Genomic DNA, 288,358 nt, shown 5'->3' with positions numbered 1-288,358 from the left:
TGGGTCTTTGACAAGAAGAGCCTATGCTCTTAACTACTGAGCCATCCCTCCAGTCTCATCGATTTGATTGGAAAAACACTCAAAGGTAAGAATTTCAAGTTGATCTCTGGTCATTTCAGGAGTTTCTATATTTCAAGAGAATACAATAAGATGAGCAGAAACAGACCCTTCTCTTTTTAGAGGGTAAATAAAAGTACGTGTAAAAGGAGAGGTGGGGGAAAGGAGGAGGAATTCTGATGTTGAGGGGCGTGCTCTTAAAGGTAAGTATGGAGCCCAGGTCTCTACCTCTGTTTTGTAACTTCCTGCCTGTGAGGCGATGGCCTTATTCCTCCTACTTCCTACTGTGAGGTGCTTTGCTCCACACATCCCCCATCTGGGATGTGATATACTACTCAAAACAACAAGGGCGCTTGAATATGAGGTTGAATACTATAAAAGTGTGAGAAAACCCAACTGCTTTTTTTTTTTCTTTGCCTGTCAGGTGAGGTATTTGTTCCAGAATGAACGGAAGGAGCCTCACGGAGCAGCTCGCACTATCCCAGGCAGATCCCGAGTAAGGAAAGCTGTGAACGCTATACAGGAATCTAGAATTGGATTGTCTTTAAGCTGTCCTTGCCACACACATGTTGGCCATGAATTCCATAATGAGGTGAGAGTATATTACTCTGAAAACTGCTGATCTGTACTATTATAATAACGTTAATTCTCCCCGTCAAAATTAAATTGCCATTCTCTTACACACTGCTTTCTGCACTGGAAACCAGTCTAAAGCAGCCCTTATGCCCTCTGAACTCTAGCGGATTATTTCTGCAATACATTAGAGAGGAATGGACTGTCAAAGTATTTCCTTTCTAGTCTCTTCATCACCAAGGTTTTCTCAAAAACTCCGGCTGCCTTTTTTCAGGGCACCAGTGGCTGCATTTCTACTTGATCAAATCCTTCTCATGTCTCTGGTTTTGATTGCCAGTTAACTCCTGTCTCTCTAAGGAGGTAACAAAAGATATCACCTTTGATTTTCCTGAGGCTTTTGAAAATAGCCTATATATTATCCTCTTACTATTATGTTAATTTGACAACGCCTAGCTGACACTCACCCTTGGTGAAGACTGAGTCACTACATCAGGGGTTGAATGGTGTCAACAATGTCACCGACCTGGCTTCTTGTTTTTCGTCTTCTGTAATGTGAGAACACAATAACAGCTTCTGAACTCGATCTTCATCTGTTCCCAGACAAACATAGCATCACAAGTCTGTCAATACACAGATCCAGACAGGGGCTGCTTCAGCTGACATCATCCAAAACCAATATGGTGAGAATGTGGATGCTCTGTTCTGGACTATTTCTTACCCACATCTTTATTCTTGGCAAGTGAAGGATAATTTGACAGGCAAACACCAAAAAAAGAATGTCAAATATACACAGTACGTACATTCTCCCTTCACTTTCTTCCAGTTCATATATAACTCTCCCTATTCATATATAACTCTGGCTTTTACTGTTCTCAAATTGTTTCTTGGATGTCACTCGCCTCTTCTTTGTTAGATTGCATGTTTCATGGGGACATAAACCACAAGCTTATATTTCATTGCCATTTCTGCAGCCTGGAAAAAATGTCTACTCGTTTCTCTTCTAGCCTACCACCCCTTAGCTTACCTTACCTGCCACCAAGCTCATATCCAGAGCTCTTAATTTCAATTATTACGTTTTCTTTATTTATTCAATAAAAATATGTATTTAGTGTTTACTGTGTGCTAGGCAGTAGGTAGGTTATAAAATATAAAAAGGAACAAAAATACATCGTTTGATGGATTTTGCTCAGACAACACTAATTGTGGGATCCACAAATCAGATAACCCTCACCAGTGTTAATAAACGAGAGTGTAATGACTTGTTGGTTTATAGGATGTGTATGTCCTAATTCAGCCTTTGATATATTTCATCTACTGTCACTGTGGTTATCCAGAGTTCTTGGTTGAAAATGGTAGAAGCTAAACTTGTATTAATAGAAAGGAATTTTCTGTAGATTACAGAGTCAAAGTCTGGAGAAGCAGGTTTAAGAAATGGTCTGACAGGAACCCCAGGGGAGCAATGGACACCGACCCACCCACAAAACTTCCGACCCAAGATTTATCCTGTTTATAAGAAATGCAGGCGCAAAGGATGGAACAGAGATTGAGGAACTGGCCAACCAATCACCAGCCCAGCTTGAGACCCATCCCAAGGTCAAGCACCAATCCCTAACACAACTAAAGAAACTTTGTTATGCTTGCAGACAGGAACATGTCCTCTGAGAGGCTCCACCCAGCAGCTGACTAAGACTGATACAGACACCAACAGCCAAACAATGGATGGAGCTTAGGGAATCTTATGGGAAAATAGGAAGGATTGTGGGCCCGGAAGAGGACAGGAACTCCACAGGAAGACCAACAGAGTCAACGAACCTGGACCCTTGGGGCTCTCAGAGTCTAAACCACCAACCAAAGTGAATACACAAGCTGGACCAAGGCCTCCCTGAACATATGTAGCAGATGTCCAGCTTGGTCTTCACGTGGGTTCTGAACAATTGGAGTGGGGTTATCCCAAAAGCTACTGCCTGTACTTGAGATATGTTCTTCTAACTGGGCTGCCTTGTCTGGTCTCAGTGGAAGAGGAAGTACATAGCCTCACAGAAACTTGAAGTGTCAGGGTTGGGGAGGGATACCCAGGGGCCCCCACTAGCTCAGAGGGGAAGGGGAGAGGATAGGGGAAGGGTTATGGGAGGGGTGACCTGGAGGAGAGGCATTGGGTGGGATGTAAATAAATAAATAAAAACATAAAATTAAATTAGAAAAAAAGAAATAGTCTGAGATCTAAGGAAAGAAGGTGAAACTTCAGGCAAAACTCTCATGATGCCACTGTAATAATGATTGGTAACTGTTGTATCAATGGGCCCTTGAAGTCTCTTTAGGGACCAGAGGTAGGATGCCAGGATTCTGATCTCAGAACATTATGTGCACTGTCTCTTCTCCTTGTGTTCTACATATTCAGACCCTAGACCACCTGGTGATCATCTGGCCTACAATAAAGACTCAATTAATGGAAGAATTACCAGCTATGGGAAGAGCCCCAAATCTAAAAAGTCATTAGTATGATTGCATTTGTATATCCTATTAATAATGGAATTTGTAGCCAGCATAGTGAAAAACTAGTTCCTTAGCAAAGGGCTAACCATTTCACACATGCCTGAAGCCAGCATTTTTTTAGTATAAATATTAATGGCTTCCTCATTAATGAGAAATTCAGAACATAATCACTAGTTAATGCAATCATTATAGAGGCTGCAATGGAGAGACAAGTCAGCTGTTAAGAGCACTTGTCACTCTGACAGAGGACCTAGGTTTGGTTCCCAGTGCCCATGTGGTGATTCACAATGTCTGTAACTCCAGTTCCTAAGCATATGACAACCTCTTCTGGCCTTTGAGGGCAGCAGTCACACACGTGGCATAAACATACAAATTCAGGGAAAACATATACATAAAACAAATAAATATTTACTTTTGTAAGGACCAAGCAGAGCAGAGATAATTCATTCATTTATTTCCATAAGTATCTGTTGACCATGTATTAAACGTAAGATGGTAGAAAATGCAAAACATGGTTTTACCACCCCACCTCCCAGCTTGAGCTTCTAGCACACTTTTGAGAAACTGCAAGAAGTTTAAACGTGTGCTGTGGCACTTAATGTAGTCTCTAGTCTCTCGGTTTCTCCTCTGCTCTCTTCTCTCCATTTTTGCCTTTGCTCTCTCTTTTCTCAAGCCCCCTTCCATTTTTGTTCCTTTTCATTACTTGCTACCTCTATGTTTGCTTGCTTGTTTTATCTTTAATGACGTACTAACAAAAGACTTGGTAAGTAGTAAAATAGAGAGAAGTCTACAATGATAAAAATTAATATTAACATTTGAGTTTAATGTAACAAATAAATGTCAAATAGAATCCTGGCAATGAAAATAGTGACCTGAAAGAAGAAGAAGACAAGGAGAGGAAAAGGAGGAAGGAGGCGAAGAGGAAGAGGAGGAAGAAGAAGAATATAAAGAGCTACTAAGTAAAGCAATGAGCACTTACTGTCCTCGTCCCTATATCCAATAAGCACTGGATGCCAAATCTAAGGAAACACTACGATACTATGGCCCACTGTCCAGTGTGCATTGTGGAGGTGCTGTTGTGCTCTTGACCAGGTGTGTCATGCTCATTGTCTCTACCCTGTCACCGTGAAGGCGTGGCTATTCTTAGGAGTTAACATATGGGTTCTTAGAATCATTAAGTAGCTTACTGAGGATAAAACAGCTGCGAGCCAAACCAGCTTCCCCTCATTCTAAAGCTGGGCATTCAGCACTGTTCCCAACAGCTTCTCCTGTAGGAGGTGAGGACACTTTGTGGGGAGTGCACTAGACCTTGTAATAGGAATCTTCTGATTCCTGGTCTCAGGTAGCCTAAGGTCTGGTTGGTAAGAGGGTGTGGTTAACACATTCAGTTCAGTTTCTTCCTTCCTTTCTTTCTTCCTTCTTCCTTCCTTCCTTCCTTCCTTTCTTCCTTCCTTTCTTTCATAATGAATTTAGAGTATATAAGCTTGCTTTCCAGGAGAATGCTGATAGCATTGTTTTTGACCATCAAATGGCTTCCCAGAACGTGTGAATTAGTTGCTGTGTTACGGTGGGTAGTAACTGATGTCCTAAGCGTCTTTATATAATTATGCCACATTGGCAAAAACACAGCCTATGTCTGCCTTACAAGGCTACAAAGGTATAAACTAAACTATAGGAAAGTAAGCTCCTGGTTCCTTCTGCAAACTGGTTTTGCTATGGACTACCATCTCCCATCTTCTCTCATATTGATATTAAAACTTTTACTTGTAAGACTCTTGAAAATGAGGGAGAGATGGAATGCTAGATTTGATCTGACTACAATTGCCAAAGCCACTTGGCATTTTACCTCATTTCAAAAGTGCCTTTGTGGCCATTTTTTTTTTTTAATTTTAGATCATTATAACACATTTTATAGGTCAGTATCAAACAGACTTCAATAGTGTGGGGACTCAGGCTGGAAACCTTGCCAAAATACACAGCCATAATCCACTAATTTAATAGAAATGCAACATTATGGCTGCAATTTTACGTACATGGAAATCATGGAAACTCACAAAGCCAATTCCTCAGCACAAAGACAAAAGAGGGAAGCCCACACTGTAATCAAACTGTCCACATGTCATTAACAGCTCCAGCTGTAGGGTAGGAGGCCCTTGCAGACTCAGATCTTAATAAAGCATACACTTCTACGTGTATGCCAGACACCAGAGTGCTGGTGATCAATTTACTAGGATCTATCTGAATTTGTTGATTTCATATCAGTGCCATCAGAAACCAACATGAAGAGCAAGTGTTGTTTATGTGAAAGCCGTATCTTTTGATGAGAGTCATGCTTCCTGTATGTGTCTTCAGGAATGTCGGGCACACACACCAGAAAGTAGGGTCTGGAATCTCATTTGGGCTCAGGGTAAAATCAGTCTAACAACTACAATCTCACCTCCACATGGCCTTAAACCTTTCTCGCTCATTTTCAACTTTGGCTACATGTTAGCATCATCTGGAAGGTTTTTTAAATACCCCTGATGCTTATGTTTGACCCAGACCAATTCCATTATAATCCTTAGGTGTGTTAAGGAGTTGTCATTTTAAGTTTTCCCAGATAACAGTTCAGGCTGATGGACATAAGACTTGCCCATGCTGGTCAGTCTCTCTCTTTTCTGTGCCTCCTTCTGTTGTTACTTATTGGGGTTCTTCTCCCCAAGATCTACCTATAATTTCCTCTGAACTCAGAATGCTTTTGTTACTCTGTGTAGTCTATATCACCAGAACATGAAAAGGAATGCTTCTCTCTTATGGCCTCCTTGCAGGGAGAAAGGCTCTAAGTGGAACTCAGCATTTTCAGCATCTTGTCATGACCAACAACAGATAGGGAGAGACACAAAACTTGAAGGCATTTTCAGAAAACAATGTCTTCTTTTGACCATTTCAAGAACATTTATTTGCTATGGATCTATAAGACTTTGAGCAAGGGTGGCTTTTTAATTATGTGGGTCTAGGGCCATTAGCATCAGACCTACCTGGACTCCCAAGACTAGATCATCTGTACTGTATATCTGGGCATAGGAGCCTGGTCATTTGCTTTCTAACCAGCCTCCTTAAGTGACTCTCGTAAAAACTACTAGGGCAGTATAGTGACTTGATGGGATTTGCACCCACACAAGGTTAATTTACAAAAAAAGGAGAAGAAAAGTGGAAGGATAACTCCGTGGTTAACACTACACACTGCTCTTATAGAGAACCCGAGTTTGGTTCCAGGCACTCATGTTGAGTGGCTTCATCTCCAGGGGAGGAAATCCTAACTTTCTTGACTTCATCAGGCAACACACACACACACACACACACACACAACTTAAAATGGAGAAAACTGAATGCCAATTCAGTTCATAGATAAGAATGCATTTTTTTAGAAAATTCAAACACAGCATAGTTATCTATTTCTTCCCAAGACATCAAGTCTCCTGGACACAGGATTTATTTGACTCTTTTTTGTGCAGATAAAGAAATGGCTCTTGAAGTGTGTGATATCAAATTCCATGCAGTAAAATTTCATCACTTCAACAAACATTTTGATATGGCCTTGGCTACTACCTAAGAATATGACCTCAGACAAATACCTAACACCTTTGAATATCATCATCTGCCACATGGGCACCCCAATAGCCCACAGCATCTGAGAGAATTTAATGTATTTTAAGTGTAGAAAGCACCCTCTAGTCTCTGATGTACTACACAAGTGCTAGCTGTCCTGAAAACGCATGCTGTGCAGGCCCACACTGTCAAGATGCTCAAAAAATCCATCAATCAATTCAGTGGCTAAGCTCCGACCCCAAATCACAAAACCCCAGCCGGGTCCAACTCTCTTTCCACTCCATTCTAGCATCTAAATAAAGAAAGCTTGACTCAAATGTGTATCATTCCGAGCAAATAACTCAGTGAAGTGAAAACTTCAGGGGTCTTTGGAAAGTCGGTTGTGTTGGGTGGTGTTTTGCTGGGGCAAACATCTGAGGGAACATTTTGCTGACACAAACACAGGTGAAAAGCTAAGGCAGACTCAGGAAGGAATGTTTCTGCTAAAGCAAGCACATGAAAGGACACGTGGTGATGACGGATTCTTCACTAACAACACGAATGTATTGGTCCACTTATATTGCATAGTTAAGCTCCATTTGTCAGCACTCCGTAGAGAGAAACGCACCAAAAAACTTCTGGTGTTGTGCTACAGTTTTTGTTGTTGTTGTTGTTTTGGGTTTTGTTTTGTTTTTTTTTGTTTTGTTTTGCTTTGCTTTGGTTTTTGGTTTGTTGTTGTTGCTTTTTGTTTTTTGTTTTTGTTTGTTTTTTGTTGTTGTTGTTGCTACTTCTGCAGATTCCACCAATCGACAAAGAGATATCGGCCTTAAGTTGGAGACTGCCTTTACTTAAAATTATTTTTTCCAATCATTTCCAACTTAAGGTGGCTTCATCTGTTATCTTTTGACTTGAAAATGTAAACAGGATATCTACCCTACGGGAGCTAGGCATGGAGTTCAGGTCTTTGAAGGGACTGGCGATGGGTGTGCCATATTGTTTTTTGAGGCTGGGCAGCAGCATCGAGCCAGAATTTGTCAGTCAGTTGATCACCCAGGGACATAAGTGGCCCTCTGCTGCCGAGTTGCTAAGCTAGATTAGTACTTGTGATCCTCATGCTACCCTCAACTTAGGGTGGGTTTATTTGACGTCACCCTACTATGACCCCCTTACCCTCCAAAGAGAAGGCATACTTTGTCATATGTAGATACTGGAAGTTTGTTTTTGCCAAAGGGATAAGTGACAGGTGACCAGAAGGAAAAGGCCAAATTGTACTACCAAAGAGATAGCCCAGAGTAGAAGTCAAGATGGTCAGAAGAAATGACAGTGGGAGAAGACCAGGGGAATGAGGAGAGAGAAGCAGGTGAAGGGGCAGAGGCTGAGGAGTGGGATTCCCGGAGGAAGTAGATTGCCCATGGAAGTTTTCTTTCTAAAGATGAGCATCACCATGCTTTCCCTCCCTCTGAAACCCCTTCTGGAGTCATCCACAGTGCTTGGAGATGGCATTAGCATCCAAAATACAGTCGGTTCATGAGGATGTATTTGAGTATTGAGTATTGCATGAAAAATGCAGAGAAAAAAATTAAGATGGTTAGTTATTTGGGTAATATATTATCACCTTTTATTTGGGGGCTTTAAAAATCTTTACAGAAAGCCTGGTGAGATGCAGATTAGTAGCAGACAGCTTGCCTAGCATACACAAGACCCTAGATTTGGCTCCAGCACTACAAACACAAAAATGTCACAGCTGTCCTCTTGCTGTCCCCACATCCTCCATGCCTCCCTCACCATGCCTCTCAGCACTCAGCATCATCGACATTCATCTTCAAGGTGACAATGGCAGGAGGAAGGACCTTCCAGTGAATGACAACGTCAGGATGGCTCCGCCCTCACAATGGGTTACTTCCCTGTAAAAGGATGCTTGGAAAGCAAGCTACTCCCTTTGTGTCCTTCCATCCACCGTGTGAGGCCGTAGCAAGAAGACCCTCACCGAGTGTCAGCACCTTGAACTTGGATTTCCCAGCCTCCAGATCTTCCTTTGAAAAATGAATTTCTGTGGGTTGTGTGTATAACAAAGCATAGAGTTTAGCTCCAGGTACTTAGGGAGCAAGCCTGGTGACCTGAGTTCAACCTTGTTGTGCATGTAAAAGGCCAGGTGGTGGACATCTGTAATCTTGGTGCTCCTACAACAAGATGGGAGGCAAAGACAGAACTGCCTGGAAGCTTGTGAGCCAACAAGACTGAATGAAGCACATAGTGCTTCAGAGAGAAGGACTCTGTCTCAAAATAAGAGAGAACCCACACCTAGGAGTTGTCTCCTGACTGCCACACAGGTACCTTTATGCACATATGCCTCTTTCTAATAAATAAATAAATACTCCAGTATTTTTTTTTATAGAACAGTAACTCTCAACCTGTAGGTTTGGACCCTTGGGGGGGGGGGTCCAATGACCCTTTCACAGGGGTCACATATCAGATATCTTACATATTATATATTTACATTATGATTCAGAACAGCAAAATTACAGTTACAAAGTAGCAACAAATAATTTTGTGATGGGGTGGTCATCACAACACGAGGAACTGTATTAAAGGGTCACAGCATTGGGAAGGTTAGGAACCACCGTTGGAGAAGTACAGGAGAATCACACAGGTATATATTTTTTCTACATAGTACTAGTTTGTCTTGATATATTGTCTTCTTGCTTCCTGGCGCTTGGCCTACCCTCCTTTTGTAACCAGTAGGAATCTTTCATATGTCATTTCTTAGTCTCAGCTCTAAGATTGGCTTGCAGATTTCATTTCTGACATTTCAGGAAGTTTCTTCTCTCTTTTTGCCTCCTAGGATCTTATACTCAACACCTATATCCTAGGACCAGTTCAGTCCTTGTTAAGTTTACTCCTGACCCCAAAGAATCATGACAAAGGTCTTGATCTTAGAGAACAAAGCTATGTGGCCATTGGACTTCACTCTGTGCTTCACAACCCCAGGATGAGACTGTCACTTGAAAGTAGACACCTACACATACCACCATGATTGCATTTGTCTCATGTGGGTACCTGGCACACTTGAGGCCCTAACAAGTCAACATGTGCATGTGAACACACAGAAACTCTCTATGGCTTCACACTGAATTGTACTTGTGAATTAGTCTAGTGCCTGACTCCATCTAGACTTACACATTTGGTGTTTATTAATTTTGGGGAGAGATTTTAATTAAGAAACCACACATGTTCTGTGCTATTTTCTTCTGTTGATAAATTCTTTAATACTTAACCAATTCTAGTCAAGCTTAGCAAAGAAGATTGAATACGTTTTGTATTCTGAAGACCCCATCTGTTTTTCCCTGCACTGAAATGAGAGAGAGCCAGAGACTGAAAGACAGAGAGCTAGAGATAGATATTGATTCGGCTGCACTGAATAACTCTTCTCGGGAGATGAGGTCGGGGCTCTGTCGTTTTGACCATTATTTCCATGTTACCTTTTACATAAATAAATATAATGTGATCTGGCTCCAAAGCTAATTGAGAGAAAACTACTTGCAATCTGAAAAGCATTCTTTTATAGACCTAGGCAGCATCACACTGACAATAAGCAACAGCATTTGCGAGAAATAAGACGACAGACTGGAAGGCATTGATGTCAGTGCTCTCTGCAACCTTTTTATAATCAGCACATTTGCACCACTCAACCGCCAAGTGCCTACCATAGATACCCAGCATGCATTTCGGCCTTGCTCCCCCACGCCCCACCACCGGAGAACTCTAGAGGGATTCTCAAGGGAGGTAATTGCAACAATGTGGTCTTTTATGCTTCAGTTGTCGGCTTTTCCCACCCTAAATACTACCCTGGAATCTCAAGTCATGTATAACTCTTTTGGGAAAAAAAGCATAGAGTTATTTTGGCAGAAATAATGTACACAAAATGTACACAAAAAAAGTGATTTTTAAAAGAAGGGGTCTACTTTACTTTGTCTCTGTTATCAGGATTATCAGGATCTTTGTTTTTCACTTAGGGGTTATAGTTCTTAGCCTTGTGCGTACGGTGGGGCATACCATACGCAAAAAATCTCTCTCCACTTCCTTGCCTTGACCAGCAGTCCCAGCAGCAGCATGCCATTGCACTGAGACTCACATTTTCGGCCAGTAGTGTTTGGCTCTTTGGCCAAGCCCTCCAGCTGCCTAGAAGTTGCCCACAATAACAGCTCATCTGTTACCGAGAGACCACCTGGAAATCTCCGCGTCTCTTGGAGGCTCTTAATTACTAAATGTTCAAAATAAAATCTTTGTCAGGTCCCTTTCTGAATTGCTTTGCATTTCAGGGCAGTACAACCACGTTGTTATAAATTCCGAGAGGGGTTGGAGAGCCAGTTCTCCCCAGCTGTCTGGAGAAGGTCTGGAGAAGGAGCAATCCGTAGTGTAATTGTCTTCACGCACGATTCTTCCAGATCCTACCGCCACACACACTGGGATTTGGCATCCATTTATAAGTTTATTGTTTGTACAGAAATGTCCTTTATATTCAACTTGATTGCTGTTAAATTTGTCCAGCGAAGTATTTCCTTGTTGTTGTACAATTGTTGACTTAAATATGAAAAAATGTATCTCTTATAATTGCTTTATGGTTCTTGTATGTGTGTGGTATATACATGTGTGTTTGTGGGTGGGATTGCCCATAAATGTGCACATGGAAACCAGAGGTCAATATCAGCATTCTCTATTACTTTCTACCTTTTTATACTTTAAATTTTTCTTTATTTTTGACAATTTCATATATGTGTATAACAAAATATCATCATATCACTACCATTTCTCTTTCCATATCCTCTTTTTTTAAAATTTTATTTTATATGAATGAGTGTTTTACTTGCATGTGTGCATGTGCACTACATGGGTGCCTGGTGCCTTCAGAGTTCAGAAGAGGGCATTGACTCCCCTAGAATTGAAGTCATAGATGGCTGTGAGCCATGTAGGTGCTGGGAACTGAACCTAGGTTCTTTGGAAGAACAACACGTTCTCTTAACCACTGAGCCATTTCTCTAGCCCATATCCTCTTATTGCTAACAAAACGACCAGTTTCCGACTTTATGGGTTTGCTTTTATTTTTGTTTTGTTTTGTTTTATTTGGATAACCCACTAAGTCCAGTTAGTACTGTCATAAATGTATAGGTGTAGAGTCTTCCACTGAAGTGTGGGCATCTGCCAATGGCCATTCAAAACAGAATGATTCTCTTCTCCCTAGCAGCTAGTCAATGACTCTTTACTGAGGGGTGGAGGCAGAAGGCATCTCACCCATCTAGGCTACAGTTTTGGCTAACTTGGTTTTGTATAGGTCCTACTTCAGTAACCACAGCTGCTGTGAGTTCATGATCACCACAGCCATGCTTATGCCATTCCCAGAAGACATCACTTACTGCACTCCACCCCATCCTTTGCTTCTTGTAGTCTTCCCATCTGTTTTTCCTGACATTCCCTGATCCCTAGTGGCAAAGAAGTTAATACAGATGACCACGTCAGGGCTCACCTGTCATTTTCTAGTCTCAGTGCTTTCCTAGTTTCAATTATTTGTCCCTCCAATAACTATTGTCCAATATGGATAGATTTAAAGAGGCTCAGGTCTGTAGCTATAAATATAAAATATTAGATGGCAATTTGGCAGCAGGACTTTTTCGACTAAAGCTAGACTCTACCCATGACCTATGACCTCACCAGGATTTTGGTTAGGATTAAAGCATCAGACATAAAATTTCCTCCCATGGAGCAGGCCTTAAATCTATTTAGAAAGTATTTAGTTACCCAATAACTGCCATGCCACTATTGGATAAATAGGCACTAGCCTGGTAGGTTGTTATTATGGCATGCCCAACTACCCTAACCATGCTGAGATTTGCTCTAGTTTGAGCTTGCACAAGTCTTAGTGCCTACTGTCACAACTGCGGTGAGTTCTTTCATGCAGCTGACTTGCTGGGTTCAGAATCTATTTACTCCTGGGTTTTGACTAGTTGGGACATATTATGACTCTAATCTCATTGTTTGTTATAAATTCATTTAAATTACATGTAAATGTCTTTGAATTTCAGAGGAAGTCATCCACCACCCCTGGCTCTTACACTCTTTCTCTCCTCTTTCCCTAATCATCTCTGAGTCTTTTGAGGATGGGGTGTATATGGAAATAACACCAACAACTTTTCAAAAGTCACATGGAAACCTATGGCTGTAAAAGCTTCCTAAAATATTTTATATACATACATAAATAGAAATTTAAAATTATCTTATAGCAGTGCAACCATGCCTCTACTAGACACCCCCAGCACTTGAGGATACCACCCTATCGCTGAAACACCACATACTTGAGTCACAGAACATGGAGAAGTCAAGCTGGTCTTGACTTGGAAATTTTATCTTACTGTCTAGCTTTTGTAGTGCTGGAAAGTGCTACTCAGACTAATGGAGGAGAAAAGTAAGCCCAACTGTGAAACCTGTGAGCTACAATAATGTCTGACCTGAGAAGATGGGCCCATTGGTTCAACAGTGACATGAACATTACAAGAGTAACCAATCATCACTTTCTTGTTGTGTTTAAGGCCTGTTCCATAAGATGAAACCCATACTTGATCCCATTATAGAGCTGAGAATCTTATTATGATAAGACAGATCATAAATCCTGGAAGGGAACCTACTGCTGCTATTCTGCTAAGTGGATATAATGCCAATCTAACTCCTAATTACTTATCATTTTACCCACAGATTAAGGCATCTCTAGACCCCCATCAGAGAAGTTTCTGTCTGAAGTAGATGGTAATGATCACAGAGATTCACAACAGGCAAAGGTGCAGAGAATAAGAGACTACATAACATTCATCTCAAGGGTTGCAAGGATTGGTCTGCAGGTTTCTTTGTGTCCTTATCTAGCTTTGGAATCAGGATGATAACATCTTCAGGACAAGTGTCTGGAAGTCTCCCTTTATATAGTAATTTGAGTTTTATTGGTATTAATACATCTTCAAAGTTCTGGTAGAACTCTGCAGAAGATTCTTCTATTCCTGCACTTTTATTAGTTGGCAGTTATCATTTGACAATGTGTTACTAGTTTCCTTGGCTTTATGTCCTTTGTAAACTTTTTATCACTGTTGATATCTAGTTGATATTTATTCTATTGTAGTCACAAAGAATAAAGGTTAGTATTTCAATTTTCAAGTGTTTGTTGAGTTTTTCTTTGTGTTCTAATATATGATCAGTTTTGGAGAATGTTACATTGGCTGCTAAGAAGAATGTGCATATTTTAGATTGTTTGGTGGAATGTTTTGTAAGTGTCTATTAGGTACACTTGATTCATGATGTCATTTTATTACAGTGTTTCTCTGTTTAGTTTTTGTTCAGATGATCTGCCTGTTGATGAGAATGTAGTATTGAAGTCACTCCTACTTTCATGTTGTGATTAGTCTATCAGTTTACATCTAGTAGTATATTTTTAATGAAATTGTGTGCCCCTGTGTTTGGCATGTATATATGATTTAGAATTATAATATTCTTTTAGTATATTTTGCCTTTGATGAACACAGACTGACCCTTTTTATCTCTTTAGACTAGTTTTGCTTTGAAGATTATTGTACTGGCTGATTTTGTGTGTCAACTTGACATAAGCTGGAGTTATTACAGAGAAAAGAGCCTCCCTTGAGGGAATGCCTCCAGAAGATCCAGCTATAAGGCATTTTCTCAATTAGTGATCAAGGATAGGAGGGCCCATTGTGGGTAGTGCCATTGCTGGGCTGGGAGGTAGTCTTGGGTTCTATAAGAAAGCAACCTGAGCAAGCCAGGAGAAGCAAGTCAGTAAGTAACATCCCTCCATGGCCTCTGCATCAGCTCCTGCTTCCTGACTTGCTTGAGTTCTAGTCCTAACTTCATTTGGTGATGAACTGCAATGTGGAAGTGTAAGCTGAATAAACCTTTTCCTCCCCAACTTGCTTCTTGGTCATGGTGTTTTGTGCAGGAATAGAAACCCTGACTAAGACAACTATTTTGTCAGAGACAAGAATAGCTACACCTGCTGTTTTCCTAGAGCTACGTGCTTGAAATAATCTGTTCACATTTATTTACCCTATTTATCTATCACTGATGAAAAGGTGCACTTCTTAAAGGCAGTAAAAAAAATCCTATTTTCAGATTCAGTCTGCAAATCTGCATCATTTTATGTCAGAACTGAGACAATTAATACTCACAGTTATTGAAAGATAAGTCATAATTCCTGTTATTTTGTTGATTTTATGATTTCCTTAGATCTCTTTTGAACAACTGTCCAGGTTCTGGCTCTCTGATTCCCTTGTGACCTCCTTGGACAGAAGTCCTTCTTCCCATGTGCTCTGGCTTAGAGAGATCGTAGACTTCTTGAATCTGCTTTTATCAAGAGAAGCTTTTATTTCCCCATCAGTTTTAATGGATAGTTTGACTGAGTATAGTAATCTGGGTTGACAGCTGCGATCTTTGAGTAGCTGGCAAACATCTCTCCAGCCCTTCGGGTTTTAAAAGTTTCTATGGACTATTGAGTGATCATCTCATAAAAGTGACTTTATAAGTACTTGATCTTTCTCTTTTTCAGCTTTCTCTGCTATGTTTTAATGTTCTAATTATAATATAGCATGAGGAGTTTCTTTTTGGGTCTATTCAGTGCTCTCTAGGCTTTTCATGCTTAAATGGCCTTCTCTTTTATAATGGAAATGTCCTTTATATGACTTTGTTGAAAATATTTTTTTATCTTGGTATGCCTTCTTTTTTTCACATATTCTGAAGGTTATATCTTTTCCTGGTGTCCCAAAGATTTCCCACATTTTGATCATGCAGTTTGTAAATTTATTATTGACCTTTGCTGAGTGAACCACTTTCCCTCCTGTCTTCCTGATATTTCTATTCCACATGGTCCATTCTATCCGTGAGGCTTTCCACTGAGGTTGATAATTGGCTTACTGAGTTTTTAATTTCCACTATCACTTCAGTTTGGCTTTTCTTCAGAAATTCTAAGACTTTGTTGGATTCTGCTTACAGATTATGTATCGGCTTCTTTATTCCATTCATCGCTTTGCTTTTGTTCTGTTGGAGTATATTCATGTCTTTTGAGTTTTAATGTATAATCATAATCATTCTCTTGAATTCTTTGGAAGTTATTCAAGATTCTTCTTTTTTATTATTTATTTGTTTGTTCATTTATTTATTCATTGATTTATTTTTACATCCTAACCACAATTTCTTCCATAAAGTTCAAGTCGGCTCCCTCTCCCTCTCCCCTCCCCCTCCTCCTCCCTCTCCCTCTCCCCCTCCTCCTCCATTTCCCCCTCCTCCTCACTCTCCCCCTCCCCTCCCTCTCCTCCTCCCCTCCCCCTCCCCCTCCCCTCCCTCTCCCTCTCCTTCTCCCTCTCCCTCTCTCTTTGTCTGTCTTCCTTTCTCTATCTACTTATTTTTACAGCTCAACTGCAATTTCCCCTCCCTCCTCTTGCCCAGTCCCTTCCTTCCACCCCTCACTCTTCCTCAGTTTCTCTTCAGAAAAGAGCAGGCCTCCCACAGATATTAACCAGCCATGACATATCAAGTTGAAGTATGATGAGGCAGCTCCTTTTCTATTAAGGCTACACAAGGCAGCCCAGCAGGAAGAAGAGGTCCCAAAGGCTGGAAACAGAACCAGATACAGCCATTGCTTCCACTTACAGGAGTCACATGGGAAGACCAAGCTACACAATGGTAGCATATTTGGTGGGAGCCTAGGTCAGTCCCTTACATGCTCCCTGGTTAGTGTATCGGTTTCTATGAGCCCTTATGAGCACAGGTTAGTTGATTCTGTGGGTTTTCTTTGGTGTTTTTAACACCTCTTGCTTCTACAATCCTTCTCCCTGTTCTGGGGGATTTCTCAAACTCCACCTAATGTTGGGCTGTGGTTCTTTGCATCTATTTCCACCAATTGCTGGATAAAGCCTCTCTGACAACAATTGGGCTGGGCACCAGTCTATGAGTATAGCAGAATAAATATCATTAGGAATATTTTCATTTCATTGACTTTGGGGTTTTTTGATTTGTTTCTGTTTGTTTGTTTGTTTGTTTGTTTCCATTCATGTTTGGTTCTTTCCTATGTCTCTGGGTTATCTAACCTCTGGTTCCTGGCCCTTCAGGCAGTGTCAGGGGTGGGATCCCTCTAGTAAAATGAGTCTCAATCTGGACCAGTCATTCCTTGGCCATTCTCACTATTTCTGTGCCACCTTTTAGCCCAGCACTTTGTAGGCAGAACACATCGTAGGTCAAAGGTTTTGTATGTGGGTTGGTGTCACAATCCCTCCATTGGAAGCCTTGCCTGGTTACAGGAGATGGCAAGTTCTGGCTCTGGGTCTTCCACTGCTAGAAATCTTTTAAGGTCATCCTCATAGATTCCTCGGAGTTTCCATTGCAATAGGTTTCTAACTCCTTTCAGAGATGCCTCTACTCCTGATTTCAGTTGCCTCTCCCAGTATTCTTTCCATCCACATTATTCCTCTTGCTCCTATCCTCCATCTACCCTGTATCACTCCCCCATCTAGCAGGGATGTCTATTCTATTTTCCCTACACAGTGAGATTCATACATCTCTCCTTGAGCCTTCCTTGTTACTTAGCTTCTCTGGTCTGTGGGTTAATTATTATGGTGTTTATAATTTTTGGAAAAGACATGAAGTCTTGGATGTTTATATTTTTTTGTTTTGTTTTTGCACTGGAACTTATGCATCTTGGGCTAGTTGTATAAATAAAAGTGTGAATGTGGGACTGATGGTTTGGGAACATCTTATACATCAGAACTGGGAGTTAAGGGGACTGCAAACGTGTAGTCTCAGGACTCAGGTTCCAGGGACCATTTTCCTGTGGGGCACAAGGAGCTGTGCAGGTAAAGAAGATTAGACTGAGATATCAGAATCTGGGGACACTTTATCTGTGGGTATCAGGAACTTGGTAAATGAGGAAGTTTTGGACTGAGCAGTGATGCTACCTAATTTTAAAGATGGGGTCTCCTGTGAAAGTGGGAGGTCACTGATTTGGCTAGAACCCTAAGAGCCATCTGAGAGTCTTTTCCCACAAGCACTGGGGTTATAGATGTGCACCACATCGCCTGGCTGTCATATCGGTGCCGAGGAGGCCCAATCTCAGGTCATCATGTTTGCACAGCATAGTAGTTACTTTGCTAATGATGGGATACGATACCATATCCTGGGAGCTTATAGAAGAAAGACTTTAATTGAGGCTCGGAGTTTCAAAGGATTAGAGCCCATGGCTATCATGACAGGGGTATGGTATCAGGGAGGCAGTAGCTGAGAGCTTACATCTTGAGCCACAGCACAAAGCAGAAAGCACTAACTGGAAATGGTATGGGCATTTAAAGCTTCAAAGCCCACCCCACCCCAGTGACAAACCTTCTCTAACACCATACCTGTTAATCCTTCGCGAACAGTTCCAGCATCTGAGGGCTAAGTATTTACATAAATGAACTATGGGTGGCATTCTCATTCAAACCACTGCACACATATACACTGAACCACCCCTCCCCCATCTATGGCTTCTACTATCCTAGGTACTAGCTAAAGACAAAGGAAATACCTTTTAGGCTCAGAGCATCCACTTTTCTTCCTAACATACGGGTATTCTTTGCTGATGAGGGAAGAGACTGGGATGTTTGACTCTTCTGCCCTTCATGTGAATACATAGTCCATATTCTCTAAATAGCCTTGACACAGGTAAGATTCCAGGTTCATTCATACCATGAAAATGAATTAAAGCAAAGATGTGAAGTTTGGAAGCAGAGCTTCAGGATAGGGGCTCCATGACAATCACCATAGAAGGGTGTGGGGATCTAAAGTGTGTTTGCATGTTTTGTATCTCAGTGGAAGATGACTTCTATTAAAAATAGTCTGAACAAGGTGGGGAGGGAGAGGGCAGCATGAGTGTGATAAGTGGTGCTCCTCATTTATAACTAAATTTGGACATGTTTGCATAAAAGCAAAGAGTGATATGCACTTAGCTAAAGTGCCCTCAGTTGGGCAGACATAGGGAAGTAGAAGCAGGCTTCACTCAGGATGAAAGAAAGAGGATCCAATGATACCAGGGAAACTTTGGGAAGGTCTGAGGGCTCAGCACAGAGGTGCTACTCTGGATGATTTGTTTCAGTTCTGCTATGCCAGGCAGTAGATTTCAATGCAGTTAATCTAAGGGTCATTCTGCAGTCTTCAAAATATTTGAGATACATAAAGATATATTTATGTTGGATCTATCTATTAATAATATGTTGAAAATTGTATCTGATAGAATGAAATAAGCTAACCAAGAAGAGTGGATTGCTTTATATTTTCTTCTTGGATGTTTAGCTTAATAGACGCCTGATAGATTTTAACATTTGCCTCTCATGTCTATTTCAATGTTGTGTACCATACCATGTAGCCTCTAGTAAACCCTACTTATAAGCATAAGAAAAAGAATGAATGACTGAAGTGGTGTTTAATAATTATTTATGAAAATATTTTGATTGTGTTTAGTCCCAGAAGGTTCTTGTGGGATGGGGTCAGCACTGTTTACTTGCACAGCAACTACGTCTAAACTGTCACTACTTCTAAAACTGTGTTCGTTTTTCATCCATTCTCTTTTTGGTCTGATAAACAGCACAACCAAAATAAACCTTGGAGGAGAGAGTTTATTGGGTTTACATATCCCCAATGACAATCCATCACTGAGTGAAGTCAGGGCAGGAACTGAAGCAGAGACCATAGAGTAACGTGGCTTTCTGGTTTGTTTTCCATGGCTCACTCACTCAGCTTGCCTTTGTATACTACCCAGGCCTACCTGCCCAGGGTTAGCACCACCCACAGTGGATTAGACCTTTCATATCAATCATTAATCAAGAAAATTCCGGCCAAGCAGTGGTGGCGCACACCTTTAATCCCAGCACTTGGAAGGCAGAGGCAGGCTGATTTCTGAGTTCGAGGCCAGCCTGGTCTACAGAGTGAGTTCCAGGACAGCCAGGGCTACACAGAGAAACCCTGTCTCGAGGGGAAAAAAAAAGGAAAATTCCCCCAAAGATTTGCCTACAGGCCAATCTGATGGAGGCATTTCCTCAATTTAGCTGGGTTCCCACTTTTGTATGACCCCAGCTTGTACCAAGTTAAAATAAAAAAACAAAACACTAACCAACACAACTCCTAAGGCTAAATATGGCATCCTGTGAGAAATAGCCTCCTGGCCATTTAGATGTTTGAACCCTTTCAGACCCAACAGACAGCCCCTACCCACACAGTCACTGGATAACTGGAACTCATTCCAGATCTTGCCTTGAAGCTGAAGTTTGGAAGTACCTCTAAAACTAAGTTTGTTCAGTCTGTTTCTATTTTACTATAATTCCTCTTTAATTTGCATTCTACTAATCTGGAATTTTACATAATTTAAACGCCACTCCTATGATTCTTATTCAATAGAAAATTTGAAAATCATTTCCTTGTTGAAAATGTCTTGGGCTGTTAAGAATAAAATATCTGACTTTTGTGGCTATTTAAATATTTTAAAAATAAGTCTGAAAGGATGAACAGTCTGTTAGGTTGCCTTTCCCTTTCAAGACTGGCAAGTCCCCTGAGTGTAAAGGCCCAGGGGGTTCTTAGCATGAGCCTACTGAATACTGGCACTCTTTACTTGTTTTCTCTTATGTGTACATTCAACGCTACTTTGTATGTTCTTTGTAAAGGAGTAAAATTGGTTTCCTTAGGAAATATTTTGGAAATTAAATTCTTGCTAATCAGGTATTGAGGTGGTGATAATAACCTTTCTACAAAAGACAATCGAGAGTCAATCCTGCTTATAAGCAGCCATCAATAATGTTGTTGATATGTACAATCCAAGGGACAAACAGAAAGCATATATGCATGATCCTGTCCTGGGTAACATAGAAAGCATTGCTGATGGCCAGGATTTCCTGTATAGTCACCTGTTCTTGGGTGTTTGGAACAGAATACTTTTAAATTATGCTCATTGCAAAGCTGAGTGATTTTTAATAAGGTCTCAATTTTACTTGAGGAGTTTAGTGGTTAATCCAGAGACTGCCCCATGTGGGGATCTATCCCATATACAGTCACCAAATCCAGACACTATAGCAGATGCCAAGCATGCATGCTGACAGGAGCCTGATATAGCTGTCTCCTGAGAGGCTTTGCCAGAGCCTGACAAATATAGAGGCAGATGCTCACACCCATTGGACTGAGCACAGGATCCCCAATGGAGGAGTTAGAGAAAGGACTCAAGGAGCTGAAGGGGTTTGCAACCCTATAGGAAGAACAACAATATTAACCAATGAGACACCCCCCCAACCCCCACAGAGCTCCCAAGGACTAAACCACCAACCAAAGAGTACACATGGAGCCGCCCACAGCTCCAGCCAAATATGTAGCAGAGGATGGCCTTGTCGGGAATCAATGGGAGGAAAGGTTCTTGGTCCTGTGAAGGCTTGATGCCCCAGTATAGGGTAATGGGAGGACAGGGAGGCCGAAGTTGGTGGGTGAGTGGGGAACACCCTCATAGAAGCAGGGAGAGGGATGATGGCATAGGGGGCTTGCAGGGAGAATGGGTAAGGAGATAACATTTGAAATGTAAATAAATAAAATATCCAATAAAAAAGATTTCAAAAAGAGAAAGAAACAAAGGGTTTCAAGTCTCAAAGTAAGATATTTTTGACATACTTTTTTACCCATTCTCAGATGTGTGTGTTTTAGGAGTGATCAATATCGGATTCTAACGTCCCTTGAAGCATGTGCTGACGCATTAGTTGGCTTCCTCTGACTGACAAGCTGATTTTGCAAATAACAAATATACATTCACGCCAAAATTTAAGTGACTTTGTGGTACTGAGTCCTTTCAATTTTAGTTTTTCTCATACCTCTAAATAATCTTTACCAATCCCTAAGCACAACATTCTTTATTATCAAAGACAGCCCCATCTGAAGGTTTGGGGATAAACTTAGATATTCTCTGAAGACAGCTGGCTTTTTAAAATGACATTTTAGACCACATGCTAAATAATGGCATTTAAGTTCACTTGCTTAATTGTTGGTCACAAATTGAACAACTTGAGCCAATAACAGGCAATTGAAGCTGACCGTTTTAAAATGGAGACAATGAGCGTGAAAAATTGAGATGAACGCAGTCCCACGATTTCATGGACAATGTGAATTAAAAGCAGTCCACTGCCATTCTGCTTTAATTTATATGAATAAAATGTCTTCATTGCTTAAAGTCCAGTGTACTTGCAATAGCACTTACAATATATTTTTCTTCATTTGTGGGATTTTTTTGGAACAGCATCACCAGGACAGTATTACTGGCTATGGAAAACACAATTCACTTAGCCATTTCCTGGGGTATTTAGGGTAGGGAAAGTAAGATTTCTCAAGATAAATTGTTGTTAACTATTCCAAACAGCGGCTCTTTGCTTCAGGTGGTAAACTTCATCTGGCATCTTTATATCCCAGGATCAACTCTGAAAAGTGATGGATGGCAGAGAAACAGGATAGAATTTACATTAGCATTAAATCTGTTTTTTCAGATAGCTTTAGAACTACATAATCCATTGGAAGGTTTCATCAGCTTAGGGTGGACCAAGAATGTTGACCACAGAGCTCAGACTCTACCAGTCCTCTGGCCTCTCCTCTCAACCAGTACAATGGAGCTCTTCCTCTATCTATCTATCTATCTATCTATCTATCTATCTATCTATCTATCATCTATCTATCTATGTGATTTAGTGGCCTTAGAGTTGTTTGTTTCTCCATGCCCAGCCACTTCCGACACTCATTGTTCTTACATGCACCCTCTCAAAGGCCAACAGGGCAAATGACTGAAACTCCAGTGATTGGTAAGAAAGTCTCACAGTTTTATAGGTGGAAGACATGGAGGAAGATTTGCTGTGTAGTGCTCTATGGCAGGACCCTACCTTGCTTCAACTGGGGCAAGATCAAAGGAGTTGCACAAGCAAATGGGAAATAGACTGTAGTATTCTATGAAAGCACAGGGTCTCAGCTCCCTGGAAGCTTTTAGAAAGTAAATAAAGATGTTAATAGGAGATTGAACATAATAAGGACATGTTGAAAAAGCTGCAAGATGTTCAGACCAGAAAATGATCCTTTTGGAGAATGTTTGAATTTTGTTCCCTTTACACAGAGGCAGTTTGACTTCTAAGCACTCCATAGCATAAGGAGGGTCATCCCTGTTGCTAGTAGTTCAGGGCCATGGAGGTGAAAACATGACCCATCTCTCAGCCTCCTTTCTGTGCTGGCTTGTTAGTCTTTTCCATTAAACTTTGCACTAGAGTAGTGGCCACCATCATCTCTACCTTAACTTGCCTGTCATTGTGTTAAGAATTTATGAATGTTTCAGAGATGGCTGTCTGTGTCATTGTGTTATTATTTGATGAAGTTGACACGTGGTGAACTTCATGGCAACACATGGAAGTAGTGACCACTTTCTTCCTCACTTACCGCACATTATCCTAATGAAAACTATCAACTATTCCAATGGAGAGAAAATAGAAACCCTGAATGGGATGAAAAAGTAAAGTAGGTATAGTAGCAAGAAGATGGGCCTTGAAAACTCCCAGAAGTCATCAGACACACGGTAAAGGCCTGGGTCTAATGCTGTTAAACTTAACTGCATACTGTAATTTAGGTCTGAAATGTCCCATAAAGGTCTTTGTGTGAAAGACTTGGCCACTGTCCCCTGGTACATAGGGATGTGGTGGAAGCTTTAAGATGTATATAGCCATATGGGGAGTGTCATGTGACTGGGGCATAGGCTCTCAAGGATAATGGAATCTCAGCCTTCCTCTCTCTTGGCTACACTAGGCAAGCAGCTTTGTTTGCCACTTTCTCTTTCCATAACATATATGGTTACACAGCAATAACGTCAACTGTACATACAATAGACTCTCTAGAACCCTGAGTCGATATAAGCTTTTCATTCTTGTAAACTGTATCTCATGTATTTTATCACCATAATGAGAAGCTGACTAACACAGTCGGATGACTAATGTTACTTCCATGTCTGATTACATTAACTGTAAATCAGGTATAGTTATAGATAAATATCTGCAGTTCAGTTCTTTTTGCTTCTAATTGTGAACAATACCTGCCTGACTAATTTCAAAATCTTTGGGAAAACAGGAAACAAACCAATACAAGTTTTTGAAAATTTATCTTCAAAGGAAGGCACTGAGACCCTCGGAAAGAAAATAACCTATTTCTGAATACCATTCTTTGTTTTTAATGATTTACAGTGAAGAGACAAAGGAACTTGCTCATCTCTCACACCAATAAGTGACAGGACTATTTTCCCAGCACCTCTGAACATACAGATGCCTGGCTTACATCAGTACAAGCTCTCACTACAACCATCCTATCACTGATAGACCTCTGTTCCAGGTATTCAATTGCCACGATTTATGCAGGCAGATTCTGGCTATAGTTGTCATTTTTTAATCTTAAATAAAAAGAGAGTTATAGTCAAAAGTCAAGTTGATGATTTCATGAGCTTCTAAAAGCAGGAAATGACATCATGGAAAGATGGTGGGATCTTTGACTTTTGACTTAGCATGATGCCAAATTGAGCACTGAAGGAAGAGCTTCAGGAAGGAGGAAAGGGGGAGTGCCCTGTGGGAGAAATCATAAATACTTGAGCTGTTAAATCAACTGCCAGTCAATTATAGAAAGAAAAAAATTACTCAGGAAGAGACAAAGGGAAACTATGAGCACAAACAGAGAAAAACGTACCACGAAAGGAAGCTTGTAATTAAAAACAGAATCAATGAAGACAAATCAGAACTGGCTAAGCAGATGGAGAGAGAAGAATGGAAAAATAAAGTCATTCTATAAAGAGACAATGTTAGAGGGAGGGGATAAAGCAAGCTTTTCTTTAAAATATATTTTAAGAGTGCATGAGATCCAAGGGGATGCTTCAAACTGAATGATAGAAACAAGAAAAAAAAATCCAAAACAAGAAAAGAAAGAAAGAAATAAGGTATGTGGAGAAACTCAATGGAGCCAGAAACACCTGAAAAGAGAAAAGAAATGAAACCTTCCTGTTTTATTGAAGTGTTAATACAAACCCTGAGGATCTGTGAGTAATGATCTTTGTCCCACAATATTCTAGTCTATCCCTGTTTGCAGCTTCAGTGTTTCTAACGTTTAGGGTGACAGCTACCCAAGTCTCTTGATTTTTAAAATTCCCTTATCAAAAAAAGAACTTGTTTTATGTTTATGGAAACAGTTTGAGTAACGGGTCAATTAGTATTACATTTTAAAGACTTATTAAGAAAGATAATGCATAGTTTTTCCAAGTTGAAAAAAATAAAGTTAGATGCATTAGGAAAATGGTGGTTGGTAACCATGATGTTTCTAAACAAATTCATATCTGTAAACAGGAATAAAGATGACTTATAGTTGGAGAACTAAGTAAGGTCATATACTGAGAACACTGTCTGGCATCTACTGAATACACAATAAATATTTGTTGTCAAATAAATCACCAAAATCAAATGGGACTCAAAGTAACTGAAGTATAAAACCAAATAGCTTTGACAAATTTCCACATAAGCTGTTTTCCAATTTAGTTAATGGTATAGCAAGAGTATCCTTATGAGTTGCTTAAGCCTGGGGAATAAATAATGAAGCTCTTCTCCTAATGAAACTGGTAAATAAGAGAGTCTTGCGAGTGCTTCATAGATTAATAAGATGTGAAGCGTTACTACCATGCAACCTTCATATTTGATCACAATACTAGGTCATGTGACATAAATAAGTTGAAACAAATTTCTGAAATAGCTTAAACATCTACAAGAATAAAACAGAAAAGTTTTTGGTGCTGGGTGAATGAAAGTTAGTGTATGTTAATATTAAAAGAATCTAAGTCAGAGACATGGGATTCTGTTATGTTAATGGGAGAGTACCTTCCTTTTTACCAATTGTCTTTCAAATAACATGTAAGGAAGTTAGATATTGTGGATTATGACTGTAACACCAGAGACTCAAAGGGTTAAAACAGGAAGAGAGTTCCAGCCAATCTGAACTATACAGTGTTGACCGGTGATGGAAGAAAAGACTAAAGAAGCAAGAGACAAACAAAGGAAGAAAACAGTCAATTCTGAACATGCACGTGAGAGCAAACAAACTCAGGGAGAAACTGATTCACAGATTATTCTTAGAAGAAAGTCACAAGACTTTTTTTTCTTCTTCTTTTAACCTGAAAATGAACTCTATTTCTTCCTAGATGATAGCTCAACTTGATCTAGAAAAATCCAGTCTTACTGCCTTAAAGAATAAGAAGCCCAACTTTTACAACACATGGCTGAAACTGTTTAGGCTATCTAGAATAATGGTTCTCAACCTATGGATAGAGAGAACCCCTCAGCAAACCTCAGTCTCCAAAAAATAGGTACATTATAATTCATAATGGTAGCAAGATGAAAGCTATGAGGAAGTAATGATAATAATTTTATGGTTGGGGTCACCACAACATGAGGAATTGCATTAAAGGGTCACAGCACTAGGAAGGTTGAGAACCACTGATCTAGAGGCATTTTCAACAGACAATGGAGGGGCCTGACTTCCCATGCCCCTGCTTGCTGGTGTGTATCTGCTGTAAGGCAGAAGTGATGTCACTCCTGTGATGGAATCGGCTATCCAGACTGAGTACTTGAGCTCAGAAGGAGAAATAATGATCTTCGTTGTGCTGGCTGTTTGAGCCATAGTCTCCTTTTGTATCTTGTCAGCAACACCTGGTGCGTGGTAGAACCAGAAGACTATCCCTTCTTCTCAACTAATGGGGTAGAAAAGTCCAAGCCTTAAAACACAGATTCTGTTCTGCTGTTTCCCCTCCTGACCTTGGATTTTGTTATTTACCTTAAGTTATGAATGTTTCCATCTATATCTGTAAAACTATTTGCCCTTTTAATTGCTGTAATTTTTTTCTTTTACTCAGTTCTTTAAGAAATAATTTTGGCTCTTCACTGTTCAGTGAGTACATGTTATAGTTGATGTTTAATCTATACCAGGAGTTTTTAGGCCCCCCCCTTTAATCATTTAGTTATCATATAAAAACACACAACTTTTATATCTATGATAAGCTTTAATCAGCAGTAAAGCTGGACAGATAATTACCCTCTGTGCTATTATGTCTACCTCCCTACCAATAACCCTGAGTTATGACTTGACATGAGCTGCTCTTACGCCTATTGGCCAACCCACATGGCAAGTTCTTAGGAACCCTTACCCCATGGTATCTTCACCTATCCTCCGTCTCTCTCCTTGTGGTCTCTCCTCAGACCTCAAGCCCAGGAACCTAAACCCTGCCTATTTCAATTCTGCCCAGCTTTAGGCTGTAGGCATTTTTATTCACCAACCAGAGATAACTTGGGGATAAGGTTACATAGCTTTACTTGTATATGTGCAGATTCTCTCCTTTCTGGGGGCAACCAAGCCTTGGGGGTCCAATATTTAGCATTATAATACATAGTAAAAAAAAATCAGTCCTCAACAAGTACAGAATGTTCCAGCAACATGTCATTATGTAAGAAAATTAAAGTTCTGCAGTAACTGATTTAAAAAAAAAAAAAACAAATTTACAGAAACAGAGGAGATGAAAGGTCAAGAGGAAATCAATGTCATAGAAATCCATAAAGGAGAATTCCAACACATAAATTCTAATAAAATATGTGCCTGAGCCCTGAGCTATATATTTGTAGCATAGATGTCAAACATGCCAGCAAAGAGTAAAATAAGCAAATATAATTCTACTGTACAACATAACAGGAAGAACAGATTTATTGTATGAGACAATCTTCCTCAACACTATAATTACAAAGCACAAATACGCAGATTATGTTTCAAACAAAACAAATAAATTTGCAGAACCCAACTACATGCTGTGTATAAGAAACTCACGTAAAATATAACAGCACAGACAATAAACAGTTTAAAAGTAATAGAAAAGAAGATAAATGCAGTAGAAAGAGGGAGATAAAATATCAGGATGTCTAAACATTCGTATGGAGTAACACTATTAATTATGTACCTAAAATATACATAGGTTTGTGTATAAGTATACATTTGTAAAGTAAATTAGTATTTCTGTCTGTGCTGTCAATGTTTCCTCCCAGAGTCAAAAACCATCTAACAAAAATACCAGCACCAGGCATGAGGAGCTCTCTTCCAAGTTGCTGATCAGGGTTGTCAACAAACCTTTCAAAACATTAAAGGCTATTGATATTGGTATTTTGAAAACCTCAAAAGAATATTATTAATAACCTCAAATTTTTAAATAATCTAAAGAATACCAGCATAAGTTTATACCAGAAGCCATTACCAAAACTACATCTGACAAATATTCAGAAATTATGGAACTTGCTTTTGAATAATCTATGGATCAAGAATCAGTCAAAAGAAAAATGTATAAAATAATTTGAATATGAAGAAAATGAAAAGAGAACACACAAAGTGTATGAGATGTAGCATCCAAAGTGAATGATGTAATACTGAATATCCAGTATGAGATGCAGCATCCAGGATGAAAAATGTAATACTTGATATCCAGTGTATGAGATACAGCGTTGAGGGTGAATGACATAATACTGAAGTGTATGAGATGCAGCATCCAGAGTGAATGACATAATACTGAATATCCAGGGTATGAGATGCAGAATCCCGAGTGAATGATGCAATACTGAATATTCTATTAGTAATAGAAAGATACTAAGTCAATGAAGAAAAGTAAACTAAACCCCTGTTATACAAAGGTAAAGAATATATAAAAGAATACATAAAACCAGGAAGCATGGACAAGTAAATGTCATATAAAATATATAAATCAGAAAGACAGAAGTATAAAATCCTTTAAGTAAACTATTCTTAAGGCTGATTTCATCCTCTCTAGAGACTATTTGTTACTGTCTGAAAACATACTTCTAGGTGTAAAGTAATCATAGAGTAAGCATAGTATTAAACATTTTCTACAACACAGAGAACATCTTCCAAAACAAAGAATTATCTGATTCAAAATCTCAACAGAACTGAGTTTCTGCCCACACTGTACAGAGGAATCACTAGGTATCCTACAGACATTAAAGAAGATCATAAGATAATATCAACACATTTAAGCCAAATAACTGTGCCAAATTAAAAAAAAATCTTTAAAGAGATGAACTAATAAAGTGTTTTAAAAAATCAACATGTTTCACCCGTTGCTCTGGTGGCCACCATGCTCCTTCAGCATCCTGTAGAAAAACATAAACATGCCCTCTTCCCCATATTTAATACCTGATCAGGATCATGCCTTACACCAGTAAGTGGATCCTTCTCTTTCACCTGGGCATATGTATGCTTAGTTGTAGAGGGCCATAGACACTCAGCAGAAAGTTCCTTGGCATCCAATTTAAAAAAAAAAAAAAATTTAAAATAAAAAGAACATGATTTAATTAAATTTGTGGTGTATGGGGATATATCTCCTCCTTTTTATTTTATGAAGATATTGTTTTAAAGTTCCATGGGTCTGTTCCACAGTCTCTTGTCCTTGACAATTATAAAGATTTCCCGTAATGTGGGTAATGTTAAATTGCTGCTAAAAAGTCTCAAATGTTCAACTGCTATAGCTAGTTCCATTATCTGGTTTTGTTTGTTTGTATTATTGGATACTTTCTTTATGTACATTTCAGATGTTATTCCCTTTCCCCATTTTCAACCCCCAGAAACCCCTTAACCCATCCTCCCTCCTCCTATTTCTATGAGCGTGTGCCCCCACCCATCCACCCACTCTCACCTCCACATCCTCAAATTCCCCCTCTCTGGGGCATCCAGACTTCAAGGGACAAAGACCTTCCACTCCCACTACATCCTCCTCTACATATACAGCTAGAGACATGGGTGCCTCCATGTGTGTTCCCAGGCTAGCTGTTTAGACGCTGGGAGCTCTGGTTGGTTGGTATTGTCACTCTCCCCATGGGGCTGCAAGCCCCTTCAACTCCTTCAGTTTTCTCTCTAACTCCTCTACTGGAGACCCTGTGATCAGTTTGGTGGTTAGCTGTGAACATCTGCCTCTGTATATGTCAGGCTCTGGCAGTGCCTCTCAGGAGACAGGAATATCAGGCTCCTGTCAGCATGTACTTCTAGGCATCCACAACAGTGTTTGCATATGGTGATTGCATCTGGGAGGGATCTCCAGTTGAAGTGGTCTCTGGATTGTCTCTCCTCCAGTTTCTGCCCCACACATTGTCTCATATTTGCTCCTGTGAGCGTATTGTTACTCCTTCTAAGAAGGACCAACGCACTCACACTTTGGTCTTCTTTTTTTCTTGGGCTTCATGTGGTCTGTGAGTTATGTCTTGGGTATTATGAGATTTTGGGCTAATATCCAGTTATCAGTGAGTGCATACCATGTGTGTTCTTTTGTGACTGAGTTACATCACTCAGGATGATATTTTTCAGTTCCATGCATTTGCTTAAGAATTTCATGAATTCATTGTTTTTAATAGCTGAGTCGTACTCCATTGTATAAATGTACTACATTTTCTGTAACCATTCTTCTGTTGAAGGACATTTGTGTTCTTGGCAGCTTCTGGCTATTATAAATAAGGCTGCTATGAATATAGTAGAGCATGTGTTCTTGTTATATGTTGGAGCATCTTTTCGTTATATGCCCAAGAGTGGCATTGCTGGATCCTGTGAGCTTGCTGGTTGCCCTGATAATGGTGACTGGGAAACTCTATTGGACATATGTTCCCAACCCACCATTGCTTACCTATAACCCTGATGGGACAAGCTGCCTTGACTCAAGTTTTTAGACCTTATGGAACAGAGAATCAAAAAGAGAAGTTATAATGACTCTTGTATTGTTCTTAAATGTGACCAGTTATTCAGACTCAATCATGGACTGGTCTATAAATCAATACAATATTGGAAATAATAGTCTTCATTTGGAAGTCTGGTTCTGAACATTTTCAGAGACATATATGGAAATTAGCTGCAGTTCTCTATGATGTTATGTTAGCAAGAGATAAAGTTGGGGCAGGATCTGGATTTCAAACAAGTGTTAGCACACATATTAAGGCTCTTTCAATTGTAAAGTTAAAACTACTTTTGCTCCTTCTACGGTATTTAATCTAAGTTGCATTGATTGTATACCTTCTAATTGTGTTTGTGTTTTGAAATCCAGCATGTCAGTTATGAAGGTCTATCAACCAGCTTTTGTTTTAGTGCCCTGAGTATCACAGAACCTTGGTATTCTAAAAATAGCTTTCAAGTACTGGAAGAAATGAGTCAGGCTTTAAGCAGAAGCAAGAGGGTAGTGGGCTTGCTTATTGCTGGTATAATAGCTTTAATTACATTAATTGCTAGCACCACTGCTTCTGCAATTGCTGTGACACAAGAAGTTAAGACAGCTACTTTTGTTAATCATTTAGCAAAAAATGTTACTATGTGTTGAATATACAAGAGGATTTAGAGAGGCAATTGGAAGAATGGATTGATGCTCTTTATCCTATTAAAATTATTGGAAGGAGGTTCAGAATTTAAGAGTAAGGAGCCATCTTGAGTGTCAAGCCAAACACCATTGGATTCATGTTAGTTCTAAAATTTACAGTGGTACTTATTAAAATTAGGAAGAAGTTTAAAGACACTTGCAGTGTATTTGGCATAATTCTAATACCTGTCTGGATGTTTTAACCATACATAGGGAGCTTATGAATTTCAAGAATGATGCTATGCTGAGTGTAGATGCTGTAGATACTTCAGATATAAAATTATCCATGGCCTGAGGTCAGTATTTCTATTTTGGTCAAGCTTCAAGAATGGCATATATAGCTTGATCGTGCTAGCCTTTTTTGTCCTGGGAATACTTTTATTCCTGCCCATCATGTTAAAGCTTGTCTTTAACAACATCAACATGTTGGCAGCCAAAGTACATGGCTTGAACCTGAAAATAGACCCCCAGACAGAGTTATTAAATTAAGGCTGGCAAGCCAAGGACAGGTAAAATTCTTCACAGAGCCTTAGCAACCTAAGACAGAAGTGCAATTCTTTGGATAATACATATTCCATGATGAGTAAGGAAGGCATTCTTGTCAGAATGACCTAAGACAGGTTTAGTCTTGTTAATGAAATAAAAAAGAGGGAGAGGTGGAGAGCCTTTGGAGCTGCTTGGCAAGAATCTGACATGGGCCAAGTACAAGGAAATGGGCTGCTTGCCAGAAATATGACATTGGCCAAGGACAAGGAAGTTAGGCTTCAGGCAGGAATCTGACATTAGGCTAGAACAAAGAAGTAATTTCAGTCAGGAATCTAAATATTAGGCTAGAACAACTAGGCTTCAGATATGAAAATACTTTGGGCTAGGACAGAGAAGTAGGCTCAGATATTTTGGTCATCCTGATAAGCCCTTAGAAACAGTGATCACAGGAGTATTCACATAATTAGGTTTAATGCCTTGCTTTTTCTTTGACTATTTGTGTTTATTGTCTTACTTGTTCTTTGACTATTTGTATCTATTGTATTGCTAGACCCTCCACCTAGAACTGACCTTAATACATACATGTAATTAAAATGGTATATGGGATGGGATAGGGGTTCTAGGGAGGGGAAATGGGGAAAAGGGGTGACATCTGAAATGTAAATAAATAAAATATCCAATAAAAAGAATAATAACAATAAAAAGAAATCAACATGTTTTTTAGTTTCATATAATTAAAGATTAAATCCACTATTCTCAAACTTTCTATAAAGAAAATAGTAGACACACACTGTTAAATGGGCAAATACTATAAGGTGCCAAAGGCAGAAACAATGACAGAGCTGTCTTCATGATGTGGGGGGAAAGGATGGAGCTGGAAACATTTCATAGTTTAGTGCTACCATGGAAAATCAGATAGAGAGATTCAAAGAAATGTAACACCTCAAAATCTAAAAGAAAATTTAGCACATTTTCTAGGCCATCATATACAAAAAAAAATGATAATCTAGCATATTCAAAAGCAAAGTTTTTCCTGGGAATGTAATATTAGTTCAACATTTGTTAGTTACCTTACAAGCAGACTGGGAATAAATTGAAGATCAGTGAGGAGATGAGGGTTGTCACAGTGGCTGGTGTGCACAGGACACTGATAGTTTCTTTTGTGCAGAGGGAAACACTTCAGATTTCTCTTTATTTTTAAAATCTAGAAAGTCCAGAATAGGTCTCTCCTCTTTGTGGATGTCCCTGAATCTGACACTGATTTTACTACCCAGCCATATCATGGCAGTCAAAGAAGGATGTAGCACCATTTATATTTTAACAGTTTGCATCACTACCAGAGTAAGTGGTTCCCTGGTGAGCACTCTCTTGTTTCTTACAATTCTTGAAAAAGAGCCCCCTGTGCTCTCCAGCTTCTGTCTTCAAATCTTCCCTCTATATTGTCTAAGACGGCCCTTTTCTGCATGCACAGTTTAAAAAGTTGTCACAGATACACATAGCAAAGTAAGTGCACAATTCTGTAAATTGTGTTACCACTGTTGTCTTGCCATCACCAGAACACTTTAGGTGTGAAATATACCACCATCATTCACCATTCATTTTCATCAAGATGGAAGAGAGGAAACCAAATGTGAAACCTACCCCCAAGTCCCAGGCAGCTAAGAAGCATGGTCACATCTAATCACGGATACACTAAGGCCCCTGGTTAGCTTTTGATCATCTATTGCTACACTGCATACTGAAGAGCAGATCTCAACATACCTTTCCATCCCTGTCAGGTATATCCAGCCATTCTGACTGGAGTAAGATGACATCTCAAAGAAGTTTTGATTTGCATTTCCCTGATGACTTGGGAAGTTGAACATTTTCTTAAGTGTTTCTTAGCCATTTATATTTCCTCTTTTGAGAATACCCTGTTTAGATCTGTACCCCATATTTGTTTTCTTGATGTCCAGTTTTTTTGAGGCCTTTAGCCCTTTATATGATATGTAGTTGATAATAATCTTTTCCCATCCTATAGCCTGCCAGTTTGTCCCAGTGATGATTCGATTACCTTCATCGTATAGAAAAATTTCAGTTTTGTGAGGTCCTGTTTATTAGTTTGTGTTCTTAGTGTCTACGCTATTGGTGTTCTGTTAAGGAAGACTTTTCCTGTGCCTATGAGTTCAGGATTATCCCCCACTTTCTCATCAATTGGATTCAGTATATTGGCCTTATGTTGAGGTAATTGATCCATTTGGAGTTGAGTTTTGGTCAGGGTGATAGGTATGGGTCTATTTGCATTCTTCTACATACAGCCATCCTGATGACTGACACAGTGGTTCTCAGCCTTTCTAAAGCTGTGACCCTTTAATATAGTTCCTCAGGTTGTGGAGAAATTTTATGGACCTCCAACCATAAAATTATTCACTACTACTTCATAACTGTATTCTTCTAACTATTATGAATCATCATATTATTATCTGATATACAGTATATTTGTTATGCGATCCCCACAGAGGTTGAGACCCACGCTGAGAACAACTGAACTAATGCTATTTGTTGAAGATGCTGGGTTTTTTCCCAGTGTGTATTCATGGCTTCTTTATAAAAGTTCAGTTATAAATTTATGTCTAGGTCTCCAGCTTGATCCCATTGATTAACATATATGCTTTTACAAGTTGGCATTTTTCTAATGACATTATTCAGCCTTTAAAATGAAAGGAAATCTTATCATTTCTTATGACATAGGCACACTAGAAGGATATTATGCACTTAAGTTTATAAGTGAATTTAGCAAGGTACAGAAAGACATGTTAAATGTTGCATGGTTACATGTGGACTTTTAAAAAGTTAAATACATGGGAGCAGACTACAGTGGTGGCTTACCAGGGCTACCTGGGCATTGGGGCGTGTGTGGGTCTTTGGGGAAATGTTAGTGAGTTCACAACCAACTGAATCAGGAGGAATGAGTTCCAGAGACCTACTGTCCACCAGCATGGAAACTCTAATTAACAACAATGAATCCTATTAAACATTGCTAAGAGTAAATTTTTAAAATTCCAAGCATAAGAAAATAAGTATGTGGAATAAAGCAAACAGTGGTTAGCTTGATCTAGACTTTCACAGTATGTACGCATTCAAAGTATATATGCAGAAACATGTATTGTTCCATCTGGCCATTAAAATCAATAAATCTGTAAATATAAAAGCCTTTTGAAAGAGACCACAATTAAAAAAAAAAACATAATTTCACACTGCCATCATTTTTTTTAAATACCTCAGCCTTTGTGTTACAATCCTTAAGTGGCAGGTTGTGGTCAGATTCTCTTTCATACAAATAAACCTTCCATCAAAGGGTACAGCTTTACCCCAGGGAACCTTTGTGCTAATCTCCCCATAGGCGAGAACTGTGGAGAACCCAGTGCTCCATTCTGTGTTTGTTTACAAGTACGAGTGAGTCCTGGGCCTTTGACCACTTTAGGATCAATTTTTTTCCATAGCCACTTGCCCTTGGGATTGTATGGGCTTTGGGAGAGCTGACATGAGAGTTAAGATGGCTATAGAAAACTATCCTTCAAAGGGTTTGATTGATGCCATGAAAGCTGCCTATCTAGCACGACAGCTATAGTGATAAGAACAGAGGAGAGAAAATCCCTCCAGACTCTCACAGCCAACCAGAAACTGCCCCAGTGCTACTGATGCTAACAACTTGCTTATCTACATGTTCTCCTGATGCCTAAGAAACTCCTTAGTTTGGAATGATGGTTGTGAGGTTGTAGAGCAATGGGTAGGCTGAAGGATGGAAATGGACAGTGTTGAGGTTGCCTTTGCTGTATTTTGGAATGAGTTTCAGGCACTTTAGCAGGAGCTATGGACATAAGCATGGTTGATAAACACAATTTGGTAAAGCCTCAGAATGTGCTGATTCGTGTCCTTTTCCTTCTCCTTCCTTCAGAGACCGGCAGGAGTTAAATCATGTGGCTTTGACCTACTTAGTTCCACCATGGAACTGGGAACTATTCTGAGAATCTTCTTCCTTGAATGCAAATCTCCTGCTGTTGATTTGTGGTGGATTTCTCTGCACAGGATGTCAGGGACCTCCCAGCTGGCTTCCACATGAGATTCAGGACTGCATGACACTCAGAACCACATGGGGTTCTGTCTTTAACTTGGTCCTGGGAAGCAGTCAGAGGAAATATTGTCATGTGTCACTTCATGTTGGAGACATGTTCTGAGAAATATAACACTAGGTGATTTGGGGAACATTATAAGATACACTTCTGCAAACTTAGATAGTTTAAGTCAATCACCCCATGTGGCTGTTGCTGGTGTAACATGTAGAATGTAATACAAAGTTTTAAGGCATTTACTGGCTTCTAAAAGGAGCCATGGACATATGTATGGTCGATATGGAGGATTTGATAAGGTTCTTCAGAATGTACCAGTTCCTGAGGTTTTATTTCCTATCATTTCAAAGATTGGTGTGATGCATGTGCACACACATGAATCCATTTTAAGATGATGATTAAAAGTGTATTATAAATAATAAAGAAGTGCATAATGTGGTCCTTCACTACAGTTATCAAGTATTCACTGTAAATGGTTAATGAGCTTCAATATGACCTTAGATTGTTCACAGCAGCCCTTCCACAAATGAAAGTAGTGAGCTTCCATAGCCCTGGTAACTACATCACCACTACATTATAGGTCCTTCCCGGCTACATCACTGCCTTATAAAAACTTCCATTTAGGAAGACCATTATTAAACAAAACCTTATTGTGTGGGGACTGATTGTTATTGACAGTGGGTCTAGGAGCAGAAAGACAGCAGCCAAGACCTGCCTGATAGCTCATCCTTCCACGCCCACTCATTCCTGTGTTTAGTATCTACTTTCTACCTTGACAAACAGCAAAAAAAAAAAACAAAAATGAAGAAGACGGTGTGAAGGGCCTCAGGCATTCACCTTGCATCGTGAGTGAAGGTGCTGCTTTCACCAGACATCAAGATATATGCTGTCAAATCGATTTGTTCATTGTCTATTCCTGAGTCTCTGAACTCGAGTGATCAAGCAGAAGAGAAGCTATTTGTCAGAACTTCTGTCTATTATGCCCATAATTATCCGGCCAATCTTTTTTTGATTTTATTACTCCCTATGAAAAACCCAACCCTTTTGCTTTACAAATGCTGTCTCCTGAGGTTATAACTAAACCTATTTTTATTCTTTTTCTCGAATATCCCCATCCCTGTGCCCTCCAGAGACAAAGGAACTACGAGGACTAAATGCACATGAAGTTCATATCCCATGGGTCAATGTTCTGATGTCAATGGCAGGCTCAGACAGAGTAACTATGCCCACCTAGGGCAACCCCACCAAGGCCTTGTCGAGTCTTCTCCATGTATAGTCTCGGAGGAGAGGCATTTGGCTAAGCTTGTCTATATGGAAAGTAAGAGGTCTAAGTTCCTGAACTCATCCAGGAACTCAATATTGATATTGAGTTATAGCAAGTATAGGTTCTAAGTCTCTGTGTAAGTCCTTCTCTGCATCTAGCGACCCTTCTCAGATAGATGTCTGTGTTATGGGCTCAGGACTGAAAGGACTGGCCAGACCTGTCAGCCCATGGGATGGACAGAGGAAAGAATAAGTAGGTTCCAGAGAAAGATTCAGGAATATGCTTACAGACACACCAACCCCACTCACATTCATCCTTGGATGTGATTGTTCCCAACTAACCTGTTCCTGTGGGAAGTCACTCGCTTGAGCTTTCCTACCAGACCCTACCAGGTCTAAAGTGAGACACTAAGACTTACTTAGTACAGAAAGGCTGTGCAAGCAGTTGAGCTACATAAACGCATCCAGAGAACTGGCACACCACTGCTCTTCTACCCTCTCGTTTGCTAAGTATTGCAAGCTGATTTGTGGGCAAATATGCTCTTCTCCATCTCCCATCTGGGAACAATATATCAAATGACTTAGAACATTTTAATCGTGTAACACAAGTCTACTGTTATGAGTATTTTCTTTAAAGGGTAACAGATTAAAGGAAGGAGAAATGACAGTGTCCTCATTTAACAGTAAAATGGTCTCCAAAGAAGTCAGAAAAAGCTCCAATCTCAATTATTATCACTATATTGTGTTTATTAAGCAGTATTGCTGTACTCTCAAGAAATAGACTAAATAGAGAGATTAACATACACAAAATTCTCAAAACCCAGAACAGACCCTTGGTTGAAGGGCTCAGTATAGGTGTAGGTTACCAGGCTTTTTTAATGACCCTAAGGCTACAGACAGGAAACTTTGGCTTTGAGTCACAATTCCTTACTCTTAATACTATTACTGTTTTTATTGGCACTGTGGATTGAACCCAGGGCCCCGTGCTTGAGATACACATGTTTTACTTCCAAGCTAATCTCAGGCACCCTTATTTGTTATTGTACTCTGGGTCCTAGCTCATGATTGGACATGTAACAGCTGCTACTTACAGCTTCATGGTCTTTTCACAACGGCACAGATGTGACATGGCTTTGGACCAGGACCTCACTGAGAGAGCTGACACAGTAAGACAACAGCATCATTGTCTAAAAACTACTAGAAAGTGGTTTCAGTTGTCAGAAAGCTATGCCTGGGCACTGAGTCTTAGGAACCTGAGTATAAGACGAGGTAAATCTCTTGAAAAGCCAGACAGGGACACAGCCACAGGGACTGGGTACAAGCTACAGGACATAGGTGTGGCCAGACTCCTAGGCTAGAGTGGGTCAAGGGCTGGGACTTGAGTGGTTTCTGTACATGTCCAAGGCTGAGCCAAGGAACTCAGGCATTTCCAAATCATTTGTAGGCCCATGTTTTGAGGTGTATAAAGATAACTTTCAATTTGAGTTGTTCCCACCTTATACATATTACACTTAAAAAATTAAACAATGCAGAGAATTTTTACAGTAACACAACTGCAAAAGTAAGTAACTGTTTGTAATAAAGTGTTGTCTATTCTACCCATACTATGTAATTAGCTTCCACAAACCATCATTTTAAACGCTGCTCTTGGGTACTTTGCTCCACTTTCTAAGACAGAGTTGGAAATTTGGAAGAAATGATTCATAATCATTTGATTTGGAAGAAATGATTCATAAAAACAGGGTTAGAGAGACTAAACATATATATATATATATATGTTTATTCAAATATATATGTGTGTGTTTATTCAAATATATATATATGTATATATATATTCAATTATAAGAACAAAACTTGCTTGTCAAGGACAAATAAAAAGGATTCTACATTATCTGATATTGAGCATATAACCAAGAGTTCTTTTGAAAATAGTAAATCATAGTATGTCAATCTTAGAAAGACTCGTAGAAATCCCAAGCTGTAGTTTGAGGAACCAGCAGGCAGGTAGAGAAAGTGGACAAAGGTAGTAAAGTGAGCAGAGGGGAACAGGACCTGAGCTTCCCAGTGTTCATTGCCACCAATGCTTCCTTGGGGGGGAGGGAGTTGGAATGAAGTGGAGAAGGGAAATGAGCAGGCACTAAGAGCAAAGTGGTTCACGCTGGGTGCATAATAGTTAATTTTATCCTAAGGTCTATGAAATGAACTAATTTTGTCCAAGAGATAAATATTGGAGAAAACTATAATTCATAATTAAAAAATATGACCCTACCAATCCAATTCCTGCCCTTGACTTTGTAGCTGCTTGTAGTGATATCTGCCTATTTAAACTTCCATGGCACTCTGTTCTCTGAGAAAAACAGAAGTTCTTGGTGGCAATGTTTTTGCAATGGAAAAACTAAGAGAACAAAGCCAGAAGAAAACAAAACCGTTTCAAAATCATATTCCCCAATTCTGTTACTTCATAATATATGATAAAATCAAGAATGGCTATTTGAGACAACTTTGAACAAAGTACAAAGTACAGATGAAGTTCAAATTATGGCAAAATCAGCTTTAAAAATTTGTAAGCATACATAATGGATTTCATTATGACATATTCATATGTTTACAACATTATATTTCGCTAAAATTTACCCATTCTAAGTGGATAAAATATATTCCAAATAAACCAGTGTTTTCTGTAATATCTCTTAAAGAAGCCAAAGTCATGAACATTTCTGTTTTGTCTGCATATTCTAGCTTGTGCTGACTAAGGCCAAGGCAGGGCATTCTCAGCTTAAAGGAAAGGAGAACAATGCGCTGTGGTTCCCAGGTGAAGGCTTTTGTTGGAGGATTTGTCTTCAACCAGATGTAAATAAATTCCTCTGACAAGCTCCTGAGTCTAATTAACAGTAGCCACAGAGACCCTTTCAACAGAAAACCACTTAACATTAATAAACATCAAACTTCCTTCCACTCCCACAAAACTGCTTGCTTTTAAAGTGATTTGAATCCTTTGAAAGAAAGAAATCAGGTGTGTAGCTTGCCTCATTTGTGCAGAATTTTGGCTGCCTGTACTTCTGAATTCAAGTCAAATGTCTCTTTAAAGAGGACAAGAGTTAATATTTGTGGAGCCCTTATACGGTGAAATGCTCTACTCTAAGCATTGCGTATGTATGTGTAACCTACAAGACAGACCTTATTAATGGCACGATCTTATGAAGAAACTTGGGATTCTAGTCAGATCATAAATGAGACCAAATTCTGGCTCCCAAGTAAGTCTAGATCCAGTGTTCTGTTCTTTTGTTATGCTGTCTTTCACCTGCAAAAAAATGATCTGTATAATGGTATCATCATCCCTTGTAATTATTTTTAAATTGTAAAATAGTAATCGCTTCTATGAAGAAAATGGAAGCTCTTAAACGAAATGGAATTAGTTTGTCATCCATAATGAAAATGGTATCTATTAATATATGATTGTTAATTCACATTTTAATGATTGTTTGTTTTCCAGGAAAATAATTTGTCAATATTACTAACCTAATACAGTTTTAAAAGTGGTTTCTCCATTATACTAGCTATGTTTTCAGTGCATAATTCACAGACGAGTGGCTATTGTGGATATAAAATATTTGTCTTTTTGTGTGTTTGTCTGTTGTATATACATATCCATGGGTCTGTGTGTAGAAGCTGGAGGTTGACATCAGATGTCTTTGTTAATCACTGTCCACCTTGTTTTGTGAGAGTCTCTCATTGAACCATTAGTTCAGCTAGGTGGGGTAGCTAATTAGTTCCAGGGATTTGCCTGCCCCATCCTCCCAACTCAAAGCACTTGGGTACATGTCTAACAGTGTTCAGCCTTGATTCAGAGGTTGGGATTCAAGCTCAGTCCTTATGTTTGCATAGCAAGAATTTTTTCCATCTGAGACCCATCTTCAGCCTCTGATATAAAGTATTTTTGATGTCTTAGGAAGTCCTGCGGGGAAGTAATAGTCCAGAATGTTCACTTTCTAGATCTATAACTGTCTTAATTGGGGTTGCTCTTGCTATGATGTAACACCATGACCAAAACCAACTTTGGGAAAAAGGGTTTATTTCAATTTTACTTCCACATCATTGCTCATTATTAAAGGAAGTTGGGACAGAAACTCACAGTAGGAAACTAGAAGCAGGAGCAGTTGCAGAGACATAGGAGTGTTGTTTACTGGCTTGCTCCCCATGACTTTCTCAACCTGCTTTCCTATAGAACCCAGGACCGCCTGCCCAGGAATGGCACCACCAACAATATGCTGGACCCTCCCCCATCAATCACTAACTAAGAAAATGCTCCACAGGTTTTCCTACAGCCCAATCTTATGGCATTTTCTCAATCAAAGCTACCCCCTCCCAGATTACCATAGCGTGTGTCAACTTGACATAAAACTAGCCAGCACAACAAACAAATTAATAACTTGTCTTTGAATGCAGCCATGAAGTATCACTCCATTTGACTGATAAAAAACAAACAAACAAACAAACAAAAAACCAAAACAACTCATGAGCTCACATTCAAAGAAAGATGTGGAGTTGAAAGTAATTCATGCTTGTATATTTCTCCTTGTAAGCAGAGCAAAATTATAGTTGTACATGAGAGAAGAAAGCTTAGTTGGGAAGCTGGTAAACCAATAAACTTTTGTGTAGGGAATGTAGATCTTCTTCTCATCAAGTCATGCACACTTTGTAAAGAGGATTCTTCAATCTGCTAAAAGAACAACCCAATTTGAATTAGGTATCACCTAGAATTTAAAGGTGAGCAGGATATTTTTACCACAGAGGATGTTTTGATGACTTCTGAACATGAACCGAGATCTTAGGAATGAATTTCAAGCATGAGAAAGGGTGTATAGTGTGTAGGGGTCCTCAGAGAGACTGATGGGATATTCAGAGAGATACGTGAAAAATGTGCTGGAGAAAATGGGTCACCTGAATGTGGAGGCCAAACAGCTCCAAAGTAGGTGGGTGAGCACCAGAGAACAGAAAAGTTTGTGGTGGGACCCAATGGCCTTTCCGTTTCAATCTGGGTCAAAGCCTAGTGAATGGTGTCCAAGCATATTGAGGGTAGAACTGCCTCATTCAGTCTACCACATCTCAGAAGGCATAAGTACTTGAAACAAAGCCCAAACCATCTAGATGTCCCTCTCAGATTTAGGCTCAGTGCCCACTGGAGCACCAAGAAAAAAAATAACAATGAGTCATCTGAGAATTCTTTAACCCAACCAGGTTGACTTGTAAACATCACCACATAAACGTCTATCATGTCTAACATTCTGCTGGCTAGAGTGGCCTTTGTGTCTCTGAACTAGGACACAATGCCAGAGGCTAGACCATTAAGAACCCCAAAGATATAGGAATCTGTGTTACCTTTTCCATTAAACTTTGTGCAAGAGGTAGATTTGGGGTCTCCTGCATATTTGGTCAAAGAAATCAACACAAATTTTGTGATCTACATGACTATCTATTTCCTCTTTTCTCAGGAAAGATGATTCATTATTTATTTATTTATTTATTTATTTTTATTTATTTTTATGCACATGAGTGTTTTGCTTGCATGTGTGTGCATTTGTGTGGTACCTGATGAGGCCATAAGTTGGATCCCTGGAACTAGAGTTACAGTAGATTTTAACCCACTATGTGGGTGCTGGGAACCAAAGCTAGGTCCTCTGCAAAAGCAGCTCTCCTCTTAACCACTGAGCCACCCCCTCGACTTCCCATAATCAGGGAGTTTTAAGAGCTTCATTGTCTTTCATTCCTTGAATTATTTCATCTAAATGCCAACACAAATTAACAAAATGAAAATGTACAAAAGGGCATTAATGAATGTTTGACAGAATTGAATAGTGAGGCACAATGACATTTCCACAGATCTTAGAATAAGGGAATAGGGCTCGAGATTGTCCACAGACCCAAGAGGTTCCATCTAATACAACAGTTTTAATGGCCAGTCCTTCACACTGAACAATCTTTCTTTTAGGCAAAATTTGATAGCCAGGGTCCATGGGTCCCTGGTTGGACAGAAACACAATATATAGACCAAACTGACCTTGAACTTGTGGCAAGTGGGTTACTGCCTCTGCAGTGACAGGAATACAGGCTGTTTTCAACCAGCCATTGCAGCTTTGGGTCTGAGCTGTCTGGGGAAGCAAAAGTCATCATAAATAAGCTTCCAGCTTAAAGGTGAAATGTTTAGGACATAATACCTGTCTTGACTCTTCCAGTCTGCATGTATAGTTACAGAAGAAAAAAATCTATTTAAAATGAATGTCTGTGGCCTCGTTTTATGTGTAAAACCATGAAAAGAACTGTGACCATCTTGAACTGAAGCAGAGATCATGAGAAGCAATTTCTCCCTACCTCTTACAAAGCCACACCTGTTCTACAAATCACTGTCAGCCAGGAGGTCCACCAATAACACAGCCACTGTTCTGTTCATAGTTGCATGTTGGAACATTTGGTCTGTTCATAGGCACATTTCGTGATAGAAATGGAATTTATTGGTCCTTGAAGATCAAAGATGCTACAAGGTCTTGTTAGTGGGTAGAATGAGTTATCTCTGCATGCAGTCTGGCATTCTGAACTGTGGAAATGATCTGTATGATGAGCTCTTCCTTGGGCATTGCAACGTACTCATCAGGACATGATTACACTTCTGGAATCTGCATGGGTACACTGGGAACCCACTGCTTGCCAAACACTGATTGCTGGCTGGTACTTGAACAAATTGTGCTTGCTAGCCATAAGGAGGATCACCACTTTCCTGTTCAGTCACCTCTCTATAAAGGAAGCCTTATGCTCCAATGAAATGGTGCCTGCTAAGAATTTTTCTGGCTTTAAAGAAGGGACAGAGAGAAACACAAACACACTAGTCCTGCATTTGCCTTTCACGACTCCTGGGAATATCACATTGAACTTTCTAATAGCTTCCAGCAGACAGAGGTGTGCCAGCCACACTTCGGTATTTTTCATTACTCCAGAGATAAAGTCATCCCTGATTGTGCTGGAATGGCAATCTGCAGGTGGAAAGATTTGTCATAGAGCTAGACACTTAAATTGTCAATGTGACGAATCCAGATGTAGCACCCTTTAGTTAGCAAGACAAATCCTCAGTTACCGTTACCCACAAACACAAGCGGTTTCACATTTTCCTGGGAGATTTGTGGCAACCAAATAATGAAACAAACATTCTGTCACTTCTCACATCACACAAAGCCTGCACATTGGTGTCACCCTGAGGACACATCCCCTCTTCTTTATTTTTATGTAGGCTAGTAAAAATGTAGGTGGGCGGGGAAGTCAAGGACACAGCTTCCAAGCTGGCAATTAAAGCCACAAACATGACTCCCCTTAATTATAAAATTGAACTGTGACTGACATGATCGTCCCTCTGGGCTTTCTTTGGGTCACTTGCCAATCAGAATATGCCACATCACATCCATCACAGAAACAAGGGGCTCTTTGCTCAAATAAAAATGAAAGTTTTAAGAGGCCAGCAGTGCTCAGGTTCTGTGGTTCTCTAGTCATGCAGAGCTATGAGACCACTGCCTTTGCTTTCCAGCTATTTTTTTATAGCAAGGGAAAGAAAATCTCTTTGCAGAAGCTGCTGAGGAAAGCACACTGTGTTCTCCACAGGCCTTGAATGACGTCCATGTCTTTCTCTGATCCATCACCATACTCTATATAAGGAAAGGACTCTTTCAGAAGAGAATTTTTTTCTCCTAGTTGGAAGCATGAATGTGAACTTGGAGGCAGCTAAGCTTTTCAAAGAAAACCCTCTTTTGTATCACTTGTAACTATATAGTTTTAATTTTAAAATGCCACTAGCATCCACCTTTGTGAAGTCTCACATTTTTCAGCTCATTTGTCAAAGTGTGACACATTACGATCACATTTGAAGATCCTATAGTCTTCTCTTTCCAAAGGTCAGAACTCTTTGAATCCATGTATTCTTCCCAGGCATCACCTGGATAGATATATACTACATGTAGGCTTAATTAGAAAAACATATATCATTTTTTTCATGGTTTAAACCTTATATGTATGATATTTGTGTGGTATATGTTACTCTCTAGTATTTGAAAGATATTTATGTTGATATAGTATGTTCTGGCTCATTCATTTTAGTTATAGCATTTATGAATACACCATACAATTTTTAAGCACTATTCTTTTTGAAGGATATGAAATCTGTGTTTTATTTTTGGTACCATAATGTAATAAGTATCATCAAACATGTCAACTATATGTATACAGAGATTTCTCTGGAGTAAATACCCAGAAACAGAATAAATCATGGTGCCATAGAGAATAACTAGTACTGTGCTTCATATAAGTCCAATGTCTTCATCCTGGAGCAGAAAAAGCCTAAACTTCAGCTGTGCACACTTCTCTGAGTTTTGTTGTTCATTTCTGGGTTGCTACCTTGGGATTATTTCTCTGGAGTATGTACTTAATGATGATATTGGGCATTGAAGGATGAGGTGTCTGTGTGTGAGCCAACTATGTAATTCAGTGACAGAGCACTTGCCTATCATGAGTAGTGCCTTGGGTTCCTTCTTCAGTGCTGAAGAAACAGAAAGCCAGCATTACTGTAATTTACATGGAAGTCGCTGTCTTTTCAAACTGGATCATGCAATTTTCATTTTTTATTTTAGCATGAAGTATTTTACTTCTTGATGATGCTTATCTGTCACAGACTTTAAAGCAATATACTAGGTAATCTCAGAAAAATCTTGTCCATGGTGTCAGCAGTTCTGCATTTTGAAGACAGTGTTCTTTATATACAAAGAAAGTTAAGAATCAGAGACATTATATTTATATGTCACAATGATCCTTAAGTTATGAATTAAAACAGATTCTGAAACAAGGAAAAGTATCTGTCTATTGCCAGATAGTTTATTTTCCATTTGATGAATAAGATCTGTATATGTTAGGAAATGTATTTATTCAGGTGTACATGTGTCTATGCATGCTCATGTCATGTATGTGTGTGTGCATCCATGTGTATGGTGTGCTGTGTATATATGTGTATATGAATATGTATACTCTTATGTGCTCATGTATAAAAACAAGGGAAAACATCAATATCCTGTTCCAAAACTCTTTTGCCTTTCCTCACGAGATATGGTCTGTCATTAACCCTGTAGCTTGCTGATCTTTCCCCAAGTTGGCTAATCAGCAAGCTCCAGCAATCCCCCTATCAGTCAGTGGGGTTACAGGTACATGCAGCCATGCTTGTCTTTTTATATGGGTAGCAGGAATCCAAATAAGATATTTGTACTCATGCAGCAAAGATGCTCACACACTAAACCATCTCCCTAGTCCCCTGAGGACCACTGTAATGGAGCTATATAAATTCACCATTAAAGACCATAGTTTTGGTAAGGAATTCTTAGTTGTAAGTCAATACTATGAAGAGATTAGAAGATCTTACCGTTAGATGGCTGACCGAGAATCTATATCCTAACTATTATCTCTCTATGCTATGGTTTCCTCACTGAGAAATTTAAACTATGCTAGTTTCTATTCTTAGGGCTACTGTGAAAATTAAAGAAAGCATACTACATGCAAAACTTGTAACAATATTTGGTATGTAATGAGCACTCAATAATATGTAGCTATTATTTAAGATATTTATTTGTATAGCTCATCCCGGAGAACAGTGTGAAAAGATAAATTCATGTAACCTTTTCCCCTGTACCTGTCCAGTTCTCACAACCCCACTCAGTAAGACCCTTCTCTTGAACAATCTGATGTTCTACTTTCATCCAGTGCCATCAACAATTTGAGGATGTGCTATTTCTATTTGAATGTCCTTGACAATTTCCTCATGTGGTTGTAGATTTTTATGTACCACGCCCACATTGTAGTCTAATTTGTAGCCCTGCTGTGATGGTTAGATGTCAGTGAGTGAAGGTTCCTGACTATCACCTTTCAGGCATTGCCTCTGGCCTCTTGTCTTCATTCTTCTTTCAGCATTTGAATTCCTCCTATGCAGGAACTTCAGATGTTTCCAGCTAATCACTCTTTTCAGCAGTTACAAGCAATGGCCATGTTTGAGTACATATATTTCCTTTTGATATATATTCTGATTTACATTCTAATTAACTTTACAATTAATATGGATTAAAAGAGATTTGTAGAGTTGTTAATTTTATAAAATTTATTTCAATAGCTTTATTGAGATGGAAGCAACACACCACATGATCCATCCATCCACTGGAAGTATGCAATACAATGGTTTTGGTATATTCACAGGGTTGTGTAACCATGACCTCAAGACATGTTAGAAAGTTCTCACCACCAAACAGAAATTATATACTGATTACCACTCACTTTCCAAAAATCCTTCAATTCTTCCAGTCCAAATTCCTTCAAGGTACTGTTTGTCTCTGTATATTTGCTCATTGTGGGTATTACAACATACAAAATCATACAGTGTCAATAGATTCCTTCAGTTAAGGTTGTCAAGATTGTTTGTGTTACAATGTAGAAGTACTGAACTCTTTTCTTCTTAGTAATATTTGTTTTATGTATATATTGCATTTGGTTCAACTATCAGTTAACTGATAGTTAACCGATACTTTCTTTCTACTCTTGATCATAGTTAAGCTTTGTGTGAAGCTAGCTTGTATTTCTCTTGAGTATATCTCTAGTGTAGAATTTCTGAATAACAGGTTAACACTAGGTAACTTTCCAAGGAGCCCTTAGACAGCTCCCACATGGCCAGACCACCTTACAGTCCACAAGCATTCCGCAACCCACCCCCATACCTGTTACTGTGTGTTTCTCAATATTTCTTGGGTGTGAGGTGGCAGTGTGTGTCATCTTTAAATTTTTCTTTTGATCTTTAAAACATGCCCTTTAGTTTTCTCTAAAGTTCTCCATTCTAGCAAGTAACTTAAAAATCTGTTTAAAAAATGACAACACATAGACTCTCTGTGTACCCATTTTTATTAGAGTTTTCTTTTAACTTTGGTTTGGTGATCTTTTTCTCAGTGTACCTGGTAATTTTGGAATGAAGTCTAAATAATATTTAAAATAATCAGTGTTATGAATGAATTTTCCTGACAAGTGGCAAGATGCAAGTCATATCATTGTACTTAAGTACGTCATCCTGCTTGGGTGTGGTGGTGCATACTTTTAACTCCAGCTCCTGGGAGACAGAGCTAGGAGGATCTGAGTTGAAAACCAGTGTAGGTTTGAGTTTCTGGTCAATCTAGGCCATTTATTTGCATTGTACCTCAAGCAACTAGAAATATGCAGAGAGATAGATGGATGAATATATACATATCCCCCACATATGCATGTATATATGTTCATATGCATTTATGTACATATGTATATATGATCATATAAAATATATGCAGTGAGATAGGTGGATGAATATATACATGCCCCCATACACACACACACACACACACACACACACACACATCTCGAACTGAAATTATTTATTTCAAGCTTAATGTATTCAACTTTCACTGTATACTTGATCAGAACTTACCTTTTCTGGCTTATGTTTCTCTCTCTGTGTAGGAGTATTTTGTTGTTTTGTTTTGTTTTGTTTTTCCAGATGCCTTCCTCCTTGCTGTGCCCTTAAAACTAATATTATTGTCTTTTCAAAATTGACAGATGTTTTCTTTAGCTTCTCAGGTTTTCAGTTGATTTAATTTAGTGTCTAAAGGACCCCAAGAAGTAGCATAGAAGATTCACCACTAGCACATTAAAGATGTTAAATCGTGGAGCTGATGATGGATGTAAATGTTACAGACTAACATATGCTTAAACCTAGCCTGATAAGTACATGACAACTATAAAAATGGAGGCAGAAAGAAAGAGGATGTGAGAATAGAATGTGAAAATTGCCTCATAGACACTGTCTAAGAGCAAAAAGTATTGTTTTGAATTAAAAAGAATGGGTTGAAGGTTAAAATAAAAACACAGAATGAGCAACTTAGAAAAACAAAAACCAACTAAACAAGACAACCCCCATCAGGGCTTTATGATGAAATTAACTTTGGTCCTTTAATACCTTCATGCTCTGTTCTTTAAGACTGGCCATGACAATTTTACATACACACAGTGTGCATGTGTGAGAGACAAAGAGACAGAAAGACAGAGGCAGAGGAAGTGGCAGAGACGCAGAGGCAGAGGCAGAGGCAGAGGCAGAGGCAGAGGCAGAGGCAGAGGCAGAGGCAGAGGCAGAGGCAGAGGCAGAGGCAGAGGCAGAGGCAGAGGCAGAGGCAGAGCAGAGGCAGAGGCAGAGGCAGAGGCAGAGGCAGAGGCAGAGGCAGAGGCAGAGGCAGAGGCAGAGGCAGAGGCAGAGGCAGAGGCAGAGGCAGAGGCAGAGGCAGAGGCAGAGGCAGAGGCAGAGGGGCAAATATAAATAGTTGGCTTATATTACCTTTCAGTATCTTAAGTATCCCACACAGAGCCATGTGCCCAGAACCACGGATGCTGAAATGCAATGAAGCAGACATTCTTGATCTGGCATGTGACTAGGCAGCTTTATCTGTTGTTCTTTATTTTTCCTTCCAAGTTCAGATTTTTAGAATATAGCTTGTTATTAACTTAAGGTTTTGGCTGATTTTTGCATGGAATACCCTTCCAATATGAGATTCGTAGTTTGGGTTTTGTATGGAAAATTTTATTCAGTTATGATCCTGTACATGTTCTGTTCCATTTTTTTTCTTCAAGAATTCCATTTGTATGTCTGTTCCGCCATTTTCCCTCTGCCCTCTAACTATGTGTGTTCCACCATTTTCCTTCTATGGTTCCTAAACCAGTCTGATCATGATTTCAGCTACAGCAGTGGTTTTTAATCTTTTCTTTCCTTTTCATTTGTTTCTTATACCACTTTCACTGATGCTAGCAACTTTTGTCCCTTCTACTTAATCTCCAAAACTTTTGTAATTTTTATTTGGTTTTATTTTATCTAATATCCATCCATCGGGTAGCTATCCTACCTCTATAAATTTTTAATTAACATGCAGCCTTTATCAATTTTGTCATTTTAAATTTTCTTTATATTTATATTTAAAATGTTAAGCTAAAATGTTTATCAGACTTACTTTCACAGCTTGCTATCCATTGCTCAGTAGTTTAGGTTACTTCCTGCTATGAAAGTTCTTTTCTCTAACTCATGCTTGTTTGGAAAGGTCTTACATTTGAGGACTCACTATGTAAGTGTCCACCAATAAACACAACAGTCCAGAGCATGACACTGGAGAGCCTCGTCTGCATCTGCTAAAGGTTATAAGCAGAACCATGTGAGTCCTTCTGCCTTCTCGGGTCTTCTCATACCTGGGATTTCTCACCTTTGCTCCTTATAACTACTTGAATTCTGTCTCCACTACACAGTATCCACTGGGGCTGTGTTCTTCCATAGGGAGGTTCAGTTAGATTTTTTTCTAGAGAAACGGGTGTGTGGGCAGATCAGCACAATCCCATCATATCTCAGCCTTCCTACTTGGTCACACTTGGAAGGGTTCCACTCAGAACTTTGGGTGTATTTTCTGGGAATCCACAGCTTTCTGTTCAAACAAGTTAGATGTTTCCCTTTTGCTTGCCCCAGTTGGCACAGCTGCAGAGGTGTGCCCTTGCCTGGTCCTCTGTGTTTTACAGTTTGTGAGAACACCTTCTCCTTTTGGTAGGTGTTACCCACAAGACTGTATTCTCACTACTCCAGATGATCTGGCTTCTTGTGATGGGAAGATTTAAAAATCAAGATTAATTCTGCTGTCTTGCCCTTACTCGACTTTACCCCACTGATTGCTTTTCCCACGTCACTGTCATCTTTTCCTCTTACAACACAGATGTGGTTTCCAGAGAATTAGTTGCCAAGGCCTCTTCATTCTATGACTTGTTGGTCATTGATGCTGAGGTTAGTCCTGGGATGTTTTCTTCCTTCTCCTTATGTTTGTTTCCGAAAGCTCTCATCTAATTAACTGGTGTTGAGGCTTTAAGGCCATCCATATTTTGATGGCCCTGAAGTTTCTCCACATCCCTGAACATTCTCCTTACTCACACATTCATGTCTAAATTTCTACACTCCTGCATCCAAGCTACGGTCGAGAGCTTATAACCTGCAGTACAGCTGTCACTAGCTGAGATCTCTGCAAGGGATGTTCTTGTGACTGCACCTATGTCTGCTTAGCCCTTTCCTTGGATTGTCAGCAAGTATCCAGTTACCATTTAAAAGTATAAGCCAAATGATGTTGTGTGTCTATGCAGAATCCACTAGTGATTCTTCTGTCATACTTGAAACAAAATCTGAAAAGCCTGTGAGGTCCTGCACAATTAGAAACCTCTGCAAGGCTATTTCTCTCTCTCATTCTAGAACCTTTCTCTCTCTCATTCTAGAACCTGGCTAGTTTCTCTGACACTCAAGCTGTCTCCTGCTTCAGCTCCTGCCAGGGCTGACAGATAGATATGCCCTTGCATGACTCATTCATTTCCTTTCAGATGTTATCATCCCTGAGTCTCTCCTGAGTGGCCTATCAGAAAAGCACTGTGTGCTGCCCCCTGACCTTGCCAAACTCTTTATTTTTCTTTGTATCACTTCACACTAAGTGAATGTGTTTTTGCCATCTTCCTTAATAAAATAACACTTTGTGAGCCTGTCACCATCTCTGCAGTGCTGAACCCTGTATTTCCACCCCTGCTTTGGCACTTTGTTACTGTAGGTGCCAATAAATCCTGCAAAGCACTTCTCAACTATCATCCGTGACAACTTTTGTCTTGGTGCCACACCCACCACTCTACCTTCTTTTCTGTATGAAAAACCAAGTTCTTACCTTTGTTCTACTTTTTGGGTCTATAATTTCACTTTAACTTTGATTCCTTCTTCCTGCTGGATTCATTTTTCATTGAAAAATGACTTTTCAAGAGATGACTTCATATATTTTGCCTGCCCTGATTGTTTCTTAAAACATAAGCAATTTACTTTAAAAGATACATTTATGTTTTGCTACATGTATGTATGTATGTACTCCGTGGGCATGCCGTGCCCACAGAGCACAGGAAATGGCAGCAAACTCACTGGAACTGTAGGTGCAGACAGTTATGACCCAGGATGAGAGGTGTGAGGATAAAACCTAGGTTCTTAGCAAGATGGCTCTGAGATGCCTCTCTAGACCCATACCATGATCTTTTTAAAGAGATTATTAACTAATCTATGTCTGTTTAAAATTTTACTCATAAAATAAACTTATAAATAGAATAGCTCTCAGAAAGTTTCTGAAGTTTTAACCTTAGATTTGAGTAAATGTTGATATGCACATTCTAACTAAGCCTTTCTGCCAAACCATGTTCTCTCAGGCTGATAAAATTCCTCTCTGCTTGCCATGCATAACGATGGTTTATTACAGGATCAAAAATAAATTAAGCCAACATACTTGGCTATGTCAGTGTGCTGTCACAAGGAATATGCTTTGAAATGTTGTTTACAGCTTGTTTCTAAATATACGTAAAACCCATAAAGTGTATGTGTACATTGTGAAGAAGACAGAGAAAGATAAAATTCTGTCTTGGAAGGACATTACAGGTTTTGAATTTTTAAAGATATTATAATAGGGCATTTGTACTTCTCTCAGCACTGCAATTTGCCCAAAGCATGGAACTAAGTAAGAATTCTCACCTACTGGGTTTTAGGATGCACAGCCATTCACACATTCTAAAAACTCACTCTAAAACCATCTGTGCTTCAGAATACAAGTGGAGCCCAGGCCTTTACCCTGAGGGTTGACTATCTAACAATGAGACACATTTATTTAGTTTTCTAAACAAAATAATTCTTTCTTATTCAAGAGATGTAATCGTGTGTCTGGTCTTTATTTGGCATGCCGTTCCCCTTTTTTATTACTCACATCACAGTTTTGGTTTAGTTTTGTGTCGAGTTGAATGAGTAAGGCTATATAGATGGAGACAGTAGGACTTGCTGACATCAAATAGCCAAGTACCAAATTTATAGGAGAAATGTACAGTTTGATATTCTAGCCATTCCATCTTGCATCTTTCCCAGGTTGCCATGATTCTGTTTCTAATGGACACTTTTCTTTCACCTACACACAATCACAATCATTCATATCACTAGAGTTCAAAAAATTGAAGTTTTGAGGGACAATTGGCTCTGTCCTGTGTTTTGCACTGCTTTGAAAATTGTGCAAATGTAATATTTAATGATGCAAATCAAGCAACTTCTTTTCCCTGTCTATGTGTATAAAGTCCACTACTCAGTTCTGTGGAATTCCAAGGACAAACCCATGCAGAGGGAAGCAACTTAACCGTATCACCCCACTGCTTCTTTCTGGAATCCACGCACAGTGTGTTTGTGTGAGAGAGAGGGTTGCAAAGAGAAATGCATGAGAGACTTCATATAAAATACATTTCAGTTTATTTTAATCTAGCATTGGTTTATAATTTGATAGATCATAAGGAGGGGAAAGGAAAGAGATTCCTCAAAAGGTGGCCTCATGAAGGACAGACAGATCACTCAGTAAACCCTTCACCAAGTAAACATATCAGCACTGTTTTTCATGAATTTGTATCCTTCTGTTTTCCTGCATCTATCTGCTTATGTTCTCTAGTTCCTTCCATACTGAAGCTTCTACTCTGTTCTCCATTCCCGTCCTTCTTCCCTCCCTCCATGTCTAACATGAGCAAAAGCCAATACTGGGACACCTGGTTTAGGTCCTAAGCAAAACTTCTCCAACTCCAGCCATCTCAGAATTCCTCTGGCAGAAGCATTTTCCATTCCATCCCTCTCTGCACAAACAAACTGCTTGAAGCTCCTAGGATCAAGAAAATATACTGTGAAGATACCTTCGATAAGCAGATCTGGAAATCTCCCCTGGCCATATTCCCTTCTGCATTTCATTCCTTTGAAACAGCTAGTCATCTTGGATCCTTCGTCAGAACTTGCTCTTTCTAGCTTAGAGTTAAGGTACATGCACAATGTCAAAATAAAACAAAAGCAACAGTGCTGTAGGCTATGAGCTAATAGTTAATTTTCACCCCTGTAACTTCTAGGGAAACGTATGGAGAATGTCAAGGATAAAGGTGTGGAAAAACAAATCCTACCCCAGCTGGGTATCTAACTTGGGCTCAGCATGCGAACACGAGAGCTGCCAGTAGTGGATAACACATTGCAATATTTTTAAAAACAGTGAAATGAGCAATTCCCTAAAGATACAGCATTTCCCCCTATATTTGCCCAGGAATCCGTTTTGGAAGCTGATCCAATGATTACTACTGGGACGCAGAATTTTGACATCCATTTGGTACTGATTTACACCAGGATTTTTAGGGCTGCCAACAAGAGAGTCCAGAATTTCAGGCAGCCAAAAATTCCACAAGAGACAACTGTCTTTTATTTTATAGCTTATGAATTTGGGGCTTAATATGATTTTCCACTAACAAGTTCTGTACCCCCTCCCGAGTGCCAAAGCTGGTGAGGAGATCAGCAAAGTAACACGGAACAGATGAGGCGGCTTAATATTCAACTTGAAGGAAGACAGTTGAAATTATATTGTTTACTTAGGAAAAGGCACTCTGGTTTAAAGGGCTGACACGTGATTTATTATGAGCACTTAACCAGTGTGTTCACATCTTGCCCTCCACTCGACTTGTGGCAGTTATTTGACGATGTTGCAGTGCTGGGAGTGGTATTAATAAAGTCATCAATTAAAGATCCGCTAAATATTGGTAAGGAGCTCTAAATGTGTCTTGTCTTCTGTTGCTTATGAACTAGACAGGAAGAAGCCCACAGAATCAAACGCAGTAACAAATCAAAGGCAAATGACTTAGGAAAGAGTGAGATGGACAATTCCCTTTTCAAACGTGTAAGTAAATGAAGAACCCATCTAAAACCAAGGTGTTTGTGGCTAACACAATTAATTCTGCAACAAAGTATAGAATTAGGAAAAGAAAACACCAAGGAGCGTCTAGCGCTGAGAGACAACTCATATTGGCACAGTGAAATAATTATGTATTTTTTTCCTTTTACAAAAGTCATTAAATTTCTTTTTCAGATGCCATGAAGATAAGGTGAGATATGAATCAGTGCTATAATATTGAAATGGTCCACATAAAGATGACTTTCCCTAAAATTAAAGCTTATCCAAAATCCTTCATGGCCATCACACTTACTACTTACAAATGGGGGCTTAGACACATGCTCTCAGTCTGAGTCAACAAGAGGATATAGTCATATATTCTACCAGTATAGAGAGTCATCAAATTACTGACCTACTAAACTTGATATCAAACTGCACCTGTAATGTTTTTAAGTGAAGAAAAATTATTTTATGTAATTCCACAGGTATGATACATGGGGAGAAATAAAAAGAGCTGGTTACAGAGCAGAAGCCTGTCTGATCTACTGAGAAAAATACCCAGATACATTAGATATTTCACAATGCAATTCCTAGGTGATCCTAAATCCTGGCTGTGGTCTCTACGCTGCCCTCACACCAGGATGACTGGCTGATCATCCTCTTCAGGATGCAGTCATCCTCTTGATGCAGTAAAGTGTCTCTGATGCCCTTTTGGTTCATCGGAGAAAGAGCTGCAACACTTCATGTGAACATCAGACACCATGACCGCATTTCTGAAACAGGGACTGTATAAAGCAAGATTCTTTACACCTCATGTGAAACTGTTCCAAGCAAGGCCAGAGTACAGGAGAACAGTAACTGGAAGGGAGACTTCTGACACCCACCCTTAACTTTAACAGTAGAAACTTTCATATATATATATAAAAGAAAAACTTCATTTAAAAATATATTGCTAAAATACTCTATGAAATTTATAATTAGCTAGTAACATAATTTTATCTACACAGACTTTAAAAATGGACATTGAGTAGATAAATTATCTTATACTCAAAGTTACTATGCCTAGAAGAAAATAAAATGAAGTGATTTCTATAAATTAATCTTTGATGGTTTTTTATCTGGACAGAGCACCAGAGGGGTCGTCATTTGTAGAGAAGGCAGCAGTAACATGTTAGTAACATGCTTAGCTGCCTAAGCATTCTCCTGTCCGTCTCAGCCTTCCATCAAGAACATGCTTTCTGTTTCATTCAATCAGGAATGCATTTTGGGCTATATTAGCACAGTGTCATGAAAAATTCCAGTCACAATTTCTGATGATTATTCGAATCATAAACTTTAAACATCAAAGAAACAGGAATGATAAAACATACTAGTTAATGTCCACACACATGAGTCCTGAGAGTAACCTAAAAAAATCTAGAAGAGGAAATAACTTCTCATTAAAGCTGGAAGAGTTTTGAGAAACTGAAATGGGCAAGTTTAGAAAAACACGCTGGCTACATGAGATCTCCTGCTGTTGGGTAGGAATGAACCCATCCTTCTGGACTTGCTTGCGTCTTTTCATGTCTGAGCTGAGAGGTGGGGGAGCAGGGAGTCAGCACCACAGTCAGTCTATATTTGTACTTCATCTTCATCTTTCATGTCATGGCATGTGCCGTGTATGCGTGTTCCTATAGATTCTCCATCTGGCAACACTGGTGACCTGGCAGGAGTCTGCATTGTCAGTAGGGAAAGAGATGGAGAGAAGTTGGGAGTCATGGCTTCTGGAAGAGACCCGCTATGGTAGGGAAGGGGAGACCGGGGGAATTTCTGAAGAACCTGGCCCAGGGTGATGGCTGGCATTCGTGGAGGAACTGCCTTAATCCCAGGCTGCGCTACTGCTGTTATCAAAGGGGGTGGGAAAACAAAAGATGTGTCTTTTGGAATGCCAGACACCTGCAAATGTTCATCCTTTAGTCTGGCAATATCATTAAACACTGAGGCAAGATGCTGAAATTTGGGTTCCCAACTGAGAAAGTAATCACAAGCATAGCTGCCTCTGACATCATCATCAGAGGTCATGTGAGTGGAAGAAGCCATGCACCTTCCTTCCTGATTGCCTGAAGTGAAGGATTCTTTCCTGCTCTCAGCCAAGACACTTGCTGTTGCCTCTCTTCTTGGGGATAAGGCATTATTTTGAACATATATTGTGTCAGAGCCTTCCTCTCCAACTCCTCCTTCAAAGACATGGCTGGCTTCCATTACCTCAGAACTAGTCATCACATCTGTCTCTCCTGACAGGCAAGAAAGCTGGTCAGAGTCCCTAGGGATGCCCGAGTCTGGCACCCTGGAACCTCGGTCACTCAGGGCAGAATCTGTGTCCTTTCTGTAAGGATTCTCATTTATCCTCTGTATTTCTTTATCTTCCGCTGTTTCTCCATCCACAGAGCAGTGGCCACTGCAGTTTGAGTGCCTAAATAGGTGGATAATGTCCTTCTCCATGACACTCATTAAGTTCAACCATTCAGCAGGCATGGCTCCACTAGACCCTGTCATACCCCTGTACTCTGCAGTCTCCTGCCCAGCCTTGAACTCGCTTGCAGCTGTAGTCAATATAGGATCAACATCTGGGGATGATGGGGTCTTCTTCTCCTCATAGCTGTGTGGTGGGTCTTTTTGCTTATGCCTTAAAATCAGTGCAATCAGAGTGCAGACAAGCGAGAGGAACACTAACAAGGAGACCACGAGGCTGATGGAGAAACTGTGAACCAGTACTGTTCTATGGTGTCCTTCAGCAGGCAAAGAGATGTTCACAAACACACTGCAGGATGTGGACTTGGAGCCTGGCTTGGGGCTGTGAGCCATTATTTTCACTTCCAGGGTGTCTTCTGTGTTGAGCTGACTGTTTATTAGGAGAGGAGCTCTGACCCAATAAATGTGGCCACTTGTTTTGTTTACTGAGAGGACGGTGGATGGAGTTCTAAGAGAGTAAAGAACCACCCCATCCACACCAGCATCTGCGTCTGAGGCTTCCACTCTGCCAATCAGCTGTTGTCCTTGACCCTTCTCAGGGAGACTGAAAAAATACTGATCTTGAGTAAAAATGGGTTCAAACTCATCTATCCCTTCAACTTCCACCCAAACCTCGAGGGAAGTGGAGGCACCACCTCTGTCTTTGGCCTGAACCAGGAAGCAGTACTTGCTAACACTTTCATAGTCAAGCATTTGCTCAGTGTGAATGTCCCCCGTCAAAGGATCGATGACAAAAAGATCCTGATAAGGATGCAGCCCATGCGTGACAAGGCAGGGTGACAAAATAGAGTAAGTCACTTCTCCATAAGGCCCAGCATCAAAATCCATAGCATGCACAGAACATATGATGGAGAGAGGAGGCAGGTTTTCAGGAGTGACACAGGCCAAGGTAGAGGACAGAAACTGAGGTGAGTGGTCATTGTCATCTAACACACTGATATGCACAGCAGCAAAAGAGACGTGTTTCTCCTCTTCATCTGCAGCTTGAATGGTTAAAGTGAACGCTATTGTTTCCTCATAATCCAGAGGTTTCACCAAATAAAGAACCCCAGTTCTGCCTTCTAAGTAAAAATGTTCTTTTTCATTGCCAGAGATTATGCCGTAAGTGATTTCTGCATGTGAACCAGTGTCATGGTCGTCTGCCGACACCATGGTGATGTGACTTCCTACTGGGGTGCTTTCCTTGACATGGGCATGATACCGCCGACTGCTGAAAGTGGGTGCATTGTCATTGATATCAAGAACTTCTATTGCTATGACACTTGTGGAACTCAGTGGAGGGCAACCGTGGTCAGATGCAAGAATGACAAGTTTGTGGCTGGCACTAATTTCTCTGTCCAGAGCATGAAGCAACACAAGAGCACCACTCTGCTGGTGGAGATATTCTGAACCAAGGAGGCTGGTTTCGATGTGGAAGTAGTTGTGGAAGTTGCCACTGATGATGGAATACTCCGTGTGTGTGTTTTCAAAAGAGTAGTCATGGTCGATAGTTGAAAATATCATAAGGGTGCTTCCGATGGGGGCATCTTCACTCAAGCTAAGGTTATAGCACCCCGCTGTAAACTCAGGGGCATAGTTGTTCACATCTTGTATGTTTATCTCCACTAAGGTAAGAGCGCTCAGGGAGGGAATTCCACCATCACTGGCTTCGACAAGAAACTGAAATGTTGGCATTTTTTCCAGAAGTGATACAGAATCGGTAGTAAATATGGTGCCTGAAAAATAAGACAGGGTGTCAATGCTGTGAACTAAATGTTCATGATCTGTTTGGCTAGCAAATGCTTACTGAATATGCAAATGTGCTTTGCTCTTTGCTGGGTGTTTTAAGTTACAGTCAACAAGAAGTCCAAATAGATTTCTAAATTATTACATTTATACAAAAGCTTCAGAAATATTCTTCAGTTTCCATTTACATGTGTTGCTTGGGTCTGCCTTAACTACATTTTTTCCTGTATTTTATTTTTGTATAGTAAGTTGTTTCATTCTTATTTTTAAAAGAAAGTACACTCTTGCCTTATATAATTTTATTTTATTCTATTATCTATAAACATATGTAGAGAGATGATCTTGCAGAAGATAACTGTTCTGAGCTGGGCAGGGTAGTGCCTGCTTATAATCTTTGCATTTGGGAGGTTGAAGCAGGAGGATTGAGAGTTAGAGATGTGCAATGGGATGTGCAATGAGACTCTCTCTCTCTCTCAAACACAAATTAAATGGCCTGGATATTCAATCTTTCTAGTGGTAAAGTATGTGTGCCTGGCACCTTCCTATGCCCCCCAACACACACACACACACTCTCTCTCTCTCTCTCTCTCTCTCTCTCACACACACACACACACACACACACTTTCTCTCTCTCTCTCTCTCTCTCTCTCACACACACACACACACACTCTCTCTCTCTCTCTCTCTCTCTCTCTCTCTCACACACACACACACACACACTTTCTCTCTCACACACACACTCACACACACACACTCTCTCTCTCTCTCTCTCTCTCTCTCACACACACACACACACACACTTTCTCTCTCTCTCTCTCTCTCTCTCTCTCTCTCTCTCTCACACACACACACACACACACACTTTCTCTCTCACACACACACTCACACACACACTCTCTCTCTCTCTCTCTCTCTCTCTCTCTCACACACACACACACACACACACACACACTCACACACACACGAGGGGCTTTACTCTGGAAATCACTCTATCCAAATAAAAGCAGTGAAAATGAGAATGTAGAGTGTTTAATTATAGAGAGAAGCTCATGAGTTAATTCAGCAAGTGGAATCTTTTTCCTTAATGATAAAACACATCAGGTATCTCTTGTTGTGGTAAGCACAGAAATATATGTCTTTTACAAGTGCATATACAATGGCCTTATTATTAAAATGTTTTAAGTCTGGTCACTAAAAATAATTGCTGAACCACTGGTGAGGTTTAATTTAAAACATTCCAATCAACACTCTGAGGCAATGTTTCCATACCACGCCTATCAGGCAAAAGTATGGCTAAGACTTAAGTGCTCAGGGGCCTGAACGCCGCACATTGTTATCGGCTGAACAGGAGTTACCAGTGTCTGGAATCCTATGAGATGAGAAGAAAAGCTTGAAAGACAAAATCACGAAGGGCAGCAAAGCTCCTAATGTGCTCATGTTTCAGTTACGTACCCACAAGTTATACAGCAATTCTTATTTCTCTCATTACGAGCAACCAATGAGTCTGTTTCTGATACTTTGGACCTCAAGTCATCTTTCAGATAATTCTATAGTTAACTTTAAAGTCACCTCTCTCTTGAAAATGATGAAAAAGCCCTATCTTTTCTAGAGTGTGTCCCGCCAGGACACCGTGTGGCTGAGTGTCCCTCTTTAGTAAGATGATTCAATGTTTATTTACTATTAGTGTCTCTTGTACTCTGCCAAAGTGTTTGAGTGAGCAGTTGCTTGTCTGGGTACATTGCACACACAGGTGTCCTCTCTGATGAAAATACAAAGGGCCTGGAAGATGCCACAGAAGGCAGAAGTATGCAGTGTTATGCAATGGCTTCTATTTGGTAGAAATGGAAACGGAAGTGTTTTCCCTTTTTTGATCATTCTTATCTTTTTTTTTTCTAAGCTGAGAGCTTCTACAGTCCAATCATACAAAATCTTGCGGAATGGGTTGATCTTTTCGACATTATTTTGATTCTTGTTGAGTCACAGAACAACTAAACTCTATTGGTTGGACACATGAATTTGGGCATCAGTATATCAGCAGAGAGCCTCTGCACTTCTTAGCTTTGAGCAGCATTTAACCAACACCCTTTGCTGTCTCGCCACTGAGATGTTGACGACGTACTACTGCCATTTTCTATGTTAGATAACTAAGAAAGCAGTGCCTGTAACTGCAGGGATTAGCAGGAGGAGCCAAGGACTGTGCTAGGATCGTTCAAAGCTGTTGACGCCATGTTTTTGTGCCTGCGATGCACGACAGCCAGTGTAACTCACCATTCTGGGGGTCAATGGCGAATCCCTCAGGAGGGGAAAGGATCTTATAAGAAATGTCTCCACTGCTTTCTAAGTCTGTGGCAGACAGGGTCAGCACCAAGTAGCCTCTAGGTATGAGTTCAGGAACTGCAGCCTGAGGATAGAAGAGGATAAAGGCATCATGCTTGCCAGTAGGTAATTTTCAGGAGCACGGGCAGAACCTGATACCATGTCATTAGTTTTGACTCAAGAAATCTGCCTTTGGTAGGCCTAGTACTGGTTTGAATGAATATGGCTCCCTTAGGCTCACAGGGAGTGGCACTATTGGGAGGTGTGGCCCTGTTGAGGTAGGAGTGGCCTTGTTGGAGAAAGTGTGTGGTTGGAGGCAGACTGTGTGTTTCAGAAGCTCAAGCCTGGCCCACTGTCACTCTCTTCTTCTGCTACCTGCTGATCGAGACGTAGAACTCTCAGCTCCATTTCCAGCTTCTTGTCTATGCTCTGAACCCATAGACAAGCTCCAACTAAATTTTTTTCTTTGTAAAAATTGTTTTGGTCATGGTATCTCTTCATAGCAATAAAACTCAATTGAGACAGAAGTTAGTACCAGAGACTGGGGTATTGCTGTGATAGGCCTGACTGTGTTTTTGTTCAGAAAAATGTGGACTTTGGAATTATGAGTTTGAAAAGCAGTTGAATGTTTTAATCAGGGCTTAATGGGACATACCAGTAGAAGCATTGAAGACTATGATGCTGAGGGTGATTTGAACTTTCAGGGGCCTAGCTCAAGAGTTTTCAGAGGAAAAGAATACTAGTATGTGGCCTAGAGACCATTCTTGTGATAGTTTGGTGAAGAATGTGGCTGCTTTCTGCCCTTGTCCAAAAAAAATCACCCGAGGCTAAACTGAAGAGACATGGATTAACAGCTTTGGCAGAGGAGATTTCAAAATAGCTTAGTATTTGAGGATGTTGTGTGGTTATTAGTGGCCAGTCTTATGAAGATCTAAAATGAAAAGGAGCAGGCTGAGAAAAGAAAAATTAAAAAAATGTCCAGTCTGAGGAGAACAGAAGCACTAGGAATAGTAAACAGATGAAGGAAATTGAAGTTAGGTAGCTGGAGTAAAGAAAGTGGTTACCAGAGCAAGACCCCGACCCAGCTCAGCTTCCAACTGTACCAAGGAAGTTAAGAAGAAAAAAGCTCAGAACCACAGCATTAACCCCAGCACTCTGGAAACAGATGCAGGTGGATCTCTGAGTTTGAGGTCAGCTTGGTCTACAGATCAAGTTCCAGAACAGCCAAGCTAAGACACAAGATAGGAAACCACCATGGAAAACAAAAGGTGGTGACAACGTATTTGAACAAGAAGGCCATGTTCACGCTAGAGCAAGCAGCACAACTTGGCAGCCTTCAGCCACATGGTTTTGGTTCTAAAGTCAAACATACAAGAAAGGAGTGTGGAATCTTCCTCCACAACTAAGGAAAGCCACTGAGGCCAGGCATGTGTCAGGGTTGTCACTTCATGGAGGTTCAGAGATGCTTGAAACTGTGAAGGTGAAGCCTGGAGATCCCAAGATGCTGGAGATGCCAGAGTCATGGGATACCTGCCATAGAACGCTGCTAACAGGAGTGGAACCAGCTCAAGAGAGAGAGAAGTATGTTGCAGTCAACACAGCTGAAAGGAGTTGAAGATCTGAAAAGTGATTTGACATCAGGTATAAAGACAGAGTTTGGAGTTGGCCCAGGTGGTTTTCAGTCTTGTTTTGGTCCAGTATTTCCTTACTGTTCTCTTTTTCCCCTCTTTTGGGACAGTAATGTATATCATGTGATACTACATGTTGGAAGTATGTATGATCTGCTTTCTTATTTTTTATTTTATAGGGAATTACAGTCGAGAGATTGCCATGTGACTCAGAAGAGACTTTAGACTTTGGAATTTTAAACGGGGTTGAGACTGATAGACTTGGGGACTTTGGAAGTTGGACTGAATCATGTTTGCATTATGATACGGCTACAAGCCTATGGAGCCAGGGAGTGGGATGTGGTGGTTTGAATGAAAGTGGCCCAGATAGACTCATAGGAAGTGACACTGTTGGGAGAGGTGGCCTTGCTGGCATATGCATGTCCTTGTTGAAGGAAGTGTGCCACTTGGCATGGGTTTGGAGGTTTCAGAAACTCAAGTCTGGCCCAATGTCACTCTGTCCTTCTGCAGCCTGCTCCTCCAGATGTAGAGCTCTGGCTCCTTCCCCAGCACCATGTGCAGCTGTCATGTTTCCTGCCATCGCAGTAATGGACTAAACCTCTGAACCTGAAGGACCAGCCCAAGTTAAATGTTTTCTCTTATAAAAGTTATGATCATGATCTCCCTTCACAGCAATAAAATCCTAAGGAAGACAGACATACTGATGTTTAGTGTTGATAAACTGAAATATTAACGGGTCCTGGATTTAGAAAACAGTTTTAATGTTTTTCAATCTTGGTCTTTACTATTAGGCATTTTCTTTCTAGATTATATCTGAATGACAGAAGGTAGTATATTGGCTAATTTTATGCCAAAGGTATTACATCACTCAAGTGAGGCTTTATGGAGAATTGTTACTTAGGTTAAGTTCTCATGTTAATCATCTTGCATTTCCTCCATTGAAGAGAATTGGGATTCATTTCTGAGACCTCAGTAGGCTGTGGTAACTGCTCTGACTTCTGTAAACTTACACTCTGCCCTAAAATCTAAATTCTGCACTTTTTTTTTAGATCTGCTCACAATCTGTTTGTGTGAGATGTTAATTAAAAAAAAAAAAAAAAGAATCTGTCCAAAGCATGGTCAGATAATGCAAACTAGTTCACCTCCCTTGTGGCCTTGCAAATACTGGACACGTTTCAACTGTTGTGAACAACTGGAATCTACACACACACACACACACACACACACACACACACACACACAAGAAAATACAAAGGTCTGATGGTCCCCGTACTCAGCAAACATGAATAAAGGAGCCCCATAATTCCAGATGACTTCTGGTCTACAATATGCTAGATAAGAAGATAAGACTGCAACATTAACTCAGGATGAACAACAGTGAATGCTGATAGCCTAGACCAGCCTATCAGTGATGGAGGGCTGACTTTACTCACCACTGTTAGTTATTTTATTTTAAATATATGAGCTTTTTTCTCAGCCTGCCTGTCTGTCTGTGCCTCATTGTACATGCCTGATGTTTGTGGGGGCCAGAAGAGGTTAGCATATCCCTGTGAGTCTGCAGTTACATATGCCTGTGAATTCCCATGTGCATGCTGGGAATCAAACCAGATCCTCTAGAAGAACCACCAGTAATCTTCACTTCTGAGCCATCTCTTAGCCCCACCTCCTGTTCTTTCTAGTTTTTCCATCTCTTTACCTGGTAGAAATCTTGAGTAAAAACTGGTGGGTTATCATTGACATCCAGCACATGGATGATGAGGGAACCCTCTGTGTGGTGCACTGAATCAGAAACACGGATGATGAGCTCATATTCAGTAACTTCTTCAAAATCCAGCGTTTGCACCAGCACCACCACTCCAGTGTCCTGACTGATAGCGAACTTGGCTCCAGAATTGCTTTCTTTGACAAGACTGAAGGTGAAAGCTGGATTCAGATCCGCATCATGGACGGATACTCGAGCCACAATTACACCAGGCAAAGAATCTGCAATCATCATGACCAATGTCAGCTCCCATTAAAATTCATCATCAAAAGACATTTCTTCAGTCGTTCAGCCCAAGTATTTTCACTTTAAATCTAAAATGATTTTCTTTTCTCTGGCATGATTTCTCATCTAAAGCTCATTATGGGCTAAATCAAAACACAGAAGAATTTATAAGTACAATAAAAGTGCAAATCTACCACAGAGTAGAAGATTGAGGAAGTAGGCTATGCTTCAGTTTTATATTAGTTTTCCACTATATGCTTACACCACAACTCCAGAACAAAAAACCATCCTGAGTACTCTCCTGCAGTTACAGTTTCTATGTCTGAGTAGAGACTCACAGGGGTATAGAGGAGAGAAAGGACATTACTAAACACATCAATACAAATAATTAACTTTGAAAACAGGCCAGAACAGAAAGAAAATATTTGTGTATAGATGTATGATTTAGTACTTAACCGCTTAGTGTTGAATTTCATAAAATTATTTAATAGTGACACAGACATTGCTTTCTTCTCTTAAGTTTGTTTCTCAAAACTAAAATTACCAAGGCTATGGGAAAACAAAGTATACACAGTGCTAGTAAGTAGAGTAAATCTCTACTTTTACTCATCAAAAAAAAAAAAAAGAAAGAAAAGAAAAGAAAAGAAAGAAAAAAAAAAACCCAAACCACAGAACAAATGACATCAGCGTCTCCTGTGATCTCTACCGAACCCACCCATGAAACGGGACATTATTTCTAAGAGTCTAGTATGGTGGTGGTGGAAAGTGTCTGCCCAAGATATTTGGAATTATTCTACTGAGTATGGAATTTGTAATTTTCAGTCTTCAAGGCTAGGGACAAATTTTCGTGAATACCAATCACACTTTGTCCCATTCAATAGATTTTGACTTACGCACTTTGTTCTTTTGATATCTTCACACCGGTTGTACTGATGTATTTTCATACCAATTCATGTGCTTAGAAACAGCACAAAATCCATCAAAACAAATGAAAATCTTGAAAGTGAGAGATAAACCTGAAATATGTTTTGTTTATAGAGTAATAGTTACCGGCATCCTCATGTGGAGACATTTCTACGGAAGGGAGTTGGTATAATTTGTTTGGAGAGCAAAGACAGTAAGATAAATGTTCAAAATGTTCAAAATGTTTCAGAATTTGGTAATAAAAGAGAGAGGAAAGAAACAAAGGTAGCCACAGTTTTCAACCTTATCTATAGGGTGATAAGTTGGCTTTACTAGTGTAGCTATTCACCATGGGACAACTTTGGGTTCTCAGACTATGGAGTCATTGTGTAGTAAATGCCCTAAACAGTCCATCACTAAAACAGTAATTTTTTAGTCTCTACCAGTAATGTGGGTTATACTAGAGGAAAGTGATGACCCTGTACATAATCAAATTAACTTTACTATCATCATTAGTGTCCTGCAAAGATCAACAACATGAGTCTGACAAACTCGATGCTCAGAAATGATTATTACAGCAACAGCATGTGCTTCTACCTGGAGTCCATTTAGTGTTTTAAAAATATCTGCATATAAGCAGACTGTAATAATTGACAGTTGGAGGCTAGGGACTAAGCCTCCAGCCCATGTGAATGCAAATCCAAGTGTTAGGATTTAAATCTCCTGATATTTGATATTTCTCTTAAGACCATCCACAATTATTCAATAAAATGAAGACAAAATTATTTTGCTTGCATGGCTGTTGAGAACTGATACTTAATAGAACTCCTGCTGTTAAAAATAATGACAAATGTGTAAGTTAATCAAAAGTTGATTCCAAATTGTTACACTTACTTTCTGCAATTTCTACTGCTTCTGAGGGAAGAAAGACTGGGGCATTGTCATTTATATCAATCACCTGTATCTTGACCAGAGTTGTATCAGAAAGACTGGGCACCCCTCTGTCTGTGGCTTGCACAATCAAGCTGTTTTGGAAAAGAATCAAAGAATGTTATGAGCCATCTTAGAAGTATAAAAAACATAAATATCAAATCTAGTTCAATATTTTATGTGAATTCACTGACTTTTATTTCTCCCGTGGCCTTTTCTAAATAGCATCATTTACAATTTATTTCACAAGAATGGTAGCTTGAAATTTATGTATTTTTGACAAGTTTCAAGAACAAACTCCAGCAAGCTGCCAGGGGTTGTGAAGCATCAATGTAAAAATAAATGCACAATTTCTTGGAGACAGTTTTTAAAATTCTAAGAATAACCTAAACAATACATGTGCTAACTCTTGTGCCCACCCTACTGCATGGGGATTGCTACACATTTCCATCTAATTGTACCAACAAAACATTCTGTCAAAGTGATGGCTATGTACGGATACTTTTCAGATCCAAATTTCAAACCATCAACATTATAAACTTGTGAGAGCTTGCTGTCATGATGGAGGAGCAAGTGGGTCATGACGGGCTTGGACTCTTCAGAGGAGAAAGAGTGAATTCTGATGGAATTCACACAGAATGATTTAATCTCCCTGGGGTGGTGCTACAGTGAATTGTTTTACCAACCAAGCTATAGTGACTACTACTGGCCTCACCTTCTCCCTTTCTCTCACCATTCTTAGCATCATCAGATTGCAAGCCTGGTCAGTCGATCTCTTCAGTATCCCTTGGATTAGTGTGTTATTTATTTTGTCCCTGTCCCAAGAAACTCAGGTAGGGTAATCAAATTTGAATCTAGGACCTAATAGTATGATAGAATGTGGAAAATTCAATGTTTTCACAACCAGTCAAGTCTAGACAAATTGGAACTTGAGTTTTATTGTACTAAATCCAGAAAAGTATGGGGTTTCCTACACTAAACATAAGGAAGTGCATGCAAGTCTCTGCACCCATTTCCCCAGAATGCATCCTTAGAACTTGAGAGATGACACAGTGGTTAAGAATGTATACTTCTTAAAGGTCTAAGTGCAGTTCCCAGCACTCACATCTTGTAGATCACAATTACGTCTGACACCATTTGGCCTCCACAGGTACCTACATTCATGTGTGTATACCTTCTCCCTGTGCCACCATGCACACAGTTAAAAATAAATCAATAGCAGTTTGAAAACCTTAACCCTTATTTAAACATCTACTTGACTCTCCGTTTTGAAGCCTTTCAGTCTCCCAAGCAAATATACTTGACCCTCCAAATGCTGGCTTCTGGCTGATGCTCCTGTCCTTACAGTCTGGTGACTTTCCAAGGCTCAAAGTTCCAGTGAGAATTCTCATATGATATGAAAGCCCTTTATGATCATAGTAGACATCACATTTTCCTGCTACAATGGTTATTTTTTTTGATGGATTACCTGTCTGCATCTTCCCTGTGTTGCTTTAGGAAGATGCCTATCACTCTAACAATTTTCTTTAGTGAATGTTGAGTGTTAAGTTCTGCAGACTTTTCCATGGTTAGAGATTTATTAAATGGCATATCCAGAATCCAATCTTAGGTCTTGCTCAGTTCAAAATCTGTGTTCCTCATAATGGGCCCCTCTCTCCCTGGCATGCTTCCTGTGCTGCACATACAGAACACCTAATCATACCACCCTTTTCATTTTTCTCTAATAAGTGTTGTGAGAGTCATGTAGTGAAACTTTTTATTTCTTTAATAACTCAGTTATGTTATGTGAATATGTTTTTGTTTTAATCCCAGGTGTGGGATAAGAGGATGCTTCACAGCAGGTGATTATGATTTGACTCATGCTCTAACAGGGGCATGGTTTTGGCAGCTGCAGATAGTTTCTGAGAATGTGCATGACATTTGGAAGTCTGGAAACTTTTGAGAGGGTATAAATGCCAGAACCTCAAGAGGGACAGGGCACACTTGCTCAAAGGCAGGTGCTGCTGTTTCCTGCTGATGCAGTTTGTCAAGTGGTCATGAGCAAAGAGGAAAGAAGAAAACTTGGATATCCAAGAGACAAAGACTGGATTTGCCCCCAAGTAACTCAATGCCCTTTAACCAGCAGGAAGTAGTTGAAAGAGGTCTACAGTCCCTTTCCCCTCTGAACTTCTTTCTCTCTTACCTACTGTTGGGGGGGGGTGAAAGAGATTAAGGTGCAATAAGGGTTGGAAGGGCGGTAGATAAGACAACCCAATAAAATATCACAAAATAATCACATATACAAATCCAGGGAGAAGCAGGTACATTGTAAAGTGTATTGTCAATTAGAATAACACCTTCATTTCGGATGGTATTCATATGAGCCAGACATAGAGACTATCTTTTAAGAAGCGATCACGAAAGTAAGCATAATTTCTCTTGCATTACTAGTATCTTGTAGTTACCTTTTCCCAGTCTTAAATTTTAAAATTAAGCCTTATCTCTTTCCCATTTTGAATTCCACTAAGACCTGCCACTGCTTGCTGTTTATGAAGCCCACATCCTCCTATCTTCTATTCTCATGAAGTTGGGACAGCAGCAGAGAACCCACTTGAATTTCATAGGAATAATTCTAGGTAAGAATTTGATTTGTTTTCATGAGAAGACATATGGGAATATTTTGTGAAAGTAATCAACTCATAATTTTGTTTTTCCATTGCTGTCTACTGAAGGGCTCTAGGAGGCCTGAGCATAGCAAACATAGCACTGACAGATACTGCTTTTTACCCTTCCCTCTTCCCCTTGCAAACCCATTAGATCACATTCCTAAAGCGAGCCACCAAGTTCTATTGTCTTATTTGGTCATCTCCTCCTTCAAAGTCTAGCAAGAAAAGCTCCCTCTGTCTCACCTAAAACAGGCCCAATCAAAACAATGCAACTCATCCTAGCATAATCCCTTTATAAACTGCCATTTGCCTATGGGCCATGTCTGTCTTCTCTCTATCCAGAGGCAGTCCTTTGTCTCTCTGTGTCAAATATTTTTTACCTTTCTCCCTTATTCCTTCTTATTTCTAGTTGTCTGTCTCCTGTATTTGTCTCTTATTCCCTGATTTTTGTCCCTTTTGGGCAAATAAATCTCCTTTGTGCTGAGAACTTAGTCTTGGTGTGTCTTGTACCAACTGCAGGCCTTTCACCTTCTCCTCCCCACATTATCCAATGTTTTAGCTGAGACATTAGAGCTAGACTTCCATCAACTATGTCATTACTGTCACAATCACCCCTAGTCTCATAATGCCACAACCTCAGGGTCCTATGTAATGCCTAAGTCAGGCAAAAAGAAAAGTGAGCTTTCTTTGATATGGAGGAAATCTCTTGTTCTGTGTCAAAATAAACAGGCAAGAAAATGGGAGCCTGTTGATGGTTGGAAGAACAACTGACAGACCACGAAAGCAGAGCTGCAGTGATTCTGAACTGAGCCTGGGATACCTCAAGCTGTCGGAAGGCTCCTTGGCTGTCTTTGTGAAGCTGAGGGTTGTAGCAAGTTCAGCTGGCTTCATGTGGCAGAACTCTTGCACAGAGCCATGTCAGCAGAGGCAGTGATGAAACTGACCAGACCTAGGACAGGCCCATCGTAAGACCAGATCTATTCCTATTCCCCCAAGTGTGGGAAGCTTCTCTCACCACAGAACACTTCAGATGAGGCCTTTGAGCAGATAAGATCTCACTGAATTTCCTTTAAAAAAAATACCAAAATTGTTGACCGATGAAATTCTAAAATTTCTCTTTCCACTGTATCTCAAGTATCTACCAGGAATTTTCTTTTCACTCTGAAATTTCAAGAAAAATAAAAAATATCAGCTAACACCAGAAAGGGCTATAAAAAAAAGTTAGGATTTCTGTGGAAAGATGGTAAGATGACTTCTCAGACCTGTCTCTTCTTCCCTAAATTTCACCGAGAGGATAGCTAGGAATTTTTTCTTTTCAAATGCAAGTTCTTAAGGCTAAAAAAGATAATGAACAAAGTTGGAACTGGAAGAGATGAGAAGATAGAGTGTGTCGTGGGATAGGTGTAGACAAGTTGTGGAAAGAAGATCGAGATCAGAAGGTATTCAAAAATACAACATGAGAAATGGACCTCAAGTGCCACTTAATAGAATGTTTGGTTTCTTACTTGTTTAATATATATGTATATATACATGTATATATATGTATATATGTATATATATATATATGCCTTATAAACAGATGCATACATACACATGTGTATGTATGCATGCATATAGGTAGATAGATAGATAGATAGATAGATAGATAGATAGATAGATAGTCTTATACAAGGTCTTTCTTCCACAATCTTTAATCTTTTTCAGTATTCTGCTTTATATATATGAAACATGCCAGAGAAGTTAGCCAACAAACAAAACTAGATCTCAAACACCTTAAAAGGGTCAGTGTCTCCTGAACACTTACTCAACAGGATCCATAGCAACAACCAAAATGGCAAAGACCAAAACAAAAACAATAATCAAAACAAACAAGAAAAGAAATGGGCAGAGGGGCAGAAACTCACAATGAAATCATGTATGAGAACAGAAAGAAAGGGCTCCTTGTTCAAAAAGAACTTATTCAGCTTAAGAAGAAGCCTACATTAAAGAATATATTGAGGCTCAGTGATATGGTTCAGCAGGTAAAAGCCATTGCTTAAAAACCTAATTCAAACCCTAGGGCCTATATGGTGGAAAGAATGACCAATTCACACAAGCTGTCCTCTTACCTCCATTCTTCACACTATGTGTGTGCACATGCCGGCACAGGCAGGCGCGTGCACACACACAGAGACACAGACACACACACATGCATGTACATGCCAACACATTCACTCATGTATGTATACACACACACACAATGTATGCACACACATGCACACAATAACACATTCACTCATGTATGTATATACACATATGCATACATGCATGCACACACATGCACATATGCACAAACACACATGCATATGCAAACACATTCACTCATGTGTGTATACACATAAACACACACGAAACACGCTCACATGCACACACATGCACATGTGCACAAACACACACACACACACACACGTATGCTTATATATAGTGGTACAGTTGAAGGTATTTGCAAATGTGATAACTTGGACCCAGATAATTTGCTTCTATGGCAGATGAGAAGCAGTCAACTTCTCAGCTTTTGCTTCTCACAGTTTGGAGTTAATTTATTCATGCGTAGTTGGAGAAAGGCCTCTCTAAATATTAGGACTAATTTAAATGTTGGGAACATGACGCAAATAGGAAAAAGTTAAAAACCATTAGATTTAATTGCTAACTAAGCTCCATTGAGTAAGAATTCTGAAACAGGAAGCCATCACAATTGGGAAGTGCTTAGTCCCTGGGACCTAACAGACTGTCAATGATCTCCGAATTTACAATCACTGAAAGAACACTTGAGCTGAGATTTACCTACAGTCATCCATGAAGGAGAAATGTTTCATGCTTAAAACTACCATGCCAACAATGAAGCAAAAGAATAGTTTTAACATACTTATACATTAAATGCAATAATTTTAGTAATTACATTAGAATATTACAAAACATCTCCTAACTGCTAACTTAGGGAAAGATTTTAAACTTTAAAATACTGCCTTTGAAGTAACATTTTGAAATATATTAAATAAAAAAAACAACAAAACACTTAATCAGACTTTCAGAATTGGAAGGGTGGTTAATTAGTCCAATACACTCGGTAACATACTCCATTCAAGCCAGCTTTCAGTGCCTAACCACACAAATATACTGTACTTTCCTCACAAAACATGAAAGTAGCCTCAAATATTGACACAGTATTTTGTACTCCCCCCAACCCCCTCTAAACAGAAGGGCTGTTCTGTAGCTTCCATGATGGAAACAGTGTGACTGCAGTTCAGAATCATTGAGTTTAAGTCAGAATTCGATCCTCAATTTTAGTATTGCAACCTAGAATAAGCCAACTATGTAATTTGCATTGTTAATGAATAAAATACCTTCCTTAACTTCTATATGAAATGGCTACAAGAGTGAAATGAAACACTGTAGCCACACCCTGCATCCATGTTTTGCTTTGTTTTGCAAAGTTTTAATTATTCATGGCCAACCACCAACATCCAAAAGTGTTAATGGAAAATTCTAGAAATGAATAATTCATAAGTTTTAAATAGCTATAATTTGGAGTATCTTGATGACACTTCAGTCTGCTGTATTCTTTCTCCCCAGAATGTGAATTATTCTCCTGTGTAGTATATCCACACCATATATATCACTTGCTCTTTAGTTACTTAGTTGGCATCTCAGTAATCAGCTGTATAATTGTGTTCCTGTTCAGGTAATTCTTGAGTTACTTATTAGTTACCTCAGGCCACAAGGTTAACAATGATATATGAGATCTTTCAGGGCATAAAACATGGAAGGGGAGATTAACTCTGGTAATGTGTGGCTATACTGCCTGGCATTTAGAAACACAATTAAACAATATATTTTGGTTTCAATAGGAAGTTTCAGGTCTTCAGTGAGGATCCCAGAACACATCCATCACAGATAAGAAGTAACTATTTTGATGCATGTGCAAAGCTTTTTAGAATGAACCACAAAATACTAATACAATGTAAACCAAACAGTAATATGAACAAGACAGATGTGCTTTCTTTCACCACTATCCTACTGTATCTCCAAAGACAAGCAATACTAACAGCTTCTCTGAGGAGTGTTTTAAGCAAAAGGTTTCTTTTATCAGCCAGTCATGCGGCATGAACACTAGGATGTCCCTTGTTATTTTCTATACGTGGTTGAGACAGGAAAGCATAGTGAATACTTCAGCAACCTGTATCATTCTTGTTTTGCAGTCTGTATACACACTTTTGCCTCACTAACACACTTGGTAGCCTGGCTCCTTTACCATGCGCACACTCTCATCTCCAAAAGACAGCCCAGCAACTTTGGACCTGCACCTGCATCGGTTGCACATACACTCATCTCTAGACTATATTTGTCTTTCCTCTTCAACAATAAAATGTACTCTGTATCTATACAAATATATTCCCAGTGTATGAACTGAGGGGCTGATCCAGCCTGAAATGGTCTTGGATGCATGCACAGCAAGACACAATTATCTTCAGTAAACTTTAAAAGAGAATCTTCTATTGACCACCTTATGCCCGTGCATGATTGGGTGTGCAAATGAATAAAATCAGATGTGTTATAGGAATGGACATCCACAGTAGAAAAATATACGATGGAAGTTATCAATCAAAGCTGAGAACCACCCTCACTGAGGCCCCTTAGTAACCAAACTTCTCGTTCTCTTAACACCTTAGAGGAAGACCTGAGCAGCCATCAAGAGCCTGGAGGACCTCCCTTCTCCCATGTTCTGGCTTCTCCTCTGCAGTGCATTCTGTCCTTTGCCCCTGTTCTGTTTAAATAAGCACACTGTGACATTTCTGCAATTCTGAGTTTACTTTTATTTCAATTCATTGAATAAGAGGTCCCGCACCCTATCCTACCACTGACCTGGTTTTAGAGACTGGTTTCATAGCGTTCTACGTAGGGGCCATCATTCTTTAAGGAATATCCCTTTATGGCCACTTTAGGTTTCTTAGAGCCCCTTGCTTTATTGAGTGAGATGCTGTAAATATGTGTATGTAAACTATACTTGACTAACACCGACCCCTGAAAACATGGAGCAGGCTTGCAGCCAGCCACTGAGACTGGCATCTCTCAGATGCTAGGCCATGATCTTTAATGCCAAATTTCAGCTTTTAATAAGATCATTCTGCTGGACCATGGTCCCACAACAAGGACTGTGATGACAGGGCTGGGCTTTCAAACAGAAAAGAATAAAGAATTACACAAAAGAATGCCAGTCAATCCATCTCTTTGTGTTTAAAGTAACAAAAGGCATTTGCAGAGGGCATTCCCACTCAGTGAACACTTCACCAACACTGTCTTTTGAGTGTCTCTCCCTTGGTTCTTAAGAGTGCGCATCAACTTCCAGATCCGATCCAGTTACTTTTTCAAAATAGCAAATAATTTCTAAGACATATGAATGTGCCCAAAGGTTGACTGTAGGCTGGGTCAAAGGGGAAAGAAGAGTTTTCCCAAAGGCTCGTCGGGAAGACCTTGGGGAAGAGTTCTCTGATGCGTGTGAACCTGAGCGCACCTGTAGGAGTTGGTGGACTCATAGTCCAGGATGGCGTTTGTCATTATCACTCCGCTCAGCTCCTCGATCCAGAAGGCTCTGTCTTGGTTGCCAGAAACAATGGAATACTCAATCTGGCTGTTCAAGACCCCGTCCATGTCAGTAGCAGACACCTGTGAGAAATCAATATTTCCATTGGAAAGGATTAAACTGTAATGTGATCTGAGCCTGCTTCTCTGAGAAATATGTTAGCAAAGAACAGAGATTAGCAAATGCATTTTAAAAACAATGCTTAGGGCAGTGGTTCTCAACCTAATGATTCGAACCTTAAATACAGTTCCTCAGGTTGTGGTAACCTCCAACCATAAAATTATTTTTATTGCTACATCATAACTGTAATTTTGCCACTGTTAACAAGTCATAACAACTATCTGTGTTTTCTGATGGTCTTAATTGACCTCTGTGAAAGGGTCATTTCAATCTGTGGGAGCTGTGACCCACAGATTGAAAACTACTGGCTTATGGTCGCACCAACACATTCAGCTGACACTTGAATTGGGTTTTAATGAATTAGATAATGGGAGGGAAAACGTCTACACATTCATTTAAAATATTTCCAAAATGGCACTCACGTGTTTTGAGCTATAACTGGGTGCAACTGGAAAATTTCTAATATGCTTGTACAGTTTTCTAGTTCTGCCATGGATTCATGCTGGCTCCAGACAGACAACTGAATGTTACAGGGAACTCTGAACACTGAATGGCAAGTCTTCGCTTGCTTTTTCTTTCTTTTTATTTCTGCATGGGTATGTATATGTTTATGCATCTGTGCTCATATGTATGTGGAGGCTAGAAGTTGACATTAGATGATTTTATTTTTTATTTAGAATTTTCCCCTAACCTAGAATTCACTGACTCAACTAGTCTAGCTAGCCAGCTAGCCAGATTGCCCCATGAGTGCCCTTCTAAGGATGGAGCAGGCTATCACACCTATTTTACATGTGTTCCGGGACTTTGAACTGCTATTCTCACACTTGCACAGCAAGTGCTTTATCTAACAAGCTACCCAGTCACCCACACACCTCTAGTTCTCATTTGCCTTTCTTACCTGATTGAAGTATTATCTATATAATAGGCCAATATAAGGCTTTTTTATTATAGTGAAGGTTTAATTCAAGGGAACCTTTGAAAAGTGAGTTAAATCTTAGATTTAGTGCTAAGTTATCATAGTGCTAATAAGTTATGATCCTAATGGCTTATTTGGTGAATTTTCAAAGTAGTGTTCAGGCCAGAACAATGGGTCTACAACATTTCCCATGGGGATATATTGCAGGCTTTCCTGTGCTGAATTTCAATCACTCAACCTGTTATATCAAACATTTTAGGAAGCTGTTGAATTATTACACTGTTTTAATTCATGCTCTTCATATCTGGCGTGACTCTGCCTTGGCTCACAACCCTTGTCATCTCTTGGGCTCCTATATTGAGTCCCTGGTTTTCTTCTTAATTATGTCTCAGTTCATCCTTCATCCTTCTACCCAAGTTCTCAGAAGAAGCTGAGAACCACAAGGAACAGACTGGACCTCATCAGAAGGGCTTGGTAGCCAGCTTTATGGTACAGAAAGGCCACAGAAGCCTTTAAGATCACCAGACAGTGAAATTAATTTCCAAAGGGGAAGAAATAAAAATACATCATGCCGCCCCCCCTCCCCCCGCCCCCAGGGCTGTATATTTAAGCTTGATTCAGATAGTAGACTTTCCAGGGTGGGTATTAGCACTTTTAGTATGCTGGAAATCCTTCTCCACTGTGGAGACTTCAGCAAGATGTGTGTCAGACCACGGAACCCTGGTAAAAACAGGAAGAAAAGAAGTCACTCTGGTAACTGCAGTCCAAGCTGTCCTCATCAAGAAGAAGGAGCCCTGCTTTGCCTCTGTCTTTACCTGGGATTCCAGACATTTTTTGTGACCTACAAAGTCTCTGTTAGTACTCAGAGAGTCCCCAGAGAAAACAGCTGTCAGGAAACTGAGCTCAGGATCAATGAAGAATGAACAAAGGAATTTCAGGTTTCCCACAGTCTAAAGATCCATCCAAGCCATTGAACATGTCCTGGAGACTGTTAAAACTTAATTACATGTTGGTCATGGGTCATAGGTACTTTGACATACATTGATTGATTGGTAACACGCACACACACACACACACACACACATTCTGTTACCTGTATGACACGAGCATTGTAGAATTGTCCTTCAGACACCGATGCTTGGTATACACTTCGTGCAAAGCGTGGAGGATTGTCATTCTGATCCTGGATGGACACTGTTACTTTGGTGAAGGCTTTATGCCCATTGCTCTCAGCAAGAATGATGAGCTGCACCTCACTCCTCACTTCAAAATCAAGCAATCTAGGCTCTTCTACGATGAGTTGTCCTGATTTTAGCCCCAAGGTGAAAGAATTTTTAAAAAAATGATGTTATTTTTAAATGCCTCAGATCACCACTGATTCATGTGCTCTGACTGGGGCCATTATGGAAAAAGCAGAGAACTTACAGATATTTGCTGATTTCTAACATTTGTAGGTAAATAACTGGAATCAGGAAGCTTAAGTTATCTTTCATATAAAAAAAAAAAAAACAAAAAAACAAAAAACAAATCTGTATATTTAGCCCATTCCAGTGTCTGCAAAGTCTACCTTGTAAACATTTTGGTTTTTTTTTTTTTTTTTTTTTTTTTTTTTTTTTTTTTTTTTTTTTTTTTTTTTTTTTTGGTTTTTCAAGACAGGGTTTCTCTCTGTGTAACCCTGGCTGTCCTGGAACTCACTCTGTAGACCAGGCTGGTCTCAAACTCAGAAATCCGCCTGCCTCTGCCTCCCAAGTGCTGGGATTAAAGGTGTGCGCCACCACTGCCCGGCTATAAACATTTTTTAATCCATGTATTCATTCACTCATTGTGGGGAGGTTTGCCGCTGTCTGCTTGTGAAGGTCACAGAACAGCTTTTGGAAGCTGGTTCTTGCCTTGAGCCTTGCTGAACATGCATGGCCTCCCTTGTCCCTGCTGGTGTCCTATGTACTCCAGGTCAGCTGGCCCACAAACCTCCAGCAGCTTTTCAGCCTTGGCACTTCTCACAGTATGAGTGTTAGGATTACAAGTGTGAACAAGTACACTACCTTTGGCTTTTTGTGACCGTTCTGTGAATTGAACTTAGGTTCATATGAGGATTGCATGGCTCTTTCTTTAACTTACTGAGCCCTCCCTCAAACCCTCAAACATTTCTTAAATCTTCTTCTGTCTCATTTGCTGCCATTTTCCCTTGCACTACCTGCGTTTCCCTCCCTGACCCATGCATAAGTTAAGTTAAGCATTAGCAGCTTAACTGATTTCCCCAAGGATCCAAGCTCCATTGTGAAATGACAAGAAAGTTGGTATTCTCCTGCACAGAACCTGTCAGTGGATTTCACAGTGTACCAATGATGAAGCAGCTTTAAATTTCAGGGGTGTGCTGGCTCAAGCCTATCCTATCTCAGCCTGGCTTGTTATCTTTTCCCACTTCTACTCCCTATTTCCTCCCTCTCTCTGATAAGTATCCTGCCATCTTATGCCTCCTGGTTTCAGTCTGGTTACTTTTCCTTGGTTGAGGCTGCACTGGTAAGCACTGATCCTTATCTCTGGCTTTCAAACTTCATTATAACCCCAGTACCTAGCTCACCGGGCAGCATTCAGTACTCTCACACTCTCACAGAAAGCACAGAACCAGGATACAGAAATGGACCTTGGAGGACAATGCCACAGCTCACATTTCTTGCCCAAATTAAAAAATTCCTTTGTGTGATTTCTACTATGTGTGTCTGTTGCAGGATGACATAGTGGCATAGGTTTGAAAAAAAAGGCAAGAAGAAGAAGAAGAAGGAGGAGGAGGAGGAGAAGGAGGAGGAGGAGGAGAAGGAGGAGGAGGAGGAGGAAGAGGAGGAGGAAGAGGAGGAGGAAGAGGAGGAAGAAGAAGAGGAGGGGAATGAGGAGGAAGAGGAGAAAGAGGAGGATTTAGTAATGTGAATTTCTAGGTGTGTGAAGGCACATGCATTGTAATTCTGAAGAAATCTATATTCTATATTAAGAACTATCCTACCAAATTTAAGAACTTAAACATTTTTTACTAGGTGTGTGTGTGTGTGTGTGTGTGTGTGCGCGTGTGTGTGCGTGCCCGAGCGCACATGAGTGTAATGTATACAGAGGAGAGGTTGTTAGACATCCTGGAGCTGGAGATACAAGCAGTTGCAACATACCCAGAAGGGAAGTTGAGACTGTAACTCCAGGCCTCTGCTCTAAACTCCTGTGCCATCTCTCCATTCACTCTACTACCCAATTTAGAGTGTCAGAAATCCACTGCCATTTTTGACACCAGACTTAATTTAGATCCTTCACAAACCACATCTGCTTGTAGCCAGTCCCCCTTGCCAGAATTTAAGGTCACTGTAGAAGCTGCAGAGTCACTGAGATGCATTTTGTGACTGGCAGTGAAAGTGGCAAGTCTTCAGAAAGCTCTGTTGCATGGGGTGTGGGGGTTGAAGCCTGAGATGGGGGTGGGGCCATAAATCTCCCCAGATCACACTATCATGTACTGTTTGTACAGAAAAAAAAACATAGAAACACAGTAACAAGTTGTTAGTGTGGTCTGGAAGACCGTGTGCTGGTTGTAGTGCAAATCAAAATGGAAGGTAAGTGAAAGACTTGTTGCTCCTTTGGTAATTGTATGTGGGATGATGGTGTTGGGTGGTGGGCTGTGAGAAGCAGCTGGGCGATTGGGCGAGCAGGAGCTTGGAACCCTGGAACCTTATTGGATGGCAGGAGTTCAGTTCTGCTCCCAGGCCCTGGTTCTTTTCATTTAGCTTCAGCCCTCCAACAACCCCTTCCACAGAGAGGTCTATGGCCAACAAGTCACAAGGAACAGGCCTCAGGCCCTAGAGAGATTTACATACTAATGAGGTACCTGAAGGCCTGAGGGTGAAGCCAATTAAGCATTCTTCCCCAGCCCCTCCCCCCTCTCTCTCCTTCCCTATTTAACTCAGGTCTGCCCTGAGTTTTGGGGGATGCATCCAGATCCATCCACCATCCACCATGACATTAAAGCCTGTAAAAACCCATGAAAAAAAATTTTTTTGGTTGAGAAGCATAAACATTGTTGCTTTAGGTGATCCTGTTAGGGAGAAAAGGAAACGTTTAAATTTTTTCGTTGAAAAACAGAAATGTTGTTGTGGGTCTTCCTGTTGGGGAGAAGAAGCACTAATGGCAGGTTTAGAAGCAGTGGGGGAGGGCTTGCTCTGTCATGTGGCGTCTGGGTGCTCTGGCAGAGAGGTCCTGCATTCCCCCTTTGTTTTTCTTAGGAATCTTAAATGTAGAGAAGGAGAAAAAGGCTAACTTTGAAGAAACCTTAAAGGAAGAGACATAGAGGCTTGATAAAAGAGCCAGGAGGCAGAAGGAGTGAGAGGCTGTGTCTATGGGAGAGACACGTGGAAGCTGGATTTGAGCCGGCAGCTCTTGGGAGAAACTGACAGGTTGCCGTCCAATAAGGTTCTGGGGTTCCAAGCTCGTGCTCAACCAAGCACCCAGCTGCTTCTCACAGCCCACCGCCTCACAGGATGGATCTACAGTCCTTATGCTTTTGGCTTGGTTTTTATTTTGGACATGATAAATGGCACACTCTTGTGCAAGTTATGAGATGACCCAGGCTGGCACACATACTAAGTTCATGTTTTGCCTTGTGTCATATATGTACATTTTTCTCAGAAACATTGCAGCTGTGGCCGTGAGTGTAGTATAAGCCCTATAACACTGTGGCTAACACCCGGGCAGACAGCTGCCTGCTTTATCTTACGAAGAAGGCTCCCAAATGCCACCTTGAAAATTCTGTGCATATGTTATGTTGCCAGTGGTGTAACAGCGTGAGAATAACTGCCACAGCAAGATTTTCCAAGGTATGTACCACTCTAGATTTATCCAAGCTGCAAAATACACATCCAAATGAGATTAAGACTCTTCAAACGGTACTGACGTGATAACATAATCAGGTTCCTCCAGCCAGTCACACACGGCGGGCATGCATCTGTGCGCAAACCCAAAGCAGAAGGGAACAAATGTTTATGCTATCCCATAATGCTTAAACTTTGTTCTGCTACAACTGTGCCTGGGAAGCACTGACTGCTTGATCACATTGTTTTATGTCAGTCTACTAAATAACAACCTGAGAGGGGCCATCTGTTATTTATATGCCCCAGCTTGGTCAAATTCTCAAATCCCCACAGCCTCAAACTGTGATGGGTGTTTTTAATCCGAAGTGACTTGAAATTTAAACACAAAAGTAAACCCTTTATTTGCAACTATGGATCAGAGGCTCATCCCATGTTTATCCTTTAGGAACGTGACTGCAGCTTTAGAGATCAACTTTATTGATTTATCATTCCTACAAGTTTTCCATTTTTAGAATACACACATCCAGAAAAATCTACATTAGCAACTTTGGGGCACAATTTTAATGATAATGTGCCAAAAGTCACATGAGAGTTGCATTTTATATCATAATCAAAGTTTTGGAAATCATTTGCTGACAGCAGTATGGTATAATACATGTTCAAATGATTTTTATAATCACACACCTGGTAAGATGTATGTATCATGGTGTTGCACATGCATGTGCATGCCCTTGTGTGTGAATTAGAATGTACTAGAGAGATGCATTGAGACCCAGAGTGTAGGGAGGCAGGTATGGAAAGCCTGTATCAGCTCCTAGACGTTTTGCTCAAGCCTTTAGAAACATCTCTCATAATTGTGCAGAGTGTAGGAAACAAAATGAGGAAAACCCACAGAAGGTTACAGGAGCTACAAGTAAATCTGACCCAGCAGGAGCCCTTTTATGTAGATAGATAGATAGATAGATAGATAGATAGATAGATAGATAGATATAGAGACATACAGATATATATCCCTAATGTTAGTTTGAAGGGAGTGGAAAAATATGTTCTGACCTTTCATTACCTTAAATTCAAATTTATAGTGGCCATGGAACTATTCTGGCAGGAAAGGAGATAGTCCCAGAGACACAATTGATTCCAGACTCTGGGTATGGACCCCAAAGAATGACTGTCTCCCTCGGGCATCCCACGCTAAGTAGGAGTGGGAGGCTGAAGCCCCATGCCAGCAAGAAGAACCTGCCTCTCAGGAAGAGGCTTACTCAGTTGTGGTAACTACCCAGAGTCCCTCACAGACCCAAGTCAAGGCAGAGCCAAGTCACTGATGGTTGGTGCTATGTCTCTAGCCGTATGTTTAAAATGGAACCTCAGGTCAGAACCCCAAGGACTCAGCAAGGGGCCCAGGAGCTCCATTATTTGTTCCTCTTCCCAGGGAGACCGCATTGACGGAACAATCTATTGCTGTTTTTCCAATATTTCTTTTCTCTTTAATTGGCATATTGGGGGTGGGTGGCCAAGCAATGCTAGCTGGGGCCGTCAGGGTTCAGGACTCACCCTGAAAATTTCAGCTATGCATGTTAAAAACTCTGAAGAATTAAATTTGGGGGTGAAAAGGTGGTACAGTAGAATTGTGAGGAAAAGCATTCAGAGCCTCAAGACTCACAACAAGCAAAAAGAGCCAGAGAATTTCTGGGAAATGAGAAACAAAGAAACAAAGAGACAAAGATGTAAAAACATAAAATGGGGTGCAGGAGAGAGGCTTAAGGCCCAGCAGCTGTCGCATTGGAGTTCTACAAAAGATTCAGACAAGTGGTTTTCAGAAAGTGCCTGACTTTGTATAGCAACAAAAGAGGGAAGCAGGGCTTTTTCTCCATAAGAGACATGAGCTGAGTCAAGAATTACAAACCTAGCAAAAATGCCTATCAAAAGCAAAGATTGAATATCCAGGTTTAGACTACCCAAGTCTGAACTAACCAAGGAAATAATTCAATAAAAAAAAAACCCAATACCTGAAATGTAATTTAAAAACATTGAAATGTAATTTAAAAACATTGCCCAGGCTGAATGTGGTACCATGCACCTGTAATATCTGTGCTTGTGAGACTGCGGCCGGAAAATGAGTTCGGGGCCAGTCTGGGCTACATAGAAATATTGTTAAAAGAAAGAGGAGGAGAGACGAAAAGAGAGGGGGGAAGCCAGAGGGGGGAGGAAGTAAATGGAGGGAGGAAGTATTAAGGAGAAAGAGAGCTGGTTGGGGAGGGGGAGAGAGGGAGGAAGAAGAGGGAGCGAAGAAAACCAGGATATTAATTTTTAAAAGGCAGCTGATTCTATTTTTAAAACGCTAATTGTGCCAAATCTGAAAACTCAAAACTATGACCAATAAAAGCATATACTTTGAGAAAAGGAGCATTCAGCACTAGAGACTTACAAGTCTCTTCAATTATAGGAACGGGGTATTGTCTCATGTTAGTTTCTAAGTATGTATGTTAAATTGACTACATTCACCACTGAGGAGAGAGCAGTAAGAACATACTTCCCAACAAATACAGGAAAAAATCATTTTCAGATAATGACTACCTATTGTATGTTCAGAAAACTGTTAGAATCTATACATATGCTCAATACAAAGTTAAAAGGCAAAAGTGAATTTCCAGTACATGTCAGTGCTGTCAATTTTTTTAAAAGCATCATTGCATTTCTTTTAGCAAGTAAAAGTATGAAGTTCTTAGGCTGATTGAAACAAGAAGGTGACAGGCATGCAGCATTCACTGCTGCCCTTCCTTGTAGAATCTTTTAGGCCCTATAACCAAGTACAGAGCTTTACTATCATCCAGTCACAGAAGAGAACACAGCATGACTTCCGATGCTTCATTCAGGCCAACAGATCACACTGGTAGGGATTTAAACACAGTGAAGTAATAACATGAGCCAACAACCTGATGGCTGGTAGCAGCCCAGGATGCTGATCACCTGAGGTAAAAGAACTGGACCCCAAGGGGCACACACTAATCTCCTTAATATAGACATTCTACAGTGGCTATATTTTCTACCCAAATCTCCACAGCACAATGTAGAAAAGAAGAAACAAGAAAGGAAAGGAAGAAAATGACTGACCAGACACAGAAGGGACCCAGACTGGCTTCCTGGTCCAGTAAGGTTTTTTGTTGGTGGTGGGTTGTTTTTTTGTTGTTGTTGTTGTTGTTTATTTGTGTTTGTTTTGTTTACTTGTTTTGGTCTCTATTTTTTTTTTTTTTTTTTTGAGAAAATCCCTGGCTATCCTGAAACTCATTATGTTAGACCAGCCTGCTCTCAAACTCCCAGAGATCCTCCTGCCTCCTGAGAGCTGAGATTAAGGGTGGGATTAAGGGTGGGTGCCACCACACCCAGCCTCTGGTAAGGGATAGGTGGATAGGTGACAAACGAATGGGGCTCTTATATTTCCATTGTCTAATCAGAAATTACATGTATTTTTATCATTCCATCTTCAACCTATATACAAAATATTTTCAGGTAAATTTCAACATGGTTTTGTCACAAAACATACTTCTATGGGTCAGCTCTTTGGTCTAATGACAGGTAGAGTTTGTTTTTGCTCAGTTATGAAAACTGTAGGCTATGCCTGAATCTCATAAGAGTGACATGGGAGAAGGAGCTGGGTAGCCTGCAGAAATGTGGGAACCTTACTATTCTTCCTGTTTTTCTAAATATATTCAATTTCAGCTCTTCACCCAGAGCCTCATATTCTGGAACCACGAGAAACTTAAGGTATGATGTTTGCTGCACTGTCCTTTGCTCCATGGAGGATAAAGAAATGAAGGTGCCTAGCACATTTCAGCAAGAACACTGACTGAAAGCCGAGTGGAGCAACAATCATGGCCCAACCCTGGACCAGATGACATTTACTCAAACAAACTTACTCTTCTGTTTTCCCCACAAGATAGATCAAATGAAACAGCTGAGCTGTATGATAATGCAGAAATTCTTAGAAATATTCTTGTTGAGGTTTGACAAGGAGGTAGTCGATAGCTCCCAGTCTCCATGCTTGCAATGGTTGGTGCTCACTCACATCATATACACAGTCATACTAAAACCAAGTTTAACATGCACCCTATTTGTAAGCAGTTTCTTTAATGGCACAGAAAAACTTCCCATGAGTCCTTGAGTTTCCCACATGAGCAGAAAATTAGAGGTTTGTCCAGTGAAAACTCCCTAAGACCAGTGGTATAGAGGTGTGTGTGTGTGTGTGTGTGTGTGTGTGTGTGTGTGTGTGTGTGTGTGTGGTTTTATTTTTTAAATAAAATTCAGCCCCCACGATTTCCCTAAGTTTTAAGTTTTTCTCCAATTTCCCAAAGAGGTAGGTAAATTATAAATAAAAGGCAAGGCGTCTTCAAAAACTCAAAAGGCAGGATAGACACTATCTAATTTGAAAATAATAAGAACATAATTTTCAGTGACTCTACAGATATCAACAAATATACAGCTTCGCATTTCCCATAATTTCTCATGGGCTGTCATAAGACAATTCTTATTTACCTTAAAAGTATTTATCTCTAACAATTTCAAACTTTTAATTTTTAATCTATCTTTTCACAATTTTATACACACACACACATGTATATATACAAACTCTGATCACACTCGTCCCCTATATTCCTAACAAAACTCCCTCCTACTGTTATTCATTTTGAGAATCACCATGTTTTAAATTAGGGCTGATTGCATCAGCATTGGTGGGGATTCCTGACTGGAGCAAGGCCAACTTGCTAGCGGCCACACCACTAAGAAACAACTCCCCCTCCCACAGCCTCCAGCTCCCAGTGCAGGGGTAAGGCACCATGAACCCCTTCTCTGTTCATGGTAGACAGCCGACAGGCCCAGTGTTGTGCAGGTCTTGTGGACACACCACAGCTGTTGAGAGCCCATGAGTACAACAACCGCACCATGTCTGGAAGACAGCGTTTCACCACCCTCTTCCCCAGCCGTTGGCTCCTGTGCTCTTTCTGTACCCTCTTCTGTCCTGTTTCTTATGAAAGTTTCAGAATGACTTATCAGCAGTACCAGTAAAGTGAACAGAAAATAAAACTGTCATGAGGTAGGAAGGGATTACCTGAGTTGGAGCCCAGGGAGAACGCTCCATCTTCATTCCCACTAAAAACTGAGTATCTAATGGAGTCTGGAATTGACACAGGAGCAAAAGCCTTTACAGTCACAACAGAAGTACCTGTAAAATCAGGGTTTAAAAAAAAAACATTAGTACATTTATGGAAGCACAAGAGCAAACACTGGTTATCATCTGCCTACTCTTCTTACACTTGTCTATTCCTGGGACAGTCACTGTACTGTCTTTGCAAGCCATGTCCCATGTTGAGTAATGGGATACAGGGACAAGAAACAAGAGAACTTCATCCTTGTGATAGTTATGAACTGGGAGAAGACAGAGGATGAACTATTAGACAGTATATATTCAAGGTTCATTTCGGATTCTGTGGACTTCCCTGAAAGGAGAGAAATGGGAGAGGATAGAAAGTATGGTTGGGGCAGGAGAAGCAGACCCTCCTTTAAAATGTGTGAGGACCATGGAGGATAAGCAGCCACATGAGGAACTGACAGGAGAGGATTCTGGGAGGACAGCAGTGTGGCTGAAAAGGGTTTAGTTTGTTGAGTCAGTTGAAACAGAGACATCAAATGAAAGCATCAGGATACTAGAGGGGAAGATTTGATTATACTTACATAAAATCACAGAAAGGAGTGAAGGGATAGAGTAACAATTGTGGTATGTTTTTAAAAAGACAAGTCTCCAGTAGCCTTTCCAGTCATCACACTTCTTTAAAAAAGAAGTTAAAAAAATTTAAAAAAAAACATATTTGGAAAGAGGGAAGGAAAGAGGAAACAGTAAGAGAAAAGACACTGGAGTTTCCTCAGCTGGGACAAATGCTTATCTCTTCCTATGGGACACATGAAGCTAGCTGCACAAGCTTAAGGGACACAGCTTGAAACCCACCTTGACAGCAGTAACAATGAAAAAGATAAATTAGGGTAAACTGATTTTCCCCCAGACTCTTAAATTTTTTTCATGGAGGGTGGAGGCGGTGGTTCTTCAGGTAAAGACCCTTGCTGTCATGACTACAGACCGGGTTGATCCCAGGAACCCACATTTGAAAGAAAAGAACTGACTCTAGAGAATTGTCCTCTGATTTCCACACATATGCTGAGGTATGTGTTGCCATAAACACACACACACATACACACACACATACACACACACACACACACACACACATACACCATGTGCATACATGCTTACACAAACACACACTCTTGCATGTATGCCCCTCTCCCCAGATCTTAAAATAAAATAAATAAATGTAATTTTTTGGAATAGAATAGAAAAACACAAAAGATCCGAGAACAAACAGAATTTTCACCTAGGATCCTCTTAATGTTCAGCACTCAAGTTTGTAAAGTCAAAACTTCAGTGAGAACTGACTTTGATAAAAGGCAAAAAATCTAGTAAAACCCAGGCAGAATTTATGCCTCTCTGTACATCTACTGGTAGGAAGGATGTCCTTGGAAACTGAGCATGGCTTTGCATACACAAGACAGAACATTCTGCAAACACTGAGCTGCATTTTTTTTTTTAAAGGCAGGGTATCACTAAGTTACCCAGGTTGAATCTGAACTCTCTGTAGCTCTGTAGAGCTTGCGAACCTTTGGCCTCAAGGTCCTTCCTGGTTGGGATTCAGAGGCATATGCCAACAGGACAGACTGAATCACACTCATTAGAAATGTTACACTTAACAGAAAGCCTGACAAAGTTTAAAGTCCATCCATCTAGATTTCCAAATGACTCTCCTTTCCAAACCAGTTACAAAGTTTTTTTTTAGCAACAAAGAAACAAATCAAATAATGATGATAGAGTTGGGTCACTGCAAGTGTTGAGAATACTTCAATTGCATCTTAACTGGTGCTTATGCTACCTCACCTCAGCAGGCAGGTAGCTCCTGCAACACTGCCTTCCTTTTCTATAAGCTGATGTAGGCACACATGCCCACACACACACACACACACACACACACACACACACACACACATATAATTCTATATATAAATATAGAATTATTAAATATACATATTTTTATATGATACATATAAATATATATGTTCTTTCCTTTCAAATGTGGGTTCTAGGGACCAATTCAAATTATAGATATAGATATAGATATAGATATAGATATAGATATAGATATAGATATAGATATATAGATATTATATATTGTAAATAATATATAAATAACAATATAAATAATATATATTTATAATATAAATTATATACACACACACATAAACACACACACATATTACAGTGCACTTCAACCATGGTACTCGATCTCAGTTCTGTACTTCCTTACACAACTTATTTGTAAGTACAGGAAATTTTATTGCAAACGTGTTGCCACATCTTCATAAGGATGTCATTCAGAAGACAAACAACTGTACAGACAAGATGTACAATCCTTGATCATGGCCTTTATTTCTCCCTTGGATAGAATGCTTTTTCCATGCCCAATTACAAAAAAAAATGAGGATATTTCTTTTGTGTAAAAAAACCAGTGATGACTACAGAACTGGAAAGTATCCCTATGGCCTCCCTTATGTAGTGGGGAAATTCCTATTTTGTTACAAATCAAATGTTTACAGTGTCAAATGGAATTGTAACTCAGAGAAAATTCATTCAACAAAAATCCTTCAAGCTGGATGCTAAAGTCTTCAGAGAGCCACAAGTATTTACGTATTTTCTTTCTCTGACAAAGTTTAAATGAGAACCATCTCTAATAAAAAGCAAATAAAGGCCTTGACCTTTCTAGACCCTGCTTACCGCCACATTTTTAACCTGCCTTTCTCTCTGCATATACAGGTAAACTTGAATGACTGTGCAAAGCATCTCAAGGCAGAAATGTCAAGCTCTGAAAATTGCCAATGAGCCTTTCACTTGAAAACATAATATACAAACGTGTACACAAGCACTTCTTGAGTACTGTTCATTATTCATAAGCAATAAAAATATTATCAATGGCTGAGTTGAAGCATGCATTTTAAATGGTTCATTTATAAAGAACAGTTTGGCCAGTTCCAGTATCTTTTATGGATGATTTCAATTTCTTGCTTTCAACGGCTTGAGTGTGTTCTTCAGCCTTCTTCTGACACCTGATGTCCCTGCGGAGAAGCCTGCTTGGTGAAATTCCTCTTCTCCCATGACTCTTTGAAATTTCCTGTTCTTTACTATTCGACAGCTTGATTTTAATGACTTTGCTATGAGGCTTTTTGGCTTTGCCCTAAATCTACTTTGTGAGCTTTTCACATTTAGTATTTCTAGTTCCTTCTTTAGATTTGGGAAGTTCTTGACCACTGCTTCTTTGAAGGAGGCCTCTGCATTTGTCTTCTTGCATGGCGTTCATAATAAATACACTGTTTAGTTTGATGGTATCCACTTATTCTGTTGTACTTTTAAAAACTTCTAGTCTCATTTTGTTATTATCTAATAGCTTGCCTCCAAGTCCACCAGTTTTTCAGCGTTATCAAATCTGTTGTTGAATTTCCCTAGTGAACTTTTCAATTAAGTTTGTAGTATTAGCAAGACTTAAAATATTTGTTTGATTCTTTGTATGAATAACTTTTTACTGATTTTATTTGGTTGTCTGTTTTTCCTTGTGATGTATTGATTGAATTTCTCTAGAATAATTATATGATTTTAAATTTTTATTCTTTTGTTTGTGCCACATTTCTCTGTATGCTTAGTGGGAGGGGGCATTTGTGTGCATCTGAACGAGAGCAGTTGCTTCTGGTTTTTACCAACTGGCTTTGTACAGGAAGGCTTTGTCCAGCAACCTGGTAAATGATTCTGGCAAACCTCAGAAACTTTTTCTGATAGTGTCTTCTTATGATTATGCTTATAATTTCCCAATTAGAAAGGTTTGTACATTTTGGTTTGCCCCACCGCCACCACCAGGAATTTGTAATCTTGATTTTCCATATGAATGTTTGTTGTCACTTATGCTGATCTATGACAAATTGGGGAATGGCTTATCTGTGGTGAAATAAAATAATTAATATCCTTTATTTCAATGTGACTGTTCTTGCTCTGAGCTTTCCTGGAGTCCTATAACTTCCAAATTGCAATTTCAATTCTTGTGAAACCTTCTGGGAAATATACTAACGACTGCTCCTTAGTCTCAATCTCCCTAAGAAACAAAACCTAGCAATTGGAATTTTCTTCAAACTTTTTTCTTAAGTTTCAATTATTGGACATTCAATTCCATCAGAAATCTAGCAAAACTGCCCTGTATAAATAAAATAGAAGCAGATATTTCCAGATAGACAGAAGCTGGGCAATTCATGACCACTACGTTTGCCTCATATGATAGAATGAACAGAGCCCTTCAAGTAAATGTGCAAGGACACTGGGCAGTGAATTAAAGCATAAGAAGACTAAAATTATCTGGCGACGTGTTTGTGTGTGTGTGTGTGTGTGTGTGTGTGTGTGTGTGTGTGTGTGTGTGCGAATGTTTGTGTCAACCATTGCCAAAATTCAAGTAAGAAATAGTAAACTAAAAATAAGAGAGGACTTCAGTGTTCTACCTCAAATAATTCAACCATCTAACAGACAGAAGAGAAATCAGAACAGTAAACTTTAATAACACCATAGACAACAAGTCTACTAGACATCTACAGAAAGCTTTATCCCCAAGTCCCAGAACATACATTCTTCTGAAGTACTCACAGAATATTTTCTAGGTAACTCGTGTTTAAATCACAAGATAAACCGTAATGAATTTGGCAAGATAGAAATCATAACAAGTATCTTTTCCAACCACTATAGAGTGAAACTTCATCTCATTAGCAAACGGAAAGCCAGGAAATCCCCATATCTGTGAATGACCGAAGCGCCAAGAAAGAAATAAAAGGAAATTAGAAAGAGAATAGCTTGAGATGAGAAGAAGACCACACAATAAAAGGTTTGGTGCAGTACTAATGACTCTCAGCAGTGACTGATGGAGAACACCTACATTAGAAACAGAAACGGCAGGCCACCTTGTTATGTCACAAGGAAGGAGGAGAACACAGCAACGCCAAACTTGATGGAAAAAATAATAAAGATCAGAGTAGGGATAAGCTGAATTGGAAAACATTGAAATGATAGAAAAAAATCATTGAAAGTAAAAATTTTAATTTTCTTTTAAAAGGCCAGCTAAATTGAAAAACCATAGCTAGACTAACAGAACAAAAGAGACAAAATTTTCAACCAAAGTCAGACACAAAAGAGGAGACATCATTACTACCATAGCAGACAGTTAATACAACTATGAACAATGGTGCCAACATATTACATTTCTTAGAAGAAACACATATTTCTCATAACCTACAACATATGAAGAATGAAGATGAAATCATAAAGAAATAGAACTTTTGAATAGACCTATACTAATAAAATGACTGGACCAGTAATAGAAAAACCAAATCACCACAAGAGATGTTTCTACAGAGGATAATAAGCATTCATTTGAATAAGGCTTATGCCAATCCTTGGAGGAATTAGCGCATCTACAAAGGAGGTGGAGATGGGAAAACTTGGGTACCACACTTAAGATGATGGCATTTGAGAAAAAGTTAAAAAGCAGGTGGGTGAGTAGTCACTTGCTATTTGGAGCAGAAGTTAGATAAATAGTGGTGTTACTTTAGATTTACTTCTCACCTCTCTCCTCTGACCCTGGCTTCCCCCTGGAATCACATGGGAGCCTCCATCAATTAACACTGTTGGATTGGTCTACCTTCAAAGATACTCACTGAACTGGATAGAGGGAAGATGCAGTAGTAAGTTTTTAGACTCCCTAGGTGTCTGCAAGTGCAACAAGGTTGAGAAGCCTAGGTCTTAAAAATCACTAAGTCCCTGGGTGCTGGTGGCATCACCTTTAATCCCAACACTTGGGAGGCAGAGGTAGTGGGATCTCTATAAGTTCAAGGCCAGCCTGGTCTACAAAGTGAGTTTAGTCAGGGATACACAGAGAAGCCCTGTCATCTCAATGTGACTATTTCAATCCACACAGTGATTATTCTTCATATTTAAAAACTGGCACAACGTTGTATATCACACTGTGGAAAAGTCCCACTCCTAAGGCAGAAATCTCATGTAAGTTAAAAAAATGAGATGAGGTTACCTTTACATTATCAAGCCAGTTAAGAAATCTACCATACAGGGCTGAAGATGGTCCTGTGATTGAGAACACTTGCTGCTCATGCAAAGGACCAGAGTTTGATTGCCAGCACTCACATGACAGCTTAAAACTGTAGCTATAGTTCTATCTGTCACCTTCTTCTGGTTTCCATGGGCACACATTGTACACATATAGTCATAAAATAAAAATAGATAATAATCCCAGCATAAATGAAGAAGGGCTTCTTTTTTATTTGTTTGTTTTCTTCTTTTTCTTTTTTATTGGATATTATATTTACATTTCAGATTTAATTCCCTTACCCCATTCCCCCCACCACCCAGGAACCCCCTATCCCATCCCCACTTCTCCTGCTTCTATGAGGATGTGCCCCCACTTACCCCCCCACTCCCTCCTCCCCACCCTCGAATTCCTCCCCCCCCACACACACACTCGGTGTTCAGCCTTCATAAGACCAAGGATCTCCTCTCTCACCTATGCCTGACAAGGCCATCCTCCCCTAGATATGCAGATGGAGTCATGGGTGAGGGAGGGCTTCTTAGACTCTATCTCCAACTGAGGAGCTATTAGCCATTAATGGCTCCTGTGGGTGGGGAGTCACTTAACTCTGGAGTAAGTGGCCATGTCCCAGTAGATAACCTTATACCCATTCATATATAGGCAATATTTATTGGACTCAGTGGGTTTAAATAATCATGATAACAATAGAAATTAAAATTTAAAAAGATGTAAACCTGAGAGGATCATGAGAAAAATAGACAGAGAAGTGAGGGGTAGGTATGAATGGGATATACTGTATACATGCAAGAATAAATGAAAATTATCTTAAAGGGAAACAATAATAACAAATTGAGGTAGATCAGATCTTGAGCTTCTGTGACTGAGACCTAAGTGGGGCTGGTATGAATTCCCAGACATAGAAACTGTCTTGAGGTATGTACCTTTTGAGAAAACTTAACTTTGCCTAAGACACCTGTCTTCTACAGAGTTATCTTAAATCATAGATGAGGTAAGGAGTTCTATGTTGAAAATGGTTACCTAGATGGTCCTTGACCCTATGAAAGCCATCTCAAATGCAAGACTGGTCCCAAGTAATGAAATAGGAAGGAGAGAAATATTTGTTCCTTCATTGTCATAAACATCCCAGAGTCCCAGTGACATGGAACTGCCTACTCTTGTTTATAAGGTAATTATTTTCTTGGAAAGTACAATTCTTATCTAGTTTGTTCAGAAAACAAACCAGATGGCAGAGCTTTAAAAGCTGCAAACACTTCACAATGATCATAACAACCATTATGTAATAACTCCTTGCTCTAGTTAGAACTTAAACCCCGCTAACTTTATAAACTTCATGTTGAGATTTCAGACAGAAGGGAAATAGCCACAATAACAACCAGAGTGATGACTGGTATCCTCCTACAGCTTAATTTAATCCTTGCAGCATCCTTGTGAGGAAGTCATTACTGCTTCCACTTTATGGAAAGAGACTCGCTCATCATGAGCAGTGGAGCCATGACAGGCTCGCCCTCTCCGCCTCAATAATGTGTGTCACATGTCCACACTGCCCAGCAATGGAGAACAGCAATTCACTGGACCTCCTGCCAAAGTTCTGGGAGACGGCTTTCTCCTCCAAAATATCAAGATTTAAGTAGGCTGCTTATTTTATAATATTAAATGTATTTTACTAGTCAGATTGCCCCCATGTGTCATCATGTTTCAATATTAGTTCAAGTTTTCCAAAGTCTTGAGTACTTAACTTTTAGCCAGGGTATCAAAATAATTCATAATGTCAATTTTCCACCCCAGGGTAATTCACAGAAATGCATCAAGTCCTGAACATCCCACACTGAGGACAACAGTGGCTGATTCACCCTCATCAGGCTCTCCACAGTATTAAAAGGGAAACAGACACAGGGAGAAGCCAGTGTCATCATTTAGTGAGTTGTGATTAACTAAGTGGTTTCTTCTTAACTTTTAAAAAGACTTGGAGCTTATTGGTGAGACATCACTTTAGAAGCTGCCTCTGTGTAGTGTGAAGAGTAGATGTAGGAAAAACCTGTGCTCTGTTCCAAATAAAGACAGAAGAGCACTGGAAATTCATAAAGCGGATTACAGAATAACAGAGGTATGAAGAAACCAAAGGGTGATCTGGAAAAAGATGTAAGAACTCAGGGCTCTGGCTGCGCTGCCTCTCTGCATGGTGAGGGCAAGCAGAAGCCTGGTGAGCATGGCCAGGTGAAGAGGCCAGCAGTGTTACTCACAGGTGGGAGGGTAACTATTGGAAGCCTCAAATCCAGGCAAGGGTTCTAAAGACTTCTCTGGCAAGAGAGGAATTCCATTTTGTCAGTGTCCGTGGCTCCCAGGAGCTGTGGCCAGGAGCCATTTTAAGAGAGATCCTATTGTCTAAACTGAGCTACTCCAGAAACCTAAGAACAAGGAGCAACCATGGGGAAGATCCCGAGGAGAGACAGCTTTGAAGAGTCGTGGAGAATGGGAGAAGCACACACGGGCAAACAGAAAAGGGCATCAAGCACGAGGCCCAAGGCAGTAAAGCGTTCAGGGAAGGTGGTCCAGCCCTCAGTAGGAGATGACCTCCCTACCTGAGACTAACCTGGGAGTTTGATAACCTTGAGCCCGGAGTCAATGAGTAGATCAATTTTGCCAGCCATCTACCCACTGTTCGTAACTGTAGAGTTGAGAAGAGTACTTACCATCCAGAACTACATCCCCAAGAATAGTGACCAGTACTTACTGGGTTTTGAAGGTATGGGAGACTAGCCTGCTTGAGTAGATCCCAACTTACTTAGGAGACAGCCCTCAACAGTATTAGCCACCCCTAGATGGACAATCTGGTGACACTCTGAAGAGTGTGAAAGCCTACATCGTCCACATAGTACAAAACTAAGTGTGGCAAGCAGAGCCCTTATACACAAAGGAAGGAGGATGCTGAAGTTAAGACCGTTCTGACAGATGTCACACACTTGTACAGTAGGAAGTCATAGGAAAGAAAAGATATTACTCCAAGTTGAGCTGACCTTCCCACCAGGCACCCACGTCCCACACTTAGAACACCCATAATGAAGCCACACCAACATAGTGTCATAGGAAACCAAGTCAGGATACCCTAGATATGCTTGCACACTTGTGTTTATTACTCCTGACAGCCAAGATGTAGAAGTAGCTTAGATGCTCATTAACAGATGAATGGGTAAAAGGAACGACAGATTGTATGTGCGATGGAGCTTTACTCAGCTATGACGAAGGGTAAAATTCTGCCATTTGCAGGAAGGCAGAAGTCCGTCCTTAGAGAAATAAGCCAGAGTCAGAAGAACAAGCAGGGTGTATCCTCTGATATATGAAATCCATAAAGAAGTGACATCCATATATATACATGATAGTTATGTACATGAAACACAGTGTAGGAGGAGGACCACAGGAGAGGGAGGAAACCCTGAAGGGGGAGAGAGAATGCATAGAGAAGCGACAGAGGGTCAAGGGAAAAGAATGTTAATATTACCTGTCTCCTCTGATACAGGGAATTTAGACTTTGTGTGTGTGTGTGTGTGTGTGTGTGTGTGTGTGTGTGTGTGTGTATGTGTATGCACCTGAGTGAGTATGTGTATGTGTGTATTTGTGTTGTGTACATGTGTATGTTACCTGAAAACAGAAGGCAGGATGGTAACAATTTCGGGGTAGGAGTGAGCATAGTGAAAGAAGAGAGAGAGGGAAGGGGAACAGGGTTGCATAGTGGGAGGCAATTATGATCAAGGCACAATGACAGACTCATGAAATTGCCTTGATACTTAGTACTCATTCATTAACACTAAAATTAATGAAATAACAGTAAAACAATAATAAAGCCAACTAAATTGAGAAATAAAAAAGGTGTTCAAAATAGTCAGATCCCATCTGATTTAGTACGAAAACCAAAGGGTGGTGGGGAGTGGCAGAGAGGGCAGTCCTAGGCCCTGGTTGAGAGGAGGGAACAGTATGGGCATCTGGTCTGGTTATCCTGCTGACCTATAGAGTTCGTTATGGTATTTGCTCCACTGAGGAACTTGAATCTTACCTACTAGAGGTATCCTTGTAAAATGGAAACTGTAGTCTCACACAATTCAGGATGTTATGGTGAATCCTGACCACTAACTTGACTGGACTGTGTCTGGTGGATTGTTAGAGAACACATCTATCTGTGCCTGTGAAAGTGCTTCCAGAGCACCAACATGTGGGGAAGCAAGGGAGAGGGAGAACCTGACCTAGCTGACCACAGACCAGAGGAGAGACCAGAGGCCCAGCCAGCAAGCAAGCCAGCCAGCCAGCAAGCAAGCAAGCAAGCAAGCCAGCAAGCAAACAAGGACACAAGTTCCTCCCTTCCTTCTTGCCTCCCTCCTTCCCTCCCTCTCTCCCTCCATTCATCTATCCCTCTTTCTGTCCCTCCTTCCCTACCTCCCTTCCTCCCTCAATTCCCTCTCTCTCCTCTTTGTCTGTAGTGAACGGAGCAGCCTTTGTGGTAATGTTCTGTCTCTCCATTAACCCAGGATCCAGAGAGTCAATTAGAGGCTGAAGCCTCTCAAGCCATGAGCTATCTTTTATATAATATTTAGTTTATTTTTCATGTTGTTGATATCAGATATTTCTAATAGTGACACACAAAAACGATCATCATCGAGGTGTGAAGCTTGAGGGTGTCAGTAGATGGGTACAGTGTTAGTATCAAGGGCTTTAGAATCTTCAACAATACAAATGTTAAACGTGAATGCATTGTAAGTTAATTTTTTACTTCAATTTTCCTAAAAGAACATACAAATATTAAAAACCATCTGAGGAATGGCCATAGAATTGGCTCAGCTCTTGTTGTTCAAGAGGACTCAGGTTCAGTTCCCAGGACCCACATAGCTGCTCACAACTGTCTGTATCTCCAGTTCCAGGGAACCTTATGCCCTTGCCTGGCTTCTGTGGTCACCAGGCACACAATTAGTACACATACATACATGCAGACCAAACAGTCAAAAATATGATAAAAGCAGCTTAATGTGATATGAATTTACAATAACACCCCAGATAATCCACTCAAGATGTCAAATATCTCTTACAGATAAGACGTTTGAGGGACCTATGGAAAATTTAAACTTCTTTAATACTTTTCATTTGAAGAATATGGGGGTTTAGATTTTAGGTGCATTTGGAGAGAACAAAAATTGTTCTGGAAGTTATAAAATGACATTTAATAACATTAAGATCCTTCTAATACTGATTGATAACCTGAAATATTTTGAGCCTACTAAAATACAAAACGAACAGAAAACAGTAAATAAGGAAAATCTTTTCCTTGTGTTTGATATCGTCACAGTCTGTATTAAATTCATGCTCTAGTTAAAGCCATAGCTGCTGAAAAAATGTCAATCAATGTTTCATGCACACAGCCTGTGCTTAAGAGAGAACCCAGGAAACCCTCCCCATCCGATGTCTTGCTCTGATCACATTCAACCGCTCTCTGAGCTGTTGTTCTCTCTTCTCTTCCCTTTCCTGCTTTTTCTGCTGGTTTTAGTCCACCTCTTAGCTGGCACTATATACACCCTCTCACGTGTATTCTTCAAGGACAGGCCTGTTCACAACTCACTACACCTGGCTGCCTGCATTGCCAGTGTGAGAAATGTTAACTAGCTTTGTTGAAGCTTATGATTTCATAAGTGCATTATTAGAAATATTAAGTGCTGTCTAATAGCTGTTTTTTTACAATAAAACCCATCAAATTTACCTCCAAATATTAAATAGAAATGCAAAGATAATCTTATAAGGAGTTAATAAAGCATGGGTCTAGAAGGATGAAGATTTCTGACGTGTTTATCCTGTAGATTTTTAAGTCAAATCTTAAGTAAGAAGGCACAGCTTTAGAAGTGGTTTTGTTTTTGTTTTATTTTACCCTGACATTTCATTTCAGACCAGGGCAATATTAGCTATGCCTATACTTTGGATGTGGGTGTTTCCCAAGGGTCTACCCTGTTAAAATCTTGGTGAAAACTCAAGGTGATCATACGTATGGAAACGGGGCCCTTCAAGAGGCAGGCCTGTGGCTCACTGTTAGGTCCTGGGGATGTGAAAGAGGACTCTATTCCCAGCCTACCTTCTGCTTCTGCTTCCTGGTTAGTGACATGAATAGTCTGCCCTGCCAAGCTCTCCCACCATGATATTGCCCTCCCAGAGACCCAACACAGCAGGGCCACTCAGCTTTGCCTAGAACTTCCAGAGTAAACCAAGCAAAAGAGAGGTCTTATTTAACTAAGCTAGCTGGTTCAAGTGTTTTACTGTAGTGTTGGAGAACTAACCCAATTCCATTGATTCTAACTTTCTGGTATGAAGAATTGGCTAGATGCCTAGGTTTACAACTGAATCTGCAACGGCTATCTTCTGTAGTAGTCTGTGTTAAAGCATTGTGCCCCAATTTGTACAATACACAAGAAACATGAGGATACACTCACCTGGCTCACAATTTTCAGTCACGAGTCCTTTATAGAGATGGTGGCTGAAGGACAGCTTCACATCCTCCCCTTCCATGTGGACAACCAAGAGGCCCATGGTTGCCCTTGCTGGGGTCCCTTGATCTGTGGCCTTTAACTGCACCCAGATAGGAAAATGTTCTAAAGATAGATTCTGCTGAAGTTTAATTTCTCCTGTATACTCATCAATGGAAAACACTGACTGGTGGTCTGCAAAACTAAAAGTAACCGTTCCATTGGGCCCTGCGTCCGGGTCACTGGCTCTCAGATGAACAATGGTCTGGTTTAGGGCCTTCATGGGGGAAATGAAAGCATCAACTGGGTTCTCTTCCCAAACGGGATCATTGTCATTAGCATCCGTGATGGATATAAGTATGGTGAGCACACTGCTTTTTGTGCCCTGAGTGCTGCAGTCCCTGGCCACAGCCTGGAATATGTGCTGAGACCTGGCTTCTCGATCAAGAGCACGGCTAGTTCTCAGGGTTCCCGTTACATGATCAATAGTGAAAGCACCAGAAGCTTCCTCCATAAGAAAATATTCCACCTGCCCATTGAGGCCCTCATCTCTGTCCACAGCAGACAGCACCAGAACCACAGTGCCCACTGCAGCGTCTTCTCTCACAGAGGACTGATAATGAAGCATAGGAAAAGCAGGGCTGTGGTCATTGTCATCCAACACTCTAACATGCAACTGCATTGCAGAGATTCGAGGTGGATTCCCCAAGTCTGAGCACAGGATAGTGAGGGTAAAATTGTTGATCTGTTCCCGGTCCAAAGGGCGAGTTGTTGAGAGTTCTCCTGAGGTTGTATGAATTGCAAAGTACTCATCGGTGTTTCCTTCTGTCACAGAAAACATTTGAAACATCTATTAGAAATGGGAAAATAATAAGCTCTGATGACTGATATGCTTATTAATTTAATCATTGAAAATGTTTACTCCCTGATTATTGTATCTTAGCTCTTTTTTAAGTACTGAGAAAAATGGGACATGGCAGAATCAGTAACTTCTCAATATATGTCTCAGAACATCGCAACAATCGAATATAAAATGTTTTGCATTGATATATTTTCTCCATAACATTAAGATGTGTATATTATTGAAAATAAAACCAGGGTCAGGAAGTCCTAACACTTCTGTGGAAGTCAGCTGCACATCTGCCCAGTTCTCCCATGACCTCATCAAGATATTTTAACACATCTCTGTGTCTTTGAAAAATGTGTTCTTTACTATCGTCCACAGTACCAACTCTAATAAAAGTTATAATTAAACACAAAGACAAAATGTCTCAAAGTCATCTGGGTAGATTACAGAGTCTAAAAACAGTTCAAAGACGCATGGGCCATATTCTTGAGTGAGTGATAGGATCAAAGTACCAGGCTCAATAGTTTGAGCTCTTATTAGTTTGAAAGCACTTAAAGCATATGGGAACTAAGTGTTCAGAGAATATGATCACAATAGCTAGTGTGCGTGCTCAGGGAGGAATCCCGACTTTGTATTTATCGGAGACAGTTAATCTACATCCAACTTAGGAAACAGACACACTGTGTGATATTTTGATTGAGAAATCAATTCATTTGCTCATCCAACATTCAAGGCACTAGTAAGTGCCAAGTATGAGCTCTTTTTGTATTCTACAAGTGTGCTTGATATTAGAACTAAGAGGAAGAGTTGGGCATGTGATCTAGCTCTCAAGGTCTTACAATTCAGGAAGGGTGGGTTGGGAACCAGACATTAGGGTATGCTCTGAAAACTCATATTCAGGTGGCTGGGATTCAACTGCCTGTTAACATGGCCTCAAAAATGCTATTGGAAACAATAACACCCAAATTCATCCTTTTTAAAATTTTTTATTGGATATTTTCTTTATTTAAATTTTAAATATTACTTCCTTTCCCAGTACCCCCCCTCCCCAGAAAAACCCTATCCCATCTCGCCTCTCTGCTTCTATGAGGGAGTTCCCCCACCCACCCATTCCTGCCTCCCCACCCTCGAATTTCCCTACACCAGGGCATCAAGCCTTCACAGGACCAAGGGCCTCTTCTCCCATTGATGCCTGACAAGGCTATCCTCTGCTACAAATGTGGCTGGAGCCATGGGTCCCTCCATATGTACTCTTTGGTTGGTGGTTTAGTCCCTGAAAGCTCTGGGGGTTCTGATTGGTTGATATTGTTATACCCAAGATACAAATCACAGACCACATGAAGCTCAAGAAGAGTAAAGACCAAAGTGTGGATACATCAGTCCTTCTTAGAAGGGGGAACAAAATACTCAAGTGAGCAAATATGGAGAGAAAAGTGTGGAGCAGAGACTGAAGGAAAGGCCACCCAGAGACTGTCCCACCTGGGGATCCATCCCATATACAGTCACCAAACCCAGACACTATTATGGAAAGTGCTTGATGACAGGAGCCTGATATAGCTGTCTCCTGAGAGGCTCTGCCAGAACCTGACAAATACAGAGGCAGATGCTCACAGCCAACCATTGAACTGAACATGGGGTCTCCAATGGAGGAGTTAGAGAAAGAAGTGAATTCATCCTTAAATGGGAAGAAGCAAGACAAGTTTTAGAAACAGTGTTCCGTGTAAAGCAAAGACTGTAAGTGTCTCGAAGCAATTAAAAAACAAACAAACTGGCTTCCCTGGGAGCTTGCACGTAGCATACAAGTCACAAGTGAAGGCATGAATTTTGGAGGAAAGCGGGGTCAACCCTCAAATGGCCCATACTTCATTGCAGAACCCGAAGAGGAGAACTGGAAAGAATTTAGGCAGAGCCAGGAGTCAGGTTTCTGTTTTAAGAGCAAGACTGAGGAATCAAAGTAAGAGTTTATGGGAACATGGAGGTTTAGGAGGGAGGTATGTAATCTACACTTTGAGCAAGCAGGAGGAGGGGATTCTGCAATAATACACACCAAAAAGAAATAGACACATTCTAGGAGTGCAAAGGTGAAAAAGCAAAACACGGGAAGGAAATAATCATGACTTAGCTTAGGTAAATGTTATGGTTTATATGTAAATTTATGGTTTTGGTAAACTGGTATCATACTTCATGTATTACAAACTTGACTCTAAGGTGGTGCAGTTACACAACAATGGTACATTTAAGACATGGGCCCAGTGAGTCTGTAGGTTATAGGGAATGTGACCTTGAAGCAGATTGTGGAAGCTTCCGTCATCTACTCCTGTGCCTTAGCTCACAATACAAGCAGGTTTAGTCTAGTTTGTCGTATGTAGCTGCCATAATATTGCACTACAGGCTTAAAGCAATGGTCCAATCGATCATGAACTGAAAGCTCTGAAGACAGAGCCCAAATAACCTTTGTCCCTTGCAAGTTAATTGTCTCAAGTAGCATGTTATTGCTACAAAAGACTAAACAACAACAACAACAAAAGAATGATGTTCAGATAAATCATTCCTAAAGTAATATCTGAGCAAGCCAGGGGTTACATAATGTGAGGCTTTCCAGGGAATTCTATAAACAGATAGCTTTGAGGTAGTTCTCAGATGCATGGCTTGTTTGCCCTACTGCTAAAAGTGTTTTTGCCTGAGAACTTATCTAGTGTGCTGGTTATGTTTTTGTCAACTTGACACAAAACTAGGGTCATATAGGGAGAGGGGACCTCATGGATAAAATGCATCCACCATATTGGCCTCTATGTAAGTCTGTGGGGGGATTTTCTTGATTAACAATTAATGTGGGAGGGACCGGTCCCGCTGTAGGCGGTCCCACACCTAGATAAGTGTCCTGGGTTTTATAAGACAGGGAGCTGAATGACAAGGAGCAGGCCAGTAAGCAGCACTCCTTCATGGCCTCTGAATCAGTGTCTGCCTCCAGGTTCCTGCCCCACCTTCTGTTCACGATGAACTGTAAACTCCAAAATGAAATAAACCCTTTCCTCCCCAAGTTGTTTTAGTCATGGCGTTGGTCACAGCAAACCAGGACACCTGGGATCATTAATTAATGTTTGCTCTGCCACACTTGCCTTTACTATCACCCTCTCCTCAAATTAAAAAAAAAAAACAAAAAAACTGTATACTCCCAGCAGACCAACAGGCTGGGCCGGAACCTTGAGTACAGGATTTCAAGATTAACCTGGGAAACATTATGAGACTTTGAGAAGAAGGAAGGAAGAGAGGGAGGGAGGGAGGGAGAAAGGGAGGGAGAGAGGGGAGGGAAGGAGGGAAGGAAAGAGGGAGGGAGGGAAGGAGGGAGGGAGGGAAGGAAGGAAGGAAATCATACATTCGTAAACTAGAAAAACAGAATCCATCAGATACATTTCCACACAATTTTATATTTTGTTTTTAATAAAGCGTTAGTGAAAACTTAGTATCTTTGATATTGTAATCTTCCAATAATCAACTCAACCTAAAATAACTTTCAAATTTAGATTCCATATTTATAAAATTTTAAAAGTAACTTCCATTTAAACATGTGCAGATGCTCAATTATAGAAACTGCAGTGACAATAACTGATATTAGAATAAAAATTTACTTCATTCCAGGTAATTATGACAGGATATAGGAGGGAATTACTAGATCAATATGTAAAGAATAAATTATCATAAACAAACAAACATAGGGAAAAGCCATCTGCTCTATCTGTACTGGCCCTCGTGTTGGCATAGAATCAAATTCAGAAGAGCTTTCAAGACCTTAGAGAATTTGGAGAACCCAGGGTGGCTGTGTGCAGAGGCAGAAGCCCAGGAGCTGGGGAGCAGCAGTTTCTCTCTGGGTGTGGATTTTGTAGGAAACACAACAGACACAATTAGACTCACCAGACCGCCTGCATCGCTGGTCAGTACCCAGAGAGAATGCTGGTTCTCCAATACTCACCAGCTATGTGATAGGTGACAGCTCCATTGTTGCCAGCATCCATATCAAAAGCCAACACAGTGTACACGATCTCTGGATCTTGGTTTTCTAGAATTTCAATGTCACGATGGAGGGCAATAAGCTCCGGGGCATGGTCATTTTCATCTTCAATGGTGCAGATGATGGCCGCAGTGCTGGACAACGAAGGGGCGCCACCATCCCGCACAAGTACTGTTGTAGAACATCAAAGAGGATGGGATGTAGCTGTTAATACACACCTAAGACATACTATTCTGGTTATCCAGCATGAGACTGAACTAACTGGGTGTTCTTGGGTCACATTCATTTAAAGACATCTTACAGAGAAATTGCTCTTCCCACGGCCTAAAGATCAGACCCAGCACCCACATTAGGAAGCTAACAGCGCATGCGTAACTCCAATTCAAGGGGATCAGACAGCCTTTTCTGGCCTTCTTGGGTACTGTTACACATATGGTGTGTATCCAGACAAGCAGCAACACACATACAAGTACATTTTAAAATAAATACAAATTTCCAAAAGAAATGCTAAATCACCAATAATCCTTCTGGATCATTTGAGGTTACATTGCAACGGCAGGGGTGGGGGGTGAGGAATGGGTCATGTCGGTTACCTCGAAGCCAGAAGATTCCTTGAGCTTCCCGGTCAAACGTGACAGTTGTCACCACCTCTCCTGTGTCAGGATTGATCTCAAACAACCCAGAGGCAGGCCCTGGCAAGATTTCAAAGCGACGTTTGGAATTGATTCCTTAAGGAAAAAAAAAATAAAGCAAAACTTAGCAATTCTCTCCTTGGGTAAATGAGACATTCATTTTCATATGAATATATCAGGCTGTAGATGAGAAGAGCAAGGTTAATTTTTAAAAGCCTTCTGATTAAAGTAGAAGACAATATCTCTGTCAGTTCTTCTGGAATAAAGGCCTCATGAGTCAAAATGCTTGGTTTTCAAAAGCCTTAAGAGACTCACCCACAGTGAATGCTTGGGATTTTTTCCTTCCCATAAAGTTTTTCTTAAGAGTGAGCAACTCCAACAACGTAGTCCTAATTACTCCCCCTAACACCCCTGATTGTGATTTAATGACATAATTGTGAACTTGCGGGGTAGATGACAATTTCTGTAGATTGGCCTCTATTTAAAAAGTCTGCGCTCAGCTGTAAGACTGTATTTATTCTCAACCTCAGGCGGCAGGCCCACAGAGTTGCTCTGTGGTTATTCTTGCTTTGTTTTGTGTTTAACCTAGCAGTAGGCCTCCTATCTGCAGGGAGAAGCACCACACCACATTGTTAGGCGTTTTGAAAATAATTCCTCCCATTTTTGTGGTTGTAAGTAGTTACTTGCGTATTCCTCCTCACACCCTTGTAATTGTCCAGAACAAACAAGAGAATAAGAAAATAGAAGAGAAATAGAGATGGCTTAGTCTAATCCCATTATCTTACTGAGCAAGTTAGACGCCTCTGTCTGCAGATATTTAATGCAATCTTCCCCCATGACACACATACAGTGAAGATGTGTGTGTGTGCCCAGTTGCTTCTGTGTGCACGTGGCACTATCTGATATTGGACCTCAATATCTGCAGCCCTGTGACTTCTTTCCCATGCCCCTTGAGAGCACCCCTCCCCAATGGCTTTCTTTCCCTCTGTGTATCACGACATCGAATTTGCTTCTTCCCCATGTCTTATGACTTTTGGTTGAAGACTCCCAGCAGAGCTTTCCTCTGCTCTCTTTTCATTACCCAACAGATGCTGAGATAAAGAGAAGGTCCCAACAGCACAGGCTAAGGCCACAGAAGCGGCACCATCGTCTGTGATCGTCCTCAGTCACAGCTCCTCTGTTAGGCCTCCCACCAAACACACACTGGCTCACTCCCACAGGCTCCTTTTGTTTCTCAGAAAGAACAAAAAGTATTGAGGAGTTCCCTCCATCATCCAAATCTATTCTCAACTCAGCCTCTTCTTGACCATCTTAATGGCAGAAGCAATTCTTCAATTGTTCTGCTTTGGAATTTTCTTGAAGCTTCTAGTCTTCCTTCTAAATGTTTTCTATCTACTTAAACTATAAGAATTAAGTTCTTCTCAGTATTGCCGAATTTCCTTTAAGAATGTTGCCCACTCTCTGAAGCCAACTTCAAACTACTGTCACCCCCAGCTATTCTTTCTTCTGTGAGCAATGCTTTTCTGATTACAAAACCTAGTGGCTGTCTTTAGTTTTTACCTATTTTAGCTTCTCCAAAATATTATCAATTCCTGGCTTATATCTAAAAATAGATAAAGGAACAAGAAAAGAAAAGAAAACCACATAGGAAGAGGAGTAAAAAGAAAAACAAAATAATTTATCCAGGTATTTGTTTGTTTTGGTGCTCGGTATGGAATGCAAGGTCTCACACATGCTAGGCAGACATGCTATGATTGAGATAAAGCCCCTTGTTGCTTCTCTATGTCATATTTTTCTCCTTGTTTCCAGAGTGAGATGAAAATGGCTTATTTTAATAGTTTAATTTATAGTTTAATTAGCATCTTACTCTAAAGGATAGAGGTAGAGCTGAATACCCATTCATCTAATTTTTCCTAATCACTGACTCCAGGTGACATCGGTGTCTGTATTGAGCTTCAATTATTTGTTTAGTTAACTCTTTCTTTACTTTCTTCCTCCTGCCCTCCCTTCCCTTCGTTTATCCTTCAATCACTCTTCTCTTCCTTCCTCTTTCTCTCATTTCACCCCCCCCCTTCCCGCCTTGTGCTCCATTTCCATGCACATTTATTGCTAGACCTGGAAAAATACTGTTAGGACAACTATCTTGCTGTGTAGAGCTCCTTTGTGTGGGTTATACAATAAATCCAAGTTATAGAGAGTGATGGGATAGACTCCAGGAGGAGGTAGATTTGGAGAATGAAGAGTATGTTCATTGTTTCCTCCAGTTAAGCATGCAGCATTCTAAGGGAACAGACAGATGATTAAAATGTAGTGCTATGGAGACCACAATGTCTTTCTCCCCATAATGCGTATGTAATAAGCTCAGCACTCAATGCAGACAAGTAAGCATGCAAGCACGGTTCTACGTGATATGCCATGGCTGGCTAAGCCTTCTGTAGGACCATGACGATGAACAGGAGTTAACCAGTAATAAGAAAGAAAGTGGATGCATTCAAAATAAAATCCACACACTTCACCAACATCTACAAAGTCCCTCATGACATGGACCCTGTTTATTCCTCCAATTCTTCCCATGGCTCACACCTTTGCTATATTCCTGTCCCCCTTTCTGCTCTCCAAACATACTAAGTCTCATTTTGCTTGCAGCCTCTGAATCTGCCATTTCCTGTTGGCTCTTCCTTCACTGTTTTTTAAGACAGTGCTTAAACTACTGTGTCTCAAATCAAATCTATGCTTGCATGCTCTAGCCTGTGACAATAGAGTCTGAGACTACAGCTCTCCTTTGCCCAGTGACTTCTTATCTTCAAAGACTTGTCACAAAAAAACACTGGAAAAAGGCTGAAAGTCCAAAGGAGAAAGGGCTAGGGACATGGCTTAGCACTTAAGAGCACATGCTGTTCTTGCAGTAGACCTTGGTTAAGTTCCCAGCATCTGCATAGCCACTCACAGCCATCTGTATCTTCAGTTCAACCAGTTGCCCTCTTCTGGCCTTCATGGGCATTGTGCACACATCACAAATGTACATCCAACCAGCCAAAACAGCCAAAACAGAATAAAACAAATAAATAAGTATTTTAATGGGGACAAATTTGATTTTCTTTTTTCTAGTGGCATATTGTATCAGCAATGCTATTCTGTCCATTTAACATTTCAGACTCTGCAGAATTCTGTCCCTTTAACTCCCAATTCTGCAAGGCCCTTCCTCTTAATAGTCAGTCCTCTGAGTTCCAAAACTTCTCATTTTGAATCTAAGTGGTAGCTGCTTCCAGACTCCTTTCTCCCTCCTCATCCCAACCTTTATACTGTGTCCTTGTTCACTCAGCTGTCCAGCAACATGACTGCAGCACCTAATGTTCTTGGTGGAACATGACCGGCAAGAACATTTGTCACAAGGAGAAGGTCCTGCATAGCATGGAATCTGGCCTGTTTGTCCTTGAATAGAGTACTAGTGTCTTGTCACAGGAGAGAGAGAATACCCATTAAATCATCACTTCTGTGATAGAACCGATAACCAACCACTTGGGTTGAACTATCATGAACTGATCATTAAAAGAGTCAAAATGGTTAGGAAACCAAATGTCAGTATAATTTACAGAAAGCAAATTAAAAGTTGAAATTTTAACTTGGCAGCCTAATTCACAGAAGATTGCCAATCTACTATGAGTGCCTGAAGATAAATGTTCTAGAAGACTTGAACTGCACTGAATGGCAAATATACAACATAGACAAAGGGATGCAAAAGTCAACTAACACCCACAGCCAGAGTCTGCAGTGTGTCAGGCAGCAAAATGGAAACCTAGGTTATAGATAGATAATAATTTATATTGATACAAACCGGGAGAATATATATATATATATATATATATATATATATATATCCAATTTAAACTATGTGAGAAAGATCTATGTCTTAAAGCAAAATATAACATTGGCTTGTGAAGACTTACTAACATTTTCTGTCTACTAGAAATAATACATATTATTTTTATTTTCCAACTAGAACACAATGCCCACACCCTCAGACATTGCTAAAGCCTAAAGAGGGCAGGCTTTACTGATTGTTGGGGGGAGGATAAATAAAGAAGTAAACTAATATATTTCAAAGACAACCTGGAGCCATTATGACTCGTGGGCTTGGCTTTCTCCTTTGAATGCCTACATTGTATCTCTCACTACCATAAGTATCCGTGCTAAGAGAAAGCAAAATATATTAAATCCAAGTCTATGGAATAGAAGGGAGATAGTCAACAAATACAATGAAATCAGAGTTTAGAACCAAAATTTTAACAAAGATTGTCCTCAGCATGACTGAGATAATGGTTGGTCCTTATTCATTTCCCCCTTTCTCTAAGTGCATTTATATTTGGAATCCATATAGAGAAAATCTAAATAGTGTGGGTCAACCTAACACCAACAAAAGGCCAACGGGATGTTAGTAAGAGGTTAGCAGATGCAGACTGAGCCGATACTGAGCATGTCACGTTGGCTCCTTTAGCAACAGCCTCAGATTGAGAAATTCAAGATTTTACATTCTCAATGGCCTAATCCCCCTCTACATGTCTCTATTAGAACATGGTCAAAAATGAAAGTTTCTGGAATTAGGAAGAGAATGAATAAGACTGGATGGTACCAGGACCCCATAGCTTTCTAATGCACCTGTGGGCTGGGCTGGGCTGAACCTAAAACCAGCAAGGGCTGATGGTAAAAATTCAGAAAGCAGACTGATGGGCAACTCCAACAGAGTTCATATGAGCAATTGGTGGATATTTGCATCAGTAGATGTCCAGGGGAACTCCATCTTCATAAAGAAAGGGACATTATGCTTGCCTGGCAGGAGAAACACCATGATCAAGAAGTTGACATTAAAAACTTAATAGCCAGCTCTCTGTCTGCTATTGAGAGAAGTTATTACAAACTGCCATATATTCAGGTATTTTTGTATCTAGGGACAGGGATGAAGTTCGTGATAGAGCACTTGCCTACAATGTACCAACTTTTGGGTTCATGCCCAGATAATAATAAAGATAATAAAAAGATAATTTAGCCTCTTTGTCCTTTGATTTAATGGGCACACGTATGACTTCTCTGGAAAGTGTACATAATGACTCTTATGAGGAGAATCCTGGCAGTACTGCAAAGTTTGAGAGGTGAGGGATTCCTATTTAATGTCTTCCCTTCAGTCTAAGACATCTTTTCTCCTACATTTTACACATCTGATGTTAGATGCATTTTATGAGTAGTGGTGTCCAAATTAAAGTCAATGAAATACTGTGCTTGCCCCTGACTCTGAGAGTGGGTTTGAAGGGCACAGCTGTACCTCGCACACAGAGAAATTCCTGTCAGGGTACTGCATGCAGTACCTCACACAAAGAGAAAGTCCTGTCTGGAGACCATATGTAGTTTATTCAGGAAGATGCTGCGTACAGAGAACATTTGCATGGAATAGAAATTCCCATCTTACTGACCAATGCCCCTGCCTTGCTAAAGTGTCATGTTTCACCACTACTGAGCAAGTGCTATAACCCCAGCCATCTGTCCACCCCCCACCCAACCCCCCCACCCCGTGAGATGCCTCTTCCTCCAGGGAGCCAGAGGCAGTCACAATCACCTTTGCACACTAACAATGGAGCTCTTGTTGGGGGACCAAATGCTGGGAAATTTTAATACCTCAGTTAAAATCTAGTAGTTGGGTTTTTTTTCCTTTTAATACAAAAAAAAAAAAAAAAAAAAAAAAAAAAAACTGCTAGATTTAGAGTGAGTCACACAATATAAACATTCAAATCCCTTTGGACTTCGAATGCCAAACAGCACTGAGTGCTTACGTTTCAGAAATCTGCATTCTAGAATGCCAGAACACATATGCTCAGCTCTCTGGAATTAAGTAACACTATAGTATTTCTTTAATACATACTATAAAGTAAACCATTCATAAATTCCAACCCGATGCCAGTTATGTTAAAATATCGAGTACGTCATTTAATTCTCATGCATAATCCTGTTTCGTTGGTTTAACCCACGAAGTGCAAAAAGAAAAAAGAGAAAAGAAAACACAAAAAGAAAAAAGATCCAGAGAAAATATATTCAAATACACACACACATACACAGAGTCATATGTATTTATAAAAACACCTGCTTAACAGCTTAACAGATCTGTCTTCATTAAAAAATATAGTAAATACAGTACTTGTATGAAATCCTCAATTTTTTTTTATTTTTCATCAATTTGTTAAAAAAAAAAAAAAAGCAAAGGCTTTCAGTAATTCAAACCATCTCTAAGACAGTGTGAGATTAGATAAAGTTTGGAAGGATGTTAAGTTGTACTTCAAACATCCATACATGTAAAGCCACAAAAAATAATAATCGTGCATCTGAATTTTCAGTTGTAATTTTGATCTCTTCAATGATAAGGTTTCAAACTCATATATAATCAATAGGTCACAAAAGAAAGCAACATTAACTTCACAGCAAAAAAAAAAAATGTAGAAGGATTTGCTTATGGCAGTCTTGTTAATAAATTCAAAGAGGAATTAGAAAGTTCCCTCTTTTCAAACATAAAAGAAAAAGAAATGTCTTCAGTAGAATCCCATACAGAAAATAAAATTAACGAAGTGTGGCCAAGGGGGAAAGAGACTGTGAGCTGCTAAGCTGTTCATCGGCAGTGGGTTCAACCTACGCAGCCCTGCGGAGGTTCCTGCTGTTGGTTACAGCGGGGGAACTGTGGACCAGAACATTGCTGAACTAGGACCACTGTGAACTGTGAAATGAAAAGCTTGTTCAGGTTCCCATTGTTCCTATCACCCTAAGGCAAACAGAGCTGGAAAAGCGCTAACTTCTAAGCAGGGACTGAGAACAGTTGTGAGCATGCTCCGTTCAGAGTCAGGAGGAAAAGTCTTTGATCACACTGCCCCTCTCTGGTCAAAGAGGGAAAATAACTTGCGCTCTTGAAAAAAAGTGTCCCTTAAGCATCTTAGACAAATTCAGATCAAAGGTTCATCGTTGCACAGTGGTGTTTCCCAAGAGATCAGAGCAGCTGAGCGATATAGAACTTAGTTTGAAAGCTAGAGAAAACTATCCTTTACTCCTCTGATCAACATTTAAGGGAGAAACACCACGGAGAGCACTCTCGGTGTTGTGGAAATGTAAGTGCAAATCTTACAAATGTAAGTTTTAAAGACTGGCTAATTGAATGGTTTGCATTCATTCTGATGGGAAAACTCAGAAAGTGCTGTTAATAGCAAAATCTGAGACACTGGGCTGTCAATATTATCACCATTTAGTTTCAAATAAAAACAGAATAACATTAAATCTACTGTGCCTTAGACATTCAAAGAGCCTCAGAGATGTTCAATAGCAAGTCAGAGACACTCATGAATCCCAGCCACCATAACTGTTCATTTTAGATGGGTGTGTCTCTATTCTGTGTTCATTATAACAGTAAAAATGGGAGTTAACATTGCTATGTGCCAGATATTCATATAATCTTTCTTTTCACATAGTAATGCCTTCATACTTAAAACAGGACTACATATTAAGCGCCACATTTGTCTCCATTTTACAGACAATAAGAACAGAGAGGATGGTTAGTACCGTCTTCCATGTTGCACATCTTATGAGAGAGATAATTCTGGGACTCAAACCTAGGCTGTCTGCATCAGCTCCACAGCTCTTGGAGGGAGCCTGTCTTACACTGAGGAGATGAAGAAGCACTAGACTTCCCATGCTCAGTGCATCCAGTGAGCTGAGATAAACGTGACCCTGTGGGTACCTCTGCTTGCTGTGTCACTGAAATTAATAAATTATGTGTTAATTAGGCATATGCCACTCAAAAAAATAATAAATATTAATACAAATAGATGCTAGAAAAAAACAGGCTTCATCTATAGCTTTTCGTTTCATGTATGTTGCTGAAAATACTTGATATTTGAGGTAAGTAGTAACTTCATTTCCCCATAACTATTGTTTTTCTTAATTTATTTACTATTTGTATGTGTGTGTGTACATGTGTGCACACCCACACATGCAGTATAGCACACATGTGGAAGTCTGAAAGAACACTCAAGAATCATTTTTCTTCCATCATGGGTTCATGAAATCCAACTCGGGTTGTTGGGCTCCCTGGCAAGCATTTTTCTACTGTGCTGTCTATGGCTCTCACTCCCATAACTACTATTTTATATTAACTATAACTCTTAAATGCTTTTTTATAGCATCTACTACCTAGTTTTCAAATTACCTGAATCTGTGTCTTCAGCTTCAACCCTTGTGACAAACACCCCTGGACTTTGGTTTTCTTTAACTGAAGTTTCATACAGAAGTTGCTTAAATACTGGCGTCTCATCATTTACATCAAGGACAGTGACTGTCAGTGTCTGGGATGAAGAACGTGCGGGCGTGCCACCATCATGGGCCACAAGGGTAAGGATATGCTGAGTTTTCACTTCGTAATCCAAATGAGAAGCTGTCCTCAGCAAGCCTGTTTTGAAAGAGAAGACACGGTGGGCTAGGGATGTTGTTTATCTTAAGACTGACTGTTCTACCACCGCTTATGTCACAGTGCACTACTGAAAACTCAGTTTTCTTTGCTAGTGAATGAATCATAAAAAAGAGAATGAAATTTATTGGACCAAGTACCATAATTCATATATTATCTACAACGGAAAGTTAATGTTCTTACACAGAAGGTCAATATAATTTGTAAAAACAAATAACAAATTTAAAAGTCTATCTTATACGATCATCTCCTGAGAGGCCTACAGCAAAGTCACTAGTCTACACGTTTCCCTCACCTGCTAAAGCATCTGTGATACTAATGGCATATAGTCTGTGATGCATGACATACATAGAAGCAACCAAGTTATAAAAATGTGCATATGACTCCATTGTTCAGACATTTGATTTCTGTTAAAGAGTTGGCATCTGTTATACTGACTCTTGGTTACCTGTCACTTGCTTTATTAGCAATAACAGGCAAACACAGACAATGTTTTGCAACACAGACAATGAACTTCACAAAAAGCCACCTTTCTATCCTACTGTATTGAACCACATAACTCTGTGTATGTACAGTGTTTTACACAGACAACCATTGTAAAGTAATAACTGTTGCATATTTCTTTTAGGATTGATGATTGCCCCCCTAATATTTTCTTCAAATAATTAAATATTGAGTCGGATTTTAAAATAGTTGTTTAATAATTGCTCATCATTAAATACATTGAGGCTATAGGAAAAATCACTATGCCATTTATTTCTATTAAAAACACAAGCCTTGTAAGAGAAAAAAAAACCTCCCATCTCATATGGATACATTCTGCCATTATCATTTTATGTCTTTGAAAAATACCTCAAAAGAAATAGCCATTGTATAGCTCAAGATTCCTGAGGCTGGCGTTACTAAGACACAATTCAAGTTTATTCTTCCCTTTTAACAGGCTGACACAGACCTTCCTTGGGCATCATGGAAAGCGTTTAAAGTGCCATTAAATCAGCTCTAAGGAGAGCCACAACTCTTGCAGAAACCATCAGCCTGTGTCTGGAGAATCTCTTGTCAGTTGTGCACTTAGGTGGTGTTCATGTGAGCCTCAGAAGGGAACCACATGTCAGGATTTGAGAAATGTTCTGATAAAATTTCCCAACAGACTAGAGCCAACTATGCTCACAACTTCCAAATCTGACACATTGACTCTCATTTCAAATAATGTTCTTCACATCTGGCCAAATAGTTTACATCTGAGATCCCCCACCTTAGGTTCATGTTGAAATCACGATTTTACAGACCATTATATAGTAATCCATACGTTTCTTAAATGTCCTGAACAATCACATAAAGAAAAGCTCATTTCCAAATTCACAAGGTTGAGAATTCTGCATATTCTTTTAACACGTCACATTTAAAAACAAGCATAGTGGGTGGCATCTTACAACACAGTGACAGGAGAACCTCTGAATTGGCAGTCAGTGACATTTGTACTGAGTGAATGATCTTGAGTAAATGCTGATGTAAAAAATTAAAACACTGCAACTGGTGTGAAAAACAATATCCCTGGTGAGCAAAGAATTCAGCCATTAAGACCTGTATGTTATTTCCAGTTCCTGATCAATGCTGGCTCACAGGATCCGAGGTGCATTTGCACACCAAAGTCCCTGCATAATGATCTTGATTTGGAACACAGCCACTTTGCTTTACTTCTAGTAGCATTCTCTACTTCAAAGGCTCACAGTGGTGGTTACTGCATCCTCGGCCCACAAGATAAGAGCTAGCTACAAAGCAGCTAATATCAACAAACAGTTCGAGTATAATTCTCCATATATAATATGCTCTCTCTCTCTCTCTCTCTCTCTCTCTCTCTCTCTCTCTCTCTCTCTCTCTGTCTCTCTCTCTTTGTGTGTGTGTGTGTGTGTGTGTGTGTGTTACATCTCTCTAGGAAGAGTGTCATATAACAACTACCAGGGTGGCACTATTGTAGAATGATAAACAAGAAGAGTTGGTAGGAATGCAGAGATGTCAAAAACTCTTGCACACTATTAGAAATCAGTATGGTAATTCCTCAAAATCATTTTTTTCAAAAAAACATTTCAAAATTAGCTAGAGAATCATAAAGCCCCGTCTTTCCAGAGAAATTACAGTAGCTTTAAGAGTCTTTTAATTATAATTAAAGAATTATACATCTCAATAACACGACTTCTGAATATTTATGCAAGAGAATTGAAATCAGTGTCTCCAGCAGGTAGTGGCAATGTCAAGTTTACTTCTGTACTGTTTACAATAGTCAAAGTTAGAAATAATTCAAAAGTCTATCAGCAGATGAAGGGGGACAGAAAATATGATCCATGCAAGCAGCGGTCCTTAAAAATCATGAGGGAATTTCGTCATGTGTGATAGCATGTCTAGACTTTGAAGACATTGGGATGACTGAAATAAACTAGTCATAGAGAGGCAAACATTGCATGATTCCATTTATCTAATGTATCTAAAATAATCAAATTTATAGAATTATCAAGAGGAGTAGTGTTTGTCTGGATGCAAAGAGGAGAAAATGAGGGAAAAATGAATTAGATTAAGTAAACAGTATGACCTTTAGAGTTCTATTGTACAGCACTGAGTTCACAGTCAAGAATGATATATTCAGGAAATTAAAATGTTAGGAGTGTAGAATTATCTTTCTACAAAGTTGAGCATAGTGGCAGACACTTGCAATCCGATTACTCAGGAAGCAGAGGCAGGCAGATCAGGAATTCCGTGTCATCCTCAGCTACATTGTGACTTTGAATTCATCCTGAGATATAGGAGAACTTGTCTCAAACAAAGCATAACAAAACATTTAGCAAAATAAAATAACATAGAAGTGGCATCCAGAGTACTGTACCTGATGAGCTGTCTAGCACAAAGACCATGTCCTCGTTTCCTGAGAGGATATTATATGCTACTTCTCCATTCATCTCTGCATCTGGATCCTGGGCACTTATGCGGTGCACCACAGAACCCACTTCAGCATCCTCTCTCACATAGGTGATGGGATAGGATACAAAGGTGGGGCTGTGGTCATTCACATCCAAAATCACCACTTCTGCTACCAGTGACCTCCATCGGCGATCTGTCACATTCACAGCCTGATCAGATGCAGTTATAGTTAAAATGAAAGTTGGAACATTCTCTCTGTCCAGGGGAGATGCAGTGACCAATGCACCAGAGGAGGGGTGGATGAGAAACGGGTTCATTCCAACATGTCTGGATTCTGCAAAGTATTGTATCCTACTGTTCAGAAAACTGCCGTCACCATCTTTGGCATTGAAGACATAAACCAGAGTCCCTACAGAGACATTCTCCTCTATGCTTATCACAATGAACTCATCCTGGAAGGATGGGGAATGCTCATTCTGGTCTTCCACATCAATGCTAAGGAAGACTGTGCTGTTCCAGGCAGGGTTTTGGCTGTGATCTTTAGAAATCACCCTGATAAGATAATGGGATGTCATTTCGTAATCAAGTTCCTTAGTTAGGAACAAATCTCCTGTGGAGCTGTCAATTTCAAAGTGGTCATCTTTGTCCTCAGCAACAACACTGAAATGTAACTTCCCACTATGGTTATGTTTAAGTGAATCAGGTGACTTCATCAGGCTCATGATTTTTGCAGGCTTCGTGTTTTCTGGGATAACTAAATGTCGGATATTCTGAGACATAAGAAATCTCCCTTTGGAGAGTGGTATCACCTAAAATAAAAACAAACAAAAAAATTGTTGCTATGGAGTATTTTAAAACTTCAAGTATCGCTATTAAAAGGTAAGTTTAAACATCAATATATATTATGACTTTATGTTAGAAGCTGATTTTTGCTTGTGTTTTATATATGTGTTAGTTGTTGAGAAAACACCGTTTATTAGAATTCTAACATGTATTAAAAGATAAATTTTGATCCATATAGGAGAAAAGAGAGTACACTTTTTAATTTGCTGTGATACATGAATGACTGTTTTGTGAGGCTGGGCCAAAGTTCCTCTGGAATGTTCATGGTAATTCTTCAATGTGAATATTGAACAGCTAATTCTCCAAATTATCCTAAACCCTAGAGATCAACCTAGCTACAATGAGACCTTTGGGCACTAAAATAGTGAGTCTTTGTTGAAACAAAACTAAAGGTACAGCCACATTAATTTTTCTCGTAACCAACATTTTAATTATGAAAGACATATTTTGAAAAGAGTAGTCTTGGGGAAGTAAACTCTTTGTTATTATATACATATAAGCTTATATTATATTTAGACTGTGTTAACATTACTTGGTAGCATATGATTAACAAAGAGTCTAGCTATACACGGTCACCTTAATTTTGACTGGTTAGAGATAATTTTCTCCTGTGACAAAGATATTCCATGACTTGGTGTTTTCGTTGATGTTGTTATGATTTGATTAATGCGAATCTTTGAAGTAATTGCTATATGCTTTAAAGTTTTTCAAAAACACATGTGATTTATCTGGTAGCCATTTACTTTCATACAAGGCCCACCTTACCAACTCATTGCAGTCAGAATTAAGTAAGAAAAAGTCTCCTTTTGTACATCACACCCAAAACAGCACAAATGTTTATGTAGTGAAGGAAGACTTGCTGATAACAATACATAACTCGTTCAAATGTTATTTAGATTTAACTTTTTTCCAAACAAGAATGAGAAGGTAAGCACTGTGTGTAGGGTACTCTTGAAATAGGATCCACATACTGGTAATGTCTTCATGCTATCCACTTGTTTAAAAATCAAATGACATTCTCGATGTTCTTCTACATCTTACATTGATGACATTACCTGAATATTAATAATTGCCTGTCCTTGAAGTGGGGGCACCCCATGGTCACTGGCGATGACTGTCATCCTATAGGAAGATCTGTAGTCATGTGAAAGGATTGCGGTTGTTCTTATTTCACCGTTGTTTGCATCGATCTTAAAGTGAACAGGATAATCTATACACACAAAGGAAGAAACTAATATTAATCCAAGAAAAGTGGAAGATGGGATGGATTCAGTTAATATATTCATAATTCAGAACATGTATTTACTTTAAAATTTTTGGGAGTTTGAAGAGCTATAGAATTTTAACTAGGTTTTAATTCCTTGAGGGTCTGAGGTGATGCTTACCCTATTCAAACATTTTACAGTATATTGATACACATATGTGTCAATCCATTGTTAATATCAATTTAATTTTTATATGCCACTAAAACATAGACAAGACACAATTTTTTTAGATTATGTACATAAAAATAAAAGAGTAGGTGGCTAGGCATGGTGGTGCATGCCTATAATGCAGTGGAAAAATCCTGCCTGGCCATCCTGAGCTACATAGTGAGACCATCTACAGATTTCTGCCATCCATATGCATATTTTGCCTTTGAGATTTGTTTGTTGAGACTGGATCAGGAATGGCCTACATTTGGTTGTTACATCTTCAGTGTGCAGCTTAATTCTTTCCTAACCCCTTTCCCTTCTTCTTAAATACTTATGTTTCTTTGAAATGTTTCAGATCAGAAAGTAGATCTGGAGAACTGATCCAATTTGGGTAGAATTTTTGGTGTCAGTGCTTCACAAAATAGTGTATTTTCCTTCAGAGTCAAATATCAATTGCTCTTTGGTCTTTGACGTTGGTCCTGCTGGCTCAAAGCCTAGATTTGTGGGGTCATTAAGTATTCCAGTGAAGGTAGCTCCTCTTGCTTTTTCTTCTTTTATTAACAAGAATATTTCAATAAAAGAAAATTTCTTTCTCACTAATGCTGGTGCCTGCAGGGTCCAGAAGAGGACATTGGAACCCATTGATCTAGAACTACAAGCAACTGTAAGCTGCTTGGTGTGGGTGCTAGGAATTGAACTTGGGTCCTCTGGAGGAGCAACACGAGCTTTGTAGACACTAAGATATCCCTCTAAATATCAAGTACTGTTGTAAGCCATAAGAACATCTCAGTGTAGGAAAGGGTTTTAGCCTATCACCATTGTTATCTTTACTGATTAATTACTTCATCACTGAATAGCAAGATCCTTTCAACATCAGTCCCTGGGTTTTTAAACAGAGTCCCAGTAAGTCTGTACCAATTCCCTTGTGTCATATGCTGGGTACTGTAGGCTTTTCTTATGGATTTACTATCTAAGATCTGAAATCTGTCATTTCTCCATGCATTTCTGCCTCCCTTTGGTGGAAAATAGTTCTGTGAGTCCACAATCTGTAAGGAAAGGGAGTTCTCACTCTTTCTTGGTTACTTATAATTTCTAGGCCTTTACAGTAGATGGTGAGTCAATAAACATACATGCCAAAATATATCAGAGGTTCGCATAAATACAAGTAATTTAAGTTCATTTCCCCAGTGGGCTTAGTTAAATCATAGACTATAATTTTCAATGAAATCTGAATATTTCAAACAACAGGAAGACCTCAGACAAAGCCCAAGCATACAAAGCCATTCTCTGTTTCCACAGCCACTGAGTCAGCTTGGTCCACTTACTCCTCAGGGCTGTAAATAGTCTGCCCTGAAGAAGTTAAGTGTGTGAAGCCAGCAGCTATGAAACACATGAGTTGTGATTTCTATTTTCATCTGCTCATTTCTGTCTCACAGGGACCCCGTGGAATGCTCTAATGAATGATCAAAGTCCATGTTGCTATTATATTTTTTATCTTGCTACATTATTATATTCTAATGTTGTCAACTTTATTTAGTAATGAGATAAGGTGAAAACGGATGATGCGCATCATTATATGCCTCAAATGCATTGTTCCAAGTGTCCCCTTGGAAGTTAATTTAAAAATAACGTCTGAGAGGACCAGTGAATGAGCTCAGTGGGTCAAGGCGCTCACTGCACAGGTTTAAGCTCAGTTCAAGTCCTTGAACTCAGGTAGAGGTGAAAGGAAAGAACCCAGTGCACACATAAAAACAACATCCCCGACACTCAGGATGCACGCTGAGCATCAGTGTCAGCTTTTACATGGAGTGATTTTCAGTGTTTTATGAATGGCGGGTCTGAAAAACAAATAAGTCAGTGTTCATTTCCAGATCTTCTGCTCCATCTTTGTCCTGTGGAGTCACCTTCCTAACTGGCATGGTACTCTATTCTCTACCCAATGGACCACAGACATGTGAAGTGTGGCTTTGCTGGCTTTCAGGTAAAGGTCCTATACCAGGATTAAAGCTCTCTCCCTCCCTCTCTGATTATGTATATGTAAGTATGAGTGTACATGTATGTGTTTGCATGTCGGTGTGCTTGTAAACATATGTATGTGGATGTGTATGTGTGGGCATGTGTGTGTGCGAATGTGTGACTTGTGAGTGTGTACATGTGTGAGTGTGTGTGACTGTGAGTGTGCACTTGTTTGGAGGGTAAGTTCGTATGTGTATATGTGTGTGTATTTTCACATCCATTGCTTTTCGTGGCTATTTCATGTTCTTTGACTACTCTCAAAATTAGAGAAAAGTCACGAAAAGATTTCAAGCACCTAACTAACCTTAGCAAGGGTCATAGGAAGATAGTCTGCCCCAGTGTGCCAGAACCAAAAAAGATCTACAATGTTTACGTGTGAAGAAATCATGGCGCCTCCTTGTGGGGAACAGGAAGCATGACAGGAGAACTTTCTTCCTTACCAAGGAGATGAGGAACCACTGACAAAGTCCTAGTTCCCAGTAAAAATGGAGACAGATCCTAGTACACTATTGAAGTAGAGTTCTTATCTCTGACATGAGTTGACTTCTTCAAATAAACGCCACAATGTGTCTAGGTTGATGCATTTGAAGCTGTAGGTAGACCACTTTCCTGGCCACATCTTGCTCAAAGAGAGTGTAAGTATGTGAAACAAAGCTCAAACAAGTGTTCTGCCCCTTCTCGTTCTGTGTACACATGGGCTGCTCCAGGACAACAAACAGAAGGCTGCTTCTGGGACCTAGCACAAGTACCCTGCAAGTTTATCACATGTGTCTCTGTTCTTCGAAGTCGTTATACTCAAGAGACATGCTTTAAAACTGGCTGTGCCATTCTGGCTGAAAAAAAAAATGCTTATTTGCTTGGCTTTTAAATCACTTATCCTTTTCTTTCTGATCTTTAGAAATTTTTAGTAAAGCTGATTGTAATTCTGTGTCATTACAAAGGTTGTAATTATTTTCTCCCAATATGAAAACAACGTCATATATTATGAAGTTCTGAATTTTAATGTAATTACATTCATCTACATCTTTAAATTTTGCTTGTTTAAAAGTTATATATTTCCCTTAACAGCAAATAATCAACCTCTTATATTTTCTTCTGTTAAGAATTAAGATTTTTCACATTTAAATATGACATATTTTTATAGTAAAAAGTAGATATGCAATTTTATTTTTTCATCTGGGTAACAAAGTAACACTGTATCATGCATTGATGGTCCATCTGCTTTCTACATATTGCATATTAAATCTACTTAAATGAATTATCTTGTCAACTGCTCTATTGTTAGTGCATCAGTACTTTGGTGTCTTCATTTCAAAAACTTTATGAATTGAAGTCTTATGGTGGCATATCTTCCATTTGTCCTTTTGACACTGTCTTGGTAATTCTTTTTAAAAATTCTCTTCGATTATGACTTTAGAACAAGCTTGTCCTATTTCACCAAATACAGGCTGACATTTCAACTGAAAATATACTAAGCCAATAAATACCCTTTTCTTTTGGCCACTGGGCTTTCCTGATGTGAATAGTACACAAACAGCCTTTTACTTCATTTGCCTTTCATGTCTTATACTAAAGCTTTACAATTTTTTCATAAAGGTCTAAAGCATATTCTGCTAGAATTTCCCCTACATTCATTCACAAGTCTAGACCTTGATGTAAGGAGTTAAAGAGATGCCCTTGAGAAAAATCGAACAATAGTACAAATGTCAATCACTCACTACCCACTGTTCAGAAAAAGTCTATACATGCAATGGCCTTGACACCCATACCCTTTAGCTCTACAGGAAATACACCCTGTGCCTGAGCTAATTCCATGACTTCACCACAGTAACTGAGACCTTTAGAACAGAGTCATCTCTAAAAGGTTAGTAAGTATCATGTGATGACAGTGGTCCCAGGAAGTTTACAGACATATTAATTTCAGCATCTGTTTTTATACCTCTTGGGTTTCCCATGAAGAGAATCAAATCTGCTTCAGGCAAGGACAAGGTTGTCTCTGGATTTCCCATGTTTGTGTCAAACAAGATAAAGCACAAGATGCCTTTTAAAATGCTCTCAAACACAATGTCAAGTAAAGAAAATTACCGGGACAAAGGAAAAGACTGAGCATTTTAAGAGAAAGCTCAAAAGTAAGGCTGTTTCAATAAAGTCACCATAGAGTGCTCTATATGCAAGGTATGACTTGCGTGTGGTATGATAGAGGTAGGCATGACATTTTCATCCTATGAGCAATCTTCATAGATATTCATGGATGCTCCAGCACATCACATGTTAACTACCACTTCTTGTCTATTAACTTCCACTTTCCCTGCAGTAAAACTTGGCTTGTGCTTGAGGTTCTCACAAGTCATGCATTTAAGATGGATTGCTTCTATTGAGGGCATGGGGAAACAGCTACTGATTTCCATAAAACTTTTGACATTCAATTTTGTGTTCTTAAATATGAAGTGACTATCACAAACAACAACTGGATTTTGTTTGCCAATTTGGTTTTATATTGTAAGTAGTATAGGGAGTTCCGAGTGATCAAGGAGAAGGTATCTTCCTCAAAGGAGACAGAGGGGATAAGTGACAGAGGAAATTTTAAAAGCCTGTGGTCCTCTATAAATATTGGCTTTTACCTGAAGAGATGGAGTACGTAAGTTCTGCACTGAGTCCTTCATCGAGATCCTTTGCAAAGACAGTTGTAACCAGTGTATTGACTGGTTGACCTTCCAAAGCCTGTCATGGAGACAAATAGCTTACAGATAAGTCAGTGAAGCCTTAAAAGATGCATTAGTGGGCCTTTAAATGAAAGAACACATTATACCGACCACCTACTAATAATTCTAAAATCTGCACACCACTCAAATCTCTACCATCAGAAAGGTACAGGGGTAGAAGTTGACAAAAAGAATCCACTTTATCCGTTAATTTTCTATACAGTTTAAAGCATTTGAACTGGAGCATTTGAGCCAAATATGCAAATAAGTTAATTACCATAAAGTCAGACTAAAGAGTTCTTCATTTTCTGAAATTCTTCAAGAACTTAGCATTCTCTGAAACGTTTCTGAGGTTGTTGTTTAAGATACTTGCTACAGTTCCAAAATATGGCTAACAGAAATATCTTCCTTTATCTTGGAAAATATATCTCACAGTAAGTAGGAATTTTCCAGGCGTGATAATGAAATTCATGGGTGGAGCTCAAACATCCTATAAACCACAGGGAATTTTCGTGATATAATAAATATCACTCTAGTACTTTTGCCTTTGCCAGAATTTTTTCAACTCTGGCTTTGGAAGATTGGTTTAAATCCCCCAACTTCCTCAACACCCTTCTGAGTTGTTCACTACATATATCCCATCAGGGTCTAAACATCCAATTCAATTGTTTGGAGATCTGTAGTTGCTAAGCTTTTTATATGTATGATTCACCTATTTAATATATATTTACTTACAAAGTACATGAACCAGCATTGTAATTTATTATAGAAACACATACAAAATGTGGAAGGGAAACGATGAAGTCATATGTGTATGATTACAAGTTGGGTGTGTGCTTCCAAACCCCACTCGCTCATGTCAGGACTACACACTGATACAGCTTCCAAATGCCTGCACATCGACTGTACATACGGAGCTCCGCTCAGAGGTTCAGGCAAAGCAGCAGCAGCCCGTGCATGAGCCATTGTGGCTGACGCTGGGGTGACATCATGTCTGTATGCAAGGCACAGAACTATATTTCTTTTAATCGAAGTGGGGCTGCAATTCTGAATTGGAATTCTATGTAATGACACGCCATGGCTGACTTGGTGAATTCACATCTTTTACCACAAGGTGGCGATGAAAACAAATGACTCTGAAAGCATTACAAGCTCCCTGCTAATCTACTTCACAAACCTTGAAGTGAAATTCCTTTCCTGGGAGACACTGAGGGAAAAAAGGCCTGTTGTCATTGATGTCAGTAATTGTGACATAAACCAGCATGGTGGCATTCCGTGGTGGGGAGCCGTGGTCTGTCACTAGGACAGTCATGTGATGATGCCCCTGGTGCTCACGATCCAATGCCAACCAATTGATCAGCTCACCTGGAAAGACAGCAGAACAAGACAGGCACTGTGCGATAGAATACTGGCATGAGGTTGACCAACCGCATCCAAAATAATCCATGGAAGGAAAAATCAACTTGAAAGCTTTGACCCTCAAGACCATTCACACACAAAGCAATTCTGCTCTGTGTGACTGTTGAAAGAATTTGCTGCCAGCTCTGGTGGTGTGTGCCTATAATCCCAGCAGCTGGAGAAGCACTCTGGGATGAATAAGGAGACTCTGTCTCAAAGCAAAACAATCACTGAGGTTTCTCTGGAAAATAGCACCTGAAAAATTCTTTATCATTCTTTGTATTTCAAATTACCCATCATTAATCACTTGCCCCCCACAAAATGAAACCTATGATTTGGAAGATATGTAATGGTTGCTTTTGCTGCTCCATAGAACACAGAAAGCACATAGCCTATGGCACCCCAAGTTCTGGATGTGGTTTCCAGATCGCCACCTGCCAGCCTCCCACAGCTAACTTCTAGGTTGCTCTCTGAAGCAGACACAAATGAATATTTCATGGTGTCTTGTAAGCCGTAGATTATTTGCCTTTGATATCATTGCTTTATACTAACTTGAAAAACATATTTCCGGAGCAGTGACATGTCCTTTACACATGTCAACGTTTCTTTTAACTCACAAAAATGTGCACATCAAGAGGCAATGAATTCCCAAATGACTTCCTTGTCAAGACTTTTCAAAACATATTTTGTAATTCTTGCTTAGAAACACGCTACCTTTTAAAATCCCCTTACACTCAGGCACGGAGAGTCGGCATAAACTTCTAACTGCCTGTCCCTGCTGCCAAGGCTCTGGAGAGGCCACACACGGCTTTTCTTCCTGCCCAGCCTAGCACTGGCTTCCTTGGCTCGAGGCCGTTGCCACCAAACGTTCCTTTTACTAAACTTTTCTCACACTTAAACCAAATGCAATGACATTGCCTAGAAATGGAAGGCTACAATGAAAGAAAAAGTTCATGTTTGGTGAGAGTTGCTGAATCAGTGAGCTTAAATCCAGTATTTAGTGCAACATCATCTACATAAACCATATGTACCAATATGTTCATTATATATAAACCAATAGTGCTCATTATGACCATGGTTTTAATAAATCATACATACAACAGCATTTTTAAAGTTCCAACCTGTAACTCTGAAAGTACCAAATCTAAATTAGCAAATGGAAGCTTTATTTCATAAAAATTACCCATTTTTATTTCATGAAAAATTTCTCATTTCTGACTGTCTCTAACTATCAGTCTGTTTCCCAGCTACCTGCTTGCAACTTAAACATATGTTGTTGCATTTTGTGTTAGCCATATTTTGTATTTAGATTTTTATTTAAGGTATCAAAGATTAACTACATCACAGTCAATGATCCCTGTTTTTCTTTATCAAAATGAGACGTAAATGTTTTTAGTGATTTTGTGAGTATTGTGATCATGATTTTGTGCTTTCTAGTTTGACCTTGATGGCACTAGTGTTTCACAAAATATATCTTGGCTTTTTCAATACATCTATAAGGAAAAGGAATGATAGGTGCAAACCATTTTTGCCTTCTCCGTAATCAGAGGACATCAGGGCTCCCCAGACATGAGATGCTGGATTTGTAAGAAAGCCAGAAGCACAAAAAAGAAAGGAAGGAAGGAAGGAAGGAAGGAAGGAAGGAAGGAAGGAAGGAAGAAACAGGTTTCAGGATTGCACTGGAGAGATGGTGAACAAAAGAGTATATACCAGACAGGGGTGAGGCTGCCCAAGAGAGGCACCCCAAACAAACCTTCACACATGACTTACGATGTCTAAGTCTGATGGTACCTCTGGAGCAGTCTAAGATGGCAACCAATCACGAATTGTTTACTGGTCAGGATACATTCTGAGAGCATATCACCGACCAGTTTCATCACTGTGAGCATCACGGAGTATACTTGCACAGACCTGTCTGGCCAAGCCTCTGTGATACACCTCTGCCACACACTACTGCTCTTGGGCTATGAACGTGAGCATCCAGGCACTGTACTGAACACAGAAGGCAGCTATAACATAGAGGAAGTAGCCATGCTTCTAAACTATCTAAACAGAGACAGTAAAGACAGGGCAAAGGAGTGCATGACAACTGTCAACACCATTAAAATGACATAGTACCACTGTCTTATATACAACCCGTCTTTGACTGAACTGGGCCTGCACTGGCAGAATATGATGGGGTTAGAGAAGACAAAATCAGGATAGGTGAGACTCTTCTCAGTGTGAACTTCATTTTAAAATCACAGCACTGTCATAAAATACTGTTTGCTAAAACCTAAGCTTAAAATTTACTTGTGCTAAAGCTATATCTAAAGATTCGAGGTTTTTTAATTCTGATTTCTAAAAATATAAATGAAAGATGCAAAAAGCTACCTGTGTTAGGATTCATCTTGAAGAATTTTCCATCGGTCAAAAGGAAATATGAGAGTTGCCCATTCTTCCCAGAGTCAGCATCAATGGCTGTCATTTTGCCTATCACCCCTAGGGGGATAGGGCTCTCCTCAACATTCAAAAACACCTTGTTCTGCAGGAAAACTGGGGAGTGGTCATTCTCATCCAAGACATGAACTATCACCGAAGTGCTCGCATTCTGCAGCAATCTGTCCCCTGGGGTTTGCGCAAACACTCTAAACTTGTATGTCTCTGTAGATTCATAGTCTAGCTGTCGCCTTAGATAAATCCACCCTGTGTGAGGGTGGATTCCAAACACTGCAGAGTCCACACTAACATCCAGGGAGTATTTGATCTTCGAACCTGGGCGCCACGGATACAGTGGGTAGGCCTGTACCTGGAGGATTTGAGTCGTCAGTGGGAGATACTCACTAACTTCTACTTGATAGACCAAATTTTCAAAAGCCACGGCTGGGATTCGTTCTTGGCTTTCAATAACTACTGTGAGTACCAACTGGGATGCCTGGGGAGGAACACCTTGGTCCTTAGCCACGAGAGTCAGCCTGAAGTCTGCCTGGCTTCCCAGACTGTTCCTGAGGTACAGCACTCCACGACCTTGGTCCATGCTGAATTCGCTTGGTTGGAGGCTTGCGATGCTGTACCGGACCAGTCCGTTCAGCCCGCTGTCTCTATCATGCGCACGTGCAAGGTACAAGGCTGTACCAGGCGGAGTGGTCTGGGAGATCCTAATCTCATCTGATGCTGTGGGAAACTCAGGGCGGTTGTCATTGACATCCATCACCGTTATGTTCACTTCTGTGCTGCTGCAGGCTGGGGAGCTGCCAAGCTGTGCCTGGACCGTGAGGACAAACATGGGCTGTGCTTCATGGTCCAGAGGCTTCAGAGTGCGGATACTGCCCAGCCATCTGTGAATAGAGAACTTTCCTTCCAGATCACCAGAGGAAATTCGATATGTGATTTGTTCTGAGGAATCTGAAAAGAGAGTGTACAAACAACACATGCTAAAGTAGTGTCTTCTGGAAACAGCGTCTGTTCCACCCTGGAGAAGAACACAGTGAAGTCTCTGCCCATTCACAAAGACTGGTGAGACAAAGGGCTTACACCCTTCTTAGTGACCAAAGGGAACGGCCAGTGGACAATGAGCAAGAAAGTCACTGCTTTCTTTGTCTTTCTTGCATTAGGTCAGAGAACCACACTAAAAAAATAATTTTGACATCCTTTTGGAGGAAGCCAAGTTAAATTTGTGTTGGTATTTTTTCTATGATATCCACCTTCTGAATAACAGATGCCCTCCACAGAGGGGGAAAGAGGAAGATGAGAAAGGACAAGAAGGACCTGCTCTTAGAAGGGGAGTTCACTTTCCAGACTTGTCCTGAAGAGTTACCACTACACATGGCAAGGGAGCCAGGCAGGAATATCTGCTCCATCACCATTTAGACCAGCACAAAATCTTAAATCATTCCAACTGGTAGCAAAAAGGGAATGGTTAAATAAGATACATTTAAGTTAAGTCACCCTGTAACTCACTACGTAGTAAAACTGAGTTGGTGACAGTTAGCTGCAAAGCCACATAAAGTATAAAGGTAGTAGTTATGAAATACAGTGAGATGTATTTTTATTAAAAATATTAAAGTACATATGCTTTATACTCCATAGTTATTATGTAGTGTATTAGGCATTCTTTTAAAACTACCTATTCTTTTCTTGTAAGATGGGTAGAAACAACATTGAAAATACAATAAGCAGGCCAAGGGGTGTGTTCTCTCATTTATTTAGCCTGGATTGAAGGAAATACTTAAGGCTATATGGCCTGATAAAACAGGAAAATATACAGTCATGAACTTTGGGGCAGCACTTACTCAAGGACTCTCTTGCCTTCACTGTTCCGATGAGAGTGTCTTCTGGCACGTCTTCATAAACTGAGAAGGTGTACTTGGGCCTTTCAAATTCTGCAGGAGCCAGAGTGGTCTGCATGACGTGGATGGTGACATCAGCATTAGTGGCAGCTGTGAGCCCGCCACCATCTCGAGCACAGACCATCAGAAAAAGGGTGGCGGCTTCCAAATGGCTGAGAGTTGATGTTAAGTAAATAATCCCTGGGTAGGAAAACAAAGAACCAACCAATTGGCAATATGCAGTGAGTACTGATGGAGTACCTGATCTGGAGACTACCGTGTCATGTTTAATTTGATGTGTCCACTTGACTGGGTCTCTGGTTTCCTGATTTTATTATACAGTATTCTGAGCATGTATTAAACAGTGTTTGAGGATGAGATGAACATTCAAAACCAAAGACAAAATACAATAGTTTTTTCTCTGGAATGTAGATGGGTTTTTCTCCAATTAGTTGAAGGCCTGAATAGAATATAAGAGCTGACACACCTCAAATCTTGGAACCTGCCAGCCCCTATAATGGCATGAGACAATCAATTCCTTGTAATAAATCTCTTCACATCCTACTGGGTGCTTCATTGAAGAATTTGAATTGACACATTGATTTTACAACAAGAAATTTCAGCATGTTTGTAAATGATGTCCAGATTCTTCCGAGCAATAATTTCCTAGCGTTTAACCATTAGACGTTTTAGGGGCATGTCACCTCATCAGAAGAATTTGTGTTGCCCTTTTCTAACTATTGTATCAACAATGCCAGATAATGAGAATGATGGGGTAGAGGTCTCACTTTTTTAATGTGGAGCTGATACAGGTATAGGGTGCTCACAGCCTACCTAGAAGTCAGGATCCTAAGAATCAGAAGTTCAAAGTCAATCTCAGCTACTGTGGTGGTTAGCTCTGTCAACTCAATACAACTTCAAATAACCAAGGCAGAGAACATCAGTGGGGGAGAAGCTAGACCAGGCTGAGCTATGGGCATGTCTTTGAAGAACGGTCTTAACCAATGTGAAAAGGTTCTGCCTGAAAGTGGGCGGCACCATTCCCAGGTGTGGGGCCCCGAAATATGAAGAGTAGAGAAAGTTGGCTGTGCACCGGGCATGCATATTTTTATCTCTGTTATTAGACGTGATGTAGCTAAGTGCCTCAAATCTCTGCTCCGACTTCTCCGTAAGAGTGGACTGTAACTGAGAACTGTAAGCCAAATAAATTCTCTCACCAGGTTGCTTTTGGCCGGGGTATTTTTTTTTTTTTTTTTTTTTTTTATCACAGCAAGAGAAATGGAACCAGAAGAGCACCTAGGGTGTTAGAAACCAGCCTGGGATACATGGAATATTATCCCCAAATGAATGAATGAATGAATGAATGAATGAATGAATGTTTTTCAACAATTTTAATTCCTTCTTCGTAAGTCTCTCTGAAAATTAATATAATCATATAATACCTCTATTTTCTTTTCCCTCCAGGTTTATTGTGTTACAAGTGATACATAAAACTATACCAGTTCAAGGTATAGAATATTTCATCTTTCTTTCATGATCTGCCAAAGCACACAAAACTCATTCCACAGAATTTTTTTACTACAAATTCTTCCAATCTGTTTTTGGTATAGTTTTCAAAATAATAAGCTATAAATTACTTCATTGTTCAAGTCTGGTTGAACTGTCCAGAAGGTTGTAGAACCGTTGGGAAGTGGAGCTTAAATGGGAAACGTGGATCTGGGGTAAGCCGGCCTTCAGTTCTCAGTTACCAGCCCTTCTCTTGCTACCTGTCCCATGTAGAAAGGAGCAAGCAGCCTTGAGATTCCACTGCTGCAGCCGGAGCCATCCTAACATCATTCCTTTCCCACCCTGATGGATGTGGCCTCAAACCATAAACAAAGTAATCCTTCCTCCTTTTAACTGAGACCAGTCAAAAGGTAACTAAAAGAAGATACATTAGTAGGTATGAATTGCTACAGCAAAAATTACACATCCCAGGAGGCTTGAACAATAGAAATTGATTTATCATGGATCTAGAGGTTGGAAAGCTAAAGACCAAGGCAACACAGACCCCCACCTGGTAAGTGCTTTCTCGACTAGTCTACAGTCAGCTATCTTCTCATTACATCTTCACATGGCAGAGAAACTTGGATTTTTGTCTCTCTTTTTCTTGAGAATGCTGCCTTAGTTACTTTTACATTGTGAAATAAAGTACATAATTCAAGGTACCATCTGGGTAGTGAAGTGGGGACAGAAGGTGAATGAAGCAGTTGGTCACACGGCATGCACAATCAGAAAGAAGAAAACAACAAAACAACGTTGTACCCAGCTCACTCTTTCCTTTCCAGAGACCTGTGGGGCGATGGGCTATGAGAGGCAGCTGGGTTCCTGGTCAAGCACAGGCCTCAAACCCCAGACCCTAATGGGACAGAAGGTGTTCGGCTCTGCTCCTGGGACCCTGGTTCCTTTCACTCAGCTTCAGCCCTCCACAGCCCCTCTCATAGAGAAGTCTGTGGCCATCAGTCATGTAGGAATAGTGCTTCAGGCTCTCCCACATGTAGATGAGGTATCTCCAAGCTCTCAGACTAAGCCAATAGGGGTTATCTGCTGCCAGGCCCTAACCCACCCCCAAAACTGTATATAAGAGCCCTATTAGGGAGAGTAAAGATGTGCAAGAATCATCCTGTTGTCCGAGAGTTTCTGTCGCAAGAGCTGTAACACTTGGGAAGAGATCTGCTCTCCCGAAGTGTCTTCAGGACCCTCCCCTCCTTGCTAGCTAGCTGGCATCTCACCAGCCCAGCCCGGACCAGGCCAGTGCAGAGGGACAGGTGCAGCACCTGGGAGTGACTGGGTGGCAACAGCAGAGACTCGAGCAAAGGCAGCAGCAGCAGCAGTGGAGGCAATTTCTCCTCCCTGCTCACACTCTATCCCCTTGGCCTGGACCCCCACACCCGGCCAGGCCAGAGATCTTGTGGGACGCCCTCTGGAACAGGGACCCACAGAGACCTATGGATTGCAACCACTTATGCAAACCTCTATCTCCAAAATGTTTGCATTACATTACGTTAAGGTTCATAACAGTGGCAAAACTATAGTTACGGTGTAAGCATAATGGTTATAGAAAAATAGTTGTCACATTACTCCTAGGCATTCATTAAAAAGGTCCCCCATATCAAATCTTAACCATATGTATTTTAAAACCTATCCCTCCCATTTGGGATATTTAACCATAGTACATTGTAGTTTGTGTCACAAAACCAGACAGTCAGCATGCCTTGATTCTTGAGGAAACTGTCTGACCTGAGATTTGCAGGAGTCTGAGTCTTGCGAACTTGCTTAAGATGGCTTATGGGAGATATTTCTGTGAAAGCTGCATGTCCAGCTTAACTACTGCGGTAAACCCAGAGCATGAGTTCACTCTCTGAGTTTTCAAACACTCATCTTTCTCTTGCTCTCAGCAACTGAATGATGTTTGTGATTTTTTTTTTTTTTTAATCCTTGCCTTCAAATGTTATGAATGTTAGATTTCTGAATCTATATGCTAATTTTATGTTCTCAGCACTAGGCCTACTCCTGAATGACTTTGATTAAATCTTAACAGAAACAGACTCTCCCATAGGCCTGGAATCTTATACATTTTCCACATGGGGAGCTGATTCATAGAAGCAGGGCAAGACATCCATTCTTTAGAGTTCATGGAATAATAAAAGACCATGGAGTCAGATTTTTAGACTCAGAAACAACTGCCTTCGTATACCTATTCTGTCAAGTCAGGATTGGCCTTGAACAGTCTCAAAAACCTTCTGAATCTATTTATAAACAAACTGCAGAATGACACCACGTAGTGTGCACATATACTATGAGGCTCAAACAAACAGCGTGTGTAAACATAGCGTATCACAGACCTGATATACATGGGCTCTGTGCCACAAGACTAGCTCTCTTCCCTCTATGCCAAGGATATAGGGTCAGATGAATGATTCCATGTAGCACAAAAATATGATCATTTATGGTGAGTAATTAATTTAAAACTTTATGCATACAGAGAAAGATGAGGCAATCAGAGGAACATCAATATTCTATAAAACCCTGTGGAAACAAGTACATAAGAAATTGAGCTAAAGAACCAACCAGGGACCCATCTGTCCTCACAACTTGCCTACCAAGTCACAAAGATGAATTTTGGAGGAGGCCATAATGGCCCTTCTCATACCAGCATATCCCACTTCCTCAATAAACTGGCAACTTTATATAACCTGGTCTTAGACACGTGTGCATTTCCTATTTGTTTTACTCTTACAGATGGTTCTATTACCTATATTCTTTATGGGTTTACACTGTGTCCATTAAAGTTAATATTTTAAAAATACTTAAAAATTCTCTCTAACTTTATAAACCTAGATACTACCATGAGCAGTTAGCATGAGTGTGGGCCCACAGTTCCCACTTGGGAGGCCACAATACCCTGCCAGTGGACTAGGCTAAAAGACCAGAAGCTTTATCTCTTTCATGTAGTTACAGAAAAAAGTCTGAAGTCCAATAGAGCCAACTGCACACATTTACTGCCTTCAACCGAAAGGAAAATCTTTCTTAAAGTCAGACCAAAACTCTTCAAATACCTTGACCTCTGTTGGTTCTGTTGTCTGAGAGAATCAAATGGAAAAGTCACAATTTTTGGCAATGACAGAGCAAAGAATTCAGTATTATCTGAAGACCAGATCACTATAAAGGCAGCAGAATAGGTAGAAAGGTCTGCTCCAAAACAACATATCTACTTGCAACCTCTGAAGTAGGCTTTTGTAATAGGGACTCGGCATGAAACTGAAGACTTTCAATAATGACCAGAGTTCTTCTAAGAAGAAATGAACCAAGAAGACTCAGATGTAAAGAAGACCATATAAGGATGAAGGCAAGAATTGCCAGAAGCCACTGAAAACTATCCAGGAAATACAACACTTAGTTCTCAGGCATCTCAGGCATCAAGCCCATAGCACCTTTTTTTTCAGATGTTTGGCCTCCAGAACTGTGAGTCAGTACCATTCTGTTATTTAAGGTCACTTGGTCTGTGGTACTTTGTTATGGCAGCCCTGGGGAGCCAACTCAGAGAGTGAGCACCTGTTGGAACATGGTCTTTTGAAACCATAGAGCCTTGGCCGACAGGAGTGGCTTGAATGATCTTATATAAGCCCCCTCTCTTTACCTTCTAGTTGGGCACATCACACAATACATTCAGGCAAAATAGTCAAAATGGGCAGAATATGGATAAAAGTCGGTGACGTGTAGAAAATGGTCAATTGACACTGTCAAATGATAAAATTAGCACAAATTTAATTTAAAGACCTCGACTGGCTTTTGTGGTTCTAGAATTGGGCCATGCCTCATGGTTAAAATATTCTGAATGAGGCAAGCAGAAGAAGTTGACTTCATAGTGAGAAAGGGGTAGAAGAAACAGGAAAAGTGATAGGTCATTTCAAAGCTCCTTTTCTTATAAAGATTAAAGCAAAAGGGAATTCCTTATCACTTTAGCTAAAATTGTCTGGCTTATGGATCAGGTCATGAAACTCTCTCTCGATACTGTTCAGGGAGTCATCATGTGTGACTCCCTGTTGATTTGGTCTGTGGAGCCTAATATAGAACCAATGGCCCTGTACAGATTTTACTTTATGATATTCATTGTTATTACTAGACTAGAGTTCCATATTTTTATATCTTTAAGAGAATATCATTTTCCTCCTCACAGGAAGATTCTGACAATGGGTACAAACTATTTTTGAAATATTTAAAAATAAGATTAAATATACATCATAAAGCCATGCTTACATTACTGCTGTTCTTTTATGTCTATTTAGGGTGCAGCGGCTAGAGAAAATTATAGTCTTTATTGAGAAACTCATGTGTGTGTGTTTGTGCGTGTAGCCGTTGTAACCAAAGGTTGACTCACACATGAGTCTCCGTGCTGCTATAATTACCTTCCAGAAAATAAACAACAAGATAAGTGACAGATGCTGTTTGAATAATAAAACAGAAGCCTGCTTTATTTTGGTGCTTCAGAGAAAACAAAACTAGACAATGCACAACCGATGCCAGTGTAACTGTGTGGACTGGTGACAAATGAAACCTAACTTCTTCCTTTGTTGTCTCCTTGACCATCTTTCTCAGATGGACTCTGCCCATCTGAAGTTTCCCACTGTGAGAGGATGGACTGATGCCTGCTCCACCTAACCATCTCACTGTAGGCAGGCCACAACACTGTCTGAGCATCCGAGTCTCCATGGAAGACAGAACACTAGTGGCATCTACCTGCTGGAGTTCTACAGAGCTCAGATATCAGTTATACATGAAGCAGAGGTAAAGGCACTTCCAATTTACCTCAATATGGAATATCTAAATGCCCACACACATTGTTAAGGACGTTACATGTGTGCAGAACTGAAAGGGTTATTACTGTCATTTAATAAATTAACTCCCTGTCTTTTATATAGATTTTTAAGGCATAGCAAGGGTGTAGTAACTTTTTAAAGAAACTGTTCATAGCCCAGGAATATATTATCCTGAATTACTTAGGCTTTAATTACCTTAATGAAGAAGATTTAATCAGATTCTACAATTTACTTCAAATATGTAATACCAGAGATAGAAATAATTTGATGGGCTGGAGAGATGACTCTCAGATTGTGAGTAATAGCTCACAACTGCCAGAGACTCCAACTTCCTCTGCTGGTGTTTATAGGACACTTGCATATATTTACACACACACACACACACACACAGATACACAAACACACACACACATGTACACATACCCACACATAAAGAATAGATGGACTATAGATAGATAGGTAGATAGACAATATTTAATAAAATTATTTGAAAACATTTCTTCACAAAAAGTAAACTACTTGGTTAAAAGAACTTGGAAGTTCTACTTGTTTTTTTTTGTTTTTTTTTTTTTTAATCTCGATGTGAAATTATGTTACCAGCTCCCTCCCTTCTGAGGGTGATTTGAGTTCTAAGCATATGATACTCTCCAAACATAAAAACCCTGGTATTCAGTGACTTTGGCTCGCACTCTAAAGATCTCTTCTAAGTCGGCTAATATTTTATCATTTTAAGAAATTAAGTTTTAAAACATGCAGCCAATAGTGTCCATATCTGTATGTGAGAAAATCCAGAACTTTAATAAGAAAAAAAATGAGATGCTATAATTTTGAAGTTCAAAGTAATACTTCCTCAGGATGTTCAGTATCATTCGCATGAAATAAGACAAACACAGAACATCAAGAACCACAGAAAGGGACTTCAATGGGAATTATCTGTTTCTGCATTGCTCCTCAGACTCCCTTCCCAAAAGCAGCTGCTTTGGAAAATGTGAATATACAGTCTCTGAAAGAATAAGTCAACAATAAAAGAGGTTAAAAATTAAATCATGTCTGGAGACATTAAGCAGCAGACTGCATTGAGCCTTGACTCGGATAATCTGACAAATCCTAGTGATCTTGAGTGCGCTTTCCTTGTAATGACTCAGTGGTGTTCAGTGTGCAGAAGACCAGACCGCAGTCTTCTATGGGTAGGCAGAGGCTAGGGATTGAAAGTCTATTCAGGATCTGTCTGATAAAATTATTCCACAAAGTTTCAGTTGAATGATGAACTAGAAATAAATTACTTGATCTCCAGTGGGCTGCAAAGAAAATTGTCTGATTTGAAACTCAGTGCTAGAGGTGGTAAACATTTCTTTTGAGAATTCATGAATATGAAACGGTTCTTGTATTCATCTGAAGTCTGGATTAACAATACAGATAATGTGGAAAAAATTGAAGCCAAGAAAAAATGTAAGTGGTATAGACATAACATAGCACTGAGATGACCTGAACGATACAGCATAGTCCAAACATACAGGATGCCTGGGATTCCTGTGTGTGTGTGTGTGTGTGTGTGTGTGTGTGTGTGTGTGTGTGTGTGTGTAAGAAAGAGGGGGGGACAGAGAGAGAAAGAGAGAAACAGAGAGAAAGAGAGAGACAGAGAGAAGGGGACAGAGAGAGAAAGACAGAGACAGAGACAGAGACAGAGACAGAGAGAGACAGAAACACAGACAGAGACAGGATATAAAGGAGGACAGATGTCCCTAAGACATTTGAACATAAGCAAAACACAAGTGCTTTCCAGAGCAACCCACCTTCATTCCCAAGGTTCAAAGAAATATCTCAAATAAAGATCCAAGCTCACAGTTTAAAAAGAAAAAGGAAGAAGAATGAGGAATTTCATTAGCATAGATGAATCTGAGAAATAATGATAGATTTAAATAGGAAATGACTTTAAGGAAGCAGACAAATACTAGAGTTAAGACAAAAGTTTCGAAGTTAATTCAGCCATGCATTCCTCGTAAGAAGCGGAATGTGGGCAGGGGAGATGGACCCATCAGAAAAGCTTAGATCCTCAGCGTGCACATGAAAAACACCTGTATGATCACACGAGCCTATGATCCCAGTGCCGGGAGCCACAGGCAGAGGGCAGCCTGTCTAGGTAAGTCAGCAAGCTCCAGTGTCAATGAGGGAACCTGCCTCCAAAATGAAATTCAGAGTTATAGAAGACACCTGATGGAAACCCCTGACTTCCACATGTATGTGCACACACATTTACCCTTATACATATCCACACACAGGCACACACATATGAACATACACATATACACACATATGCACACACATAAAAGAAACAATACTTCTAAAATACCCTCCAGTTAGTTCTACCTTACTGCTTTGTTCTTGTGGACAATCCTCATTATACCTGGATGATCATAAGACCTAGGTTTTCTGTTTAAAATTCTGACTCCCTTTGTCCACCTAGCATACTACTGCCAGGGTCGTTGTCTACACACAACAGCTCTATCACATCACGTCAGTGATGCAAACCCTCACCTTATACCTTAATCCTAGCAATAACCAGGCTTATGCCACTCTGTCACAAATTGCCCTCTCAGGGGCACATCCAACATGCCCTTGTCAGATGGGATCATCTTTTACTGTCATTAATTGGGTAAAAAACAAGATGGGCTGGAGAGATGGCTCAGCGGTTAAGAGCACTGACTGTTCTTCCAGAGGTCCTGAGTTCAATTCCCAGCAACCACATGGTGGCTCACAACCATCTTTAATAGGACCTGATGCCCTCTTCCAACCTGCAGGATACATGCAGACAGAACACTGTATACATAATAAATAAATAAATAAATAAATAAATAAATCTTTAAGAAAGAAAGAAAGAAAGAAAGAAAGAAAGAAAGAAAGAAAGAAGACAAAACACAGATCATTAGATGTAATCACAAATTGACTTTTAGGCCTTCTGTTTAAATCTATGGGGGCCAGTAGGTTGCTCTTCTTCTGTTTTAAAGTGCAAATTCAGGAACCTCCAATAACTTCAATAGTTACTCTCAACCAGTTATTATTAAATCCCGTCTGTTACTCAAGGCCTCTGTACTGGCTGGTTTTGTGTGTCAACTTGACACAAGCTGGAGTCATCACAGAGAAAGGAGCCTCCTTTGAGAAAATGCTTCCGTGAGATCTAGCTGTAAGGCATTTTTTTTTAATTAGTGATCAAAGAGGGAGAGCCCATTGTGGGCGGTACCATCCCTGGACTGGTAATCCTGGGTTCTATAAGAAAGCAAGCTGAGCAAGCCAGGGGAGGCAAGCCAGTAAGTAACATCCCTCCATGGCCTCTGCATCAGCTCCTGCCTCCAGGTCCCTCCCCTGTGTGAGTTCCAGTTCTGACTTCCTTTGATGATAAACAACAATATGGAAGTGTAAGCTGAATAAACCCTTTTTCTCCCCAACTTGCTTTTGTCATGTTGTTTTGTGCAGAAAAATGTGTTCTGTTTTACTTAATCAAACATAAAGGACACCAGAACTCTAACTTTATATGACACTGAGGCAGGAAGCATGCTCCATGTGAAAAGTGGTTGGCTTCTTCTTCTTTTCCCTGTTGGTTACCTCTTGTCCTGCCCCCTCATGTCACTCACTGGCGTTTCTGAATCATCCTTGGTTGAAGAGAGGGGAGAGGAGGCAGAGAGTGGGCAGGAAGCAATGCCTGACAGGCAGTGTCATAGTGACCTAGCATAAAGATTTCTTAGACTGGGCAATTGTTTAAAAGTTATTTTCTTTTCCAGATTTCATGTCAATCTTCTGTCCATTACCATAACAAATACTAAGAAAATGAACCTAAAAGGGTTGAGTTTAGATTATAGCTTTGGCTCAATAGAGGTCGTAGATAGGGTAGTACAGCTCCTGATTACACCTCAGAAGTTGTGTTTTGTCTCCTGATGAGCTTCCTATAATGATGACAGTAAGACATGATCCTATCAGAAAAGGAGAATGTGAACAACAGAAAGTTGGGAAGTTCCATATGGCTTGTTGTCCCTTGGTCCTGTTATTTTTTGGCCTGTTGGGAGACAGCCCTCTACTATGACAGCAAACGACAGAGGAAGCAAAAACAGAGAAAGAATATGGGATGCGTTACTACCTACGATCCCCTTCAAAGGCAGCCACCAAGAACCTTACATCCCCCCCGCCCCTTAGGCCTTGTCTCCTAGAAGTTCTGTCATCTCTCAGCGGTACACAGGCTGTGGACCAAGACATAACCAAATGGGCCTTTGAAGGATGCTCAAGATACAAATACTAGAGAGTATATTCTTGGCCCCTTTGGGGGTAGCTCCATAACTTCTAATCTGAAGCTGCCTTAGTGGCGTCTTCATTCAGAATGTTTGTTACTGCTTCCTGTCTAGGAAGAATTGGAGGCATGCCCTGTGGTCCTGAAAAGACAGAACCTAACAACAACACCATTTTTTTTCCTCTCAGAATGTACTAAAACCCAGAGAAACATTGAGCTCTGTTCAACGCTGTAAGCTTCTGGAATGTGGTTTGTCTCCGCTTCAGAAACTACTCCTTTATTCTGCTGCCAGTCATTTTTTCCCTTCAGATTTCTCAGATGCCTGCCAGACACGAGTCTTCTGTAAGCTTTATTATTAGCTCGGGGAACATGTACTAGGTTCTCTGAACAGTCAAGAAGGGGCAGGTAACTCACCCCAGAGAAACATGTAAATCAACAGCAGCTCCCTGGGATCTACCAATCTTTTCTCTCCAATATGCCAACCTTCTATACCTTTAGCAAGATGGCCTCCTTCATCTAACCCACACTACATTTACAGACCCTGTAGAATGCAGAGCTTGTTGCTTACTTTACAGCTCAAACTTAATTTTAGGTTTTTGTTATAAATACCTAAGGTTGTCCACCTCCAGATCTGCTACTGTGGAAGCATCAGGTTTTCTCCTGATGCCATACCAATTGAAGCTATCATGAAAAGTACCATAGCCCATATTCCCTTTGTCCCATAACACCTTGTGTGGCTATTCTAGATTTTGCTGAGTTTCTGTGTTCAGTATGTGGAGGTTTCCCTGAGTTATTCTTTCTTGTGGAAGACACATACATTCCCCTTAATGAGGAAGAGTGGCTGGGAACGCAACTCAGTGACAGGGCATGTGTTTAGTACATGTAATGACCTTGGCTCAATCCCAGAACCAACATCCCCCCCCCATACACACACACACAGAGAGAGAGAGAGAGAGAGAGAGAGAGAGAGAGAGAGAGAGAGAGAGAAGTAAGATAATGACAAGCAAAAGAATCCTCCTTAGGTCTGCAGAAAGTGTTTTGTTGTCTTTTAATGTGCTGACCCACAGGAGAGTCAACTGAGGAGTCCAGGAAAGCAGTAAGAAGGAAAAAAACCATCATGGATACACTCCTGAGTCTAGGAAATTTTGTTGAGTGAACATTCATTGAATGAAAGAGGAGAGAATCAATGAAGCTGTGAATCTGTAGATCAAACATTTCAAACATGCACTTTCTCTAAAAACTTTAACACACACACACACACACACACACACACACACACACACACACGACACAAGACCAGAAAATCTAGGACAGTCTGAACGTTTGAATTCAGCCTTCTTTCTATTCAACCTTACTGGACATAGTTTACAAACAGAAAGTGTAATCTGAGTCGTGTGTGTGTGTGTGTGTGTGTGTGTGTGTGTGTGTGTGTGGTTCAAGTGCATGTCTGTTGTTTGTGGGCATGCATGTGCATTAGTATTCACGACTGCTTGTGCACATACATATGGAGGCTTGAGCTCCATGCTGGGTGTCTTCAACAGTTTTTTTTTCTCCGTCTTGGTTTTTGAGATAGAGGTTTTGTTGAACCTGGAGCTCGTCTGGCTAAACTAGCTGGCCACTAAGTCCCAGGAATCCTGTCTCAACCTCTGCAGTGCTGGGAACACAGGTGCACGCCACCATACCTAGATCTTGCATCAGTGAGTGCTGACAAACCAATTCAAGTCCTTAAGCTTCAGCAGGAAGCACTTTATTAATGAACTGTTGAGACCAACAATCTTAAATAGTATTAACTCTACTAAAGATTGAAAGGGTCAGAAAACATCTCTATACAATGTATGTGCCACATATAAAATATAACAATATACATTTTGCATACTAAATAGTAAAATCATAAAAAGCTCTGTTAGTACATATTGGCCAGCTTGAAATTTGTAACATTGTATCTTTATACTTTCAGGCACAGTGATTGTTGGGCTCCCATGTTTTATGACCCTTGCAAATCATCATTAGCTATTGGTACAAGGACCAACCTCAACCTTGAAAACCAAACACCAATAAATTTACAGACCACTGGTTATTTTGTGTTTTAATAAGTATTTAGATTTACATACTGTGTTAATATGTTTTCATTTTCAACTTGACAAACCTAGAATCGCCTTCAAAGAGTGTCTTAGTGAGGAATTATCTAGATTAGGTTGGCCTGTGAGCATGTCTGTAGGGTGACGTCTTGATTAGTTGATATGGAAAGAGTTGAACCCTTATGGGCATCACCATTCCCTTGACAAGAGATACTCAACAGTACAAGAAAAGCAGAAAGTTATTTGAGAGCAAGTGAGCAAGTGAGGACGTGTATGTTTTGCTCTTGTCTATGGGAATGATGTGACTATCTACTTGGGTTCCTGCTTTGACTTCTCAGTTATGTCTGAGATCCGGAGCTGTAAAGCAAATAAACTCTTTCTGCCTAAAGTTGCTTGGTGCTAAGCTATTTTGTCACACCCACTGAAAAGGGAACTAGGAACCTTACAAGTCCTTAGGTGCATTGTCATTTGTCTATGTTCTTTACTATGTCACTTTTTAATTTTAAATTTTATTTATTAGGAGAAAGGGGCTTTAGATTGATAGAGTGATGAAAAGATGGAAAATGAAAATCATCTTTCAGCTGACTCTGTCGTATGTTTTTAAATGCATGTGACCACTATTTAAGCACTATTAACTTCAGGATCAAATATTTTGGAAAAGACAAATATTCTTAAACATATTGGAAATTCTCCCTATAAATTAATCTGTGGGTCTTTATCTAAGTTGTAAAATGGTTTTGTAAGAAAGGATAAAAATAAGAAAAGTCAGATCTCCTAATATGGAACATAAAATAAGTAATTCTCTGCAAAATAGTAATAACCCAAGCTATAGAATCACAACACTAATTCCTTATTAATTACTGGTACCTCCAAAGTCTCTTCTTAGTCATTTCTTAGTCATTTGTGGCAACATAAAATCTTACCAACTATTTGGGGTATAAGCTGTAGCAACAGAAAGGACTAGAAAAGATGTTTTACTTTGGATTGAGAACCAAACAACATCTTAAGAAAAAAATACATTTATTGCAATATCTCACTAAAACTACTCAATTAAAACAATGAGTTTAAAAAACAGTAGTTAGTTTAGTGCTTCGACCGGGCTTGTATAGGAAGCCACAAAGAGAGATCCTCCTTATTCCTGTTTGCTTGGCTAAGAGCATCTGTATCTATCTTACCTTTTTTTTTCTTTAGTTTAAAAGCAGTCCCAATGACAGAAAGAACACAAGAATGGAAGTTCAGTAAGAAAACCAAGTGTTGGGTTTATAAATTTGTCTATAAGTCAGATTCATAGGGTATCTGAACTCCTAGTTTGTACATGAATATAAAAATCCTGTTTATCTACTCAAAATAGTAGATAAACCTCCCTCAGCCCCAAGTCTCTGGCATGTCCTAGAGATGCCCCCTCCCTGCCCCACTCTGATTTCTGTTCTCTCTCCCTTCCTCTTCCTACACCTGATCCCCCTCTCCCAAACATCTGCCCATCTCCTTTGTCACCCATTTTCAGTCCTCCATCCACTTCTGATATCTATTTTATTTTCTCTTCTAAGAAAAATGTAAGTATCCTCCCTTGTGCCCTCCTTAATTGGCTTCTTTGGTCTATGGATTTTAGCATGTGTATCCTGTACTTTATGGTTACTGTCCACTTATCAGTGAGTACATACCATTCATGTTCTTTTGGGTCTGTGTCCTCACTACGAATGATATCTCTTAGTTCCATCCATTTGCCTGAAAAATTCATGATCTCTTTGTTTTTAATAGCTGAGTAATATTCCATTGTGTAAATGAAGCACATTTTCTTTCTACATTCTTCATTTGAGGGACATATGGGTTGTTTCTAGTTTCTGGCTATTACAAAAAAGCTGCTGCTATGAGCATAGTTGAGAAAGTGTCTTTGTGATATGGTGGAGCATGTTTTATGTACATGCCCAGGAGTAGTATAGCTGTGTCTTGATGTAGAACTATTTCCAATTTTCTGAGAAACTGTCAAATTAATTTCTATAATGGTTATATAAGTTTGCACTCCCATCCGCGATGAAGGAGTGCTCCCTTGGTGCACAACCTCACCAGCATGTGCTGTCTCTTGAGTTTTTGATCTTGATCATGATGTGTGTAAGATGGAGTCTCAGAGTCATTTTGATTTGCATCCCCCTGATGACTAAGGACATTGAACATTTCTTTAAGTATTTCTTGGCCATTCAATATTTCTCCGTTGAGAATTATCTGTTTAGCTTTGTACCTCATTTTTTAAAATTGGGTTATTTGGGTTGTTGGTGTCTAACTTCTTAAGTTCTTCATCGAGACCCATCCCATGGGCAAGAACCAATCCCTGGCATTATTCATGATACTCTGTTACGCTTACAGACAGGAGTCTAGCATAACTGTCTTCTAAGAGGTTTCGCTCACCAGCTAATGAAAACAGATGCAGATACCCACAGTCAAACATTAGATGGAGCTCAAAGGAATTTTGTAGAAGCCTTGGGGAAAAGATTGAGGGACCTAGAGAGGACAAGGACTCCACAGGAAGGTCAAAAGAGTCAACTAACCTAAACTTTGGGGCCTCCCAGAGACTGAATCACAAACCAAAGAGAGAGTATGGGCTGGACATAAGTCCCTCCTCATATATATGTACCAGATGTGCAGCTTCATCCTCATACGAGTCTCCCAACTACTGGAGCAGGGTTGGTTTTGAACCTGTTGTCTGCTGGTGAATTCCATTCCCCAAGTCGGCTTCCCTTATCTGGCCTTAGTGGGAGAGGATGCACCCAGTCCTGCAGTGATTTGATGTTCTTGGGTGATACCTGAGAAGGCTCCCCCGAGGGGAAAATGGGGAGGAGCTGTGTAAGGGAGACTGGAAGAGGGTGCAAATGTTGGGATGTAAAGTAAGTAAATAAATTAATTAATAAAAATACATTCAAAAGTTTATGTGAGACATTGTCTTCACCACCTTTTCCACATATTGCCTATCTCCACTTTTGGGCATATCACCAGATTCCTTCTAGTTTAATTTTTCCTTTGCTCAGTGAGGCAGTGGATTTGTAAAGAACTTTCCGTTTCTGTGAGTCTATGATCTCTCGTACTGAAAGCACTCATGAGAAAATTCTCTAACTTGCTTTTGTTTCCTTTGAAAGTAACATTTACTCATTAGGTGCTCGTGATTAATTTCAGAGTCCGTCTTGCATGTACAAGAAAAAAAATATTTATTTGGCACGAGCAGGCTCACAGCCCTTATAAAATGAGGTATGGTATTAATTTATTAAGTACAGAGCAGAGCATCAGATGGTAAGCACAGGAGAGTGGCAATCAGGAAGAATTATGAGAATCACTGCATGGTGAGAAATTTGAGCATAAAACTAACATTAGGAAAGAAAAAAAAAAAGTCTGCTCTGGAAACAAAGAAAAACAGCCTGTGCTATAATACTTATCATCCATACTGAAATCCTCACAACCCATACAAAGGAAAAATTGCAATAACACTGGAGCACTGCTGCCCTAGGCTGGCAGGTGTCTACCCATTTCATTACTTATTTTTCTGTAGCAAGAAGCTTAAGCTTTGTGTAGATTACAACTAAACTTAGGTCGGGCAGCTTAACCCTATTGCTGTAAGCACTGTTGAGAGGCATGTCGGCCTGTGTTAGTCACTAGTGTACCCCACACAGCTAGGGCAGTGTCTAGGATATTAAGCATTGTGAATGTGTTGCACAGGTGGTCCTGCTTACATTTTATGCCTTAAGTAGATGAGCTACACACTTGCAGCTAGGAAAATCATATGCTAAAGAGACAGAGGCAGGAGGATTATCACAATTTGGAGGCTTGCAAGGATTTCATGTTGGGTCAGCAAGATGGCTTGGCTGGTAAGGGTATTTGCAGCCAAAGATGAAAACCTGAGTTCACCACATAGTGAAAGGAAAGAATTGTGTTTTGAAACTTGCTCCCTGACCTCTACATGTGGACAAAGACAAACACACGCACACACACACTCACACACACTGTAAAAACAGTGTTAAACAGAATAAAACATATCTACACTTAATTTATAAATAGAATAAAATACAGGCAAGGAGAGCTATTAATAAATCTATTTCCTGTATTTCTGCCCCTTGAAACTCAAAACAGAGTGGCCTGCTTTTTGCCCACATCAAAGCAAGCCAGTGGACTGAGAACGACAGCAGCAAAGGCTCCAGTCAGAACCTCTCGACTCCTGCCTGAATGCAGTCTACAAAAATGTTCTCTGAATGAGCCACAAACATAGAAAACCAGGAACAGGACAGGAAGATAAAACCACAAGAGAAGACAGCCATGACGCTGACACATCCACTTCCAGTTGCCTTCAAAATAGTTCTTTTCCCAGAAGAGCACAGTAAGTTTCAAGGCATGTGTGTTGGTTGTGGCAGAAACAGATCGATGAGTGAACTCTTCCTTTAGAAAACACAAATCTCCAACACAAATTATGCCAGCTTTCAAATAGCATGCCTGGGACAAATAAAAAAAAAAATCCATCCAAATAAAGAGTGAATGAGAGGAAAGCAAGAAAGTGGCGTCCTGCAGAGACAGGGGAGCATTCTGAGGGCAGAGAGCATCTAAGCTTACCTGTCTCTGCAGGACGCCACTTTCTTGCTCACTGAGGCTCAGCATTTTTACTGTATGACTACACTATCTGCCAAGCTATGTAAGAAGTCAAGGTAGAGTGATAATCAAGAGTGCTGAGATTGAAAAAAAACCCATTATAAACAGAAAGTTCCTGCCCTTGAAAGGAAATTAATAAAGCCAAGGACAGAAGGAAGAGAGAAAAACTGAAGTGTCCACACAGGTTGAGAGTCAAGAAAACAGGAAAAAAGTAGGAGAAAGGACAGGGTTTCTGGCCTTTCCATGTCCCAGAGGGGATTTTAAACCGACTTTTGTTCCTTATTATTAACAGAATTCCCAGGCAAATCCTTGGGAGGTTGCAGTAAGAATTCAAACCACTTTCCAATTATTTTGTTATCATTTATTCATTTGTTTCACAAATATTTACTGATAGAGTATCTCGGGACTTTTTGTTTTTTTTATTGCTACTGACTTTGGTAGAAGTGGGCTTTAAGGTAAAAGAAAAGTTACCAAAACACAAAAACCCCGTAAGAGGATAACCATATTCCAGTACTTCATCTTCTCTTCATTGAGAACATCTGTTGGTAGAGCATGTGATATGGCCATTATGAAAAAAACACATACAAAAAGTCCACAAAGTCTGAAGTAGAACATCCACTCCTGGGTATACATCCAATGAAAATAAAAATCAGTATACCAAGAAGACACTTTCCCTGTTCTTTGTGTTGTGGCATTATCCATAATGGTCAGGATCTGGAATGGACTAAAGTGCCCATCAGTACATGGCTGAGGAAAATGCCATGCATGTACACCAGGCTACATAGCCTTCCAATTCTATCACTTATGTTAACATAAATATCCTGGAAGACATGACGCTAAGTGAAAAGAGCCATACTCAAAAATACCAACACTGATCTCACTTTTATGTGGAAGTCAAAAGAAAAAGTCAATTTGACAGCAGCTGAGAACAGAATGGAATTCACCAGGGACTAAGACTGAGGGAAATGGGATGATCTAACTATCTATTGTACAATATAGTAGCTATAACTAATAATAATGTTTAGACCTGGTTGCTTTAAAGCAGATCTTATTTAGGCTGACTACATAGGACTAGAAGTATTTCGGGTTAAAAATGAGGTCACATTTCATAATGGATATAGACATTGATACACTACTGGTATTTTGAAAGTACACATTGGCTTCTTGGTTTCACCTTATGAACTTCTGGAACACAGTGGTACAAGTTGGAACTGCCCGTGTTCCCTGGATAACTTTTTCCCACAGCTAGCAGTGACACCGTTCCATTCTCTAAAGGTTAAAACAAAACATTACCAGCCCTCCTGGATCACTCACAGTTTGTGATTAAGTACAACTAAATTCCAAATGCTGTTTGCCTGACAAATGTCTTCCACCCAAACGCACAACCATCAAACCTGCCAACAACAGTAACCCAAGGCTGCTTCCATTACAAATTTGGTCTTTGCTTTTTTTTTAAAAAAAAAAATCTCTCTGATGTGTCTCAAGATAATGACCCACATAAAGCACTCTCCATGATTAGTAATGGCATTTGCTACGTAGAGGGTGCCAGGAAGAGAGGCACAGGGCTGTTCATGGCCCACAGGGACAGAAAATTCTCCTGTGAACAGAATGCCTAATAGCTCATTCTTCAAGCTCTTCCGGGGGATCTGGGATGGTGAATGTGATGTCTTTTCAAAACAATCCACTAAATGCTTTTAGATCCCGTCTTCTGATTATGGCTGACCTATATATTTTTGGCAATGTTACTGCCCTACGGGCCTGACTGTGACAGGCAGTTAAGGTTCTCAGTTAAGATGAATTTTGAAAAAGCCTAGATAAGCAGACTAATTTCCTACAAAGTATGTTCCTCTGATCTTGAAAATGTTAAGGGGACCATGTCAGTGAATTATTTTGAGCAAGGGAAATTTCACCTTCTAAAGACCATGGGGCAAACAACTCATCCCCAGATGTTGTGTTACATGCCAGAGGGGGCACACCTTACAGGCAGGAAGAATGACTATGTACTGAGGCTGGGTGGAAAGGCAAACTCAGTACACTGTGTGTCCTGTGCACACAATGGTTTGTCATACCTGTGGTCATCACAAATTAGATAATGTACAATGTCTAGCTTGGATTAGAATGTCCTCTTGGAGGATAACTAGCTTGTGTACACATATAACACAATATTAAACTAAAAATGTATTCTGACCACTTCTCAGATCTGGTAAAGAAATGAAAAACACAGCAAAATGTTGTTTGGGCTTATAGCCTCATTTTGAAGAATATCTTTAATTATCTCCAATGTTATTTGAAATCTTAAGTCTTCTAATCAAATATTACTTTACTTTGATGACAACAAACATAAAAAATAAGTAATGTCTGAAATACTTAAACTTCTAGAAAATTCAATCACTGGACTCCTTGGCAAATAAACAGTCATTGTGTTTGGGAAATAAAATGAACCTTAGCCATTATTTCAGAAACAAAGAAAGAGGGCAACAGGGTTAAAGAAACCTGTGCTGGTGCAAAGAGTGGCATATACTGAGTGCTCTAGCTTTGGCCTCTCAGTTACTGAAGTGGGGCTACGTCGCCCATAGATAAGATGCTCAAATAGACAGAGGGGCATAAATCCTTGCAAAATGGGCACACCTGGCTGTTTCTGCTTAGTCTTCATGACAACCTTCCAACACAGGATGATTGGCAGGACTATGAAACTGGGGTCTCTAAAGATCCTGAGGTCTTGGTGAGCAGAGATGAGATTCATCCAGGTCTTGGCTAACAAAGCACCAGTCCATTTCAACACACAATGGTGCCCTCTGGATGGTCGAACCTTGCCACACCCCTACTGTTGACAGAACATCACTATTTCTAAACTTTCTAATCTGGGCTATTAAGTAGTTAAGAAGAACTTTACCAGCAGAGGGCAAGGCTGTCCCTAGATCACATACCTGTAGTGGAGTCAATGGTGAAGAGAGACGACTCATCTCCTGGGATGAGTTCATAAGCCACTGTTCCATATATTCCAGAGTCTCTGTCACTGGCAAGAACATTGATGATCTCAGTTCCTGGTGGAGTCTGGCCACTGATGCTTGTCACATAGGTCGATGGATTGAAGACAGGGTAATTATCATTCACGTCATCCACTTCCACCCGGACAAAAGCTTGGGCACTAAGACCACCCTGTGAGATGAACGAGCAGTGATTACAACTGGGCTTCTGTGGACACAGGAATCCAATATAATTAACAACAATCCCAAAACAGACTTTGAAACAACAGAATGTAGTGTTATGGTATAGTATGGTGCCTGGGGGGGGGGGGAGGGCGTAAGGGGGTGTTACTGAAATAAAATTACTAACAATGACCCTAAAACAGACTTCTGAAGCAACAGAGCACATACATTCATATAAATATGTCTTGGTTTGCTCTTGAGTTATGAACTCCTATCCATTATTATAGTAAGAAAATCTCATTAGGAAATGATTTGAGGAAGGGCAGCTATGGAAGAGAGCTAGACTTGTGTTATCTAGCAAAACAATGCTTCATAAGCAGGTGAAAATGTAGTACAAAGACCCTGAAGCAGTAGCATAGTACCTTGAGCTGGTTCGTTCAGGGACAGAAGGAAGGTAAGGGCCTGGTGCTGGAGGATAGAGTTGGCTATGGAGTCACTGGGGTCACAGGAGGATGAGGGCTCTTCACCATCACAGTAGAGAGCATTGGGGGAGGGCCTTGGGGGTCCTCATGTTTGGAATAGACAGCGGGCTTTGTAAGAAAAGGGACAGAAAAGCAATTTGTCCCTCAGCAATGTGGTCTTATTGGACCCAATGGAACTTATGTCAAGTTCTAGAGGGCAAAGAGAGGATTGGAATTAGCTTATAATAACTGGGCCCTTGTGTGACCTGACTAGCCAACAACAGCTAGTAACCATCCCCACCCTAGACTCTTTATTTGTTTGAGCATGGTATTCTTGAGTTACAGAACTCAGAGAAATCAAGGTGCTCTTTGGCTTAAGGTTTCTTTCATACTGGCTAGCTTTCATGGGGCTGAAAGGCACTGTTTACACTATCAGCAGAGAGAAGTGATCATCAGTCTACTCAGCAGTGAGCCCATGGGAAGGACAGTAACAACCAGTCTGAAAAGATGTGCTCCTTGATGCAGTGATAGCATGAATGTCATGGGAGATGACTAACCACCTTCTGAGTGCATTTTATGGGATGCTCCACAAGTTGAAACCCATACCTGGCACCATTACTGGGGCCAGGAACCTGTGGTTAGATCGTCTATAGGTCCTAGGGGAGAAACCTCTACCATTCCTTTGCTAAATTAGCGTAGCATTAAATTGACTCCTGATGACTTATTGTTACACCCATCGATCAGTGCATCTAAACCTCACCAGAGTAGCTTCTTCTGCAGAAGATGGAGATTACAAAAAGCCACATTGGTCAAGCTGTAGAAAATCAGAGACTTCAGAATGCTCACCTCTACTCTAAATGCATCTATGTCATACCCCCTCCCCCAAGGCTCAGGGATCACTGTAGAAGAGTAGACAGAGAGAAGATCTTAAGATCCAGAGACCATGAATGACTGCAAGAAAGTGATGTTTTACAGACACAGCCAAGCAGTTAGACATAAGAATTCACAAAGCGTATGATGGTATACACAAAACACTGTAAGCTCAACCCAGACAAAATTCCAGCATGGAGAGGGGAAGTGAGCCACTAGCCACAGAACTATTAGTAACTGATAGTCGCTGGGAGAGGAAAAGTTGGTATTCCTAAAGGTTCAGGCCCTGAAAGTTTGATAATACTCCAGTGAAAGGCTACATATCCAAGGGTATATGAGCAGAACAAAAATGTACTTAATGGTTTTGGGGTTTGGTTTCTAAGAGGACACAAAGTTGTGTGGATAGGAAAGAGAGAGGAAGGGGTGGGTCTGGGAGGCATTGGGGTAAATATGTTCAAAATATATTATACAAAACTCTCAAAGAAATGATAAAGGGGGTATCTTTCCTCTGAGGCCACATGGTTTGGGGATTCTGAGATTCCCTGGTTTCAGAAAGGCTAAAGAGTACATAAAGCAGTGGGAGGTGCACCTCAGACTGTTTACTTCATGTTGGCTCCATCTAAAACCAAAGGGGAAGGAACAAATAAAATTGAGGAAAATCATCTCCTTGGATTTTCTCTGTTTTGAAGGAAAACATCTGTTCTTGCTTCCCAACACCATTTTCCATTTCTATCTGGCACATTTTAAGACTTTCAGATCTGACAAAAGTCCTTGGAAAGTCACAGCTGTGTAGGGGAGGAGGACAGTTCACTCACTTGTGTACCCCGCCCCCCAGCTCCTTTTCTTCTCTTAGCTGTCTTTCTCAGCTATGGAGGAAGGCATCAAAAAAGAATGAAAAAGAAAGAACAGCTAAGAAGGCTTGGAAAGAGAAATGGGCTATGCAGCTGCTTGGAACACATGTGGAGGGGGCAGCCTGAGAAAGGCATTGTGACTGATAACTTAACCATGAATCCAGAATCAGCTCTTACTGCTGTCCCCTATATACCATCCATTGGGGATTAAAAGGTATTGAGAAATCCATGGTTAGATATAATGTGACTTTCCATGTTCTGAGTTGAATGAAGCACCAGACTTCTACCAGTTATTGTTTAGAATGGGAGAAGCAAAATAACTGGTTAGGACCATAATGAAAGTAATATGCATTCAGCCACCTGTCTGTGTGCTGATCCAGAAGGGGCCTCCACCACCAGGAAAGCCAGATAACCTAAAGGAGTTCTGAGAGAGGAATGGAGATGGAACTGCTATACAAACAGACTACTGTAAGCATGTATGGAATACACTTGACATCTGGCATAGAGCCTACTGGGACTCCAGTGGCCTGGCTTCTTGGTTTTGTTTTCCCTGGGTTTTTTTTCTCCTAATATATTTCTCCTCAAGCTTGAGCAGCTCTGTAGGTTAAAAGAAGGACTGAGAGAGCAAGTAAGAAAAATAATGAAAAGAGGAAAGACAGCAAGAAAATAACAAGCACCGGAAAACCCTCTATAACAAAGGTCTTGATTCATTGAGGAGCCTAATAATGAAATCCTGTGAAAACAATCAATTGTTGGCTGGACAACAGAGGGCTTAAGCTTACTGTCAAAGAACAGAGCATCTTCTGGAGGCAGAGTATGAGTTGTCAATGTCTCATGTGTATAAATTCAGTGAGCACCTGCTGAATTCATCAGGTGGTGAATTTCCTCCTATCATAACCAACTATGAATGCTTTTGATATATTTCACACATATTTATTCTCCTTAGGTTGTTACAATCTCACTTTTTCTGGTTTCCATGTCTTTCTTCCTACTTCAATAAGAAACTAAGGTACAGAGATGCCCAGGGACCAGCTCAGAGTATAGAAGTCTGTAGATCCATGAACATGGAGCTCATGTATCAGTCTTCCATGGCTTTCTCTGTCTTGGAGTGAAGCTACAACCAGATAGCTGCAGTCATACTAAGCTCTGGGCCTGCATTCACTCTTTCTGACTCACACAACTCTCTTTGGAAGGAGCATGTTGGGAAATAAGCATCCCACAGGACAGAGCAGGAGAACTAATCGAAGCAGTTAGTTCACTTCCCAAGACTCTGTAACATCCTGTTGTCCAGCTCATGGAGACATCTCAATGCCAGACTCAGGAGAGTGTCTCTAGATTCCTGGCAATTAGATACTGAATTGTCTTGAGCTTCAAAGTTGAGGGATAACAGTTTACACTGCAACATGCACCTACTACCCTAATCTCCGTATTAGCATTTCTCAATTTTACCTCTGCCTTACACAAATAACTCATGGATTACTTTAATTAATTTTGATCATTTCATTTGTAAGGTTATTGGAAGAAACACCTGAGCAATCTACCTGAATGCCATCCCCTTCAAGTTACAATGGAATTCAAGTCCTAAAAAAAAAAAAAAAAAAAAAAAAAGGTCTAAGCTAGAAATCATCGACTATTGCCTAGAAGGCTACCAGAGCCAATTAGCACATATGGAAAATTTTCTTTCATTATTTCTACTTTGGCAATTCTCTATTTTCTTTTCTTTGTGCTCTTGCATCCTGTGACTGTTAAATAGTAAAGCATTAATATCTGTCTTTCACAACTCTTAGCTCTACTGAGCTGTGGTTTACTTAGCTAAGGCAGAGCATTCCAGACTAAATTTCATGCACAAACATGAAATGAGTTCCTATCTTACTAAAGAAAGATGAGTACACTGGGAATCACCAAAGCCAAGCAAGGCAACATTTAAAGAATATTTTCAGATTAACTGAGAGATTGAATAAAATAGAAATTAATAGATTGAGAACCCAGGATACGGTACAGTTGTTCTGATAAAATCAGCTTTCTGAGAGAGGTAGGAAGGAGAAAATGAAGAAAGTCAAAAAATGAAGTAGAAAGAGCTAGTTCAAATCTATTTGCTGTAGAATAGAGGAAAAAGAAAATGGCTCTCTAAGAGGGTATAAGAAATTAAAAGGAGTTTGGTTCCAAAGGGAGAGGTTGCCATTATGTCATGTTTGCTGCAGGAGTAATACAAGAGAGGTTGAGAAATTCAGCTATACAGGAAGAAAGACCACTACAGGGGTCTACTATGCTGGAGCAGGCTAGGTACATGGACCCTGAGGCTCAGAGAGATTCACCTCTGATGCAAACAGTGTGATTCTTTAACCCAAAAGCAGGCAAAGAGCACACACTGATAACCAGGTAAGGGAGGAGGCTAAATGGCTGGAAGAGAGAAGGCTCCTATCAAATACCATTGTTGTTGCTGTTGTTGTGATTATTGTTGTTGTTGTTGCTGCTGCTACTGCTGCAGCTGCTGCTGCTGTTGTTGTTTTTTAAAACAGAAAAAGCAGAATTCAGACAGAGCTGGGGGTTTACCGAAGAGGTTCCAGGGAAGGGAATTTGCACTGGAGTGATTAATTATATGTAATACTTCAGTGATCTTACCGGGGAAGGAATTCCTGTCTGCATTGGAACCACTGAGCTAAGTGACAAGGGAGATAAAAGTGCTTATCAGAAGGTAATGTGCTTGGAATCAAGATTTCAGAGAAAGTGATGATCCTTGCAAATGAGAAATCAAAGAAGGAGGAGGCTAGTGTTGTGTGGCTCTGCTGAAATCTCAAAACCTGCTAAGGAACATTGGTTGATGGAATTCAGATGCTGAAAGTCCTTCAAATGACCACATGTTTAAGGCTTAGTCCCCAGGGTGGTGCTGTTTGGAGGTACTGTGGATTGTTAGATTACAGCAGGGCTTGTGAAGGTCCTTAGGTAACTGAAGATGTGTGTTTTTTTAAAGGGTATTGTAGGATACTGGTTTATTTCTCTTTGTTTTTTCTAACATGAGGTAATGTTCCACTATGTGCCTTTGCCATGAGTTTTTGATCTTTCATAAGTCCAAAGAATAGGGCCCCTCTAGCAGACTGAAACTTTCTGACTGTGAGCCACAATAAAATTTTCCTTTTTTAAAAGCTAATCATCTTTAATGTTTTGTTGTAGTGATGGATATCTGACTAACAAAGTGGTGGACATCAAAGAATATGAAGAATATGAGATATGAGTGGAGCCAAGTAAAAATGTGTTAAGTGATTGGGAGTTTAAAACAACATGGAACAAGCAGGGGTCACTGACTACATTCTTTTTTATTGGATATTTTATGTATTTACATTTCAAATGTTATCCCCTTTCCTAGCTTCCCCTCTGGAAACCCCCTCTTTTATCCTCCTTCCCCCTGCTTCTATGAGGATGCTCCCCCTCCCACCCACCCACTCCCAATTCACCACGCTGGCATTCCCCTACACTGGTGAATCGAGTCTTCACTGGGCCAAGGGCTTCTCCTATTGATGACAGACAATGCCATCCTCTGCTACATATGTGACTGGAGCCATAGGTCCCTCCATGTGTACTCTTTATTTGCTAGTTTAGTCCCTGGGAACTCTGAGGGGTCTGGTTGGTTGATATTATTGTTCTTCCTATGGGATTGCAACCCCCTTCAGCTCCATCAGTCCTTTCTCTAACTCCTCCATTGGAGACTCCATGCTCAGTCCGATGGTTGGCTGCAAGCATACGCCTCTGTATTTGTCAGGCTTTAGCAGAGCCTCTCAGGAGACAGCTATAACGGGCTTCTGTGAGCAAGCACTTCTTGGCATCCACAATCTTATCTTGGTTTGGTGTCTGTATATGGGATGGATCTCCAGGTGGGGCAGTCTCTCGATAGCCTGTCCTTCAGTCTCTGCTCCCTACTTTGTTCTTGTTTCCTTTAGACAGGAGCCCTTCTGGGTTAAGAATTTGGAGGTGAGTGGATGGTCCCATCCTCCAACGGGGGACCTTGCCTAACCTCTGAATATGGTCTCTACAGGTTGTCCCTCCTCTTTGTTGGGCTACATTCTTGAAGCAGGAGCTCCAAGATTGAGTTGGTTTTCAATGGAGAAAGAAATATATATGACCTAGAAATTGTGGTGGTTTGAATGGACCCCCATAGGCTTGGATACTTGGTCTTCAGTTGATTGAACTCTTTGAGAAGAATCAGGAGGTGTGTCCTTGTTGGAAGAAGTGTGTCACTGGTGTTGAGCTTTGAGGTTTTAAAAGCTCATACCATTCCCAGTTAGCTCTCTGGCCCTGACACTTGTGGATGAAGATGTGAGATCTGAGCTACTGATCCAGTGCCATGCCTGTTAGCCTGCTCCCAATACTCTCGGCAGTGATGACCATGGACTCTAACCCTATCAAACCAAGAGCCCAAATTAAATGCTTTTTTTTTCTATAAATTGCCTTGGTCCTGGTGTCTTACCACCATAGAATAGTAACTACGTAACTAACAGAGCAGTAACTAAGACAGAAAGGCAGCCATCTAGCCACCTTCAGACTGCAATTACTGCATTTCCTAGCCTTACTGAGTAGGAAGGCTCAGTATTCCCCAGTCTACAGGCTATTTTGCATCACAGGGAGAAGATATAGGAACACCAGAGACCTATCGGAGTATGTGAAGAATTTGCTGAGTGACGATAAATGAGTTTGAAGAGAGTTGTGGAGAATGGGCTATTGATTCAAGTTAAAAGTTGAACTGAACAGGTTGGGTGAGAAGGTGGGTAATGGCCCTGTGGAAACTTAAGCTTTCAAAGATGAAAATGAAGAAGAATGATGTTAAGACATGTCAGATTCAATTCTTGTAATATATGAATGAGTGGCTGGAAGGACATTTTAGATTTGGCCCAAACACCTTAGCTGGCACACTGTGTAAGGGCACAGTCCTCAGATAAATTGAGCAGTAATCAGTGAAACAAGACTAGAATAAGAATCTGAGTATGGGGCTAGAGAAGTGATCCATGGTCTCTAAGGCCACTTGCACTCACACAAATAAACACACACACACACACACAGACATGTTAGATAGATAGATAGATAGATAGATAGATAGATAGATAGATAGATAGATAGATCTTAAAATGACAATTGAACACATTTAGCAACAGAATAATGTAGTCCAGTAGGACATAAACAAATACCCCTTTTATTCAGAAAGCTTGTGTTTGGGATTCCACATGCATTATATACACCATGGATCCCAACTGGAACAGTCAGCTCTTATCATGAAGACACAGGGTGGTGAGGCGCTAAAGCCAATTACTCTCTAGAGTGTTTGTCTGTCAAAATCCTTCCTTAAGCCTCAAAGGGGGAGATGGAGTAGAAATCTTTTTATTTTCCAGATGTACATTTCAGCTATAGAATTCAGGATGTAGCAATAGTGCGGAGAGAATGATAAACACGTGCCAGAAACTGAGGGCTTTGTCTGTGAAAATGTATCAGAGAAAGGAATACAAAGCTTAGACAGAAGGATGGGATAATTAAATTGTGGAGCTAAATTGTAGACAATAACTTGAATGCCAATCCAATTAAGTGGTTCCATTATATAATTTCATAGCATCCTCTGTGTGTGAGATAAATAGCAGGCACTGCGGCAGCAGAAATAGGATATTTTAGATGTGGTGTCAGCAGAGAAGGAGAAGAGACTACACTAAGACTATATATTGACAGTCATCACAGAGATGAATGGAGCAGCAATGGAGACACACAAAACATCTAGGCCGCTTCCTAAGAAAAATTATTCTGTCAATAGATAAAAACCTCTTAGGAACCACCTGCAAATGGATTCTTGGCAATTTTCTACCAAGGACATGCAGGTCATTTATTACAAAATGAAAGAATCCAAGGGGAAACTACAAATTGTCAGAATGAGTCTAAATAGCTGAAGGACACGTGCCAAGGTTGTTTATTGTTTAAATAAACTCATTCTGGCCAGAATTCCCACAGCTTGAACCTAAGATACTTTACCTGACTTAATTATCCCGTGAATGCAGTCTAGATTATTTTTAGGGGCTACCTATTTAGTCACTGACAATTTTTATCTCCATCATTACAACCTTTTTGATGACCTGGTTCAGAGCATTTTATGCTGCCAGTCAACACTGTGCTGAGAGTGACAGATGTAGTGTTCACCCTGTCGGGACCCAGAGCTTATCTATCACAGGACTTCATAAACATTCTGCAGTAACACAGGACACAGGCTAACCTGATATATGCACATGCGTATATCTGCTCATACACATGTGTATATGTGTGTAGTATACGCACATAAACATTCAGGCAGACGCTCACATACTGCACTAACAATGCTAAGGGCTGGGGTGATCCAAGGCTTTCCCTGATATTCTGATATGTGGAAAAGAAACTTAGTTTCTTGTCTGAATCCAGGAACATGCTTGGAAATGCCAGTAATAGCCAGGGGCCCTGGGAGCTTTTCCCTGAGGCCCTGATGTGTGGAGAAGGAACACAGTTCCTCTTCTAAAGGAGGAATGTGCTGGCATGGAGGATCTGCTCAGATCCTGGAAACACACCTTTTCCCATCAGTCCCAAGGCTGCTCTGTGCTTGGTCCTTGATGCCCTTGACATTCCCTCTTCCCTGTGCTGCATTCTTTGATTAGCTACACATTGGCTTCTCCCATTGTGTGACAGCTTCTGATGACTACATCCCATCTTGCCTCTGAAAATCATATAGGAGAATATTGTACTTCTTAATAAGCTTTCTTACATGAGCCATCAGCTTGTACAAGATCTTCTGATCTCAAGCAGTCCTATGCTCTTTATATTCTCATCTGCTGTCCTTCCCACTTTGGACCTTATCACTGGAAAAGAGCAGGCTAGTCCAAAGGAACCAATGTTGCTTGTTGTCTATAAACACTGAAGCATTCGTGAGAAATGTTATAGACAGTTTCAGCCCTAAGCTGGGTCAAGATTAGGAAGCTGTTAGAAGCCTAATAGCTTTAATGAGCTACTTCCAATCATGAGAAGATAAAAAGAAACTCAGAAGGCAGAAACTCTGTCCCATAACTTTACCAAGATGAAATGTATCCTGAGACCATGGATTGGTTCTTTTAGGGGATGAATAATTAAATGACAAAGACACTTGTTTATGTCATGACCTCATCATCTACAAAATCAGAAAAGATATCTGGAATAAAACTGGACTTTGTGACCGAGCTGTGATGCATGATGTGCTCTAGGCTGTGGTGATGGTTCAAGGGAAGAGACACCCAGTGACCTTGGATGGGGGTCCATGCATCTCTAGGTGAAGACATTTCTGTCTGTACACAGATGCCTGGTTTTTTTCCCCTGGCCATCAAAGCCTAGGAGGAAGTCAAATTAACCTTGAAAGTCAGAGTGGCCACCAGATGGGCACCTGGGAGACACAAGAAACTATTTTCTGGCCATTTCCATGACAGTACAACAACATGTATACTTTGAGCCAGAATACACTCACATGGAGCAAGCTATTTACCCAGGGTACTGGGCTTATGTCTAGATGGGGCTAGCAAATGTCTATCACTATGCTTGAGCACTGTCGATACCTATGGAAGCCACTGGAAGCAAATATTCAAACAACCACCATGTTTCCAGATGTAGTTTCTCCACTGAGAAAGCAGCAATTAGTAGATAAAGACAGGTTACCACTTAACTCTCACTCTGTCACCCGGTGTTCTGGCGGCCCTGGCTCAGAGTCATGGGCTACAAATCTTGTATGGAAAGGGAAAGGACCTAGAGGCTGTCTGTCTTCTGTAGTACCCGATCCTTCTCCGAATGAATAATGGATGTGGAACAGCCAAAATCCCCTAGGTCAGAGAAGAAAGGACAGAAGCTAGGCAGAGGGGGTGAAGGAGAAAGAGAAAGAAGTGACCAATGTTGACAAGCAGCACGCAAGATGGTTAGGGAACAGCACCCTGAAGTCCACTCCTAGAGGGGACCAACAGGATGGTCACAAAGGATGGAACTTTTAAACACGTGCTCACCCATTCAAGGAAAGGGAAGGTGAAGATGGCTCTGAGCAGCAAGAACCATGAACCCTGACTTTCACTTGAGATGGTAGTAAAGATGACTACATTATAATTACAAAAATAATTGCGTATTTACATAAAGGAAAATAAGTGAAGCACAGGAAGAGCTCATTTGTAAGATTTCATTTGCATGGGAAATATAAAAATTAGTTCACCACATAAGGGTAGGATGCTATTTACAAAAGGTTGAGAGTCAGGAAAGGGCTGGGGAGGTGATGTGACAAGGTTTATTGTTGGGGTACAAGTTAGAGTCAGGCAGAAGACGGTACCTCCGGTGTGCTTTACACAGAGGAGTAGCTATAGATAATGTTATCTAGCACATATTTCATAAAGCCATAAGAAATCTTTGAGAAGGTAAATACAGTCAATCTGATTTTTAAAAAAATATACAATGTATAAAAGTATTAAAATATTTAATGTTGCCTCATTAATATGCATATTTTATAATTTATGTTTCAGATATTAAAATACATTTAGTTTGAAAGAGTATTGTAGAAGGACTATTTGTAATACCCTGAAATAGACCATCCATTGTAGAACATATAAAATTGTGATTTATTCACTGTGTACGACAGATCCATAAGAATGAGGGAATTACAGTCACATGCAACAGTACAAAGGATGTTCCCAAGTAATGCTCATCAAAGAACATGGAAACACACGTATGCTCCCATTCAGTGGAAGTTAAAAAGCCAGCTTCCTGTTAGACATCCGTAGTGTTAACTGTACAAGAGTCCTGAGAGAGATCGTTAGTTCACCTGCTTCCTGGAATGTGCCTACTTTTCAAATATCCACTGAGTCACACATTTGTGATTTGTGTATTTTTCTAGATCGGTTTTATCTGGCAGCTTAGGAGTTTTATTTTTATTTAGTTTGTTTGCTTTCTTTCTTGCTTGCTTTTTGCATAGGAAAAAAAATATGAAAGGTTCTTCCAGTATGCAAAACTCTGTCACTGTGAACTTCAAAAACGATCATTTGGGTTGGAGAGATGACTCAGCTGTTAGGAACACTGGCTAACCTTCAAAGGACCAGCATTTGTGTCCCAGCCCCTGCATGGCAGCTCACAACCATCTGTAACTACATACAGTTTTAGAGGGACGAAATGCCCTATGCCCTTTTCTGGTCTCTGCAGGCATAAGACATGCACAAGGTACACAGACATACATGCAGGTAGAAAGAAAAACACACACACAAATAAAATAAAATAAAATAAAATAAAATAAAATAAAATAAAATAAAATAAAATGAAGTTTAAAAATTATAAGGTCAGCAGTGTCTTGAATCTGTCAAACATATAAGATCAAAATTTTATATGCAAAACAAGAAATAGATCTGAGTGTATGGTCATCAGCTGACATTCATCCTAAAGCCAAGGAAAAAGCCAGGTTCAGAACTAAGTGTTTTAGTTAGGATAGATGACAGAGGTGCTGGTTAGTCAACAAAAGGATGGACTGGGTATTAGGACTATCTTGTACCTCACTGGTACAAATTGGCATAATTATGCTCTAATTGTATTTTGAGAGAAAAGTTTCCTTTTAACAGGAAGGGTGATGTGTAGGAGGAGCTAAGGTGGGAGGGGTACTGAGAGGAAGAAAAGGAGTAAGAAGAGGAGAAGAAGAAGGAGAGGAGAAGCTAGGTGATGAAAGAGAGATAGAGGGGGGAGACAGGGAAGCAGATGTTCATGTATCTCCACCAGTCAAAGATAGTTGATATATCTAGGTTGGGTAGTGGGTTACACCTCTGATTGAACAATACCAAACTTATAAAGCCTATGATTAACATTTCTTAAAAAAATGTATAAATGCAAAAAGGAAAAGGGGGCATGGGATAGGGGTTTTCTAAGGGGGGGGATGGGGAAAGGGGATGGTATCTGAAGTGTAAATGAAAGATCTAATAAATAAAAAAAAAAAAGAAGCTGAAAAAAAAAAAACATCACCTTTAGGATAAGTTAGAGCATCAAATGGCCAATTCTAAAAACTGGAGAGAGAGAGAGAGACAGACAGGCAGACAGACAGACAGACAGAGACAGAGAGACAGAGGGAGGGAGGGGGAGAGAGAAAGAGAGTGAGAAGAAGAGAGGGAGGGAAGGGAGGGAGAGAGTGAGGGAAGGGAAGGAGGGAAAGAGAGATTGTCTTCCCCTTCCCATTTGAATTATTTTTCAGGGTAATAAATGGCTGACGTAATAACATTAGTGCTGAAGTGGCTCATATAGTAAATGCAAAAGGAATAATAGACTTAGGGAAAAGCCATTCTGCTGACACGATAGGAAATACAAGGCACTAAAGAAACCTGAAACCACTCACTGGCTCCCGTGCTGAATGCCAGTGCACAGGGAATAGTGAAGAGAAAAGAGAAAATTAAAACAATCCAAAGAATGCAATAAACCACATTCGCCATGTGGAAAATATTTGAGACAAGTGACCTGATGTTCAAATTGCCATAGGAAGGGTAAGACCAAGGTGGGAACTCAGGGGTTATATAAATCAAATTAATGTGTGTTTTCCCTTAAATGTGAATCCAAACATACCAATTATTAAAAGATATAATTGGATCATCCAGAACCTTTAGCATAGCGTGGATATTAGACACCATCAAAGATTGACCCATCATGTATGGTAGCTGTGCCTTATTTAGAGTCGTTATCCATTAGAAAAATTTATTGATGATAAACTAGCACTTGGTCTTAGAGGGAAGTGGTGGCAAGGTGGAATGTGGTGAGCTAACGGTCAGCAGACATGGCCATGCTTCCACGTGCTCACTGTGGTTCTCTTTTGAGGGTGTTTGATGTTGGGGCTGAAAGGCTTACCCCATCCTTAGCTTTCACCAGCAGATCAAAGGTGTCCGGATCCCTTTCCCTGTCTATGTCTTGGGACACACAGATGCGGCCATCCTGAGGGTCGATCTGGAATGCTGGAGGGGCTTCATAGCTTTGGAATCCATCATAGAGAGAATACTCGACTAAGCCGTAGAGCCCTGCATCTGCGTCCGACGCTTTTACCTGTAAGACAGGAGGGAGGTTAGTGAAATTGTATGCATGTCACCAGTACATTAACTTAGCATGCATGAATTATGATGCTTTGCACAGCTGAGTGGATCCCAAGGTTGTTCAGAAAGCAGAGCTTGGGATTAGCTCTCTCCTCTCCTGTTTTTCTGCCTGACAAGTCTTGGGCCTTTTTCCTTCTCCATTGGAGATCTCTCATTTTCACATTCTTGGCCCTCTCTAATTAAAAGGTCAAGGTCTCAGGGTCCAGCCTCATACACTTTTACTTCCCTTCACTATATCTGAGTGATCTTGTCTAAACTCAAGAATTTATAAACATTCATATAGCTACAAAAACCTACAAGACATCTGCTGTTTCCCTCAATGTGCCAACCCAGTTTGGGAGCAGCAACATGAACACAAACAAAAAGAGTTAGGGGTGTGATTTCTAGATAACCAATGCCAATTTAAAATCCAACTTAGAGTTGGTAGGCCAGGTTTCCACCTGGAAGGGATGTCCTGGTCAGAGTCCTGCATAGCTGTGCTGACAGGTACTAGCTAGCTATGCACCTCTTGTTCAGGGTGCACACAGGGATGAAATGCCAGCTACCCTTTGCTCATTAAGGCAGGTACATGGACATATGGCTGTGGCTGCTCAGGGAAAGTGTGCTTGTTCTTATTCCATACATGATAATTTTGTTGGCAGTCTGTGGTCAGCCCAACTAGAACTACGCAAACATTTATTTTAACTAACTATATTACACATACCGTAGACACTCCTTACCCAAGGAGATGAAGGCCAAATCAACCCCACAGTGAATGCTTGAAACCACACAGTGCCAAATGTTAAGCTCTTTTCTGTATGTGCAAGATAGTGATCGTGCAGTGCACTAAGGAATTAACAATAATAACCAATAACCAAGTAAAGAAAATGTACTGTGGTCAAGGGGATGATTTATTGCCCTTGGTAAGAGGAAAACAATCAAGATTCCATTATAAATACTAAGAATGACCATTAAAATTTTGTATTTATTTCTAGAATTTTCCATTAACATTTTCAGACCAGCTGACCAGAGATAAGTAAAATTACAGAAAAGGAAAACTACAGATAAATCGAGAGGGGCTTTGGGTAATGAGACACACAACAGATTATGTAAAATGCCAAACTCCTAAACCTGCAGGCTCATGATTAATTCCTTTGATTTTTTTTTTAAACCCAGTTAGCATCAGTAAGCATCTAAACAGCACTTATCATAAAAGAGGCATTTTTCATCAGTGTAAGTATTCATTGGATCCCTTGATTGCCACACTTCCCAAATGATACTCCACACACACAAACACTGACAGGTTCAACAGCCAGTTCTCCACCTGCATACCCTTTACAACATGCTGTCTTGAGTGGATAAATGGTATGTGACATTGGGGGTGTTTGAGTAGCATACTTTAGTGTTTTTCAAAGGAATCCATCTGGCATCTTACTTAAAACTCAGAGAACAGGCTCCATGACAACGGGCTACCTGGCCCTCTTCCTCTCTTTCTTTGTGTCCTTTACATCTCTCTTCACATCATCTGTCCCTCACTTTCTGGCAGAATCATTCCTCTTCTGCAACCAGCTAACACATTTCTAAGTTACTCTTTTCACTAGCTGGATGGAATCAGAAAACCCACAAAGTTCCCCGGCTACAAAGAATTCATATCCAAACCCATTCGGTCTGTTCTATGCTGTTGGCTTTTAATAAGTGAGTAACCTCTGGTTCCCAAAGACAACAGATACATCCTCTAAGGCCATGTGGTCTTCTCGATGATTTTGGCTGCATTAGAAGACAAATGTAACCAGCAGAATTCTAAACTCCATCCTCACCCTTTAATAGTGTGTATGGCCAAGTATTTTGGCTCATATGAAAACGTGGTCCCTGTTTCCACTTTATGGCTTTTTCTCATGGAGGCTTCTGGCAGAGAAAAATTTAAGGGATCCAAAGTTAGAAAGAGTACAGGGCTCGGTTTGTGTTAATGGTTCAGAATCTGTGCTCAGAACCATAAAATTAAAGTGTGTGTGCACCTCTCTGCTCTCCACTACACCCCTAGAAATACTTACCTGCTGTTCTTGCAACATAACCAACCTCCTGGTAATGGATCTTGGTTGCCTAGAACTACCTTAGACTTTTTATGGGGCTTGCAATGCTCAGTGCCCATTGACTGATGGGAGGAAGGGGTGGACAATTTGAAAAACAGAAAATGGAGCTGCTTCCTCAACACCTCAAGAAGAAACCCTGATGAGTTAAGAAGCAAGATGACAATGCCTCTCTGGAGAGCACCACTGATATCAAAGCCTACAACTGCTAGTGCTAACACAATCTGGAGTCTGAGCAGAAAGTTTAGAAGACATGGGAGGACAGCATCTCTGGGTTTTTCCTGGAGCTGATCCCAGCACACCCAAGCTCCTCCTTGACCCTCCGTGACAACTCACTCGCTCTTTCACACTCAAGGTTGATGGGTTTAAATTCATTCTAACTCATGACTATTATTATTGAATTTGATTTTCTACAGATGTCATCGGGACATTAAGGAACTTACAAATTATGAGCACCCTTTTCCTGTGATTAGCTTCCTGGGAGCTAGAGAATTCTTATCAGCCTCTTCATTTTAATGTCACATAAGGATTCCTCCCTAAGAACAAGTCCTCCAAACAAGACAACATGGCCCTTGTGGGGTTTGGCTGAAAAGTGTCTTGAAAACTTCCCATAAGCCCAAACACGCATTCATACATGCAACTGAAGGCAGACATGACTTTTATCATTCACTTCACCCTCATCTTCCAATCCGGCCATCGTGCTTTCGAAGACACACAGTTTTAGAGAATGTATCTGTTTTTTTAGAGGAAGTCTGGGGTTTTTTGAGATCGTTAGCAGCTGTGAGAAATGGACCTGTCTGCATGCTTTATACCAAGAAAGCCCCCTTCTGTGTGAGAAGGTCTCCTCCTCAACATCAGAGGCCAGCCTCATAATGAATCACATTTCTAGCCATTCACATTAGCAAAAGATGGAGAGTGACATCCTTTTTGGTATTAAGACTCTTTACCTGCTCATTTAAATGGGTGACATTTTTTAGAAAAACCCCAGAGTCCTTTACTAAGGGGTGGGGGATCGGAGAAAAAGTTTAGATATCAACTTTAGGTGAAATTTAAAACTAAACAATTCATCTTATTTTTCCTTTACAACCTACAAAATTGCTTCCATGGGCATATAGCAGGTCCTTTGGAAGAAACCAAGATCTGACATTACACATGCATCACAGAACTTCAAACAGAAAAGAAAAAGGAATCACAAAACAAATTATTACATTTGAAGCACTTAGCTATCTACTGATCCCACATCTAAGCCAAGATAGTAATCCCTCGCTGGAAGTTAGATCCAAGGTTGAGGACCACAGTGACGCACGCATGTCACTCTCTGAAAACAGTTTTGGCGGGTTCACTAACAGTGAAGGCTGCCTTGCCAAGTCTTTAAAAGCAATGTTATAGGTTTCCTCCCTTATGTTCTGAGGCATCCATCAGCCACAGCTAATCATTTCACCTCACTGAAACACATCCCTTACGGTCTGGCGTGCTCTCTCCTCCCTGACGTCCCTCAGTTACTCTGCCTGTTCTGTGGTCTTTTCCAGGCCTTTGGATGCTGAAGTAAATGCTTACATATTGAAACTACTTCTTTTTTCAGTTCATACTAACTACTTAGAATGCTGATCCCAAAAAGATACGTTAGTGTCCTCATCCCATAGGACCCTGTAAAATTACCTTATAGGATCAAAGAGCCACCTTATATGGCGAAATGGGGTTGATTTAAAAATTTTGGGAAGTGACATTTATCCTTGGGAGTGAACCTTAAATTCAGTGACAAGTGTCCTGTGAGAGGCAAATGCTGACCTCAGACAAAAGAAGCGGTGGTGGCATGATGCCAGAGGCAGAGGCTGGGGTCATGTGGCTACAAACAGGAGAGCATCAACAGCACCAGACAATGGAGACAAAGAAAGGACTCTTCATAAGTCCCTCAGAGGAGCAAGGCCCTTCAGAGCTGGGGTTCGCCATCACTGGAAATGTGAGAAACAATTATTTTTGTTTTCTCAAGCCATCAAAATGATGGTGATGTGCAACACCAAGTTCCGGAAGCTAACCCGCTCCCGGAGGCTAGCCCGCTCCCGGAAGCTGACCCGCTCTCTGAAGCTGACTCACTCCCAAGTGACCTTCCCAGAATCACTGTTCCTCCAGACACTGCACTACAGATTCTGATTTGTTTGTTGGTAACACCGTCTCTTCCCTGCTACGATTTAAGCCCAGTGGCATGTGTGACATTTATCTGACTTCTTGCTACATCTTTGGGCACCACAACACTGGTTCCCTATTCACACAGAGAGGAGCCATACATTCATCTTGCATGAAAAAGATGAATCAAATGTTGGGTATAAGATACAAACACGAGGTCAGCCAGATGGGCTAGTGGATAAAAGACCTTGATAACAAGCCTGAACAACTTAGTTTGAGCCCCAGAACCCACATGGTTGAAGGAAGGAGAGAAGAACCTTGGTATGAGCTCATGCACACAAACGAATAAACATACAGAGAGAGAGAGAGAGAGAGAGAGAGAGAGAGAGAGAGAGAGAGAGAGAGAGAGAGAAAAGCAAACAAAAAAACTAAAAGGACACAAGCACAAAGCAAAGTATGAATGAGGCAGGAGTGTGTGTTTCAGGACAGTTGGCCTACATAATAAGTTCTAGGCCAGGATGAGTTTACTTGCCACATAGCCAGATTTTGTCTCAAACATGAGGTTAATTAGTTAAATAAGTTAAGATGCAAATATTCTTAAGAATAATTTTCTTTACTGTTCTACTTGACCTATGGGGTAATAAATACGAATAAAATATTTCATAACATTTATCAACTCTCAATGAGGAATATAATTTTTTATATTAATTTAATTTCTAATGGTGTATGTGTTTATCTCTGTTTAGGTTTCTGCACATGGATGCAATGCTCACAGAGGCCAGAAGAGGGAGTAGAAAAATCTGGAGCTAAAAGTTTTAGTTGGTTGTTTAGCTGGAGGTTTAGCTCCTGATGTGGATTCCGGGAATTGAATTGAATTGACTTTAAGGGTATTACATGACTCTTAGCCATTGAGCCATCTCTCCAGCTACAGAGTTTTCATTTCTAAAACAGTCTATTAATCTAGCACAGAGCTCTCAGACTAAAACCCATCACAATGTTACAACTGAAATCAGACAGACAAAAGACAAAAATCGCAAGGCATGTGAAAGAGACTGGAAACAGAACACATTTTTTTTACATGACTATTAAAATGTATTGTCAAATATGTTGATATGAGCTATTAGATTTGGTAAATTGTATAGGCTCCAGTTATAGGTGAGAAATTATTCTGACATGTTTCATTGCCTAAAATGTACAGTAAAATAAAGGAACTACTAATTCTACTACTTATTAATTGTCCTGTGTCACACTTCCCAAACAAATGGGTCAGGAGAGCGACTCATTCTGTGCCTTTCTGCAAAATCCTGGAAACAACACAGTCTATAAAAAGAACTGGCAGGCAGATCAATGAACCCAAAAGCAAGGTCTGTGACAGATCCTGGTAAGGCTGAATTTTTCTGTACAATTACAAAGGAAACCACCAAGGAATTTGGGGTTATCCACATAATTGCTAGAAAAATTGGCGAAGCACGTGGAGGGAAAATAAATCAAGTTTGATATTATCCTCATGCTGAAGCAAATTCTATACAGATGTTAAGTGCAAATAATGAGATCATTTAATGTGTAAATATATATTTGGCTGAGCATTATACTGGAGAGAAATTTGAAGGTAAAGGAGATTTCACAAATAAACAAAATAATAGACTAAATTCACAAGGGGAAAAGGTCAAAACAATGATTATATATATAGTAGTCTAGTGTGATAGGCACATAAAAAGTTAAATTATATATGATATCTGCAACAAACCACACATGCACATACACAGGCACACACACACAGAGGCACACACACACACACACACACACACACAAGTGGACGTGTGCGTGAACATTACTAGTTACAGTCCTTTGTCTAGAAACAGGTCTTTAAAAAGGAAAATTATATAGATTTCCCAATATGAGGGAGAGAGAGAGTACACCAAGGACATAAACAAGTCACAAAAAGATAAATATCAGGAGACTCAATTTCACTAACAATCAAATTAACATAAAGGGAAACATTTTGTGCTGCAAATTGGCAATTATTAGAATAGTAAGTGGTAGAAAAGATGTATCAAATAGCCAGTAATTTCTATAGCCTACAAGGAGAATAACATCTTCTATAATGTAACAGTGCTAAACATTTTTGCATATCAAAAAGTATCTGTGATTCCATATACTTCTAGGACTATATAAAGAAGCACTTGCACCAAAAAGTAAACTATAGCATTGTTCTAGAATCCAAATGTCTAACAATAAATTATTAAATTATAATCCGTACATAAGATAGAATTTAAAGCAGATATTAAAACCATATATAAAATATCTGCATTTTCCTTATTGTGTTTACCTTTTATTTTTTTTTTCTTTTTTTTTTGGTTTTTCGAGACAGGGTTTCTCTGTATAGCCTTGGCTGTCCTGGAACTCGCTCTATAGACCAGGCTGGCCTCGAACTCAGAAATCCGCCTGCCTTTGCCTCTCAAGTGCTGGGATTAAAGGCATGCGCCACCACCGCCCGGTCGTGTTTACCTTTTAAAAGCCAATTAAAAGTAATATTTAAAATACATCACTTATATAAAAAACTATCTCCAATGAAAAAATAAATTTTCAAAACTTACAACTGTGAGATGACTCAGTCAATAAAGTTCTTGTGTGCATAAAGACCCGAGTTTGCACCCCCAGCACCCAGGAAAAACCAGGAGTGGCAGCCCATGCCTTCGATCCCAGCACTGGGGAGGCAGAGACAGGAGGATACTGAGGGCTTGATAGCCAGCCAATCTTGCTAACGAGTGAGCTTCAGATTGAGTGAGAGACAATGCTTCAAAAAAAAAAAAAAAAAGTGGAAAGCAAGTGACAATGACACCCAACTTCAACCTCTGGCCTGCACATACAAGAATATACACACATATACACACATACACACGTGCACACACATGTACACACAGAGAGAGAAAAACACTAAATGTTACATGATCAATGGAAACAAATGAATTTTGTGTAATTCAGTATTTTTTCTGACTTTTCAAAACTAAACATAATTCTGCAGAAGCATGACTGTGGAAGAAAAGGTAGGCATGAAACACTAAACCAAAATAAGCTGGTACTTGGTCAGTATCAGCCCTGTCTATTTGGCCAAAGTGAGAGCCTCTTCCAGCATCTCATCCCTGAAAAGCCACTAAAGGATGGGTGTGAAAGGAACACAAGGCTGATAGCTTTGGCATCTCTTTGTTTGCTTTTTGAGGCTCAGGAGAATGAACCCAGAGCTTCACATGTCAGGTAAGTACTCTACCATTGAGGTATATCTCCACTGACAGTCTTTAGAACAGCATGGCTGGCATGCCACCAAGAAAACACCCCCCACCCTGACCCCATGTAGCCACGCTCCAATGGTTCTTTGGTCCTTACACTGTTCAAGGTGCAGGGGGACTTCCTTCTCTCCTACATTCTAGAACCACAAAGAGACACATTGGAGAATTCAGTGTGGGACTTGTAACAAAGTATTGAACGGAAAAAGAATTTTTTAAAAAATGCAACGAACATTTCTCCAAGGAGTGGCCAGGTTTATTTTTCTATGCCTATACACAAGTCAAAGGACAGGCCAGAGGGGCAGCCCAGCCAGGCACCTCTCCTGTCTTCTCAGCACCTTCCTGATACCAGATGGGTTGGACAGAACAGCAGGAATCCAAAGATGGTGTGACTCTTCATCATCCCCAGCCAAGGACAAGCACCAGATACTGTTCTCTGAATTCACCTATGCTTCCAGTGACAACGGCAGAGACAAAGAGAACGGGCCACCACATGGCCATGGCGCTATATGACCTGCTGAGAGCTAAAGCTCATTCCCTCCCACAGGTGCCCTAGCTCGGGACAGAAGGCCATGTGTATGTTATGTAAAATTTACTATTTTCACAAAAAAAAAATATATATATATATAAATGTGAATAGCACGCCAAATGCTAGCAGGTGTTCTCTCTTGGGGCAGGAGCATGGGAAATGTTCATTTCTTAAAAGATATGTTTTTGTACAGTTTTATGGAGATCTTTTCCATTTATAGACCCAAATTAGCTCCTCTGTTCTGTGAGTCTTAAGAGCCACCCACTCCCACTCTACCTACGAAGGAGAGCCTGAAGCACGTATAAGGTCCACAGAGAAGAGCTGAATTCTGGAAATTTCCCCAGAGGATTTGTGTTTATGTTTCTCTTTGGGGGATGAAGATCATAAATTTGAATCATAGCACCTTGGCTTTTAGGCCTGCTGCACCTACATGTATTTTGAGAAGCAAGGAGGCACCCCAGGTTTGAGCACACAGGTTCTCACCCTAGAAGGATGTAGTCCAAGAAAGAAGCAGAATCTGTTGCCTTGGAAAGTCACAACACAAAGACCATGGCTAGGAAGGCAAAGTGGTTGCATGGCCAATACAAACTCTGAGGTAACAGTGGTGACCCCAGCCTTCTAGAGTGCAGCTAACAGCTCCAAGTTTCAAAGCTGTTTGGAAACCTGAGCTCACATGAGCAGTTCCACTTTCTTGGGGGACAAAGCTGTCCCAGATGAGAAGGGGCATGGCAGCACAGGCTACACAGCCTTGCTCCATCCTGTCACTTCTGCAGACCTGCGCATTCATTATCAACACACCATTTAGGTTATTTCTATTGCATTTGCACTTATAAGGAGGTAGAGGGAAACAGTCTCAGTGGTCAGGAAAAGCTAACTGCTGCCTCTTCTGACTAGCAGGGCTCTTCCTGATGCAGAGGTGACAGGACCTGTGTCAGCTTTAACACATAAGTCTGCTTCCAGGAGCTATGTTCTTCCTGATTCCACCTCTCTGTATCCACATTCACTCCGTTATTTTGCTTTCTTTCCTTTCTTTCTTTCATTCCTCCCTTCCATCTTTCTTTCCTTCCTTCTTCCTTTCTTTCCTTAATTCTTTCTTTCTTTTCTTTCTTCTTCCTTCCTTTCTTTCTTTCTTTCCTTCTTCCTTACCTCCCTTCCTGCCTGACTACCTGCTTGCTTGCTTGCTTGCTTGCTTGCTTTCTTCCTCCCTCCCTTCCTTCCTTCCTCCTTTCTTTCTTTTCTTTGTTTTTTGTTTGGTTGGTTTGGTTTGGTTTAGTTTGGTTTGGTTTGGCTTGGCTTGGCTTGGCTTGGCTTGGCTTGGCTTGGCTTGGCTTGGCTTGGCTTGGTTTGGTTTGGTTTGGTTTGACACAGTCGCACTTTGTAATTCTGGCTATCCTGGAACTCACTATGTAGACCAGGCTGTCTTCAAACTATCCACATGCCTCTGCCTCCAAAGTGTTGATATCTTTGCTCCTTTAATTTTAGTACATCTTACTGAATTTTGTATAGTCTTCCTAATGGCTTCACATGACTTTGAAAATGGACAAAGTAAAAACACATTATATTAGCTAATATTAAATAGAAATGGGTATCATATTCTGCCTCAGTTACTGCTTTATTGCTATGAGAAGACATCATGACCAAGGCAACTTATAGAAGGAAATATTTAATTGGAAATGTGCTTAGACTTTCCGAGGGTGAGTTCATGATCATTACAGTGGGAAGGATGGCAGCAGGCAGGCATGGCTGGAGCAGTGGCTGAGAGCTTACTTCTGATTCAAAAGTTGCAGGCAGTGAGACAGAGATTGGGCCTGGCATGAGATTTGAAACTTCAAAAGTCTACTCCCAGACACATCTCCTCCAAGAAGACTACCTCTGTCCCAAAAACCCACATCTAATCTTTCCCAAATGTTCCACAAATTGAAACACATGAGTCTATGGAAGCTAAGCTCATTCAGACCACCACACACTCATAAAAGCATTATGATGACTTGCCAGCTCAGCAATGGACACCTACAAGACATTCAGGTGTAAAGAGATCCCTCGTGTCACTCTAAATGCTTTTCTAAAATAAACTATGTGCAGAGCCCATTTCTTCCAAGTTAGACCCTCTACATATTGCCATACTCCACTTATATGGGTGTCTAGCTCATTTCATGACATTTTCAGTCAACAGTAAGATATGAAACTTTTGGTTGATGGGAAATGGGGTTTCATATGCTAGTACATACTTATGTGAGACAATGACAGTATGAAGAAGATTAAATAGTCTCTTCCTATGATGATTGTCATAGATGAGTTATTCCTTAGTGGCAAACTCATATCCCAATGCCATCAGTGATTCTTGAATGCTGACTGTGTCTAAAACACCTTTTAAGCCAAAACTCCTGCCATGGAGTGTTAGTTGACTTTCTATTGCTGCTATGAAATAACTGGCATCATGACTTATAAGGAAATACTTATTTTGTCTTATGGTGTCTGAGGTCTCAGGCCCTCATCTCTTGGTGCCATCATGTTGGGCCCCCAAAATGGCTGAACATGGCAGGACAGAGCCATGTGGAGGCTGTGGAGGAGAGCAAGGCTGACATAGGTGGGAAGATTGGGAGAGCACCCAGAGGATGTTGCCATTTGGATGAGGGTGAAAAGGTAGGGACTCCATAGCAATGAGAAGAAAGAAAAACTATTGTGTGGGCTGCTGTCTGGCTCAGTCACTCTCTTCACGGAGACAGATATGTCTGTATTTTAAATGAGACTACATGTACTGGGGACACTATTAATGACATTTTACATTATTCAGATTACCCAGCACATACTTGTCACAATGTGCTCATAATTATTCATTTAAACATGAACATTCTTAACTCTTGCTGGGTTATATCTCCCTTGAGAATCCGGCTCTGTTTTGGCATCCTATATACCCCAAGGAAGGTATATGCTTCTAGTGTGTCTACACACAGAGCTTCCATGCACTGGCCTAACTTAAGGCTCTGAACCTAAACACCATCTAAGACACTCTTAGAGAGGCCTCCCACTTGTCTTCATGTCACCTGACTGACCCGCCACCACATCTGTTACTTCACCAACCATGGCAGCAAGAACAACTCAGTAGGGTTGGCTTAATGATTACACAAAAATATGGGAGTGATTTTCTTGGAGAGTTGGCAAATGTCCTAAGCAAAGAAAGATAAAAAAAAAAAGGGGGGGTGCAAGTGGGGGAGTAAACTAGAGGACAGAGGACTTGTGGTCCTGAGAGCTGCTCTCTGAAGACCAGAAGGAGCTCAGAGGCAGGAAGTCCTGTGGATTGACCAAGTTTCCTATGTGAGGTTCTCTAGAATCCTGTTGTATGAAGAAGAAATCGAGCCTCGTCCACTGAGGTCTGGCTGGGATTTTCTTTTCATATCCCTCCACTTTAAATCGATGAGTTCATTCTCAAATGTGAATGCCGTGCCTGTCTTTATCTGTGCTTTTCTCCACGTGTCAAAGGCAATGACTGTGTAAAACACAAAGACAGTAAATGTGGAAGAAGGGAAGGGTAAATGGGGTGGGGTAGATGGAAGGCAAGGAGGTACAGAGGCAGGGAGGGGTTGGGGAAAGGAGGACGAGCAAAGAGAGAGGAACAGAGGGAGAGAGCCATTCCTGCTGTCTGACAAGCGCTCCAGTTTTGCTCCAGTGAAAGAAGCCTGTATGGACCTTCTAATTCAGGCAGAGGTACTAGATTCCCACTGGGCCACCACTTCGAAGTGTAGTCTCCGATCTGCTTTTACTATGGTCATGGTGGTTCTGTAACTCCTATTAGTGCTGGCCACCCCTCAGCTGGCTGTGACCACAGGAAGGAAGAGGCATTTGCAGGCCCACTGCTCACACTCCTCTGGACTCAAGGTTCTAAAGGTGTCCCCCGCCCTTCTTTACAGTCTGTCTTGTGCTAGTCCTTTAAATGCCAGTGTTCCATCTAAATGCAAACCCCACTGTCAGCGCCTGCTCCAGGCTTTGCCTCAAGCTGGAGTTTCCTCCCTGCTCCACTTCAGGCTGATCAACTCCTACCCAAAATCCACTTCTGTGAATAAGAAGACCCAGTGCAGCTTGCCTCTGAGCTTTCCCTGGGCCTTAGCTGGAAGAATTTCCCCATCCTCTGCATTTCCAGATAACTCTCCTATATTATCCTAATGCTGTCCCTCTTGGATTTAATGTATTTATGTATCCAAAATCTTGCTGCTCAGTAAAATCAAAACCCCAGGTAGTGAGGGGAGCAACATGGCTCTGTATATCCATGAGGAATGGAGGAGACAGAGAAGGGTCTAAGACAGAAAGGGGTCACACTAAGAAGTACAACGAGTCAAGCAGGATGATGGAAAGTCCATAAAAGTTGGCACAGGGAGAGAACATAAACTGTTACATGAGTGAATATCTATTAGGCAAAAATTCTTCCATGTTTTTCAAATCCTACTTAATCCACACATACCATTTGGACTAGGGCTTAATGACTGGTTATTTTTTTTTTCTATTTCTGTTCTTGACTTCTTCAATAAATTGAGCCAAAAGTTTGAAGTAAAGTTAGTGGAGGTCTGGGATACAAATTCTACAGCCAAGAAGAGACCCCACCGATTTGATTTTTGTTTTCCAAAACTAACCCAATTTAGGAAATGGGCCTCATTTCAATAAAATATTGCATCATTAAAATTTAAAAATGCTTATTCTTCTTACACATCTTACCGAATTTTATGTTCCTCCCACAAGCTTATGATGGTCCTTCAGTTTCAGGATGGCCTCTTCCAGACAATGCTCCTCCTTCATGGCCTCTCTCCTCTACTCTCTAAGCTTGGTCGTGCCTAACAGTAGATATTTTTCCCATTCTATAGTTAACTTTTCCAATGTTGTATTTCACTTTTTATTAGTAGTTTTATTTTTTTAAATATCATTTCCCTAAAGCCATGTTTCACCAAATCTGAAATGTGACCTCTCTCAGCAATCATTTCTCAAAATGAGGGGGAGGCAGACATGGACGAGAGGTAGTTTTTTTCTTTTCTGTCATTGTCCCCAAACCTGAGAAATGAATAACAAAACCTTGGCACATCAGGAGGCTGGCCCATATGTGCATTGGGTAGAATAAAGCAGCAGATGAGAAATGATAGGCTAAAAAAAGAGGCCAGACAGTGGCTCATGCCTTTAATCCCAGCACTCAGGAGGCAGAGGCAGGGGTATCTCTGTGAGTTCCAGGCCAGCCTGGCCTATAGAGTTAGTTCCAGGATAACCAAGGCTATATAAAGAAATAAATTCTTTCTTGAAAAATAAAAAAATGAAGTGCTTATGAATGGCTCAGGTGTGTGTTGAAGAAGAGGAGAGGGTTGCTACTCGAGCTTTCTTTGAGAAGAAATCTCATCTAAAGCAGGATTATCTAATGTCCTTTCTTTAAAGAATCTAAAGTGTATGTCCCCATGAGGCCTTAGAGTATGATCAGTGACATCTGATTGGATTTTAATTTTATTTGAATAAACAATCGATATATGCAAATTGTTCTATGACCTAAAAGAACAGGGGTCTCAGACAGGAGTCTGAATCTGAAGCCAGACATGAATTGTGTCAAATGAGGCTAGTTGGAGGCTAATTGCCACTTCTCAGGGTTCCTGTCAATATTTAAAGGAAAGAGTGTGCAGAAGTAGTCTATGCCTGTCTATAATAAGTATACAATAAACTCAGTTATTATTACTGATTCTCAGTTTCTTCCCACCAAACTGTTTCCATCAAAAGGTAGTCCTTCTATTGTCAGACTATGTGATTCCAGAACATTTCTCAACAGCTCAACAAATCACTGTTGGAGACAGAATGAGACATGTCCCAAACAATGTGCTGACAATGCAGAGTGACTTCAAATCCTTGCAGATGATTTGTGGAAAATGATGGTTACAGACTTCGAATTTTACAATACTGTTCCCATAACAACAGCATATTTGGTCATTCTCGTTCCACTGAGATCCAGAAGGATCCTCCCCGAACCCTGAATGTCAGCCTACCATAACATCATACAGAAGGATCCTCCCTACCCCTGAATGCTGCCCCGTCATACTGTCATACAGAAGAATCTTTCCCCAGCACTACCACTATGTCATAATGTCACACTAATTTACTGTGTAAAGAAGTGCAATACTCTGTTCTTACTCAAATCTAAGGTAGAAGCCAGTCCTACATACTCTGAACTCATTATGTTCTCTGCAAATCAAAGACCCTTCAGCATAGATCTGCCCATCCCAGATCACACTCTGGCAAAAGGTTTAGAGGGACAGCCTCTCCTTTTACATCACAAAATTCATAGGCAAGACTGTGCTTTCCACTTGAATCTGCTTCCTGCTAAATGGACAGGGAATAGGAAACACATGTGTGGACATGAGTTCTCGGTGTATCTGCCTTTTAGGAGGACTGAAAGCAGAAACAGGGCTGTAAATAGATGGCCATGCCTGAGAGCAACCTCCATGTTCCATTCTGAATTGATTTTAACTATGGTATCATTCCCAGAACAGTTGAGCACCATTCAGCCTATAACCTACCCAACCTCCCCCTTTGAATTTAATCATTCTTCTAAATCACATGGCACATGAGATTCTGACATTGGAATCTGCCAAAAAAAATTTTTTTAAAAAAACAAAGCTTTCATAAGCACACAAATCTGTTAATAGTTAGTGACAGTTTAAATGGATACATATTTTAAGCACTTTGTATTTAACAAAGAGACACTGCACATTATGCGAGAGATGTTCCAGGGCTGACCACGACAATGAGGTGTTGAGGTGCGGTACAGACCGAGGCTCACAGATCGTGGCAGTAGGAGAGCTGGAACTAGGATGGGCAGAGGCAGGAAGGGGGAATGGAAAATAAGTCCTGCAAACAATCAGTTTGCATGGAGCCCTTATGTTTGTAAATAAACACATTTTGTTTTGGTTTGGAGTTGCTATTTTTAAGACTGTGTGGAGATAAAAATCATATTTGATGAGGACCAGGGTTTACTCATGAGGCAAAAAACCACGGTACCAGCAGAGGGAGTTGGTGACAAAAAGATCCATACCCCAAAGCTGAATCCATCATAACTAATGGCAGTCCTCGGTGGCTGAGCAGCCTACAAAGTCAATTCCAGCTGTGCCCGAATGCTCTGCTGAGGTTTCCATAGCTCCAAGCTGTTTCCACTCAACTAGAGAAACCTAAGGGTCCCTCTGGGAGCAAAAGAGCAGAAAGGGAATTCCAAGCTGCTGTGAATGAATTGCAAGAACACATAAATCCATAGGGCGTTCCTCCCTACGCAGGCAACCCATGGAGAAAACACCAGCGTGTTTTACTTACAAACCCCAGAAGATCAGCTTTCAACATGACAAGGCTTCCAAGATCAGCCTTTATTGTTGGGAGCTGTAAGGACAGCCACAATGTTTAGGGCTAAAGCCCTGGCTTCCACACCACCAGCGAGCCAAGTTCTTCCATTTGTTAGTTCCCAATTTGCCAATTAACAGGATGAGTAACTGTGAAAAGCAGAGGGGAGGGAGTCATTCGCTGTGGCTTCACTGAGAAGAGCCACAGGCAAGGTTGTCCTGTGACTCCTAGCAGAGCATTGGCAGGAGGTCTGTCTAGGAAGCATGAAGTATTTGCAATTTGAGCAGCCTGGTTTAGGTGTGGGCCTCCTTGGTCATGATCTCAGTACTCATCTGGTGGGCCCAAGAAGTCCTAATTGCTTGAAGGAAAAAAGTAGTCTGCAGAGCAGAGCAGGACCATGGTACTCTAGATGCGGCCTCACCTTTAGTTTGGGGAGTCATCTGTCACATAGACTTTTGGTTTTCCTGGAATATATAGTGACGAAGGGATCAGGATATTAACTTATCTGTGTGACCCGAATGAAAGAAGACAGATGTGAAATGAAGGTAGAAGTGTCTGTCTTTCAGCCTGGTTTTGGTTATCTTTTGACCCAGCTGAGAAGCCAGTGTTTTTCAGCCAAAGCAACATCTAACTGCCCATTTGATAAGAACGCTACAGAAATGTTTTCAAAGGCCAGGTCATCAAGAAACCAAAAGAGCATTCCTTGGGGCTTGCTTGTGACCTCCACTCCCCATGATACGGTAGGGTGAACTTAATGGATACAGAACAGAGCTGAAAATGCTTTAGAGTGCTGCCCGAAGCCTTTACCATTCCAAGTATTTGCACACGTAGATGAAACGGGACAGTGCTTCATGATGCCATTGCAGAGGAAGCACAAATCCACTCTGAATGCCAAGAAAAGTAACCGGAGTTCTACATAGTTTTTCAAAATAAAACACTTTCAAAATCCTCCTTAGGTATCTCTCCTCCTTTCTCAAAGCTTTGTACTTTTTATGGCTACAGAATCTTTTCTTCACTCCAACACGGTGTTGATCTCATATTACCTGCTCCTCTATACACATCGCTACTGTGAGGGTCTCTCCCATCCCTCCCAGGTCCTAATCTGTGATCTCCTAACCACATAAGATGCTAGAGAATGAGAGGCCCGTTATTTGAACTCATGCCTTTCCACCTCATTCACACTCAGAGGATCCAAACTCCAGTTCTCACAGTTACACAGTTACGCAGCAAACACTTAATCCATTAAGCCATCTCCCACCCTCCCCCACTCATTAGCCTTAAAGGCTAAGTATTAAGTATTACGACCCCAGCTGGTTTTAATTTTGTTTCATTGTATTGATTTTTAATACTGTGATGCAGACTCTTTTATCTGTGTTCATGAGAGACACTGGTTATAATCTAGTTTATTTTCTAAGTCTTGATGTTCTTCGCATGTTAGCATACGTAGAGAATTCCTATCTTTCATTCCCTTACTTTGCCAGCTTGTATTATAGCTTGCGTAAGGGTTCTTCAAAGGCTCATGCCTGTTGGACATTTAAAGATCAACCGTATGTAGTCCTGCTAGGAGGTGTTGGGACTTTAGGAGTTTGTTCCTAATAGAGGAGTGTGGGATCATTGGAAATGTGCTCTTGAGGAGGACATTGGGACCCTGGCTTCTCCTCTTCCTCTGTCTCCCGGCTGAGGTGATGTGTCACCCTCCCACATCATACCATCATTGTTACACGTCCAAAAGTAATGTTCCAAACCCACCATGGGCTGGAGCCTACAAGATTGAGAGCCAAGAAGTGGTATTTGCCTAGCAAGTTGGTCATCTCTGATTTTTTTTCCCTATATTAAATCATAACTAACGCCTATTGGTATGAAGTCTTTCTTGGAGTAGGATAGAATTTACTATTACATCTGAAGCTGGTAATTTGAATAAGAGGATGAGGCATTATTATAAATGTTGTCCACATAAAGTACACTGAAGCTTTATTTATTTATTCCTTCCTTTTGCATCCATTCTGTAGTTACTTATTTGCCCATTTCATGTAGCTTGTCAAACATATTGATAATGAAATCTTGCATAGTATATTTTCAGTGTACCTCTGTAATTACATTCTCTCTTTCATTACTGCTGCTGATAACTCATTTTCTCCTTTTCTTGGCTGTTCTGAGTTTCTCCTAGAATTTATTACCTTTCAAAGAACCTTTCCTGTGTTAATTTTCCCAAATTATATTTTCTCAATTATGAGCTTTTCTCCTTACAATTCTTTTTCTCAATTTATTTCTTCCTCCTATTTTTTTTTTGTTTGTTTCTGTTTTTGTTTTTTCAAGACAGGGTTTCTCTGTGTAGCCCGGACTGTCCTGGAACTCACTCTGTAGACCAGCCTGGCCTCGAACTCAGAAATCCTCCTGCCTCTGCCTCCCAAGTGCTGGGATTAAAGGCGTGTGACACCACCACCTGGCCCTCCTCCTCCTATCTTGTATCATGTTTTCTTATACAAATATATAACATAACATTTGTCTATTAACTGATTTTAATGCATACCACAAAGTTAATGTGCTTTTCTATCACTAAATTAAAAATATTTTCCAATTAATTTTCAATTTCTTCCTTACATATCCATTATTTAAGAGTGTCAGTTTACTCTGAAACTCTTGGCTTTTCTCTAAGGCTGGTTGAATTTAAATCTATGTGGTCATAGCATATAGTCCATGTCTTCAATAATTTCAGTATTTTGAGCCTTTTGTGATCTACAGCAAACATCCTGTGTGTCCTTGCCACCTTTGTGTGTTCTTCATTGTTGGATAAGAGGTCCTATGGGTGCTTATGTATCAAGACAAATGCTGCTGGGGTTATTTCCTTGTCTGTCTGTCTTCCCATCTTTGTTCTTGTCTTTGTGTGTGTACTTGACCCGTCAATCACTCAGTCCATTATTCAGATTAGACTTTTTATACCAGATATCAACCTCTTCACTTCTAGATTTCCACTTAGATGCTCTCTATACTGTCTAATGTTTGCTAACATCAACAAGCTGGTTCTCATTAGAGCCATTATTTTATTCACACCACTGAACACAGTTAAATGGATGTTGAAAGGTCCTCGTCTGATAAATCTAACAGTTGTTATTTGGGTGGGTATCTATTCTCAAGTTTTGATAATCAATCATATTTTTCTGATTCTTTATGTGTCTATTAATATTTTAGTGTTTGTTGGTTATTATGCATGATATAATATAAATATCCTAAATTATATTGCTTTATTTTTAATAGACTTGAATTTTTGTCCTAGGACCATGGCTCTTACTTGAAGGATTAGTGCAAGGGTATAGCCTTTCTATAATATTAAAAGAATGAATATCCTAATTGTTGAGTAAGGGCTCTTGGTCTCAGTGATGGAATTTCTGCATCTTTAAGCACCAGATAAGTTCCAGGTCTTCAGGGTCAGCTGTTCTCTACAAAGCAACAGCTTGCCCACATTTGTGTAGGGCAAGTTCGGACCTCAGACCTTCAGCAAACACCAATCTAGGGGGCTCTTCTAGCCACTTTCCTTTCTCAAAGTTTAGCCACACTGAATCCTGGTTGTCAACAAGACCATCATTTGGCTGGAGCCTCAGCTCATCTCGCCACAATCAGAAAACTGCCCAAGTCAAAGGACTGGAGACACAATGGCTCTTCTCCTAAGCTGCTTTTCTTTCAAGACCCCAGTTCCACTCTGCCTATTGCCCAACACCTGGAAACAGTTGTCTCACTTAGTCTGTTTGGTTTTATAATGTTTAGAGTGGAAGGGCAAGCCCAATATCTGTTACTCTATTATAGCTAAAGTGTAAATGATACCCAGTCATGTTTTTTCTGTTGTGAACCAATCCCACACATGGATGTTAATGACTAAATTCCTTCTTCTCATTACATCTTACTCCTAGAAACTCTTTTGGAGTCTTGACAAACCTATTATACAGTTTGCTCTCAGAGGAGTCATGTATTACATTTTCTTTTGGAAAATGAATCTCTTTTGAGCTGCAGCACTGTTTGTTGCTCAACTTTGCTAATGTCTCAGTTTGCACTCCATTGTATACACTAGAGTTTCTGCTAATGTTGGAGCTGACCGTAGTGGGAAGGACATAGTCACACTCTACTCCAGTGTCTCACCAACTCTGGGGACTTATCTTTCCCAGGAGACTGAATGTACCAAGCACAGGCAATCTTTTCCCCGTGAATGTATTGGATACCAGATGCTACAGGGAATAGTGAAGGCAGTCTCACTCCCAAAGCACTCAATAGTCCTGAAGTGGCTCAATGTAGTTGGTGTAGTTTGTAATGAGACATAAAAAGAAAACATCCATGGAAACTTGGGAAGGCTAAGACAGGCACTATGCAAATTCTGAGCCTGAGGGATCCAATTGCTTTGGATTGAAGGCTTGCAGATCCTTTTTCTATGGGGCTTCCCAAACAGAGGCTAGGTAAGAGTTGGATGAATCATGACTACCTTAGGCTATGGTTTCCCTAGTTTTTCATATCTGGTCCCCATTGACCTGATGTGGAAAGTTGTTTTGGTTTCTTCCTTTTTTACACCACTTCTTACTAGGTTTCATGTAGTAAAACCTCAGAGCCTTGAGGAGCATAGTAGTGGCATGGGTTGTGTAGCAACTCTAAATAGGGACTACAAGCTTGTCTAACTGATCCCAGAACATACATATAAAACCTTTTCCTTGTTGTTGTTTTAATTCTTAAGAATGTACAATGCTTCCAGGTATTTATTTCAAAGCATTCACACCATTCACTATGAACACACAGGTTGCAGTCTCCTGCCATGTGCTAAGATCATACACCCTGATAATCCCCAGCCATGTGAGTATTCTACACAACCCGAAAACTGGTCTCCATGGTCTCTGGCACTATACTTCGTACAAACTTTGCCAGAGCTCATCAGAGTCTGAGTGTATCTCTGTTTGCAAAGCCTGCTTATTAATCCACTTGTTCCACAGTGACCATCCCAGAAGAACCATGTTTTGCTGGTGGGGCAAGGCAAAAGTGTGTCTCCTTGCTTTCCTGGGAGTATACCCTGCATTTTCTCTTTCTGGTTGTCTCTGTTTCTTCCCATCCCCTTTCAAACTGAGAATTTTAGGACCTGAACCCTCCCTTTTGTTCCAACCAACACATCAAATACCACCCTTCCCTTGTGGTTCATACATAGCCAATTGCTCATAGGCTCTGCTAATCATCTTTCACATCTGCATATATTTAATATAAAGTTAACCTTCAAGAACAAGTTTAAAGTAAGAAAGTTAATGCTAATACACCTTTAATATTAACTTCTGACATATCTAGATTCCAGAGTCTTTGTAATAAAAATGCAAATTTAGAATACTCATGTGTGAAATACATTTAACTAGATCATTTAAAATCACATTAACAATATCTCATTTGCAAGCCAATGATTCCTCTAATTTAAATATTATGATGGTCCCTGATCTATGGTTAATGAACAAATTTAAATAGGCCAGAGCCAAAACTCTGCAGAAATTTAGGAATTTTGATAAAAAATTTGTATAGAAAACAATCTATAACTTATGTACGTAAAGCAAGTTAGACCTTTTATAGTAAGACATGACTATTTTTATAGTGGCTTATTTCTTTAACCTATACTCTAAAGTTCCAATGAAAACATTTAAGAGTTCTGAAGGAAATTCAGTTCCCAGAAAGAAAAACGAAAACCACAAAATTGCTAATTAGTTACAAAATGTTAAAAAAAAATTTAAAAAGGAAAAAAGAAAAGAACTGTTCTTTTTCTAAATGAGTTATATCTATATCAGCTTGGAAAATGGTTTAAACCAAAGGACACCTGTAAAGGAATGTTCTCTGGGTTACCAAGCAAAAAAAACAAAAACCAAAAAACAAACAAACAAACAAAAAACCACTTCTCCCCTCCTCTGGGAATGTACCAACCTTGCTCCACATCGCCCCCACCCACCACAACAATCTTAGCATCTTGGAACTGAGCCCTGATTAGTCCCCTCTTCCATCTGGCTGTCTCTCAGTTCTCTTTGGCTGTCCCTAAAGTTGTTTGTTGCCTGACTGTGGACTCCTTTCCCCAACTGAGCTGCCTTGTCTAACTCAGTGGGAAAGAATGCTCCTAACACAGTGGAGACTTTGAAGCACCAGGGACAAGGGATATCCACAGCCTTACTCCCACCGAGCAGGGGTGGGGAAGGGACCCTCTGAGGGGGTTCTGGGAAAGTTTAGTGACTCAGTTTGCTCCTTCTATCACAATTGTTGAAGTCATGTGGTTTCTCACAATATGGTCAATTTTAGGAAGATTTTCTATTTATATAAAAATGTAGGATCTTGGCAGAAATTACTTAGAATCTTCACAGAACGCAAACATCTTTTTATATTTCTTCACATGTTCGAATGAGAACATGTTGAGACAGTATTCACACGCCTTTTGTGTGTTTTTCAGTTTTCTATCTGCTGTTGAGGCCAGCATTCCAGGTTCTTAGAGAAAACACTTTTTAAACAATGATCTTCATCAGTTTTGAAGACTTGGACTATTTCTAAGAGATGGCCACAATGAAACATGGTGACTGGAGTTTGAGAAGACTGGGCATATTCTGCTGTCGTGTGCATCATCCTCTGGAGGCCTGCTAGGCATTCTTGGTTTTCTGTGCAGTTCATGGTCCTCTTTCTCTTTTCCAGGGCCATTGAAGCTTTCCTGTACTACCTGTTACATACAATTCTGTCATTGATTGTTTTGTGCATCTGGAAACTGTTTTGTGAAATGCATTCATGTTGATCCCATAGGTTTCTTGAAATGGGCCATTTGATCATTTGTTAATACTCTCTGCTTTGTATGTTGATAAGGTCTGGCTTTTCCTCTTACCTGACACATTTGTGACCAACCCTCTTCATGGCAAATCTTTTTTTTTCCTTCTTTCTTTCTTCCTTTCTTTCTTTCTCTTTTTAAGATTTTTTATTTTATTTTTATTTTATATATATGATGAATACACTGTAGCTGTCTTCAGACACACCAGAAGAGGACATCGGATCCCATCACGGATGGTTGTGAGCCACCATGTGGTTGCTGGGAATTGAACTCAGGACCTCTGGAAGAGCAGTCGATGCTCTTAACTGCTGAGCCATCTCTCCAGCCCGGCAAATCTTTTTAAAAACAATTTCTTTACTCTTAGAACTTTGTATCCTTACATTTAAAGTGAATGCTTTCATAGAAAATACATTTTTGAGTTTTTTAAAAGCAGTGAGATCCCAGGAAGAAGAAAAAGAAAATGTTCTCACCAAAAGAAAATCACACACACACACACACACACACACACACACACACACACACACACCTACCTTGATTTCTATTGTCCATTCACCAAGGATATACTCAATTACAAAGTTGACATTTCATACACATGTGGTGGGCAACATAAGACTTCAGCAAAGAACTAAGTTCCCCAGTAAAACCCAGTCTTCAGGACCAAAATTTAGCACCTCATTCTAGCAATCCATCTTCTAAGGTGCTCATGAATTCTCTAAGACAAACCAAGTTCCCCTGACTAAGAGGCCCTTCTGCCATTCAGTGACTGTTCAGTCGGCCAGCCGTTCTCATCACCTTGATGAATGACTTAAGAACTCTGCAGTGCTGACACTCAGACCCCTGCCTGGCCTTTCCATTGCAGTGACTTACTGCTTCCACATTTGCAATTGTGCAAAATCAGCTTGTGGGTGTTCCGAAAGTGTTTGTTGAGAAAGCAGAAATATGGAAGCCAGAGGAAAGAAATAGAGAGAAAGGGAGGAAGGAAGCTAACCGGGCCATAGATACCAAGTCTACACACAGTCAAGTCCAGATGAGAGGAGGGTTGTTTTAAATTACACAGGTTCTGAAAAGGTTGCAGTATCATCACCAGTGGTGTCAACTTGTTCCTGAAATATGTCCCAAATGTGCCTTTGGGTCCATGGCATTTTTAATTTCTTAGGCATTTCCTTCTTCCTCTCCTGCAACTAACAATCTGTCTGTCATTAGCTCAATTTCAATTATACTTCCTATAAAGGAAAGTTTCCTCACCTTCCAGATCCAAGACTTACAAAAGAGTGTGGAGGTCAAGACTGTCAAGATAGATAGATAGATAGATAGATAGATAGATAGATAGATAGATAGATAGATATCTGGTTATCTTTCCAAAAAGCATATTAATTATATGAACATGTATGATATAGTCATGTGTGTTTGCATGTGTGGGGCACATGTAATTGGGTACACATACATACTGGCTGACACTGGGTGTCTCCCTGGGTTGCTGTCCACCTTATGCACTGAGGCAAGATTGTTCACTGAACCTGGAGCTCAAGGTTCTGCTGGGCTAGCTGACCAGGTAGACACCTATCACTGACCGGTAGCTCTGGAATTCCTGGTGAGTAACCACGCCTGCTGGGCTTTTACATAGATGATAAGGACCTATATTCTGGTGTGCACACTTCCATGGCTAGCACTGAGCTACTTTTCCAGCTGCTCACATTTCTGATCTGCTTAAAACTGCACCACAGTTTAGATCACTATGGTCATGTGAGAGCCCACTTCCTCTGCCACTCAACACCCCCATCTTCATGCTTCTCTAAAATGCACACTCCTCCTTCTGCTGCTGCCCTGTGCCCTAGAAGCTGGACCTGTGTGGATGGATTATGTCCTGTATCTCTATGGTTATCTGACTTCCAGTGACTTCGAACAGTAGGACACCATTGAGGTTAGAGACATTCTTCCTTGATTCCTGTCCTGTGGTAACAGGGGGCTAAGGCAGAGTCTTAGAGACCATTCCCCACTTCATGGCCTGAAGATACTTACACCCTCTGCTTCTGGGTTTGCCTGGGCTACTAGCTGCCAAGAACCGAATTAATTCATTCATTAAGTTTCCTTACCTTGTTCCTACTATTGCCTTTCATAAACAAAGCATTAGCTTTTATCAACATCTTAGAATCTGAGTAAACCCTACACCCCACTGAGACCCTGACCCATTCACCTGCTTTACTTTCCTCTTGCACATAATATCTGAAATTTACTTACAGATTTATTTCTTTGTATGCAGCATTTTATATTCAGAATCCCCCCCCCACACACACACACACACACACAATTCTGTCATAGAATAACAACACTTCACCATCAGTACCCCTCAGCTTCTAGAACAGTGCCAGATGGACAGGAAACAGTCGGTGATCATTCTTTAAACACATAAATAAATTCAATGTGTTTGTGTGCATTCCAATTCAGAGCAAAATCTCTATATATTTGGAAAACGACTTCAGAACACAAAGCTGGTTGTGAAGCCACCAGTCCAAGATTCAGAACACAGTGCCAACTTGGAACTCGGATGTGAAATTTCTTTAAATTAAACCAAAGCACACAGCTTTAACATTGTGCATGACAGTCTGGCCTCTGATGTGAGAGGAAACAAGTAAAAATCCCCAGGAAGTGTAATAGGAAGACAAAGGGCATCTCCAAACAGCCTTCTTGTCTTTCTCCTTCCCTTCACATTCCCTCATTCTGATCCTCTTCTTTCTCCCCAAGGGAAATATGGCACTTGCCAAAGACTTAGGAAGCATCTGGCACCATGACATGCTCGTTTCCCTTCTCAAAACAAATATTTATTGCCACCACTGGATGGCTGTCCAACTACAATGTTCCCCACTTCCTTCCCCAAGCTATGCCTTTACAGCTCTAGGATATCAGTATCTACAAAAATGAAACATGTTTTTTTCTTATGTAAACACTTAAAATTAATCTAGGTATTAAAAGCAGAGTACAGCAAACAATGAACTGTCTGTGAGACCCTGCTTCAGCTCTGTCCTGAAGGAGATACTGTGTGCTCCAGGCCTGGTCTGCCTTGGAGTTATGCCTCCAGGGAGCACAGCACTTCTGCAGTGGAACTGCATCCCTGCCCTGACAGCTGCTAAGGGGGTGAAACTGGGGCTGCATCCCCAGATGAGCTCATGCGGGTGTGGCAAAGGCTCACCCCCCCCCCAATAGCATGCTGTCCTCTTCAGCAGCTGTTCAAATGCCTAACATATGGCTATTTTCTTCAGCTAAACACATTATCATTGACCTATCCTTGTGACAGCAGCAGGGACCTGCTGGAGCTAGTTTTATTTGCAAATCAGCATGTGAGGAAAATATAGGTATTCAGATAAATTTTAAGGATTTTGCTTGCCATTCCAGTGGTATTTTCAGTAACCTGGCAGGACTGACACCTAATATCCTCCTTCAAATACTAATGACCTATTTCACAAGTTTGACCTAAAATAAAACTTTGACTACACGTCAACCTAATTGCATACATGTCTACTTTCACTGGAGTCAATGACACAGTAACAGAGCTTCCTGCCTTCCTCTGCAATGTCAGTGGCCTCACGTTTCTCAGAATTACAGATTTTTTTCCTGGAGAGTCACTGCTTCTGGGGATGTCACCCCATAATCACTACTCCTCTATCTGTTGTAGACTGGACAGGCAGTGTGTGGATTGCCTCCTTTCAGAAGAGTGTGAGACTACTTCAGTGTGCATCACTGAGAGCTGGTAACGTTGAGAAAACAAGGACACCAGTACTTAAGCTTCCCAGGTATGTCTGACACAGGCCTGGGGAGCTTGGTCTCCCCAGGCTCTGAGTAGCAGTAAGGTAGAGAAAGGCTACCAGCAAGAGAGAAAGGTTAGTAAGAGAGACCAGGAGTATTGCCAAGTAGAGTTCCTGCCCAGCAGGGTTCTCCATAAGGTGTCAAGTGCACTCCAGGGTCTCCCCAAAGGGACAGATTATACACAGTTGTGGAAAGAAAACAAATTTAGTTTATTAATTAGAAAAAAAGTGGAACAGCTGGTCATGGTAGTGCATGGCTGTGATTCGAGTGCTTGGGAGGCTAAGGCAGGAGAATGGGCCTAAGTCCAAGGCCAGTCTGTCTCCAAAGTGAGGTCTTGTCTCAAACAGTCACAATGACAAAAGGATGATCGATCATTTCATTCTGTCTTAATACTTTATCATAAGTGGAGTACCTATGTTTTTCAATCGTATTTTAGTACTTTCTATATTATTTTATTTTTACTATTTTTAAATTTTCATAGAAGATTAACGAGTGTCAGGACTCATTGTGGTATTTTCACACATATATATTGTTTTCCAATATTATTTTTGCCCCTCTTACCATCAGGTCTTATCCATCCTCCTACATGTCCCCCTTCCTCTGGACAAATAGTCGCCCTTCAGCTTTCATCTCTCTCTCTCTCTCTCTCTCTCTCTCTCTCTCTCTCTCTCTCCCTTTCTCTCTCACTTTCTCTCTCTCACACACACGTGTATGATACACATGTTTATATTTGTACTTACATACTATAAACATAATTCTTTCCCGTGGTCTATAAGAAAATAAGCATTTACTGGGGCAGAGCAACCGAAACTTGTATTAGTAGTTCTACTCAATCTGAGATGTTTAAGGATTGGGGCTAGGACACTGAGATGAGCAAAATGAAAGGGACCAGATACTCAGAGATAAACCAGGCCTGCCATTCAGAGGGGCTCAGGCACAACAGAGGGGCTCAGACAAGTCAGAGAGGGGCTAGGATGTGACGGAGGAAGCAGAGATTTGGGGAGAAGGTGCTGCTGGGCCAGGGACACTGGAAGGGTGTGGTAGGGCCTTATGAAAAGCATCTCAGGCATCCTTACCCCTAGAGGATGCTGATCACCAGGAAATAGAAAGTAGCTACAGCTGCCTGGTGTTCTATTTCCTACCAGAGGGATGTGGATGACCTCATTGTGCCATCCCTGAGGCCAAGAGCAGCTGACAAGAGAGGGAGAATGTTTATCCAGTGGGTTTTCTCTTTTTCCCCCACTTCAGGCCCCTGGTGTCATCCTGAGCTTCCTGATTTCAGTCTTTCCCCTCCCCAAGTCCTGCTATATTACTATTCTTTCCTTCCTTCTACAACCTGCCTCTCCACAACGTCCTGGTCCTTGTCTCTAGAACACTGTGATGCCTCAAGTCTTGGAAACTCCATTCCAGGCTCTACCAGGTTGGGTCCCCTGGGATCTCATCATAGCTCCATGCACTGTCCTAAGCAGCCAGCTCCAGGCCATGGATGAGGGTCTGGGGAAATCTACCTTATTAAATGCCTATAAATGAAGCTTATTCCCCAACATGTGACAACACAGTTTCTGTTGCTTTTCCAAGTCTGAGAGCTGGAAGCACGCAGAGGGACGGCATCTCAGCATTCTCGCACCTTCCTTGAACAGCCTTGGCTCGGGCTCACATTTCCAGTCAGCTCCACTCATTTTATTTCCCAGATGGCTTCACACTACAAGGCCAAAACTAACATGACTTGGCTCCTTCCAAGGTCAAGCCACTTGCTCCATACATCAGCATCACAGAACATAAAGGATTTCCATCCGAGGCCAGCATGGTGGTGGGATCCTCTCTTAGAAGACAAGAGACTAAGGGCTGAGAATAGAAGCACACCAAGGCATCCTTGTCACCACCTCAGGCCAGTCCCCTGTGTGTCTCCTCTGAGGTCAGCAGAGGCAATTATTCTTTCTCCTTTACACTGCAGACTCCCAGGTGCTCTGTGAGTACATTCCCAGCAACGTCTTATTCAAGATTAATAGCTTTTAGCACACTCCCTAGACCAAGTTCAAGATCACCTATGTTCCAGCCAAAGCACTCAGTCACTACTCAACCGCTACTTAGATTAACTTCCACAGAGCAACAGTGGCCCTGTAACAGTGGCTGCTTCAAAGAGTGACTTCTTGATGGTTTTGGACCTAACACAAGAAAAACCTTCAAACATCACTGGACCATGAGCATGGCCTGCTTCAGAAGGTGGATAGACCATTTCATACACTCAGGACACAAAGCAAAAACTGCTCAGGGTATGTCTCACATACTGTGTTTTTAATCACTAAATCTAATGATACTATGACTAGTGTTTACTCTGTCTTTGTGGGGTGTGTGTGTGTGTGTGTGTGTGTGTGTGTGTGTGTGTGTGTTTAACTCTCTTATTTCAACTTTGTTTCCCTGACAGAAATCAGCAAGAACACCATCTAGCATGAGCAACCATTAAAGAGTCCCAATAGGGAAATGGTGACTAACCAGTTGTCCTCAGTTTGTTAAAATTGCCTTTTCACGAACAAGTCTTATTATTTTTGTTGCACTTTAATTGTCTAACTTTTCTGTTATTTAGGAGACTCTTAAATGACTGTGTATGAAAGTTCTTACAGGGGAACAGTTATCAGGACAAAAAGAAAACCACCAAGATGCCAGTGCATTGCCTTCACTTCACTCATGTCCACCACACACACATAAGAGTGAGACTTGGAGACCCCCAAGAATGTGCTCATGACCCTGGTGTCTTAATGAGGAGCCCAGATCTTTATCTGATTAGGATCTGGATGTGACTCTTCCCATTCAGAAGCCCCTGGCATGTCTCCCCACTCACTGAAACTCTCTTTAATCTCCTGTGTCAATGACAATCTGTCATTGTCCACTAGGAAGAACACAGAACACAGGAAATAAAAAGAACTTAGGTATTTATTAATGTGTTTAATTTAGAAAAGTCAACATAATGGAATATGAGATTAGGCGTTTACTGTAAAAAGTTGGCAACAGTCAGGTCTGCTGGCATACCCCTGTCATCCTAGCACTTCAGAAGCTGAGGCAGGGGAATTCAAGACCAGCCTGAGCTGCACAGGGAGTTCAGTGCCAGCCTTTGCAACTTAGTGAGATATGTCTCTATAAAAAAGCTGTCACTGTTCTTTCCCAAAGCTGTGTCCTTACTGAACAGCTAATTCTCAGAACTGAAGACTCCCTCCTGAAGGAAGGAGGGATCTCTCAGGCTCAGGATGCTCTTAAAACTTACCGTTTACATGCCCCTCCCCAAGACCCTATAAAAAGTAAACAGTTGCTGAGAGGGAGGAATTCCTCCTCCATGAGCTGTCTGGAAGGTGAGCAGGGAACTCCAGGAAGGAGCCTTTGTGCGACCTTACCCCTGCTGGGTAGGATTTAGGGTGACTCTGTTTCCTAGCAGTTACCCACCCTTCTGAGAGCCACACCAGCAAACAGAGAGCTTTCCCATGCAGGAGTTGGGTACAATAACCTTTCTGGTCTGTTTCCAGTGCCCCACCTAAGAAGAATGGACATTTATTCATTAACCCCCAGGAAAAGATATAAAATAATTCTAAATATTTGGTACTATTTCCTGTTTTGCCCTAATATGAAATTCCTACTGATATAATGCCAATATCAAGAAGAAATAGTAAGAAAGGCGATTCATGATGAAATAGCATATGCTTCAATATATAATTACCCAGGTATGACAAAAGGAAGAAATGCAGTGGAGTGGATATGTGAACATATACTAGTAAAAAAGTTTGACATCATGAGAAGACACCTCAACATACTTTTATACACATTTTCCTATTTTAAATAGGACTAAATAAGGGTATTCACACAGAATCAATATGAATATTGTACATGAGTGACTTTTTCATACTTGATATTTAATACTGGGATAAATAAGTGTGCACGCAAGTACACACACACAGCATGCATGCATACAGCAGCTACAAATGCAGACTGGCCGAGTAGGCAACCACAGTGCATTTTCATCAGTGAATGCATTTTCAAATGTTAAATTTACAAATAAGTAAATGTATAAATTCTTGCTTTTCAGAAATTACTTTATTTTAGACTTTATTCTGTGTATGTGGCATATGTAGTATGTATGCGTTCTCACAAGTGTGCAGATTCATGACACACAGAGCCAGACATTAACATGGAGCAGCTCCCTCTGTCCGACTCTATCTTGTATGTTGACACAGGCTCTCCCACTGGACTTGGAGCTCACTGATTTGGCTAGATTACCTGGTCAGTTAGCTCCAGGGATCTGCTCCTGTCTGTCTCTCCAGTGCTAGGATACTGCTGTGCACAGCACAGCCAGCTTTGTGCATGGATGCTGGGGATACAGATGCACATTGTCATGCTGGCGTTCTCATCATCCAGATGCAAGTGCTTTGTCAACTGAGCCATCTTCCCAAGCTTAATCTGCTTCTCCTTCTACTTGGAAATTGTATAATCCTATTTTTCAGTAACATAAGCTACATTAAGTCAATACCAAACCCATTTCGTTTTCCTGTGAAACACAGAGTACAGTTCAGACTTGGGTCTTGGAAGTGGTCGTTTTTCACCTACTTTGAATGCCAAGTTCTATGTTGTAAATTTATGAGGAACTGAAAGCATATTCTATTCTGTGGATTAAATAATCAGCAACAAAAAGGCCCCAGGTCTAATTAGAAAGACTGTGCAGTTCTCAAAGGGAAGGAAGCTCCTGGCTCAATCTGAAGACACTAAGGAAGGTTTCCAAAGAAGAAGGGAGGTTGGAGCTAGAAATGTGTCTGAGACAGAACAAAACAAAGCAAGCAAACAAAATAAAGCCAGAGTTGAAATTTTCATGGGCAAAACTTAGGATGTATATGGAAATAAAAGAGGAGGGGCTGGCCATTGACAGTCTTATGCACTTTGGCTGCCACTCTGACCCTTCCCTCCATCCCACAGCCTTAAGCTAATGCCCAACTTTCTTTCTATTTGGATTTTGCTATCCTGGGCTTTCCATATTAAAGGGATCCTACGTGGTCTCTGTGAGTATGCATACTCCTTTCACTGAGCACAGCACTTGAAAGGCCATCCACGTTACACTGTGTGTCAGTACTTGGTTCATTTTTAGAACCTCAGAACATTTTCAATAGTTGAAAAATTGATTGTGTCTCCTGCTAAAGTAGGTTTATAGCAAAGACAATTCTTCATCCCTTCCTACATCACACAGAGAGGTGTTCAGAGCTGATATGTTAAACTGCAAATAAGTCGAAAACAGTGAACTTGGCTCAACATCCTTGCAACATCTCAGTCTAGCGTTCTCAGCACTGAGAGAAAACGCATGCTACAGTCTATGTACATTTATAACCATTACTAGCAATAATTGAAATCGGAGGCAAGCATAGATGCTACCATGCACTTGTACACACTTTCCTTAGTGTTAGGAGGCACAGAGATTACTCAGGATCTTTGTTAAATACATTTTAAGGGGCTTTGAATAGCATGTGAACATCTGCCCTTCTAAAGAGCTGCCAGATGATGCTGCTCCTGCTGTTTTGGAGACCATAACTTCAGCTACAGAGCACTACTGATCATAACACTTTCTCTTCTTCAAGCCTGCTGGCATTTAAAACACATGCCTAAATAGTTTTTGAAAAAGTATTACACCTGCAATGCCCCGTATGAAATATTTGCAAATATATATCAAATACTTACCACTTAATGAATGTCTAAACAAACCCCAGATGTAAAATGGATTCCATGCGTGTATCCCTGGACTGGCTTGTGAATAAAAGCAAAAGAAAATGGGGCAAGGACAACAAGGAAAAGCAAGAGTTTTTGAGAATCAAAGAATTAAAAGAGGAAAAAAAATGAGTAAATCGGATTCTAGTTTAAATAACTGGTATTTAGAGATATAAGAAACCTTTCTTTGAATTAACATCATTAAATTTAGATATATATCTAAATGTTCAGCAGTCATAATTGTGAAATTTTCTGAGTGTAGCTTCTGACATTCCTAGGAAACACAACCTCACAGTAACAGCCATGCTAACACGGAGAAAATGACAGACAACAAGGGTGAGAGCAAAAGAGGCCTAAATCCTACTGAAAGAACTACAGACCGCTAAGGAACACGGAGAGAGAGCAGGAGAAACAGTCTTCCCCAGGGAAGAGCACAAGTGTTTACCCAAAACCAAATGGTCAGCTCTGAACACATACATGAAAGTAATATTATGTGGACTGACAAGGTTGTATTTATGTGCTTGCAAATGTGTGTGTGTGTGTGTGTGTGTGTGTGTGTGTGTGTGCGTGTGCGCGCGCACACACACACACACACATATAACAACAAGAATAAAAAGAGGGGATATAAATTGAAAGAGAGCAGGGAAGAGTGAGAGGATATGGAGGAAGAAGGAAAGGATAAGAGACATTATACGATATTATAATCTCAGTCTTCGTACAATGACTGTAAGGAAGAAAACAGAATGAGAAGATGAAGGATATAGAAAAAGAATGTTTGTCAGGGCTGGGAGGAAAGTGTGCCGGTAACAGAGAATGAAGACAAAAGCAAGGTCCAGCCAGAAACAAAGAAAACAGACTTCCTCCTGGGAGAATGAATGCTACAGACACTAAATTGAATGCTAATTCAAATTAAAATCTCTCAGATTTCTGGATTAGTGGCAGGAGAGTGTGTGAGCAATGAAAGTGGGTTTCAGAAAATGGAACTTGTGGGAACCTTGTAGGATCTCAGTAGACAGGTACAGGAGCCTGAGTGAGTAAGCCTTTCCCTCCAGTCTGATCATATCGGAGGAGTGACAGGAAGGAGCTCGGAGATCGTCATGCATCCCTTCCTTTTCAGATACAGGATTATGTTATCTGTGGAAGCTGTGCACCTCTGTTGCGAGTCTGTGGCAGCTGGCAGGCTTTGGCTGCAGCCCCTCCCCTCCCCCTGTGATAATGACATCTACAACAGGCAGAGTCCTCGTGAGATAATCCCAGGACTCAATAATTCACTTGTGGCAGCTCTATTTCTTTTTTAATTAACAGCTTTCCCAAGAAAGAGGGAAGACTGCACGGTAGGAGGCAGATTCCTGATAAACACACCTTGACAATGGCAGATAAACAGGATGCTCCGAAGAGATGCTGCCAAAGCCCAGCTGACAGCCATTCTTCACTGTGCAACAGGGCCTGCTAGGCTCCATCCCTTCAGTTAAAAGACATGCCATCAAAGTCATCCAAAGTCACACCTGAGTGAAGGGACAAACTACTTTTCAAAGCACTAGACCTGTTCAAGGGACAGGTAATCTATGGTACCCTGTACTGTGCAAATTCCAGCTCCCTCAGCCCCTTCAGTGGCACTTGAGGAAGTTACCTCTGTGTAGAACCTCTATCAGTGTAAAGCTAAGTGAAAGAACGACCCACCAATACCACTGGTGTTTCCAAGCAATGCTGGAAAATATCTAGAAGGAATTCAAATTATTACTTGATTAGAGGCCAGGTGGTTTTAGCAAAGGGCCCCATTATTAAAACTAGAGGCCTGGGGTGACAAAGCAGTTGACTTATTTGGAGAAGTGTCTTCACAAGAACCCACATGCCACTGCCCCACATCTTCACGGTATCAATAGGAAGGGCATGCCGGTTCTCAGAACTCCGTTTAACAAAACACATACCCACGACGTAACATGGGAAGGCACAGTGCTTACATCAGGCAAAACTGTCTTTTAAACGGGCCTTTAAAAGGCAGCGTTGCCATTTCATTCCTAGGCTTTGCACCACAGGCCCTCGCCTCAATCAGCTATGTCAAGCCGCTTCTTTGCTGGGGGCCCACCCTCACTCTGAAAGCTGCAACGGCTGGGAAAATCAGGTGCCATTTTTACTACCCGTGTTAGCTTTCCACCGCAGTAACCAAAAAACCTGTGCTAATGAAATTCAAAAGAGGAAAGGTTTATGAAACCTAGTGTTAGGTCATCTGGGAGGAGAGACCCTCAGTTGAGCAAATGCCTCCAGAAGATCAGACTGGAGAGCATTTTCTTAATTAGTGTTTGAGGTGGAAACGTCCAATCCATTGTGGGTGGTGTCATCCCTGAGCTGGTGGTCTTGGGATCTATAAGAAATCAGGTTGAGCTAACCATGAGTAAGCAGTACCTCTCCATGGCCTGTGCATCAACCTCCAGGTTCCTGCCTGTGTGAGTTCTTGCCCTCACTTCCTCCATAATGAACAGTACTGTGGAAGTATAAGCCAAATAAACCCATTCCTCCCCCCAGCTTGCTTTTGATCATGGTGTTTCATAACAGCAATAACAATCCTAACTGGGACAGGCTTATTCGGACTCACGGTTTCAGAATTTTCAGACCGTGGTTACTTGGCCCCTTTGCTTTGTGCCTATAGTGACATACTACCTCGTGCCAGGGGAGTGTACAAAGCAGGTCTGTTCATCACTTGACAGCAGAAAAGTACACAGAAAGAAAGAGCCTGAGGTCCCAGTGTCTCTTTTGAGAATACACTAGTGTGGCCCTAACCTCCCATCTGCTCCCATCTCATACAGTGCTCCAAGCTGGAGATGAAACCTTTTAACACATAGTCATGCCAGATCCAAGCTATAACTCAGAGAAAATGTTCTGTAGCTGCTTCCCTGCCCCTGTAAGTGTACCCTCCTTGTGACAGTCCCACATGGACTTTTGGAGTGTTCTTTTTGACCTGCTCTTACCCAGATCTTAGTTTCCTTGCTTCACTGACCTCCTGGCTTCTCTTTTATTCTCGGGATTAGTGTGGGCTAGACTGCTTAGACTTGAATTCCACGCAAGACTTTTCCTGGAACCATAGCATGGCCTGACACACCTTACCTTAGCCCTCACTTCACTGTGGAAGTACCCAAGAAATGGCAAGCAAGAGAAACTCTACCCTCATCTAAATGCATGCTTCATCACTGGTCTTATCATTTCTTAGTGGCAGATAACAGAAGATTGAGAATGTCTACAAAAGTTGCCCTTAGCTGGTGTCAGTAAACCATGTGTTCATCCTTTAACAGCAGGGTGTTTTGCAGTCTTCAGTTGTGGGTGCCCTCCACTCATTGGGGAGGATTCTAGATGAGACAAAGCGAGGAGCAGCAGTGTGTGCAGCAACCCATAGGGCTTGTGTCTAAAGAACCATGCTGCAAAGTGCTGCTACAGAAAGAAAATGCCCACAGAAAACCACTCTAAGCTAGCACAATTCAAGAATGACTTCCTGGGATTGTTACATGCCAGTTAAGTCTTAAAAGGTAAAGAAAATTTTAATCCCATAAAAATAAAGGAGCCAGGCACAGTGGATCATGCACTGCTCTTCTTGGCATTCAAGAGGCCCAAGGAAGAGGATCACCATGAGTTCAACACCAGCCTGGGCTACATGGTGAGTTCTATAGCCCTGGCTATAGAGCAAAACCCTGTGTCAAACAACCAGAAGGAAGAGGGAAAATAGGAGGAAAGGGGGAAGAAGGAAAAGGAGGAAGAGGGAAAATAGGAGAAGGAGAGGGGGAAGGAGGAAAAGGAGGAAGAGGGAAGAAGGGGAGGGGAGAAAACAAGAAGAGAAGGAGGGGCAAAGGCATTCCAGACAGAGAGAACTGAAATGGCCATTGCAAAGAGGAGATCTGGTGTCCTGGGAAGAACAAGGGCCTCCAAGCATTACAAAAGGAGGGTTTCAACCCAGCTCTGTCACATACCATCAGAGACCTGAGGAAAGGGCCTGAGTGGATCTGTGTCCTCATCTGTGGAATGGAAAGAAGACTTTGCCACTTAGAACTCTGTGATACACCCAGAAGTGGAACAACACATTGCAATCTACGTATCAGATACATAAGCAGCTTGACTAGAAATACGTATGCTCATACCAAACTGGTTTACAGGAAATCAGGTTAGAGATTGACATTGGGGCCTGATTAAATCGCCCTTCAGATTCAAATTCAAAAAATCAATGAATCAGGAAGTGGCACTGCCTGAATGAGGCTTCAGCTTAACATGGTAGCCACAGGAAAGGGAACAACCAGAGATAGAAAGCTTAGTTAGATACAAAGGAATTCATGCCGGAAACAAGTGCAACAATGAAGACAGAGCCAGTTCTAGACGTGAAAAAGTACACAGACTGCCAATACCTGGTAAGTAGATGGATATTAACACAAAGAAAATGTTAGAGGACTTTAAAATAGTGCCACTGGGAGACGTACAGAACTCGAAGCAGGTAAAGTTAAGAAGAAAACAAAAAGAGAGAAATGCTATTGAATTCTAGGCTACAGTGGGGCATTTTATGTCTCTTCTAGTCACAAGGGGAAATCTTTAAACTTAAACTTAGTGAATAGCCCAGCAGTAGTATTTTAACTGAGTCTTTTATTTCCTGGGGGGGGGGGAAGAGTTACTGTCTAATAGCGTTCATCTGCTTTATGGTTTATGCACATGACAACCCTGATTGCTAGCATAGAAGATTGTAGCTGCCTTCTCCAAGCAGGGAGGCAGCACTGGAGCTATGGGATCAAGAGCTGGGAACACTCCCTCACTTCCTGGCTGCTCAGCCTGTCCCCTTCTTTCTATGAGGAAGTCTTCAGTTTGGCTTCTGACAATGAGCCAAGTTCAATTTCTCATGCCAAGAGCCAAGGGAATCCAGCTACTTCCTCTCCTCAGTCTCGGCAGATGGGACATGGACAGGTGTCCTCAGGTGGGCCAAGTAGATGTTTCTGCCAGAAATCATTTTTGAGGTTGTGAAGCAGACAAGGAGTAGGTTAGAACCCGTCTAAGCAGCAGCATGGCTTTTCTGCCCCATGACCTGGTGCCCTAGTTCCTGACCATACTCTTTTAACTCCAGTTTCCAGGGACTGGAAGCAGTGTTTAAAGTTACCCAATATCCGCCCAAGAGTTGTTTTCCTACTTAAGTTAACCAAGATTGGATTCCATTGCCATAGAACTTCAAAATGTCTCCACTGTAATTGATTCCTTCTGAATGTAATAAGAAGCAGAGTATGTGAGTGATTCCAGCATAGGACTCTCTTGGGCCTCTGGCCCTGCTCCTTCCTGACTGTGTTATCTTGAGGAAGCCATTCATCTTGGATGCTTCAACTTCTACATCTGCAAAACAGGGGTCTTAACCCTGACCGTGGCATGGAGGGCTATGGAAAGGAATTAGATGATATGAAGCATTTACTAAGGACTTGATACATGAGTACAGATTGAGTCGGAGGTGGTTGTAATCATGCAATGAGTGACAATAGTATAAGTGTCCTTTGAATTAGCCATAATTTCTTTCCTTCAGTTCAGGGGGCATATGTAGTAAATAGTTCACGACTAAAAGGAATGATATAGCACATAAGAAGATAACCCAGAAGCCTTTATGCTCATTTCAAAACATTTTTCATAAACCAGCTGCGTTGATGCCATAGAATTGTTATAAAATCCCTATGGCTGGGAAAGGATTTTAAGATTCACCTAAGAATTTTGGTATAGTTAAAATGGAAAAAAAAAATGGCAAAGGAGGTTTGTGGTAAGCCTTGAGAGTGTCAAGAAGACAAAAGTTCTCCCTGGGTCAGTTTCAGAATCCTTTATGGGTTCTGGATAGACACAAGAAAAATCTCAGGCAGAATAAAGTCAAGTTCCTCCTTGAGAGAATGTGGCGAGACCCCCAGGATGAGGAGGTAGCTGGTCCACATGAAAATCTCTATGCCAGAGATCTTGCTATAAAATTCTTGGATCTGTTTTCCCAGAAAAAAAATCTGGATCATGTATGTGCTTAAATTTAAATCTGAACTGTGTTGCTGCAGCCTTTGTCAATATTCTCCACGGCGCATCTGTGCCTTGCATCATCTAATTACTGGGTGCTCAGTTTTAGGATCTTCTAGTGACTGGGAAATTCTATGGCATTTTCCCTCTAAATTTCTGATTATCCCAGCACCACTTATTGAAAAGGACCATCTTGCCCTGTGGCTCTGTAATTCCTCTTCGGGAAATAAATTGAGAGGCCACATGAGCGCTCACTCTCTTGCTCCATCCATTGATGTCTCTTCCTGTGCTGGCAATGCACTGTCTATTTCCATTTCCACACTTTCACTCTCAGCCTCTGACCCCGGAGTGCTAGTCCCCAGATCTTGTCTTCTCCTGACTGCCTTGGTTAGTCTTAGCTCTGTATGTGTTTACAGTTATTTTACAATTCCCTCATCAAATTGTACACACACACACACACTTCTGAAACATTTAATGCAATTGCACTGAATCCACAGGGCAGCACAGAATGGCACTGACACTTTTACAATACTGAATAAACAGCAGCAAGCAGATGTCACCTGGTGCTAGGAGGTACTCAATACTAACCCAAAGCCTGAATTTGAATCATGACCGAGAACTTGGGATCCAATTAACTGAGTAAGAATTTGGGAGACTTAAACAAAAGACTTGTTATCTTATGGTGTTAGGAAGACGAAGCCTGTCTTTCACACTGGGTATTGGTGAAGAATTTATATACAATGGCATCGAAATATATATGCAGTTTGTCACGATGTAATGCAAAATGTAAGTTATTTTCATGGGACTCTTGGTGTGCAAGCCACATGACTTCAAGAGCCCAGTTTGTTTCAGTCACAACACAACTGTTTGCAATAAACCTAACAGCACAGAGGAAAGAATGCTGGTCTGAGCTTGTTTGGGAAGATGGTTCAATTACTAATTTATTTTCAACTTAAAGTTAAATACTGCAATAAAACTGGGCAGAGGAAAGGCATACAATATGTGCCCAGAATAACACTTACATGCTAAAACCAGGAGCAACAGAATGAGAGAAGTATTCTAAATCTACCCTGCAGCTGAGCCCCTGATCTGCCTACCTTTCTCAACCAAATCCTATGCCCTTTATACCTAACACTATGTAGGCCACATCCTGAGGCTCCTTTGTTCACCAGACTCCCAGAGCATGCAACAAATAGGGGCAGGATAGGAGAGCCCAGAGGAGAATATGACCAAAAATACATTGTATGGAATTCTCTCCAAACTACAAGAGGCTGCAAAAATCATGGCAGTTGTACAGGTTGTATCAGTTGTGCAGGCTGGATAGGTTACATCAGATAAGCAGGCTGTAGTAATTACCTAGGCTGTATTGGTTGTGATGGTTATGCATGCTATAGAGGGTATGCGGGCTCTATAAGGAATGACAGGTATGCAGGCTATAGAGATTATAGCAGCTGTGAAGGCTGTGGAGGTTGTACCAATGAGGTAGGCTATAGAGGTTATACAGGCTGTATAGGATATGGTAGTTATGCATACTATAGAGGGTGTGCAGGCTATGTAGGTAATGACAGTTATACAGGCTGTAGAGGTTATGTTGCTTAGGCAGGCTGCAGAGGTTAGGATTTAGAAGCAGATTATGGGCATTTTCCATGTCAAAGAGTAAGTTATAGCTATATGGTTTATAGAATACAGGCTATAGTTTGTAGAGCAGACATTTGAACTTTGTGTGAAAGAAGCATTCCTTCATTCCTCTATATGCTTCCCTCCACAACAGCCCCCCTCCTAGAAGACGCTGAACTTTGGTCTAGATTACTAAGCCATGTGTCCCTCAAAACACATCACCAACCCAACCAAGTGGTAATCATCTCCTTGCAGTGGCCGACTAATACCAAGAATACTAACAGACTAATCTAAGTGTTTTGTGATGCTCAGGGTGAGGTGGAGTTGACAATGGTCCTCTCTGAGTGGCTAATAAAGAAGCAGGAAGGTCATATTTGAGTCACCAAAAGACACATACACACACACCATATACACACGTACGCACACACACACATATACATATATATATAAACATATGCATGCACATACATTCATGCATACATACTCATACACACACACACATAAACATAACACACACACACACACACACACAGACACACACACATCAATATCCAGAAGACTGCATTGGATGTTCAAGTAGGCTTTCTCTTCTGTTCAGTGGATATTCTGGTCTGACTGTGAGCCAATAGCTCACTATTACCTTATCTAAATTTTAGAATACATTTAGTATCTGGTTACACAGCAAGATATAGTTTATTTTATTTCATTTTATCTTATTTTATATTCTTTTCAAGAATACCTTGGGTATTCTTACCTGGGCTTTTGTTGTCCTTGTAGAGGACTTGCTTTAATTAACAAAATTAACACTTTGTCAAGTTTAATTTCCAGTGGGCTATTATCTAACTTTGCACTGACCTCTACAAAAGCTATATTGAATTATTTAATGTAAAAACAGGGAGCATCTTCCCACCTAATTAGTGTTTTTAATATGTAATATTAAAGTTGTAATGTACAACTTCACTTTCCAAAAGGAATGTATATTTCCTGGTAAGTTTATTACAAAGTATTCTGAATGTTTTGTCTTTTATAGTAAATGTAATCATCATTCTTACTTTCCTTTTACTTAATTATGCTGCTATGCATAAGTAAAAATTCATCATAAAACATTACAGATGGTTAAAAATAAGCCCTCTGTCACTCACCCTTCTAACACCTCTCCTGCCACCTAAGGGGAGCCTATGAGAGCTGGGTCCACAGCCATCCACACATTTTCCATGGTCTTTGAATTTGAGTGCTTAGGGGATGTTATTTGACATCAACAGAATTGTCCTACATATTTTCCCCATGACTTCTTGTGTGGTGGTGTTATCTGACAAGAGCCTCCATGTCAGCAGATACAGCTTTTTCTGAAGCTGTCATTGTGATGCTATAAAAATGTGATTATGGTGGATGGAGAGATTCCTCCATTGTTCAAAGTATTTGCTCTTCTTTAAGAGGACCTGAGCTCAGGTTCCAGTGATTACATGGTGGCTATGACCATCGGAGACTCCAAGAAGTCCCATGGCCTCTTCTAACTTCAAGGTTCCCTACATTTACATGGTACACAGACATACACACAAAATAAGATGCATTTTTAAGTGTGTGATTGTGGACTTACTAATGTTTCTCCACTCATGGACACTAAAGTCCCATTATATTCTTCACAATGAAAATGCTACTTATTCGTAAAATCTCTGCAAAAATGCTGATACTTTAAAAATGTATAAACTTTGAGTCTCAGAGTCAACAGTATTTTACCAAAGACTAAAGTATTCCTAATAATTAGAAGTTTCAACCAGGAGGATCACAAGTTTAAGGCTAGACTTAGCTACATATGATATTATTTCAAAATAGCAACAAAAATTGAAAGTTATCAAATTGCTTTACAAAATAATTTACTAACTAATACCAACATAATGAAAAGGCCATTTTCACTTTACAATTTACATTTTGATTCTAAATTTATGCCAACTTGCCAAAACGTTATTAAATGACTGTCTTAAATTAATATCTGTTGGTCATATTAATATCCAGTATTTATATCTGCCTTGGTCATTTTACTATCTTTTTCTACTAGATATTTCCTTAAGTCCTCTTTGATAATCCCAGGAACACACCACAGCCCTGTACTTCCTATGAGCACAGACCTCTTGTATGTCATGTATGCATTCCATGAAGTCATTTTCTCTCTTATTTATGATATCTCTTATCAACCATAAATTTTGAGATTGCAATTATGATATTTATAAAGCACATGTCTTATTAACAGGCTAAGCAATAAGATCTAGGCAAGGACTAATACTTTCAAAGTAATTATAACCACAAATAACTTTCCACAAGAAGTTTGGCAACTGCAATGTGCAATGAAAAAAAAATCTGTGATTTCATTTGATATCAAAGTCTGATATTGCTATATTTGCCAACATAGTGACACTTAGGCTGGAGCTAAATGTGTAATTGTTTTCCCACCCAAGTTTGCACAGTACCTAAAGCCCTCACTGTATTGAATCTGTGTCTAATCACTTTCCTGCTAAGTTAGTCGTTCTTCCTTTGTGGTCTCATAGCTGTCTGCACTTAGACTGACAGAGTACTCTAGGTCTAGTGTTTTACTTTCTTTATCTTGCATCCTCCCATGAGACAGAGACAGCTCCTGGAGGAAAGGACAGAGTGAAGGAAGGATGAAGCAGCCAGCTGGGATCCTGGCTTAGAACCTGATACTCCAGGATAATGTGCTAAAAACTCAGCTTGATGTCTAGCAAACTACTGAACTTACACTTGGAGAATACCATGGCAATTATCTTTATGCTACTGTAAAAGAAATCACCAGATACGAAGCACTTCATAAGAGAAAAAGATTGTTTTGATCCATGATCAGATCCCTTTATGTTGGGGATGGGGGGGGTGGGGGGCACCATCTTCCGGAAGCAGTGCATTATGGGGAAAGATGCCACTCTGACTGAAGATGGATGACAAAGATAAATGGGAGAATAAGTGTCCAGTCCCAATATTTATTTGCAGAGCACACTTCCAATAATCTAATTACTTCCTCTCAAGCCCAGACTCTCAGTAGTACCACAGGCTCACAATGAAGTAACCAACCCATAGGCTACACACATATCTGAACCATAGAAAATATGCAACTTCAGAATTTAATTTCAAAAACCTGTCTGTATTTATATGATGCTGGTGGCTCACATTGCATCGTGAATCCGAGTTTGTATCTCAAAATTTTGTACCAGTTTCTCAGTTTTTCTTTGTTAGGATTTTCATTTTATTGTAGTTTTGAGAGAGAGAGAGAGAGAGAGAGAGAGAGAGAGAGAGAGAGAGAGAGAGAGAGAGAGGAAGCTGGATGGGTGGGGAGGATTTGGGAGGACTTGTGGGAAAGAATATGAAACATATCATACAGAAAACACTTTAAATGAAAAAAATCTTTTTGTACTTAAGATTCTTTCATCTCTAATAAAAATGCTAATACCACAGATAGAAGCATGCCTGTTTGCACACTATGACCCTTTGATGAAGATTAAAACACATTCTCACCCACTTTTGTTTTACTGCCCTTAAACTAACTTTTGCCACTTCTAAAAATTAACAGTCTAAATGAAACTCTATGACTGAGCGTATCTGCGTCTCTATTTTTATGAGACAAAAACTGCAAGACATCCTATTACTTATATGGAAGCAACTATATTATACACTTATTATCCATATTGGCTAAGAAGTTTGAGACCAAAGAAGATATAGGAGACGGAGAAATGGTTCAGTGGTTACGAGCACTGGCTGATCTTTGGGAGGACCTGGCTTCAATTCCTAGAACTCACATGGTGGCTCACAGCCACCTATAAGTCCAATTCCAGGGGATCTGATGCTATCTTCAGGATTCCACAGGCAAAGTACATTCACATAAAATAAAGAAAATAATTTAATTTCTTTTTAAAGAGAAGATATGACAAGAAATATATTTTAAAAATCACAAGTGAACCCCATTTTTGATGCACAATTAGGACTTTCTGGGTTTCATCAAATAATGTCTTTCACATGTTTGATTCTCTCTACATATGCTGTTGGAAGAGTCTGGGATGGCTGGAGCTATCTATGCAACACACACACACACCACACACACACACCACACACACACACACACACACACACACACACACACACACACACACACACATCTCACCAGAAGGTTTAAGAGTCTCCATGAAATCTCTTTGAACCTTGCCAGCATTTTATACAATGACTCAAACTTTTGTTGACATGGACAAAAATAGAGCTATCACAGCAGCAGTGGCTCTGTGATACCAGAGTGCTTTAAAAACGTGATGCTAAGTCTTTTTTGTGGTCACAACTAAAATAGGATAGGAAACCTCGTTGACTTGAAAGCCAAAGGGAAATTGGCTTAATCATATTTTAAAACTTAAAGGCAAAATTTCTTCAATATGATGATGTGGACAGTTCAATGGTTTTCTATATTGACTAGAACAGCCTGTTGGATCTCTGGGGCCCAAATATAAGGAAGGCCACTGCAGAAATTTTGGAAAGAAGAGGGTTGTATTTCCTGAGTAACACAGAATAAATAATTTTCTATTTTTTTTCCCTAACATGCTTAGGTCAAACACATAGAAAGTCCATTTTTAAAACTGTATAATATGTGGAAAAAGAAAAATAAATTAGAAAATAGTAAATCTGTTACTTTGGTGAATACTAGCAAGTTGTATGGCATAAGTAGAAATTTGAGAATGTGTCTTTCCTGTGTTTAGGTTAAAGGTAGAGAATGGAACAAAAGATCCTCTTTTCAAAATAAGAGAGCCTAACACTAGACACCTGGTGTCTATTTAAACCTTTAATTTGTACTCTGAAATTCCCATGTCTCTACTAGACGGTCTACTACAGTTGTCCATTTAAAAGTCTCAATATGTACTATGGAGCACTTTGTTTTATTTAAATGTTTATAAACAATAAAAGCATGGTTACAGAGGCACGAGGCTCTAAAGATTGGAGGAGGAAGGCTGCATGTCATGGGCACAACAGATTGTGTTGATGCCACATTCTGATTAGACAGATGACTGAGAAGGCATGAGCCCTCCTTGGCAATGTATCCTCCATATCTAGCAATCTTTAATCACTACATAAAATAAATATGTAAACTTACTTGCTGTTGTACTAAATAAAATACCCTCTACATGAAAAGCACAGTACTCCTTCACTATTTCAAATGCCATCTGGGCCATTCGGTGACTTTTCAGACTTATCACTGGTGACAAAGTTTAGATGGCAAATGCACAGAGCTGCTCCATTCGCTTCTAGTCAGCACAATCTAAGTGACTAGTCCCAAGGAGGCTATAATTTTCTGAGCATGTCTCTACTTGGTGACCTTCAGAATAAATAGCATCATCATTCCTCAATCCTGTAAGCAAAGTCCCCAAGTAGGAAGGCAAAGCACTGAGCTCTAGGTCCAACCTCCTATTGACCCAAACTCATCTTTATTGATTACTCCAAGTAATTCCACTGTGTATTGGAATATCCCTCTTCTTTGAATAGTTCCCCAAATGTTCCCTTCATCTTCTAAGTGTTAATGGAAACTTGGTGGTACTGGAAGGTTTTGCATACCAGGACACTTTTTACTTCCTTGTTTGTGTACATGGGTAATGGTTGTTATATCTTCTTCACACTCCCAGTGACATTGGGCTGGGAATGGATGGAAATGCTCTTTGTTGTTCTCAGGCTACTTTTCCATTGTTAAAAATCTCGTTTTCTGAGGAAAAATATTTTTATCAATTATACATCTGACAGGGGTTTCATATCTAGAATGTACAAAGAACTCAAGAAACCGCAGGTCAAGAGAAAGTGTCTCTGATGTAGGACGCAGAGCAGGCCCAATTAAAAGTGTGGTAGAGAAATAAACAGAGAGTTTCAACAGATAAAACCCAAATGGCTTTTATCATGGTTCTGAGACAAAAGAATACTTTATCAGTGTCCATACATCACATCCCTGAGAATAAAACAGACCACAACATATATATTCATTCATACCAAAGGCTAAACACACGCAGAGCTACCTCAACCCTACTGCTGAGAGAAAGTTTTACTTGCTACGAAACAAAGAGAATTAGTCATGGACTCTGTGTCTGGGGCTCTCACTCACACTGTGGGTTTGAAGGAACGTCTCTGAATGAGCAATGAGGGTGATTCTCATTTACAGGCTCACTACAGAGAACAGCTTGGGAAGATGAGTGCTGTCATCTCTACTGTGCAGAAGGGTAAGTTGAGGCAGAGAGAGGTTAAGCAACATGTGTGCCTAATATCATCATAGAGCAAAGATCAGAGCTGGGTCTTCAGCCAGGTGGTCCATCTCCACAAGCCATGCCTTGGTTTCAGATGGGTCCCCCACTGCTTCCTCCCAAAGGCATGTTGAAATGATCAGATTTTCAAAAGTAAAGAAGTGTGCCTCCCAGTGAGAAAGAAGCAAACAAGTCACTCAATCATCTTATCTGTCTCTTCACATGTACAATATGGATTGTCAACTAGTCCAGATTATGAGGTTAGCACTTTTTTTTGATCCAAACAATATTTTACTATGGTGAGGTGACACATAAGTGAACCTAGCTTTGTGGTAAAATAAAAACACCAATGCTAACACATAAGCATACACCTCTCCCAACACAGTACAAATAAAATGAGAGAATTAAACAAGTGAAAATTTAAATAGTAAATACACCAGTGCCAAGACTGTAATTTTGTAAAGTGTTACAATATTCTCACTGGGAGGAACTTTTGCAAATGGTATATACATAGGATCTCTCCGTGTTTATTCTCCCAAGTATGTGCTTATCCACAACTCCATGGTTACCTCGAGAAGAATTAAAATTGTAAATGATTAAAGGTACGTCTCTTTAAGAGTTTTGCTGCTTCGAAAGTCATTCTCAAACAGATCTGGATATTCTATAGTGAATTTCAACTTTTTTTTCTTGCTCTTAAGCAGGTAAAAGATCATCTGAAGTCTTCATGCCACCAGGTGACCTCAGATATTTTAATCACAGTATTTAGCCACACCTCTGATGTAGAACTGTATTCACTAAAAGGTTCAGACTACCATAGGCTGGTCAGTGAGTTGAAGGGTTCTGCCCTTCTGGTACAGCATTCATGTGAATAGGATGGATGGATAAGCAGCTGTAAATAAGGAGAGACTTTCTCAAGAGCCAATCTCTGAACATCTGGTATCATGTGATCATAAAACATATCCTTAAACAAAAGGGATTCCATATTCAACCACATTTGTTCCATCTGTCTTCTGTCCAGCAGGCAAAATTCTCCAGGAAACTGTCTACACTTGATGACTTCATTCCCTCCCACCTCTTCCTTGGGTTCCCTTGGGCTTCCTCCACGCTGTTAAAAACCCTCAGGGACCACGTTGTGAAGTTCAGCTACATACCGAGGTGCTCGTATCACTTGCCTCATCCTCAGCCTCTGGCACGGCTTCCCTCCTCACTTCCTGTCTCTCTTCCTCTGCTCTGCTGACCTCCTTTACTCAGAGAAGCCCCTTCCCAATTTTGCAGCAAACTCCTCCTGCCACTTCCAGGCATCCATCACTGGGACTCTTCTCCCTAGAGCAGAGTGACTCGAGCCTATGATGTCACTTTACATGCAGAAACTCATTGCTTTCTCACTACTTTGCATGTTAAGTACAGAACTCTAAACCACAGGCTGGCATAATAGGACAGATGCCTCTCAGGGTCCTTAGTATGAAGTATAAATTTATAAATGTATTCCATTCACCCAGGCTAGTAACACAGACATCATAAGTTACTCCTCACATCCAGTCTTCCATTGTAACAGGCCAGGAAGATGAAGAGAATCTGCAGAGTCACCTTTACCTTTTGATCTAAATATCAGACAATTGATAAGAGGACTCTAAAGAAATAGCATTTTCCCCCAGTAATCTCATGGTGGGAGAAGAAAAGGCACCAGGCAGAGGAAGAATTTGTCTCCTAGAAAAGGACTTTACACAGTTCTAACAACTTTCCAGGCCACCTTCTAGGATGAGACTGAAGCCTAGACAGTGATGGATCAATGGTGGGTAGACCCACACCATGATCCTGATAGCATATGTCCATGTCTTTGACCCTGTATTTAAATTTTAATCTCACTTCAAGATCTAAAGAAGAACTTGTGGAGTCACTGGATCACTTTGTCTTTCGTTACAATGTAGAAACAATAAATAAAGCTTCTTTCTCTGCATCCTGTGTTTAATCTGTCTCTCTTCATGGGCTCATTGAGGATGGGTAGTCAGACTGGCTTTGGGCACATTAGTGATTCTCCAAGCTGGTAACATCACCAGCCTCCCTTCCTTCTACTGATTGACCAAATATGGATTTCCCTCTCCATGGCTCCTGCCACCAGTCACATCCACAAAGACAAAAACCTTTAGTATTGACCATAGTCTCTCTACTGCGACCACACCTGGCTTCTCCAATTTTCACTGATTCTGTCCTGCCTCCTTGGATGAGGCCAATCCTTTAGCCTAACAGACTTCTACTCAGCCTTTAGATGTCAGATCCATAAACACATCCTCAGAATGGCCTGTCTGTCCTTCAGTGTAAACTCACACATTATCAAATCATTCTTGTTAAATCTTATCTTGACTTCCAACTGAGTGGCTTGTTACTTGATATGTGCCTCCTCCCTAGACATTAAACACGGTCACTGGAGAATCGTGTCTCTGTCTTTCATTGAAACATTCCCCCAATGGAAAAACTGCCATTGCTATACTTGTTATTTAAATTCACTGCTCACTTTTCATTTAATCATATCTTTCTATTTCATTCATGACTTTTCCTTAAGTCCTTTCCATTTCTGAAAGTAATTGAGAAAAAAAGAAAGAAAGAAAGAAAGAAAAGAAAAGGATGATTAAACTGGCTTTGTAATTAATCATCATTTCTTCCTAAGCCCTTCATCCACAGAAAGGGGTGAAAGGATATGAGGAGGAGACTTTGGTGTATTATAAAATTATAACAAACAGGGTATTTGGATGTTAACATATTAAACAAAGGGCATGGCTGAAGTTTCCCTTAGTTTCCTCAGTGTCATATTTTCATTAGCTCGTAACCTCACAGAGTTTTACACTACACAAAGTCATTAACATGAGGGCATCACAGCCTTCCTTCCTTCTCCCACCCTCCTCCCCACAAAAGATAGCATTAGACTTAGTGTTGTCCTATTCTTTGGGTAAGCGCAGACAGCGGGAAACCCACGCAAATGTATCTTTAAGAGCAAAGCCAACCAAGAGGAACTGTTCTCCCTGGCTGAGGCATCAGAAGCAGCCCCTGGAGAGGGCTGGAAGGAAAGAATTAGGGAATCCAATGAGATCTGCATCAGACTTGGAGGCTCTTCAACACTGGGTCCCTTTGGGGAGATTGGACTTCTCATTTGGACTACACATTTGCAAGGGAGACGTGCTCCCAACAGGCTTTCTGCATCAACCTCAGAAATCATTACACTTATTCTGTAAGTAATGCACTAACTACTCCATATTCTCTAGAGAAAGATCCTGATTTAATAATAACTACAGAGACTCTGGTAAAGGGTCTTTGGGGGTGGGAGGAGTACATACCGTATGAAAGAGTAATCCTGAAAAAAATAAAACTGTTTTGCTTAAACAAAAATTCAGGAGCCTTCCACTTCAGTGAAATTCTAGGGGTCCGTGTGTGCAACGTGTGATTATAATCTTTCTAAGGTAGTGATGTTGCATCTGGTCCTTCCTACAACTAATTCCATGCAGTGCCAAGTGACCCTTCCAGGAATTTGTGGCCAGCATGTCTAACCCATTTAACGTTGCTAAGTCGGAGTAGAGCCAGAGCGTCAGAAACCTTCACAACAGGCACAACGGCTACACAGGCCACTCTGCTCAGTAGCTTGTGCCACGGTGATCCTAAACTCCAGCAATACGTGAAGACACCTAGGGCATCTTCCACCACCACCAACCCCTGGCACCCAGGGAGTCACGGAACTCTAAATTAGAGCCTTCAGATCAGGAGTAAAGCCTTGCTGTTTTTTGAAGATTGAAGATAATCTCCCTCCATTTTTGTTTTTGTTTACTTTTGTTGTTACTATTTTTACACAGATTTTGTTATACAGCCTTGGCTGACCTCATACTCACAGAAATCCTCATGCCTCGACTTCCAAAGTTATAGGCATGATCTACCACACCCAACTTATTGTTCCCCTGCTCCTTTATTAGAGATAATTCACCGTAAGCCACCAATTTACCATATCCAAGATGAAATGAATGTGGCCTAACCTAATGTGATAGCTATTTTGAGCTGTCAACTTGACTATACCTAGAATGAACTCAAACCCCAAAATGGAAAAGCACAACTGTGACAGAGTTCTATTTAATTGAATGTAGCAAGATTTACTTCTAATCTGGATCTTTAAGGCAGGAAAACACACCTTTAAACCAGATATAACCTGGGCCCCAGTTTCTGCTGGAAGCCTATACAAGGACATGGGAAGAAGTTTTGCTCTTTGCCTGCTTGCCCTCACCTTACTAGCAAGTCCACTCCTTCCCTGGCATTAGATCTTACTTCTTCAGGATTTTAGCAGATACTGAAGACCAGCTGATACAGCCAGACTACTAGACTGAGCAACTACTGGATCCCTGGATTTTTCCCTTCACACCCAGCCATTGTTTTATTAGCTGTACTTCAGCCTATAAATCATTCTAATAAATCATAGATAGATAGATAGATAGATAGATAGATAGATAGGTACATATTCATCCTATAACTTCTGCTACTCTAGAGAACCCTGACTAATGTACCCAATAAACCATAACACTGGGCATGCATATCAGGATTCCTTTGTGAGGTGGACATGTTATTTATATATAGGCTCAAAATATCCCTGAAGGCCAAGCAAGTCACACGAAGAAGTAAACTACATGCCCATGACACTGGCTCCTGCTACCATATCTCCTCAATCCTCTACATGACTCCATGGAGTGAATCAGACCTGGTTAACAGCTGTTTCTGTACAATGTTCAAACACTCGCTGATCACGGACTGCTGCTGCCTGAAGTTCACTTCTGGGATTCTATGAAAGAAAGTAGTGAAGGGAAATCCTCCCAGGAGAAGAACATCAAACAGCACATCTGGAAGCCTATTCTGCTCAGCGAGAAATAGGCAAAAGCCCAACTCTATAGTGATTTCATGGGATAAAGCCTATTAGTACATCAGAGGATGAGGAAGTTACAAGAACTATAACCAGAGAATTGGTGAAAAAAGGAAGTTTGAGTGGAAAAGGAATGCAGATAGATTTCTATAAATTGAGGGAAAATATTTGAAAATATGTATATCCATCTGAATGTTCAAATATGATCTCAACACAGGGTAAGGTTAAAATCAAAAGAACAGGATCACCTGTTTAGTAATTTCCTGGTAGCTCCTTCCCCAGACATCCAGGTTATTATACAAAGACCCGTTAGCAAGATCATTGAAGTGGTTTGAATGACAATGACCCTTTAGGTTCATGTGGTTGAGCTTTGATCCTTGTTGGTGAAACTGTCTGGGGGAAGGATTAGAAACTGTGGCATTCTTGGAAGAGGTGCATCACTGAAGTGGGCTTTGAGGATTCAGAAGTCCTTGTCATTTCCAGTTAGATCTCTGCCTCCTGCTTGTGGGTCAGTATGTGAGCTCTCAGTTACTGCTCTAACAACATGCCTGCCTGTCTGCTGCCATGCTCCCATCCAATGGTGAACTCTAACCCTTTCTAGGTGGAAGCTCCCAAATTAACCGCTTTCTTTGTTAATTCGCCTTGGTCATGGTGTTTTATCATAGCAATAGAAAAGTAACATAGACAGTCATATACCACTCATGACACAAACACAAAGCCTGTTAGTCCAATCGTTCATTTTAAGAGATTTAATTTATCATGCAACTTAGTGCCACAGCTCAGAATAATTCCTACACAGCACACCAAGAACAGCAATATTTATGCATTTTTTTTAAAGAGAAGGCAGAATTAACCCTCTAACAAACTTGTCATGAACACTTTGCTAAAGAAGTTTATAACATTAAAAGTCAAGTCTCATTTCACACATTTTAAAAGTATAAAGTCTAAACCCACTTGCAGGAGCTACCCACACGTCCTAGGAAACCTGGTAGGAGAAAATGAAACAATGTTTTACGTTATTACAAATGTAAGTGTGGCAAATCCTGATACCTGTCCCGATGCCTGAACCCTTTACTTACTGATGACAGAAGCATCCCCAGGATAATATCTATGCACATGTCTGGAAAGATGTGGACAAGCACTCCACTTCAAGAACAAAAAGAGACCAATTATTCTAACCCCTGACCCCATGTCCATAGTCCAAACATAAACAGGGTTAGCTCCAATAGTCACCATGCTTGGCTCAGCTTACCATAAGCCATAGCTGAAGCCCACTCTTGGGGCAAATTTTGGAGCAAGAGATGGTCTCTTGTGCATGGCCACTCTTTGAGACTGCTGTGGATGTACAAAGGTGGAAAAACAAACTTGAGAAGTCAGCCCAAATTCCTCAAAGATCTCAGCGATGCTCCCCACAGTGGTGGTGGTGGTGGGGACCACCATGTGATAATGTGACAAAGATGAGAGCGGAAATGAGAAGGCATGGGGACCAGGGTAAAGTATGAGGAATGGACAGATCTCAACAGGATTAAACTTGAGAAATTATAGAGATTTATCACCATTTTCTACCAACAAAAGGATTATAGGCTAATTCAAGGCATCTAGAAAACCACTCTGCTCAGTACTATTCTGGTCCCTACAGGCAGGGTAGATGCCTTTAGTCTTCATGACCAGGTTCCACAAAGGACCTGTCCATGTAAATCCATCCTCCACTGTCAGCTCCATGGATTGCTCGACCAGCATCAAGCCAGACAATGAGGGGAACCAACAAATCTCTGTTTATAGCAAGCAATATTTAAAGTTCCACGTTCCAACTGGAATTGATTTTGGCATGTGGTTTGATTTGAGATTCCAACTTTATTTTATTCCAAGGACTTAACTGGCTTTTTTTCATCCAGTGATGGAAGATTTTAAAAATCTTAAAAGGAAACAAGAGAGAAATCTCCCCGATAAAAGTCTGGAACTTCCAGACATTGAAAATGATCATAAATAAAATTTAAAAGCAAGGGAAACTCGGGAAAGGAACCAAAAGTAAGTACAAAATGTTGATACCTGTGTTATTTAACAAAAAAAAAAAATGTTTTCTAATGAATATAGTTAATGGCAAAACTCTGAGAGAAAAGGACAGATGGCTAAAACAGAAGTTTCAATAAGAATACAGAGAAAAACAAGGAGAAAATGTTCAATTTCCTAGCAAAAGTTTTAAATAGCCCAATATTTTAACATGGGAATGGACAATGTTTTTTGTTTCTTTTTTCATGTAGATGCAGTGTCAGCGGAGATTCCAGAAGTCAGAGGGAGTGAACTTCCTAGAAGCATGAATGAGGGTGACAAAATCTTTAAATGAAGACATCCTTCCACCCTGCTATCTCAGTGCAGGAGTTTACATCTAAAAGTCAATAGAGGGTTGAAATACAAATATATTCATCATACCTTGTAATTGAAAAAACAGTCTAAGCAGGCATAAATAAAAGAATCAAACACATGGTGGCACACATATATGATGAAATAGCCACATCTACAATAAGGTTGTGTTTCTAAGAAAAACTATATTATTGGAGAAAAACATTCGCTATAATTTTAATTGAAATAGTCAAAATGAAGGACTGCTTATGACATTCATTAACTACATATACTCTTTTTCTGTCTGGGACTGTCTGTCTCTCTCATATACACATGAACATACACATATACATACATAGACACACAAACATGCATTCACACTCAGAATATGTTTTTCCGTATAGATACTGTGTAGGTTCCTAAGACACATTAAGTCAGACTACTAAAAGCAACTGGGGAAGATAACTCAGTTGGTGTTTGCCATATAAGCATAAGGACCCGAGTTAGATGTCTATGTCTGTGGAGCCACTGTGAAGATGCTACCCTCCAAAAGTAGCTGGAGCTTCATGTTGAGTCACCTTATTCAGTTGGGTCCTCCTTCTCTTGTCGTGGCTTCTCACCTGTGCCTAAGACCATGAGTCTTGAAACAGACATCAGCTCACAGATGAACTGTGTCTGGGGCTGGAACATTGCTGTAACAACAAAAAGCCTTCCCATTGGTTTTGTCGATATTTCTAGACACCTTTTAACAATTCCTGCTATGTGTGAACATGTTTTGTAAAGCCTAAAGCAGCTGCCACAAAACATTAACTGTACTTACTTCTACTGTGGAATTAGAATCATTTCTGTTTTTTTTTTTTCCTAAAGCTTTTTATATTTCACAGTAGCCTAAAATGAATACATGTTATATTTAGAATTAAAGAAAGCTATTGGCATGTTTTATAAAAGATGGCTAGGGTTCCTTTTAAGATCCTACATATAGAACAACACAAATATTAAAATACAAGCCTTCAAGTTACAAGGGATTAGTCACCAGGCTTACAGAGAAAATGTAGCTTAACTCTATCTACTCTGTGGTTTCCTGTGAAATGAATGTTACTGTAACACTTCCCAATGGCCAGAAATGAAGTTCTCATCAGTGAACTAACTCTTCCAATGTGACTATTATAGCCTTGTGGTCAGTATCACCATTGATAACATTGCCCTATGTCAGTAGTCAGAGTGTGAGCTGTCTGGCTCTCCCCACAGGAAAAAGCTTGCTGAGAGGACAGGTCAACAGCTTCTAATTGCTGCACTGAGATCCCCTAGGGACAATGTCTCCTCAGCTGATCCCAACCAATGATAGCCTGGTGGGTGCAAAACTGGGTGCCATTCCTACAGTGTTCCAACAATTGAGCATTCGTTGCACTAGGATACCATTGATCTTACCAGGACTCTACTAGAACCATGTGTTCTTCATGATCCACATTCTATCTGTCCCTCTTTCCTGTCAGAAGTCAGACTGGCATGGTGGTCTCAGTCCTTTCCACCTTCTGCTTACTCATTCTGCAGACTCCTCAATCAAGCAATCTAGACATCAAATTCTGGGAAGGCGTCTGCTCTTCAAAACACATAGGTTGACTTAACAACCAAAAACAGTGGACTGGTTTTCATACCGATTTATAAGAATGAAATCCTATCACTGTTCATGACTAGCACAAGACATTTCAAAAGTGCTACATGTTCACTGATTTTTAAAATCAATCTTATGACAAGTGCTAATTTAACTCTTAGTTTTTAAAGACAAAAACTAGTAAGTTATTTAACAGATCCAGTTGGCATGAGGGAAATAGTAACTAGATACTGTTGACTGACAAGCACAACCCTTACTTCAAAGACAGTAAGAGATAGTTTGTTCTGTAGCCAAATGATTGAACATAACCCCAGAACAGCGGTACAGGTTTCCTTAAATACCATGTTCAAACGTGGCACATTTCATGCAGTTTTTATAGTAAAGGAACAAAGGAAGTCATAAATCAAAGCACTTCAAAAATACATTGAGGGGCCAAGCAAAACCTACCCACTGGGGCAATCACAGCCAGACTATTATTGGCATAACTAGCTGATTCAAGGCTGATTCGAGGCCCTGCTTCACAGAAGGGAATTCATGTATGTTACCATAAAACTAGCCAAAAGTTCATGGTTGGGGAAGGTTATACACCCTAGTGGGGAAGCCACTGCTGTTGTTTTGCCAAGCAAACATGATGTTATCTGTCAAATTGTCTTCTAAACCTTTATGCTTATGTCCATAGTTTAGTGCTGCTCTTAGTTGTGGTTATGAAAACTACTTTTTCTAGTGGGTGGCTATTTCTGGAGAAACAACAGGCCAAAGTGCTGAAAATAAATGACTGTGTCGTGCTTAGCCTTAAATAGGATGTCAGGATCACACCCTCCAAAGCCCATGGAGCATCCTGGACGACGGGATGAATGGAATGCACAGTGTCTGGAGGGTGGAGTGATATGGAATTCCAACTTCCAGACAGGACATGGCCATTCCACTTGAACTCTCGGCAGTTAGGGTTAGCTGCATAAAAACTGTACAAAATGTTCCCCAAGGTGAAATAGTGGCACTATATAGCTTGGGCGTAACCAACAGCCATCTAATTGGACATAAGGCCCACTGAATAGGAGAATATCCATACCTAGTACTGTAAGCTTGGCCAGCTACTCATGGCTGGAGAGGTCATGGATCCTAGAGGAAAACTTCCGCCTGTTACTTTTCTAAACAGAATAATTTCTAACTGCATTCTAAAGACCTATCCTTATATCCACAGAGAACTGCAGTCCCCACCTCACAGCAGAGAAGCTTCTTTTGGCAGCGGATGAAGACCATTAAAGAAAGCCATAGTGGATCATAATACAGAGAGCTTACCATGGGGTCCCCAACTCCAATTGATACATCTACAAGACAACTCATACACCTAAGTCCCAGAAAGTATCACAGAAGGGGTTCAGAAAGAATGTCAGAGCCAGGGGACCAGATGTCTGCTGTCAGATAGCGTCTTCCAGGTATGTCAAGGATACTACACTCATGAAAACCTCATCTCAATCAATATGGCTACCTAGACAAGGACATTGCACAATGACAATACCATTTGACATGCTAATGTGGATGAGAAAAAGCTCACAAGGTCCTACTTTGAAATGAAGAGCTATAGGCACTTGACACCCGCTGGGAGAAGAAGGATCAATCCTCTAATAGGTTATCCAATCCCAAGTAGTCAGCCCTAAGTACATCTGTGTACAAGCCACTCAAAAGGGCAGCAGGTTGTATTTACACATGCATAGATGTAACAATAATAATACAAGAAGAAGGGGTCATGAATTGGAAAAGAGTTGGGGACTCAGGAAGAACTGGAGGAAAAGAACCAAGGTAAAAATGGTAAAACTAGAGTGTTCATGCATAAAATTCTTAAATTTTTTAAATTAAAAAAAAAAATTGCTGAGAAGTTCCTTCATCTTGTAACATGGTTGCTTTTACAGTCAGCATTGGTCCGCCCATCTAACCCCATGGTCTGACCTAATCTGCAGGGATTAAAGCCCTCATTAATTCCATAAGAGAAAGATAGCTGACTGGGTGTTTATGCTAAACTGCAGCTTTTTAGCTATTCCCCGTCAAAGTGTGTGACACTGCAAGCTTTGTTTTCAGAGATGTAAATGTGGCGCAGCTGCTCGAGAATCTGATGACAAAAATTCTAAATAACAGCGATGTGTAAACACTCAATTTGTCTGGAAACACGTTAGAAGCCCAGGCCAATAAACTCTCTCGGAACACATTTGAAAACCTCAGCTGCTGTGCAGCTCACCAGGTCCTGGCCTGTCGTGTGTGCTCCTTCCTTGGCATCTGGTTTCCGGCTTAGAATCTATAATTAATTTACCAAACCTTTAAGCTCTGTTACAAACTACTTGAGAAAGATCCAGGGCTGCTCCTGAGAACAACTGGATCTGGGCCATTTTATATAAACAAAGAATCATCTGGTTTCACCTATTGTCAGGGGAACCAAGCAGGAAGAAAGAGAAAGGGATGGGATGGGGAAAGTAGAGACCTTTGGCGATTGCTTGGCCTCTGTCCTTGAACATATATTTTTCAGCTGGAGTTCCCACTACTGCTGAGAGTCAGCTTTATTCACCACGTTCTTTTCATTCACGCTATTTCATTATCAAGGTAATCCTGTGATGAGATTTGCTTACCTCCATTTTGTAGAAAAGGACGTGGTGCTGACATAATTTGGAAGGGATTTAAATGAGATTTACCACATGGCAGACTGGAAACCCCAAATAATAACTCTGCAACACATCCTTTCTTTTTCCTTTTTTTTTTTTCCAGTTATGTCATGCTCCATTTTTTTTTCAATTAACACAATATTCCAAAGCGTTATTAGTGGCTGCCCAAGTGTTTCTTATCCACAAAAGATTCCCCCATTATCACCTTTGCAAGACTAAGAGTTATATAAATGGGGGGGGATCATAAATTTTATGAACCTGAAACCTTACGAAAGTGAGGGAGTGGAAATGGATAACCCTCATAGGCAGTCAGATGGAGAACAGGACCACAGGTAGAAAATAAAGATGGTGGACTTGCAGCTTTTTCCTTCTCCTCCTGAGCTGAGACAAACGCCTGGCACACTTTTTCTATACCAGTGGGGCCTCCTCCCAAGCAATAAGATCAAAGTTGATTCAGAATATATTTGACTAAACATGATGGGCCTAAAAGCCTCCCTGTCTTTGTTCAGACTGACCAACCCTAAATGAGAGGAAGAAACCCCTTAAAGCCCTCAGCTTCTAAGAGAGACAGGGCTTTGAATATTCTCTCTCTCTCTCTCTCTCTCTCTCTCTCTCTCTCTCTCTCTCTCTCTCTCTCTCTCTCTCTCTCTCTCTTTCTGGCCAGCCTCAGCACATAGCTGAGGGCGGTTTTGAACTTCTGACCCTCATGTCTCCACTTCTCCAGTGCTGATTACAAACATGTAGCAACTGAAGTTTATGCACTACTTCAAACCAAACCTGGGACTTTGTGCAAACTAGGCCAACACTCTACCAACTGGGATCTATCCTCAAGCCTTATGCCTACTCCTGAGCAAACATCTCTGGGGCAGTTACTATGTATCATCAGCAGGGCAGCAGATGCCAGTGAATCTAATCTCTGGAGATTCCTTCTTTGTCCTCCATGAATTCAAAGGTTGACAGAGAATATCAACATAGACGGCAGCAAATTCAACAACAGCGTGAACAAACCAGTGTGTCCGTGGCACCCAGCACAGGAGAGCACAGGAACCAGCCATCAGAACTTCTGCTGGACTGATCCCATAACTGTGCTAATGTTTCTCTACCTGACAGGATGTCTTAGTCAGTGTTCTATTGCTGTGAGAGACACCATGACCACGGAAAACTCGTACAAAAGAAAGTATTTAATTGGGGCTGCTTTAACTTTCAGAGATTCAGTATGTTGTCATCATGGTGGGGAGCTTCATGTCACGCAGGCTGATCACCCAGTAGATGGAGATGTAGCTGAGAGTTTTACTTCCAAATTGGCAGAAAGCACAAAGAGAGAGTGAGCCACTGGGCCTGGCTTGAGCTTCAGAAACCTCAGAGCCCAGGCCCCAGTGACACACTTCCTCCAATAAGGCCACACCTCCTAATAGTTCCATTCCCTGTAGACCAATGGGGCTATTTTTATTCAAACCACCACACAGGACTTCCACTAATCAAGCAAGCAAGCAGCTGTAGTATCCCTTATTTTGTGACTGTATATGGTGATGAGACTTAAACCCTGGGCCTTCTGTGTATATAGACAAGTGATCTACCACTTAGCAACCAGCTCCAATTAGAACAGCTATGCAATCTATTATATGTGGCATATAAGAAAGCTCACCGAATTACAAATTGCAAATTACAGTGATTATTCTAAGGTCTTCAGAATCATCAAGAGGTCAAGTTGAAACAGATTGTCTTCTTCTGTTCCTATTGACAGCTTCTACATCTGTAGACCCAGTGCTACCAAGAAGCTGCATTCTAGCAATTTCTAAGGTAATTGGGATGCTACTGCAGCAGAGACCACACTCAGAAGAACACTGACCCGGAAAATCATTTTACTGAAATGGGATACAAATTATAATAGCACTAACATTATTATATTAATATAATTGAATCCACATGCCTGTGCCTTTACATTGAACTTTTGAGGGGTATTTTTCCTCCACAAATAAATGCTCACACAGATTCCAGGTGGTGGAGACAAAGGAAGAGAAACCTCTGGGTTTGAGGCTAGCCTCGTCTCCATAGTGAATTCCAGGACAGTAAGGCTACACAGAGAAACCCTGTCTCTAAAAACAAAAACAAAACAAAATAAACCTTGATGCATTCTCTTACTAACTTAAATTGGTAAACAGAAAAGGGAAACTACAGAAGACAAAAGAATAGATAATTGTAGAGAATCAGAATAACACTATTTCAAACTGAAATACTCCTATTGAGAGCATGGTTTCTTTGGTAAAACTCTAAATAAAACTTCCTGTTTAAAGAACAAAAACAGCTCCATATTTCCTAAAACTGGAATTTTCATTATAGAATCAAATTACTTGATTCATAAACTCTCTCTATAGAAACCCCAGGCTTCCAAAGGACAAACTGGAAAACTGGAAAAGCTGTCATGGTAGTAGCCCTCTATGCCTCAAGTCCATGAACTAGCGTGTTGGTGTTTATACTGTAGGTGCTGACAGCCTCTACCATTACAAGCTTCTCCTTGTTTCTTCTGAAGTTCAAAACATGATGCCTGGTGGACCAGTTCAATAGGGCTGAGACTATCAACTTGATTTGACATGAGTGGCATTTTTTGCACACATTGGATTAAACCGGGAAATTTGAATTTGAATAGATGTTAAAGGACACTCCCATTACATAAAAAGATCTAACTTTACTAGGAGTATGTGGATGGGTATAATGAGGAGTTTAAAGAAAAAATTCTGAAAAATTAGTTTTTGTTTTTTTTTCCAAGAGTGTCTCACTAGGAATGCAAACCACTCTCAAAGGTAGGTAGGTCCCACGCCCACCAGTAGATGGCCAACACAAAACAAACTCAATGGCATTTTTGGCAGTTCTTGGTCTCATAACGTGTGTCGGGGCATCCTTTTCAACTTTACAAGTCTTTTCAGATTTATTATAGCTTCAGTTCTGTGTTTTTAGGACTCCTGTATGTATAGATGTGTGTGTCTCTGGGTCTATAATGTCTGTATGTACAGATGTGTGTGTGTGTGTGTCTGGGTCTATAAGGGTTTCTGTGCTTTTCCTTTGAGTTTTTTTTTTTTTTTTTTTTTCTGTCTCTTAGTTTTGTCCTATTCTGTTTGTCTGGTTTTGCTTTATCTTATTTTATGTTATTTTTTCCTTAGATGCCTGTTTCTTTCTAAAGAGAAACAGAAAAGGTGTGGCTCTAGATAAGAAGGAAGATGAGAAAGAACTGGAAGGAACTGGAGGAAAAAATTCACAGTTCAGTGACTTGACCACAAAAAATATTAAATATTCAAACTGATGGTTTTGTTAAGTACTTATCATACGATGCTTGACTCGAGTCACAGGTAAAAACATCACCATCAACCGTATAAAGGAACAAAAGCCAATTCTAATTTGTCAGGATTGTTCTTCCTCTGAAACAATTTAGTTATCCTAACAAGAGGAAATGAGTTATGTGACAATTAGAAAGCAGCTGACACTACCTCCTCCCCTGAGGATGAAGCCTTGTCTAAAATCTGTAAAGAGAATCAGATACCCATGTGACAAAACTCCTGCTCTCTAAGTTCTTCAGATGTCACCAACTTTGTTTCATAAGAATGAACACAGGTGATAATTTAAAGAAATATATTGTTTCTCACATAAGAAACTTTTTGTCTCTCTTCTTTTCTCTCAGAAAAAAAAAAAAAAAAAAAAAGGCCACAGTCCCCACAAACACTGGACCAGCCATGCACTTTAGGTCATGGTCCCCACAAACACTGGACCAGCCATAAACATCAGCCCCCCATGCCTCACTTCCTCCAGCCTACTCTCCCTGTGGCTTGCAAGGATGACCTTCAGGGCACCTCTCCCAGGAACCCTTACTAAGAGTTTCTTGTTAGATCTCCCTAAGGAGCTTCAGCACTCCCTCAGCCTGAAGCAGAGTCTCCCAGCCATGGGGGCATCTGCTCCTATGGTCCTACGACGTCCACTTCACATCTTTTCAAATTTAGAAAACTCAATCCAGATATAATGGCTATAAATGTACTTTGCTAACTCATTAGAGACTAAATTAAGACTTGGGGCCTTCCTATTATTAATCCTGCCTGATCACTAATTAATTAAACACCTTAAAGTGATAGCTGACTAGGATTTCACTGCATAGCAACTACCACCATGAATCCCTAGGAGACCCCAATATTGCATGGACCATTGGTACATTTCTACAGCTATATACAGATTGAGCACATCTATAAATCTGAGGTCACTTTCTCCATCTTAAGCTATCTTTAATCACACTGATTTAACTTGCAAATATCTCCAGTGGTTTAGAGATGCTCACAGGGGGGACAAAACCAAGCAAGAAGACAGACATATGGGGCTGCATAAATGATGCATTCTATTCTGATGATCTCCAATTCTCCTTTTTTCAATATACTTTCTGTTGGATGACTTAGTCAATGTTTAGACAAAAATAATTTTATGTGTGTAAGGTAGAACAACTGTCTCCATGTTGTCATGGAGACAGTTGTAAGCCACCTTAATACCCCCAGCACAGGCACTGTGACTGCCTTTGCTGTCTATTTATCTTAGGTACATGATTCCACTGTACTTTGAGCCTCCATTTCCACATCTATATAATGGATTCATCACAGGACTGACTTCATGGAACAAAACTCAAATCATATATTTTATATTTGGTGGATGACATTGTCTAGCACATGGTAAGGATATAGTTATCTCTTGATAGAGTTATCAAGAGATAACTAGCTATTACTTACATCCCACCAGAAACTGGAGAGGATCCCCATGAGAAAAGTTGCAGGTCTATATATCATTTGATTAGAATCATAGTAACAACAAGGATAATAACCCATGAGCCTGAAATACCCAACGAATGTGTACAAACTTACTCTCAGCCTCAACTTTGAACTAAAAAGATAAAATTGAGTTATCAATTTACTCTGATGGACTCCAGACAAAGAACAACAGACATCATTAATACAGTAGAAGGAGAAGTAACTCAGTAAGAGAGGAACCATCGCTAGGATCAGTACCATCGTGTACAGCACATACCAAGTCCTCAGAAAGTTTCTCCCACTGCCTCACTGCTCATCACAAAGAGGCCAAGCAGCAGTTCCCCAACCCCAGCCCAGAGTCACCCTGCAGGCAAACCCATGAAATTCAAATGAATTTTAGTCACATCATCTAACAGCTTAGAGGTTTCACTATTGTTTTTTTTTTTTCATTGTGTTTTGCTTCTATGAAATACCACTTTCTTTCCCCCTTGTTGCCTGTGGTGCCTGAAGTGCCAATCTGTCTAAGACATTTAAAATTAATACAGTTTTCCCCCTTGTGCTCTTAATACTGTTACCATCTGGCTGTATCAGATCTGCCTGGAAATAACTGTGGTCTCCATTTAGAAAAAAAACAAACAACAATATGCACACTTCTGTGAACTCTCCACTGAGTGAAGTAGGGGAGTTTATCCAAAGAAGTCTTTCCCATCCTTAGTCACATTCCAAAGCTTCCCAGGAAGTTTTCCCTAAGGTCAAACGTGATATTCAATGCCCTGTACCCCCGAACTTAATGTTAAACTAATCAAAAGCATAAGAAGCAGGTCATGCTTTCTAAATTCGGAGGCAGGAAAGGGACAGCAGCCACCTGGCAGGGACATCCTCCTCTCAACCCACCCTGTTCCCTACTCTAAAACACAAGCTTAGTTTATTATCCGGGGATGTTTCACTCTTAACTCTTGTGGTTATTTCTCTTTTCTTCCCAAGTTACAAATAATGTATCTAATTTTTGTCCTTGTAGTTTTTGGCTTCATAATCATTATCTGATTCCCTCAACATTGACCTTTTCTTGCTTCAAATTATGGAAAATGGACATCACCCTCCAGTTCTTCCTGCCTTGCACATTACGATGATGTAACAAGCTCAGCATACTAATGTTTCCCTGTATTTTTATTATGATTATTCCTCATCACCATCCCATAAAATCAATGATAAAATGATCTCATTATTCATATCCCACACTGAACACTGGATGTCAGGAAATTGCGATTATTGAGTGAGTGGAGATGAAGGGAGACAGAGAGATGTGAGTGCAAAACTACTGATTTAATACTGTGTACAAGATCTTACAATATTAAGTGATAGAATTTAAGTTTCTTCTAGATTTTAATGTTAAGCATTAGGGTAGAGAGAATTAAAAAAAAGGAAGCTAAGACATTTGATTTAATTTCTATCCATAATTAAAAAGAAATAAATATACAAAACTGATATCCCATAAAGACATGAGAAAGGAGTGCTGTGAAACATAGCTCCAAAAATTATTAAAAATTTGCCTTATTTGTGTGTGTGTGTGTGTGTGTGTGTGTGTGTGTGCGATTTGACATACTCATATGAGGGTATATGTACACTTGAGTGTTGGTAGCCTTGAAAATCACAAGTTGATATCAGATTCCCTGAAACTTGTGTTACCAGTAGTTCTAATCATCCTGGTTTGGGTGTGGGAAATTGAATTTGGGTTCTCTATAAGAGTAGATAGACTAAGTTCTTAACTGTGATTCCAGTCCCTTCCTAAATAAATTTATATGGTTCTTTACAACTAACATGAGATTGTAAAAATGTACAATCTATCCTATATCTAGTAATGCAATTGGGAGAATGACACAGGAAATGACAAAAAAGTGAACTAAGTCAATGACGTACAAGCAAAGTGTAGGAGGTTTTTCTTCCACACCAGATCTTGTCACCTTCCTCAGTGTCTCATCCTAAGTGTAGTCATACTGAATCTGACATATTTGACCATATTTGAGAGTGTGGAATCCACATGCAGAAAACCCTCGCCATGGGCTTCCCCCCTACCCTGAAAACTCAGTCTCAAAAGTGACAGACAATTCCTCCTGCCATTGGCTGATAAAAGCAAGTTATAAAACCAACTCCACACACTCAGTGAAGAGACTCCAAGGAATAGGCTCTGTGTGCTGAGTCTTAGACCCTTAGACCTTACCATCTTCCATCTCAAATCAATTTAAAATAAGACACAGGCACACATATAACCAAAGATTATCAAGACAAAAAATACTAAAGGCACAAAGGGGGGGGAAACAAAACAAAACAAAGAAACAGCAGATCCAAAAAGTTTGGAAAACTGGAGCTGCCTTTTTGACCCAGGCTTTAAAAGCTGTGTATTTATTTATCTGCCCATGGAAGGCAAACCATGAAAAGATAGTAAATTCAATAGATAACTCAAAAAACAAAAAGTCATAATTGATTTACTTTAATAGAATCCCACATTGGTTCTTCCAGGCATAGTGGTGCATTTGGACAAGGGCTTCTCATTTTATCAGAAACACTAGAAAACCAGACAAAGTATAGGAGTTCAAGAATCCACAATAGCTGAGAAGAGTCACCATACAACCACCATTCCCAAATCATGGGATCAGCAATTATCTGGTCACCTTAAATGTATCCAAGCTACAGGATTCCGAAGCAGAGATGAAAGGCCCATCACTCATAGAAAATACAGGAACCATGGGCAGCATATCCATGCCCCCCAAGCCCAGTTTGTCAGGGTGCAGTGGAGAGTCAGATGATGCCAGACATAAAGCACTTGAGAAGCCAGTGCTGTACAAAGGCGTAAGCAACCCTGCAAACCCTTGTTAGCAGAGACCTGACTTCATCTCTCAAGGTCGCTCACTGTAAGTGCCCTGTAATAAATAATCCAGGTAGAGTGGTCAGAACCTCACATTCCTGCATATCCAGCAAGACCTATGGGAAACTGACCTAGTTAAATACTACCAGCATTTCATCAAAGTAAATCACGGTAAGGAGACCACAATGACAGCTCTGAAACCTAAATTATTCCTTGCCAAATTAAAAACTGCACTGTTAGTACTCAAAAAGTTTTATCAATCAATGCAAGATAATTTATTCTGGAGAGAGTTTGTGCAATAGATCCAAAACCTTTTTTTTTTAGCTCAAAAATATAAATGTGGTATGTTCCACTTCTTAAAACAAGAGGAAATTTAAGATTTAAACAGATTCTCCTATAATTCTTTTTATTAAAGCATCCCTTGCTTGCCACGTATGTGAGACTTCACCAACAAAATTCCAAAGGAGCTCAGATGTTCCCTTCCTGTATTCAACAGGTATGAGACGTTAACCATGATGTCAGTGTCTGGCCCAAGAAGGAAGAAATGTGTTTCAAGTATTTATTGCAATGTTTATTAAGGCTGTATAAGAAAGGTTGCTGGCTTAGGGTCAGCAAGATGTCTCAGCAAGTAAAAGTGTTTGCCAATAAATCTGCTGACCTGCGTTCAAACCCTGGAATCTACACAGGGCAAGGAGAGAACAAACTGTCCAAATTGTTCTCTGACCTCCACATGTGTCGTGGCACATGTACACACATGCACATACGTGCACACACAAAAAATGAAATTCAAAAAAATCTACAGGTCACTTCAGTTACACACAGAAAGCATTCCAGTTACACACACAGACCATTCCAGTTACACACAGAGACCTTTCCAGTTACACACACAGACCATTCCAGTTACACAGAGAACTTTCCAGTTACACACACATGTTGGGCCTAACATGAGGTCTAATCTCCATTCAACCTTCACCCTTCAGTCACTTACACAAGTGGAGGGCAATAAACAGGCCCCAGGCCCTAGAGAGATTTACATACTAATGAGATACCTGAAGGCCAGAGGGTGGAGTCAATTAAGCATTCCTCCCCAGCCCCTCCCCCCTTTTTCCCTCCCTATTTAACTCAGGTCCACCCTGGGTTTTAGGGGGTGTGCATCCAGATCCATCCACCAACTGTTATGTCAATAAACTTGTTTTGGAAACCCAAGGACTTCCTCATGTGTTGGGCCGTGCAGTGAGGAGCAGTGGAGAGGCCTTAAGTGAGCAGCTGGGCCTAACTTCCATCTGGAGGAACCCAGAGTGTTCCCAGCCGACTACACACAGTGAGGCATGAGGAACACTGGGTTCCCCCAGCCATTTATTACCTACACACACAGACCATTCCAGTTACACAGAGAACTTTCCAGTTACACACAGAGACCTTTTCAGTTACACACACAGACCATTCCAGTTATACACTGAGACACACAGAGACCACTCTTTCTAATGTGGGATGACTTTTGCAAAAAGAAAAATTTTAAATGTGTGCATAAACCTAAAATCCATTTATGTACTAGTGTATAGAATAGTAACTTATTTGTATATTTGTATGCTTAATACACACACACAATGACAGTTGAATAATTTAATGCTGTCAATAGAGCTCATACTATAATGTTACACATTCTACTTGTCTCTTAAATAAATACGGAAAGTTCCCAGGCCTAAAATAACACCATGTCATATTTCCTATTAACAAAAAATATAGCATATTTCTTTTTTTCCTCTAAACCTAGACCTTGAGTGACTTCAATTCTAGGCATTTAGCCAGGATGGTAATTTAAAATGTAGAAGCCTTCTCTCAAAAATTGATAAAATAATAAAACTATTGAAGAAAATATTAGCCAATCTTTGCCAGGATTTTTAGTAGTAATTTTAATTAATATTTGTGATTTTACCACAAGGCAAGAGGTAAATATATTTACAAGCAGAATAATTCACATATTTACATGTTTCTAGGAAAAGCTGAATAGAAGCAGATACATATAGGTTAAATTACAATGAATATATGATTAAAATACTTAAAGCCAATCTTAAATACCATTTATAAGGCAAGTAACATTTCTGTAAAAATGTGTTTTATAATATATTTTTTCATATTTCTCTTTTATTGAAAATAGATTTTTTCCCCCTCATACAGTATGTTCTGATTACAGTTTTCCCTCCCTCTACTCCTCCCAGGTCCTCCCTTCTTGCCCTCCCTTCCAGATCAACTCCCTTTCTGTCTCTCATTAGAAAAGAATGGGCTTATAAATCAAAATTGTTCAAAAGCAGTTACATCTTTAGATGTTTCCTATGCATTTGCAGATCTTCACACTGATACTGGTATTCATTATCATAATCCCTGTCGCCTGATGAAATCATTCTCTCTCCTGCCCATGCCAAGAATACAGAATAGCATGAAAAAATGTTGGAGGTCCATGCTCATTTAGTCGTCTTGAGGTGTAGTGCCTAGGAGGTACAGAGTTAAATCAGTCTGACTAGGTAGTTCATTGGAATGCGTGGCCAGCACTAGCCCAAAGCACAGCCTCATCTGGCTGCTCCCCTTTCATGGTGGCCATGTGTTCTCTCATTTGTTGTCGCACACGAGAAGAATTACTCAACGTGGGCAGTTCTCCAGCTGCACATGTTTACCCAATGACTAGAGTTGGTTGGGTTATTTTTTTTTTAATTGTACATACATGTTTTGTGAGCAGTAACATTACATTTTCAATGTTTTGGAATGTTCTTAGAGCTTATCTAGACACGAGTCATAAAACAATCAGGAGTCAGCTGTCTGGCAACATGGCTGAATGCCTGAAGTACAGTTATATGTTGTTGTACAGAGGAAATTGTAATTGTTTGATTTTTAAGCCATCACAGAATTTTCTCGGGGTGCCTATGTTGTGCCGAGATCCTTCGTGCAGAATTTCTCCTGCAAAATTATTCATTTGGCCTGCCAATTCTTGACATTTATCTTCAAATGTATTCATGGGACACTTTTCCTCATAAATGTTTTCGTTATATTTCTCATCTGCCATGCAGTGCAGGATTTCATTTGCTCCCAAGTCATGTACTGACAGAATACCATTTTAATTTATGTTATAATAGCATCCAGTTAAACAAGACATGGTAAGTCCATCCCATAATGATATGTTTTATTGCTACTGACACGAGATTCCTCTTTTTAAAAAATCTCATATTCACTAAGTCATTCATTGTATTTGTTCACAGAAACTACTTCTACTCATGAACTCATTCTAGGCCTCTAGCTTTAGAAGTATCACTATTCTGGCGTAAGCTATAAATTAAAATAGCAGCTGTTTATTAAACAACACATATGCACCCAGCATTGATCTTCTCATAATAATAAAGCATAGACCACACTGTTCTGAAGTGACTCATAGTCTGGGGGAAGGGAGAAAGAAATGTAAAGAAATAATCATAACACAAAGCTGGTACGTGAAATGACTTGAGCACATAAAATTTGCCTACTTATTCAATTCCTCCTTCACCAATGAATGCAGTGGCATTCCAGTGTCTTATAGATGCACACAATATAAAACGATACAAGTTAATAAATTGGGGAGCTTGAACTAGGGAAAAATCATAGACTCAACGAATATCCAGTAAAACAAACAAAAGTCTAAAAATCTTTCTCTCTCTCTCTCTCTCTCTCTCTCTCTCTCTCTCTCTCTCTCTCTCTCACACACACACACACACACACACACACACACACACACACACACACACACACTGCTATTGGAGAGATAAAATGGCACAGGCTCTGCACAGGGAAATATGCACACATTTCCAAAGCTATGTGTTCTGGGAAGCACACTATGACCTAGCAGCTGGGATGCTGAGAATTTATCCCATCTCACTCTCACACATACACAGTGACACGAATCAGGATACTCACTGCATGCACTACCTGAGAGCAGAAGGTAAGAGAAAACCCAGAGAAGGCTGCCTAGGTCTCACACTGTACTCAGTGGGAGCCTTCCTACTATGGAACAGTGAGGAAAGTCTCTGTAGATGACACTGGAAATGCCAGGGCTCCGCTCTAGGAAGAGAAAGGGCATGTGGAATGTGGGGGTGTTAAGAGAAAAGGACAGACGAACAGACAGACAGACAGACAGACAGACAGACAGATGTTTATATCTGCATTAACAAAAGCTGGGCATGTCATACTTGCCTTGCTTGTACAGGCCCCTGAGATAGAGCAACACACACACACACACACACACACACACACACACACACACACACACACACAATTATAAACGATTTTCTGAAGGAAGCTGCATTAGCCAGTAAAGACAGGTGTTAAAACAATTCCTTCAGGTGAATTACTTTCTTCATTTACATGTCTACATTTGTGTGTTCCTGTGGATATGGATGTATATCCGTGTGTGAGCAGGTAGCATATGGGGTATGCACAGGAAGGACAGAGGTCAACCTCACACATTTCTCAAGTGTCTTCTACCTTGTTTTGAGACACAGTTTCTCCCTCTTGGCCTAGTACTAGCTATTAGTCTAGGCTGGTTGACCAGTGTTGACCATGTTTGCTTTCCTGGTGCTAGAATTACAAACACACCCCACCAACTATTCCCAGCTTTTCTATGTGGGCAATCTGAGCCTAAATTTTCTCTACAAGGATCTGAGATCAACAGCTGAGATCCTCAGCGTTGTATGGCAAGAATTTTACTGCTGAGCTACCTCTCCAGCCAAAGCAATATGCAATTTTCTATTTTCTTTTCCCTTTGGGGCATCATAAGTGTACTGCCTATTCCAATAAACTCTTACAAATAGGGATGCATACAATGCTACATCATGCAATGGCATAGAACAACTATAAACAGTTGCAATCAGCCCCTGGCTTCCAGGATGCTGCATCTTATGGAGGAGAGGCTCGCTACTGTACGACTCAGATGTGATTTTTAAACATCTCAAACTTTTCCCCATAGGGGAGACGAAGTCTAATTCCTCTGCAGTGTCTTTGGTGGTGCAGTGAACAAGAAGCTCTTGACTCTTTACAGAATTCAGCTGCTGGTCGTTTTTCTAAGCCCTCCAACAGAACTGTAGTAAATGCAAACTTCTGATCATGGTCTCTGATGTCCATGTGGCATGGCTGCCTCTCTCCTCCTCTTCTTTCCCCTCTGACAGTACTGGTCTTCCCTTACCTCCCAACATAGTCTGCATTACTGCCCAGATACGCTTTGTTCTCTTCTGTTCTCCATGCCATGCCCTCTGCCCCACCCCCCGCAGTCTTGCCACACACTTGACACTGCATCGCCAATCTACAAAAGTCCTCTCTTCCCACTAAGAAAATGTACTTGGGCCCAGCAGGCCACTGCGTTGGCTTTCTAGACATATTACAGTCTGCTGTTTTATTTATTTTTATTCTTCTCTGTTTGACTTTGCTCACAAGAAAAATACTCCAGAACATTGTTCACTCCCACATCTTGTATCACGACTATGTCTACAAGGCTAAGGACCTAGAGCTCATCCAGTCATAGTTGAATGAGTGAAAGGACAAATGGATGGATGGATGATGGATGGATGGATGATAGTTAGATGGATGAATGAATGGATGGATGATGGATGGATGGATGGATGGATGGATGGATGGATGATGGATGGATGATAGATAGATGGATGATGAATGGATGATGGATGGATGGATAGATGGATGGATGATGGTTGGATGGATGATGGATGGATGGATGATGGATGGATAGTGGATGGATGGATGATGGATGGATGGATGGATGATGGATGGATGATAGATGGATGGATGATGGTTGGATGGATGATGGATGGATGGATGGATGGTGGATGGATGGATGGATGGATGGATGATGGATGGATGGATGATGGATGGATGGATGGATAGATGGATGGATGGATGGATGGATGGATGGATGGATGATGGATGGATGGATGATGGATGGATGGATGATGAATGGATAGATGATGGATGGTTGAATGGATAGATGGATAGATGGATGGATGATGGATGGATGGATGATAGATTAATGGATGGATGGATGATGGATGGATGGACAGATGGATGATGGATGGATAGATGATAGATGAATGGATGATAGATGGATGGATAGATGGATAGATGGATGGATGGATGAATGAATGGATGGATGGATGATGGATGGATGGATGAATGGATGATGGATGGATGGATGATAGATGGATGGATGATGGTTGGATGGATGATGGATGGATGGATGGATGATGGATGGATGGATGATGGATGGATGGATGATGAATGGATGGATGATGGATGGTTGAATGGATAGATGGATAGATGGATGGATGATGGATGGATGGATGATAGATTAATGGATGGATGGATGATGGATGGATGGACAGATGGATGATGGATGGATAGATGATAGATGAATGGATGATAGATGGATGGATAGATGGATAGATGGATGGATGGATGGATGAATGGATGGATGGATGATGGATGGATGGATGATAGATGAATGGATGATGGATGGATAGATAGATGGATAGATGGATGGATGGATGGATGGATGGATGGATGATGGATGGATGGATGGATGAATGATGGATGGGCATGAGAGGACAAGGGAAGGAAGAAGAAAAAAAGAAGAGAGAAATAGAGATGGCTCAGTGTTAAAGTGCACATGCTGCTCTTTCAGTTCTGTTCAGAGCCCAAACTGGCTTACCTGTTTCTCCAGGTCTAAGGGATCTGACATCTCTGAACTCCAAGGACACCCCACGTGCACACGCACATTCACACATTAAACTTGATAATGTTTTTAAATGTCAGCTAATCCTAACACGTTTTCACATCGGAGGATATTTTCAGACACTTCGGCTTATACACAGTTTTCAATGTTAACTGAATGTAGTTTTAACACCACTGTGCATAGAGTCTTTTGTATGTGTTCATCTCTCAAGAAAATTCCTTTTGTGGGGGTCCTAAAAGTTTTAGGATCACTTGTACATAGATTGGATTCATCATAAATTGAGGTTCTCCAAGCCTCTCTGCCACATGGCAAAATTTATTAGAACAGAAGTGAGAATCTTAACTATTTCAACATCATGCCCTCCATTGTAGTTTGAAAGCTGCACTAGCACAGACATTAGATGTAAACGACCATATTAGAAATGAAGAAAAATGACCTGGATGAGGCTCTCCAGGAGGTCTGAATTGTAGCATGACCAACCTGGCAGGTAAAGCATACACTTAGCATACATGGAGGCCTGGGTTCAAATTCTTCCAACACCACAAATTCCCCAACTGTATGGTCCCCCAGTCACTTTGCAGTGGTATAAAAGAAGCTAGAAACTGGTTTTCATTTATTGTCCCAGAATTTAACATTATTTATTTATTTATTTGTGTGCAGACTTGATCTCATAATTATTGCCATGTGCCTTAGGAAACACTGGGTTGCTTAGAAATGACACAGTACCACTGTTTCAAGTTCACAGAGTCTGGGACAGCTCCTTTGTGTATCTGAAAGATTCCACAATTGACAGGCTTGCTCTTACAAAGATTACTACCCATTATTTACATCTGGTGAGGCTCCTAAGAGCTATTTATTCCAGCACAGGTCTGAAATGAATTATACATTTTTAAAGAAACTGTTTTTGATAATACCCTTTTCAGAATAGCTGGTGTGAAAGGCATCTCACTACCCTGCACATGGGGCTTCTCTCTATTTCAAGGTCAGCTTGGAAAAGAGTTATGTTTCTAATTGAGTTAGAAATGGTTTGTCTTCCTATCTCATTGGCTGTCCTCGGTCACAGATAATTTCTACTTCTCAGTTAATAAATCCCGGGTCAAACATCATATCCACTGGACCTCCTGAGACAACCCTCTCAGGGAACAAACCTTCTGCCTCCCCCAACCCCCAACTGAAGCTGCGTAGTGGTCATGTGAACATTTGATCCATCTTTTCCATTCCCTAAAAATGCTTCAAGGCTGAGACTAAACTTTTTCCTGGAAGAACTGTTCTTACTAATGAAAATCTGTGCCAAATCCTCACAAATGGTAAAGTATGAAAAAATGCTCACAGAGGCAAAGGAGGAAACTATCCCCAGTGTGCAACATACACATGTGCGCATGTGCCCACACACACACTCACACAGAAGCACACTGACAGGCACATGCACACACATGTACACGCATACTCATGTACACACATACACATGTGTGCACACACGCACAGACACACACACAGACATATGCACACACAGGCACATGTACCTGTGACTTGAATACTTCAAGCAGACTGAAACTATCTTCATCTCCTGTTTTAACAACAGTATCTTGAAGTTTACCACGGACGTCACAGCCGTAGGTCTTATGAGTCGCACAAAAACAACCTGCTATTTCCAGCACAGCTTTGGGCAAGAAGGTGGTTTGCATTGCAAAGAGTTATTAATTAACATGACAGCAAAGCTCCGGGACAAGAAACCACTGAGCAGCTTTTTGGCCCGTTGTCCATAGTGTCACACACATGTAAACACTTCACAGTTTTAAAAGGCTCTCTGGTCTTGCAGACTTCGTCCCCTTGACAATGATCATAACTCCCTGTTCTGAGATCTCTTCCAAGTTCCACATTTGTGATTAGTGAGCGGTCTGAAAGCAACGCTCCTTCCAATCGCCTCTTCCTGGGTCTTAGCATAGTAAAAGCCTTCTCGAAATGAACACTGTTATAGTCTTAATGACAGATGACATGACTGTCACCTTACCCATAACCTAGCCAATCTTAAACTGCTGTAATCCCTGAACATCTGCCTATATCTAATGTTGAAGGAACATTTGTAATCATCTGAAAGATAATAATAAAATGTTTCATTTTGGCTATGGGCTAAACTCTTCCTGGTTTTCTCCCTGATTTTTTTAGCACTGACAGGAAATTTTTTGTTAAGATTTACTACAAGAGAAAGGCTTTTATTCTCTCACTAAAAGATTGAAAATTAAATCCAGATCATAATATTTATTTTAATGAGTGGCTAACATTGACAGAAGCAGAAAGTCTTTGTTTATGGATTCGGGCTTTTTCCTCCTTGGGGAACTTTCTTTTCATTTCACAATTTTTAATTGAAATATAATTACATTCCCCCCCCTCTTTACCTCCAACCCCTCTCATATTCCCCTCACTCCTTCTCGAATTGGTGGCCTCTTTTTCTTTATTTTAAACACACACACACACACACACACACACACATACACACACACTCACGAATACAACCAGCTTAGTCCTTTAAAGCGTTGCTAACATGCATATGTTTTCAGGGCTGGCCACTTGGCACTGAAGAAGCAGTTCCAGGACTCATCCCTGGGGAAGGTTAGCTGTGCCTCAGCAGTCCTTAGTTGCCTGTAGTTCTTTGTCTAGGGCTCTGTGGGGTTTTCCCTTACCATATTAGCATGTCCATTCTTATTCCTATGGCTCATGTCTGGTTTAGGCAATCATACTCTTGAGGTATCATGGGTCTAATTCTTTCACCTCCATTCCCTCCCTTGTATGCCCCTCACTCCCTCAGTCTTGAAGCTGATTTCCTGCCTCTCTGGTTCTTATGATCTTTCTACCTCTGCTTCTACAATGTTCCCTGAGCCTTGGGCGTGTGACCTACGTCAGCTGGGCTTGGGACCGTCATTAGTCATTGCTCTCTGAATTTCCAACAGTGTGCTCTTTTTGTCATGGTCTCTTTCTGAAATGTGAGGATTCTTTGTGTGATGGCTTTAGGTGTTAAGAGTAATATGAAGTACAACTATGTATCACTTAACAAGGGACATGTCCAATAGATGCAATAAACAAAGAAAACTGCTGCTGGGGAAACATAGGACATTGCTCTACGTTCAACTCTTCCTCTTTCTGCATATATATGCTTTTAAATAATCATAAATACATGTATACATACATACATACATACATATATACATATATACATACATGTATAAACCAGTAGCAGAGTCTTTTGTTATTGTCAAGTAGTGAGTGCTGTAGCACAGGTGTGAGTGCTTTAGTCTTACATGATGGTAGAGCATGGTGGTTTGCAGCACATCATCACCACAGTGGGAAATGTGGTACATATGATGTTAAATGGCTGTGTAACCAAACAACATAATTCTTCGGCTCCATTATAATTCTAAGGAACTACCATTGTATATGGATGGGCGGCCTTTCTCTGACTGAAATGCTGCTCGGTATTTAGAGGTGTTTAGAGATTACCCAACTTGCTGTATGTACACACACACACGCACACGCACACGCACACACACACATACACACACACACATATACACACACATACACACACATACACACACATACACACACATATACACACACATATACACACACATACATACACACACACATATACACACAAATACATACACATACACACTCACACACACACATACACACACATATACACACACATACATACATACACACATATACACACACATACATACACATACACATGCACACACACACATACACATGCACATACACACACATACATATACACACACATACACACACACATACACACACACATATACACACACATACACACACACATATACACACACATACACACACACAGTCACATTCTCCATACACAGAATAAAGTCACCCATGAGTTTGCTTCATCATTAGACAGAATTTTGATATAAACAGAATTTAGAAATCACTCCAAAAAAATGAAGCCTTTTAAAACACCACTTAACACATTTTAATTAAGTCCAGTTCATGAGACTCAGGGAACACACTATTAAGAAAGAGCATTGAGTCCCGACTCACCTGCTGCTTAGGCATGTGATCTGGAATGCAATGGCACACACCTCTCTGAGTGTCAAGAATGACAAACAGCACATGTTGGCCTCTCAGCAGCTCAACCACTGCTGCAAAAATCTCAAGTCCATGAGAACTGCAAGACATCCCTCCAGTGCAGCTGCTGATGCATACCAGCTTCAGCACAAAAGACAGACCACCCTCTGCCTCGCACACCCCAGAGCAGGGAGTACTTCCCCCATGGGACACATTACATTAAGCTGAGGTTGCTGTCTGGTCCCTTCATTCTTCATACACCAAGTCACCAGCAGCAAGGAAAGAAGGTCCAAGCTGTTGGGAGTCATTGAATCAATACAAAGTATCAAAAGTGTCCAGTGCAGACAGAGAACAGACCTGACATCCAAGAACTGTGCTGCAACACTTTATGGTGACAACCTGCTGACTGACAGTAAACAGACAGATGCAATGGTAATGTTAGAATCAACAGCGGTTTGGAGTTTTTAGGAAGAAAACTCCCAGTCACATTGTTTTGACCATGAAATGTGTTAGTCATGGATGAAAGACTGCAGAGCAGGTAAAAGATAGGGGATATGGTCCCCAACCCAGCCAGGGCAGCTGAGCTGGAGTTTCACCCTTCTCTTTATGAGTATCCTCAGGAAAAAACTCCAATCAATCAGAGTCCCGGGAGAGCAGTTTCTACATGGGATAAACTTATAGGAGGCAACGGCCCGAGAAGCACAAGGCCTGTAGGATTAGTTTCCTTGGGTGGCCATAGTATAACTGCCAAAACTAATCAGCCTGAGACAACATAAACTTATTCCACCAGTCCTTTGTTTGTGTGTGTGTGTGTGTGTATGTGTTGAGAGAGAGAGAGAGACAGAGAGAGAGACAGAGAGACAGAGAGAGAGAAAGAGACAGAGACAGAGACAGAGACAGAGAGACAGAAATGGCTGTACTCACATGTATACATATGCATGTGTAAGCTCAGAATCCAGAAAAGTATGCCATGTGTCCTGCCTATCATGGTCCACCTAATTCCCTTGAGATCAGACTAAAACTGAACCTGGAACCAGGCTAGTAACCAGAAAATCCTGTGGCTCTCCTGTCTCTGCCCATCACAGCATGGAAATCATAGATACGCTTAGGACCACACAAGGTTATTAATGTTTGTCTGGAGAAAACACACCGGACTTTTGACCAGTGTCTGGGGACTTGAAGTCAGGTCCTCCTGCTTGCCCAGCAAATGCTCTTACCTGCTGAGTCATCTCCCCAGCCCTCTCACTCAGTTCTTGATGCAAAAGAAAAGGAAAGAAAAAGTGAAATCAAGTATCAGCAGGGCTAAGCCCCCTCTAGAGACTTTGGAGAAACAATCCATTCCCATTTCTTAGGTTGTAGCAGGGCAGATTCCCCTGACCTTTGTCTGTCTCAAGCCTCGCTTTCCTTTCTTCCATAGTATCAGTCAGTGGAATTACCCCAAAGCCAGGATGATCTCATGTCCGGAGACTTAATGGACTTAATCTGCAAAACATATCTTTCCTAATAAGGACTAGGGCAGCTGGAGATGGGTTGTGGTGCAAGCGCACCCATTCCTCCAGGTGGATGCTGAAATCTACCTGGGGATTGCCCTTAGACAAGAGCAACGTGTGTGGCCCTTCCTAAAGGACACTCCCATCAGTCAGCTGAGGACAGATGTGAAGCCTGTTCCTAGCCAGAGAATTCTCTAAAGGAAGCCAAGGTCACTGCTATGTCTGCAGTCTATATGGTGACTCACCATCCTCCAAGCCTAGCCCTGATCAACACACTCCCTTCTTGGTACTGTTCCCAGGATCATCAAGATACCCTTCCTCCACTCAAGGCTTTGTTTCACAATGTTTCCAGGGAACCTTACCTTCAGGTACCTGGACAACTGGCCCTCCCACTTACCTGTGGGGACCCTGGACAGTCACTGGCCAGCTCTATTCTGATTTCTCCCTGGAGGATAATAGGAACACTTTCTACAGGGTGTTGTGGCAATATCACTTCAGATGCCACAGAGCACCATGTGACACATACATAGGAAGTATTTACTTAAGATTATTCACACAATTATCGTAAGCATGTTTTCCTGTATAGGAAAAATAGACATCATATAATAAATTTTTTATTAATATTGCATTTTCAGCTTTCCTTAAGTTATAAATTAATAGAACAATGATTTATATGTTATTACCTCTTACATTATTCTGACATTCAATTATAATAAAATTAATATATGACCACTTTTCGAAGCCACTATCACCTTAGTATAATTGCCACATTAGCTATAGTTTCAGCAAGGAAGTGAGACAAAACGTTTCTGTATTCCTTGTAAATATCTGAGATGGGGCTGGAGAATTGGCTCAAGAGCTCTTGCTGCTCTTCCAGAGGACCCAGATTTGGTTCTCAACACTCACATCAGATGGATCATAACCATATGTACACCACCATCTCCAGGTCATAGGATGGCTCTGGCCTCAATGAAACTTGTGTGCACAAGCACATCTCTACATGCAGATATATACTTAAACAACTTAAAATAATAAAAGTCTTTAAATGTTAAAGGAACGAGTATACCTGACAGCACACATGCATGTGTTTTCTAAACTTAACAGCAAATCTCTCCAAATGAGAAAGGGGGAAATAAATGCTACTTAAACAGAAGGTGTGGTATTTGAGTGGCTTAGAGTCTTGAAGTGTATATACCTCGCTAGATGTATCAAAAGAGCTCAATGGAATTTTTCTCACCAAATCTATAAATTAATCCTTAGAGAGCAGTATAAAGAGTAGATTCATTTAGCTGATAAGCTGAGTGTGCTGAAATCTTAAAGGAATAAATTAGCCTTGCATTTTGGATTTAATGCAGCCATATCTTAAATTGGTTTTCCTCGGGATTAGGATGGATCACATCCAATCTCATCATTTGTTAGGACAAAGAAGAGTACATGGATTCGAATAAAGAAATTAATCCAGTGTGCAGAGGCCCTTCAACAGTACATGTCCCAACTTGGTAAAAGCCAGGTTGAGACCACTATCTTCAGGAATTCCCAGGTCTCTTACATAAGAAATAGCTACAGGTTTTTAATAACCTAATGGTTTAATATGATACTTTAATGATATTGTAATTTACCTACCAAAGTACTTCTAATTCTCTATTATTGCCCCATTTTCCAGATGAATAAAATGAGATTCATTGTATACAGTATGCAAATTGTATATCAAACTGCAGGGAGATGCAAATTAAAAACAGCATGAACTGTTGCTTCACATCAGTAAGGATGGTTGTCATCAGAGAGATCAAATTCATCAGGTGTGGGACAGATTGTAACAAGAAGGTGTTCTTGCACTGAGTTGTTGGAGATTAATAGTTGACATTATGGAAAGCAACATGGAGGTCCCTCAAAAAAATCAGAGGAGTAGTGTAATATGATGCAGCAATCTCACTCTTGTACACACACGTGTACATGTATGGATGCATTTGCTTCTGGATGCCAAATAAGTCTCTGAACTTAAGTCTTGTTGCAGCGCTGTTCATAGTAGCCATCAATTCAGGAATATACCTTAAAATGTGATACATGATAAATAGACAGAAAGGCAGACCTACAGACAGACAGACAAACAGACAGATGATAGATAGATAGATAGATAGATAGATAGATAGATAGATAGATAGATGATGGAGAGAGAGATCCAATTAAATACTATTTAGCCACAAAAAGATTTGAATCCTGTCATTTACAAACTGAGTATCTTCGTGTTGAGACTAAGCCTGCTACAAAAAACAAGTGCCAGCTGACCTCATACATATGCAGAGCCTAAACTGTCAGTCTTGAAGCTGAGAGGAGATTGGCTGGGAAGGATGAGGGGTGAGAGTCGAGTGACTGAGTGAGCATGTCAGTGGTGCGAAGAGAAGGTTCCACAACAGCCAGGAGTTTGGGCATGCTGGTGCACATCATAGCGACTGTAGATAATAATAAACCACACTTCCCAGTAGAGGAGAGGATTTTAAAGCCACACACCATAAAGAAATGCTGTTTGAGAAAACGTGTATATTCTACCTGATTTATTTGAACGTTACACAGTGTATAAATGTGCTGAAACATCACACATTGCCACATTAACAATTTTTTTTAGTTCTTATGCATCCATCAAAAATCACATGTAATTTAAATTTTTTAAAAATTCAGAGCAAGTCAGACTCCAGTGTATCTGCAGTCTCTCCACTCCCCACCTCCCATGGAGCACATAACTATTAATAAGTCAATTCATATTCAACTTAAAAGGTTTTAGAAAAGTGCTTCACAATGCTGGCATTCCTCCAAACCCAAGCTGAACTACATCTCCTGTGATTATTCCTTTGTTTTTTAAAGTTTGGAATTGATTTCTTTTTCAAGCTCAAGAATAGACAGAATCAGCTTGAAAGCTAAAATACTGCTGTCTCTGGAAGCATCCAGCCAATATTGTTTATAACAATGAGAGCTGTGCAGAGTCAGGATAAAGGACCAAACAGCACATTGTTAACTTGAGACATTTAAAAAAAAAAAAAAAACAAGAACACGCTTGTGATAGTTTTGTTAATGGGCAACCTTTGTGGCATATTTCTTTGACAACAGCAGAAAGGCCCTGACAAAGACCATCCTTTTTACATGAAATAAAAAGATCTGTCTAGAAATAAATTGCAACTACAACCACGCCGAGAGAAGGGTATTTTCTTTCTCCCTGCTTCAAAAAGTGGATGGCAGCCATTGCAAGAGCTGCTCTGCCTGGCAGAAAGACACCAGGGCATGCAAGAGTTCACAGAGACTTTACAATCACTTTGTGAGCTCTACCCAGTTCCAGAAGCCACCAATACTCATTAGGAGGTCACCCTGCAGCAGATTATTTCATCTGATCATTGAACACATTTTATGATTACTGTGTGCTAGGCATTTTAGGAAGCACTTCTCAGTGAGCAGGATGGATAGGTTTCTGCCAGCATCCAAGAAAGCTAATCAGAAGCAAGGAAGCAGATGCTGAGCCATTACCTAGGCCAGGAGTGCTGCCAAAGAGGGTTGCTGCAAACTGTGTATAACGGTGCAGGTGTTTAGAAGAGGGAGAACGAGCTAGCAGCTGGGGTGGAGGGAGCATCTCACAGCCAAGGAAACCTTCCTAGGGGAGGTGTGTGTGTGTGTGTGTGTGTGTGTGTGCGCGTGTGTATGCATGGTGTGCATTGTGTGTATCTATATAGTATGTGTGTGCATGGGTATGTATGGTGTGTGTGCATTTATGTGAATACAGTGTGTGTGTACTATGTATGCATACACTTGTATGAGTAGTGTGTGTGTGTGTGTGTGTGTGTGTGTGTGTGTGTGTGTGTTCGGTACTTGGATGGAACTTAGGCACTTGGGTATTTTATGAGTGCTTTCTAACTCCCTAAGAAACAATAACTTTGAAGAAATAAGAGTTATCCAAGGGAGGAGTATCTGTGGCAAAAGATGGAGACAGAACAGTATACACCAAGGTATGCATCAGAGTGTCTTAGGTTAGTCAGGCCACCATAACAAAATTTTGTGGCCCAGGAGGCTTAAGTGGTAGACATGTCCTATTTACAGTTTTAAAAGCTGGCCGGCCAAGCTCAAGGTGCCAACATGATGTGGTTCTGGTGAGGGCTATTTCCTTGTTTACAAACATCTACCTCCTTGCTGAAGCTTCACACAGTGGGAATATCCAACTCTGCCCACTTCCTCTGCTTACACAGAACACTAACTCCGCTTTGTAGGTCCCACGCTCATGACCTTATCTAACCCCACTGACCTTCCAAAGCCCTATGTCCAAATACCATCACACTTGGGGGAAAGTGCCTTAACATACATGAATTTGGTGAATGAATGAGGCAAAGCAAAAGCTATTGGGGAGAAAGCACAAGGTGTCGTCAAGATATGGAAGAATGGGAAAGAATTCCTCAAAATAAGGAGGGGTGGGATGTGAAGTAAACTTTACAAGCAGTGCAAAACTATGCAGCGTTTTAAACAAGAGGAGGGTAATTAAAGCTGTGGCAGTTTTGAAGAGCAGTAATTGTCAATGTCACCGAGAATATGTTTTGTCTGATATGGGCAGGTTTCCAGAGCCTTGAATTATAACAGGGGACAGAGCCAAGATCAAAACATGTTTCTTTCTTTTTTGTTTGTACTTTAGATAAGGCATTGTTATGTAGAACTACTAGCTTCAAATGCATGACTCTCCTGTCTCAGCCTCCTAAGTGCTAGAAGTAGAGGCATGCACCAACACACCCGGATTGCATCCCTCCTTAGATGAATGCTCCCATGAGGCATTAGAACTCAGAGGTCATTATTTTCAAGCATCTTGGACAGTTCTTTGCACTTAAACAGAGCTTGCTAAGGACAGATCTTCTTCAAATGGTCTCAGTGCATAGACTTCCTATGTGGCTCCACTAAGGCCGAATGTGATGGGAAACACTAGCAGCTGGTTCATGGAGCTGGCTCCTTCTGCATTTTTATGGAGGATTATCGACTCTCTGACCAAAGTTCTAGAATTATAAATACATGGAGCTATCTGTTATTCTTGGGTAAAACTGAAATAGATCTCTCCTTTAAACCCTTTAGCACCTACCTCTCATAAGGCGCCCTCGACCAGGCAGCCTTTGCTGCTATGTGTATGTGTTTTCAAGTTCAAAGCATGCTGAATTCATTTGTGGCTTTAAGAGACTACTGAAATAGGCACTGAGTGGAAACGTTTAATGCAGCCAAGAGAGCACATCTCCTTGGATACTGCCAAACATTAAATGATAAACTGCCCTTCCTGTCACCTCTCCCGGCTATGCTGGACACTAGCAGAAGCCATGGAAGGAGGACAGACACAACCATGACAAAGTGATCCTGCACAAGAAAGGCGGCATAAAAAGACCTCTTGTAAGATGAGTCCAGGAAATAGATTTGCCAGAGTTGAAATATTGTGCTATTGTTTATACATACTGTAAAAGAGCAGTCTTTGTATTATTTTTAATTCATACTTAAAATAATCTGTACTTCAAAGGATGGCAAACAGTGCATAAGCTCAGAATGCTTGCTCTTAGGGACAGACAAGCCTGTCTGAGTATAAACACTAACTTCCTCTAGGTTTCTGAATCCAGAAGTCGGAGGCATGTATCGCATGTGATGTTTCCAAGGAAACAACTTTAAAAGTTAAACTCTGTCTTACAGTAAGGCTACAAATAATGTGTTATCTCTTCCAAATACATCCACACAATGGCTAGTTCTACAAAGTTTCTTAAAAATCAAGCACAAAAGAAATTGCAGAGTAGTCTAAAAAAAATAAGCAAAAGCTTTTAAAGGCGGTGACAGTCCTCTGTATGGAACAGAAGTTTTGATTAGCTGTCATCAAAACCCCAAGTGATCTAGCATGCACTCTGATCCTCCCTCGTCACTATCCTCATGAGAACAAAGCCACTGTATCAGTCTTTCTTGCTTTTGCCACACACATGTCCTCAAAGCATCACACAGATGGCCCCACTTCTCTCATCTGCAGATCAATTGTGTCTAATGTAAGCATTAACATCATCAATGTAAATACTACACTGCTAAGGATTATAATCATTCAAAGGTAGAGAGTTCAAGTTTCATTTCCTACAAAGAAAGCATAACTTTGTAGGTAAAGTCCAAAATATCAAGTATGATATACAACACATAGAAACACTACTGAAAATGTCATATTGATATTTAATCACGATAATATTTCTAAAGTTATCTCATTTTAAGTATAAAATAATTTGTTAGGAATGATATGTTTTTACACTTTCTGTAAGAAAGAATACGAATGAGTTTTGATCTATGTCTTTTGTTCAGATAGTCGATTCCTTAAATGCCATTCTTTTTCCCAACTTTAATTTCATGCTCCCAATAATATACATCAACAAATGTTGGTTGAGAAGACTTATGACTGATACTATTAATGAAGTCATGTTTCTTTAAAGGGAAACCCAAAGCCCCTCTTCCCTTCACCTCATTTTGGCCCCTGTTTGGGAAGGAAACATTTTCAGAATAGCCAATACAGGACAATGACACAGCTGACCACAATCCAAGGATACCAAAAGTTTTCATGCTCCTGAGCTTCACTTTCATCTCAGCAGAGGAAGAGCTGTGAGATTAGACCTCCGGTGCCTCTTCTCGGGAAATGTCCTTGACTTTGGAAAATCAGAGCAGTGCCCAGGTAACAGATACAGAAGGATTGAATGAGAGATAAGATTGTGTCCTTGGCCATTTATACAACTGGCCATCAGGACTTTTTAAAAGGATTGACACTCAAATATTACCAGAGAGGAAGTAGGGATCCACTAAGGCTTTACTTTAAACCAAAAAAGTCAAGACAGCCCTGAAGCTCATAAGGTTTCTGTCTGCTTGAGGTAAGAACCTAACTACATTTGAGACTGAATCCCCAAATAAGGGACAAGATTGTGTCATTAGCCCTTTATATAACTAGCCATCAGGGCTTTTTAAAAGCACCTCATGTAACTAAAGGTCAACTGAAACTAGACATGATGACCCTTCTTCTTAGGTCTCCCCATGGTCAGAAGCTTCTCCATGAACTGCCTAAGCATCATCATACTTAACCACACACTAATCCTACAAGGTAGAGATCCTAGTATCGTTCCTATTTTATGGATTAAAAAACATAAGGCTCACAAAGCTCAAGACTAGGGCTAGCTACTCCAGGGCTAGCTACTAAGTAGAGGAGCTGAAGTTTGAGTTCACATCTGTCTGGCTCCACAGCCCAAGCTTTTCCTCACTGCAATACTCTTCTTCCTTCCAAAGCAAGGACACATGGAAGTAATAGGAAGTAGCAAAGCGCTTCCTACTCTGCCTTACCTAAAAGCTTTCACACACTTCATCAGTAGGCTAGCTGAGCTATGCATGCTGACAGGAAAATGGTAAAACCTACAATGAATTTAATGACCTGGGCTTTTAAGAAAGAAATTAGAAGAAGAATTGCTAAGAAAGACAGAGTACTGGTGCATAGACAAGGCAGAGTTGTAGCTTGAAAGCTACGCTGAATTTTTAAAGTAGCAAAGTCATTCAAGCAATAATCAAGAAGAAGGTATTTTCTGCTCAATAGAACATGTTATTTCAATGGGCTCAAACTTTATCATATACATTAATAAACCAAAGGACTCCTATCAACTATGAATGTAACATTAAGAAATGAGCAATAATCATTCCTATATCCTTTATTTCAGTCTATTTGTTTTTGTTTTTAAGACAAGATCTCATATAGCTCAGGCTAGCCTTAAACTGCTGATGCTCATACCTACATCTTCAAAGTGCTGGGATTCTAGTCATGTACTGTCATGGCTCCATGTATTACTTTTTATACATCTTTCTTACAATTTAGCAACTACATCTTCTTTCCAGGTTCTTGACTCCAGCATGTGTGAATGGAGACATTTCTACTCACAGACTAAACCAGGGTGCTAGGTCTATTTCACAGACACTAAACACTGAACAGAGAGAACACAGATTTACAGAACTTTTCTATCAGTGGAAAGGAGTCTTAACATATGGCCGGAGCTGAGAGGGGAAAAAAATATGGTGGCCAACAAGAAGCAGTTATCTGTCATGACAAGGCACCGAGGAAAGCAACTGAGACAAAAGAAAAAATGCACACAAACTTAATCTATAAGTACTTTCAGATCTGGAAGATGCATTTTACAAGTTAACAAGAAGAAACATAAATGGATGAGTAGAGGTAAAAGATGTAATGAAGAAGTCATGTAAAACAAGAGAAATAAAATGTGTAGCCTGAATTCGGGTGGATTTGGTTGTATGGAGAAAAACCACCTAGTCCTCAGGGACTGGACAGTGTAGAGATTAACTGGACAGTGCAAGTTTCCATCTGCAGGGCTCTGCTTAGTAGGACATGTGATTAGCTGTACCAAGAACAAGGTGCTATGCTGAAAGAGACAGGCTTTAGAAGAGAGGCTGGAATAAACACAAGAGAATTAGCCAAGAATGTTGAGACCCCACTTGACATCACACAGCTACAATAGAATCAATGGGTCTCTTGAGATTACTCCAGTAGTCCTCCACAGCACCCAGGTGGTAGGAGGCAGTTTATCTAGGATCACAATGTATCTAGTATATAGCTAGACTGGTCTAGTGTCAGTCTGACATACATACAGACACCAAAGAGCAAAAGTTAATTTGGTGAACTGAGGAGTCCCAGTTAGAGAAGGGAACTTATGTGCAAGATATAAAAAGTAGGCTAGAGGAAATCTAGATTCAAAATATAAACCCAGGCCCAGTGAGATGGCTCAGCAGGCAACATCACTGGCCATGCAAAGCCTGAAGACCTGAGTTTGATCCCCAGGTACCACAATGGAAAGAAAGCACCAACTCCGGAAAGTTGTCTTCTGACTCCCAAATATAAGCCTAATGTCACATTCCACGACACACACTCACACACTCTCTCTCTCTCTCTCTCTCTCTCTCTCTCTCTCTCTCTCACACACACACACACACACACACACACACACACACACACACAATTTTTAAATAAAACCCAGATGGATCTAAGGGCACAACTGGGACACTGAGAAAGGAAGACCATGATGTGGTAGAGGCCAGTCTGGTTTACATATTAAATTACAGGCCCTATGGTTACATAGCAAGACCCTGCTATACAAACTCAAAGACTAAGGGAACTGAAAGACAGTGACCAGAGACTGGGATTGATTGAGATTTAAGAGGTAAAGAAGTTTTAGATTATTCAAGGTTAATAGAACCCATGATCTTTGGGAAATACAATTCTTGAAGTAGAAGCAAGAATAAACATAACAAAACTGGATCAGTTGAGGGAATGAGATACCAGCTTACCTGCATGATAAGAGTTATGATGGAGGCAAAAGATTGATCAAGGTTACCAGTGTCATCAGTGCAAGTGGGAACTGGCAAGGTCTACAAACAGGGAAGATGACAGGAAGAAACAAGCTGAGTCAAATAATGGGTTTCTTTGTTTTCAAGAGTGGGTGGAAGTTGTCAAATATCTTCCCATGGTCCATGGGACTTGGGAGAACAAGCAAATGGCCTTAGCATTATGGAACCCTGCCTTCAACCATCTAGAGTAGAAAGATTCTGCCCCCAGCCCACTCCTCTCTCATTGCCCTCATAAGCTTGTTCATAGCTTTAATCTTCACCTCCATGTGTATGACATCTGAGTGTGTGTCTCCAGCCGTGTTCTGACTGTTGGATTGTACTCTGAATCTCTAAAGAGATATCTAAAGATATCTCTTCCTAGACTTTTGGTGAAGGAAAACACAGCTCATGGGGAACAAGAGATCCTTTCCCAGAATGCCCTTGTTTCTCTCTCCTTTTCTCCTATAACACTCTTCTTTTACTCTTTCTACCATTCCCTTTCTTCCATTGTATTCAGTCCCTCTCCTCAAATGCCTCTAAGGACTTCCTCTCTATTCCCCTATGCTAATCCCCTTCTTCAGGGTTTTCCCTACTTACCTGGCCTGAATGCTTCATTTTTTAACTCTTCAACAAAAACCTATCCCAAACCTTCCTTTATGGATGCCAGTCATCTGAACTCAGAAATCTGCCATGTCTTCCAATTGCTTCCAGCAGGATACAAGATAAACTGTGGGCAATTACAGCACCTTTTACTGGGCTGTGACCTCTCATTTCTCCAAAAGTACTTCCAGGATACAGACTTTCAGGTAAGATGGTGGATAGATGTTGCCACCAAAGGAAGGGGGTGACCACATAGGAGGAATAAGAAAGAATAAACCATGAGATAAAGAAAAAGAGTCTTAGTTACTTTTAAACTGCTATTGTACTGTTACCCAGGCATCTTATAGAAGAGTTTATTGAGAGCTTATAGTTTCAGGGGTAATTTTGTGGTCATCATAGCAGAGAGCATGGCACAGGCATGGCACTGGAGCAGTAGCTGAGCGCTTATACACATGTCTGAAAGTAGGAGGAAGGGAGGGCTGAGAATATCATGGGCTTTTGAAACCTCAAAGCCAGTTACATATTTCTTCCAACAAGGCCACACCTCCTAATCTTTCTTAAATAGTTCCACTAATGGGGACCAAGCATGAACCTATGGGGGCTATTATTCAAAGGACTACAAAGATGAAGGGCATTGACAGAAGAAGAGAAATGACTCAGTGAAAAGATACCATACTGTCAGCTTTCGTAGGAAAGGGGAAGCAGAAGCTGATCTGAAAGGCAAGGCAGGGAGCCTGTGAAAGAGACCAGCTGACCTACCAACAGATTAGCTTCAGGTTTAGATGCTACTGAATTGAAGAGAGCAGGCTAGCTAACATTTGTTAAATACAGACTCAGAGCCAGTATGAGTCACAGGAATTACAAGAATCTACAAGTCCAGCTGACCCTCACCCTGCATTCACCTGGCACAACCAGTTTTAGAGGACCAAGAACAAAGTCTCATCACGGCACCATTGTTTTTTTCCTTGTGGTTCCTTTATATATGTGTATGTGTATGTGTATATATATAATATTTTTAGTAAAATTCCTCCTCTTCCTCCTCCTCCTCCTCTTCCTCCTCCTCTTCCTCCTCCTCCTCCTTCTTCTTCTTCCCTTTCCTCTTCTCCTTCTTCTTACTCTCCTTCTATCTTCTGTTTCTTCTCCTCCTCCTCCTCTTCCTCCTCTTCCTCCTCCTCCACTTCCTCCTCAATCTTCTTCTTCATCTTCTTTTGCAGACAAAATCTCACTTAGTATATCAGTCTGGCTTCGAACTCACAGAGCTCCACCTGACCCTGTCTTCTGGATGCTGGGATTAAAGATATTTGCCACCACTCCTGGCCTCTCCCTCTCCTCCTCCCCCCTCCTCCTTCTCTTCCTTTTTCTCCTCTTCCTTTTGTTTCTCCTCCTCCTTTTTCTTCTTCTTTGGAAAGGAAATTTTCATGGTTTTTTCCCTTCCTGCAGTTATATAAATTTGATTGTGTAATTTTTATTATCTTCTCATTTTTCCTCTTAGATCTGATAAACTTTGAGTAAAGTAACAGGATCCAAAATCAACATTAAAATTCAGTAGCTTTTTATAAAGCTTTTTATAAAGCTTTTTATAAAGTAACAAACTGACCAAAGAAGAAATTAAAAAAATAAAAATCCCATTCATTGTAAAAGAACTCTCTGGTGAAAACTTTAAAATACTGAGAACAGAAATGTGATCTACAAATTCAACACAATCATTGTGAAGATCCTAACAAAATTCTTCATAGAACTTGAAAAAAAGGCAAACACTGCACATAGAAGGTGAGAAGATCCTGAAAAGCCAAATTAATATAGCAGGGAGATCCAGGCTAGACATATCACAGCACCTCCTCCCAAAATACACTACAGAGCAACAGTAACAAAAGCAGTATATTTCTGGCACAAGATCAGACTGGTTGACCAGAATAAACCCAGAGACCCAAAACAATTAGTTTTAAAAGAAATACAAATGGTCAATAAATTTTTGGGAGAACAATCAATATCCTTAGACATGGGCAAAGGAGAACAAAAACTGTTTGGAGCTTCCATTTCACTCCATTCAGGATGACTGTCACCATGGAAACAGCAAATGCTGGCAAGGATGTGGCAAAAGAGCAATCTTCTTCCACTGTTGATAGAAATGTCAGCTGATGTAGCACCATGGATTCCCATAACAATTGTGCAAGAACTGAAAACGAGAACTGCCATATATGCTAGATAGCCCATCCCTGGGTCTGCACCAGAAGAAATCCAATCCATGTGCCTATCCCTGGGGCTACACCAGAAGGAATCCAAGCCATGTGCCCATCCTCAGGTCTACACCAGAAGGAATCCAAGCCATAGTGCCCATCCCTGGGTCTACACCAGATGGAATCCAAGCCATGGTGCCCATCCTAGGGGTTACATCAGAAGGAATCCAGGCCATGGTGCCCATCCCTGGGTCTACACCAGATGGAATCCAAGCCATGGTGCCCATCCTAGGGGCTACATCAGAAGGAATCCAGGCCATGGTGCCCATCCCTAGGGCTGTGCCAGAAGGAATCTAAGCCATGTGCCCATCCCTGGGGCTACACTAGAAGGAATCCAAGCCATGTGCCAAAGATATTCACACATCTGTGAAAATTGCTCTACTATTCACAATAGCCAAAGAGATGAAACAAGCCTAGACCCTAACAATAGATAAATAGACGATGTGATAAATATACACACAACAAAGTTTTATTCCGTCATTAAAAAAGTGAAGTCATGTCATTCGCAGGAAAACAGAAGATCACCATGCTAACCATGTTCCCTCATTTGTGAACTCTAGATTTAAATACAAAACTATACATATATTTGTTTTTTATATACAACAGAAGACATGAGAGTAGATGTGAATCTTTGAGGCAGAACTTAAAGGAGAAAGTGATAAAAACAGAGCAGGGTGAGGCAAAATATAAACTCTCATTTTTCTCATATGTAAAATCTACCAAATATATGGATATACACATAGCTACACAAAACATGCACATACATATAAAAGTGTACAGAGAGGACAAGAAGATAGGGAGGTTAATGGGAGGCCACATATGGTCAAAATTTAATGATACATGTATAAACATATATGTACATAAATATGAAAATGCCATGATAAAACCCATTTTAGGTAGGCAAACTAAACATCAAATTTCTTTAAAAGGCTACATCTCCTGACTTCTTTGCCAAGACCAGGCTCCTTTCCAGCTGTTGAGTCCCAGACACTAAATTGATGTCCTCATGTTTGTGACAATGTCCACTGATCTACTTTCACTTTCAAGACATGCTCCTTTTATTATTATTATTATTATTATTATTATTATTATTATTATTATTATTAACTTATTCTCTCATGGATTATATCCTGACCACAGTTTCTCCTTCTTCTCTCCACCCCCACTGCCTTCCTCCTCCTCACCTCTTCTCTCCCCATCCACTCCTCTTCCATTTCCCTTTGAAGAGGACACATGTTCCTTTTATATCAAGGTTTGAACTCAGTAAGATTCAAATAACCTGGCATTTGAAAAAAACATGCATATATTTATGTATTTGTATATATGATCTAGCTAATTTCCCCAATGTGCTATGAAAACATAAATTACTCCTTTCATTGCTCATTTTTAATTTATAAGGCAAGAGCCCCATTAGGAGAAGCCTGGTGTTTAGTTGTTAATGAAGTTAATTTATTGTCAGATTTCAATTCTCAGAGAATAAAATCTTACTGATCACAACTTTCCAAAGCCTTCCTAAGAGATTCTCTTTGGAGATGGCTGTCCCTAGGAAAGCACTATACATTTTACACACACACACACACACACACACACACACACACAAAGGGCTTCAGCCACAGTGGGAAGAACTTACCACAGACTATCAGTAAACATGTGTATACCATAATGGAAGACCTCTGAATTGCTGTGTCACCTCTAAGTTCCCCAATTCTAAACATGTCACTTTCTACCAGAAAATATCACTTCTCTCTTAGCTTTACATCAATGTGTTAAACAAAATTGCAGCGTTCTATGGATAAGGAACTGTGGTCAGTAAAGTTAGCAGAGATTATAAATGGCAGAGTCAGAAATAGTATCTGAGGGTTATGTCTCTAGGTAAAGTCCATCTCAATACAAGGACCAAAGAGCCCTGCCTGGGAAGCAGAAGAAAGACCGAGTCTCCCTGTAGGCCAGAATCATGCCTTGACTCCCTGAGAATGGCTTGGTGCTAGCAGGTCACTTAACTTCAGCTGGTGAGGCAACTCTAAAATAAGGAACCTAAGGACCTGTGACTCACCACACCAAGGCCTCCATCAGCATTTACATAACCTGGCTTTGACCCTCTCTGAGAGCTGCATAAGACTTCTGGGCTGCTACTGTTCTTCTGGAAAGCCCTACTGAGAGGTTTCTTCAGCTTCCTTAGCACAGGTGAGAATGTCTATAGGGAGATATGACAGACTTCTGAAGGAAGAAACGTTTCAGCATCCATTGTCACAACACCAAGAGCCACTAAAATCCCAAAGCACAGCTTACATTTGCTCCTTTTCCATCTTCCCATGCAAAGAGCATCATTTTCAATTAGCATTGTTCTTTGCGGTTTCAGATTTTTAAAAACAAATAGATAATTTTGATCTTGTCAAGTTTCTTCATTTCCAAAATTATTATTTATTACTATTTATTAACAGGTAAGATGAAGGGCCAGGGAAATGGCTCATCAGGTCTCAGTTGCTATTCAAGCCTGATGATCTGAGTTCAATCCTGGGAACCCATAAAAAGATGGGCATATAGAGACGTGGGCAACGGCCCACATCTATAATTTCAGCACGCTTTATTGTGAACTGTGAGGTGCACACAGGAAAGTCAGATGAGATCTTGTGGGCAAGTATACCGGACAGCAGCACAGGAAAGAAAGACTGTGCCTCAAAACAAGGTAGAGGAACTGCCAAGCTGCCCTCTGATCACCACACACATGCTGTACATGCATTCAGCAGTGTTTTCTCACAGGCCTGCATGTACACGTGTGCACACACACACACACACACATACACTACATGCACATGTATATATCATGCATTACATACTTCCTCTGAGTCAAGAATCGATCTAAGAATGTATGTATTGGCGCATCATCCACAAACCAAGTAGATTGATGCTATCTGTATTCTGTAGATAAGGAAATGAAGTTCACTCCCCAAAATTAGATGGCTAGTAAGTAGACCAGAGATTCAAACCCAGGTACCTTGACCCCAGTGCCCATATTTCCTATCACTGTATGGTATCTTATCATGGTCTTCGCATCTATAAACACTGTCATGTATTATCATTCACCTTTAATCCCAGAACTTAGATGACAAAGCCATGTAGCCAGAGAGCCCATGGATTCCAGGTTACACTTCTCCTTTTAGTGCATACTCAAGTGCATGTGATCATATTCCATGCACAGGGAAAGTCACGGTTAGTAGTTGGATGGAAGAGGAAGGAAGAATGCTATCGAGTTCATCCCAGCACCTAAAACAGGTCCTCAAGCAAAGCTAGGGACACCTACCACAATACTAGTAACTCTGGTGCCGAGCTGTACAGGCCAGAAAAACAGAGGAGACGATAGTTAGTGTGTAACATAGACATATTTTGAACATAAGCATATGTGGTTCTTGCAAAATCATCTTTTTTCCTGTGCTTATGAGCAGGTAGACATGAATTAATCCAAAATAACACAAACCTATGCAGTAATAGAAATATAAACATCGAAGGCAGTATACACTGAGTAAATGTGTGTGCAGTCAACAATGAGAGTGTCAGCCAGTGTCAAGGCGAGGGAGACAAAGAATACAGAACAAGCAGTGCAAAGCAGACCACAAACCTCAAGGAACTAATGATGGAATAAACTTTACAATAAGTCTGACCCATGTGCCAGTTAATACACAAGGTAAGGAGAACCCAGGCTAGCCACCACTCTCCTGCAGCTCCTCCTCTGCTGTGTAGCTTCCACACAGTGCTCTACCTTGTTAGATAAAGAACATGAGAAAATACAGATGACTCAAATGCCAGTAAAGTAAATTCCAACCAGGTACATAGAATCCATTGTTTTAACTCATGCATGGGAACAACTGAAACACACACACACACACACACACACACACACCACTGAATAATACCAGTGCACAAGGAGTGATGGGAGTCAGGGCCAGGATGATGGCAGCAGGCAGAAAGGAAAGGGCAGAGGACACATGTGAGAAGTTCCGAAGGTCTTACCAAGCGTTGTGGTCAGACCTGGGGGAAATCGAAGTGGTACTGAGATTGTAGAAAACACCTTCTTCCTCGATAAAGTCTCTCATTTCTAAAGTTGACATGGTCTCCTGGTACTAGGCCTCCATACTGTTCATCAGACCACCTTTGTTCAGTTCCTTGCTAACCCCAGCCATGATCACTGCCCAGCCCCTGACACTTCCAAAGCTGGAGAACAATCTTCCCTTTCGTCATGCCAACTCCCAGCGTGGTGCTTAGCATCAGAGCACAACAGAAGCAAGGCTAACACACATAGAAGACACACACAGTGCTTCTCAACTTTACTAAAGACTTAGATTAGTTCAAAGGGAACAGCTGCCAAAGAAAACACGAACGAGAAGCAGGATAACAGCAGTGTGGTCTTTTCTAGCCACACAGTAGAGCAACACTCCAGCCTTCCCATTTCCCATGATTCCCCAGGTGGCAGAACTCATCATTAGTGGACCCTGTCCAGGTACCCCTCCTAAACAGGCCTCTCCAAGGAGACTGTGAGATGTAAACAGCCCTGATTTGCAATATAAAAACAAGCCCCCCCTCCCCCCCACTCACCAACCCCGCCCCTGCAGTGTATCAGCTCCCAGGACTCAGCCTTGGTCTCTTCTAACTTTACCAATGCACAGGAAGCCTACCTCAACCTCACAGCAATCACAAACACACTAACATATACCAAGTGCCTGAATGCCTCTATCTCGAGAGTACAGGAACGGAAAAAGAGTTTGAAAAATAAAGCTGGCTGCTACAGAGAAGGAACTTAAGACGCTGTATTATCTTAGAACAGTAGGTCTCAGCCTGTGGATCAGGACCTTCTGGGTGTCAAAAGACACTTTCACAAGGGGTCACCTAAGACCACCCTGCATATCAAATATTTACACTATAATTCATAACAGCAGCAAAATCACAGCTAGGAAGTAGCAACGAAATAATTTCATGAGGAACAGCATTAAAGTTGTCGCAGCGTTAGGAAGGTTGACAACCACTGCCTTAGAGGACAGCAAGGAAAGAATGTTTTCATGTTCTTTTTATTTTGCTTTTGGTTGATTTTTGACAAAAGTGCTTGAGTAGACATGAGTTCTAAAGTAGGTAAAGGAGAGGGAAGAGGGAAAGGAAAGGAAGGAAGAAGGAAATACAATTAAATTGGGAACTGTTAGGTCTGAGATATCAAATACGTGCAGTGGAAATGTGTACCCACCAGATCTTTCTCTTACTCTCTCTCTGTCTCTGTCTGTCTCTGTCTCTCTGTCTCTCTCATATCTCTCTCTCTGTCTCTCTCTATCTCTCTGTCTCTCTGTCTCGCTCTCCCTGTCTCTCTCTCTGTCTCTCTCTCTATCTCTATCTCTCTCTGTCTCTCTGTCTCTCTCATATCTCTCTCTGTCTCTCTCTATCTCTATCTCTCTCTGTCTCTCTCATATCTCTCTCTGTCTCTCTCTATCTCTCTCTGTCTTTCTCTCTCTCTCTCTCACACACACACACACACATACAAACACACACAAAAAACATGAATTGGAACCTTATAAGAGAGGTTGACCCTTAGGTGGGGAAAGGGGCTTTCTGGGATATTGAAGACAAGAGTAAGTAAATAAAATAAAAGAGAGTGAAAGGAAGACAGAAGCTTCAGGAAAGTCTTTGCTATCTTGAGTGTGTGGTGGTAGAAGAAAGGAGGAACACGCAGAAGGGAGGCCATGGGAGAAAAGCTGATGTACAGGGACAGACGCATCCAGAAAAAAGGAGGAGTAGGCAGGCACGAGACCGGAACACTCCAGGGGGAAATGAGGTCACAAGGCTGAAGAGCCCATTGGATGTGGTAGGCAGAATTTAGCACAGTAGCAGAGGAAGGTCAGACCAGGGGGAAATGGGCACCAAGCAGAGGCCAGATGCTATCCACCCTGGAGGCTGATGGGGAAGAGAGACAGAACGCTGAACTTCAAGCTCGGCTAGACCTGGCCGTTGTACTCACTGCTATGTCTAAGCACTAAGATCTGTTCTGCCGTGTATCTGGTACTACTCCGTAAATACTCATCTGCTGCCCTTTATTCAAACAACTGTGACTGTCTCCGTTTGGGTTTTAATGCTGTAAAGAGACATCATGACTAAGGCAATTCTTATTAGGATCACATTTAACTAAGGCTACCTTACAGGTCCAGAGGTTCAGTCCATTATTACCAAGATGGGAGCATGGCAGCATCTAGGCAGACAAACATGGTGCTGGAGGAGCTGAGAATTCTACATCTTCATCCAAAGGAAGCCAGGAGAAGACTGGCTCCCACATGGCTAAGAGGAGGGTCTCAAAGACCATCCCCCACTCTTGTGACACTCTTCCTGGAACAAGGCCACACCTCCTAACAGTGCCACTGCCGAGGCCAAGCATATACTAACCACCACACAGTTTGATTAAATAAGTGAGTTAATGGACGAATTCTCCTGGTTCTTGTGGGGCTTCATGTTTGTGTCGTGTGGGTAAAAGAGCTCTGGTTAATACTGCTTTAAGATCTGGTTGTAAGTGGAGATCACGAGCATAGCTCTTATTACAGCAGAGGGAATCTTGGGGGTTTTTTGGCTGAAGTTTTTGGGTTGATAACCTGAGGAAAAAGTACTCTCCGGTTAGACACTTGAACTTGGTGATGCCAGTAGCTGGATGTCTAGGAGTGAATCCCTGTCTGTCAAAACCACAGCTTTTTTTTTTCTTTTACTATGTATCACAGTCCCATGAAGTCCCATAATTCATTGTGAAGGTCACAAACCATTTGGTAAAAGTAGAAGGTTTCTAAATGTACAACCACCACCAAAAGTTAAGTGAAAATCCAACATGTAATGAGTCCAGGGAGTTTGTGGCAGCAATCACCCGTGTTGCAAGGACAATGTCACTGCAGCTCTGGCCGTAAATGCCCAGCATGGGCACTTTGTACCACACCTGGAAGATACCAGGCAGCACCCACAAATCCTGTCAGAAACACTTCAGCTCAGATTCCAAACTATTGTGCGCTAGCAGGGCAGTTTGCTGTTCTTACAAAGTTGTCTAGTCTTATAGAAGCATAATGTTTTAATTACAGAAAACAAAGGCTTTTAATATGTTCCTCCCGTCATTCCTTAGCATGAACAAATCATGTTGTTTTGTGTCAGAATGCTTAACTTTAAAAACTGCTGACTAAATTGCTGACTCGACTTTCACACTCAATGGGTTTTGGCATGACATTAAGAAAGACTTTCTTAACTAGCCCAAACACGCTTCTGCCATCTTGTGCTCCGTTATTTATGCTAGGCAGTATTCTCAGCAATGATTATTATAAGACCAAACTATGGATCAACTCTGAAAAACACTAAAGATATTCTACATACCGCAATATTAAATATGCACCCAAGAGTTAATTCTTTATGTAAAATTAACCAAGCACATTCATTACCTTATTTTGCAAATATGCTTTTTCTTTAATAAATGAAAAAAGTATATTTGTACTGATCAATTATTTTATAATGTATTATCAGTAGATGTTTAATTTGTCTACTTATATAACTATATGCCTTGGATCACATAAAAATTTCTCAGAACAAAGAAGAGATCAATGAGAAAGTTTGAGGAGTCTTAATCTAGGTTAGGACAACTCTAAGATACCGACAGAAACTCTGGGTAGTACAATGTTAAGAAGGGGCTTTCCATAAGGAGGAGGAAGGAAGAAAGGAATGAAGGCACTGAGGCAAGAGCCCACAGAGCAGCCACAGTCGGCTCTCCTTTACTTGTAACAAAATACTCAAAACAAGCAACTTATAAAGAGAAAGGGTTTTTGACCCAGTTTTAATCCCATTATGTGACAGTCAGAGGCAGATAGTGAGTTCTGAACTGTGCCGTAAGCATCTATACTTAACAACTGAACAGAACCATGGAAAGGGGGTGGATGAGGGAAAGGAACGGGAGAATAAAAACACAGAAAGAAAATACCCTGGAATTTAGGGGACAGTCGCAGCTAATGGGCTAGAAAAGTTCACACAGCTAGAGAAGAAGCCACCAGAGTCTAAGCGAGAGGGTCCCTACTATTCTTCAATGGTTAGACAGATCCCTGGACTTCCCAGAATCTCTAATCAGCACAATTTCATACTGTCTCTAGCAGCGCTGGAAAAGCTGGGGAACTGTCAAAAATGCAGCTTGAGCCAAGGCGAGCCTCCATAGTGGATCCAGGACACATGGGGATGTGAGGGATAATGTTATCGCTGGTGGCAGAACCCTCTCAGGTTTAAAAGCAACTCTACAGATATGTTCTAATCAAAACAGTCACAGTGAACCCATCTTTTCTCCTGCAAATGAAGATATATTTTTTTTTAGTATCATGCCAAACCCATCAAGCCTCTCACGTAGAAGCCTTGGAAATTACCCTATCTAGCCTTTGACCTAACATGAAGTCATGGTTCAAATCTGATGGCAATGTCTTTGGACACTGGGCATCTATGGCTCCCTCCATGTCTCAGCCTCTTCTGCAGTATTGCTAAGTCTTCATGGCTGATCTCTGGATAATTGGTGGAATTAATACAAATCACTGTCAAGGTTTCCTGCACCTTAAGCAGATGGTCACCTCTATCTTTTACGACATCAGACTCTGGTTAAAAGATGAAACACTCTTTGGTGGTGTTAGCCATTGACATCCATGGACTTGTTTGTGTCAGTGGTGAGGAATGACTGCTTTTCAAGTCTCCTATGAATAAATGGGAGCTGATGATCAGCTCCAGTGGAAACTCCTGCACCACACGTGACATCTTTCTATTACCCTGGGCTTCTATGTATAGAAATAGGTATGGAAATTAAACATCTCTTGATAATAACTCATAAATAAATTTATTTTAATTCATTTGAAAGATAATTTTAACATGTATTAAAGATGAAACCAAAATCACACATTAATACAATGTGTGTTCTTCTTTAATTTTACACAGGGAACTAGCCCTTGTTTGATACTGCAGGGTGTCAACTACCTTCAGTGTTTTTTCCAGAATTAATCCACATTTTAATCTTGTAATCATCAGTGTTGAGAACATAGCTTTATACAAAATTGCAGATGTATATTTAAGGTCATTGTCATGGTTTGAATATGCTTAGCCCAGGGAGTGGCACTATTTGGTGGTGTAGCCTTGTTGGAGGTGTGTCACCGTGGGTATGGGCTTTAAGACCTTCATCCTAGCTGCCTGGAAGTCAGTATTCTGCTAGCAGCCTTCAGAAGAAGTGGGACTCTAAGCTCCTCCAGCACCATGCCTGTCTGGATGCTGTCATGTTCTTGCCTTGACGATAATGAATTGAACATTTGAACCTGTAAGCCAGTCCCAACTAAATGCTGTTCTTATAAGAGTGACCTTGGTTATAGTGTCTGTTCACAGCAGTAAAATCCTAACTAAGACAACCATGCTAGAAATTATTGTAAATTTTCTGCTAACCCCAAGTCAAAGTTCATTGAAAAGTTGTAATGAAAGTTAAGTCAACTCAGACAGCAATTTTTAAAATCAAATATTCTAATACAAAACAATCCAATGATATACTAATCTGTTGTCTATATATTAAAGGATAACTGTGGGGAAATGTTAAAAAAAAAAAAAAAGCATCTGTTTTCTATAGTTAAAGCAGTATGCTTACCAAAGCAAAAATGGAGATAATACAAGCCTGTAGTCCCACAATTTGGGACTGGAAGCCTACATAGGAAGTTCAAAGCCAACTGTGGCTACAACAAATACTAATTTGCTAAACAGTATATATAATAATATATTATATAAGATATGTGTATTTGTATCTATTAATTTATTAATTTATTATGTTTGATAAATATATATTGAATATGTATATATTGTATATGCAAATTTTCCTACACCTAGTAAAAATTAATAAAAATAAACACCACAATTCAAATGAGAGTCTCAGACTGAGACAGGTATGTCTGGCAACATTCACTAGTGTCATGTGATCTGCACGCATACTCAACCAAGAGCTCAAGCTGTGTGCTCAGAAGCAAGACTGTAGGGAAGTCACATGATGTAACACTGATGAGAGGTCCCAGGAATCCCTCTGACTCTGTCTCAGTTTCATTTTGAATTAATTTTGGTCTTGGGGAGTTTAGACACCTTTAACTGTTGCCACACTTTTTACAGTCCCCATATTCTGTCATACTAACTCATGTGGTCATTACCCACAATGATAAGAGAACTGTTGACTACAAAGCCAAAAAGATATAAGCAACCTTGAAAACTCATTTTTACAGTAGAGAAGCACCTCACTTATCTAAAGGTTATCAGGAGCGTACTTTATAAAAGCCAAAGCTTGGGCATTCTAACAGTAAACCTGGGAGTACAGAGCAGAGGTCTGACATCTACACAGGCTTAGGTGCTAATTAAAGCCTGAAGTAAATCCAGCAGGCTGACAACTTCCACATCCTTATTACTTCAGGTTATCCTGGAGTGACTAAGTCAGCCCTGGAAATATGTTTATCTAACATCAGGTAAGAATAAGACGAGAAGCTATAAGGAGGGGCAGCCAGAAAGGCAGAACACAGCATTGTGCTAGTACAGGAGAGATCCCAAGAACTCTCAAGAACACGCCGAAGTCAAATAGCAAAGCACAGGCCCTGTGATAACCACAGTGGACTAGGTGAGTCTCCTCCCTTCCAGCACTGGAGTCCTCACTGGAGGCTCTCAACCCACAAACGTGATAGCTACAATGACTTGATGTCATCAATAACCTTGGTAAACTCCCAAAGCAGGTGGGAAAGAGCTTAAGAGGGACTTTGGAGGTGGTCACTCAAAAGGGTTTCAATGTTTGAAAAAGAGAAGGCTACCCTGAGTCCCGAGACACCATATAAAGTTCTCAAAAGTGTATGACATTGCCTATGGCCTGAGATCTGCTTTGGGACACTGGGTAGTCCCTCCCAATTAGGTTCGGGGGCAATCCAATGTGAAGGAAACTGGGGTCCCAGAAGAAAATTCCAAGAAAACATGTACTGTGATGGAGAAAGGATCTTGGAGATCACAGGGCTCAGACATGACACAAAACTTTGGTGATTAGGTGTTGAGCTCGCCTCTCACTGGAGGGTCTACAGAAGGTATCTTTGCCTCTGCAACCAGGGCACAAGCACCCATGCCACCATTTCCCAGACAGATTTGCATCCTCACCATCCATCCCAGGCCTCGAGCTGGGCCCGGAGGCCTGATGTTCTCACCTGCAGAAAGCAATGTCCAACTGCAGCATGCTCAGTGATGGTGACATTATACACCTGCCTCTGGAAAACAGGCTCATTGTCGTTCACATCATCCACAGTAATGGTCACTAGACAGGTGGCAGAAAGGGGCGGCTCTCCAAGGTCCTGGGCCACCACTCTCAGCTCCACTGTGGCTTGGATCTCTCGGTCTAGAGCTTGTCTAGAGCTGATCAAACCGTTGTCGGGATTAATGCTGAAGGATGGTACACACTCTGCCTTTGGTGACAGAGCCTCAGACTCGCAGGGATCTGAGAGTTGCACTAGTTCATATCGCAGCCTGGCGTGATCAGTGCCAGCCTGGTCAGCATCCAAAGCGCTGACCCAAACCACAGAGGTGCCAGGGACAGCGGCTTCTGACACCGAGGCCCAGTAATGCTCCTGGCTGAAGACAGGTGGCTGGTCGTTGAGGTCCGAGACCCAGAGCAACAGCGACTCCTCGGTGCTCAATGGCGGGGACCCTGCATCAGTGGCCACTAGTCTTAACTCATATAGATCTTGGCTTTCCCTGTCCAAGAGGCCCTCGATGCAAAGGAAAAATACTCCAGGTGGACCACCAGGCCGCAGTTCGAAGGCTCCATTCCCACCCTCCAAGGACAACTTGATGCTGCCTGCCCCGAGGAGACGTGCACCAAGCACCCCCAGCGCCTCCTCTTCATTCTCTGGGTCACCATCTGCATCGGACACCGAGACTCGAGCCACGTAGTCGCCTGGCCGGGCGCCCTCGGAGACGTGGGCCGTACCTCCCTCGGTGAGAAAGAGCAGGTGGATGGCAGGCGGGTTGTCATTCACGTCCAGCACGTCAATGGACACGCGAACTGTGGCTACCTCTGGCTCAGCGCCCCCGTCGCGGGCCTGGACCACCAGCTGGTGCCAGGCCTGTTCCTCGCGGTCTAAAGGTCTCTGCACCCGCACTACACCGCTCAGCTCCTCCACCGAGAAATAGCTGGGATCGCCCGGTGGCCCACCACCTGCGCCCACCACGGGCACTTGCCGCTCCCGGATACTGTAGCGTACCAAGCCATTGGGCCCCAAGTCGCGATCGGTGGCACGCACGCGACAAACCTCAACGCCCGGCTGGGCGTCCTCACGTACTGCGGCGCGGTACTCGCCCTGCTCGAAAACTGGCGGGTTGTCGTTCTCATCCAACACACGCAGCTGCACGTGCAGGAGGCCGGTGCGCCGAGGGCTGCCACCGTCCCACGCTTCAATGTGCAGCTCGTGCGCCGCCGCCACCTCTCGGTCCAAGCGCCGCAGCAGAACCAAGTCTAAGGGTTCCAGGGGTGATGAGGACACTGGCAGGGAAGGCGACGCCGGTAACCCCGGTGTTCCATAGCGCAATTGGAAGAAGGGTCCTGCGGGGTCCTGAGGCAGGTCGGAAGCTTGCAGCAAGGTGTAGCCCTGGATGCTGAACAGCCCCGCGTCCGGATCCTGGGCGCCTGGCAGGCGGAAAGCTGTCCCTGGAGGGCTGAGTTCCGACACGTCCAACTGCAGGGAGTCGCGGGGAAAGCAAGGCGAATGGTCGTTCACGTCGTTGACGCGGATCTCCACCTGCACCACCTCTCCCAACAGCGTGGCGGCCACGAAACTGTAGTGGTCCCGCCGCTCGCGGTCCAGACGCCGTGCGGTGCGGATGATACCAGTGTCTGGGTGCACGTGGAAGTCGTCCAGCAGCGGGGAGTCATCCGAGTCCTCCGACAGAAAAAAGCCATTCCCTTCCTGCTGCTGAGCTGCTGGCAACCCCGCGCGAATGTCACCCACCAGTGTGTCCGGGGGCAGCCCCTCATCCACCGAGAGGCTGAGGTTGAACACCTGGGCAGACGAACCCGAGGCTGCCCACAGCCAGGCGTGTACGAAAAGCCGGAGCAGGGAGCTCTGCACCCCGGCGCCGTGGGGCTGCCCACGGGGTGACCCCGCAGGCTGACGCCCTTCACCCATTCTCCGCCCAGCAGGGCTCATCTCTTCCCCAGCTCTTTGGGAAGGCTCCGGGTAGCTGCCAGCTTGTGTTGGGGTCGCAGAACAACCTGGGAGCTTCTTCAGTATGTAAGCCAGAGAAGAAAAGACTTTGTTTGGCAAACAAACCAAAAGGCCCTGGAGTTCCCGGGGTGGCATCTGCAACTGGTGCAGACGTCCTCTGCCCGCAGCTCACGCAGGCTGGGGTGGCTCTAGCTGCCTCTGCCTCCGCGGCCACCTCTCCAGCCTCTGGATGTCTTTAAGCGAGTCCCATCGCTTTTTCTCTCTTCTTCTATTCCTTTTACATCTGTTCCTTGTTCTGCTCGGCTTGCTGTTTCCCCCTGGTAAAGTCAGGTGCATTATTTCTTTTGCCAAAAAGGAGGAAATTATTTAAAGCGCGCACACGGAGAGGAAGGGGATCCGGCCGGGAAGGGGGTGGAGTAAGGGCGGGGAGGCCGAGAGGGCGCGGGGCGGGAGGAACGGTGGGAGGGGCCGCTAGGGCAGCAGGCTGCTATAGGGGCGGCCGCTCCCCCACTCACCCCACCCCGGCGTCTCTGGGCGTTGGGGACTGCGCGGCGCCCCCTCTGACTGAACCTCCTACTCCTTAGTCCCCTCCCCTTGCGTGATGCGGCTCGCACGGGGTGAATTCCAACCTGCGAGCCTCGGTTCTGTTGAAGGACGAAAAACGGCTAGCCGGATGGACACGCAGCCCCGGACAGTGATGCTGATAGGGTTGTCTGGCCCGGTTTTTGCATGCAAAGTGTATTGGGTTGGGGGAGAGGCTAGCAGCTTGCCCCTACGGTCTCGCTCCATCCTCAGGACAGTCCCTGCAGCGAGCCTGCACAGGGCTCCAAGGAAGGTGGGGGGTTATAAGGTCACTTTAAAGAGCCAAACTTGTGTTCACTATTTGGCGAGAGAACCCCCTTCCCCAGTGGAAGGACAGATGGAGTCAAAGGCCGATGCACAGCTGGGGCCAGTTTGACTGTAAAGCGGGGAAGGCGGAACTTGGAAAAAAAAAGAAAGAGAAAAAAAAAAAAAACTTCCAGAAATCCCGAAAAAAATCTGTCACACACATGGCACATAGAATGCTTTATTATGCCGCGCTACTATTTAGCTATGTGCGAGCCTCTTGTCACTCCCCTCTGCCATCGGTGATGACCACAATGGTTGGAGCTTGCGGACCTTTTTAGGTATCCAGAGCCATCATACCTCAGCATATTTTATGATGATGATTTATGTGCAGATGGACCTCGTGGCTTAAGCCCCAGCCCCCAGCTTCACCTCCATCCCTAGGAGAAGAACCTTGCAGGGATCTAATAGCTCGTCCAAAGTAGTTTGGGATTGAACCCAAAGACAATTCACCACAGCCTGAGCGGTCACTGGCTTCCCTCAGCTACCCATGGTTACAGGTAAAAACTGACAAATGGTCTCTAATAAAGTATTCTCTACCAAAGGAGTCTGCCCTCTGGAGAACGGCCAGCCATATGTAGCAAAAAGGTTCCTGCAATTTTGCATTTCGGCCAGAAGGAAGAATTAATTTCCTAGATACTGTGCTGTGCTAGAGAGAGACCAAAAACCCAGCATACTGCTCCCCAAGAACCTCAGTGAAATGCCGTCTTATACTGAGTGACCTATGCATACCATCACTACTTAGCAGCCACACCACCCTGTACCCCTGACAAAATAATCAACAAATGACTTTTTCTGTGCAGTATATGTACTGTCCGTAACCAGGGATGCTATTAAAATAATATCAGCCTCCCTTTTATCAATCAAGTGCCTCTAAGCATTCAGATCAGGCTTGAGACTTTGAAATCTTCTTTCCAACCTAATGCAAAGGCATCAGGAGTCTTACAAACCACCACCACTACCACCACCACTGGTCCCTTCTGTCGGTGGTTCTCCACCAAGCATTCAGACTGTTTCTAAAGCCAACACAGAGCGTTTAGTACCATTCAGAACCTACAAGATAGTTTCTTGTTTCAGGCTCCTTCCTAAACTGCCCGCCTTGCTTTTCTTCCCAGCTCATTGCAGAATCTTTGAGTTACTGAGCTTCCCTGTCTAGATCTTTTTGCCCCACAAAACAGCCTCTTTCTCATTCAGGTCTCAACTAAGATGGCAACTGAGGGGACTTCTTCTCCCTGACTACCCTCCTTCTAGTGGGCCCTCCAGGGTCAACCTATATCCTCACATTCTGTTTCATTCAAAGTGCCTTTTGAGTACCTGAGATCCGTTTGTTTGGTTCATCTGTTTGTTCTATTACTCCAATCCAATCTTCTTCATAGACTTAAACCACTGCTCTATCCCAACACCCATGAGAGGGTCCAAGAGAGTGTTTGGTAGGTCACTCTTCACTGTATGTACTCCGGTGTCTGGAGTAACTGGTAGGCAGATAAATGGATGAACTTTTAAATTGGAACTTTGAAAGTTTAAACTAATCACAACTAAAAATTAATGGGCCCTGAGCTCCCTGACTGTGAGCCCCAGCTTTGCCTTGCTGGTTTTGCTCGTTCTATGAAGCTCCTTTGAGCCTTTTCAACTTACATATTATCATCCAATATTTATTTCCTTGAGACTAAAAGAAAAAGTGGGATCTTTCTTCTGTGCATGGCACTGACACATATTTTGTTAACAGAGATTTACTTTTGGACAAATGGAAAGTTGGGTCTTTGGAAACCTGTTTTCCTGTTGATTGGCCATTGGTTTTATTATTGGAACACACACATGCAATTCAAGGTGGTGTTCTGGCATGTCTCAGTAACTTCCCTGAATGTTTTGAGCAGATTTCTAGACTAAAAGTCCAGTTCTCTAAAGAAAAGGAGAACTTCTTTTTAAGTAATGTGGTCTCAAAGCCCTGCAAGAGACAGGGAGATATCTGAGCCTTTGAGGGAAGAATTGTGATGTGATGGGCAAGCCCCTTTATCCTTACAACTGGGGAACCCTCACTCTGCTCCCTAAAGTAAGGCAAGTTATGGAGTTTTGCTAAGTATCTGTTCCCTTAAGTGGGAGTAATGCAAGGATGTTAGGAACTTTAAAAGAGGCATTCAAGTGGGTTGCAAACAGGAAGCATCCCCTGATGCTGGCTTGTGGTCTTGTTTTATGTGGGGAAACATTCTAGGAGCTGAGTTGTAATCTCAGCTCTCACTTCTCAGCCCTCAGAGTGTCTGAAGGAAGAGGATGTAAAATCCCCACAATAATGAGCAGAAACTCCCCAGGTGCTATATGGTGTCAGTAAGGGTTGGCCATTTTGAAAATCACTTCTTCCTTGACTGCAGACTTTGCACTGTGATCATTAAATAGAACGAATAGTTATAAAATGCTGGAAACAAAGAGTTCAGAACATCGAGTGCTAACTAGACCTTTAGGACAAAGTTTATGATGGTTAGCCTGTCTTGCAGGTGAAGAAACTGAGGTTCAGGTACACTGAAGTGACCAGAGTCACATAGGCAGTGAGTGATTCAGTAGTCCCTGACCCAGAGAGTTCTGCGCTCAGGTTCAAGGTCACTTACTGAGCCCTTTGCTGCTATTTCTGTCTGACGTTTCCTTTAAGTGCATAGTCTACATTCTCATGGATAGCAGTAGAGTGATAGGATGAGTTTGAGAAGAAGCTGGGCAAAATGCAAAAAAAAAAAAAAAAATGCTAGGATAGACAGCATGTTTGTGGAGATAAAGGAGACAGAGTGGTCACAGGATGTGATTGCCTGGGAGTTAATAAAGGAAATCCGTTCTTCAGCCATGAAAGGTGAAGCCACGTGCTCAGGAACTTGGGAGCTGTGGGGGCTTCCTGGCATTCGCTCTAGGGGCACCCTCTGAGGATCACAAGATCACATGGTAGCTTGCGAGCTAACATTGCCATCAGCCAAATCTTTTTGAAAAAGCAGTTGAGCTAAAGACTATTTGGAGTTTGAGATAGCTCCATTTTATAGGTCAGGTTGACTAGGCTGTGGTGCCCTGTCATTCAGTCACACCCATCTAACTATTGCTGTGAAGTTATTTTGTATGTCATCGACATTTATAATCAGGTTGTAGAGGTTAAGGAGCCTACCCTCCATAATGGGAGTGGGGCATCACTTAATCATTTGACAGCCCTTCAAACCAAAAGGAAAAGAGTATTCTGCCTCAGGATTGTAGCATATAAATCCTTACCAAGTTTCCAGCAGGCTAAACTGCCTATGTTGGTCAACTCTGTGTCACTGTAATAAAACGCCTGATACAATTACCTTTATCTGATATAATTACAATTATCTAAAAAAACATTTAGTTCATATTTTTTGATGTTTCAGTCCATCATCAGTTGCTGTGGGTGAGGTGGCGCTTCACAGAGTGAGTATACAGCAGAGGGAAAATTCCCAGCACATAGCCGAGAACAAAAGAGGCACCTGGAGTGCCAGTTTCCTTCAAGACCATATCCTTCAGTGAGGCGCAGGACCCCCACCACTGGGTCTCACCTGCTAAAATCTCTACCTCCTCCAAATGCACCACCTTGGGGGGAAAGCTTTCGCCACATGTTGGGGAACATTGCACATCCAAACTACTGTGCTAACATATAGATGTTGGACTTACGAGGCTCCGAAGTCAATTACTTAAAACAAACTAGTAGTGTTTAAGATAGATATTTGAGATCTAGATAATTGATTGGTAGACGGATAATTAATAGTTAAATGATAGATAGATAAATAGATGATAGATAAGTATTTGATAGGTAGATAATAGCAAATTGATAGGTGGTAGATAGGTATATAAATAGATATCTAGACAGATAAAATGAGAGATACTTAAATAGATGAAATAGGTTCTGGAGAATCCTGACCAATATAGAGCTTTTTAAAACATAAAAATAACTTTGTAGTTAATTTTATACCCTGCATTCAATATACAGCTATTTTATGTTTTTATATTCTTAAAACCAGAGCCCTGGGCTCAGGTTACAGAGTGCTTCCCATAGACTCATAAGGAACTGGGTTCAGATACCCAGCATCCCTCTAAAAAGCCTGACACAGTGATGCTGTAATGTAGCACTGGGGATGTGGAGACAAGAGGAACTCTGGGGCTTGCCGGCCAGGGACTCTAGCTAAGCTTTGAGTTTTAAATTCAGTGAGAGACCCTGTCACACAAAACAAGGTGGACATACTCCCTATACCCCTGCTGCAAGACTCAGGTATCATTGCAGAAGAAGACACAGAAAGACTGAAAGAGTCAGAGACTTCAGACTATTGCTGCCAAACAGTATTTTATAGACAAGACAGACCCACTGCGCAGGAATCCACAGCATCTGTGACTACTGCATGCATAAGGCTTGCATAAGATCAAGCCAGTTAAAATTCCAGCAAGGTGGAAGAAGAGGCCACAGTACTCTGCCACCTGCTGATGAACAATAGGCAGTTGATAGCTACAAGAAGAGAAAGAACCTATTTGTTTTCAAGAATGTGGCCCCTAGGAGAGTAGCTCCAGTGGACGACTTACACACACACACACACACACACACACACACACACACACACACACACACTGCCAGGCAAGCTCTAAACACCCAGTGGTTACAAAGAGAAGAGCACATGCAGCCCAAAGGAAGACGTGAAAGGGAATGTTGGAAGAAGTTAAAGGAAGAGAACTGGGGGGTTGATTTAATCAAAACACATGGAATGGATATATAACATTATTGAGGAATAAGTAACTATTTTTTTTAAAGAACTTGATTCTAATTAAAAGCTTTCTACAAAGAGAAAAAATAAGATGGTTAGCAACTGAGGAAGACACTTAATGCTGCCTTCTGGCCTCCACCTGAACACGTATTCATACACATCTTCACGTGCACTTAATGTGTGAACACACATGAATAAACACACACACACACACATACACTTTTTTAAAAGAGACAGGTGAAATAAGAATTCTATAATAGAAATTCTACAGGTAAACAAGCTCACCTCCATACCTTATATTCTAAGTTGTTCCAAAAACATATTAGTTTTTCTTTTCTTTTGATCTGCACATATTTATTTATTCTAATTTTAAGCTCAGTAGAATATGCAGAGCTTTACATAGCATGGGTGTTTCCGGTATCATGTGATTTTTTCCCTCTGATTCACTGGGAATATAGAAAAAAATGTAACATTTTATCATAGTGTTGGGTGGAACTCGGACATCTCACTTAGCATGTACTACGTTGAATCAACTTTTCAAATTTAATGTAAGTTACAGTGTAAGTTACATACAGATCTGCCCCCCAGCTAGTGGTGCTTTATTTATGATTTCTTTATTATAGTACAAAAGCGATACTGTACTTCCAGTTTGGAATTTTGTTTTTCCTAGGCTTGGTGATATACAGTCAGCCATTTGATCACAAGAGCAAGCAACATCTATTCTACAATGGACTGCACTATCCGATTTTTGGGAATACACGTATTTGATAAGTTACCTGACACAGCCAACCTTTTAAGACTTTCATTAATTTGAAACTTAAATATTTCCATCAATTAACTAAATATTAGCAATTAATAAACACTTTATTATGAAATAGATTTTGCAATCCATACTTTCATCCAGTCACAGCCTATGTGTCATGAACACAGTGAAGTTAACTGGGAGGTATTTTCATTTTACAGCATTTTCAATATATGATGAGTTTCTCAGGATGTAACCTCATCATAATCAAGCAGCATCTAGACTGTAGTTGTGCCTGCTTTGGGGGGCTGTGTGTGAAAAAGAATTCCTGGCTGAAGAAATGGGCACCTGGTTTTCTCCTGCCACACTTCTCTCTTGTACCTTTCTTCTCCTCCCTGTAATCTGTCAGACTGACCAACCTCTCCCTATTCCCTCTACCGAGGCAACCAAGCATCCTCAACCATATAGCCCCTGAGGGCTGGCTTCCGGATCCATTGTTGGCACATGCCTTGTCTTTCTTTCCCCACGAGCCTTTCCTTAGATGTAATAATAATCAACCTCCCTACTTCCCAAACCCTTTAATCAGTTTGTTTCTGTTCTCTGAACTCTTTCCAATTTTCCTATACGTTGGGTAAGATGTGAAAACCAAAACCACACACCATTTTCTAACAGGGTCTATGCACTGCCAAACCTCACAAGGCTAACTTACTTCTAAAAGGAGAAATCAAAGCCAAGTCGAGCAGGTTCTTAGCAAGTGGATTTCAGAACAGGTGTGACACCTGGTCCTCCACTCCAATAAATTTATACCTTTTGAGCAGGTGATTGTTCCACATAGAAAAAATGATGTGACTGCTTGTAAATAAAAGAATTTTAGAATATTCAAGTATTTCCATAAAACTGAATAAAAGACAACCCTAGCAAATGAAAAGGGTAAATAGCATTTAGTCCTCATATTTTTTTCCAGGTTTTGATTGCATAAAGATATAATAGTTGATCCATTTCTTATGACAAAGCAAGGTTCATTGAAATACACACACACACATACACACATACATGAACGGACAGATAGACAGATGGAGAGACAGACAGACAGACAGACAGACAGACAGACAGACAGACATAGATAGTACATTATAATGATTCCAGGCAGGAGAAAGCAAAGGAAATACCCAGGCCTTGCCAATCCCACAAATATTCAGTGTGAAAAACACCTGGATTCTTCCCAAGCCACAGCTGTTCAGTTGGAAAATGCCTGGATCCCATTGAATCGAGGCAGTTAAGGGAAAAGAGCCACATCCTGCCCAGTGTGTCTGCTCAGAACGACACGCACACATGAATCCTATTTGATCAAGGCATAAGGCACAGTTCTTTGAGAAATAAATAGATCCTGCTGGATTCAAGCACAGTTGTCTATTAACAAACACAAATGGGGGCCGACTGGGCACAGAGACTATCTAGGAGAATCATACAGACATTGGGAAGGAAAACTTCTGTCACAGGCCGACGCTTATGTCAGTAGCACCCTTTTTTTTTTCTTGTGTAGTTCTGCCAGAAGGGTTCCTTGATTCTGGCTGGCTAGATCACACAGATCTGTGTGTTTCTGCCCTGATTCTTTAGGTCTAATATAGACAGGGAGGCAAAGCTGAGTGAGTCCTGTTTGCCTTCAGGAGGGTCAAGAGCACAGCCGTGTACCTAGTAGGATTCACGCAGCATTTTTGAACACACAATAATCTGGACTATCACAATTATATGCTCTACCATCCCCTCTTTTTATTCTTTGTTTGGTTTTTACATAAACTATTTTTTTAGTCAAATAAAACAGTTTCACTATTTTTCCAATTTTTTTTAAGGTCCATGATTTAAAAATACCACTCTTGGCCATGAAACTTATCTGAAAATTAACCATGCGTTAAACAAATTAAATCGAGTTGAGTTGAAGGTTTACTCAGCTTAATGGATAAAGCAGTGGCTCTCAACCTTCTTGATGTTCCGTGGGACCCTTCAATACAGTTTCTCATGTTGTGGTGACCCCCAACTATAAAATTATATATGTTGTTACTTCAAAACTGCAACTTTTCTACTGTTATAAATTGTAATGTAAATGTCTGATATGCAGGATGGTCTTAGGTGACCCCTATGAAAGGGTAGTTTGACCCCAAAGGGGTCACAACCTACGAGTTGAAAACCATGAGGATAAACCATGTATTAGTGTTTAATACTTAAAAGATGCTTTAAAGATGGCAGTGGTGTGAGTGTTTGTAACCTCTGCACTTGGGAGGTAGAAACTGGTGAATAAAAGTTCAAGGTTCTGCTAGGTAATGAGGCTGAAGCCAGCCTGGGCTACCTGAGGCCAGCCTGGGCTATAGGGGCTCCTGTCTCAAGAGAGAAAAAGATGATTTTAGATGGTAGTTCAGATAATTCTGAGGAAAAGACCTGTGCATTGAGAAGCTACAAATGTCCAGTCACAGGGCTCTGGAACCCTGAGGGTTCTATCCAAAGACTCCCACAGAAGATGAAAATCCCTAGAAAGATGGTTGCTGAAATTTGGTGGACTCAGCACTCCTTAGCTCTCCGCTATTGGATGCTAACTCTTTTATCTCCATAACTGTTCCTATCCCAGTGTAAGAAAAGGGGACAGAAGAGTGGAATACCAGAGGCATTTGGCAAGTCACACTCAACGAATACTGCAGTCTTCCGGAAGCAAGCCCAGGTCCCACAGTCAGTGAGCGCCACACTGACCACCTTGAACTGGAGTGTTTTAACCATCAGGCTGAGCTCCAGAGGATGGACAGCAAGCATCATGACTTCCTTTGTAGGAACTTGAGATGCAGCTTCCTGTGTCTGCAAAGGTACAAATGTCTCCTCTTTCATCAGGAGTTTTTACTTTATGTGTAAATACAACTTCCACAGTTTTGCTATGTGACTTATCTTTATAATCTTCTCTGAGGATTCCCAGCCTTTTTTTTTCCTTCTGGTGTATTCACATGCCCCATTTTCCCTGCCTCACCTGTGGTCTGAATTCATGATTCTGTTAAGCCCTTGTCTCCAATAACATAGAAGCTTAAAATAACAGCCATAAAAGAATAGTGTAGAAGAGAGTCTTTAAAGATTAAAACTCAAAAGACCTCTCAGGGCACAGACAAATGATAAATGCTTGGAAGGAACCATTGTAGATGTGATTGTAAATTTCTAAGCAAATGTGCTGAGCAGCCTAAGAAAGAGAGAGAGAAAGAAAGAAAGAAAGAGACAGAGACACAGACAGAGAGACAGAGAGAGATGTGTGTGGCTTCAGAGACCACCCACAGATGCCAATTCTTAAATTTTGCAGGTGTCCTGTGTGAAAGATTATAGTAACTCAACCCTTCTGCAGAGCCCCATTGTCAAAGCAGGGAAAGGGTGGCTTGTTTGCTTGCCTTGCTTCTAAGCAAGTCCACATGATTCCATCTTAGAAAGAAACTGCCCTCCTCCCTAGTCCCTGGAATACCGTGGCTTGTTCATTACTTTATGCAAAGGGGAAGATGCAGGCATAACTAAGGGAATGACACAGGGACATGGTCTGGGCCCCCACATCAACACACAAATTATTACAACTGGGAGAAGGAGTGAGAGAATCAAAATCAGAGATGGAGATGGGGAAAGAAGCTGAGATGAAGAGGCCAGGAACTCAGGAACCCAGCAGCCTCTGCAAGCTGGCAAAGTGGGGAACTGGAATTTCCCACGGAGCTTCTCAAAGAACGAGGCCTGCCAAGGCTTTGACCATCCTGTACTGAGGCTTTCCGTGGCTTTACCTACAGGGCAGACAGTTAAATTGTGTTGTTTGAAGCCACTAAATGTGTAATAATTCAATACTGCAGCCACAGGAAATGAATGGCAGCAGCACCCATCTGTTAGTCTTCTTTCCACAGTGTGTGGACTGAGTGTTGTTGTACCCCCAGTGTGCTGTCCCTTCACAGACCTGTGTGTTTTCATGGCACAGGAAGTGGAATTTATCCCAGCACTGGCTTAGCATCCAGCCAGCAGTGTCCCAGAGGACCCATTCCAGCTGGAAATTTGGGCAGATTCATTTTAGAGAATGTGTTTCTTACAATATTAAGATGAAGTTATTTGATTTAAATGCATTATTCAAAGTTTTATATTTTTTTAAAAATGTTACTAGAAAAATATCAGTACAAAACAGCACTCTGTTTAAAGAGGAAAAGAAATCCGATACAAATAAAACAGAATCATGATTACTAAAACCATAGATGTGAATTTGGGCATAGCAGAGAGTGGGTTGCCATTGACCTGGGAGAGAAGAAAGTAAAGAGCAAAAAGCAAAGATGACTTTTAAAGCAAAGTATTTGGCCCAACAGCTGGAAAACGGGGTTCTGGCTATAGTGTGGAGAGAAATAAATCCTGACTGTGGAAACATATCGAAGCATTACATAATGAGCTATGAAATCTCCTCAATAGAGGCCACTGGCCCAAGAAGTGAGGACTTTGTTAGTGCACACTCAGAGAGTCCATTCTCATATTCAAATGGAAATGCAGCAAGTGGTTCCTAAGTTTGAGGTTTTGTTTGTTTGGTTGGTTGGTTGGTTTTGGTTTTTTGTTTGTTTGTTTTTGGTTTTTTGTTTTTCGAGACAGGGTTTCTCTGTGTAGCCCTGGCTGTCCTGGAACTCACTTTGTAGACCAGGCTGGCCTACAAAACTCAGAAATCGCCTGCCTCTGCCTCCCAAGTGCTGGGATTAAAGGCGTGTGCCACCACCGCCTGGCGGTTCCTAAGTTTTGATCCACTGAAAGATACATATTATAAGGCGCACACATACACACAGATATCATACACACACACACCATAAACGCACACACACATATCATACATATACACTCACTGTAAGTGCACACATTTATCATGCATACATACACACATAATAAATGCACACATACACACACATATCATACATATATGCACACCATTAATGCACACACATAGAATGCAAACACACACCATAAACGCATGTGCGTGTGCATGTACACACACAGACACACACAGTTCTTCACTCTTGCTGTTATTCTTCATCAGGTTGTGTTTTGCATTGTGCTGTGTGTCGCTGGGCATGGTGCTGACAGCTTCAGACATGCATTCAACTGCTGGGCTCCAACTCCAGCACCACCACGCCCCTTGGTGCTGTTGAAAAGGCTGACCAAACCCACCAAGTGTTCATGGCATAGGGCTTGGCTGCTGTGTGCTTCCTCACTGTGAAGTCAGCACCTTCTCCCTACTCCAGGAGGACCCTCATATTCGTTACTAACTTGTAACTATCACATGAAATGATAGTTTGGAGCTGAATATCTTTAAGGTCTTTTCCAATTCTGTAATTTTATAGTTTTTCCTCGGGAGGAATATTATTTTCTCCCCCTTTTCTTTCTTTCTTTCTTTGTTGAATGCAGCAATGACTAAAAACTTGGAACCTTCCCCCCTACAAATTTGTCTAATAAAAACGGTTCTAAGAGCATCCTGATTCTTTTCTTTCCTTCATTTATTAGTTCTAAACTGTAAACTTGTCTTTCTAATGAAAATCAGCACGTGCTAAAAGTATTGCTGCAGTACACTTAGTATTGGTATCACAGGTTGTCACCAAATATTCTCGGAGGTAAAACAAGCTGGGTCAACCTCCGAGAGTTTTATGTCCCTAGCCAAAGCTACCTTGAAAAGCACCTTCCTGTTCCCATAGTTAAGTCTGCTCAAGCCAGGTAAAGCCAGTGTGCTCTGAATGGTGAGAAACTGCCCTGGCTTTCCTTCAGCAATTCTGCAGCACAACACATTTCTCCGAGCTAGAGCTAGCACTGCCTATAAAACAGGACGGACAGTAAACTCTCAGAGCTGAGAGTCGCCAATAAAAGGCGCTAACCCTACAGAGATGCAAAACAATAGTAATCACTCATCTGTCCCTGAGAGGTGACAGCTTCCAACTGCCCAGCTTCCAGAGACACTCTCCTCATTACCAAGCGAAAGCAGACCCCTTAACTCAGCCAAGATCTATGGCTTGCTGCAGTGATCTCATTGGTCTTTGTCCCCAATGAGGGCTCAAGCAGGTGGTACAGAGAGCAGCAAGCTGACACATGGAGACAGATTGCCAAGCACGCTGATCCACCAGGCTGGCTAATTTCCCTTCCACTTTGAGAAGAGCAATTATTTTAAATTGCCATAAATTGAAATTACTTCGCTCTTGCCACTAAAATATAACAAGTCTATAAACTATAATATAAATGAGTATCTCCTGACATTTTGATTTAGAGAGAGAGAGAGAGAGAGAGAGAGAGAGAGAGAGAGAGAGAGAGAGAGGAGTTGTATAAGAAACACAGAGTCTAACCGGCTTCAGTTAGTCCTAAGACTGCACTCATCAAGGCTCCATGGTGTCAAGATGGTATATACACTTCACACTGTTCTGGAAGCCCTTTGGTTATATAACAAACTATCTTTGTAATTATGTTTTTAAGCTTATCTAATTATGGTAAAAGATTCTGTTTTGTATGAAGGAAATAAGTTCTGGGTACGAAGAGAAGGATGTTAAAAAGTATGTGTGGGACATAAGGATGTAGTGTGAGAAATACTAAGAAAATTTTCCCTATTATCAAATGTTTGTGTGTAGCCAGAAACAGAACCAAAGAATGCCAGTTTTGAGACCAGGGAAAATCCACCTGCCCAACCTTTCCAGAACCAGAATGAGGGCTGGTTCAATAAAATAGTCTTCATAACTGAAACACATACAGAATGCCAAATATGGAGTTCTAAAGGGGAAATTAGTATTCGGGTTTAGAGTTAGTAACCCTGGAGGGAAATAGGACATTGATTTATGAGGCTGAGCAAAGTTATGACCAGCAGGACCATTAAGAACACGCTGTCAGAATGAGCTTTGGCTACTAATTTGGGCTGAGGTTCTGGAACATTCCAAGGCTTTGATTTTTACTCGTGGGATCTTAGAGACCACATTCTAGTTCATTTCAAAACGGTTTATATTTGGCCTTGGGCTATGAAATTGACAGGGAAAAGTAACAGTTAAACATAAACAACGTTCCTCTTCCTTTGGGCAGATGAACAAGTTGCGTGGTCTTTCCCGACACAACCGGATCGGTACCTGTGGGAGTGCAGACACATTTCTTCATTTGAGATTTCAGAGACAAATCAAAGAACAAAACAGATCCTTTAACGATGTGTGTTAGTCTATCCATAAACTAACCTGGTAGGAAGGGCTCCCTACTCTGAGGGAGTCACAGCCTAATGGGAGATAGACAGCTAAACAATGGACCTAGTGAGATAAAGGATGAGATGAGAGGGGACAGACTCCTGGAGATGCTTCATTTTTATTCAGATCCCATCTCACTAGGGCAACTCTGCTTTGCCCATCTCTTAGCAACCAATCTTTACATCTGTGGTCCCCAGTGCTCCCTACACACCACTCTATTCCATGTCAGGTCCTGGTTATTTTATTCACTTCTTTCTCCCCAGTGCCCCAGCAGTGTTGATAGATTTGTGGATTAATGTGAATTAATCCCACCTCTGAACCTAGTTGGAACCACTACTGAATACACCCTTTAGCCAACAAGTAAATCCCTTTGCTTGAGCTGTAACAGCCTCCTCTCCAGTAAGCCACTCCCTTCAGCAAGCCCTTCCCCCACTGCATTTCTCTTATAGGGTTTCACTGGGTTCCCAGGGTCTTGGGCATGGTTTGGTCTATATTGTATCTGGCTCTCCACTGCATTAGACAAGAGTGACCAGTTTCTCATCTAATGCTTCTCTGACACTGTTGTCTGAGGAGAGAAACGGTCCTCACGGTTGACATGCTCTCCGTACTTGCCCACTCACCGATATAGCTCTCTATCTAGATTATTCTAATCACCAAATCTGATTTTAGATCATAAACTCACTCACTCTCTTCTGATAATGGACTCGAACAGGTACCACACCGTAGGCCCCTAAATCACGTTTCCCCCCAAAACATCAGTTCTTTATCTGATATAATTCACTAAGTTAAAATAATGTGACTATTCTTCTAGTCGTCTTCTTCTTCTTCTTCTTCTTCTTCTTCTTCTTCTTCTTCTTCTTCTTCTTCTTCTTCCTCTTTCTCTTTTCTCCTTCTCCTCCTCCTCCTTCTCCTCCTCCTAAATTCAAAACAAGCAGTGAGCTCTATATACTCTTTTACTAATATATATATATATATATATATATATATATATATATATATATAGAGAGAGAGAGAGAGAGAGAGAGAGAGAGTATAGATACTCTATATACTACTTTTAAATAACATACAACTCTCTCTTCAATTCCTCTACCATTTTCTTAACCTTCATATTAAAGATGTTAAAGCCATTGGATCCGCATCCTGAGATCTTAGCCAGCCTGCCTCTGAGCATGCTCCTTCCCCAGTGTCAGACTATAAGGCACTAACTTAGTTATCCTTTCTGAGTACAGCTCAAGTATATGCCTCACCACCACCTTCCTACTGAAAAGACCCGCTGAGTGTCAAGATCAAATCTCATCTATTGTGCCATGTTCTTCACTACAGAACTCCAGCTCATTTCCCAACCTCCTTGAATCCCCCTTACTTCCTCCCAAGACCTTCAACAGCTTCATCTTTGAACAGCAGTTCAAGAAGAAGTCACTGAACTATAACCTTGGCACAATCTCCACCTCCAGATTACTGACAAAAAGGCAAACAGCTGGTTACCTCATGCTTGCTACTTGGTTCCCACTCACATATTTGAGGCTCTTCTGCAGCATATAGCATATACTATGGCTGATCTGCAGAGATTCTGCTCAGTTCTGTGTCACTTGCACAGTGATGCTCAAAACATTGCCATCTTGTGGCCATAAAAGAAAGTGACAAGCAAAGCCATCCTCTGCATTTTTTTTTCTCTTACAAACACTGAAAAAATGGAATAACACAGACCCAAAAGGACATGCAATGTATGTACTCACTTATAAGTAGAAATTAGTCATAAAGTACAGGATCACCACACTACAATCCACAGACCCAAAGAAGCCACGCAATAAGGAGGGCCCAAGGGAGGATTCTTGAATCGTTCTCAGAAGGGAAAATAAAATAGACAGCAGAAGTGGATGGAAAGAGGGAACTGGGTGGGAGAAGGAATGAGTAGCAGAATGAGGCAGAGGGATTAGGTGTAGGGAGAACAAGAGAGAGAGAAGGGAAATTGGCGGTGAGTTGCCATCTCACCAAAGGATATGCTAAAGAGATGGGACTAGGGTCTGGGGAGACCCAGAGTCTATGGGATGACTCTAGCTGAGACTCATAGCAGTGACCAGGCAGGGATATGGAGCCTGAAGTGGCCAGGCAGGACTCTCAGTGGAAGGATAAGGACATCAACCCACTCACAAAGCCTTTGGCCCAAAATGTGTTCTACCTACAAGATGTGCAGAGACAAAGACAGAGCAGAGACAGAGGGAATGGCCAACCAATGACTGTCCCAAAGTGAGAGCCATTCCATGGGCAAGAACCAATCCCTGACACTATTAATGATACTCTGTTATGCTTACAGACAGGAGCCTAACATAACTGTCCTCTGAGAGACTTCATCCAACAGCTGATGGAAATGGATGCATAGACTCACACTCAAAACATTAGATGGAGCTTGGGGAGTCTTGTGGAAAAGTTAGGGAAAGGATTGAGGGACTTGAAGGGGATAAGGACTCCACAGGAAGACCCACAGAGTCAACTAACCTGAACCCTTGGGGGCTCCCAGAATCTGGACCACCAGTCAAAGAGTGAGCATGGGCTAGACCAACCATACCACCCCACCCTGCACATATGTAGCAGGTATTCAGCTTGGTCTTCATTTGGGTTCCATAAGAACTGGAGGGGGGCTGTCCCTGAATCTGCTGCCTACATGTGGATCCTGTTCCCATAACTGGACCACCTTGTCTGGCATCAGTTGGACAAGATTCATGTAGTCCTGCAGTCACTTGATGTGACAGGATGGGGTGATACTCAAGGGGACCTCCTCCCTCTCAAAGAAGAAAGGTGGAGGTAGGTAGAGGAGCTGTGTGAGGTAGGGATTGGGAGTAGGGGCTGATATTGGAGTGTAAAGTGAAAAATTAATTAATGGGGGGTCCCCACTATTCCCTGTGACCATGTCTTAATTTTAAGAAGTTATGAAACTTCACTTTCTAGTTATTTCTGTTGTAGAGATCTATTAATCTTCCTCGGCCAGTCAGTATCAAAGGTCTCATTTATTAAAGCCCTTACCAGATGAAGGTCTCTCAGTGGTCCAGAGAAGTCCTTTGTATGATATTTGAAAGAGTGCTGTCAGCCCTCCAGTTGACCAATACAAAGCACAAACATGGCCCACAGACATCCTCTGGGCTACTTATGGAAAAAAATGATGACTACCTGGACCATAGGCATAGCGACAAGTTTAAAGCTGAAGGAAGATACAGTGTTCCTGCAAGCAGTCACTGGACTGGGAGATATCAAATACATCTCAAAATTAATTGCTCCTCAACTCACAGTGGAGTCAGACTCAGCAGCATAACTGAGATAGAAATACAGTAGAAGACAAAGCAGTCTGAGGAGCCTTGGGAGCCAGCCCCAAGGCTCTGTCTCTCACATGGTCTGCAGGGTGTTTCCTAGACAGGCTGCTTACACATTGTTCCCACCACCCAGTACTTGATGTCTTAACGTGGTGGCTTCCCCTCTCAGGAACTAAGTGAACCTCAAATGTTCTACCTGGATGATAGGTTTGTGGATATATTTGGCCATGATCTCAGGGATGGAGCAGATCAGCCAGGCCTTCCTGGGGATGGACCTAGTGAACTCTGGAGACTTAACCTAAATCTCCATCTTTAAACAGTCTGTGTACAGAATAGAATGAAAAGCATTCCCCTCGACTAAGGCACACTGGTGCAAAGGACACCGTATCCAACAAGCTAAGAAGGTGAAACAGGCTGAGGGGTGGAGGAGAGCTGCCCCTGGCAGGTGATCCCAGCATCCTGTTTAAGATTAATTGTCAGGAGGATTAAGGTCAGCCCTACTTCTACTACTAAGTTTGAAAAAAAGCATCTAATCTTAATTTCTTTATTCATTATTCCATGCCTTCAAAGATAACGATCTCTCTCTTTTTTTGCAAATATCAGCTTATAGAATCATTCTAATATAGAAATGATTTTTTCATCTGACACCATAAAGATTTTCGCTCAAACAAAATAAAGCAAATTTATTGAAACATTGGAAGTATAATAAATCAGAAATGCATTAATACTCAACCTATTGAACATATCTTAACCTAAGCTTCCATAAACAGGCTGAGAACGTTGTGTCTCAGGGCAAAAATCACTGAACTAAAAGCCCGTTTTATGATAAAGTACTTAGTATCTTATGTGATTTATTAAATATTTATTCCCAAAATGGTGAGCAAGACAGCACACTACAGGGCTTGGTCCTTTCTCCATATGGTCATGTCTGTGACTGAGGGCTACAGCTCACTGCCACTGCTCGGCATTTGGGAGAGAGGCTAGCCTTGAACTCACAATCTTGCTGCCTCCACCTCTTGAGGTTTGAGGTTAGAGGTGTGCTCCCCTTTAAGCTTTAATATTCTAAGTATTCAAGAAATAGCACCAATCAAAAATACATGCCAGTCAACAGCAGGGACATACTGTGAGAAATCAGTAGGCAACTCTATTATGGTAGCAATGTCACAGAATGTAATCACAGGAGCTGAGACGACTCCCAGTGTCGTTGTGATCTATGGTGTGATGTCACCCATGCAGCCTAAGTTCACCAAAGTCTTGCAATGTAGTGCCTAACTATATTTTTCAGATAGGTTTGGAAAAAAACACGCAAGTATAGAAAGATGACAAGACTTGTCTAGTGGCACGCCAACGACAGGCTGAGGCCCATCCCCAAAGAGAATTACCACAAAGCAAATGCCAAACTCATAAATTCCTGCTTCAGAGCTACCTTGGAAATAAAGAGCAACTTTGTCTTCTGTCTTTTATTTGACTCTGCTTCTTAGCTATTACTTCCCTGTGTATACAAGACTATTCAAAAGCCAGTCTCTTCTAAGCGTTGTTTGCCTGTGATGGATTGCTGGCTGTGTCTGAGTAGCACTGCAACCACCGGAGATGTTTAGAGGCAGCTACGGACTAGGCTGCTCTAAAAAGCCACCAGTCATTTTGAAGTTCATGTGTACCACGTGACATCCTAGAGTATATGCTTTACCAATAATTTTTTTTCACAGAGTCAATAACTAATTACCAGTTCGGGCTTCATAAATAAATCAATATTGGAAAATGAGTCTAAGTGGATTCATCATGGAAACGATTAATTGACAACAAAGTTTGAGATTAACCCTCGGTCTAGTAAGCCTCTTGGATTCTCTTTCCATTTCAGGACAAAAGCAGCTGCTTTGGCTGCAGAGGCAATGGTGTCCAGATGACTGGAAACTTCCAGAAGAAATCAGGCTCCACTTTCTTCTCTCCTTCCCTATGACTCATTTGACTGAGCTACATACTCTTGCTTGCACGTTAGTACATTCCTGGCAGGCCCAAAAAAGTTGAGGACTGTCTGTCCTTCATGAGGCATCACAACTGAGACATAGCCAGAGTCCTGAGTTCTCATGAATACTGAGTTCTATACAAAACATTTTTTTTTTTTTTTTTTTTTTTTTTTTTGCCTAGTAGATGTTAAGGCCAAGTAAGCAGACCAGCAGGAGAGTGCAAAACAAAGACATGAAGACTTGTCTTTGCTCCCAGAGCTAGGTGGAGATGATCTGTGTAGATGACAGCTCCAAGGACCAAGACCACTTGCCAAAGAAACCTTTTGAATCCTACAAGCCATGATGGGTCTTCAACTGGAACCCCAGGATGTTCTTCTGAAATGCTGATTTTGTAATCTGACCATCAGCCATCCTGAAGAAAATCCCAGCTCACGTCAAGATAAAGTGGCAAGCCCTTTGGTCCTCATGACAGTAGACTCACAAAGTAATTTGAAGTGACAAGGCACTTAAAAAATACACAAGATTTCATCTAATATTAGTATTCATCATGAAGACAGAAAGTCTTTAATCTTCCCAGACAGCCTTTAAGTTTAGTTGGGAAGGAGCCTGCCAGGGTCCGGACTGACTCACCTGTCATTCTTCACCTTCCATAATTCCCATGCTTCTCATTTGTGCTGATAACCAGCTACCTGTTATGTCCATCTCAGGCAAACAGCAAAGCAGATGAGGCAGACTTGGTCCTCCCCAGATATGCTGTCAGCAGCTAGTTAACATCATTCAGGCTGAAGACTTTTCATTTTCTGTCTGCAGATGGGGAGGTGATGCCCTGGAAGAGTCTCTTTATATGGCTATACTCGGATGGTCTCTTCAACGGACTTGGCAACTCCAGCTGTCTGTTTTTCACAGTGGTGATAGCACTGGGTAGAGCTGCCATCCTTGTCCTCAAACTCAGAGTCTGGCATCATCTTAGTGGGGTGCCCAAGTTTTTCTGTATGTCTGTACAGACCTAGCACTTTTGCTTGGGAATACTGCAGGAATACTCCTGAGAAGCCTAGGGAGTGCTCATCTGAGTGGCATTATTTCTCTAAAGCTGCAGTAAGGACCCTCGCTCTCACACACTGAATCCTTCCTGCACGTTCCCTTGCCTGCCCAGAACTATCATCTTGTTTTTAAGATTTTTACAAAACTATGATTTGCAAATTAGTGATTTGTCCAAGTAAGTATTGTCAAAAGCTGGGGTTAATTTTCCAAGTAATTATGTTTGCTTCTTCTTCCCATGTCTTCTACTACTTTGAATATATTTTGTTTGTTTGTTTGTTTGTTTGTTTGCTTGTTAAGGTACAGGAGACCAATCCCAGGGCCCTACACTTGTTAAAGGACCACTCTACCAGTGAGCTAAGTGCTCAACTCCTATGCACACATTTTGATTTTCAACTTGCTTTCTGCCTTTTTAAATGCAGTGTGTGCGTGTATGTGCTTGTGCTTGTGTGTATGTACTGATATGTGCGTGTACAGATGTGTGGAGATAACCTAAGGAGTCATCTTCAAGAATGCCATTTACAATGTTTTGTGACAGGGTCTCTCGTTGGCTTCCAACTCACCAATTACACAGGCTACACGGCCTGGCAGCCACATAAGGAATCCTCCTGTCTATTCCTCCTCGGTGGTAAGTTTAGAAGCATGAACCATGCCTGACATTTTTATGTGTGTCTGGAAATGTAAGTCATGTCATGCTTCTGGAAAAAATCACTTTGTTGACAAGGGTGTCTCTCAGGCTGGGATTTTGCCTTTTAAATAAAATAGGCTAAGCCTTAGTCTCTTGGAGTCTGTATGGCCCTGTGATGTACTTTGGGCCTGCTGGGGTATGTGAAGCTGTTTGTTTCTTGCTACACAAACCATCTCAGATTTAGTTTTATAAGCTGTCCTCCTTTTCATTTTAATATGCCTGGTTGTTTCTTGGACCACTTTGTTGCTCTTCCTGTGTTCACCCTTAGTCATCCTACCATTTTCCATATTCTGGATTAAGTCTCACTGAGGTAAAGTAGGGAATTGTTTTAAGGTTGCTAGCAAGAGCCAAGACGTTTATGAATATCCTAGTTTATGGCTGCCATGATAGTTCAGGCTTTTACCTGGAAGATGAGGAGGAGTCCACTATCTTGATTAGAGAACCCTGGGGCTTGGAAAGGTGATGTGGTGTGCTATAAATAAAGGCTAACTAACTGACCCATGTTCCAGTGTATTACCTCAGTGAGCAAGTTTCAAAGCTGTCCTTAAGAAAAGGAGATACATGCCTCAAACTCTAACTAATAAGGACCTAATTAATGCATTTTATTTGTGATACTTGTGTGTGACCATAAGTGGAAAGACTGGGAGCATTTCAAGAGCCAGCTCCAGAAAATAAATCTATGAGTGAATGAGTCAGTTATGGCTGGAGTAAATAAAACTCGTAGTCTCTGTCGTCTCTAATAAGGGTGAGATAAACATCTTCACTGTCAACTTGACTGCATTTAGAGTTACCATGGAAACACACCTGTAGATGTGTCTACTTGGAAGTTTCCAGAAAGGTCTAACTTGGAGAGAAGACCCACACTGAAGGTGGGCCAAGCATCCTAAGGCTGGGGTCCCAGATGGAGTAGACAAGAAGAAAAAGAAGAAAAAGGTGAAACACCAGTCCTATCCCTCTGTCCCTCTGTCCCTCTGTCCCTCTGTCTCTCTGTCTCTCTGTCTCTCTGTCTCTCTGTCTCTCTGTCTCTCTGTCTCTCTGTCTCTATGTCTGTCTGTCTCTGTGTCCCTCTGTCTCTCTGTGCATCTCTGTCTCTGTCTGTCTCTCTGTGTCTCTCCATATCTCTGTGTCTCTTTGTCTCTGTCTTTCTCTGTGTCTCTCCATCTGTATCTCTCTGTCCTTCAATCTCCCTGTCTCTCTGTCTGTCTATGTCTGTCTAAATTTATCTCTCTCTGTCTGTTTCTCCTTCTCTGTCTCTCTCTGTGTCCCTCCATCTCTCTGTCTCTATCTGTCTCTCTGTCCCTCTGCCTCTCTGTCTGTGTCTATCTATATCTGTCTCTTTGTCTGCTCTGCCTTTCTGTCTTTCTCTGTGTGTCTCTTTCTGTCTCTCTGTAGGTCTCTCTCTCTCTCTCTCTCTCTCTCTCTCCCTCTCTGTCTCACCAGGTGCCTCCTGTCCCCTTAAACTATGAGCCAAAATAAACTCTTCCTCGGTTGTCTTTGTCAGGCATCTGTTCACAGCCATGAGAAAATTAACTTATAGAGTTCCCTTTGAAATCTTGAGGCTCAGGTAAAGGCGTATACAATTCAATATGCCTCTTGGCCACCATGGCTTCTTTGGGTCAGGTACAGTTTTATCTGTTTTGCCCCCATACATTATTGTAATTTAGCTTTTGAAAGTAAGCTGCTGATGTTTTTTACCTGCTGAATGTTTTGCTACCGTTTTGCAGTCGCTGTTATCTTTCTTTGAAAACTGAAAGAGTTTGCAGTTAACATCATATGGTGAGAATGCTTTGATGATTTTTTTGTTGATTTGTTTTTCTGTAGTTTAGGGATATTCAGCATGCCCAAGAAGGAAAGAGTGTGAATCTAAGCAAGGGCCCTAGAGTCAGACCACAGAAGGCACATCTCACTTCCGAGAGCTCCTAGCTGAACAATCCTAGTCACATCTTTCCCAAGACTTTTCATCTGTCAAAGAGAAAAGCTGCCTATTTCTCTAATGTCCTCCCCGCTTATGAAAAACAAATAAGGTCTTAGAACCAGGCCAGGGGATGCTAAAATCTCAGTACATGACTTTCATTGTTGTCACCACCACCATCATCATCATCATTGCCATCTAATTTAACCTGAAAATAGATATATTTCTCGTATTCCCAGTGATTTAGGTAGGTTGAGTGGCTTCTGGGCTCTCTACCCAACAAGTCTTTGGAAAAGATGAATAGGAAGGCCTAGAACAATGATATCATCAATGTATGAAATTAATACTCATAAGTCTGTGATAGAAATAAACCAGGCAATATTCATTTTCAGGAGTCTGACTTTGTTAAAGTAGACAGTGTTGTGTTTTTCATACGACCAGTGAATGCAATTACTGGGTTTGGGGAAAAAATCCTAGCTATGTCACATTTGATTACAGATGCTGGGTTTATTGAACAGATCATCATGGAAAGAAGAGTGGTCAGGAGTGCAAACACAGTTTCCATCTACACACAGGAGGGAAGGCTAGAGAAGGAAGGTGGGAAAGACACCTTGGTACTTTGACCCATCCCATTCCCTATCATTTCGCCAGCACCTTAATCTCAAGAACAAGCAGTATCAAAGCCTGTATTTGTTACTTTTCTATTGCCATGATAAAACACCATGACCAAAAGCAACTTATAGAAGGAAGGTTTGTTTTGATTTACATTACAGAGAGATAAGAGTCTGCCATGATGGAGAAGCACGGCAGCAGGCAGGCACAGGGAAGTGAGAACAGGAAGCTGAGAGCTATGTCTTAAACCATACCGCACAAAGCAGAGCCAAAGATCCGGAAGTAGTCTGAAGCTTTGAATCTCAAAGCCTGCCCCCAAGTGAAACACTTCCTCCAGCAAGACTATACCACCTAAGCCTCAAATAGCACCACCAACTGGGAACAAGTCTTCAAATGCTGGAGACTATGGGAGACCACCACTCCCAAATATTTTACGTACCTCAAAGCACAGGAGGTCTTTATGAAGAACCAGGCATAGTGCACCCTGATGCCTGATTGTAAGATGATCTACACAGAGAACAGAGACTTCCCAGAGCTCCCACAAATACATGATAACATCTATGTGTGTGTGAAAGTGAAGGGCCCCCCAGATAAC

General features: G+C 40.9%; 1 protein-coding gene across 1 annotated transcript; it reads right to left on the bottom strand.

The window, feature by feature from the left end:
- Nucleotides 1-53,471: 53,471 nt before the first annotated feature.
- Dchs2 (dachsous cadherin-related 2) lies at nucleotides 53,472-265,052 on the bottom strand. The gene is made up of 20 exons (XM_034500570.2): nucleotides 262,646-265,052; nucleotides 161,909-162,100; nucleotides 148,639-148,870; nucleotides 128,340-128,576; nucleotides 126,442-127,452; nucleotides 123,848-124,035; nucleotides 122,590-122,689; nucleotides 117,593-117,747; nucleotides 115,660-116,503; nucleotides 112,527-112,766; nucleotides 104,255-104,389; nucleotides 103,623-103,832; nucleotides 98,773-99,630; nucleotides 86,173-86,286; nucleotides 77,324-77,535; nucleotides 75,126-75,277; nucleotides 66,894-67,024; nucleotides 64,806-65,092; nucleotides 61,434-61,566; nucleotides 53,472-59,155 (listed from the first exon to the last, which is right to left on the bottom strand). The coding sequence occupies exons 1-20, from the start codon at nucleotides 264,791-264,793 to the stop codon at nucleotides 56,541-56,543; spliced, it is 10,194 nt and encodes a 3,397-aa protein (XP_034356461.1). The 5' UTR covers nucleotides 264,794-265,052; the 3' UTR covers nucleotides 53,472-56,540.
- Nucleotides 265,053-288,358: the final 23,306 nt, after the last annotated feature.

The sequence above is a fragment of the Arvicanthis niloticus genome, chromosome 4, assembly GCF_011762505.2.
Source record: "Arvicanthis niloticus isolate mArvNil1 chromosome 4, mArvNil1.pat.X, whole genome shotgun sequence".
Taxonomy (NCBI): domain Eukaryota; kingdom Metazoa; phylum Chordata; class Mammalia; order Rodentia; family Muridae; genus Arvicanthis; species Arvicanthis niloticus.
Note: the sequence above shows the minus strand (reverse complement) of the source record. Positions and strands in the feature narration are given on the sequence as shown.

Excerpts from the sequence above, each read along its gene's own strand:
- Dchs2 (XM_034500570.2), bottom strand. The coding sequence starts at position 264,793 with ATGCCACCCCGGGAACTCCAGGGCCTTTTGGTTTGTTTGCCAAACAAA. Across the intron at positions 104,390-112,526 it reads AGCTGAAGACACAGATTCAG|GAATCAATTCCAAACGTCGC; the intron begins GTAATTTGAAAA and ends TTTTTCCTTAAG. Across the intron at positions 103,833-104,254 it reads AGGAATCTTCTGGCTTCGAG|TACTTGTGCGGGATGGTGGC; the intron begins GTAACCGACATG and ends GTTCTACAACAG.